The sequence below is a fragment of the Emys orbicularis genome, chromosome 1 (genome assembly GCF_028017835.1).
Source record: "Emys orbicularis isolate rEmyOrb1 chromosome 1, rEmyOrb1.hap1, whole genome shotgun sequence".
NCBI classification, from domain to species: Eukaryota; Metazoa; Chordata; order Testudines; family Emydidae; genus Emys; species Emys orbicularis.
The window spans coordinates 26,793,819-26,999,022 of NC_088683.1; the positions used below are offsets into that span (position 1 = coordinate 26,793,819).

A 205,204-nucleotide genomic window follows, 5' to 3' on the forward strand; every position below is an offset into this window, starting at 1 on the left:
TCTCGCTCCTCAGAAAACCACACCCACTTCTCTAACTACCAACTCATCTCCCTTCTCTAAAATAAGAGTGTGCGGCTCACAGCCATTTCCTGGAATTTCTCTCCTCCAACTCCGCCTCATTTGCTTCTGTCCTGTCCACTCCATGGAAAAAGCACTAACCCAATGGCCTTTTGGTGGCCAAACTTCAGGGCCCCTATTCCATCCACATCCTCCTTGACTTCTCAGCTGCTTTTGGCACTGTCAATCATATCCTACTAGTCAGCATGTTGTCCTTCTTTGAGTTCTGTAGCTGGTGTCTACAGATTCCCCTCTTACCTCTTTGATGGGCTCTTTAAGGGGGTCAGCCTCCTCCCTTCAAACTTTTCCATAGTGCCCAATCCTTGGCCTTCTATTTTCCTTCCGCTCCTTCTTGCTAGATGACTTCATCTGCTTCTGCTGCTTCAGTTACCATTTCTATGCGAATGGCTCACACATCTACCTCTCTGCTGCTGGCCTATCCCCTTCTATTCAATCCCACATTTCAGCTTGTCTCTCTGACATCTCATCCCATTTGACTCATCAACATAAATTCAACATGGCCAAATCTGCACTCCTGATCTCTTCACCCAATCTTTTGCCACATTTTCTGTCATTTTTTGACCAGAACACCATTTCCTTCGCACAGGCCCATAACCCAGAGGCCATCTTTGACTTCTCTCTCGCTCTAATCCCATATCTTTCAGTTTTTCCTCCTTAATGTCTTAATGTTTTCGTTGTCACCCCATCACACACTCCTCTCTTACCCAATGTTACCAGCCTCACATATCCATTTGTCTGCTTCTCCCGTAAGTGTCTTTCTTCCCCCTTACATATGCACTAATCTATAAAGATACTACGCATTCCGCCTTCAGAGCATCTTGCTCTTGTGATGCTTACCCAAAATTGCCAACTGAGGGTAGCTAGCTATTGGGGGCTTACTGACATTTATGTAAAAGTTTTTGAAATGATTTGGAGCCATGAAGTTGAGCATCTAGCTACTCTATGGAGCAGCATATTCTTATCACTGTTATCCTTCTCCGCCTTCCTTCCTATTGCTTGTTGCACTCATTGCATCCTGTCTTAAATTAGGTTGTAAACACCTGTGGTCAGGGACTCTGTCTTTGTGCTCGTACAGCACCCAGCACAATGGTGCTCGGATACTGAAAGAGGTCTTGCGGGGGGGCTACTGCTTTCCAAATAATAATATTCAACTACTAAGTAACAGCTCAACAGTGTGTGCTGCTCTTTAACACAGACTGGTATTTCAAGTATAAACTGAAGGACCTAAAATCAACAAAATAAGGCAAATGTATACGCATGCAAAACAAAATCTGGCTGCCACTTCTACACCTTGTTTGCTCACTTATCATATGATAGTTTTATGATCAAGTGTATAGTTTTGCATTTAGAGCAGTAGTGCAGGGAATCAGAGCTGATTGCCCTCAGAATCCTTGCTAACCGGCTGAATTTCCAGTTGGCTAACACCACTCTGTCTATCCCTTCTCAACCCTGCAGTGTCAATTGCAAAAACTATATCTTCTTCGGTCCTGTAAACTGCTATTCAGCATTGCTAGGTGCTATTAAGTGTGACTGTGTTCAGTGCTGCATGAAAAAATTCCTGTTAAAGCCCCTTTCATTCTGAAAGAACCCATATAAATGTAAAATATTGTTACAGGTAAAGTGACAAAAATAGAAAAATCAATAAAACCTCAGTGACTTTTAGCTTAATTTCTTTGTTACTTTGTTTTTGTTAAGACAGTTGAAATTTAAATATGTTTGAGACTGGATTTAAGGAAGGAATAGTGTTCCCACAAAGATCCAATGCCATCCCACCCTGCTCTGAGTATGTTCTGCATAACATACAAACATAAGAACAGCCATAGCATCCTGTCTTCTTACAGTGGCCAGTGCCAGGTGCCCCAAAGAGAATGAACAGAACAGGTAATCATCAAGTGATCCATCCCCTGTCACCCATTCCCAGCTTCTGGCAAAACAGCCATCAGCAATGTACTGCATAAACATCTCTTTCAATCTTACTCATACACACGCCCAAAGAATCTGGAAGTGATTGCTCAAGTAATAATAAAATCAGATAAGGAGTATATTAGGAGATTATCAGATTGACCTTCTTATTGATTTATGTTCTGCATATCTCCTGGTTTACTTTGTATTTCTGTTGCACTACAGGTCTTAAAAAACCCATAAAAATTGCCATTCAAAGTGATATGTTCTGTGTGTTACATTAAATTTTGGAGGGATACACTGAAAATGAAATTATAGGGCTTAGTTTTCAAAATTAGGAATGTTCAATTACAATTGCTTAAGGACATGAGATGTTGACATGACTGCACCCATAAACTGGGTAATTCCATGCATAATTAGTCACATGACTAACCACACTGCATGCAACTGCTTTGTATTGGAGAAAGCAGAATCTCTCTGTGCATCAGACTGAAACTCCAGGGGGTGAAATCCTGGACCCATTGAAACTAATGGAAGTTTTGTCACTGATATTGGTGAAGCCAGAATTTCACTCCATGTCTTTCTTCAAGGGATCTTAGTGGTACCAAAGTTTCTGCAAAGTAAATCACTATCCTTGATATCTTTTTTTTACCTAGTTCACTATGCTTTTCTTGTGACCTCATTTCAGTTATTTTTGCTACTTTTGCAGAGCTGAGTTTGATACCTTCAGTGAGTGAAAGTCACATCCAAAAAACTGTTAGGCTCAAGCAAGCAATATATTGGAGACTAACACCAAGTTGGTACACAGAAGAAAATGTTACCCTAGTAGAAGGTTCTCCATACACATGTAAAACAAATACTTCCACAGTGCATTATGACAATGAGAGAAAACATCTGCTGCTAGCATATTGAACATATGCACACAGTATTGAACCAGCATGTGGCTGACAACCAGAAGGCTAAGGGCAGGAAAATTGCCCTGATCGTCTTCTCCTTTGGAAAAGGAACCCAAGCCTATAAAGCATATGCAGGGTCTTGAAAGGTACAGGGCAAAGCATTAGGCTTTTCCATTCTGGAAATAAGGTGAAAAATTTTAACCGTGAGAGTAATTAACCATTGGAACAACTTACGAGAGGTTATAGTGGAGTCTCCATCCCTGACCATTTTAAAATCAAGATGGATGTTTTTCTAAAAGATCTGCTCAGGGTATTATTTTTGGGAAGTTCTGTGGCCTGTGTTATTCAAGAGTCAAATCAGAGGGTCACAATAGTCCCTTCTAGCCTTTGAAGCACCTGGCACCGGCCACTGTCAGAGACAGGATACTGGGCTAGATGGACCATTGGTCTGACCCAGTAGAGCAGTTCTTATGTTGGAACCTCTGAATCTTTTGTGTGTTGCTACATGGCAAACTGAACACAAGTTTTAACAATTACTTAGACAACTTTTAATATTCCATGTGGAAGTTCCAAGCACTCTGTTCACTGGTAGCCAGACACTCAGTGGCGTAGACAATCATTTAGCAGAGATTTCTGTGGTTTACTGTACATGGATGGGCAAGTCCGGTAGTAACTGAGAAAGACACACAATCCAGGCTTCTTTTGTGCTCCAAGTAGCATCTCTACCAAGTGATCCAAGAAGGAACCGTCTCTGAACTGCGCTACTGAGCCGCACTAAGCAGTATTATAGTGGTAATCACTTCTTGCAGTGTGTATTTTTAGAGTGTGCATGTGTGAGTAGTAAAGAGAAAGCAGTTTTCCTTATTTTATAGCCTCACCCTTGTCTCACCCCAAACAGAAGGCCTGAGTGTGCATGCTAAACCAGTGCATTGGCTTAAGTCTCCTATCTCTTCCAGGAGAGGCCACTAACACAAATCCAGGGGGGAAATTGTAAAGGGATTTAAAAAAAAATCTTAACCATTTTAAATTTGGGACTAAAGACAGTATGGGTTAGTGAATATTGTATTGCTTTTCCTGCTTTTTTGAAGTCTTAATGAACTAGCACGTTTGAAAGGTTAATGCTGTCCAGAGTAGATACAATCAATCAGTGAATCAGTTTGTCATAGCGTAAGAGGTCCAGTAACCAGTTGCTGCTATCTAGTCAGCGTCTCTAGTATCTTTCCTTGTATCTTTTATTAAAAGAATGCAGCATGGAGAACTTTCTTACAGCTATTGTTGAGCTTATGTTGATGGGTCACAGGCAGTGCTTGTTTCTCTGCTGAACCCGCACATGATACCTAACCCCTCCAAGCACACTAGATATGTAACATTGAACTGTTGGTCAGCACAGTGATCCAGTGTCTCAGCAGTCTGATGGCAGATTAGCTCAGGGGATTCTGGAAAAACATTTAAGTAACATCATAGGAAGGCAAAGTGCAACAATGTGCACCAGCACTGTTGGTTTACAAAATAAGTAAACGATTTGCCATCCGTTCACTGGTCTTAAGTACATTGAAAATGATAAAGACCATAAAACTATAGGAAACTGAAAAAAATTGTCATTTGCCTGCTGTCTTGAATGAAGTAATGACTGCTGAACAGAGTTTCACTACCTGACTTTGGTAGCAAACAGGGAAATGAATACCATTCCCAAGACTGTCCTAAAGTAGAGAGGTTGTGTTTTTTGGGGGGTTTTTTAATGCATAGAGCCAAGATTGTAAACAATGGTCTATAGAGAAAGTGAGAGTCACCCAATATTTTCATGTCCTTGAGATACTGTTCTCTAATTACTCCCGGTATATATTTGATTCCTCCTACAGCAAACCAATATCCTGGAAAAGACTGATGATGATACCCTATCCCAGAGACCAATAGCTGTCTCAAGGAAAAGGCCTATAAAGGCTTGAGTAGCCCTGGCAAATCTGAGATAGAAGAGAAAAATGAATAAAGATTCCATGTGGGGACTGAAGTCAACAGTTTGAGACATAGACATGTATCATGCAATGATAGAGACAATAGCATTATTTGTTCCCAGACCACAAGTGGAACCAATGATACATTCAAGCCCTATCTACCATCAGAGGTACATTATGTACAATGGGAATTTATTCCAGGTCCTCTCTCCCCAATATGAAGGCCTCTATTTATCCCAGAACTGGGTGGGTATTACAAGAAAAATAGCAAGATTTTGTAATCACTTGTGTCTTATCAATGGCACACAAGTAGCATAACTGCACTTTAATTCATCTTTTTGGTCCAATTCCCACAATTTATACAGTTAATTATGCACCCCCCCACAATCTGAATGAAATATTGGCACAGACCTTCCCTTCTCATGCTTGCCTGCACAGCACTAGCAACAACAGAAGACCGAGGCTTATAGACAGCTAGGAGAATGGGCAGTGTCTAGCCTCAACATACAGTTTGTCAATTTGGTATTCTTTCCATTCACAAATGCTGTTGCCCACACAGAATGCGGCAGTAACTCTAGGAATGTATTTGAGGTCTTTTGTATTTGTATTTTGCTTCAGTAAGTATCTCCATCCATTTCAGGCTTCAGATGACATTTAATTATTATTTGCAGCATTGTTGTAGCCATGTTGGTCCCAGACTATTAGAGACACAAGGTGAGTGAGGTAATAGTTTTTAATTGGACCAACTTCTGCTGGTGCAAGAGAAAAGCTTTCAAGCGACACAAAGCTCTGTGTAGTTCAAAAGCTTGTTTCTTTCACCATCCAATAAAATATATTACCTCACCTGCCTGGTCTATTTAGTCACAACTAAACTCGGTATGGGTATGGTTTCATCAGGCCAGAGCCCCAAGATTCATAACATAAACATAACCTCCTGGTGCATAGTTAGAATAGTATTTTCACCTGTCCCTTCCTAGACAATCTGGGATTATTTTTTTGTGTGTTCTTGCATAATGAACCTTGTCAGGCCAGTCAATGTTTACATCCATGAGTGGCTTCTGTGATCTACCACAGCTTACATCATCATAGGGAGTTTGACTTCTAGTTGTAGAACTGGGGCCGAGTTATACTGGAGGAAAGGTCCAACATGATTTGGGAAGCCTCTGTCTCATTCCTACTCCTCAATAATTATTAAAGAAACATTGGTACTCTCGATCACATGGGTCAGTAGGACTTGCTTTATTGCAATGCACCTTTCTACTACGTCTTCCACCGTTGTCTTCTCCATACCAAAGAGCTTTGCCAAGTAGTGGTAGGCTGGCTCCTTGAGCCTGCTCCGTGGTGCTCTAGCAGCTCCCTTGTCCACCATGACAGCAGCTCTTCTTGTTTAATGCTGAACACTAAGAATCAAAAGCAAGTTTGTTCAATCACAGGTGTTTCAATTGGTCACTGCTAGTCCAGACAGCTAAAATGTTGTCCCACCAATGAGCAGAGCTTGGCCTGGGCCATAGTCCGCTCTTCACACTGTTTAAATTCAGTAATACAGGCAAAATCTCTTTATTTGCCTCTGCCTGCTTTTCTGGGACTAGCTCCAAGTGCTCTGTGCTGTTACCATTTCTACCCAATTATGTGCCCAGGCTGTTAAGCAGCAAGTTACAGAAGTGGGCGGATGCAACAACTGTACTGATAAACAGGTTTCCACAACGGAAATTAGCCGCTGTAATCCCTGTTTCAGGATTATGGGATCTGCATTTAAAAAATCCTATAAACCTAGGTGGAAGGGAGTAATCCTAAAAAATTACTCAAGGAGCTACTGCAGGGGCACTTAGGGTTAGCTGCCCTGAATGCATTCATTAAAAAAAACAAAAAACCAAACAAAAACCAGGTAGAGTACAGTACAAGTTGTGGATGCAAAAACCTTCATGAAAAAAAAAAACCTACAAGAAAAAATATTTTGAGACCAGTTAAGATTACTGTGGTTCTAACTGGTTACAGAATCATGGTTGCGGCTATGTGCAAAGTGGCCCCAGGTGACTTATGGAGCAGAGATCGAAAGAGCCTGGAGCACTGGGCCTGGTGTAAGATTTGAGGCCTGAACCAGAGGCTATGAACCAGTCAGGCCATGTATTAAAACAGATGTTTACAAGTTCACTGTCCAGTACATGAACATGGCAAAGTTGTTGCTAGTGTACTAGGCACCAGATATCTATGTAAATATACTGAATCTAGTACAGATAGACCCCAATCTAGTACAAGATAAGATGGTTTGACAAAATAACGAATAGGGATGTTTTGTTCCAATTATCAGGAACAAGGGGAGCTAACAAGCAGATGTCATGAAATGTGTAAGTTGTGTATTTTAGTTGTCTGTTTTAGCCTATAAACGTCAGGGTACTTTGCCTTAATTGTTTGTTCGGTGAAGGGATAGCAGAAATTCCTGTTGCTGACTGAGCCATTCCTTGTCACAGGGCACTCGTGTGTTAGCGTACTGTAACCAAGGAGCCAGGGCACTGGGACTGTCTTTTGATGGCAATAAAACTGGCCAAGTGCCTTTGTCACTGAACTGTGCCTGTAGTCTTACTTTATGAGTAACATCGCAGTCTGCTGAACGAGTGGACTGCCTTATCTGCTCCAAGGACAGAAGCAGTGGGAACCTGAACAGCATTACTCAGGCAACGACACTCCAGCCTTCAGCATATAACACTGGGTAATACTATCAATGTCTGCTAAGCTAACTATCTGCACAGAGCTGGACAGCACACTGACAGGACACAAACGCAAGCCAGCTGACAACTCTTCACTCTAGTTCAGAGAGAGGGAGAGTTACTATCAGAGTTAGAATTCCAGAACTGAGCTCCCGCATAGTATACCTAACTTCTGCTATGACTAGCACTGTTGCAGAAGTCTTTCGACTTAATCAAAAATAAGCAAGTAAATGTAGACCCATGTCAAATTTTGTTGGCTATTTAACTTGAGATTTCTATTCTGTGTTTGAATGATGAGAAACCATTTAGGTCTAGTCAGATTAACTGCATTTGTCAAATAGTGAAGTGACTTGCGCCCCATTTAGTTGTGCTTATAGAATAAAGGGAAAGCAAAAGATTCATTTAATTTACTACTACACCTCCAGTGGCTTTGTTTTGGATTTTTATTTGGTTGGGAGACAGCTAATCCCTGATAAAATTAACTTTCATTACCTAAAGATTAAGCTCAATGCTTGTAAATAATTTCTAAAGACTGAACCAACAAAAAAAGGGGGGGGAGGGGGAGGGGAGTGTAGCAGAAGTAATTACAGTTATCCCTTCTAAATAAAAAAATAGGTCAAATGCAGTAGGTCAAATGAGCTTCACCAAGGGAAGAGTCCAGTCCTTGGTTGTTAGCAGATCTTGTAAGTAAACATGTATTTTATCTAGAAAATCCTTCCTGTAAGATAAAAGCTCTTTATATTAATCTCCTTTATGATGCTAACAAATTGATAATAATTTATAGTGGAAGAAAAGGGTGACCAAAATTTGACGGTATTTTTATTATTCAGTGAACTGAGGTGTCTGTTCTGAAGATTGTTCTGTAGCAGTTTCAACCTCACCCAAAGGTTGAAAAGGAAGAGAAAAATCCAGTTTGTGATTGCTCTCCCTGAAGGATCCCCAGTTATTGATAGCATTAGATATAGCATTGCTGACAGCACAGCTATAGCAGAGACCATGGGCTTTTCTACTATAAAACCCAATTTGCAGCAGTTTCAAACTGCATCGGGCTGAAACTTGAGAAATTGTCAGTTCAAATGCAAGAATGGTTTAAATCATTTAAGTCCTTTGCAGTTAAGGGAGGGCAAATCAAAATAACTGGACATTTCTAGTGTGGGGTTTTCTTGGGAAGCACTTTAAGGAATACATTTTTATGAAATAGGATCACATATTGATCTCACTTACAGCTACATTAAACCAGTGTAAATAAAGTTATATCTGTAAAATTGATTCAGATGAAAATTAGATTTTGATGTAAAAACTTGGGATGAGGTTTGAGAGTGACCTTATCATTATGAACTACTACATAAAGGGGGTCCTGACATCAGAGGCTGATCTCCCTTATACTTCAGGATGAAGTTATAGCTACCATGATGGAGGTCTTCAATAGGAGATATAGGAAACAAGTTGCTAGGCGTTCAAGAGGGGATCCCATTACACATGTTAACAATATACTGAGGTCCTGAGGAGGGGGCACGGAGATTGAGGAAAAATTAGGTGCCAGACCCTTAAGAAATGTTGCACATCCTGGATGAAGAAAAATGATACGGCCCTGATTCGGATGGTGGTGATTCAAGATTGCAGCTAAATGTACCCTCTGGGAGCTATTGGAGAGGCCTGATCATGTACTAGCCCTGAAACAGTCCAAAATAACAGAAATTGGGGCATCTATGGATAGCAGGTGATACTGAAAAAACCTCTTTCGTGTTACTTTATAATTCAGTCTAGTAAAGTTTTTTCTGCTACGAATCAGAATGTTTTGAACTTGAGCTGCACAGCTCCTGTCAGGAGCAATTATCCAGAAAACAACCAAACCGGCAGATGTAATGTTGTTGGATCCAGGTGCAGGATCTCACTGAAGTTTTGAGATTACGTTGGGTAGAGCTGATAGAGTGATTGCAGGTTTTGAATACAGAAGCAGAACAGAGTACAAAAATTGTCTGACCTACACTGGTGCTATTAAGATAATGACGTCTGCCTCCTGTCTGTTTTTCTCAGGACCTTCAGTGTTAATGGAATGGCCTATATTAGTCATGGAGTCCAATGAATGAGAAAAACAACTGACAGAGAGCCTGGACTCAAACCCTCTCTGGAACAAAATATTTAACATTTCTTGTTTTGATCAGTGGCATATATACTGATCCTGGGGAATCCCCATCAGCAGAAAATCTTATGCAAGATTGATCCTTGAGTGAACACATTTATGCTAGAATTCTATGCTGCACAGGGAAACATGAGTGTGAGAAGCTACTCCTATCTCCTTCTGTACAAACTACAATCTCAGCCTGTCTCTCTGATGACATCTTGTGAATGTCTACCCATGAATTCAAGCTCAACATGGTTAAAACGGAGCTCTTAACCTTCCTTCTCTCCAATTCTTCCCACTACCTGCTTTCTCAATCACAATGGACAACACCACCATTCTATCTATCCCTCAGGTCCAAGATGGGTGTCATCTTTGATACAGATCTCCTCTCTAAAGCCTCACACCTAGGCTATGTCTAAAGCCTTTCAGATTCTTTCTGCATAACATCTCTAAGATACAGCCTTTCTTATTCATTCGCACCGCTAAAACTCTCATCCAGGCTCTTATCTCATGTCTCAATTACTGCAACATCCTTTTCTCTGGCCTAAATAAATGCAATCTTGCCACACTCATATCCATGCAAAATGCTGCCGCAAAGATCATTTTCCTAGCTCTTCACTTTGAACATCACCCTTCTTTTTGCATCGCTTCACTGGCTCCCTCTTCTTTATTGTATCAACATAAGCTGCATATATTCACTTTCAAGGCCCTTCAAGACCTATTCTCAGCCTCCCTTATCTCTTATTCAGTAAGGAAAGGTTTACTTACGCCTCTAATCGGCCCATGATGTCAGCCTCCATCGCTCACTTGCAAAATTTTAAAATAAGCACCTTTGTGCTTTCTCCCACACTAGCCCTCATGCTTGGGAGAAGGCACCCCATAAACATCAACAAAAACTCATTATCCTTCAAAATCTCCTTTGCTGTGATGCCTATAAAAAACTTGACAACAATTAGGCTGCCGGTGTGCTGAGATCACTGCCTATATTATTCTGATCAATATTGTTTCATTCATTCCTTGTACTCTCCCATCAGTATGTCTGTATCCATCTGTTGTCTCTTGTCTCATAGTTAGATTCTAAGAGCTTTGTTTCAGGGACCAGCTTTTGTTCTGTGTTTGTATAGCACCTAGCACAACAGGGTTCTAGGTCTATCACTGGGGCTCCTTGGCACTATGATAATCCAAATAATAAATAATGAGAAATTTGTAAGTCAAGATGCCATGTGTGGTGCACAGTCAGTGCTGGGGCATCAGTGGAACCCAATTCTGGCTGGTGACTGGCCTTCAATTGTGGAGCATGATACAAGATGAAACTATGACGACTATGGAGGGAATGTGCTTAATCTCCTCTTTGGAGTGATGCTCCTGCTCCTACTCCTCTCAGACATAGGTGGAGTCTGGATCAAGGAGACCTTCTTTGCCCTTCAAGCCTCAGCTGCTGACAACTGGGGTTAGTTTAGTGGAGGAAGCAGTTCTAACACGTGGGGTAGAGTACATCTCACTGGGGCACTGCTGAAGTGTGGCAGGTTAGAGGAATAGTCCTTATGAAGCTCTCTAACAGTCATTTTAACTGTGCATCTCTCGCCTTCTGTGTTCACTTTAAAAAATGAGCAGCCAATAGAACAGCAGTCTGGAATCCACCCTTCTCCCTGATTAAAAGGCACTCAGAGTGCCTGTTAAAAAAAGGAAAAGATTTAAAGCCTAAGGATTTTGTTTTTGTAAACATCTCGGTGTTGATGTTAAAATTGTTTTTTTGTATAACTGGTTGGGAATTTTCCAACAGAACCATTTTCTCATCAGAAAAATGTTGATTAACCTGAAATATTTCCTGGGAACTTATTGATCTAATCAAATTTTTTTGATTAAAAATAACCCAAGTGCTTCATTTCAACAAGTTTGAACTGGTTGTTGACTACCATTTTGACTTTTACGTTACATAATATCTATTGCATTACGTTATATTGCAGTGTACTATAGAAGTCAAAATGACAAAGTCAAAATGTAGTGTTTCAATGAAACAAAATGTTTTGAAAAGGGCATTTCAATATTTCCAAAATGAAATTTTTGGGGATTTTTGCTTTATTGGAAATTTCAGCTTTTCATTCTGATTTGGGACAAAAGGCAATTTTGAAATGTCTGAACTTCCAGTGGAATGGAAATTCCAAATTTTGACCAAACTCTAGGGCAGTGGTCTCCAACCTTTTTACACACAAGATCATTTTTTGAATTTAAATGCAACTCAGAATCTACCCCGCCCCTTCCCCGAGGCCCCACCCACTCCATCCCCCCTCCTTTGCTCACTCTCCCCCACCCTCACTCACTTTCACTGGGCTGGGGCAGGGGTGCGGGCTCTGGGCTGGGGCCGAGCGGTTTGGAGTGTGGGAGGGGACTCCGGACTGAGCCTGGGGCAGGAGTGTAGGAGGGGGTGAGTGCAAGCTCTGGGAGGGAGTTTGGGTGCAGGAGGGGGTTCAGGGCTGGAGCAGTGTGTTGGTGTGCAGGAGGGGGCTCAGGGCTGAGGCAGAGGCTTGGGGTGCAGGAGGAGGTATGGGGTGCTGGCTCTGGGAGGGAGCTCAGGGCTGGGGTGCGGGCTCTCACCAGGCAGCACTTACCTCAGTTGGCTCCCGGTCAGTGGCACAGCGGGGCTAAGGCAGTCTCCCTGCCTGCCCTGGCCCCACACCGCTCCCAGAAGTGGACAACATGCCCCTGTGGCCCTGGGTTGGGGGGGAAGGGGCATGTGGCTCTGCGTGCTGCTCCTGCCTGAAAGCACCACCCCCGCTGCTCCCATTGGCTGCAGTTCTCCGTCGCCGGCCAATGGGAGCTGTGCTTGCAGGCAGGAGCAGCATGCAGAGTCCCTTGCCCCTCCCCCCTCAGGGGCAGCCGGGGCATGCTGGTCGCTGCTGGGAGTGGCATAGGGCTGGGGCAGGCAAGGAGCCTGCCTTAGCCCCAATGCACTGCCGGACTTTTAGTGGCCAGAGATTGCGATCAACTGGCAGAGGCTCCAGGATCAACCGGTCGATCACAATGGACAGGTTGGTGATCACTGCTCTAGGGTTTTTTGGATTTTGTTTTTAAGCCAGCAGAGATAAATAGTTAACTAGCTACCTAACTACTAAGTAAGCACAAAACCTCTAATTCTAGAAATAGGATTATAGGGAAGCAGACGCACACTGCCTGAATTCTGTCTCTCAGCCATGGGAGGTCAGAAGGAACTGCCTGCTCTGCGCTTTATGTCCTTGGGTAAGGGGCACAAGGATGTGCAGTGCATAGGTGCAGGCCCAATGGACACTGCTGACCTGAAGAATCAAATTTCACACACATGGGGTGCATGTGCACTAGAAATGGGATCCATGTGGACAAGTAATTCAAAGAAGAATTAAGGCTGTGGGTGCTCAATGCTGCCCTATGCTACCCGTTAGTGAAATGAATCAAATAAGAGGTAACCCTTATGTCTGGAATCTACATTTCCAATTGCAAAGCTCTTTGTTGGTAAAATAAGCCACTTTGCATGAACAAAAACTATCTTGAGTACATTTTTCTGTTCCTTTTCCATGGTTAAGAGGTGTATTATTGACAATTGCAGTTCACAAGCCACCTCAAATGTTTAACTTGAATTCTTGCTTTAGCTCCCTTTTCCTAAGGAGGACACTCCTAATTCCAATAGAAGAAGCGTTATCTGACCCTTTGCAGCATCACAAAACTGGATTTAGGTCAAAGGAAGCAAATAAATTCAACAGAAATATGGTGGAGTTACAAGAAACACAGATCACTGCACAGTTTTATACCATCGGCCACAGAATGCTTTATTCCAAGCCTCATCACACTTTCAGTTACAAAACATGTGGCAAAAAACAACAGTTAACACACAAGATCCGCCATATTTCTACTTACCTCTATTTTTGTACTGGCTTTTTCATATTAAGGGATGTAGAACATTTCTCTCATTTATTTTCTTGCATTATTGATATACCTGATGACAGCAATTTACATGTGTCTGCATTTACAGTGAAGTACCCTTCGCTTCTTTTTACAAACCCTCATTTTATTCTCCCCACGCTCCCACTGTTAGTGCAACAATCCAGCATATTGCCAGTTGCTGAGGTATATGTAGTTACAAACTAAATTTCCATCTTCAACCCAAACTGTTACTTTTTTTTTTTTTTTTTTTTTACTGAAAGCAGTATATTCAACACAAGTTTCTCAAAAATATTTCCATTCTGGAATAAATTAGTGACAGGCTGTGAAAACCAACAGTCTCATCTTTTACCCCTACACAATTCTTGCTGTACTCTCCCTCCCCCGCCCTCCCCCTTTAAAATATATTCTGTGCAAAATTAAGTTCTGTGTAGGTCTGTACCATATTTTGGGAAAAAAACTTTATAAAATATACTTAATTCCTAAAAACAATCCCAACATCAGATAACAGAGGAAGAAGAAACAGATCAGATGCAGCCAAATTTATCACATGAGAAACTAAGAATAACATGTTCTTAAAGCTCCAGTAATACATTCCTTCAAAAACCAGAATGCACTTTGGTCATTATTAAACATTAGTACATAAGCAAATAAAATACAAAATGCTTGTTTGTGTTGCTTTGTATATAAATATTTTTATACCACACAAGTTTAAGATACATTACCTCAACTATTTAATGATAGAGGATTAGTAATATGTCATGTATGATGGATTTTTTTAGTGTGTATATATGTATGTATCACATAGTAGAAAATGTAATAGGCTCTTTTCCAATCCGAAGCAGATGATTTTTCGAATTCTAATCATAAATATATTCCCCTAAAAGTAAAATGTTTAATGATACTCAAACATGATATTGGCCCTCCTAATACAGTTCTGTAAGTGGGATGTTGTTATATGTTTAAGCACAAACTAACTAATAACTCTGAAGGGATGAATTTCTAGTTTTTCCATATTCAAAAACTATCTGATACACTAAGGAAATAATGAGTCACAATTGAGCTAACCTAAAATGTAAATCCCAAAACAAATCTGCCTTCAAAATCATGCTCTTTAAGTAGCATCAGGGTTTAGAGTGGAGACTTGGCAACCTAAATAAAAACATTGAGGAGAAGCTAGGTGATGCTAACATTAGCAGCATTTAAAAAAAATTGCCTTAACTACAACAACACTGCATACTAGCTTTAGTTGATAGATTTTGCAAGCTACATTTTTATAATTGCAGGAGATGTGGGCATGGAAACAAATAAGACTTACATTATATAGAAACATTTCTTTTTTTCTTTTTTTAACAACTGTTCTTAAAGTTAAGTGTGGTATAAACAGCATATACTATCGTGTACTATGGGAGAGTATCTGTCCTATTCTTGAGCGTATATAATTTACCATCTTCCATTAACAACTTTTTCACTCATAAGTGAAGTCCAAATACTCAGATTGCAAAAATAATATATTGCTCCACAGTCCACCATAATATATTTACTATATATAAAGGTCCTAATTAAAAGTAACAATAAAAAGTGCACATACTGAGCATGCACAGTTGAATCTGTGCGAATAGCCCAGTGTTTCAAATAAATACAATAGTTAATTTTATCAAAATATCTTACAGCATGTTAACCATTTACAATTATTGCTCTAATAAAAGTGTTATTAAAGAGTACTTGTTGACCTGTTATGTAATACCTTATTAATATCCAAGGGTGATTAAACTGCAGCTTAATCAGTTTAGATCCTGGACTCACTCAAAAAAAGTAAGAAACCAGCTTGCTTCTAGCGTTAACATAAAACATTTCCACTATCTGTCATATTGTATTGTCAGTACTTTAAGTTATTTGTAAATATGTATCATTTCTACTGTAACAATCAATCTACAAATATTCTGTTTTTACCCATAAATTATGAAGTATAAAAGCTTAGCATTGGTATTTAGCTTTCACAAAAGATACAGTAATTTAGTGTGACCAATTACCAGGATCTCAAGTAACTGGATATCAGTTTTCTAACCCTTTCAATAACTAAGCATACCAATACTTGAAAATAAAATACAAAATGTCAGCTAAAACATAAAAAACAGTGAGATGATAAAATAAATATAAAGATTGCACAAGACAATCACATGTAAACACTTCAGTTTTCCAAACTACATCCTTGAAGAGGCCATAGCTTCCAAAGCACAGATTCAGTGACTGCTCTGAGGCAGTTTAGTCAATCAATGCATTTTGCCAGAATACTGTGCTACATCTTCTCTTTGTGTATTGTCATGATTTGATCTTCCAGAGCTGAAAAAGTGAAAGCAGCAATGAACATTTTAAGTTTTGCATGAATTTTCAGTTAAATATTAAAGTTACAGTACATCCCTGTGTTTACATTTTAAAACATACCGCTGTGTCTAAAGTGTACAGAATCACTGTTACATTCCTTTACTTGTGAAAGAACACAGATATTTTTGTAATCTATTTAGAAAAATGAATGGCTAAGCATCAGGACTAGAGGCCTGATACTACTGCAAGCTTTTGTAACTGATATTCCCCTATCTCCTGAGTCTGGAAATTATGACAGCTTATGCAGTTCAGATTTCAGTGTTAAATGATCAGTTCATTCTCTCATCATGGGGTGACATGATGCATAGTATGACAAGGTGATCCTACATCATGTTGTGACATCATGCATATTGTGGGGGAAGAGGTGATATGTGCATTTTCTGTAGCACTCCAAGAACTGCAAACAAGCTAGCAGTAAAAAATAATGGTCAAGAGGCAGAGATAATTTCCTAAATTAGATGTAGGTCTTGTAAGATTAGTTAAATAAATTAACTGAGCCTGTACAGAAGTGTATCTGCTAAATGAAGGCCCAAGGTTGGAAGAAATAAATGTGAAAAGCTTTCTGGTGGTTGATGTGTTCTAAGAATAGAATGAAGATCCTCTGTTTATATACATTAAATTTGATGAAATTATTTTCAAACAATATTCTTAACTTTACTATGTATTTTTACTGAGGTCACTATGCACATACAATTGTGACATTTTGTGCGTTCTGGATCAATACATGATACTGGAAGTGATCACCTTTAGATTAAATCCAAGCAAGTCACTGATAACACCAGAAACAGCAGACAGGATGACAACTTGGGTGATGTTATAAAGCAGTGGGTTCATTGTAAGCCCATATAACCTGAAGGGACTGTCCAATTCCTACCAATGGAAATATATTTACATAATTAAAACACACAAATTATACAAAAGCAATTTTAATGTCAGGAAATATGGAACTAATACTTCAATGATCACATTAAGCACATTAACAAGATTTGTGATATGTAACTTTGAATGCCTTTGAGGCTGTAAAGGGGTCACAGTATTGACAAACAAGACAAAATATTTTAAGGAAAAAAACTGCTTACAACTCCAATTACTGCACCAGGACAGCCAGGCAGCTGATTTAACTGCCCATTTTGTTGTTGGCACAGCGTATGTGCTTGAGAAGCATCTTGAAGTTCCAGCTCTGGATCCAACAAATACTGGGAAAACTAGACTTCCAAAAGAAAGGGGGTGCTGTGCAGTGAAAAGGGCAAGAATTTAAGGGCTGAGCAGAATAATAGGGAAAGTTAAAGAGCTCAGTCACTTCAGACTGGCTGCTGTACTGTAAAATAATGTCAAAGACGGTTTTAACAAAAACTCATGCTCTGATGCCTCCTCACTTCTGCTGCAAAAACAAAAAGAAACCTACAACTTTTCATGACAAGAGTTGAAATATACTGATGCTAAGCAATAATACATTACACATTAGCTCTTAGCAGAAGAGCTATCTATTGTGCCAAAGGGTTAATATGACAGTTCTCGTGGTGTGTTTTTTTTTTTTTTTTTTTTTTTTTTTGTAGTATAGGACAGAAATTAGTACTACAAAGACATTAATTCAGTTTGTTATCCAAAGGGCATGTCTCCAGGTGAAAACACTTATTTTCTTAGTATGAAAAGAAACCAAATTTAAGAAATCACTTAAAAAAAAAATCAAGAAAACACAAACAATTGCATGGCAAATATTCATAATGCTGCAGGGATTACCTTGTTCACTACTGAACAATGGTTTTATGTGAAATGGTGTTATCTGACACTTTGCATAGTGCCAAAGTTATTAAAATATTTTAAAACATTACTTTATTATTGTTTTATCTTTGACTCATAACTTTCTGTAACAAACAGTTGTTCACATATATCCAAAATACCCGTTGGTAATTATAAAATCAAGTTTTACAAATGGCATCCCATGTTAATAATTCTTATGGCTCATTTGTTATTTATTACTTGTATTACAGTAGTTCCTAGAGGCACAACTAAGACTGTGGCCCCATTCTAGTAGGTGCTAGACATACACATTGGAAGGGTGTAAAGAATAAGAGCCATGATGGGTTAAAATCTAAATAGAGAGGCAAAGGGTGGGAGAAAGGAAAAATTACTGTTCCCCACTATGCAATTCACACAAAGGCATAAGTAGCCAGAAATGTCATCAACTTTCATGGTGTGAGAGGTTCGGAAGCTCATAAAAAAAAAAGTTACTTGTCTCCTGCATGCTCATATTTGTTTCTGATCGCATTTTTTCCACAAACTTACTAAACTGCACAATTCAGTAATATGCAATAAGTACTAAAGTGAGTGCAGATTAAAGTTTCTAATATACTATTGTATGTGAGGGAAATATCTAAGAGATTAGACCACATGGTGTCTCACCTGTTAATTAATATTCTCTAAGTAGCCCTCTTCAGTTACTGTGGAAGATCTACCCACTTGCTTCTGGTGGCAGGAATATGCAAATTTATTTCTCCAGGTATCAGATCCTGGCCTTTCAGAGTCACTTTGGCACCCAAACACCTAGAGAATGCCTCCAATGCTAGAAAACATAGGCAAGGAACCTAGGAGAATCACAAAGAAGGCAGGATGTTCCACACTGGCAGAGGGTCACTCGGTAAGAAAACCAATTAACAGATGAGACTAAATTGGTCTGTTCTCTTAGAGTGGCCTTCCCACAAATCTGGGTACAACTACTGGGGAAATAGCAAACAGTAAAGTCAGGGAGAAGGAAGACGGGGAAAAAAATCTCAAAACAATAGGTAACTATTTAAAACCAATATTCTGTACTTTGTTAAATGGCAGAATCTAACAACGAAGTTCAACCAGAAATATTCTGCACCCAAAGAAGGTGCCTAAGGAGACTTCCACATCAGCTTTGTAATGCTTGGTAAATGAATGGAGGCAATTTCAGAAGGATGCTTTTTTTAAACTTAGTATTGCAGAACTCTTTGATAGCCATGTTGGCACATCTAAAGATTGTAGCTTTAGAGATTTTTGGCCCTTTATGTAGTAAGCATAGTTACCAGACTTTTGGAATAGGCTCTTTTGATTAAAGGAGAATTTGAGAGCTCTGACCATGTTAGAAGAACTATTTTGTTCAAGTGAAGTGGTTTATGATGAAAGGAAGAAAAAAAAATGAATAACTTGGTTTAAATGCAGTGAAGCTTTACCAAGTGGTTCATAGAAGACCTTCAACGAAAGCATAAAGTACCAAATTAAAATTTCATTTATCTTCTGGGTCTGAGATATTTGACTGCCTTGAGGAAATGTGAGACATAAGGATGAACTGCCAGTCAAATGCTAATGATGTACAGTCAAGTCAAATGATGACCCATAGTGAAGTTCCTTCTCCCTTTAGGAGAAACTCTAGCAAAAATCCAGTGGAGGCCTGATGAGGATGAAAGATGATTCCCAACTATGTTGGTAAGCCCAGGCCAGTTGAGGGCTTTCTAGAAGGAACGAGAATCTCTATTGCTGAAGGGGAAAAGACTGGAGTATCAACCAGACAACCTCAAAGCTGTTAAATGTATGACTCTGGTTCTGATGAAGCACTGATCCCTAACGCACAAGTACTTGAGAGAGGTGGGGAAGCCATAGCTCAGAGACTCATCTGAAAGAATGAGGAACAAGGGTTTCTGGGGGCCACAAGAGGACAATAAAATTATCTTCACTCTGGATTTTCCTGACTACTCAAGAGGAGGAGCAGGGGAGTTAATGCAAGGAAGGTGTCATTCAGAGATGTTGAATGAAAATATGTCCATTCTCCACACCTGGGGATCAATCTGGGTGGAATAACTGCTTGTTGATTAGGTAGGCAAGGAGGTTCACTCGATGGAGATTTTTAATGGAGAGGGTTATTAACCATTGGAACAAACTACCAAGGGAAGTGCTAGATTCCCCATCTCTTGTTTTCTTCAAATCAAGACTGGATGCCTTTTTGAAAGGTATGTTTTGGTTAAACACACATTATATACATACATACACATACATATATATACACAGATACATACAGAAGTAACTGGATGAAATGTAATGGCCTGGTATATACAGGCAATCAGACTAGAGGATCTAATTATCCCTTCTTGAATTTAAGAAAAACTGACAAAAGCGCAACACTCTTTAGGATCTGAAAGGACATTGAGCCCACATGAAAGTTCCATCCATCCAGGCTGGAATCTGCTGCAATTGAGGGGGTAGAGGATCTGACAGTTTTCTTGACATCTGTTTTTTCACAATAGTCGCAAGCCCAAAGATCTCTGGACTTTAGTGGGCAGTGTGGTCAGGGACTGTTTCTTGTGATCTCAAACTAATAAGAGGAAGACCCAAGCATTTATGGGTATGTCTACATAGAAACACTACCGCAGCACATCTGCAATGCTGAAGTGTAGACACTTACTACAGTGACGGAAAGGATTTGTCTGTCTCTGTAGTAAATCCACCTCTTCAAGAGGCAGTAGCTAGGTCTACTAAAGAGTTCTTCTTTCACCCTAGCGGTGTATACACAGCTCTGAGTGACGTAGTTAAGCCAACCTAACTTTGTAGTGTAGATCAGCCTCCAGTCTGTAGAGAACAGCTCACTGTCTATGTTTAGACCTGAAGAAGAGCTCTGTGTAAGCTCAAAAGAGTCTCTCTCTCACCAACAGAAGTTGGTCCAATGAAAGATATCACTTCACCCACCTTGTGTGCCTGTTTAGAACATTAGAAACAGTTGGTGAGCTGTGGACTTGAAATGTAGGCCTGGAGCATGTGTTGGATTTAAGAGACTTTGTTCGACTGCTGAGTCAAGAATCCTGTAGATGTATCAGATCCTGAACTAAGAAAAGAGAGCTTATCTTCCAGCTGATGATGGATCTGAGAGTTTGGAGAATGAAGACAATCCATGGAGGTAAATCTGGGCAGGTTAGAACAAAGAAGTTTTGGTCAGGAGATCACCCAAGAAATAAAAAAAATATGGATACTTCGCTGCTTGGGAGAGGGGGTGGAGGGGAGAGAAAGCAGGTTGGTGCACATTCGATTCTATCAAGGATGTCCTCCAAGAAAAAAAATCAACAAGGTAACATGCGCCAGCCTCTTCAACTCAACAACACTGCCAGCAATGCTGTATGGCAGCGAAACATGGGCGCTGATGAAGACAGAGGAGCAGCAACTGTCTGTCACGGAGAGGGCAATGGAAAGAAGAATTCTGGGAATTTCAATCTGCGACCGAGTTCCCAATGAAGCGATCAGACAGCAGAGTGGAGTGCAGGACGTCATTGTTGAGAGCAGGCATAGTAAAATGCGATCGGCCGGGCATATAGCGAGGCTTACCGACAATCGATGGACTGCAGCTGTCGCCGAGTGGTATCCACAGGAATTGAAACAACCACTCGGCTGAACTCCAAAGAGATGGAACGATTTTATCATGAAAAGACATGGCCGCACATGGAGGAGGAGGCCAGGATACGAGAAGAATGAAAGACGTGTTGTGATCGGCGCAATCTATATGAGGGCTGAAGGACCGATCGATCAAGGTGATCAAGGATACTTCCCTTCCTTAGGGCAGCAATCACAGTTACCAGCTGGAAAAACTCTCGGGGGCTAGTAATAAAATAAAAGGAATAGCCACATACTAGGAGTTCCTTTTCATAACAAAAGTATTCTAACCAGGAGTTAACCAGGTGAATGTGTACATACAGATATGCCTCTGAGGGCCACTGAACACCAAGTCCTGAGAGTTGTTCTTTTGGATGAGGAACACTAGGATTTCCATCCTGAATATGGATTTCTGGACAAGGAGATATGGGCAGATGAGATCCAAATTGTGACAAAAATCCCATCCTTCTCGGATAACAAGAAGTATGCTGTAAACACCTGTGTTCTAGTCTGCCATTAGGATATGAACAATTTCCCCAGTGCACAACAGGATGCAATCTGTGTCCTTGTTTTTGCCAGATGCACAGACCAAGTCAAAATTATATGGTAGGATGTGATGTTGATGAAAACCTGGCCTAATTATCTACAAGACTCATTTGTCATTGGTCAAACCCAGCTAAGATTCTAAAACACCTCTCTCTCTCTCTCTAGGCAGTCAAGGTTGGCCCAGTATCAAAGGGGTAGCCATGTTAGTCTGGATCTGTAAAAAGCGACAAAGAGTCCTGTGGCACCTTATAGACTAACAGACGTATTGGAGCATAAGCTTTCGTGGGTGAATACCCACTTTGTCAGACGCATGTGGTGGAAATTTCCAGAGGCAGGTAGGTTACCTGCACCTACCTGCCTCTGGAAATTTCCACCACATGCGTCTGACAAAGTGGGTATTCACCCACGAAAGCTTATGCTCCAATACGTCTGTTAGTCTATAAGGTGCCACAGGACTCTTTGTCGCTTTTTAAGGTTGGCCCAGGCTAGCATAGCCTTATTGTAACCTGATGGCATTCTTCTGGCTTTTTCACTGGAGATATTGAACTAGTCCTTAGCTCTAGTGGAGTGAAAGGCATATCTGTAACCTCTTTCCAAGCTATAGTTAGGAGAGTGAAAGCAAGAGGGTTTTGGTTTTTTTCCTTCTCCAGAGTGAGTAATCTTAAAAACTTTCTTCGGGCTTGAAAGATTTTATTGGTATGACAGAGATTACTTATCTTAAAATAGGAAATATAGGTAGAATCAGTTCTCTCTCTCTCAAACAGATAGAAACTTCTTAATCACACTCAATGTAGTATGTTTAGTTCAGTGGAGTTCTTCACTGTAGTGACCAATACCTCTCAAAACAGTTTCTTGACATTGAATAGTGTATGGATCTAGATTTGGTATCTGCCAGATCCAATACTGCCAGGCTGTGCTGTACAGTTACAGATGCAGAGGTTCAAATAATTGGTGAGTTGTCAAAACCAGTCTGATACACCAGCACTTCTAAGCTCTCATCAGAAAAGAAAAAAATTGCATAATCCTTCCTCCAGAAGCAAGTTGGAAGAGTTACTCCAGTAGCTGTCTCCATATTCGCAGAGAATAAGTCCATTAAAATAATGAGTAAGGTGCATTAGAATACAAGGGCTTCTATAGAAGGTTCTGGTGAATGACTTCCTAAGCCACAATCAATCTGACATGTGAACACTTCCATCCATTCAATCATAATCCGTTGATCAGTTGACAAAAGGAAGTATAATATTTTCAAAACACTCCCCATGATGATCTATTCTATACCTATACTATGAGTTCACCTGTAAAAATGTGAATAATTTTACGCACAGGCATAGTTTCATTTACTTAATTATCATTTACAACTAGATAATTTAAAATTTAGACTGGATGAAATACTCTGCAACCGGCATAGAAATGAACATGACTAGAAAACCCCCCTTTTTTTAAAAAAACAACAACCACCCACTTCTCTCACTTCTATGACAGGATTCTTAAATATGTATAAATAAGTTGATTTTAATTTTAAACAGTAAATAACCAACAACTGTTGCAGCATTTAGGAGGATTAGCTTTACAGAAGAGTATTAATGTTACAGTAATTGACTACTTAGCACCTTATATAGAGCAGAGATCAAAAACAAAGCAAGCTTATAGACTCCTCCTTCTTTGGTCCAGTGTATTGCCTATCCCAAAGGCTCCCCTCACTATACTCTCCATGTACTGTTGGTTACAAAGTGAAACTTAACAATGATTTTAATAAATTTCTATTTGCAATCCACAGTGATGACAGAACACAACAGACTGAAGCATATGAGAGAAAGTGTCCTGGTGACAACACAGACTATTAGGGAAAGTGGGTTTAAAGGGGAAGGGTATATAGTGCATACTACAGAAATGCTAGGAAGGTGACTTATTAAGCAAGATGTTCTCTTTCTTGATCATGTCTAATATTGTTGTACTCCATTTTCATTCTTACCTTCAGGAGTTTAGTAGCAAGTTTTAAAACATTGTTTACTAGTGTCAGTTCCTCCTTCTTATTAGGCTTCTTCTCCATTTTCAAATATAGATTTATCTATTCAAATAAAATATTGATTTAACACCTCAACTGAGTTAGCAAGAATCCATTCAAAAACAATTGTTAACGGGATAAGTGATTAGTCAGTAATAATATGATAAATACATAACTCTATTTTGGAAATCCAGAGGTGTGTGGGGGGTTTTTTTGTTTTTTTTTATAAGAACAAATGTTTGTATGATTAATACTATAATAAAAACACATTTTATGATGTACCAAAATAATTGTGACTGTCTCATTAAGACAATAATTGAATCTGTAATTTGACACATCCACAAATCTGATTGGAAAGAAAGAGCAATAAAAGTTGCTTAAAGGACACAAGATTCTCTGTTCTCTCTGAAGTCTTAATACTCTGACAAAATTCTCCAGGTGATTATCAAATATGCCAATGAATGAAACTCCTTATTGAAGCAGAAAAACAGAACACTGACAATTTCAATGATCTTGCAAGACATTTTTGATGACAACATTGCCCTGAAAGTGTAGCTAAAAATTATAATTTAACTCCCTGTTCCAGGCCTTCCAGAAACTTTGGAACATAAGCAGCTTCTGTTTGTCTTCAACACCCAAAATGTGGCAAAGATCACTTGATAATTAATAAAAACAAATGAAAATAATTTTTTTTAACTTGGTAACTTTTTATATTAAAAAAAATCAGTTTCAGTGTAGAATAAAATGAGCAATTTAAAGATAGACTCCAGACAGACAAACTCACAGATACCAAGTAGCAGAGGAAAAAATAAAGAAACAAAATAATCTAAACTGGCATTAACATAAGCTGAGGCTCAAACATGAGGAATGATCCAATAATGGCTACTAGCATCCATACAGGAAAAAAAGCATTCCTACTCAATGCTACTGATTTTACTTCTGAAAAGAAGGAATTACCATTTTCCCACAATATGAAAATAAAACAAAAAAAGAGGAGAGAACTTTTCAGGTACAATCGTGTTAAACTTCTAATGTACAGTCAGCCCACTTAAAATGTGCATTCTGGTTTTAGACTTAAGACTGATTAAGTATAGGGAATATCGCTTGAAAGTGGGAATACTGCGGAAACCAAAACCATCTCTAAAACAGGAATGAAGTGAGCTATCTGTATTTAGCATACTAAATCATATTGAGAAAGTAATAACTAAAGGACACTGTGGGGACAAAGATCCTTTGGCAATAACCAACCTCATGGCTAGTTTACAAAAAAAAAAAAAAGAAGGGTTGATTCCCAAGTTTTTCAATGATAGTCTGTGGAACTCTCAGGGACACAGAGTCACCGTATTTGCATAAGCATGTTAAAGTATGCCCTGAGCACAAAGAGGACTTTGATCAAAACATAGCACACATTTTATATATCAAGGAACTAGACAGAAGCACTTTACTTATAAAAGCAATTGAAGGTGGTTTCAGAAGGACTTGACAGGTTACAAGCTGATAACTAATTTCAAAGTGTCAGTGGAAATCTGACTTGATATAACTTAAAAAAAGAAGCTATGGAATCTCTCCTTTATTTCTCCAGCATGACTGATACCAAAAACAAAGTCCATTTGCTGAACCCAGAATAGGAGGAAACAGTGGAAAACTTAGTTTACGGAAGGCAAAGTTAAGCTCCATCTTATTCATGCAGCATTTAAAAATGAAGATCCAAATTTCTCCAAATGTGTGTTTGTGAAGGAGTCAGTATCACCGTTTGTTGTATCAATAGACAGAAAACTGGGGAACTCAAAACATGAAAGGTAAGATGGTTGAATCCAGAATTTTGTTAATTTTTGAAAGATGTGTACTCTGTCCAGTCAGTTCAGTATCAGCAAGTTTGTTTTCAGCACATATGAATTGGTTTAGTCAAAGCTACATAATACACAAAATGCTCATACGTTGGTTAATTGTGTAAGATGGTTACCTTACAGTAACTGGCGTTCTTTGAGATGTGCTCTCTAAATGTATTTTACTATTGGTGCACGTGAGCCCTCAGTAGTGAGATCAGAACATTTTGGCCAGCAGTGCCAGTTGGCCCAGGCCTGTGCCCTAGCTACCCTCACACCCCAGAAGGCATAAAAGGGCACAGCAGGGCCAATTGCATCTCAGTTCATTTGCTAACCAGAATCTACATGACTATAGAATCTCATAGTGAGGAAGGAGGGCATGGATTACAAGTAGGTAACACATATCAAAGAACATCAGTTACTGTAAAGTAAGTAGCAGCTTTTCTTCCAGTGATTGTTTATGTGTATTACACTCCTGATGATTCCCAAACAATGACCTCCTGTGGTGGGTCAACAGTCTTAACCAAATGGGGACTGAAAAACTGCCTTGCCAAAGCTAGCACCAGCTCAAGAATCCTCCCCAGTTTCATAGATTCTAGATTCATAGATTCTAGGACTGGAAGGGACCTCGAGAGGTCATCGAGTCCAGTCCCCTGCCCACATGGCAGGACCAAATACTGTCTAGACCATCCCTGATAGACATTTATCTAATCTACTCTTAAATATCTCCAGAGATGGAGATTCCACAACCTCCCTAGGCAATTTATTCCAGTGTTTAACCACCCTGACAGTTAGGAACTTTTTCCTAATGTCCAACCTAGACCTCCCTTGCTGCAGTTTAAGCCCATTGCTTCTTGTTCTATCCTTAGAGGCTAAGGTGAACAAGTTTTCTCCCTCCTCCTTATGACACCCTTTTAGATACCTGAAAACTGCTATCATGTCCCCTCTCAGTCTTCTCTTTTCCAAACTAAACAAACCCAATTCTTTCAGCCTTCCTTCATAGGTCATGTTCTCAAGACCTTTAATCATTCTTGTTGCTCTTCTCTGGACCCTCTCCAATTTCTCCACATCTTGCTTGAAATGCGGTGCCCAGAACTGGACACAATACTCCAGCTGAGGCCTAACCAGAGCAGAGTAGAGCGGAAGAATGACGTCTCGTGTCTTGCTCACAACACACCTGTTAGTACATCCCAGAATCACGTTTGCTTTTTTCGCAACAGCATCACACTGTTGACTCATATTTAGCTTGTGGTCCACTATAACCCCTAGATCCCTTTCTGCTGTACTCCTTCCTAAACAGTCTCTTCCCATTCTGTATGTGTGAAACTGATTTTTCCTTCCTAAGTGGAGCACTTTGCATTTGTCTTTGTTAAACTTCATCCTGTTTACCTCAGACCATTTCTCCAATTTGTCCAGATCATTTTGAATTATGACCCTGTCCTCCAAAGCAGTTGCAATCCCTCCCAGTTTGGTATCATCTGCAATCTTAATAAGCGTACTTTCTATGCCAATATCTAAGTCGTTAATGAAGATATTGAACAGAGCCGGTCCCAAAACAGACCCCTGCGGAACCCCACTTGTTATGCCTTTCCAGCAGGATTGGGAACCATTAATAACAACTCTCTGAGTACGGTTATCCAGCCAGTTATGCACCCACCTTATAGTAGCCCCATCTAAATTGTATTTGCCTAGTTTATCGGTAAGAATATCATGCGAGACCGTGTCAAATGAAATGCATAGCATTTCATTAGTGTACGAATTAAACTCCAGGAGGCAGCTTTACAAGTTTTGGAGATGGGGACATTTTTAAAGGAAGCCACAGATGCTACCTGAGTTCTAGCAGAGTGAGCTTTTATCTAAGCAAGGCGATCAAGCTTAGTTATTTAATAACATAGATTTCAGACTGTATTAGACTATCTGGAAGAAATTGCTTTCCCTTTTACTCTTTCAATATGGGCTATAAATAATATAGAAGAGACTCTAAATGGTTTGGTTATATGTTAATAAAAATACAATGTTCTCAAAATTACAAAAGTATGTAATTTTCCTTCAGAACTGCTAGCATCAGATTTGGGAAAGAAAACCAGTAAATGAATGGTCTGATTAATATGAAAGTCAGAAACCACTTTAAGAAGGAATCTCTGATTAGGCCTAAAAGAAACCTAATCTCTATGAAAAATAATGTATGATGACCAGGCCATTAAAACTTTAATTTTGCCAACCAGACAGACCAGACACAATGGCCACTAAAACCAATGTTTTCACTGAAAGATGATGTAATGAACTCAGCAGTCCTACTAATTCCACATTAAAGTCCCATGTTGGAGGGGGTTTCCCTAATCGGGTGAGAGGGAGGGTCGGACTAAATACACTAAGATCTTTAAAAATCTAAAAACCGTAAGGTATGAAAATATTTTTTTATTTTGAATTTGTGAATTAAGAAGATATAGCTGCTAGATTCTGTTAGTTCTATATAAGTGAAAGTCCAGATGATTTAGTGAAAGCAGACAGTCCAAAATGAATGGAAGGTCTGTTAGAAATGGTGAAACATTGTTGTGCCCAAACAGTGAATCTTTCCATTTTTGTCATTATAAGTAGATCTTTTAGGGTCCTGTGACACTGCACCCCATACTCTTCATAGTGATATTATGATATGATTATAGCATAATTATGATTTATTTTATGCAAGACGGGTCATATAAGGTGTCATTGGAAAAGTTATGATTTGCTGAATATGATTATCCTATTTGTATGCACGTATCATTTTTGTATCTGAAGTTATAAATATTGATTATGTATCTGTACTTCAAATGTAGTTACAACTGGGTAATGCCCATCAGACAAGGTGCTTTCAGTCTAGATAGTTGGTTGGGAAGGGCCTATTCAGGGTAATAGGCCATTAGGGAAAACAATAGGCCTTAGGAGATGCTTATCTCCCACCTGGTGAGCTTTCCTAAGAACACTCCAAACAGCCTGTAGTGGTAATAGCTGCTATGACTCTACAACGATATGTGACCAGGCCACATGATTCTGGACTCCATCTTGGGATGTCAGTATTTTTCCACAAACTTGTCTGGGAACCAAGTTTTGAAACACAGGGTTCCCGCCATATGCTAAAGCTATATAAGGCAGGGAGTGACATCATCTGTTGTTCTTCACTCCCCATACAAGAAGATTCCTGAAAGCACCTGAGGAAGAAAGACTGAACTGGGGGAAGTGCTGGACCCAGGCAAAAGGGATTTCTAGCCTGTGTATGAAAGACCTGGGGATTCCAAGCTGCAAAGCAAGTGTAATTTGTGCCGTAAGAATCTGCAGCCTGCTTGTATCAGGGTGAGGGATTCTTAATTCAAATCCTATCTTTCTAGCATATTAAGCTTAGATCACTTTTTTCTTTATGTACTAAGTCATCTGCTTTGATCTGTTTGCTATCACTTATAATCACTTAAAATATATCTTTTGTAGTTAATTTATTTTATGTTTTAATCTAAACCAGTGAGTTTGGAATGACGTGCTTGGGAATCGTAGCTCAGAGAGGCTGTTGCATATTCCTCTCCCCATTGAGGGGGGAGGCGAACTGGATAATAAACTCATACTGGTTGGGGTTTGGACCAGGGCAGGACAGTACTGTTCTGGGGTTCTAGGCTGGAAAGCTGGGGATTATTTTGGCTGTAGCCTCTCTACTGCTAGTTAACATGCAGTGGCTAGTCAGAGAGCCTGCATGTAACTGCAGCTGGCTGTGTCCCTACCTGTGTAAGGCCAGGAGCATGTCTGCAGCTTGTCACAGCAGCATAGGGTGAGAGGTAGCCCAGGGTGATGGGTCAGAGGACACAGCAGTACCCCAGTTCTAGGCAGCACCCCAGGAGGAACCCATCACAAGTCCTTTCTACTATTAAAATATTCGGTATATCCCTGGAGCAAGACTTCTTTACATCTGTTAAGCAATAAGCATCCAAGCTTTAAGGTGCAGTGTCTTCCTGTCATCTTGAAACATCTAATTTGACAGTAAAGGCAATGTTACTGGAATCCAAACTGACAGTGTCAGCAGGTCTGGGAACAAAAATTGCCTGGGCCAGGCTGGTGCAGTTAATATCATTGTTGCTGTGGGATCCTTGGGCCTTCTCAGAGTATGCAAAATTAAGGGGGATAGGTGGGTTGGTGGACATCAAGAATCAAGATCATGATATTAGGAAGGCACCTGATAGAGATCCAACTCTGACCCTATCTCAAGCAAAAGATGTTGCATTTTTGTTCACTTCTGTGGCTAACAAATCTATGATCTCTTGCATTCAGTTTTGGAAAATGTGCTGATTGAGTTCTTTATGGACCACTCCTGGTCGGATCAAAAATGCCTGTCCAGCTGAAACACATGGGTATTTATTAGTTTTGTTAGATGGATAGCAGTGACAGATACTAGATGGCTAGTGCATCACTCGCATAGCTGGGTTACTTCCTGACACAGAAGAGGCCCGTTCCTGCCTGTTTAAATAAAACATTTCAGCGCTGTTGTCTGTCATCGCTTGAATTGACTTGCCTTGGATTAGAGGCAAGAATGCTACATGTCAGACAAACTGCTCTGAGCTCCAAAATATTTATGTATCGAAGAGATTCAACTTTTGACCACAGACCTTGAGTCTGATGACTTAAATGTGCTTCCCAACCTAGACTGGAAGCATCCATCACCAGTGTTAACAAGGGGAGAAGAGGTGCAAGAGGGACACCCTTGCATACATCAATCAGATCTTTCCATCATGGAAGCGAAGAAAGTACAAACTGAGTACCCCTTCCAGTATATCTCTATGAAGTTGTATTGGAGCTAACCCCTTCCAGTATATCTCTTTGGAGTGTAAACTGATTTCAGTCAGTCCTGCATACAATGAAGGTTAAGTCTGGCATGAAGAGTGATGAATATGCATGATGCATTGTGACTCAGAACTCTTAGTCATGATCTTACTGTTGTGCAAGGGTTGCTCTGCAATTGGAAAATGATTCACATTGTGGCCTCAAATCTGGATTGATACCGAAGTGGAATCCAGAAGACCCCCTTGAATTTTATTTTGTTGTGATGGAGTCAGATTTTCCTTGTTTACTGCAAGCCCCAAACTTGCACACAGATGGAGAATGTACCGAATGTTAACTGAAACTTGCTGAGGAGAGGTATCTTGAAATCAGCCAATCATCAATGTAAGGATAAACTTGAAATGTTCTGCTTTCTGAGGGCTAGTCTACACTACACAGTTAGGTCAACATAAGGCAGCTTATATCGACTTAATTATGTCAAATATCAGAGGGGTAGCCGTGTTAGTCTGAATCTGTAAAAAGCAACAGAGGGTCCTGTGGCACCTTTAAGACTAACAGATGTATTGGAGCATAAGCTTTCGTGGGTGAATGCCCACTTCATCTTGCGTCTGATGAAGTGGGCATTCACCCACGAAAGCTTATGCTCCAATACTTCTGTTAGTCTTAAAGGTGCCACAGGACCCTCTGTTGCTTTTTAATTATGTCAGTGTCTACACTACAGTCTTCCTCCCACTGATGTAAGTGCCTTAATACACGGACATAAGTCCACCTCCATGAAAGGCATAAGGCTTACGTCGGTGTAGTTAGGGTGACGCAGTGTTTGTGTAGATACTGCATCCTTTACATCGGCTTTCTTGTCAATTTAATGGCAGGAGCCATGAAATTGACATGCAAGTCCCCACTACCTGGAGAGCTAGGCAGCTTTTGACCCTGCTCCCATCTGGAGCCCGCAGAGCTTAGGACCCCACTCCCTGCCGGGAGCCAGGCAGCCCTGTCAATTTCACAGCTGGGATTGTTTTTAGCTGAAGAGTGTATACGCCCAGTGATGGAAATGTTACTCAACCTGTGCAGTAACTGTAGTTCTTTGAGATGTGTCCCCCTATGGGTGCTCCACTTCAAGTGTGCATGCACCTCCCGAGCCCTCAATCGAAGATTTCTAGCTAGCAGCATCTGTTTGGCCCATACATGCACCCAATGCCTCCTTGTGGCAGACACCAAGGCTACATAGGAGTGCGTGGATGAATCTCCCTCAGTTCCTTCTCTACTCATTCATCCTCTAGGGAACAACTGAAGCAGAGGGGAAGGAGGGCGAGTAGTGGAGCATCCATAGGGGGACACATCTAGAAGAACCATAGTTACCATCAGAGGGTAACATTTCTTACTTTTCTAGTAGTGTCCTATAGATGCTCCACTTCAGGTGACTTCTGAGCAGTATCCCTAGAAGGAGGGGAGAGCTTCGGAACAGGATTCAGAACTGAAGATAGTACTGCAGAGCCAAGTGACATCAGATCTGACAGCATGAAGTAGGGCGTAATGCTTCAAAAAATGTACAAACTGAAGACCAGGTAGCAGCTCTATATATCTCAAATACTGGGATATTCTCCAAAAAAATGCAGCAGATGTCGCCTACCATTTGGTTGAATGCACTCTTGGCCCCAGGGGGTTGCTGACCACCTGCAGACTCATAACAGTAGCAATATAACCCAATATCCACTTTGAAAGTCTGAGCAGAAATGCAAGTCCCCTTAGACCTATTTGGGAAGGATATGAAGAGCCTAGGAGATCTCCTAAATTGCTTAGTCCTACCAGGTAAAAGGCTAAGGCCCTTCTAACGTCCAGGGTATGGAAATAGGATTCCTACTGAGAACTGTGAGGTTTTGGAAAAACACACTGATAGATGGATAGATTGCTTGAGATGGAAATCCAGTGTAACTTTGGGTAGGAACCTAGGATGTGGACATAAAAAGACTTTATCATGAAAGAACATGGTAAAAAGGGGGATCTGCCATCAAGGCGCCAATCTCCCTGGCCCTACAGTCTGACATGGCCCTACAGACTGCTTCACAGATACATGAAATAGGGAGCAGGTCACCATTGGTTCAAATGGAGTTCTCGGAAGCTGGTTGAGAATCAGGTTGATGTCTCAAGATGGGGCAGAGGGTCCAACACGGGGAAAGAGATTACCCAGACCAATGAATCTTGATACCAGGTGAGCAGAAATTGAGAATTCCTCAACTGGGGGAAAAAAGCGATGAGATGTACTTTGACTGAACTGATGGATAACCCGGAGAAGTTCAGATCCAGCAGATAATCTAGGATGAGGGAAAGGGGAACTGATTCCAGCCAGAGGTAGTGACAACCACACAAGTGGACAAATCTCTTCCATTTCTGCAGATAAGTAGCACGGATTGATGTTTTTCTACTATTTAATAACACCTACTGCACCTCCGTAAGGCAGGAAACCTCTATTCCGGAGAAACATCCGGGAGCCAGACTCTGAGCCATAGAACTGCCAGTTTGGGGTGAAGTGTGTGTCCCACATTCTAAGGCAGATGAGGAATGATCAGGAGCCTGATTGGCATTTCGATACAGAGCTGAAGTAGGTAAGAGTACCACGCTTCACTTGGCCAGGTAGGCACTATGAGGATAAACTCTAGTCTTGTACTGCCTGATCTTGTTAAAATTAAGGGTGTTGGAGGAAAGGCATAGAACAGGGTCCTTTTCCATGGTAGAAGGAAGGCGTCCCAAAGGGAGTGGTGACCTAGATCCCTCTTGGACAGAAGAGAGGACACTTCCTGTTATCAGAGGTGGCAAAAAGATCGATCTCTGGCTTTCACCATCTCTGGAAAATGCATGGGAGGACCTGAGTGTCCAGTCCCCATTTGTAGTCATGGGAGAAGTGTCTGCTGAGGGCATCAGCAGTGGTGTTCCAGATGCCTGGAAGGTGGACTGCTGAAATCTAGATATGGTTGGTTATGCACCAGTTCTAGAGCTTTATAACTTCAGTGCACAAGGAGGGGAATCTTGCGCCTTCCTGCTTGTTGATGTAAAACATACTGGACATGTCTGTCATGACCCTGATCATTTTGCCCTGATGAAGGGTAGGAAATGGAGGCAAGCATTCCTGATCACCCTGACTTCTAACAAGTTGGAGACTGATTTTGTGGGCTGTCCATTTGCCCTGAAACATGAGGGTGCTGAGTTGCGCTTTGGCTGTTAGAGTCACTGATAGGGCTGGGCAGCAGAAAGGGACGCTTGCACAGACATGAGGTTGCTCCTTCCACCAGTTTAGTGAGTTCTTTATTCACCCGCCCGTCCAGAGCAAGGTTACCTTCTCCAGTTGATTCTGCCAGATTTCACACAGAACAGCAGCCTCGTGTTTCTCCTTTGCAGCATCAACTCCACACTTGTGAAGAACAACTTCATCACACTGATCTTAGTCCTGCTTTGAGTGCAGGGGACTGGACTAGAAGACCTTTCGAGGTCCCTTCCAGTCCTACAACTCTATGATTCTATAAACATCTAGTTGGTCTAGAGATCCTCTGTAAGATGGGCCTTCCCTAAGAGATCCTTTGTAAGATGGGCCTTCCCTAAGAGAAGTTGCATGTAAGCTGTGTTTGTTTAGACACCTTATGTAAATATACCTCTTCCTGGGCCATCTTGAAGAAGAATTTCTGAACAAATGCCCCTGAGATGCATCAATATTTTCATCCTCTGGACAGATGACCTAAACTCCCTCATAGATGTCCTCTACAACTTCAACTCTCTCTAGAGAACACTACCACACTACCATCAACTTCCTGAATACCATGATCAGGGTTCAGGAGTAAGCAATGGACCCATACAGATAACTACATACAAGAAACCCACAGATCATCATCCCTACCTTCACCATCCCAAATATAGCAAGCCACCCCAAACACACCAAGAAATCTGTTATCTACCCCCTAGGCAGGCATTCACATACCACAGAATATACTCTGAGAAGAAAGTCCAGGATATACACTTTAACCCATATAAAACCACCTTCACCGAACAAGGACACTCCACCAGGTAAGTAGATTGCATCAGGGAACAGACCATCCAGATATCCTGAGATGACCTGCTTCAATACAGAAATAAAAACCCCTTCAACCACACACCTCTAGCTGTCACCTACCACATCACACTGGAACCCATACAGGGAATCACCAAACAATTACAACCCATACTTGATGGGGACCACATCCTGAAAGAAATCTTTCCTGAACTCTCTCTTCTGGCCTTCATACAATCCCCCAACCACTCCAAGCTCATCATCAGAAGCAAGCTCCCCAGAGATCAGGACAAACCAACTCAAAATAGCACCAGACCCTGCCAGAACAGATGTAAAACCTGTAGACATATCAACTGCTATGATGATCAACACCTCCCACAACACACCTTTCAAGATCCATTGGTCCTACACATGCCTATCACAATAATGTGGGGGACTTCATCCAGTGCACTAAATGCCCCAATAAAAACTGTGTGGGTGAAACCAGACAATCACTAAGCTCTCAAATGAACTCACAGAGAAAAATGATAGAAGACAAAAACATCCTGTGAACACTTTCCACAAAGCGATCACTCCATAGCTGCCCTCTCACTCATAAATCTGATCTATAGCCCACTTAAATCCTATCCCCAGCATTTTTTCCCTTTCCCGACCTATGACTTCACCTTGAATGGTCCCTTGAAATATGTGTTGACTACATATACTAAACAATCTGTTCCACCTTGTATTTAGCTATGACACGGAGTACATTTCCCAGACCTGAAGAGCAGAGTGTAAGATCACAAACTTCCTTCTCTCACCAACAGAAGTTGGTCTAATAAAAGATAGTACCTCACCCACCTTGTCTCTAATTAAAAAAAACCTTTTTCTTATAGGAAGCCCATAAAAGAAACATTCTACTAGGGCAACAGCAACTTTTATAGAAGCTTCTGCAGCTGACCTGCAAAAGACTACTGTAAGATTTGTGAAGTGGCTATGTGAACCTTAAAGCACTTTTTACTGAGCATTACTCTAGATTTGGCAGTAGGGAAAAATATGGGAACTGAGCAACATGTTGTATATGTCTTTAATATCATGATTTCACTGAATTTGGGGTTGTTTAAAGTCCATGGCCCATGGACTCCCAGACTGAAGACATGTGGAGAGAGAAATATGCAGGTCTATGTACATTCTCACCTGCTCAGTAAGTAATATTGAGGTATTGCTGTATTTTTTACTTGTTTCAGATCCAAGTGTAACAAATCTTAGGAGAAAGAGAGTTAATGAAATGCACCAAATCACTAGTTCCCAATTGTAGTGACAATCAAGGAAGATCTCATGCACATGAAGCAACTGAAAGTAAAGAGAAAAAGCAAAATTAAGAGTTATTGAACTTCAAAATAAAGGTTAATGCTACAGTAAGATAAAAGAACTTTAGTTCCGAATCTTTTTTTTTTCTTGTAAAAAGTATGGATCTGGTTTTTACTCTATAATAGACTTTTTAAATTAATTTATATTTCAAAACCAACATTCTATTAACAGAGATAGGTTTTCATGTAAGGACTGAGCAGTCCTAAGAGTAGTTTAGAAAGTTTTGGTCCCTTTAGCATGTAAGTAAAGCAAAAAAAATATTTTAATACAAAATGAAGAGGTTTGAACGCCTTAAGTTATCGCATTTGCTTGAAAACAGCAACATACTTATCACTTGGATTAAAAAGAAAACTGAATCCATATAAAGTTGCTAAACTTAAAATTATGTTCATATTAAAATATGTATGATTAACAGTACGATTTTGGTATGGAGGTCATGGTGTTCACAATAATAATGCATCTGAATAAAAACCGGGACGAGTCTGTCCCATAGGCTGAACCCAGCTCCACATGTGCCAGAGACAAGGAGGTTGGAGAGCCAATGAGCCACTCTCCTCTCCCCCACCTCCTTTTTAAAACTAGACTGCAAGGGAAAGTGCTGTGGCCTGATCCAGCTGTCCAGCAGCCAGGTCCCACTATATGTTGTTCCATGTGCTGGTAATTGGGCTCTCACCCGCCAGTTGCCGAAACCATGGCAGTACCCCTCTCTAGGTGCTGTAGACCATCTGAATCCAGGAAGAGGGACAGATGTGTCACCCAAGGGCCTCAGGCTCACCAGCAGGGAGAGTAAGGTAAGGAGTGGGCAAAGGGGAGCAGGGCCTCCAGGAGGGTCGGGCTAGTGGAGCGGGGCTCCCTTGAATGACCTTTCCGTCATTTATCTTTTTTTCTCCTGCACCTCTGCCATGAAATTTACTATAAGTTTCCATGCCAAAATCATAGCCTTATTTAGATTATATACCAGGAAAAGGCAGTGAAATTATTTTTGGCTAAAAAGGAATGGAAAAACGATGGCTAGTCGATTCAAATGACAGGGCTCCTGGTGGTTAGCTGTAGACATCCAAGCAAGTGTTTACAGTAAATATTAGGCTATATAAACATAGGTTTGCTTATTCCACTAGAGGGCAGGCTAATACTAGCACACTTAATGTAATCTTTCCTGAAGAGTTCTGTGTAAGCTCTCTCACCAACACAAACTGGACCAATAAAAGATATTACCACACATCTTGTCTCTCTAATATCCTGGGACCAATATGGCTACAATACTACTGCATTTCCTATTTCTCACAGAAATCAGGATGGCAATTTCTAGCAACAGAACGAAAGGAATAGGAGACAGTATACAAACACCCAGAATGCAAATAATTAAGACACTATTAAAATATCTCACTGAATAATATTATATTATACTTTTAAAATCCCCAATTAACCCCTCCAGATTAATTTAATTAAACAAAGTGCCTGCAAAAGCAGGTTTTTGATAGTGGATGAAAAAAATTATAACAGAGATATGAAAACAATGTCATAGTTTATTTACTTTTAATTTATACTCTTGGTAGAATACATTTAGCCATACACTGGTGGTTAAAAAGTTAAACTTCTAAAATGGATAAATTGAGTTATAGTAGAAATTAATCTTCTGAAAAGGCACTAACCATATGATAGTTATTTTCACTGTATATCTTCCAGCCTGGAAGGCTTGCTTATAAAGTCTAACATTTTTAAAGAAGCATTGTAAAGTCTTGGCTGCCTTTACATAAATGAGGTATCCTCACCTGAGCACAGCAGGTAAATACAACTGAAATAGTCAATAAGAAGGCAGATGAAACTATTACATCGACTGACCGCTGAGGACCTCGCCGCTGAAAATAAGGGAAACATATTGAGTGAAAGTCTCTGTAGTAATTGACCAAGAAACTTTGTAGATCTAGTCAGGTTCACACCCCCAGCATAGGCTGATTATGGCTCTCAGTGGCATAACCTAGAACTTTAAAAACAAAATGTATTTTAATTTTACAGTGTAGCTACACATTAATATTTCCTGAGACAACGCATCACCAATGAAGAAGAAAGGGGAAGTGGGTGGCTCAGAGAAACTATAATAGACTATGAAACACTGGTTTGCTCAGTTCCTCAGTGATCAAAAGTTGCTAGTTAATAGTTTTCCTTAACAGCCCTATGAATGGAAAAGATATTCTGCCTCAGGCCATAGCAAAGAACTAAACTTGGGTTGACAGCAGAGTTGGAATATAGACTACTGCTATCAAGATGCCATCTACATACATCAGTGCAACAATCTCTTTCAGTATAAGAATACTGCATTGGGATTCCAAAAGATTATCCCACATAGCCATACTATGCTTCTACATGCGAAAATTCTCATGAGGGAGGGATGGGAAAAAAGAAAGGTCTGGGACAGGCTAATATGACTGGAAAGGCATGTTTTTATTGTTTTCAATAATCTCACTCCCAGTTACATATACAGCAAGATGATCCTTGTAATACTGGGGGGGGGGTTTCCTTTAAGAATTGAGTGCCCTCTGCTGGATTGAAAAATGTGTACGTTATGAACATACATTCATTTTTACTTCCCATCTTTCTTTTCTCTCCTGAAAATTTTACTTCTCTGTTGCATGAATGAGAAATGTAGGAGTTTTTGATTGTGAGGTATCATATTTACTTATTTGGGACACACTTAGAACCTGAACAAACAAGACATATAATTTCTCCTGAATCCAGTGACTCCACGTTTTTCTGGATAATGATCAAAGTGAATATTGAGAACAGCTTGTCCTAGCACAAAGTATATTAGTGCATGCATGACAATTGTGGAAAAAAACAAAAAAGGGGAAACGAAAATGCCACATATGAATGTCATTCTAAAATCTCAATGTCTTGAATCACAACAGAACATACAAGCTGCGTCAAGGCAGTGTCTCTCTTTGCTTCATAGCTATGCACATTATATAACCCACAGTTTGCACAAGTTGGCACATTGGCTCAAAACAGGCTCTGGAATAGCAGAATTGTACAAATCAAAAATGAAGGGCTTTGGCAAAACTATCCAGGAAATCTTTACAATAGAATGTGTCTGCGTTCTGCATGTCTTTAGGCAATGTTTTCATAAAGCAATAAATTCATCCACAAAAATGCATGGGAGGATAATTGACAAATTGTTTTTGGACTACAATGTAGTCTACAGTTTATTAGTCGATTTAATATGGTGCAGGGGCCAAATGAACTGCATATACAGTAAACACAAAATTTTGGCTCTTGATAGGCTGAACACAGTTATATAAACAGTCTAAAGTTCTACTAAAAATAGTTCTGTGCTTTTTTCTTTGAAATAATTTCTTTGTATGACGTAATGCGCTCCGCTTAGGAAAGCACCTTGTGACCATTTGAAGCTACAGTTTGTCCAGAGTATCTGATAACATCTTGTCTAATAACACCAGTGGCTCTGGGCTTCCAGGTAGAATTCAAGGTTTTTATTTTGACCTTTAAAGCACTCCTATATGGTTTTGGTCTAATGTTATTTTAGAGATTGCTTCTTTCATTATTCCATACTATCACAGTTGTGATCAGTAGAGTTGCTCGAAATGGAGCTCCCTTGACAGAGATGAGAAGGAGCTGCCAGAAAGGCACTCTCTGTGAGGGTCACTTGACTATGGAATAATGCTTCCTTCTTTGGTCTTCTGGAATCCAAACTGGTTAACCTTCCAGATGTGTCGCAAGGCTCCCCTATTTTCAGGGGTATGTGGGGAGGGAACAGGATGAGGTGAGGAGAATTTGTGAATTATGCTATAATAGTTACATGGTGGGAACAAAGTATAATTGTATAAGATGGCAGTGAATTTACTAAACCACTGATTGTTACGTATAATGAAAGGAGAGCCTGAAGTAATGGACAGATGGTCCTAGTAGGTATGGCTTTCTTTTTTTAATTGCAGTGTTGAAACACAAATATTGCAGTACTAAGTAAGTGACTACATAAAGTGAAACTGATTTCCATTGTCGGAGAGGAGAGAAATAAAGAGCATAAGTACTAACAAGTGATCTGTATTTCAAAACGTTCATACAATATTAACTTAAATATTATTTTAATAATATTAGGAATATGGGTAAACAAACTTGTTTACAACATTTTTAAGTTGACAGTTCCCTTTAAGAAAGTGGTGTTGGAAGGGTTCAAAATGAAGTCATGCCCTGACCTTTCTCAAACAGAAGTGTGGTGGAAGCAAAGGGGAACAGACCATTTCAGGATCACAAAGGAAAAGTGGAAGACCTCCTGGCCTCCCAGAAAAAAAAAAAAAGCATTTTTAACAATGGTATACGCTGGATAAAGTTAGCATTCAAGGATATAACTAAGTTGAGAAGTCTAGGCAGTGTAGCTTTTTTATATTTAATCTTAGAAAAGGAAGCTTATTTCATTAAAAAGGCCAAGTAGTGTAGAAAATTTGTTACTTGACATTTTCTTTCTGGGACTAATCTCTTCCCCAGACATTCAGACTAAACCTCACTTCCTGCAAAGGCTGGAGGCAGTTTAGTCTTTTCCATGAGGCTATAGGGCTCAGCCAACCCCTGGAGAATCTCGGTGCTGGAAACTGAAGCTGCAGTTAAAGACGGATGGAAGACACCTGATTCCACGATATCCTGGAAATCACTATCTGCATCTTATCAAATCTTATAAATATGAAGGAGGCATCACTGCAATAAATTTTGCTACTCCTGATGTAGCCACCTGGTTCAATCAACTTCAGGTGAAATTGTAGGTTGCTGCTCTCCACCAGTCATACAAAAGAAGAAGATGCTCTCTGTTGTCTACAGAGGAAAGAAGTTCCAGTGATCAGGGCACTAGCCTGGGACTCTGAAGAACTGGGTTTGATTCTGTGCCACAGACTTCCTGTGTGTCTCTGGTCAAGTCACAGTCTCTGTGTCTCAGCTTCCCACCTATAAATGGGGATAATTGTACTTCCCTATCTGAGAAGTTTTCTAGGCACAAGTACATTAAAGATTGCAAAACACTCAGATGCAGTAGTAATGGATATCATATAAGTACCCACAGTAGATAAGATTAGATAGACTAGATAGGGAAACTAGTTCTCCTATGTTCACGTCAACTATTGGGTGGATTATTCTTGAAAGAGGATCAGGGAACGCTCTTTCAAGTTTATGATGAACCTGCGTACTTGGTGTATAGAAGGGGTCCTCTTGGGTCACTTCCTGCAAGATCCTCAAAAATAGTGTTCTGGTAAATATGTCATCTAAGAACAGGTTTAAATGAGCCTGTAGAATCCTTAGCTGAACTGTTAGCAGAACCAACATCTTTATAAACATGCTGTGAATAAGTTGTTAGAGAACACTCCTGAGTCCAGAACTTCCATTTGGAAAGAAAACTGAAAGGATTATTTGCCCAGCAGCTCAGTTACTTAATTTAAGAACCTGGGATGATACCTTGAGTTTTTCTTTTGGAGGTGGCCTGGACCTTGGACTCGGGGGGAGGGGACGGGGGGGGAGGGTTTGGGCTTTACCCTGAAGAATCGCTTATTAGGAAGGATGATTCACTTTGTGGAGTTTTAAGACGTGAAGAAGAGGATTGATCTTCCCTTATGGAGAGGTTTCTGGAAGAGCCTTTATTGATATGATGGGAAGCAGAAACCCTAACAAGCCATTCCTTGGAAGAAGAAGGGTTTGCAGATTGGGAGTAATCATGGCAGTGCTGTCTTTTTATTACGCTTGAGAGTCTCCTTGTAGATGGAGCTCCACTTTATCTTCTGATTGCTCCATCTGATTTTACTCCTGGGGGCATTCTGCACCAAAACATTAAAAATTCTGTGCTCAATATTTTAAAATTCTGCAAATTTTATTTGTCAAAATAACACTACATAATCATGCCAGTTTCAATTATTTTGGTAATTTATTTCAAAATACCTGTCAGCAAGTATGTCTGTAACAAAACAAACACACAAAAATTCTCCCAGGAGTAGAGTTAAAGAAACCCCTATGACAACCCAGTTCCTGTTTCTCTGCCCCTTCCCTCCCTTTCCCCAGAGTCCAGCAGGGGGCCTGACACCCACAACCCTCTCCTTCCCCCACAGCCCATCAGCAGGCCCCCACCCAGCCAATACACCCAAACCCTCTCTTCCCCAGAGCCCAACCACAGCTCCCCCCCCCCCAGCCCAGATTGCACCCGGTCCTCCCCCAGAGCCCAGCTGCAGAGCCCCCCCTTGCCCATGCAACCATCCCACTCCCCCCCAGAGCCCAGGGATCCACAGGGAGAAACAGCCTAATGCTTGGTCCCAGGCTTGCACGGAGTTTCCTGCGTGCCACCCTCTCCCTTCCATCAGGGCATGCTGGGAACTGCAGCTGCCAGGAACCCTCTAGTTCCCTCTCTCTATCCCCAGCAGTGTCTTCTATTTGCAAGCTGGGGCTCTGCTGAGTCCAGTGGCCCCTAGCAACACTGCAGCCCATTTCTATGGGGGAAAGGAAATTCTGCATGCACAACATTAATTTCTGCAAAATTCTGCGTTGCGCAGTGGTGCAGAATTCCCCCAAGAATATGATTTATTCTGTCATAAGGGAGTCTATGATAAGGCAGGAGGCTAAACCACCACCACTGGAGTCAAAGAAAGGCACAAAGGGCTTGGTCAGGACCAGGAGCTTGTTGGAAAAGCCTGAGCTAGCTTTGTTTATTGCAACAGGTGCAGCCAAAATGTCTTGGATTAGGAGAGAAGTGAGGATATTGAAAGGAAGTTAGCAATTCAGAGGAGGGCAGACCTCAATGCAACAATATCATCAGCTTTCCAACAATGGAACATGCATTTATATTAACAGTGTAAGAGTGATAGGAAAAAATATGGTCATTTTACCTTCAAATAGGACCGGAGAGAGAGCCACATTTTTATATTTTGCACTTTCTTCAGCCGGAAGTGAGGAATCTCTGATTTTCTTGCCCTTCTAGCAGATGTTAAATGACCAAAGAGTTTGGCAAAAAGAAGCCTCTACGAGAGACGAACAAAATTTTACAGTTAAGTTATTATAAATTCATTAAAAAATGCAGTGAAACAAAGCTGAGCTCAACACGGCTTATCAATTTAGTTTCATATATTAAATATGCTACTTTAAAGAGCAGAAATACAGGTAGTGCTATACTAAAAAGAATACATCAATAAATTGTATGAATCCATTAATACTACAGAATAGGAAAATTTAACTGTGCTTGCCTGAAAATTTGCATTTTACACAGATCCATTACCAAGAGAGCTGGGCAAAAGTTTATCGGCAGAAAAATGCAGTTTTGGGTAAACCAAAAGTATTCATGAATTCATGTCCAGTTTACTGAATAGTTTCGACCACACACACACACAAAACAAAACAAATAAAACCCAGGACACATGCTTAGTGAGATTCCAAAGAAGCAGGGGCTTCTTCCCTTGAGAGGACTACAGAGTACAATGCACCTCTCATTGACTGTTCCATCAGGAAGAATTTTAAACACAGCTCTCTGGCTTTCAGGATGCATTCTGAAAAAGACTTATAAAATCACATACTTTCTGGGCTTATGGCCTTTTCCCAGGGGGGAAAAAAAGGCACTTATTGTGTCCATCATTTATTGGAATGATGCACAACAGCCAGGTTTCAAAACCTGGAAATTCTAAGTCAGCCATAGGGCTGATAGACCTGGTACTGGGGCAGCTAAATAAAAACAACCTATGTGTGTGTGTGTGTGTATATATATATATATATATATATATATATATATACACACACACACACACATATATATATACACACACACACACACATATTCATTTTTATCAATGGGCTAACAACTATATATATATATATATATATATATATATATATATATATATATATTAAAATAAAGAAAAACTAAGTATTGTAATTACACTAGCTATATAGCCACACAGAGACTACAGTAGCTAAGATGACAATGAGGTTGGTCTGTCTCACTGTCACAAGCTATAAGAAAAAACTGAGTGGTGGTTCGGGGGCAACTCCACCCTTTATGCCACTGAGCATGTTTGGTGGGGGCGGCGGGCAGAACAGCATGCAGAGTCCATTTGCAGTTCTAATAGACACTGCTACTTAAAAGATTTCCATTCCTTTGTATAGGGCACATATGTACTGGGATCAACATGCACAGATACTCGAAGAAGAATCTGTACTTTTAAGCATGGCAACCCAGAGTGAAAACTGAGCAAAACAGCCTGGTAAGGAGCAGGTGGACCTATAGCTAGTTTCTTATGTGTGGTAGGAAATCTCCATTTCTCTATTTTAGTACAGTGGTTCTCAAACTTTTGTACTGGTGACCCCTTTCACATAGCAAGCTTCTGAGTGCGACCCCCCCATATAAATTAAAAACACATTTTTATATATTTAAACACCATTATACATGCTGGAGGTGAAGCGGGGTTTGGGGTGGAGGCTGACAGTTCGCGACCCCCCATGTAATAACCTCGTGACCCCCTGAGGGGTCCTGACCCCCAGTTTGAGAACCCCTGTTATAGTATCTTCCTAGGGAAGATTGGGAGGGATAAGTAGTCATAGCTTGTGTACAGCAGCCACAGACCTCCTAATTATAGTTTCATAGAACTCCGTATTCTGCCTGAAAGATTATCTGTCTTTTTAAAATATATAATTGTATTATTTAATCCCTTAACTCTGATATGGACAACAGGCCTTCCTTCCTTAAGGAAAAATATCCCCTCCCCAAGTCTTTGGTTTAGTCTTTTCCACCTTTATCTGCCAACCCATGCTCTATGAAGGTGAACAGGGGAACTTCAGAGAGAGGAACACAATTAAGCTAAGACACTCTTCCAAAAAGCTTTCCAAGTGGCTAGCAATCTCTCTGCCCTCAGCAGGCAGGGCTCATTGTCTTGTCTCCCCAGTACAGATCCCTTCTGGATCTCTCAGGTAAGGTGCTCAGGGATTCAAGAATGGACTCCCCAGAGGCTCTAATCCTATCTACTGTATGGAATCTATAAAAAACAGATGGTTCTACATTTCCCTGGATAGCCCCAGCCTGGGATATCAGTAGGGATCCCTTGGGAGGCCTGTTGTTGAGATGGCAGCAGGGAGAGGAAGCTGGGCCTGACTATCCAGTGTTGGCAGTGTCCATGCTATAGCCAATGCCCTCCATACACTGCCTGAGGAGAGGCAGAAGAGGAGAAGACATCTGAGCTCCTCAGTCAGGCGTGTGGCTGCTGACATGGGCTCTAACGATTTAGACACTATTTTCCATCTGCAGCACGGCCCATCTGGCATCACTCCTGTTGTGAAAACAAGGGAGGGGGAGCTGCTTGCCCCTGGAGATGGCTATTCCAATCCTGCCTGACTCCTTTCCTGTACGGCAGTGTTTCCCAAACTTGGGACGCCGCTTGTGTAGGGAAAGCCCCCGGCGGGCTGGGCCGGTTTGTTTACCTGCCCCGTCCGCAGGTTCCGCCGATCGCGGCACCCACTGGCCACGGTTCGCTGCTCCAGGTCAATGGGAGCTGCTGGAAGTGGCGTCTCAGCCCGCGCTGCTTCCAGCAGCCCCCATTGGCCTGGAGCAGCGAACCGCGGCCAGTGGGAGCCGCGATCGGCGGAACCTGCGGACGGGGCAGGTAAACAAACCGGCCCGGCCCGCCAGGAGCTTTCCCTACACAAACGGTGTCCCAAGTTTGGGAAACACTGCTGTATGGGGTACAGGGGGACTGAGGGAACTTCAGCTCTGGGACATGGCTGAGAATCAGTTGGACAATTATTGATCTAAAGTGTTAATCAGAAATTTGAAATAAAAGGTGAAAGTTTTCCTCAGAAAAAACTGTAGCAGGGATATCTTACTGAGTCACTGGTTGTAAAAGAGGCTGATAAAACTAGAGGGAACTTCAAAGGGCAAGGTGTTCCACATCTGCCAGTGACTGACAGGTCTGGTTCTGCCCCCCAAGACAATCAGTCTGAAGTGTCCACTGTAATGGATCTGTGGACCTTAGCACCAAGAAGAAACAGTTTAAATTATTTATGCCCAACAAAACTCATGAAGCATAATACTTCGTTTTCTTTTTCTTCCATAAAGGAAATGTAATAAAGAGAGGCTTGATAGAACACTTACCTGTTTGTATGTTCTCTCTGCTACACATAGCAGAAAAAAGAAAATCCATACAAGGGACACACGGACTACAAAACTTATTATAACCATAGAAAGAACAGGTATGTCTCCATTTGACCCAAATGCAATAATATAAAGTTCAGTAGCAGAATGTGTAGCTAGCTGTTCCAAATCCTTAGCTTGGGAAAGTCGAAATATAAATGGAGTTAAACCCAGGATTAAAGAGATTACGTTTCCAAAAATCTGGTATCCTATTCCTGGCATGTGGCTGTTCACCTAAAAATGGGAGAAATAAAGTTATCCATTTATTATCAGAATTAATCTCATGCCTGTTAGTGTCAACAACTTAGTTATTACTTCAGTTTAGCAATGGCAGTTCAAAAAAAAGCCATACAAGATGTAAAATATTTATTAAACACCTTCAAAATGTACTGTTATAGAAACAGTATACCTTGAATATACAAAATGACAATGAAACTGAGGTTGAGGATGGATAGGTAGCTCCAGAAACAGGTGAAAATAGTTAAATGCACACTGAAAATAAAATTAGTAAATACATTTAACCTATAAATTATTGTTTTTTATAAGGAACTAAAACAGATAGGCTGAGAGAAAGCAGAGTAATTTTATTAAAAATAAAGACAACAGTGAAATAACATATGTGCCAATCAACCTAATTTCTTTGCTTACATGTTGTATCTTGTTCACCTTCCCTGCATCTTTGTCTTTTTAGAATGTAAGTTCTTTGCAGGGACAATGTCTTCCTAAATGTTTGTATGGCACCTAGCACCATGAAACCCCAATCCTGCCTGGGTCTTTTGGTGTTATCACAATATAAATAAATAATAGAGGGCTATATTGTCTCTGTGGATAAGGCACATGTGGTTCACCTAAGCGTGTAACTGTGTTGCCTTCTAATCACTTGTTCACAGAGAATAATGCTCTCAATACTGCTAAAACAAATGACGGTTCTCTTTAGCTAAAGCTGTGTATGTCTGGATTTGGTATTGAAGTCTAGTCTATCTCTGCTGGTGTCCATATTGGTAGTATTGGTACAGCATATGCAGGGGTAGTCAACAGGCGGACTGCAGGCCAAATCCAGACCACCAGATGCTTTTGAATGGACCCCAAAATCTTTATTTACCGGTACTTATTATCATTATAGCTATTTAAAAAAAAAAAAAAAAAAAACACTTCTGGCGTCTGGACCTTGACAAAAAAAATAACTGACTACCCCTGACACATAGGGTCATATCGGGCTTCTCTTAAGAGGAGAATTTTATTTGGGAACATTTTGGTGCAATCAGACGTAGCATCCATTTTCTTAAAGATTTATTTCATAAAGTAAGCAATATTTTTTCCAACCTTAACTCTAGTTTTCAGCTATTTATATCTATAGCTGTATCGCTAACATATTTCTAATTTTTGATATTCACATAAAACCCAGAAGTGAAATTGGCTGTTCCTAAGAGTTGGGGGACCAACATTCACAGAATGTTCAAGTGCCTGGAAAAAAAACAAATAAAGACTAACAATTAAGCTCACTGTATGGATATATAGTAATTCGAATCTAAAATACATGGTTTTAAGATTGGAGATTCAATAGCTCTTGTAACCACTGATGGTGACAAAATAAAATCAGAATGAGATCTCATGGAGCAAGATTTCTAAAGATATTTGCTGGAGATTATCAAAGAGAAAATCTGCCCAAAACATGATAATTCTGAGTGCTACTTATAGTTTGCATGGAGTAAAAGGAAAAGAATACTCACTCTGTTCATTATCATGCCGCTGATTTCAAGCACTGACATATCAGCTTTCTTGCAATCATTACCCTCCCATACAATAGCGCTTACTTTTTCTAGTCCTGGATTGGAACTATGGAGCCAGGGCAAATGACTCTATAAAAAGCAAGGATATTCATTTGTATATAATAAGTATTGTATAGTTCACCAACAAAATTTACTGCTGACAAAAGAAATTACATCAGATTGTGTCTTGAATATTGTTGTAAAGAGCTTTCATGTGTACCAGATCATCACAGAATCAAAAATGCAAGATTGGAATGGACCTTGAGAAGTATCTAGTCCATCCCCCTGCGTTGAGGCAGGACTAAGTACACCTAGACTATCCCTGACAGGTGTTTGTCTAACCTGTTCTTAAAAACCTTCAATGACAGGAATTCTACAACTTCACTTGGAAGACTAGTCCAGTACTTCACTAATTCTCTCTTGCTGCAGATTAAGCCCATTATTTCTTGTTTTATCTTCAGTGGGCATGCAGAACAATTGTTCACAATCCTCTTTATAACAGTCCTTAACACATTAGAAGATTATCAGTACCCCCCTCCCATCAGTCTTCTTTTCAAGACTAAACATGCACAGGTTTGTTTGTTTTTTAACCTTTCCTCATAGGGCACCAGTCAGTTTTCAGAATTGACCTTCCTCAATCGCCTACGTCCAGGGCCGGCTTTATGACCCGTGGGGCCCGATTCCAATACCCGGCGGTAGTCCGGGGCTTCAGCGGCACTTTGCGGCGGGGGGGGGTCCGCTCCGGGTCTTCCGCGGCACCGAAGGACCCCCCCGCCGCCGAAATGCCACCGAAGACCCCCGGAGCGGGGCCCTCTTAGGCGCGGGCGCGGGGCCCGATTCCAAGGAATCGGCTTAAAGCCGGCCCTGCCTGCGTCCCTTCCGGTCGGCATGGTCACAAGTAACCTCAGACTGTTGGGTGTTCGGTATAATATATCTGGGCTACAACCTGCAATTCCTTGAGTGCATCCTCAAAAGGAGTGATTCTGCATCCCCTGGTGTTTCGCCAGGCAGGCTGAGCGGGCAAACGGGAGGTGGAGAGACAACAATGACTGAACCCTCTGTCTCCGTCTCCCTGGCAGGGTTTCTTTAGGAAGAGAGGCAGGGGTGGCTGGAACTGCTTTCTTCCCATTTGCGGCATACGCAGACCTAGCGAGCAGAGGGTGGCTCAAGAATTGTTGAGTCCATGCAGCCTCGCATCCGTCTGCTCTGAAAAGAGCCAGTTTCCTTCAACGGGAAGGTTATGGATGGAGGACTGGGTTTCCTGGGACAACTTGAGGACTGAAGCCAGGAACTGTGCCTCATCACTAAGTCCAAAGTAATGACCCTGGCTGTCGAATCAGCTGTGTCCCAGGCCCTCTGGAGAGAGCCCCTCACTACCGCAGTAACCTCCTCCAGGATGGTAGCAAATTCCTGAGGCAGGGAGTCTCTGAACTTCTTGACGGAGTCCCACAAGTTAAAACTGTATCTCCCCAACAAAGCTTGGTGGTTGAAGACTCTAAACTGAAGGCTGTCTGTTGAATAAGCTTTTCTTCCAAAAAGGTTCACCCTCCAGGCGTCTTTGTTTTGGGGGTTGGAACTCACTTGCCCTTGCCTGTCCTTTTCGTTGGCCGCAAATACAACAAGCAACCCTGGGGGTGGGTGGGTATACAAATACTTGAACCCTTGAGCGGGGATGAAATGTTTCTTTTCTACCCCCTTGGAGGTGGGTGGGATAGAAGACGGGATTAGCCACAGGGCCTTTGCGATCTTTAGAACCCCTTCATATACCAGCAGTGCAACCCATGATGGGGCTGCCACTGTTAGAACGTCAAAAAAGTTGTCTGATTGCTCCACCAGTTCCTCCACTTCTGAGCCCAAGTTCGAAGCCACCCTTCTAAGCAGGGCTTGGTGCTCTCTAAAGTCATTGGGCAAACTAGCATGTGAGGGTCCCACTACAGCCTCATCTGGTGACAAGGATGATGATTGCACCACTGTGGAAGGGCCTGGGGCACTGTCCCCCGTAGGGGAAGACTCTCTTGTTGTGCACACCTGCTCCTCTACCCCAGCATCAGAGTCCGGGCTGCGCACCGAACTTGGTACTATCGGTGGAGGGAGTTGCTTCTCCGAAGCCACAAGGGAGGACTGGTGTGAGAAAGGCATCAGCATCGCCGGCATGCCCCAGACGTTTCAATAAGGCCATTGGGCTGGCCACTGGCCCCTGCTGCCATGCTGGCACCATAGGAGCCGAGACGGTTTCTGGCACCCACAGGGGTCGCTGCTGCTGTGGCAAGAGGCTAAAGTCTCACTCCGACCCAGATGAGTCCCTTCCGGTGACCAAGGCAGGGCTGTAAATGCCTGGGTCTGGCAGCTGATACTAAGTGCAGCGGAGCAGTGCCTCGAATAAGGTGATTAGCGCCTCTCCAAGGACCGGTGCCGGGGACGTAGATATTGGTGCTGCGAAGGTGAGTGGTTGTGTACCAGTGGAGAACGATGCATGGATAGAGACCTAAGCTGGGGTGTCAGCTGGTGGGAGGATGATCTGTGCCTCACTGCAGGTGATCCACGCTGCGCTGGTGGAGACCAGGACCGCAGTGCCGGCAACCTGGACCATCTGACCGGAGACCTCAGTCATGGAGTTGGGGAGCGCTGCCTCTGCTATGGGGACCGACAGCATTTGGCTGCCCTCTGAGGTGGTCCCATGGCTTTTCTACACAGTGCAGGAAGGGCTCTCTGGTCCCTAGCCACCAGGAGGGCCTCAGACGTCAAAGGCACTACCAGGTACTTGGGTCCCCTAACGCTCTCAAGAGTCGGATCCCTGGAGGGAAGGGAGAGGGGGGCTGGGGGGTCCAGATGGAAAGGCACCCCCCTTGAGGCTCCGGAATGGGCAGGCAGCCTGCACTGGGTCCTTTGCCCAGTGCCCCTTGTCCTTTCTTGTTCAGTGCCAGGGAGCCTCTCTTTTTCAGCACCAGCAAAGAGGAGCGGTGCCGGGAGGAGCTCGGTGCCAGCAATGCGCTCCTCACCAACGCCAAGGTGCTAGGCGTGGAGTCAGAGGAGGAAGGCTCCAAGGCTGGACAAAACGTGGACTCCATGAGGAGGGCCCTCAGACAAATGTCCCACTCCTTTTGAGTTCCGGGACGAAAGTTTTTGCAAATTCAACACTTGTCCTTTATGTGCGACTCTCCCAAGCACTTTAGGAAGCTGCCATGGGGGTCGCTAACAGGCATAGGCCTATTGCAGTATGAACAGGGCTTGAAACCTGGAGACCGGGGCATGCCCCACCCCGGGGTAAAGTCCCTGCAAGGACTCTAACTTACTAACTCTTACAACTTAACACCTAATTACTAACTAACAGCTATATACAAAGAGAAGAGACAATAGGTACTAGAAAAACCACTATCCACTTGGGGGGGCAAGGGGAAGGAGCTCCGACCTATGTGGTAAGAAGGAACTGAGGGGGTGTAGTGCTGGCGGCGCCTCATATACCGGTGCATGAGCACAGCACTCCAGATGGCTCCACAGCTGGCCCAATGGATACTGCCAAGGCAAAAAATTCCGACAACTGTGCACGAGGTCGCGCACACATCTAGAATGGAATCGACACGAGCAAGCACTTGAAGAATCTGTTGAACTCTCTCCATTGTGCAAACTGACTGTTTCCTATCTTTCAAGCAGTTACTGATTCATGAGAGGACCTTCCCTCTTAGTCCATGTTTGCTTACGAGCTTTTGGTGAGGGACCTTGTCAAAGGCTTTCTGAAAATCCAAGTATACTGTATCTACTGGATCACTCCTATCCACATGCTTGTTGACTCCCTCAAAGAATTTTAATACAGTAAAAACTTTGTTACCAGGCATGTTGGGGGAAAATGGGGGGGTGCCGGTAAGTCAAAAATTGTGGTTAACTAAAAGGGAGGGAGTTTGGGTGTGGGAGGGGGCTCAGGGCTGGGGTGCGGGAGGAGGTGCGGGCTCTGGTAGGGAGTTTGGGTGTGGGAGGGGGCTCGGGGCAGAGGGTTGGGGCACAGAAGGGTTTTTGGGGTGCAGGATTCGGGTGGCATTCACCTTGCACGGCTCCTTGCAAGAGGTGACATGTCCCTGCTTCTCCTAGGTGGGCACTGGCTCCCACAGCTCCCATTGGTCACATTCCCCGGCCAGTGGGAGCTGCGGAGCCTGTGCTCAGGGAGGGGGCAGCGCACAGAACCCCCATGGCCATCCCTCTGCCTAGGAGCATTGACTGTGACCAGTGGGAGCTGCGGGGGTGGTGCCTGCAGGAAGAGGCAGCCTGGCCATGCCTCCACCTAGGAGCAGCAGGGGCATGTCGCTGTTTGCGGGGAGCTGCCCAGATCTGGCACCCCAAAAATCCCTCCTGCACCTCAACCCCCTGCCCCGAATTCCCTCCCGCACCCAAACGCCCTTCCAGAGCCCCCTCCCGAAATGCTTGTTTATAGAGCTTTCCAATTGGTAAAGTGCCAGATAACAGCTTTTACTGTATATTGGTGAGGCATGACTTCCCTTTACAAAAGCCGTGTTGACTCTTCCCCAACATATTGTGTTTATGTAGGTGTCTGATAATTCTATTCTGGTACTATAGTTTTTACCAAGTTTCCCAGTACTGAAGTTCAGCTCACCCAGGATCTCTGCTGGAGCCTTTTTTTTTTTTTTTTTTTTTTTTTTTTTTTAAATCAGCGTTACATTAGCTACTTTCCAGTCATCTGGTGCAGAAGCGGATTTCAGTGATAGGTTACATACTACAGTCAGTTCTGCAATTTCATATTTCAGTTCCTTCAGAACTATTGGGTGGATATCATCTGGTCCTTGTGACTTAATTTGTCAATTTATTTTAAAAAAAAAATCTTCAATTGATACATCAATTTGGGACAATACTTCAGATTTTTCACCCCAAAAGAATAGCTCCAGTGTGGATCCCACTTCCTCTGCAGTGAAGACCAATGCAAAGAATTTATTTAGCTACTCTGCAATGGCCTTGTCCTCCTTGAGGCTTCTTTAACACCTTTGCCATATAGAGGCCCCACTGCTTATGTAGCAGGCTTCTGATGTACTTAAAAAAATTAGTAGTAGTTTTTGCATCTTTAGCAAGTTGCTTCTCAAATTCTTTTTTGGTCTGCCTTACATTTTTACAAGTTACTTGCCAGAGTTTGTTCTCCTTCCTGTTTTCCTCATTAGGATTTGACTTACAAATTTTAAAGAATGTCATTTTGCCTCTAATGGTCCCCATTACTCTGCTATTAAACCATTGTGTGATTCTTTTCGTTCTACTACTCTTTTTTTATTTGGGATCTACATTTAATCTGAGCCTCTATTATGATGTCTTTAAATAGTCTCTGTGCTGCTTGCAGGCCTTTTACCCTTGTGACTACTCTTTTTAAATTTCCATAAGTGAAGTTAAATGTTACTGTAATGGGTTTGGTTTTTTTTTTAATATTTCCCCTTCCTACAAGCATGTTAAATTTAATTACATTATTGTTACTATTACTGAGCTGTTCAGCTATAGTTATTTCTTGGACTAGATCCTGTGCTTTACCTAGGACTAAATCAAGAATTGCCTCTGCCTTTGTGAGTTCCAGGACTCGCTTCTACAGGAAGCAGTCATTTACGGTGTCTAGAAATTTTTTCTCTGCATCATGCCCTAAGATGACATTTACCCAGGCAATATGAAGATAGTTGAAATCACCCATTATTATTTCATTTTTTGGTTTTGTAGGTTCAGATGTCATAATTAACATATTTATGCTATCTGGAGCTTTTTAGAAGTCTAGGGCTTCGTCTATGTTATATCTACACTTGGAGCACTTTACTGGTGTAGGAATACTGGAAAATGCTCCTATTGGGAACGCAGCTATACTTGCAAAACAGTCTATATTTGAGGCTTCTGCTGGCACAGCTATGCTTTGCCTCTGAAAATAACTTAACCCAAAATACAACTTGGGAAGGCTAAAGAGTAACAAAATGTCTGGATGTGCTGGTGATCTTGGGAGAACCTGGTTTCTCCCAACGTCTTCAAAGACACTGACATAGGTGTACTCTAAGGCCCTATCTGTACTTGCATTGGTATGTAGGGTGTGTGTAGCTACATGCTGTAGTAAAAAAGTAGGCTGTGTCCACACTGTGGCATGTAGCTACACACAGCAATGAAAAACTGTGGCAGGGAGGAGGCAGAGGAAAGTTGCCAGAAACTTTCCTTGCTGCTACCCACTGTGACAGGCTGCACAAAAAATTCCTGGTGGTGGCATGCGGCCACAGTGGTCGCATTTGAGAAACACTGGCCTATGCAAAAACTTGAACAGTGGCGTAATACTCCCTCTAATTGAAGAAATTTAAAAAGAATATTGAAAGGGTATAGCTTACTAGTTCACCTTGTAATAAAGTTGAGGTAATTTTTTTTAACTGTTTAAAGCTAGATCTTTTTCACAGAATGGCTTTCCTACTATTCATTTGGATTCTTCCTATTGTTAAATGCTACTCACTCACTGGTCAAATCTTCAGTGTTACTGAACAGAACGTGAACTACACATTACTAAAAGGATCTTTAATCTGGTTAGTTGCAGGGACAGAGTGGAGTGGAATTTAAAAATGATATCAAGGATTTTCCTTTCATGGAGTAAAAACACTGGGAGCATTATTTCTTTTTTTTAAATCCACAAATGAACATTTTCTGTGCAAAAACAAACAACTGCAGAAAAGTAAAGATAGCAGATCTGGTGTAATACCATTCTATTGCGAGTTCGCTTAAATTTCATATCAAGAATAAAATAAGTAAAGTGTAACTATACATAGAAGAAAAGATAGTAAATAATAAAATTAAAAGCTAAACTGCAATCTCCATTTTGATTAACAAATATGCAAATTAAAATATTCAATTTATATTGGAAAGTTATTTTTTCAGGGTTTTTTTTTAAAAACGTAACACAGCTGCTGAATTTGTTTAAAAATAACTATTTAGGAACTATATGCAAATCATATAGGAACCAAAACTACAATATTAATTACAAAACAGAATATATATTTTAGAGAAACCGATGAATTTTAAACACTTTTAATGCCCATATTTTCTAAATATGCATTTGAATGTATATAATTTTCATTTACAGCCCCATATGTAAACTAAGAATGTCTCTAAAAAGTCCTGTTTGATCTGTGTCTAATTCAAAGATTAATTTCCTAAATCTGCACTGCAGTAAGGAAGTATAATAGCTCTGATCATCATCATGTGATTCATGAACTCTATGATTGTCTTACACTTATCTATTAATAGATATTGCCCCTAAAAGAAACAATTAACCTAAAAATAAAATATGTTAAAGTTATGCTGAGTTAGAAGCAAGTTAAAAGTTGTGGTGCCTTATGAGAGTTGCAGTTTTGGTGCTTCATGACCCCCATATTCCCTCTATGGGCTAGGCTCCCTAGCTGGACTACATCTCCCATGATAAAATTTTCCTTGTTTTAAAGGATTTAAATCAGAACTTTGCAACTAATTCAGCATTTAATTTCTGTTATTTTCATTTAATGTAAATTTCTCTCCCCAGTTCTAACTCCTGAACACTTCATAAAGCTGTTAGAAGTGCAGGTAGCAAGTATTCCTTTAGATAATAAAAATAATTACAGGACACCAACCTGATGAAATGGGTCATCTCTATATTCTTTTTTCACACAAGGATTAACTTGAGGGTTTTCTACATCTGTCTCACTGGTACAGGAAGACCGGCACTCTGCACAGTGCAACAGATCTTCCCAGAGCACATCTTCTGTTTCCGATTCAGGTCTTGTGCTCTCAGAATCTTGTCTGGAACTTGAACATCGTGAACTGCAACTAGTACCTGATTTAGGGGTATCCTGCAATTAAGATATACACTGGCATTAATTCAGTTTACATATTCCACCCTGTTTATTTAAAATGCCAATTACTAAGTTCAACTATAATAAATCCACTCTTATTTTAATTTTCCAGTTTCACTGGAAATACAACCATAAACAGTACAAGTATTATTAAGAAGAACTAAAGTTAATCTGTTCAAATTTCACTGTTGCCTTTGTAGGCTACAAATAATTACACTGGTCTACAATTTTTGAGAAGTCATCTGCTTCAGAGATAAAATGTGCTATTTATTATGTATTTTGATGTGCTGAATTCAAATATGACAATTAAAACAACTAATTGGCTACTGTTTCTAAGATATTTAAGTTTTGACATTTTATGTCTATGTATATTGTGTAGATAGTAGAGTTTTAATCATAAATTGTAAACCTAGGTGTGTTCATGTGTTTATGGTTGCTCAACGATGTTGAGGGCTGCCATCACACCATCGATATTGTTGCAGGCTACAAGATCACCTTCCATGAAGAAGAATGGGACAAGATCCTTTTGACGGTCACGGAACATGGAAACCCTAACATCACCTGCCAGGAGATTCCACTGCTGTAGTCTGGAGCCCAACAGCTCTGCCTTACTCTTGGGTAGTTCCAAATCCCTGACAAGGTCATTCAGTTCACCTTGTGTTATGAGGTGTGGTTCAGAGGAGGAGGATGGGAGAAAATGTGGGTCCTGTGACATTGATGGTTCACACACAGAGTATACGTTTTAGACAAACAGTTTAATACTGTTCACAGCTATGATGATTGTGAAGCTTGGTTGAGGTGGTGAAGTTAGAGGGTGGAAGAGGGTAGGATATTTCCCAGGGAATGCCTTGCTGCTAAATCAGTGGTTCTCAAACTTTTGTACTGGTGACCCCTTTTTCACATAGCAAGCCTCTGAGTGCGACCCCCCATATAAATTTAAAATACTTTTTAATGTATTTAACACCATTATAAATGCTGGAGGCAAAGCCGGGTTTGGGGTGGAGGCTGACAGCTCGCGACCCCCCCATGTAATAACCTCGTGACCCCCCTGAGAGGTCCCAACCCCCAGTTTGAGAACCCTTGTGCTAAATGATGAACTAGCACTGGGCCCTCAAGGGTTAACACATTGTTGTTAATGTAGCCTCACACTCTACAAGGCAGCAGGAATGGAGGGGAGGGGAGATAGCAGAGCAGACAGAGACAGACACACACCTTGTGTGTGGGCGAGAGAGAGAAATGCACACTGCACCTTTAAGTAAGCTGACCCACTCTTAAGTGCATTGTCTTTTTAAGTGGATCAGGAAGTTGATACAGCAGCTGCTGCCCCAGGCTCTCTCTGTCCGTGTCCCCACCCTGCTCTATATGGAGAAGAAAGAGTAAGCAGGGTGTAGGAGCAGGGGGACACCCTGACATTAGCCCCCCCCTTCCCACCACAGCAAGCAGGAGGCTCGGGGAGCAGCTCCAAGGCAGAGGGCAGGAGCAGCACATGGCAGTGGGGAGAGGGATAGCTGCAACTGCTAGCCTGCTGGGCAGCTGTCGCACAGGGAATTTAGGGGAGCTGATAGGGGGGCTACCGGTCCACCCTGGTTCCAAGCCCCCACCAGCTAGCTGCAACAGGCTGCTCTTCCTGCAAGCAGTGGACAAAGCAGGCGGCTGCCAAACTACGTTAGAAGGGAGCATTGCACAACTTTAAAGGAGCATGTTCCCTAATTGATCAGCAACGTAACAACGAAACAACGTTAACCGGGACGACTTTAAATGAGGAGTTACTGTATAGCCATCCTGAAGTGCAGCACTCATTGCACAGCACTCCAGACAGGAAGGCTGAGTATGATAACAGGACATATGCAAATCTGTGATTGTACCGTTCCCCACCCCACCCCCTTGCCCTTTCTGTTTCCCAAGCAGTTGTGTTTCTTTTCAATAAATTAATTTTCTTTTCAATAAATTAATTTTCTTTTCAATAAATGGATTTTTTGGTTTTGAAAACATTCTTTATTATTGCATAAAGTAAAAGATACCTTAGCCCAGGAAAGCAACAGGCACTGCAAGTCAGTGTAGCAAACACAGATTCCTACTAACACTGGAACTACTGCACTTCACTCCCGTGCAGGGCATCAGACATTACTGGTGGCTTTCAGCCTCAAATTGCTCCCTCAAGGCATCCCTAATCCTTGCAGCCCCGCGCTGGGCCCCTCTAATAGCCGTGCTCTCTGGCTATTCAAATTCAGCCTCCAGGTGTTGAAACTCCAAGGTCCATGCCTGAGCGAAGCTTTCACCCTTCCCTTCAAAAATGTTATGGAGGGTACAGCACGCGGATATAACCGCGGGGATGCTGTGTTCGGCCAAGTTCAGCTTCCCATACTGAGATCGCCAGTAACCCTTTAAATGGCCAAAAGCACACTCCACAGTCATTCTGCACCAGCTCAGCCTGTTGTTGAACTGCTCCTTGCTGCTGTCAAGGCTCCCTGTGTAGGGTTTCATGAACCACAGCATTAAAGGGTAAGCAGGGTCTCCAAGGATCACAATGGGCATTTCAACTTCACCTACGGTGATCTTCTGGTCTGGGAAAAAAGTCCCGTGTTGAAGCTTCCTGAACTGGCCAGTGTTCCGAAAGATGCGTGCATCATGCACCTTTCCGGGCCAGCCTGCGTTAATGTCAATGAAACGCCCACAGTGACCCACAAGTGCCTGGAGAACCATAAAGAAACACCCCTTCCGATTAACATACTCCGAGGCTAGGTGGGCTGGTGTCAGAATTGGAATATGCGTCCCATCTATTGCCCCTCTGCAGTTAGGGAAACCCATTTGTGCAAAGCCAGCCACAATGTCATGCACGTTACCCAGAGTCACAGAGCTTCTGAGCAGGATGCGATTAACGGCTCTGCAAACTTGCATCAACACAATTCCAACGGTAGACTTTCCCCACTCCAAACTGGTTAGCGACCAAACGGTAGCTGTCTGCCAGCTTCCAGACTGCAATAGCCACCCACTTCTCCACCATCAGGGCAGCTCTAAATCTTGTGTCCTTGCGCTGCAGGGTGGGGGGCGAGCTCCTCACACAGTCCCATGAAAGTGGCTTTTCTCTCTGAAAGTTCTGCAGCCACTGCTTATTATCCCAGACTTGTATGACGATGTGATCCCACCACTCAGTGCTTGTTTCCCGAGCCCAAGAGCGGCGTTCCACAGCGGTGAGCATGTCCGTAAATGCCACATGCAATCTCGTGTCGTATGCGTTATTCGAATCGATATCATCGTCGGAGTCCTCACTGTCAGTTTGGATCTTGAGTAACTCGACTGCCAAACGTGTCGTGCTGGCGAGACTCGTCAGCATATTCCTCAGCAGTTCGGGCTCCATTCTCGCAGACCGAAAGGAAGACAGAGCGTGCAACACAAAAAACGTTGAAAGATGGCGCCAAATGTTGACGGAAGCAGAGGGATTGCTGGGATGCGAACCGATGCATCACAGGGTGTTGGGACAGGACCCAGAATGCCCTGCACCCCACACCCCCTTCCCACAAGCCACAGCACCAGAATGGGAAGAGGTGCTCTGTGGGATAGCTGCCCATAACGCACCTGCTCCCAATGCCGCTGCAAGTGCTGCAAATGTGGCCACGCCAGTGAGCTTGCAGCTGTCAGTGTGGACAGACTGCAGCGCTTTCCCTACTGCGCTCTCTGAAGGCTGGTTTAACTCAAAGCGCTCTACATCTGCAAGTGTAGCCATGCCCTAATTCTAATCTAACACTAGGACCAGGTTTACACTATAAACTTACATTGGTATAACTACGTTGCTCAGAGCTGTGAAAAATCCACATCCCTGAGCGATGCAGTTATATCAGCCTAACCTCCAGTGTAGACAGCACCGTCAACAGGAGGGCTTCTCCCACTGGCATAGCTACCACTCTTGCAGAGGTGGATTAACTACGCTGACAGGAAACGTTCTCCCAATGGCATAGTAGCATCTTCACTGAAGCAGTACAGCAGCACAGCTGCACCAGTGCAGTTGCGCCTCTGCAGCGTTTTAAGTGTAGACCTGTCCTCAGGGTACTACTAAGTATCAACAACAAGGGAAAAACTAAACTAGTTGTGAGGTTAAGACCACACTGAGCTCTGACTCTAGCCACAGGTGGTAAGAAGGAACTGAGAGGAACTGGTGCTGCCTCATGTAGCATGAGAAGGGACTATGGCCATGAGGCATGAGCATCACCCCTCTTCGGGTGCAGCTAGGCAAATTTCTCCAGATCCAGTGAGTGGAAAACATGGCTGCATCTACTTGAAGAAGAACCACTGCTCCTATAAATGTGAGGCAAGAATACAGCCTGTGGTGATAAAGGACATTTGAAAGAATCAGCTGGAATTACAGATGTCAATTAATCACTGTTAACTCAAGCGATTAACTCAAAACAAATTAACTTGATTAAAAAATTAATCTGGATTAATCACAGTTTGAATCCCACAGTTAAACACTAGAATACAAAGTGTACAGTGATCACTTTATCATTTTTACAGTGCAAATATTTGTAATAAAAATGATATAAAATAAATAGTATTTTTGTATTCACCTCATACAAGTACTGTAATGCAAGCTCTGTCGTGAAAGTGCAATTTACAAATGTAGATTTTTTTTTGTTACCTAACTGCACTCAAAAACAAAACAATGTAAAACTTTAGAGCCTATAAGTCCACTCAGTCCTACTTTTTGTAAAGTCAATCACAAAGACAAACAAGTTTGTTTAAATTTACAGGAGATACTGCTGCCTTCTTCTTATTTACAATGTCACCTGAAAGTGAAAACAGGAGTTCCCATGGCACTTTTGTAGCCAGTGTTGCAAGTTATTTACATGCCAGATATGCTAAACATTCGTATGCCCTTTCATGCTTCGGACATCATTCTAGAGGACATGCTTCCATGCAGATGGTGCTCGTAAAAAAAATGTGTTTATTAAAATTGTAACTGAATTTTTAAATCTTGCGATTAATCGCAATTAATTTATTTAACTGTTTGACAGCCCTAGCTGGAAAACTAAGTATTCACTGGTTTGCTTTAAAGCCTGCTTGCCTTCAGCAAAATTATACATGTTGTTATCCGAGAATTCTATTTCCATTTGGTTCCCTACATCTGAATTTCATTTCTATAAAGGACTCCACCAATAAGGGACTGCTGGGTTGCTGCTCTGCTCTTTGACTTCACTATGTAGCTCTTTAAATCAGAACACTGGAACTTCTTTTGCTGCCATGCAACAGCAACAATTGTGGCTTCAATAGCATACAGCATATTCTGAGTAATTGAAAAACTTTTTAAAGAATGTTACATACTCATATCTAGGAGAACATCCACATTGGTGGATCCTCTCACAATAGAACTTGGAGGTAGAATCAAATTCTCTTGTCTGCTCAGAGTTCCCCTCATATGGGCTAATGGACTTATTGGAGACAATGGTGAAAGAAGCGGAGGTGCAGTCGGAACTATGACATGGAGAAAGCACTAGCATCAACACAGTAATGACTAAAAGTGCAAACAGATTGCTGGAAAACAGTCTGCCAAATCTCTGGCAAGAAAGCTCTCTTTCTCACATAAGAGGAAACCACTAGTTTCCTAGATACATGTGCCTCCAAAGGAGGTGGTTGCTGCATAATGGGGCTGCTTCTAGAAGGCAAAATAGAAAGCAGCAAAGCTCTGATGGGACGTGGTGTAAGAGCATAGCAACAGACCAATTATCCATATTGTGGACCCACCCCCAAGAAGTGAAAAACATGCTAAATTCAAAGTGACTCTTGTGCAAACTGGACACCAAATCGCAATGATTCCCAAAGACAGTTACTTCACAGGAATATTTTTAACAAGCGTCATGAATTATTAATATTGACAAGATCACCACTAAATTCCAGTGATCCAGAATGCGTTCAGAAGAAAGAAATTCAATGGAGATGTTGGCAAACCAGTTACAAAAAGGACTTTTGGGAAAAGAACATACCTCCACAGGGTAGTGTTTCTTATAATGGTGGGATTTCCTGTTTCGAAGAGCACAGTCACTAGAAGCACGTTCTACATTACGGCGTAAGGGATATCCAGATTCAGGTCCCTCCTCACTTGAAACTTCATCAGATACATTTGTTACTGTCCTGTGTGTATCCTAGACCAATTAACAATTTACTATTAGTAAATCACACTATTTTTTCACAATGGTCTTTTAATTCATCTTAAATACTGCAATCAATTTTCTCATCAATTCTTTTAATTAAAAAATATTTAATAATCCCCTTTTGCTGAGTAGAGCATAGAAAACAGTTTCCCTCTTTTAGGTTATTGACTACATGGAAAGGTGGTACTAGAAGTGATATACAATAGAAGATTATAACATACTAAAGTAGGTGATTAATCATTGCACAGTAGTCGTGTGTCAGGCTAATTTATACTATACTGCAGAATGGATTCAAGATATTCATGTTCCAAGTGATGTTTTAGGTGAAATCACAGCAACCCCAAATGGTGTATGACTCAAAAGAAAAGAAAGCAACATTCTATTCTTGGTTTTGTCCTCTCAAACACAGTAATTTACATTGACAGCTTTTTCCAATCTTAAAATTTAATTTATTTCTACCACCTCTCCCGCCACACCTAAAGTGTAAGCCAGTAATCAACTATGAAATGCTTGGACTGTGAGCGTATATCATTCCCTGGTTTCACGCTAATGTAGATGCAGCCCCCACAAAAGGAGAATGGTAGGAGGGACCAAGAAACTTTCAGTTTTCATTCTAAAGGGTTTCTTTTTTAGAAAAATGTACTCGTTTCATTGTTGTTTTGTCATAAAGACCATTTGCCTACTCTCCTACAGATTAATGGCTGCATAAGTAATGTTAAGTACAACTGTTGCATTTGTTTGTATGGGGTTACATGTTGCTCACCGGGTAATTGCGATTTCTCTGGTTGTGCATGTACCTTTTGAACTTTGAAGCAGTGACATGGTAGCATTGCACAGGGTATGATTAATTGGGATGAGCATGGGTGGCATGCTAAACTTATTGTTTATTTTGTCCACTGGATTGCAACTTTGGGTGGGTGGTCCTGAAATCAGGGTTTAGAATAATGTTGTGGCAATGACTGGGTCTCACAAATCTGCAAAAATTAGGATTTGCAGTAATGCCTTTTTTCCCAGCAAATGAGGCATCAGGCCATTGTTTGTAGTGAAGGGGATTGGTTCAGGTGGTTTCCCCATCACCTGCAATGCACAGTCTTTGGCTAGGCCTGAGAATTAAACAGCTTTATTAAATGCACTGGGCTTATGGTCTGATTAGGTCTTCCATAGGCGCCGACTTCTGCTCCCACCGGTGAGTACTCGACCCCTCTCTACCCCCGGCCCCGCCCCGACTCCACCCCTGCCCCGTCCCCATTCCAACCCCTTCCCCAAATCCCTACCCCAGCCCCGCCTCTTCCCCTGAGCGCACCACGCTCCCGCTCCTCCCCCCACTCCTGGAGCTTGCTATGCCGCCAAAGGTGGGAAGCGCTGGGAGGTAGGCGGAGGAGTGGGGACGCAGCGCACTCAGGGGAGGAGGTGGACGATATTAAACAGATTAGATTAGATATTAAACAGATAGCCATTACTATAATTTTAATGAATGAGTTATTACCTGCTCTTAAAATTGTTTGTTCATAAACCGTTTTCTGAATTTTTTTCTTGTTAGCTGCAAGAGTTCTGCTTTGAAGCAAAACATCAAGACTCCTTAATCAACAAAAGCTTTTAAAATAGTCAGACTTCAAAATGCTGAATTAGCAAGATTTAGCGACAAATGTGTCAATAATATTTTCTGATTTCTTTCATAAATAAAGAAAAATACTTCTTTTTCTGACGTTAACAGGTATAATGGGAAATGCCACATAAGAAGTTTATATTTCCATAGAAATTAATTTACCTCAACAATCCTTTTTTCATAGTTTATTCTAAATTTTGAGAGGTCTTTGTTTTTCCAAATAAATAGATTATTTTCATATATAATTATCCAGAAAACTGTTTATGCATGTATAAAAAGTGTTATGAGAGCTTGGAACTTCAAAAACGTGCTCACCATTTGACTGAGGAAAAGCAATATAAAGCACATTGAGGAAACTGATTTTTTCTAGAAACGTTTTCACGAGTCTTAATTTGTCTTCAACATACTGTAAATGACGATGATGATGCCAGAGCAGATAGTGATAAACCAGTGAAAGCATCCTAAAATTTCTCAGTAATTACAAATTAAGTGTGCCAATCAGTAGAATGCACATCAAGGGACATGATCAAGGATAAGCATGAAACTCAAACTACCGTATACAAATATTCTAAATCTCACTTGCCCAAGTGTATCAAAACCTGAAGTAGGTGTACAGAAAGAGTGCATATGTTACACTTTCTATGGATCCTATCTATGGAAGATCCCAAAACGGGTCCCTCCTTTAAAAATGAATGAAGCCAGTGTCTCACTGAAACTTTCCTTAGGCAAAAATTCCTGTTTTACCACCATCACCACCTTCTAGGAGGTAGAATAATAGGCTGCTCCTCATTTGCTTCCCTTCGCTTTCCTTAAATGCTGCACTTCCAAATCTTCATGTACCAATAATGGTAGAGTTGTTTTGGAGGAGAATGAAGTAAGGTGAAATAGGAGAACTGAGAGCTATCAGACCTAACCAGCCAAGCTCCATGATGAGCAACACATCCTTCCTCCTCATTATGCTCTGCTTTCTGAAGACTCTCTTTCTTCTCTCCGTCCCCTCTGCGCTCTACATTTCAGAGTGCCTTTTCACTTCCATGGGGAAGGGAAGGAAAGAAAACACTCGCAGATTTCTGCACTTATCCACAAGAGAAGGGGAAGGAGAATCCATGAACACAGAGGATTGGCAGGGAAACCTTTGAAGGTGTGGGGGGTTGTTTGAATTTTGGAAGTCATCATTACTGTGAAATGTGTCCAACTGTAGCAGAGAAGCAGACCCATTCCAGAGGAAAAAATCTAACAGAGGCAGGTGAGGTAGAAGCAAAGCCTTCTCATGAAGGCTAAAACAAATAAGAAATACAAGGACACATGGTGAGTCAAATTAAAGAAAATCAGAGAACCTAAAAGTCAGTAAAATGAGGTTCCTGTGGTAGGAGTTGAGCCGTAGATATGCACTTGCCCAATCCTGGGTGACCAGTGCTACTGGGGTTCTCCCATTGTGTCTATGGCAAAATAGTTATGAAGTAGCACTCGCATAAATTACCACAATTTAGATATAATAAAATTTCTGAAAAGCAGTATTTTAGGTTGTTCAATATGGGTGTGTAATTTCCCAACACATTTTGCCAGGGAAGGACGACTACAGACATCACTACAAAAAGGTTTCAAGTCTTTTTTTGCAAAATTCAGTTGCTTGCAGTGCATTTTGTCTACCTGCAGATATTTTTCTTTTATTTCTTTTTATTAAAATATTGCCCTGAGATTTTGGTGGAGATTTCTTCTTGAAGGAAGAAAATATTGATGGGACAGTGAAGAGAAAATATAAGGAAAAATTTAAGAGCAAGAAACCCAGAACTAGATCTTGCACTTAGGCCCTTAGTATCCTAACACGAGCCCTATTAATTTTTTTTTAAGTTTAAAAAAAACACAGGGTCAAGATATAAATGGGAACCTATCCAAACTGCTGTGGCAATACGGTGTGCATATAATTGGACACACTACTGTTAGTTATGAAACAATGAACCATGCTTACTTTGTGAGGACTATGATTGTTGTATGTGTTTCTCACAGTTCCTGTGCTCCAACCTCCCTCTTCTGGCCTAATCACTTCACAGTGAGGTTCATGGGTCTGTACTCCATCTTCACTGCTTTTACCTGTCTTTTTCCCATCAAGGGAGACATAGCCATTATCAGTCTCTGTTGATTTATCTATTGAATTCTTTGCTTTCTTTGATCTAGATTTAAAACAAAACAAAAACAAACATGCACATTAAATTACTATACGACTTTTATTGTCTATGTCCTCTCTTACCCTTCTCCCCCAACTATTTTTGACTTCATTGTTGAGATGTATGAAAACTAGTAATCTAAATCTGATTCAGTAGTATCTGTGCTACTTTTCACCATTTAAAGCTTATCTGTTACAACCGTAGGAATATAGAATACCAAATGAAACATCCAGCACATGAAAGAATATTATATATTACAGTACTGAAAGAAGAGAGAAAGACCAAGAAAAGCTGTATTTTACCACATAAGGCTTTATAACAGCAACTTGACAAAGCCAACTGCAAGTTCTGAATGCAACACATTTCCCTGTTCACATTTTTGTATCAAACAGAAACGTAAAGGTATGCCCAAATAGCTGTTAATTCTCAGGAATTTTTAACTGGTACTTATTGAAACTAAAATTTTATATTCCTTGCACACCCTTGCATGAAGCACGAATTAATCATATATTGAATTAAAATGAAAACCGCTATCCAAAAGTTTAAACTTTTTGGCCTAACTTCACTTTGCTTCATCAGCAATCTAAAAGTTTATGCTAATTAGGAGATTTTCAAATGCATAATCCAGGTTGTTGCAGTCTCCCATACTACCTGGCAACAGTATGACTATTAGTGTTACAGTTCCTGGCTTAAGTCCTCCCCTTCCAAAGCACAAAAGAGTAGCACAAGTATATACAGCCTATTTCAAATGAGACACTAAGTGGAGGCAGGAAGGAGGCAGGACAGAAAAAGAGAGAAACTAGAATAATTCTAGTTCTACAACCCTTAGAATAATCTTCCCTGTCCTGTGCCCCTCTCTTCCCATCCTACACGCCAACATCTCTGAGAAAGCAGCAGACATAACAACAAGTGGAAACTCTAAAGAAAGGCTTACAACAGTGGAGTCTGGATGACTGCACTTCCAAATTACAACTTGGTATCTACGGTGGCTTCCAACTGATGGTGGTGGTGAATGTGTGAAGGAAAAAGAGCAGGTGGCTAATTTACCAACTGATGAGGCAGATAGCTCAGACCTGCAAGCCCTTGAGGTTGACACACTTTGGACAAGTCTTATAGGCACTGTTGGATCAAAATCTTTACCCAGTGAGCAATGGAGATCTTGTAACAGGACAAGGTGGCACACAGCTATATGAAGTAGGTAAACAGCTGCATTTTAGATTTCTGGATTACAAGTGTATGTCCAGACCATGAAGCTTTCTTGTGGGAGTAGAGGGCTCTGGACACAAGGTAGGTAAAACATTAAGTTATCTGAGTTCTTTCATCTGTATATCCCCCTTATTGAGAGAGAAACTGGTGGTGCAACTGGACCACCACTATATCTCCCAATATTTGGATCATACTATGGCTCCTCTCGAAGAACTCCCACTGTTGGCAAGAAACCTTCATCTGAACTTTAAAAGTATGAAATAAATTTGAGGGGCCACACTGGGGAGGCAGAACACCCCTGCCCAAAATAGGTACATTAAAATTTTGCTTTGGTGCAGTTCTACAGTGTTGAAATTATTTACTTAATAGATGAAGAGTAGGCTAGAGAGATGGAAAGGAGATGCCTATGAAACCTATCATTTATGTTTATGGAAAATGGATGATTAAGCATAGGAAAGAAAGCAAATAAATAATCAACCCTCTGGTGCTAGCTGGACTTGTTTGCAAGAGAATGCGCTTCAGGAAGTCCCAACAACCAACAATGAAGAGGCTAAATAAGCTAAAGGAACAATAGTGACAAAATAGTCGCAATGAGAGGGAGGCAGAAGCAGCTCATTTTAATGCACTAAAACAATATTTTTGGTATCTTTTCTTCTTCATAGCTACAGTGGTTGAAAAGAAATGCAAATCTCATGAGACACACAGTTAGTAGAAATTCAGTATAATACAAGACAATTAAGTGCTCAATTCTGATCAAGTCTACCACAAACAATTTGCTACAATTAAACATTAAATAATATTCAGGTAATTCAATTCCTTAGAGCCCTTTTCTGTGTACAGTATATTAATAAAGAAGCAAAGCTCATTAAATGTCTTCTGGCAGACAGAGCATCAAAAGTATTAAATGAAATAAGTAGTAATGAAATATGAAAATTCAAACCAGTTCTTTTGGACAGCGCACAGATTTAAAAAAATGCAAAAGCATAACCAGTGAGACTCTGCTATTCCATGACTTATTGAACTGATGCATGAGGTACAGTTGTGATAATTCTTCCAACTTTGATTTGAAATGCATTCATAGGCCTGTAAAGTTCAAAAAGGTTCGGGTTCAACTAAACCTGGTTTTCCCCATGATCAACTTTCACTGCAAAGATCAGGCTAGACAGGTTTGAACATCCTGTAAACGTTTACAGGAACTGGAATTGGGATTAATGGACACACTGGAAAATATTATGCACTTGCTTCATGTGACCTTTCCCAGAAAAACCAGTTTGAACTTGAAAAGTACTGGGAAAGAGCAACCCCAAAGTACGCCCCAAAAACCACATTATTTCATTTTTTTCCCCACTGCAATGTGCTTTAAAAATTTCACCTGAGGTGGGGAACATGTGTAACTCTCTATTAGAATGTTAATACATGTCTATTACAGATTACTATATGAAGTGTGAAAAATCTAAAGGAAATAAAGTGTATGTATAGGGGGATAACATGAACACTTGTAGGAACATGATGGTGTCTTGCGATTTACAGACATACCAAAAGACAGGACAGGCCAAGCAGTACTTAACATGGTCTTCTCTCTGGATTAGCTAGAGGAAAGTGTTAAGGAAGGTTTAAATAAGGTTTCTGGAAGATAGATTTTCATTATCATAAATTGGGGGAAGTAAGGAAGGAGAGACTAAAGAGCAAATCATCTTTCTGTAAATGGAGAAATAGTCTGCTCCCTTTACTTTCATCTGTGCTGATCTTAAAGATTCTCTCCTGACCCAATCCTAGAGTTATTCAAAATTGAGAACTGAGGTGTTACATTTTGTATGTTCTTTGAAACAGATACTGACTTATTTATTATGAATGTGTACAGAGCTTAGCTCAATGTGACCCCAACCTGGTTGAGATTTCTAGGTAATATCAAAATATAAATAATAAATTATACAATTTGTGCAAGGTTTCCCTCACCAAAATGATATTCAAGACGGGGTCAGAATTTCATAGATTCCTTCTTGTGCTGGATGAAAATCAAGTATTGAATGTTCTACAAGCTATTAATGACATTGGACTCTGCTATTCAGAAAGGATATGTTTCAAACACTTCCAAATTATCTAGGTCTGAATGTATGTATATATTTGATAAAAACTGTTTTCACTCTATCATGTATTTCAAATTTATGATATACTCCAAGAACAATACATCCACTTCTGTAAATACGATCCACTGCTTCAATCAGCCATTATAATAATATACAAGAACATAATGAACTAGTAATGTGGGAAGAGTGCTGGGTGGGGAGCCATGAATTCTGTTACTGTGTAAATTTCAGCCTTTCTTGGAAGAATCACTGGGGCTCACTTCCTCCACACTCATCTCTCAAAGATTCTGCATTGTGAACTTCCTGCCTGAAAATGCTGGACTTCTAGAGCCTTTAAATACTGACCTGCGTATTTGCCAGAGAAGAGAGACATTGCTAGAAATCAATAAGAGGCAATACATCCCTCCAAGAGGTGTGTATTCTGTCTCTTCAATGCTCTCAGCCCCGGTATAAATACACTGCACAACTACTAGATTGGTGGCCAGCCCCACTTCTTGACCAAACTGTATACATTTAATAGCGTTTCTGATACTTTGTTCTAAAAGTAGTATAGTTGTCATCTTTGGAAATTAAACTCTGATGCAAGACAAGACTGTTGGGCAACATATGTTAAACTGCTTAATTTTATTTCTTTCAAAATACTAACACAAAGAGATGAAGGTTTTAAAATGAAAAAAAGCATTGAAAAATCCCAGCTCCTAGGTGCCATTGTAATGCTGACAGACCCCGGTTGTCAGTGGGTGGGATCGAACCTGGGACCTCTGGAGCTTAGTGCATGAACCAAAAGCCTATGGCTGTTAACTAAGGCTGTAGAGCAGACTCATTAATCTCTCTCTCTAGGTGGTCTCAGTGCCACTAGATGGGACAGAACACTACACCCAGTAGGTGTGTGGGTTACACCATCATACACACATAACACTCATTATTATATACAATATTTTAGGTGTTCGGGGAAAAAAAACACATGCAAAATATTTCCTGTATAGAGGAAAAAATGCAAGGGATTGACTGAACAGCTTATACACAATGAATCATGCAGGCGAATATCTGGGCAACGATGTTAACAATTCCTTTGGTACAGAAAAAAAAGTCACAAATCAAATTCAGTTCAATTTGTTCCATACCAAAGGCTATGCTAGAAGCAGTATTTTCTGCACTGGTAGCTCCATAGCAGTAGTAAAGCAATAGCATAAAACTTCACCACAGCTAGCTTCCGTGATTCTCTGTGTTGACTGCAATTAGACCCTTCTGACTAAGGAAAATGGAAGTAATCATGTACAGCGAAACGTTGACTGTGCCTTCAACCACAGTACTAAGTGCTTGTCTACATGGGAACATCCAGGAAAGTGAATCCGAATTAACGAACGGTGTGAATTTGAAGTGGCTTTGTTAAGCTGCATTAAATCCCTGTGTGGATACTATTATTCAGAATTAAAGTAGCCTTAATATGGTTTAGTTTAGTTCTCTTAGTGAATTAAGCTAAACTGAGTAAAAACCCACCTGAAACCAGTGAGTATGCACTCAGCACAGCTCAGCCCTGCCTCCACTACTGCTACCCATACAACCGCAGCTACGCTGCTATTTACACTCATGCTAAGTTGATGAAAGCAAATGCTAATGTGTACACAAGCAAGGGAATCACAGAACCCAGCTCATAGTGTAGACTAAGGGCAGGTCTTCACTACAGGGGGGGGTCGATTTAAGATACGCAAATTCAGCTACGCGAATAGCGTAGCTGAATTCGACGTATCAGAGCCGACTTACCCCGCTGTGAGGACGGCGGCAAAATCGACCTCCACGGATCCCCGTCGACGGCGCTTACTCCCACCTCCGCTGGTGGAGTAAGAGCGTCGATTCGGGGATCAATTGTCACGTCCCGACGAGACGCGATAATTCGATCCCCGAGAGATCGATTTCTACCCGCCGATTCAGGCGGGTAGTGTAGACCTAGCCAAAGACAACTTGAGCCTTCCTAATGACCTAGTAATAGTGCTATGCAATGTGCCATATGAGATGTAGGTTAGATTTGAGTTTGCAGTTTCTTCAGATGGGCTGTCGAAGAAGCTCTAGCCTTTCAGGGTGGGGTGTAGCAAGTTCTTCTCATTGCTTATAACCCTGAGATTTGATTAAATGATGTAAATAAGCTCTACAGTGAGACAGACAACCCTGCTTAACTGTAAAGATTGTGTATGTGATGTTGACCCTTGAGAAAGTGAGGTAAAATTTTGGGGTGCCACAGCCTGATCCTGTGTGGTGCTAAGTGCAGTTGACTTCTATGAAAGCAGAAGATATTCAGCACTTTACACAATCAGCTCCAAATGCGCTGGAATAGACTGCATGAAGAACAATTCATTGAGATGTGAGCTTACTCAAAAAGATCACCCGTTTGATATTACTTGTACTTTTCAAAGCCAGTTTAGTTTACATAATGAAAAATGTAAATAAAATGTATATAAAATTAAAATGGGATAGAATTGCCAGTGCTTTAAAATATCTAAAAGCCTGCAGCTCAATATGATGCTCCTGGTCATTAACTTTAGAACACCGAATAAACTTTATCAGAGTTTAAGAGCACAATCACAAATATAAAAGATGTTAGTGTAGTAATATTAAGACGAGACTTCCACGATAAAACATACATGTAGGAAACTGCAGTATCCCTTTTCTCAATTTTAGACCACCTTAGATTACATACAATATTTTGAACGGTTTCTAAATGCCTCCCAATTTTTAATGAAGCTGTATAGTGCACTTGCATTTGGATTCTAGAGAGCTATTAAATGTTTTTACGTGTTTTCCCGAGGACCATTGTTTGGATAGATTCATTGTTCGCAAAAGAAATAGGCTACTGAAGGGCACAATAACTATACTTTCCCTCCAATCGTATAAAGGCTTAATTTAAAAAAAGAAGAAATATGCAAGTTGCAGCTCATTACCTTAAGTGTTCTATTGTCCTTGCTGAACAATAAAAGCGTATGGGTATTTGACACCTTGACACTTTTTTTTTTTTTTTTTTGGCGCACGCAGGCATAGAGTTAGAGCAAAGAAATATACACATTTGAATTTGTCATGCCATGGAATTCCATTGCCACCAGTAAGTTATTCTCTGACAGGATTTAAAAATACAGAAACTGAAGTGTCTTATCTTTGATAGTCCTTATATCAGAGGTGGGCAAACTTTTTGGCCTGAGGGCCACATTGACGTTGCAAAACTGTATGGAGGGCCGGGAAGCCTGTGCCTCCCCAAACAGCCTGGCCCCCACCCCCATCCGCCCCCTCCCACTTCCCGCCCCCGATTGCCCCTCTCAGAACCCCCAACCCAACCAACCCCCCCCGCTCCTTGTCCCCTAACCGCCCCCTCTCAGGACCCCCCTCCCCTAACCGCCCACTGGGACCTCACCCCCATCTAACCCCCCTGCTCCCAGTCCCCTGACTGCCCCAACCCTTATCCACACTCCCGCTCCCTGACAGGCCCCCCGGGACCCCACGCCTATTCAACGCCCCCGTTCCCCATCCCCTGACCCCATCCACACCCCTGCCCCCTGACAGGCCCCCCCGGGACCCCACACTTATCCAACCCCCCCCCTTCCCCATCCCCTGACCACCACCACCCCCCGAACCTCCACCCCATCCAACCACCCCTTGCTCCCAGACTGCCCCTTGGCCCCCCGCCCCTTATCCAACCCCCTGGCCCCTTTGCCATGCTGCTCAGAGCAGCATGTCTGGCAGCCATGCCGCCCGACCGGAGCTACACACACTGCCGCGCTGCCCTGCAGGAGCTCGCAGCCGCGCCGCCCAGAGCGCTGCCTGCGTGGCTGCGGGGGAGGGGGGACAGCAGGGGAGGGGCCGGGGGCTAGCGCGGGCCGGATGTGACCCGTGGGCTATAGTTTGCCCACCTCTGCCTTATATACTACTTCTCCCTCAAGCATCAAACACATTTGTAAAATTAAGCCATTAATTTTGTATGTCACATGGATTATTTCACTGGAATTTGCCAAAATAAAGACTAATGTCTACACAAGCTCAAATAATTCAGAGTATGTTAGAAAAATAGAAAAATATTCTGTTCGGTAGAAAAGAACATTTGATAGAAATATAGATCAAATATTACTTTTTCAGAAAAGGGATAGTGCATATCTACGACATACATAGTCTTAAATAAATACAAACCCTGATAAAAAGAAAGCAGCATGCCAGATATCTCTGAAGACGGCGCCAATACTGTAAGGGGTGCTTGTACCGTAGCTCTGCACTGTTCCCTCCTGTGTGTTATCTGTGGTACTAGAGCCATCTCCTTCCCTATGTACTTCCAAATGTGCTGCTTTCCTTAATTTCCTTCATCAGAAGAGATTAAAATTGGAAGGCATCTTTATAAATGTAATCCATTAGCTCTATAATATGTTCAGCAATTTTTGTAAGCATGCAAAATAAGAAACGTTTATTAAAACAAAATGGTAAATTACTAGATTAAAATGTTTTTAAATATTTTAAAACATTTAGCACATTAGAACTGTCCATTTTCATTATATAATTTCTTCTAGACAAAAATGTAAATTTACTAAACACTAAAGGCTCAAACCTGCAAAATGTACAGTTGTGAGTAGTCCCACCAATTTCAACAGGATTACTCATAGAGGTAAGCTCTATTCATTTAAGTGTTGGCAGGATGGGGCCCATGTTTGTGGTTGCACTGTTTTTCTTTTAATTTGGGCCTCCAACAGGAAGATTATTGATCAGTATTGAGTACTGAATAATATAAGTTTACATTCATAGTTACAGAACAGTCTCTACCAATATTTAGTGACACACAATTTGAAGCAAAAAGGTTCAATACATAGCCAAATAAAGGTGAAATCACAAGACTAAAGGTTTTTAATCACTTTTAAAGTTTAGTAAACATATACACAGTACTCAAATTTCTTACAAGACAATGCATATCATACTCTATTGTAGACAAAACCTTGCAAAATGGTTCAGAGATTGTATATTCCAAAATAATTTCATGTACTCATGATCCTAACTGATAGAAAACATTTTAGTATAGACTGTACCTTCTTCTTTTACCCCCTGTGCTAGGTGGTGGTTTAGGAGTTCGTGTTGAAACAATCTGACAATGCACAGTTCCAAGTAGCAACATTAGCCATATTGGCCCAATTACTTCAGTCAGAGGTATGTTATGTGGGCTTGCTGCTGTATAGAATAATACTATTGCGGCAACTGCAAAAAAGGAAAAAAAAATATTCAATTCAATGTCTGCATTGTCTTGAAATGCTCTATTGGTCAACTAACATGGATATTTCACAAAATTAAAACTATTCACATCTCTAGAGATCCTTTTCCACATCCTAACTGCTCTTCACCTGACTCACTCAAGCCAAATATATCTCTGATACAACTTGCATTGCTAAATGACAGGTTGCAGATTCTACTCTAATCTTAGAAGTAGAACCACACCCATTCTGATATCTTAATTATATGCTGCAAATATAGATGTCATTTCTGACCCAGACACATGGAAACAATTTCCAGGTCTGGTGATCTCAGAGGATAATTGGAAGAAATCTTTAAATAGGATTACTAGAAGATTAAAAAATTACTAACAACTATAGGACAGTATCACTTATTCATACTGTCATATCTATTATAAATTTATCTTCATCTGTATGTAGACCACAGCATGGCATGTTTACATATGTTTTGGAATTGTAATAAAATGGATCAATGTGTTTGTGAGATATAATAAAAAATGTCCCATAATATCAAACACCACGAGTCTTCTGAACTAGAATGTCAGCTTGTTTCATGGAAAGTGTCCTGGTGCAACTATTTCTTAGTTGGTCAGAAGAAACCTATATAAACTGAATATTCATGCATCAAGAAATGTGTCACCTGTGGAAACTTTTAAACTAGGAATTGTTCATGCTTCCAAGAAAATTCTTGAGGTGCATGAACTCATGGAATCCAACAGTCAGAACAAAGCTCATATATAATTTATTAAAACTGGCCTCTGTGCTGAAAGTTATGAACAAACTGATTTCTTTAGAAACAGCAAATATCGACTGAATAGGGGATGACACAGGATCAACCCTGATCATACAGCCACAGTGAACATTTTTTTTCATTTTAAATCACATTTCCTAGTTGCTTGTCTTCTAGAGTTAAGTAAAACATATTGTACATCTACAGAGAAAGATTTCTCTAATTCTGCCAGAGTCCTATCCCCCACATTGTCAGATGCAACGAAAGCAGATCTGGATAGTACACTTTCCCTTGCTGCTATGACACAAGTAAGTGTCTGTAATTCCCTTTGGAAAGAAGGCACAAGTCCATGTAACACTGCTATCTTGGCCGTGCTGGGGCAATAAGTATCATCCTGGCTGATCATCTTCACAATCTTCCACATTAGAAGGAATGGTGGGAAAGCATACATCAGATCTGTACCCCAATTTAGGAGGACTGTATCTGTTAGAGAGTGAGCATCTGGCTCCTGCTCTTGAACAAAAAGAAGGGCACTTAGTGTTAAATCTTCTGGTAATTAGATCTTTATCTGAAGCACCAAAGTACCCCAAAGTAGCTATGAAGCCACGAAGTACCATTTGTGCTTCTGGGAAAAGTCTCTGTGTAGCTGGTCCACTGACTCACTGAGAGACCCTGTCACATGCAGAGCTACTGTTCTATTGTCTGTGGCCACTTGAACCACTGATCTTTGCACTGGAGTACTGAATGATCTGACCAGAGAGAGGAATGATCTGAGTGCCAACAAACTGCTCTCAACTCCAGAACACTGATATGAAGGCAAGACTCCTGGTTATTCCAGAGACCTCTTGTTAAAAATCTCAAATTAGAGGCACGGGGCACAGATACACCTACAGTGGAGCACCCATAGAAGAACTTTTGGATGCATCTGTTCAGCCCTGGATCCAGGATGGGACGAAGACCTCCATCTTTCTTTGGAATTAGGAAATAGTGGGAGAAAGAACCCCAATTTTTGAGATTTTCCTGAACCTCCTCTATTGCTCCCTCCATTAATAAAGTGGAGATTTCTATTCTTAACACCAACTTGTGAGAGGGATCCATGAAGAGAGAGGGAAGGGAGGCTGATCTGGAGGGAAGATTTCAAACTGTCCTTTTATAATAATCAAAACCCATCTGTCTACAGAGTCTTTTGCCACTTGCTGTAAACATGACATAAAGAGTCTCCAATTGTTAGGGGAACTGAATTCAAGGTTGTTTTGTTGCTCTTGAACTTCAATGCCACACCTGCACTCTAACTGCAGGTACAGAGAGGACAAATTCCTTTGTCTCATCATGGATTTAAAGGGACGTCTTTTATATTGCTACCGAGAAGCAGTGATTGCCATTGTTGCCGCTGGTTGTGTTGTCTGCCTTTGTTGAAATATAAAGATGAAGAATAAGGTGGACAATGTTGCCTTTGCTATTTGAAGGCAGGTATAGGAATTTTCCTCTAAAAAGGTTGCAAGAAACCCTGATGTATAGCTGTTGATCTTGTCTCTCATTTTCTCTAAGACTTCATTTGTTTTAGAACTAAAAAGTCCATCCCCTTCAAGGGCAAGGTCTTCAATCTTTGACCTTGTTTCAAAGATTCATTTTAAAGTAACAAGCACGATACCGTAGTAAATTCTTCTAAATTAAATGTGTATATATATATATATATTCAATACTTTAAAAAAGGAAGGTCCGTTTGTGGATATTTGTTGGGACACATATTTGCATGTTTTTACAGTATGTTAACATACTTTTAATCTGATTTTAGGTTGGTGAACATATTACATGAAAAAATACACCCAACTATCCACAGACTGCATCTACCCAGAGTAAAATCTCCCCAGTGATTTAAAATATACCCAGAATGCACAGCTAATTATAGATCCTAAATGCAACATCAATTATGGATTTTAAATACACTTAGAAACAGGGTATATATAAAGACAAGCAAAAGGAAGTATTACTGGGAAGTGGAGCTAGAAGTTTGGGCAGCAGGGAAAAATGGTGGAGAAAATAGTTGATCAGAAGAGCTACTGGAAGGGTGCGGACGAGGTTATTTTCCTCAGGGCTCAGAGTTCTGGCATTCCCTGGATGTTCAGAAAACTCTTAATATTCATATTCATCATAGAGAGGATGGAAGCACAGCACAGATTTCACTGTTCAAGTGGAAGGGGTGCTAAAGTGGCTTTAAGCCACCATTATGCCCTCCCAATCCTGGGTTGTTCCATGCCCCCCTATGTAATTTAGAAAGCCCTGAAGCCTCTCCCCGATGCCTACTGGCCACAATGCTGTGTGCTGCCATCTATGTTCTCTTCCCCAGCTTTTGCCAGGACTTACGAGGGGGTCCTTGGAAAGTAGCCTTTATCTGAAGTAAGCTTTGTAAGTTAAAGGTGCATTATTAGGACCGCTCAGCATTTTGAAAATACTGGATCTTGTCAGTACTAAGTGAACTTGACAAGATACAGTATTTTCAAGATTGTTAAAAACAAATGTTTGCTTTTATATTATCTTATTATCCAATTATACCTTGTAGAAGGTAAAGAACAAGCAGCCAGAAAAAAATGACGGTTGATGTCACTTGTAACCACCACCTGTAGAAAAATGGAAAGAAAACTACTCGAACAATTCCTTTTCGGGTCAGAGAGGTCCAAGGACTTTCAGGTTTTGCTTTAGCAAAGGCAGATCCTAAAATTAAAGAAAACAAATGTTATTCTTAAAAACACTTATCTAATAAAGTTCTGGTTACCATTTTAGTACAATATAATCACAATGCTGTCTTGTGTATTAATGCATCCATATGGTACATACATATATACACATGCACCACCCAGGTGGTATAAAGGCAACCTGCTGCAGGATTCAAAAGTTCAAATCCACCTCCAGTACCTCATAGAATAAAGCAACCAACCATTAAGGATTTTTGTTGAAAAGTGAAAGTTTATTTTTAACTGCATGATTTTATTTTGCTATATTAGAATAAAGTTAGGTACTCTTTACTGTGTTATGCATAACTTTACTGTGTTATGCATAACTGTTATGCATAACCCTGAGTTACCTAAAACACATTACAAATAGTCAAATGACCAGCAATTTAAGATTTACATAGAGTTGGCTAAAGATACATTTTATGGATACAACTGTTAAATACACCAGCAACCAACGGGGTCCAGAAGACAAGTGGATGCTGCTCATTCTTAACTGGCAAACACACACATTTGGAGACTTCCGGTAGTAAATGTGCTAGACTACACAGGCAACATAGGAATGCAATCTTCTCACCTATGCCAAAACAGGTGCTCCCAGTTGGGCTAATTAAGGGGGCAGGGCTGCACCTGCAGTTACAAAGGTCAGACAGAGAGCCAATGAGGCATAAATGGCTGAGAGAGAGCTAGGAAGAGGAACTGGGAAGGGAAGAAGTGAGAGCCTAAAATGTAAACGGTCAGCTGCAGAACTGTTTGTGTAAGTTTAGATAATAAACCTGCCTAAGAGAGACTGTGGGTGTGGCAATGAGACCATAACAAGTTGGGGAGAAGCCCTCTGACATATGGAAGAGAAGGCTAGCACTGAGATCGGCCCCTGGTACAAGGGGAGAGTGAGGAGAATTACTGGTGCCAAGAAAAAAGGGAAAGCCCAAGCATTGACTGAGCCCACCTAGTTTGGCTGATTAAGGAAGATGGAGGAGATGATACATCTATTGGTTATAGCACAGCAACACCAGACAGCTGCATTACAGCAGCAACAGGAACAGCAAAGACACAGGCTATGCTCCTACAGTTGATGAACAGGCTAGAGAAGCAACAGAGGCACAACTTGCTGCTCAACAGCACTGGCTAGAGGCCCCCTCTTCCAGCAACAGGAATGGCTACAGAAGCAGTTAGGTCAAGAGACCCAGGGGAACCTGCTTGGTGATGGAGAGGGAAGCTCAGGTCAGCTAGTCCCTGGCCTGGTGAAGCTTGGGCCAGAGGATGACCCACAGGCCTTCCTTGGAGACAGTGGCAAGTGCAGCGGGCAGGAAGGAGTCAATTTACATAGCACTGTTCCTGATGGGCAAGGCAGAGGCAGCATACCAAGCAGTAAGTGATGAGCAGACAGGCTCCTATCCTGTGGTGAAGGCTGCCATCTTAGATAGACTAGGACGGACTTCAGAGGTGTATAGCACCGGTTTTGGGCTGAACTATTTCCATGGAGGCCATGACCACATGTAGCGGTCAAAGTTTACAGGACCTCATGGCTTGGTGGCTATGCCCAGAGACCAGTTCAACAGAGAAAATCATGGACCAAATCATCCTAGAACAATTTTTAAAAGGTCCTACTCAAGGGAGCTGAGCTAGGCAATGCCAGCCTAACTCAGTGTGGGAGGAAGTCAAATGGGCAGAAGCCTTCTCTGTGGCTGAAGGAAATGAGCAGCCTGAATGATATGGCAGAGTAAGAGTGACCCAACAGGGTCACAAAATAGTCTCAGGAAAGCTCTCATATAGCCCAAAACAGGGGGCTGCACTTTTTGGTTTGTGGGTGGAAGAAGTCTGGAAGGGGCCTCAAGTCAGAAAAAAAGCCTACCTGTGAAAGAGGCAGGGTTTTGGTTTTTGTTTGTTTTGTGTTTTTAAGAGACAGGTATGTCACAGGGTGGCTGGCCCCTGTAACTGAAGTAGGTCCCGCTTCCCTGTGCCAGAACATGTGCTCCCAGTTGAGCCAATTAAGGAGGTGGGGCTGGGGCTAAAAAGGCATTATGTGACCTGGGGCTATAAATGGTAAGAGAATGACCCAGTGAGGCAGAACTGACTGAGAGAAAGCTAGGAAGCTGCAGGACTGCCAGAGTTTGGGAGAAGAGACCGCAAGAGCCCAATATGTAAAGGGTGAGCTGAGGAACCTTTTTGTTTGTTTTAAGTTTGGACAATAAACCTGCCCAAAAGAACATAACAGTCTGTAACAAGCTGCAGAGAAGTCCTGCCTTGTTTCATAGGTCTACAGATGATAAAGCCTCCCAAGCATAACAGAGTAATACATTTTAGATGTTTCTAAAACTAGCCTATACTCCAACTTCTGAAGCAGTGGACATTTACAGATATTATGACTATAAATCCCATATCTTCTTATAGTTACAGTGCTTTTAAACCGATTTTTGTTCACAAAAAAATTATGTATAAACTGTTACTTTAACACTTATGCCCCCCAGTCACGGACCAAGACCCTATTATACTGGTTGCTGTATACACATGGAACGAAAAGGTGAAAATTTAACTGATTCCTGTTCTTAATTACACCTCTACCCCGATATAACACGAATTCGGATATAACGCGGTAAAGCAATGCTCCGGGGGGGCAGGGCTGCGCACTCCGGTGGATCAAAGCAAGTTCGATATAACGCGTTTTCACCTATAACGCGGTAAGATTTTTTTGGCTCCCGAGGACAGCATTATATCGAGGTAGAGGTGTATAATGAATTTAATGCAAACCTATTTATAAAGACATCTACTGAAAAGCATGAAGAGCTGTACAGTAAAACTAATCTAAAACGAAAATAAAAACACTGATCTCTAGACAGACAGACAGACAGACAGATCCAACCAAAGGATCTGGTACAGGGCAAAACCCACCACCATTCAGGCAAGTCACTAACAAATGAGAGATCAATTCCCAGTTAACACAACCCCTACGGATGAAAAGGAGGCAACAACATATAAGAGAACAGAAGAGAGGGATGATGGTTCTAAAAGTATAGGCCTGACAAAAATAAATGGGACCTGCACTGCATCAAAGACAGTCTAAGACTTGTTTCGAAGAGAGCTCCACAGCCTCTACTGAGACACTCCTGTCCCTGACCCAGTTGGAGAGTGAGCATGCCTTGCCTGATTTTAACTGTGGAGCAGAGGCATAAGGTCAGAGTACTGATTGCTTTAGTACTTAGGGACTAACCTATGAAGGGCTTTATACAATACTATGACCCTGAATAGTTTCCATTCTGCTCATAATCTATGGATATTTCCACAGTGCCTAACACAATGGGGTCCTGGTCCAAGACTAGTGCTCCTAGATGGAACAATAATACAAACAAAATAAATAAATAGCTCTGCAGTGCTAGCCACTCATATTCCTGGGAAGAACTACTCCTCTGTAGATTGCACTTTCAAATACTTAACAAAATACCAGTAGATCTGGTCCTTCAGCTTTATATTGCCAAATAAACATTGCATTTCATGTTTCACTTAAAATAACTGCAGGGTATTATAAGCTAACAATAATTCTTAGGTCTCTGAGTTTATTCACCCAAGGATATGGTTATTACTGAGTTAGCAGAAAATATTCATGCTATACTGAAATGGTCTCCACCTTCTCTCCCTTTCTTTGTTCTCAAAACCATTAGTCTTTTTTAAAACTGACTTGTGTTTATTTTTTGTTGCTCCTTTACTTTGTACTCCATTTTATCCTTTTAAAAAGTGAATGGGAGCAGCCCTCCATCAATTGAGCTAATCTGAAATGGGAACACAGGCACTTCTCAGGGTCACAGCTCAGTTTTCAAAACTCCTCAGAGCTCCTGTTGTGTCACGTAGGGATTGGCCTCATTTTGCTGCCAGCTCCTGATTTAAGAGGGAGTTGAAAGAGAGGAAGATGAAAAGAGGCATTGGTGTGAAAAGAGGGGAAAAGGGAAGCTAAAAATACAGTAAAAGTTACTTATTGGGGTGGAGTGTAAACCTTCCCAGGGTCAAGGAGCAACAGAGATTCTGAAAGCAGAATGAGGCTGGTAAGTGACAGGGTGATATGCACGTCTGTATATGCATTTAGATTAGGAGTTCCAAGGGCAGCAGCCAATCAGGACAAGGATTTGTACTCTGAGGCTAAGAGTTATTAGCCAATAAGTATGATCAGATACACCTGTTTTACAGGGAAGAAATAACTGTACAGCATCTACAAACCCCTTCTCAGACTATGCTCAAGCTTATTCCTTGAAGTGTCCTTATCAGGATTTCTTGAACTTTCCTCTGAAGTTTCTTAAAATGGACACTATCAGATACAAAACAATTAGCAATTGTTTCCTCTTTTCTTAAGACTCTGGCTATAATAAATCTACATGATCAACTACATAAGGTAACTAAACTGATTTAATTTTAATTTAGACATAAGTAGGAGACAACTGTTTCCTGGTGTTTCTTTAGCCGTAGAGTTTCTTCTCATTTTTATAGTTATACTCAACTCTTCTGCAAGGCTATCAGGATAAAGACAATTATTTTTATAACTGTCCCCATAAGGTCAAATTTCTGACAAATTCAGCATTTACTAGCTCAAGCCTTACCTCTTACAAGATCGACATCTATGAGGTCTGGCTTCACATGTCCAGTTTTCTTTGGCTTGTTCCTCAGACCCTGTAATATGCAAAAAATATTAGAATCTAAACACCACAACCGAAGATATACATTAGCTAAAAATAAGAATGGGGGTCAGTAATTGTCTTACACTTTTTTTGAAAACATTTAAGAAAATGCCAAATTCACAATTTGAAATCTAAAGTAACAAGTGTTCCAAAGAACAATGTACCTGGTATTACATACAAACAATGTGTTAAAGTAAAGCCAAGATGGGGTAAAAAAAAATTTCAACAAATAGGATAATGTAATGAAAACTAATCAATTACTGCCCCCTTAGGGCGAGATTTTCAGAAGTGCCTAAAAATTCTTATTGACTCTGATAATGCAACATACTATACACACATTTGCCAGAGTTAGTAATATACTTGGATTGTGGTTTACTGTCATTTTCCTTATTTAAAACACGACACCCTTTTTCTCTTTAATCGCAATCTATATACACTATGTAGCTTTTAGTTCTCAAAGGAGCACCAGCTAAAACAACTGATGGCAAACAACGTTGTGCTCTGCAATCTGCTGGTCAACTAAATCTGCTAAATCCCAGTGCCACAAAGGGGTAATAAGTTTTCCTGACAGGCAGCAAGGATCTGCCATAAAAAGGCAGAGCTAGGCAAAGGAAAGTGGTCTTTTTGCTCCACCACTGAAAAACACATACCCCTTGTTAACTGGCTGCCCCACAGGAGAGTGTTCAGTTCAACACTTGCTTTTTATGTTACTAGGTGTAGTTATGTTGTCACGCCTTAGAAAACTATGCATGTATTATGGTTAAGGCTCCGTGTTAGTAACGGAGGTCACGGAAATCACGGATTCCGTGACTTTCCACGACCTCCGTGATTTCTGCAGCAGGCAGGTGCAGCTGGACCGAGAGCCACCTGAGCAGCATGGGCAGCCCCTGGGCCAGCTGCACTGGCTGCTGCTTGGACAGTCTTGGGCCCGCCTGCCCGCCAGCAGCAAGAGTTTGGGTGGGGGAGGACCTCAGGGCTGGGGATTGGGGTGCGGGGTGGTGCTTACTGGGGGAGAATGCCCCAGAAGGGCAACAGGAAATACCCTTCCTCAGCTCCTAGCTCCACATGCTGCCTCTGCCCGCAGGCACTGCCCCCGCAGCTCCCATTGGCGCAGTTCCCAGCCAATGGGAGCTGCAAGACCGGAGCTTAGGGTGGATCAGAGGCAGCAGGTGGAGCTTGGAGCTGGGTAGGGAATCTGCCCCAGCCCCACCAACCACCCCCCCCAGCACCTCCCAGGCTGCAATTCCCTCCCCCACCCCCACCCCGAGCACCCATGGCATCCACCCCCTAGCACCCACTGCGCCCCCCCCCCTCCCCCCGAGCACCACCCCCAAGTTTTAGGCAGGAGTATATAGTAAAAGTCATGGACAGGTCACAGGCTGTGAATTTCTGTTTACTGTCCGTGACCTGTCTATGACTTTTACTAAAAATACCTGTGACTAAAACATAGCCTTAATTATGGTTCATTTGGTTTCTGAAATTTGACGTCAATTACATTGGCCACATTATGGGGATATGGACTCTATAGAGTACAGTTTTTAGAGATTGAAAGTTAATATGTTGTTCTCAAAAGATAGCTGGTTAGTGGTGTGGAATTACTATCAGGGATGGTTGAACCTTATCCTTCTGTAATACTTTTTAAACTGATGCATAAACTGCAGTTGCCTTTGTAAAACATTTAAGTATTTATTTTCAAGAATGTCAATTTCATTCATAAAATTAGGAACACAAACTTACTATTTTAAATATGAGTTAAAGGGTATATCTACACTGCAATAAAAAAATCCGCAGCACTCAGTTTCAGAGCCCAGGTCAATTGACTTAGGTTCACAGGACTTGGGCTGTGAGGCAAAAAATTGCAGCACAGACATCTGGGCTCAGGCTGGAGCCCAAGCTCTGAGACCCTCCTCCCTAATGGTGTCTCAGAGCTCAGGCTCCAACCAAAAGCTTATCATCTGCACTGCAATTTTTAGCCCTGTGAGCCTGAGTCAACTTGCTCAGGCCATAGAGCGGTGCCAAGAGTCTTTTGTTGCAGTGTAGACTTACCTAAAGTCACACTATACCTATGGCAGAAGCAAACAAATGTCAGTGATAATTAGTCATATTACTGTAATGCCAGAACTGGAAAATTCATCTTATGACAAGTAGATGCATGAATGCATGCAATTTTCTCCATTTAATTTAAATGAGTAATTTCAGTTTGGCATGCTCAAACAGGTATGATGCTGGTAATATTGAACAAGACAATGCTGTTGCTACAGATTTAGATCAGATAAGTCAGAGGTGTAGAATGCTGGAGAGACAAACAGAAGAAATTAATCAAAACAAAGCAACATACCACAGAGCACAACTAAACATGGTTATAGCAAGTTAAATATATTACAAGACAGCAAATATGGAAAAACTAGCTGCATGTAAAAATTAAAACACTATCAGATAAGTCTTTTACACATCATGTTCTTTACAAGTCTTCCTTCAGTCTGCACATCAGTCTGATTATTGAGATATGTTATGCTGAGCAAAAAAATAAGCCTCCATAATGAGAAATGGGAATCTTAATAGTTACAAAATTTGCTGTAGATCACTGTGAAATCTGAAGCAAGACAGCTCCAAATGTAAAAGGAAGTTCATCTATCACAAAAAAACCATTATTTTAAACACGTATAACTTATGGGAGTGGGGGAGAGTTTTGTTTTGTGGTGTGAATCCTTCCAAAACGGATATCTTACAAGGGCGTGGTATGTATCTCTATCAACAGGAAATCCTGTTTAAGTCTCATAGTAGTTTAATGAGCTTAAGGCAAGCCTTACTTCGGCCTTGCAAAAGAAATTAAAACTAATAGTAAAACGTTTTTTTACCAATATAAATAAAAAGAACTAGAAAAGAAGTAGGGCTGCTATGGGGCAGAGCAGTGGTTTTCAAACTTTTTCCATTTGTGAACCCCTAAAAGATTTCAAATGGAGTTGCAGACCCCTTTGGAAATCTTAGACAGTCTACAGACCACCAGGGGTCTGTGGACCACAAGTTGAAAACCAGTGGGGTAGAGATTAAACAATCTAGGTTTGGCTCACAAACTAAATGAATATGTTGTCCCAGTTTTCAATAAGAGTGATGATGCAGACCATGGGGGCAAAGGCAGGATGCTAATGGGAGCGAGTATAATGACAGAGGGATAGAAAGACCTGGATGTATTAGTCGATCACAGGATGACTAAGCCATCAAAATGATGCAGCTGTGAAAAAGGAAAGTGTTTGCCTAGCATGTATGAAGCAAGGTATTTCCAGTAAAGATAAGGAAGTATTAGTACCCTTGTACAAGGTACTGATAAGATCTCATTTGATATAGTGTATACCATTCTAGTCACCCATGTTCAAGAAAGAATTCATATTGGAACAAGTGCAGAGAAGGGCTACTAAAATGACCAAGGAAATGGAGACTTGGAGAGCCTATTTTACAAGAGGAAACTTAAAAGGCTTGGCTTGTTTAGTCTAGCAAAAAGAACACAGAGGGGATATGGTTGCTCTCTATAAATATGTCAGGGAGTAAACATCAGAGAGGGAGAAGAGCTATTTAAGCTTGAGGACAATGTTGGCCACATGAACAAATGTGTATAAACAGGCTATGAATAAAGTTAGGCTGCAATTTAGCAGGTTTCTGACTAGAAGAGTGAAGTTCTGGAACAGCCTTCAAGTAGGACTGGGGGGTGGGGTTGGGGGCACAGGGGAGAAACCTAACTACTTTTAAATTGGGGCTTGATATAGTCATTTACAGAATTATATAAGGGGGCTGTTTGCAATAACAGTGTACTGGACCTGGAAGGGATCTCCTGGGTTATATTCCTAGATTATTTTAAATTTATACTGTGAGGTCTCTTAAAATATAGCACCATCTTCATAATTAAACATTCTAATAGGCATGTTAGATACACTTTATAAAGAATAAGCTACATTATATTTTCATTTCTATGGCACAAAATCTGTAACTTTCAACTTAGGTGCTGAGACTGATGTGCTGTCCCCATGTTGGATTTAGTACCGTGTTCCAACTCCGGTGCTGGCGGTGCTGGGGGCGGTTAGTCCGAGGGAGCCAGGGACAACTGGTGGGAATATGGGACCGGCATAACGGGCATGCCCCAAAGGTTCCAGTATGACCATTAAGTGGGCCATTGTTCCTGCTACCATGCCATCGCTGCAGCTGCCACACCGGCTTCACGGGTCGGTGGTGAGGGGCTGAACACCCGGTCCGAGTCCAACCATTGACCTTCCAGCAACCGGGGCGGAGCTGTCAAGGCCTGAGTCTGCCGACTGATCCTGGTGATGATCGGTGCCTGCCGATGAGTGGTACCGGGGGGGTTGTAGACTGGTGCTGCAACAGAGGCGATCCCGCCCCAGTGGGGGACCCATGTCTGGGAGAGGGTGACCTGCGCTGTGGCAATCTTTGACAGGAAGCTCATCGGTACTGGTGGTACAGGGACTGGTGCCTTGACTCTGGTGTCCCATGTCTTGTAGGGGGAGGGCGCAGTGTCGGGGACCTGGGTCTTCTGACTGGAGACCAGGGATGCGGTGCTGGAGTTCTAGGCCCCAGAGATGAGGATCTACGCCTGCGGTCCAGGGACCTATGGGGAAGCCTCATGATCGGCTTGCCCTTGGGAGTTGGGGCCTGGCGCGGTGTCTGCGGTGCCTGTCGGCCAGCTTGCTCTTTAGCTGCTGGGGCTGCTTTGGACAACCAGGGCCCAAGGAGAAGCCAGGGTCCCCTGCCACTCCCGGGAGTTGGAGGCGGATCGCTGGCCGGGCTGAGGGGGTTCAACCTCAGTGGTACCCCCATGATACCTTGAGGCGGGCACATGGCCTGACATAGGGCCTTTGCCCAAGGCCCCTTTACCTTCCAGTGCCGGGGGGCTTTTCTTCTTTTGTCGCTTCTTCAGCACCGGCGAGGGGCACGGTGCCGGGCAGAGCCCGATGCCGGCGGTGCGTTACGCACCGATGTCGAGGTGCTCAGTGTGGGATCCGAGCAGGAGGGCTCCAACACAGGACGAAGCTCAGTCTCCATGAAGAGGGCTCTCAAGTAGCTATCCCACTCTGTGTGTGTTCTGGGGTGAAAGTTTTTACAGATTCGGCACTTGTCCTTTCTATGGGATTCCCCTAAGCACTTCAAACAACTGTTGTGGGGGTCACTAATAGGCATCGGCCTGTTGCATGACGAGTATGGTTTGAAGCCAGGAGATTGGGGCATGCTCTGCTCTGGGGTGAAATCCCAGCTGGTACTCTAACTACCAACTAACCTAACACTTAATGGTTAACTAGGAACCTACAAACTATATACAAAGGAGAAAGACAACGGGCTGTGAAGAACTGCTAATGCTCTTGCGATGCAAGACAAGGCGCTCCGACCAACTGCCACGGGTGGTAAGAAGGAACTGAGAGGGCATAGGGTTGGCAGCATCTAATATGCCAATGCGTGAGCGCAGCACTCAAGGGGGCGCTACAGCCGACCCTACAGATACCACTAAGGCAAAAAATCTCTGCTGACTGTCCACGTGGGTGCACACACACCTAGAATAGAATCGACATGAGCGAGCACTCGAAGAAATAGTTCCTAAGCTCTAAGAGACTGATGATCCAGACCCACAGGCTCATCCTTAGTCCTCTTTTCTTCTCCCTCTACATCTTATCTCCGGGTAATCTCATCTGCAAACAAATTCAACTGCTAACTCTATGCTCACAACTCACAGATATACCTCTCTACTCCAGACCGCTCTCCTCCTGTCCAAGCTAAAATCTCAGCCCATCTCTCGGACATCTCCATATGGATGTCTACCACCATTTAAGCTTGAGTTGATAGCTAAAACAGAACTCCTAATCTTGCCTCCCACACCATCCCTGCTACCTCCTTTTTTGATCACTAGACAACACCACCATTCTGCTGTACTTAGGCCTACAACCTGGGTACCACCATCAACTCTGACCCCTCTCTAAGTTCTCACATTCAGGCTTTATCTAAATCTTGCTGATATTTTTTCTGCATAACATCTCTAACACAAAGACTTTCCTATCCATCCACACAGCTAAAACCCTCATCCAGGTTCATCACCTCACAACTGGATTACTTCAACATCTTTTTCTCTGACCCTGACAAATGCAGTCTTGCTCCACTCACATCCATTCAGAATGCTGCTACAAAGATCATTTGCAGAGACTGTCACTTTGCCCATGCCACCCTTCTCTTTGAACCCCTCCACTGTCTCTTCATTTCTCTATCAAAAACAATGTGCATGTATTCACTTTCAAGGCCCTTCACAGTCAACCCTCACCCGACCTATCATCTTGTTAATTATCAAGCTGTCAATTCTCTCCTCCAACTGGCCAACAAAGCCACCCTCCACTGCGCATTTGTTAAATTTTCTAACAAATATCTTCATGCTTTCTCCCATCCTGTCCTGCACACTTGGAGGACACTCTCTGTAAATATACGTAAAGCTACCTCATTTATCCACCTTCAAATCCCTCTTCAATGGTTAGGCTGCTAGTGTGCTGAGACTACTAGCTATGACTGAACAAATATTGTCTCATTGTTTACTTGGCACTCTCCCATCTGTCCATCCATCTGTTGTCTCATCTTACTCAGATTATGGTCCCTGCCCTGGGATCTTATCTTTCTGTTCTATGTTCGTACGACACCTAGCACAATGAGGTCCCGGTCTGTGACTTGGGCTACAAAAGTTACTAATAATGAGGGAAGTGCCTTTCCCGAGCTGAAGAAAGCAAAGATCTTGACCTTTGCAATCTACCCAGAGAAGCTTCTCACTACTCCTATTCTTCTGACTCCAGAGCATTCTTTAGGCAGAGGCGATGCAGTGCTGGTAAGGGCGCCAGGCAATCTAGAAAGTCTATGCAGCACTGTGAGAGTTGAGGGTACTGAGGCCAGTATCGATGCCGGCATTGGGATGAGCACTGATGTCAGCACTAAAGGAAATCTTGAGAACGCAGGATGTTGCGGGAAGGAGGGGTTCCACACTGATAGGCAGAGCAGATTCCTAGCTGCCAAATAAGACTGTGTAATCCCATTAATGTTGCAAATACATTTTAATTAATATTTTTAATAGCACAGAGTTAGAACTTGTTATATTGAAAATTGCAAAATGCAACAGCTCAAATATGAGAGAAATAAAATACTTGGCAACATTCACGTGGAAACTAACATTAGTGAATGCCCAGCCATGACATTAGAGGACTGGGCCAAAAGAAATCTTATGAGGTTCAACAAGAACAAGTGCAGAGTCCTGCACTTAGGACAGAAGAATCCCATGCACTGCTACAGACTATGGACCGAATGGCTAGGCAGCAGTTCTGCAGAAAAGGACCTAGGGGTTACAGTGGACGAGAAGCTGGATATGAGTCAACAGTGTGCCCTTGTTGCCAAGAAGGTTAACTGCATTTTGGGCTGTATAAGTAGGGGCATTGCCAGCAGATCGAGGGACATGATCATTCCCCTCTATTCGACATTGGTGAGGCCTCATCTAGAGATTTGATAGATTCAACTACCTGAAAGGGGGTTCCAAAGAGGATGGATCTAGACTGTTCTCAGTGGTACCAGATGACAGAACAAGGAATAATGGTCTCAAGTTGCATGGGGGTGGTTTAGGTTGGCTATTAGGAAAAAAATTTTCACTAGGAGGGCGGTGAAGCACTGGAATGGGTTACCTAGGGAGGTGGTGGTCAGGATTGACAAAGCCCTGGCTGGGATGATTTAGTTGGGGATTGGTCCTGCTTTGAGCAGGGGGTTGGACTAGATGACCTCCTGAGGTCCCTTCCAACCCTGATATTCTATGACACCACATTTAGCCTGGCCAAGTTTCCAGAAAGTGACTAGGTCATTTTGGGTGCCTCAGTTTTGGGGGCTCAATATGAGACACATTAAAGGAGCCAGATTTTCTAAAGCTTGAGTGCTCATCACTTTCTGAAAATCAGGCCATTTTAGGGTGTTTCAGGTTGATCACACAAAAAACTGAGGCACATAAAATTACTAATCATTTTTTAAAATCTTGGTCCTTGTTCCTTTCAGAATCTATCTGCAAGCGGTTATAGTGTATGTTTACTCTTTAGAAACTTCAAAGCTGGTATGTTTTGTGTTATTTGTTCATTTAGAATATTATCTCTATTTCAGTCAAACTGTACAAAAATATGTACCGAGTAGGTAAAACACCCCAAAAGAATGCATGTATCAAGTTTATGCAGTATTTTAGCCCAATATATTAAAAATTGACTAGTGATAGTAGATGCCCAAACTGTAATGGAGCCAAATTTTCAAAAAGTGCTCGTGCTAGACCTCAGAAAATCAGGACCCTTTAAGAAGTCTCAAGTTGATACCCAAAAATCAAAGCATCCAAAACTACTAGTTATTTCGGAAAGCCTTGGCCTTAAATTTCTTTTCATAAGGTTTTATCTTTAGAAATAAAATGCAACAGAAAAGAAAAAAAAAAGAGTGTGAACAGAATTAAGCAAGAATGCAAATGCATACTATAAAGAACTTAGTTGCACATTTTTAGTTAACATTTACTGTAAACTAGAACTTATTTTTAACATGGAAACCTGAGAAATAATTGATCAATCATGAAAATTTTCAAGGTACATAAATTACGGAATTTGTATGTTTACGCAAGTTCTTTTATAACAGCAATACAACAGTGCAGTAGAGTAGGACTGACGTTGTGTAAAGCCCCAGCTGCCTATTGTAATAAAAGCACGTTACTTCCAAAACCGTGATTCACTACTTACTTGAAGTGCAACTATACTAAACTCTCACAATATAAATGTGATAGTGAACAGTATTATTTTAACCACTCATGTATAATTGTTTAATTATTGTAAAATAGGACTGCCCAACCAAGAGCTCTCTCTGATAGGCATGTAGCATGTTTTCAAAAGAACATAATGCATATGAAACAGATTATTTCAATTTCTTATGTATATGATTGTTATACTACTGCAGAGGTAATTATTGTTGATTTTCACTGAAATAACACTTCAATTAATAAGTACTGTGCCCAATGTCCGGATTTGAGATTATAGGTAGTTATTGTGTTGAATGCTTCTGAAGTCCCGCTACTCCACCAATCCTTACAATTTGAACACACATTAGTCTGTATTAGACAATGTCTGTATGAGACACAGGTCTTCTGATGAGCCAGAAGACTTAACACTCAGACATCCTCCCTACTTTAACCCAGGAGGACAAACTTGAAAGAAAACATTTGTATACAAGTTTTTATTATTTTATTACCTTTCTGAGGGCAACTAGTGATACCAACTGTAGAGCCCTGGTTGAAAGAGGGTTTTTAGAGCCATATATCTGTAACATATGGACACACTTCTATGTGTTGCCAAATCAAGAGAAGTCCCCATGTGAAAGGTGCTATAATATAATAATATAATATGGAGGTATACCTATCTCATAGAACTGGAAGGGACCCTGAAAGGTCATCGAGTCCAGCCCCCTGCCTTCACTAGCAGGACCAAGTACTGATTTTTGCCCCAGATCCCTAAGCGGCCCCCTCAAGGATTGAGCTCACAACCCTGGGTTTAGCAGGCCAATGCTCAAACCACTGAGCTATCCCTCCCCCCTATACTACTATAAAGCAGTGGTTCTAAACCAGGGGTACGTGTACTCCTGGGGGTACGCAGAGGTCTTCCATGGGGTACATCAACTCACCTAGATATTTGCCTAGTTTTACAACAGGCTATTTAAAAAGAACTAGTGAAGTCAGTACAAACTAAAATTTCATACAGCATGATTTGTTTATACTGCTCTATATACTATACCCTGAAATGTAAAGTACAATATTTATATTCCAATTGATTTATTTTATAATTATTTGGTAAAAATAAGTAAGCAAGCAATTTTTCAGTAATAGTGTGCTGTGACACTTTTGTATTTTTGTGTCTGATTTTGAAAGCAAGTAGTTTTTAAGTGAGGTGAAACTTGGGAGTACTCAAGACAGACTCCTGAATGGGGTACAGTAGTCTGGAAAGGTTGAGAGCCACTGCTATAAAGTATTACATACTTACTATCAATGGCTAAACCATTTAGTTCATAATTTAAAAACATATATATGATGCAACAATTTAACTGAAGCATTGCTATCTAATTAGTGTACAGTGATGTGACCTCTAAAATATATTTAAATTTTCAAGCATTCTTCTCATTTAACAGATATAAAGATAGGAACATTTCAGTAGAAAGCAATTATTTTGTAGAATGAAAAAAAAAAAAAAAAAAAAAAGTTCTCTAGTGAAGTCAGGGTCACATAATTACACAGTCCAGGTCAGTCTCGGATGTGTTAATGCAGCTGAATTTCCACTTAATAAAACATGCCCAAAGCGCATCAAAATCCCCTATTCATTTTACTATCCAATCACTAAAACGCAGTGAAATCTTAAGCAATTTATATATTATCAGAATTATTTCTGCTAAAATCAGCAACAGCTTTCAGCCCAGGAAATAGCAGCACATTTACCATATGCAGAACTTGAGGGGAAAAAAAGTTGGTATAATAAATTCATTTGTTAGGAAAACTACTTCATTTCTATAATTGTGTAATATAATTTATTATCCATGAATTCCAGAAAATCATAATCTATTACAACAAAAGACTCCTATCAATTGTTATTTTTGCATAACAAGTTGGCAGTATCAAATACTGATGACATTCTGTTAGTCACCCCAAAACGCAGAATCAAAGTTAAGCATAGCAGCTTATGCATAGTAACACAAAACCAGCATCCTGAAGTACTTACCAGTCCAATAAACTGTACAAAACAATGACAGCATCAAAAAGGAGGATATAAGGTGGTATAGAGTAACTAACTGAAAGTAAAAAACAGCTCAAACAACTGACATTAGAATTCATACAAAGAAAATTGAACTTCTTGCCATGAACTGCAGATTGCTAGCGTTTTTTCAGTAATTAGGAAATATATGATAAACAACATACAAACTACTTATTGTTATACACTGGAATTCAGAACATTACTTTTTCATTGTAATAAGGAGTTTTAGGAGTGTAAATCACCATACTTATGTAATTTGAAATTTAAGTTAGCCATAACCTACACTATGAACAGAAAAAATATTACCTTGATTTCTCTTTGTTCAACAGATTTTTCCCATATTTGTTGATCATATGCCCCAATCTAAAAAGAGAACAAAAATATCTAAATTAAATTACATTTAATGAAACATTATGCAACAAAAAGACAAATCAGTCTTCACAGAGGTAAGGTACAGCATGAACACAAACATAGTTTCCTTGGAGATACTTATTTACAGAGAAACCTACATTTTCCCTACTTCCTCCCATTTTTCATTTCCTATTATTATGATATTATAAAAATTGAGGGTATTATAAAGAATACACATGGCATCAACAGCTGAAATTTGAAGTTCTTAGCAAGGATTATGCAAGAAGCCAGTTTCATTTATTTTCCTAGTTTTATAATCCTCCTTTACCAAATTCCTTTTCTCTTTATCACACAGAGATTTTTTCTTTAGCAATACCCAATTGGGGTGAGGGACAGGTGCATGCATGCTCTGTTGCCTTATGCTGTTGCACAATCCCATAGAGGGCAGACCCGCCCCCACACCCTCCTACTTCCTTCTTGACAGACTCCAATATAAAAGGAAAGGAGAGTGGGTCATGCAATGGGAGTGTGCAACATCTCAAAGAATCACAGATACAGACCAGGTGAGAAACCATTTTTTCCTTCAAGAGATTGCACATGTCCATTCCACTTCAGGTGACTCACAAGCAATTCAAGCCAGAGCTGATTTTGGAGACTACCTGAACAATGAAGGAAGGATTACTCATCCAAATTCAGCATCATCTCTGGAATATTGAGATATAGCATAATGAGTTGTAAAAAGTTATGTACCAATGACCCAAGTTTATTCCCGGGGGAATTCTGCGCACAATATTTTAAAATTCTGCAAATTTTATTACTCAAAATAAAATTACATAATCACACCAGTTTCAATTATTTAGGTATTTAATTCAAAATACCTGTCAGCAAGTATGTCTAACTATACAGACACACAAAAATTCCCACATGAGTAGAGAGTTAAAGAAACCCCTATGACAACCCAGTTCCTATTTCTCTGCCCCCTTCCCTTCCCCCCCAGCCAGGGGGCCATACATCCACAACCCCTTCCCCCCCAGAGCCCAGCCACAGGGCTCCCTTTGCCCAGATACCTGCCCTCCTACCCCTCGGAGCCCAGGGATATCCAGGAGGGAGAAACAGCCTGATCCTGGGTCCCAGGTTTGCACAGAGTTTCCTGTGCGCTGCCCTCTCCTTCCTTCAGAGCGTGCAGGGAATGGCAGCTCCCTCCTCTCCCCAGCAGTGTCCTCTATGTGTGAGTTGGGTTTGGCAGGTCTGGTGGCCCCTAGTGATGGCCAGAAGAACTGCAGCCCATTTCTGGGGGAGAAAGGAAATTCTGCATGCACATTCATTTCTGTAAAATTCTGCATTGCGTAGTGGTGCAGAATTCTCCCAAGAGTACAAGTTGCAGCTTTACAAATGTCTGGTATAAATACCTGCGCCAAACAAAAGCTACAGAACAATATCTATGATTCTAAGGTTAAAGGACTAAACACCCAACTATCAACCCTGCATTGCATCAGAGAAAATGAAGACTTTCTGGATAGAAGTCAGTGTTTGGTACTGCAGATACTGTAGAATCAGAGAGGGCAGTGCTAAACGGGGAAGAAAATTGGCGGCATGTGACCTCCAGAAGAAGAAAGAGGAGAACCAATGTATCCTCAATGCAGATAGAGGTAAGAAACTGTTTTCAGGCTCTCGGCACAGGTACTACGGTGAAGAATGGTTTGGAAGAGTCATCTGAGGGAAGGGATCAGAAGGAGACCCCAATTGACCAGAGGGCATGCGATGCATTGTCCTAAGGATGGGGGTTCCACGACCAGCACTCCCGAGGGGAGGAGATGGGTGGTGGTGTTTGTTGGGGACTCCCTCCTAAGGGGTACGGAGTCATCAGAGAATATCAGGGTTGGAACAGACCTCAGGAGGTCATCTAGTCCAACCCCCTGCTCAAAGCAGGACCAATTCCCAACTAAATCATCCCAGCCAGGGCTTTGTCAAGCCTGACCTTAAAAACCTCTAAGGAAGGAGCTTCCACCACCTCCCTAGGTAACCCATTCCAGTGCTTCACCACCCTCCTAGTGAAAAAGTTTTTTCTAATATCTAACCTAAACCTCCCACACTGCAACTTGAGACCATTACTCCTTGTTCTGTCATCAGGTATCACTGAGAACAGTCTAGATCCATCCTCTTTGGAACTCCCTTTCAGGTAGTTGAAAGCAGCTATCAAATCCCCACTCATTCTTCTCTTCTGCAGACTAAATAATCCCAGTTCCCTCAGCCTCTCCTCCTAAGTCATGTGTTCCAGCCCCCTAATAATTTTTGTTGCCCTCCGCTGGACTCTTTCCAATTTTTCCACATCCTTCTTGTAGTGTGGGGCCCAAAACTGGACACAGTACTCCAGATGAGGCCTCACCAATGTCGAATAGAGGGGAATGATCACGTCCCTCGATCTGCTGGCAATACCCCTACTTATACAGCCCAATATGCCATTAGCCTTCTTGGCAACAAGGGCACACTGTTGACTCATATCCAGCTTCTCGTCCACTGTAACCCCTAGATCCTTTTCTAGGGAACTGCTTCCTAGCCATTCAGTCCCTAGTCTGTAACAGTGAATGGGATTCTTCCGTCCTAAGTGCAGGACTCTGCACTTGTCCTTGTTGAACCTCATCAGGTTTCTTTTGGCCCAATCCTCTAATTTGTCTAGGTCCCTCTGTATCTTATCCCTACCCTCCAGCGTATCTACCACGCCTCCCAGTTTAGTGTCATCTGCAAACTTGCTGAGAGTGCAGTCCACGCCATCCTCCAGATCATTAATAAAGATATTGAACAAAACCGGCCTCAGGACCGACCCTTGGGGTACTCCACTTGAAACCGGCTGCCAACTAGACATGGAGCCGTTGATCACTACCCGTTGAGCCCGACGATCTAGCCAGCTTTCTATCCACCTTATAGTCCATTTATCCAGCCCATACTTTAACTTGGTGGCAAGAATACTGTGGGAGACTGTATCAAAAGCTTTGCTAAAGTCAAGGAATAACACATCCACTGCTTTCCCCTCATCCACAGACCCAGTTATCTCCTCATAGAAGGCAATTAGGTTAGTCAGGCATGACTTGCCCTTGATGAATCCATGCTGACTGTTCCTGATCACTTTCCTCTCCTCTAAGTGCTTCAGAATTGATTCCTTGAGGACCTGCTCCATGATTTTTCCGGGGTCTGAGGTGAGGCTGACTGGCCTGTAGTTCCCCGGATCCTCCTCCTTCCCTTTTTTAAAGATGGGCACTATATTAGCCTTTTTCCAGTCATCCAGGACCTCCCCCGATCGCCATGAGTTTTCAAAGATAATGGCCAATGGCTCTGCAATCACATCCGCCAACTCCTTTAGCACCCTCGGATGCAGCGCATCCGGCCCCAGGGACTTGTGCTCGTCCAGTTTTTCTAAATGGTCCCGAACCACTTCTTTCTCCACAGAGGGCTGGTCACCTCTGCCCCATGTTGTGCTGCCCAGTCCAGCAGTCTGGGAGCTGACCTTGTTTGTGAAGACAGAGGGAAAAAAAGCATTGAGTACATTAGCTTTTTCCACATCCTCTGTCACTAGGTTGCCTCCCTCATTCAGTAAGGGGCCCACACTTTCCTTGACTTTCTTCTTGTTGCTAACATACCTGAAGAAACCCTTCTTGTTGCTCTTAACATCTCTTGCTAGCTGCAACTCTAAGGCCTGGTCTACACTACGAGTTTAGGTCGAATTTAGCAGCGTTAATTCGAATTAAGCCTGGACACGTTCACACGACGAAGCCCTTTTTTTCCAACTTAAAGGGCCCTTTAAACCAGTTTCTTTACTCCACCTCCGACAAGGGGATTAGCGCTAAAATCAGCCTTTGCGGGTCGGAATTGGGGTAGTGTGGATGGAATTAGACGTTATTGGCCTCCGGGAGCTATCCTACAGTACTTCATTGTGACCGCTCTGGACAACACTCTCAAATCAGACGCGCTGACCAGGTAGACAGGAAAAGCCCCGCAAACTTTTGAATTTCATTTCCTGTTTGCCCAGCGAGGAGAGCAGAGGTGACCACGCAGAGCTCATCAGCACAGGTAGCCAATATGGAGTCCCAGGATCGCAAAAGAGCTCCATCATGGACCGAACGGGAGATAAGGGATCTGCTCGCGATATAGGGAGATGAATCAGTGCTAGCTGAACTCCGTAGCAATAAACGAAATGGCAAAATATTAGAAAAGGTCTCAAAGGCTATGAAGGACAGAGGCCATAACAGGGACGCACAGCAGTGCCGCGTGAAAATTAAGGAGCTACGGCAAGCCTACCACAAAGCCAGAGAGGCAAACGGAAGGTCCGGGGCAGAGCCTCAAACATGCCGCTTCTACGCGGAGCTGCATGCGATCCTAGGGGGTGCAGCCACCACTACCCCAACAATGTACTATGACTCCATCAATGGAGAAACACGCAACAGGGAAGCGGGTTCGGGGTACGAGGAAGATGAGGATGAAGATAATGTAGATAGCTCACAGCAGCAAGGAAGCGGAGAAACCGGTTTTCCCAACAGCCAGGATATGTTTATCACCCTGGACCTGGAACCAGTAACCCCCGAACTCACCCAAGGCGTGCTCCCAGACCCTGAGGGCACACAGGGGACCTCTGGTGAGTGTACCTTTGTAAATATTACACATGGTTTAAAAGCAAGCGTGTTTAATGATTAATGATTAATTTGCCCTGGCAATTGCGGCCAGTACAGCTACTGGAAAAGTCTGTTAACATGTATGGGGATGGAGCGGAAATCCTCCAGGGACATCTCCAGAAAGCTCTCCTTCATGTACTCCCAAAGCCTTTGCAAAAGGTTTCTGGGGAGGCCTGCCTTATCCCGTCCGCCATGGTAGGACACTTTACCACGCCAGGCCAGTAGCACGTAGTCTGGAATCATTGCATAACAAAGCATGGCAGCGTATGGTCCCGATGTTTGCTGGCATGCAGACAACATCCATTCCTTATCTCTCTTTGTTATCCTCAGGAGAGTGATATCATTCACCGTCACCTGGTTGAAATGGGGTGATTTTATTAAGGGGACATTCGGAGGTGCCCGTTCCTGCTCGGCTGAACAGAAACGTTCCCAGCTGTTAGCCACGCGTAAGGGGGGAGGGGTGAAGTGATCACCCCAGAGAATCGGGTGTGGTGGGGGGGGGGTAGTTGGGTTTGTGCTGCATGTGAACCCGGAAACCTCAGCCCCTCCTTTTACATTGCAAACCCATTTTAAATGGCCAACCCACTGGGTGCTTGGTATGGGTAATGAGGGCGCTACTGTTTGAAACCATTCCCACATGTTAAGAAGGTTAAAAAACCCAAAAAAGACTGTGGCTTACCATGGCTGCCTGCAAGCCGAAATCTGTGGCCTGGCACTGCGTGAGTGATCTCTCACACCAAACCGGCAGGCCCTCAATATAAGAGGAAAAATGCGACCTTGTAACGAAAGCACATGTGCTGTGTGATGTGAACAGCAAAATTTAACGTGAAAGAATGTACCCACTGTTCTCTAAAATGTGTCTTTTTTAACCACCTCTCCCTTCTCCTCCACCAGCTGCAAATGTTTCTCCTTCACAGAGGCTAGCGAAGATTAGAAGGAGAAAACGGCGGACTCGGGATGATATGTTCTCGGAGCTCCAGATGTCCTCCCACGCTGACAGAGCACAGCAGAATGCGTGGAGGCAGTCAATGTCAGACTACAGAAAAGCACAATATGAACGAGAGGAGAGGTGGCGGGCTGAATTGCGGGATGAACAGAGCAAGTGGCGGGCTGAAGAGGATAGGTGGCGTCAGCTTGCAGACAGAAGGCAAGAGTCGATGCTCCGGCTGCTGGAGCATCAAACTCATATGCTCCAGCGTATGGTTGAGCTGCAGGAAAGGCAGCAGGAGCAGAGACCGCCGCTACAGCCCCTGTGTAACCAACAGCCCTCCTCCCCAAGTTCCATAGCCTCCTCACCCAGATGCCCAAGAACACGGTGGGGGGGCCTCCGGCCACCCAGTCACTCCACCCCAGATGATTGCCCGAGCATCAGAAGGCTGGCCTTCAATAAGTGTTAAAGTTTTAAACTGCAGTGTGTCCTTTTCCTTCCCTCCTCCCCCACCCATCCCGGGCTACCTTGGCAATTATCCCCCTAGTTGTGTGATGAATTAATAAAGAATGCATGAAAGTGAAGTAACAATGACTTTATTGCGTCTGAAAGCGGTGCTCGAAGGGGGGAGGGGAGGGTGGGGTGGTTGGTTTACAGGGAAGTAGAGTGAACCGGGTGGGGGGGGGAGGCAGAGGATTCATCAAGGAGAAACAAACAGAAGTTTCACACCGTAGCCTGGCCAGTCACAAAACTCGTTTTCAAAGCTTCTCTGATGCGCACCGCGCCCTGCTATGCTCTTCTAACCGCCCTGGTGTCCGGCTGCGCGTAATCAGCGGCCAGGCGATTTGCCTCAACCTCCCACCCCGCCATAAATGTCTCCCCCTTACTCTCACAGATATTGTGGAGCGCACAGCAAGCAGAATAACAATGGGGATATTCTTTTCGCTGAGGTCACAGCGAGTCAGTAAGCTGTGCCAGCGCGCTTTTAAACGCCCAAATGCACATTCCACCACCATTCGGCACTTGCTCAGCCTGTAGTTGAACAGGTCCTGACTACTGTCCAGGCTGCCTGTGTACGGCTTCATGAGCCATGGCATTAAGGGGTAGGCTGGGTCCCCAAGGATCACGACAGGCATTTCAACATCCCCAACGGTTATTTTCTGGTCCGGGAAGAAAGTCCCTTCCTCCAGCTTTCGAAACAGACCAGAGTGCCTGAAGACGCGAGCATCATGTACCTTTCCCGGCCATCCCACGTTGATGTTGGTGAAACGTCCCTTGTGATCCACCAGGGCTTGCAGCAGCATTGAAAAGTACCCCTTGCGGTTTATGTACTCGGTGGCTTGGTGCTCCGGTGACAAGATAGGGATAGGGGTTCCGTCTATCGCCCCACCACAGTTTGGGAATCCCATTGCAGCAAAGCCATCCACTATGGCCTGCACGTTTCCCAGAATCACTACCCTTGATATCACCAGGTCTTTGACTGCCCTGGCAACTTGGATCACAGCAGCCCCTACAGTAGATTTGCCCACTCCAAATTGATTCCCGACTGACCGGTAGCTGTCTGGCGTTGCAAGCTTCCACAGGGCTATCGCCACTCGCTTCTCAACTGTGAGGGCTGCTCTCATCCTGGTATTCTGGCGCTTCAGGGCAGGGGAAATCAAGTCACAAAGTTCCATGAAAGTGCCCTTACGCATGTGAAAGTTTCGCAGCCACTGGGAATCGTCCCAGACCTGCAACACGATGCGGTCCCACCAGTCTGTGCTTGTTTCCCGGGCCCAGAATCGGCATTCCACAGCATGAACCTGCCACAGTAACACCATGATTTGCACATTGCTGGGGCCTGTACCTTCTGTGAGGTCTATGTCCATGTCAATTTCCTCATCACTCTCGTCGCCACGCTGCAATCGCCTCATCGGCTGGCCCTGGTTTTGCTTTGGCATGTCCTGGCTCTGCATATACTCCAGGACAATGAGCGTGGTGTTCATAGTGCTCATAATTGCCGCGGTGATCTGAGCGGGCTCCATGATCCCAGTGGTATGGCATCTGGTCTGAAAAAAGGCGCGAAACTATTGTCTGAGGGAGGGAGGGGCGAGTGACGACATGGCGTACAGGTACAGGGAATTAAAATCAACAAAGGTGGCTGTGCATCAGGGAGAAACACAAACAACTGTCACACAGAATGGCCCCCCCAAAGATTGAACTCAAAAGCCTGGGTTTAGCAGGCCGTTGATTTGACGGAGGGAGGGGGAAGCAAATGAATACAGAACAAATCTATTTTTTACATCTTAAGCTGGCAGCCGACGGTGCAGCATGACTGATAGCCCTCGGCATCTTCTGGGTGCTTGGCAGAAAATACTGGGCGCTTGGCAGAAAATAGCGTACTACGACTGATAGCCGCCATCATCATTGGGAAGGCAGCAGAATATGACTGGGGGACATACGGAGTTTCAGCCATCATCTGATCGAACTGTCGTAATACACCATCTACTGCCAAAAGGCAAGGGGCTGCTGCTGTGTAGCAATGCAGCCCCACGTCTGCCAGCACCCAGATCGCCTATGAAGGCTACCAGTCCTACTGCACCGTCTACTGCCAAAAGGCAATTAGCTGCTGCTGTGTAGCAATGCAGTACCACGTCTGCCGGCACCCAGATGACATATGGTGACGATGAGCTGAGCTGAGCGGGCTCCATGCTTGGCGTGGTATGTTGTCTGCACAGGTAACCCAGGTAAAAAGGCGCGAATCGATTGTCTGCCGTTGCTCTGACGGAGGGGGAGGGGCCTGACGACATGTACCCAGAACCCCCCGCGACACTGTTTTGCATCATTCAGGCATTGGGATCTCAACCCAGAATTCCAATGGGCGGCGGAGACTGCGGGAACTGTGGGATAGCTACCCATAGTGCAACGCTCCGGAAGTCGACGCTAGCCTCGGTACTGTGGACGCGGTCCGCCGACTTAATGCACTTAGAGCATTTTATGTGGGGACACACACAATCGGCTGTATACAACCGATTTTTATAAAACCGGCTTCTATAAATTCGACCTAATTTCGTAGTGTAGACATACCCTAAGTGTGATTTGGCCTTCCCGATTTCACTCCTGCATGCCTGAGCAATATTTTTATACTCCTCCCTGGTCATTTGTCCAATCTTGCATTTCCTGTAAGCTTCTTTTTTGCGTTTAAGATAAGCAAGGATTTCACTGTTAAGCCAAGTTGGTCGCCTGCCATATTTACTATTCTTTCTACACATCGGGATGGTTTGTTCCTGCAATCTCAATAAGGATTCTTTAAAATATAGCCAGCTTTCCTGGACTCCTTTCCCCTTCATGTTATTCTCCCAGGGGATCCTGCCCATCAGTTCCCTGAGGGAGTCAAAGTCTGCTTTCTGAAGTCCAGGGTCCGTATTCTGCTGCTCTCCTTTCTTCCTTGTGTCAGGATCCTGAACTCGACCATCTCATGGTCACTGCCGCCCAGGTTCCCATCCACTTTTGCTTCCCCTACTAATTCTTCCCGGTTTGTGAGCAGCAGGTCTAGAAGAGCTCTGCCCCTAGTTGGTGCCTCCAGCACTTGCACCAGGAAATTGTCCCCTACACTTTCCAAAAACTTCCTGGATTGTCTGTGCACCGCTGTATTGCTCTCCCAGCAAATATCAGGGTGATTAAAGTCTCCTATGAGAATCAGGGCCTGTGATCTAGTAACTTCTGTTAGTTGCCTGAAGAAAGCCTCGTCCACCTCATCCCCCTGGTGAGGTGGTCTGGTGGTCTATAGCAGACTCCCACCATGACATCACCCTTGTTGCTCACACTTTTAAACTTAATCCAGAGACCCTGAGGTTTTTCTGCAGTTTCATACCGGAGCTCTGAGAAGTCATACTCCTCTCTTACATACAATGCAACTCCCCCACCTTTTCTGCCCTGCCTGTCCTTCCTGAACAGTTTATATCCATCCATGTCAGTACTCTAGTCATGTGAGTTATCCCACCAAGTCTCTGTTATTCCAATCACATCATAGTTCCTTGACTGTGCCAGGACTTCCAGTTCTCCCTGCTTGTTTCCCAGGCTTCTTGCATTTGTGTATAGGCACTTAAGATAACTCGCTGATTGTCCTGATTTCTCAGTATGAGACAGGAGTCCTCCCCTCTTGCCCTCTCCTGCTCGTGCTTCCTCCCGGTATCCCATTTCCCCACTTACCTCAGGTCTTTGGTCTCCTTCCCCCAGTGAACAGTCATCCATCTGCTGTCCAGACCGAGAGACTTGAGAAGCGTGCTGCTCGCCTGGAGCTAGAATTCAGGATGTGATGGAGCGTCTGCCGAGACTGATCATGTAAAGAAGTAGGAAGGGGTAGCGGTACAAGGACTTGGGCACCCATTATATTGCCAAGAATGACCTTGAGTGGGTCACTGCAGACTACGTGGCTCTGGGAAGAAGGATAAAGGAGTTTGAGGTGCAAGTCGTGTTCTTGTCCATCCTCCCTGTTGAAGGAAAAGGCCCAGGTAGGGACCATCGAATTGTGGAGGTAAATGGGTGGTTGCGTAGGTGATGTTGGAAAGAGGGTTTGGATTCTTCGACCATGGGATGTTGTTCCAGGAAGGAAGATTGCTAGGAAGGGATGGGATCCACCTAAGAGAGGGAAAAGCATCTTCGCAGGCTGGCTTGCTAACCTAGTGAGGAGGGCTTTAAACTAGGTTCGCCAGGGGATGGTGACCTAAGCCCAGAGGTAAGTGAGGAAGTGGGATACCAGGAGGAAACACAAGGAGGAGGGTGCAACAGGGGAAGCCTGCTGATCCATACTGAGAAAGTAAGGCAATCGGCTAGTTATCTTAGGTGCCTGTACACGAATGCAAGAAGCCTGGGAAACAAGCAGAAAGAATTGGAAGTCCTGGCACAGTCAAGGAACTATGATGTGATTGGAATAACAGAGACTTGGTGGGTTAACTCACATGACTGGGTATAAATTGTTCAGAAAGGACAGGCGAGGGAGAAAAGATGGAGGAGTTGCACTGTATGGAAGAGAGCAGTATGTTTGCTCAGAGTTCCAGTATGAAACTGGAGAAAAGCCTGTTGAGAGTCTTTGGTTTAAGTTTAGAGGTGAGAGCAACACGGGTGATGTCTTGGTGGGCATCTGCTACAGACCACCAGACCAGGAGAATGAGGTAGACAAGGCTTTCTTCAGACAACTAACAGAAGTTTCCAGATCACAGGCCCTGGTTCTCAAGGGGGACTTCAATCACCCTGACATCTCCTGGGAGAGCAATACAGCAGTGTACAGACAATCCAGGAAGTTTTTGGAGAGTGTTGGGGACAACTTCCTGGTGCACGTGCTGGAGGAACCAACAGGGAAGAATTGGTAGGGGAAGTAGAAGTGGGTGGCAACCTGGGCAGCAGTGACCATGAGATGGTCGAGTTCAGGATCCTGACAAAAGGAAGAAGAGAGCAGCAGAATACGGTGGATAGAAAGCTGGCTAGATCGTCTGGCTCATTGGGTAGTGATAAACAGCTCAATGTCTAGTTCAGGCCTGCACAACATGCGGCCCGCGGGGAATCACTGTGCGGCCCGCGGGGGCTCACTCTCAAGCCTGGGAGGGAGGAGGAGCAGCGGCGCGCGAATCAGCTGTTTCGTGCGCCGCGGCCGCTCGGGGTCTCCCCCTCCCTCCCAGGCTCTCAAACCTGGGAGGGAGGGAGAGATCCCGAGCGGCCGCGGCGCACGAAACCGCCCCCCCACCCCCACCCCAGGCGGGACACGGGGATGGAGCCCTCGCGCACCGCCGCGCCTCCACCCCCACCCCAAGCGGGACACGGGCAGGGAGCCCTCGCGCACTGCCGCGCCTCCACCTCCCGCCCCAAGTGGGACATGGAGCCCACGCGCGACGCCTCAAGCAGGACACTGAGCCCTCGCGCGCCGCTGCCACTGCCCGAAGCGGGACACGGGCACGGAGCCCTCGGCGCCCCCCCCCGCAGGACACGGGGCTCAGCCACTGCCCCCGTCCTGAGCACTTTTTGGCCCACCCCCCCGGGACTCCTGCCCCATCCAACCCCCCGCGTTCCTTGATGCCCACCCCCCCCGGGACTCCTGCCCCATCCACCCCCTTCCCTGTCCCCTGACTGCCCTCCGCCGCCCCATCCAACTCCTCTCCTGATTCCCTATCCAACCACCCCTTCTCCCTGTCCCCTGACCACCCTTGGAACCCCTGCCCCTGACTGCCTCCCACCGCCCCATCCAACCCCTGCTCCTTCCTGACTGCCCCCGGGACCCTTGCCCCCATTCAATCCCTCTGTTCCCTGCCATCTGACCACCCCGACCCCTATCCACCCCCCCACCACTCCTCTGAACTCCCCTGCCCTCTATCCAACACCCCCTCCCTGCTCCCTTACCGCGCTGCCTGGAGGTGGCTGGCGGCGCTACAGCCACGCCGCTCGGCTGGAGCCGGGCCACGCCGCCACCATGCAGTGCCTGGAGCACCGGGTCAAGCTGAGCTTGCAGCCCCCCCGCTTCCCGCGAATCAGCTGTTCGCGCAGGAAGCCTGGGAGGGCTGAGAAGCAAGCGGCGGCTTCGCGCTCAGGCCCAGGGAGGCGGAGCAGAGGTGAGCTGGGGCAGGGAGCGGTTCCCCTCCGCGCCCCTCCCCCCGGGTTACCTGCTGTGGCGCGGGCGGCTCCCCCCACCCCAGTTCACCTCCGCTCCGTCTCCGCCTCCCTGGGCTTGAGCGCGAAGCCACCGCTTGCTTCTCTGCCCTCCCAGGCTTCCCGCACGAACAGCTGATTCGCGGGAAGAGGGGGGGGAGGGGGAGAAGCGGCACAGAGTGTTCGGAGGCGGAGCGGAGGTGAGCTGGGGCCGGGGAGCGGGGCGGAGAGCTGGAGCACCCATGGGGTCAGCTCCTAAGGCGCCACTTTTGGATAATGTGCTCAGGGGGAGCAGCCGCTCCCTCTGCTCCCCCCCAGCTACGGTCCTGGTCACTTCAACTTACCGGTTGTTAAATTTAGAAGCCCTTTTAGAACCGGTTGTCCCGCACAGGACAACTGGTTCTAAAAGGGCTTCTAAATTTAACAACTGGTTCCCGCGAACCGATGCGAACAGGCTCCCGCTCACCACTGGAGACTCCCCTTGCCGCTCTCACCCTAGGAGCCAGAGACCTCCCAGCAGGGCTGGTGAGTGCGGCCAGGGAAGGGGGAAGGGTGTGGTGGAGTGAGTGTCTCGGAGATGTGCGGGGGGTGCTGGGTTGTGAGGGTGTGGAGGGCGCTGGACAGTGGGGGAGGTTTGTGTGTTTTGGGGTGCTAGGCAGTGGGGGCCTGTTGGGGGTGCTGGGCAGTGAGGGAGATCTGTGTGTGTCAGGGCACTGGGGGTCTGTGTGGGGCATTGTTTAGTTGTGGTGGTAGGGCTGTGGGGAAGGGCACTGGGAGGGAGGGAGGAAAAATCTGTGTGTATTGGGAAACTAGCGAGGGGGGGGGGTTCTATGTGGGGTGCTGATGTGTATTAAGAGTTACCAGCTGGATTGAGGACTGATAGATCTGGACAGAGTTTATATTGAATGGGCAAATGAAAAAGATCGCAGGGAAAAACAGTAAGGTTAGTTTAGCCATCTTTGACATTTCGACCAATAAGGAAATTAAAATGCATTTGTAATTACATATCTTATTCTTGGCTGATAATCATTTATTGATATTTTTTAGGAAAAATTTCAATTTAAAACACAAACTTTTGTTTTTCTTTTTTTACTTATGATGTCTATCTGAAAACCCATATAAATTGACACAAATTGCAAATTAAAACTTTTTAAATGTATAAGCATTTTACTCACTTGGGCGCATTTGCCTCATGGCACACAAATTTGAACTCTGCTTCAAAAATTTGCACAGAAGAAATTTTTCTTTTACCTTAATTATACTATCTTAGGAGCCCGCTATAACATAGTACCAAGGTTCAATACAAAGTCATATAAAAGTTATACAAAAATGCATAATGCAGAGATTTATCTACAACTGCATTGATTGACTGCTGTGTGCAGTAATATAGTGACCCCTGGACCTACAGGCTTCCACACACCGTCAGTGCCTTGCTAGTGTGCCATGCGCCGTGAGATCTCTTCTCTTTGTGTGTGACTGTGAGTGTTTCCCTTGTGTGTGAATTTATTCAACAAAATCTTGAGCTTCATAATGGATACCATGAGTGAAAAGAAAAAGAGAAAAATAGAATCAGAGCACAGAGTTTTCAACACTGAATGGACGAATAAATACTTATATACTATTTCCAAAGACAAAATACTGTGCCTCGTGTGTCGCGAAACGTTAGCCGTTCCGAAAGAATACAACCTTCGGTGGCACTTTGAAACTAAGCATCCCAATCTCGCCAAATTGAGCCCAAATGAAAAAATAATTAAAGCAGCCAGTTTAGCGAAAAACTTTAGTAGAGAACAGCAAATTTTCAAGAAAGTGAGCACTGAGAACGATACAGTTACTAAAGTAAGCTTTAAAATTTCTAAGGAAATTGCTGCTGCTGGGAAATGCTTGACAGAAGGCGAGTTATTAAAAAAGTGTATGTTGATTGCTGTATCTGAGTTATGTCCAGAAAAGAGGGGAATATTTGAGAATGTCAGTCTATCACGCATGACTGTACGGAGAAGAATAGCTGGCATTTCTACCAATTTAAGTGATCAGTTAAAGCAGAGAGTCAGTGAATTCTGCTTTTACTCCCTAGCTATGGATGAAAGCACCGATTTAAAAGACACCGCCCAACTTCTTATTTTTATTAGAGGTATTGATAAAAACTTTGAAATTACTGAAGAACTTGCTGGCATGTGCTCCATGACGGGTCGCACAACCGGAAAAGAAATCTCCAGTGAAGTGATAAAGTGCACGAATGATAAGTCGGGATTAGATTTCACAAACTTGGTGGCCATTTGTACTGATGGTGCTCCAGCTATGTGCCAAAAAAATGTTGGAGCAGTTACTCTTCTTGAAGAATTTATCGGGAGAGAAATAACCAAACATCACTGCATTATGCATCAGCAGGTTTTGTGTAGCAAAGTCTTAAAATTTGAGCATGTAATGTCAGTGGTAGTTTCCATTGTAAACTACATCCGTTCTAGAGGACTAAAACATAGGACATTTCAAGCCTTTCTTGAAGGGGTAGACACCGAGTGCAATGACTTAATCTACCATACAGAAGTGAGGTGGTTGAGTCGAGGAAGAGTGCTCCAGCGTTTTGTTGCTTTGAAAGAGGAGGTAGCAAAATTCCTAGAAAATGGGCCAATAAAATTCCCAGAGCTTGAAAATGAGTCCTGGAATCAAGATCTCTTTTTCTTTTGTGATATTACAGCACACCTGAATTATCTCAACATTCAACTTCAGGGAAAAAATCAACTTACATTTCAAATGTGTGCAGCAGTGAAAGCTTTCAAAATGAAATTGAAACTTTTCAGAAGTCAGCTGTCAAAAGGTGAAATGTGTCACTTTCCCACTTGTGCACAGCGTATCCCTCAGCACAAACACGCCGAGTTAGGAGAAAAATACGCAAAGCACATCATTCTTTTGATTGAAGAATTTGACAGAAGACTTACTTTGTCTAAAGAAGAAGACGTCCAGTTGAAGCTGATTGAAGATCCCTTTTCTGTGGATCCAGAGGAAGTGCCACTAGATTTGCAGTTGGAGGTTATTGAACTTCAGTGTTCAGCAGTTTACCGAAATAAGCACAGAGAAAGCAGCTTGCGGGACTTCTACAAAAGTCTGGACAATGAAGTTGCACTGAAAACGTTCAGCATTTTTGGACGCACTTACATATGTGAACAAACATTTTCCATCATGAACATGAATAAAAACAAGCAACTTTCTTCTCTGACTGACGACCATTTAGAAGACATTATGAAAATATCCACTTCAAATATGACCCCCAAATGCGACAAGCTTGTTGCCGAAAAGAGATGTAATATTTCTCATTAAATTTGCAAGGTAATTATGAAAAGTACAAATGTTTTCTTTCAACGGAACAGATGTTTTTAATTTTTCCATGATTAATTAAAAAAATTAAAATAATTTAAAAAATTGTTTGATTTAATTGAAAAATTCTTAATAAAGTATCACACACCCTCCCCCCCAAACCTTAGCTGTTTCGGCGGGGCGGTGCTGGGGAAGGCGGGTTTGTTTCCGCGGGGCTGGGCGGTGCTGGGGGGGGGAGGGGATGTTTCCGCGGGGCCGGGGGGTTTCGGCCCTCAGCTGTTTTCTTTGGAGTAATATGGCCCTCGCCGCTTTACGAGTTGTGCAGGCCTGGTCTAGTTGGCAGCCAGTATCAAGCAGAATGCCCCAGGAGTCAGTTTTGTTCAACATCTTCATTAATTATCTGGATGATGGGATGGATAGCACCCTCAGCAAGTTTGGGGATGACACTAAGCTGGGGGGAGAGGTAGATACGCTAGAGGGTAGGGATGGGGTCCAGAGTGACCTAGACAAATTGGAGGATTGGACCAAAAGAAATCTGATGAGGTTCAACAAGGACAAGTGCAGAGTCCTGCACTTAGGATGGAAGAATCCCATGCACTGCTACAGGCTGGGGACCAACTAGCTAAGCGGCAGTTCTGCAGAAAAGGACCTGGGAATTACAGTGGACGAGAAACTGGATACGAGTCAGTGTGCCCTTGTTGCCAAGAAGGCTAACAGCATATTGAGCTGCATTAGTAGGAGCATTGCCAGCAGATTGAGGGAACTGATTAGTCCCCTCTATTCGGCATTGGTGAGGCCACACCTGGAGGATTGCGTCCAGTTTTGGGTCCCCACTACAGAAAGGATGTGGACAAATTAGAGACAGTCCCGTGGTGGGCAACAAAAATGATTAGGGGGCTGGGGCACATGACTTATAAGGAGAGGCTGAGGGAACTGGGCTTTTTAGTCTGCAGAAGAATGGGGGGGGGGGGGATTTGATAGTAGCCTTCAACTACCTGAAAGGAGGTTCCAAAGAGGGTGGAGCTAGGCTGTTCTCAGTGGTGACAGATGACAAAACAAGAAGCAATGGTTTCAAGTTGCAGTGGAGGAGGTCTAGGGTGGATATTAGGAAACACTATTTCACTAGGAGGGTGGTGAAGCACTGGAATGGGTTACCTAGGGAGGCGGTGGAATCTCCATTCTTAGGGGGTTTTACGGCCTGACTTGACAAAGCCCTAGTTGGGATGATTTAGTTGGGGCTGGTCCTGCTTTGAGCAGGGGGTTGGACTAGATGATCTCCTGATGTCTCTTCCAGCCCTCATCTTCTATGATTTTATGATACTTTAGTCAGGAATTTTGGATGCAGACATATGTATACCTTTTCCTTATTAAAAAAACTGCATTAAGGAGAGTCAGCTACCAAAGCTTGTAATTCTGTCACTCTTCTCACGGAGGTAACAGCTACCAAAAATACTACTTTCATAGAGAGACGCAGTAAGGAGCAAGTAGCCCTTCGTTCAAAGGGTGAAACCATCACCTGAGTTAGATCCCATTCCTCCCTTGGACTCCATGGTGCTATGACATGGGGATTTAAACCGACCAGACCCTGTCCAGATCTGATTGACACAGGATTAGAAAATACCAAAACAGCCCACAGTTGCTTTCCCCCACAGGTGGAAAGCAGAAATAGCTGCCAGATGAACTCTGATGGACCTAATTGATAGGCCTTGTTGTTTTCGGTGGAACAAATAGTCCAAAACGTGGTATAGAGGCCAGGACTGGTGAAACATCCTTTTGCTTTGACCATAAGGATAATTATTTCCACTTCAACTGTTAAGCATGTTTAGTAGGTGACTTTCTGGTATTCATGAGGATGTTTTGCACATTCCCCGAACACTGCCTCCTGAGACATTAACCATGGAGCATTCAGGCCATCAGATGTAGCAGGCAGCCGTGGTCTTGGAAGTTCAGATTGGCTTCTGAAGGTAGTATCAAAGGAGCCTCAGCAAACAGGCTCACCAGACTGGTGAACCAATGCTGGTGAGACCACGCTGGTGCTATGGGGATCATGCGAGCATGATCCTGCTTGACCTTGAGCAACATCTGGGGAGGTACAGGAGTGGTAGGCAAACAGTGGTTTCTTTTTTCAAGACAGTAGGAAAGAGTCTGGTCAAAGATCCTTGACTAAAGACCTCCCTAGAACAAAAAGAAGCTGGCATATTCTGTTGAGACAAGTAGCCAATATGTCTAGGAGACACACCGACCCCCAGATTTGAAAAATGAATCACACTATATCCAGGCTCAGAGACCAGTCGTAATTCTCACTGAATGTTCTGCTCAGGAGATCCACACAGCTGTACTGAACACCAGGAAGGTGGGAGGCTTTGAAATGTATTGTTCTGGTGATAACAAAACTCACTTCTAAACAATGTATCACTTCTAAACAATGACTATCTGATCTGGCCACTCTCTGCATGTTCAAATATAAAATTGTTACAGTGTTGTCCATGAGGACTTGTGGGGCCTCTCCCTTGATATGAGGAGAAAAGCCAGATGAATAGCTCACAATCCACATATTTTTGTGGAGAGCCCAAATCTTGAGGAGACCATAGATGCTGAGTCCGTAGATTTCCTAGGTGAGCTCCCCAACCTAGAGAATCATAGGGTTACTAGGGACCACAAGGGCCATCCAGTCCAACCTTCCTCCAAGATGCAGGACCTGTTGTGTCCAAACCATCCAAGACAGATGGCTATCCAAACTCCTTTTGAAAACCTCCTCCAGTGAAAAAGCTTCTACAACCTCCTGAGGCAGTCTGTTCCATTGTCCTACTATTCTTACAGTTAGGACATTTTTCCTGAGATTTAATCTAAACCTGCTACACTGCAGTTTGAACCCATTGCCTCCTGTCCTACCCTCTGTGGCAAGAGAGAACTTTTCTCCATCTTTTTTGTGGCAGCCTTTCAAGTATCTGAAAACCGCTATCATATCCCGCCTTAATCCCCTCTTTTCCAAAGTAAACAAACCCAGTTCCTTCAGGCTTTGCTCATATGGCTTGTATTCCATCCCTCTGATCATCTTTATCATTCACCTCTGAATCCTTTCCAGGTTCTCTATATTCTTTCTACACATTGGTGACCAAAATTGGACACAGCACTCCAGCTGAGGCCTAACCAGCATCGAATAGAGTGGTACTATCACCACCCAGGACTTGCACGCTATTCCTCTGTTAATGCAATCTAAAATTACATTTGCTTTTTTTTGCAACCGCATCGTATTGTTGACTCATGTTGAGGCTGTGATCCACCACAAATCCCAGATCCTTCTCAGCAGTGCTGCTGCCAACCCAGTTTCCCCCCATTCTATATTTGCCCATTTGTTTTTTCTTCTCCAAGTATAGCACCTTATATTTGTCTTTGATAAATTGGAGAACTAGACACCAAAATGAAATTCATCAAGATCTCTCTGAATTTTAGTGCTATCCTCCAAAATATTGGCCATTCCATCCCCAGCTTTGTGTTATCATCTGCAAACTTGATCATTATGCTCTCTATTCCTACATCCAAGTAATTAATAAAGATGTTAAATGACACCAGACCCGGAACAGATCCCTGTGGAACCCCATTTGAGACCTCCTTCCAATCTGACATCATTCCATTAATAGTTACTCTTCATTTGCAGTTGTTTAACCAATTATTTATCCACTTAATGGCAGTTCTATCAAGCCTGCATTTCTCCAGCTTACTTATCAGAACGTTGTGTGGGACTGTGTCAAAAGCCTTGCTGAAGTCCAGGTACATTATGGCCACCACATTCCCCCTCTATCCACCAAATCAGTTACCCTGTCAAAGTAAAGCAAGCTGGTTTTGCATGATTTGTTCTTGGTAAATCCATGCTGGCTGCTAGGGATTACCCCCCTTCATCTTCCAGGTATTCACAAATTGAATGTTATATACATTGCTCTAGTAACTTTCCAACTATCGAAGTCAGGCTGACTAGTCTATAGCTTGCCAGGGCCTCCTTTCCCCCCTTTTTAAAGATGGGCAGTGCACTACGCCTTCTCCAGTCTTCTGGGACCTCTCCTGTCAACCATAAGTTTGTAAATATTATTGCCATATTATTTTGCCAAATATTGCCAAATATTATTGGCTCTGAGATATCTTCAACTAATTCCTTCAGTATCCTCAGGTGAATAGTATCCAGCCCCACTGGTATTAATTCATTCAAATTGAATGAAGTGTCCATAACCAGAGTCAGCGTGGGTAAGGAAGGGGCAAAGGAAACTCCCATACATACAATGCCCAGATCCATCCACCAGTCCAAGAAGGCTAGTTCTCTTGTGGGCACTCAACCCAGCATGTCTAATGGGTGACAAGCTAGGGAGTACACTGATTTTAACCAGCTCTGAAACTTTCTGAGATGAAATCTGGCATGCCGAATCAAATACATACACATACCCAGTAGTCAGGTAATTGCTCTGTTGAAAGCAGATGGGCTTTGAGCTCTATGGTAATTTTTAACATTGCCTGGAATCTGGCTTGATGTAGGAACACCCACGTTATTGTAGAATCCAAAACTTCCCCAATAAATTCTACTCTCTGAATCGGGGAGAATATTGTTTATCAACAGACCCTGAAGAGGGATCAGATCTTGGAGAGACTGACTTTTATTTGGAGCTCAGATCAACCTCATACCAGCCAGTCAGCCATCTAGGTAATAAAATTCTTGCCCCCCAGTTTTCCTTAGGTATGCAGCCGTTGCCACCATGCATTTTGTAAATACTCATGGGGCAGTGGACAGGCCAAAAGGAAAGACTAAACTGATAATGGGTGTTGGTGACCAGATACTTAAGGAATCTCCTGTGGCTTTGATGGATAGCCACTTGAAAACATGTATCTTTCAAGTTAAGAGCAGCATACCAGTCTCCAGGATCCAGAGTGGGGATGATGGAGGCCAAGGTCACTGTGCAAAGCTTTGTTTTCTTTATATATTTGGTCAGATTTTGCAGGTCAAATATGGGCCTGAGGCCTCCTTTTGCCTCTGGAATCAATAAGTAACGAGAACAGAAATTCTTCCCTTGGAGAATGGGGAGAACCCTCTTCGATAACCCCCAAATGGAGGAGAGACTGGACCTTCTGGAAGAGCACAGGCTCATAAGAGTGGTCCCTGAAGACGGATGGGAAGGGGGGTCGGAGGGAGGGATGGAAATAAACTGCAGGGTGTATCCCTGTTCCACAACACGTAGGACACAATTGGTCTGTGGTAAAATAGGACCACACAAATAGGAAGTGGGATAACCTGTTGGAAAGTAAATAAGGGAGGGAGGAACTCAAACAAAGTGATCTGGTATCCTGTCCTTGACAAGGCAGTCAAACAGACTGCTTGGGATTTCCAGACTAAGAACCCGCTGTGGAAGAAAACTGAGGAGGTTGAGGTCTGCTGTAGTTTCCTCCTGTTTCTGGAATGGCCAGGCTGCCAAGGTGGGAAGAGGGGGTATCTCCGCAGAGACGGAGGACAGAATTGCTTTTTTTTTTTTATTATTATTACCCTAAAAGAAAAGAGTATAAATTCCCAATGATTTAAGCATAGCCCTCAAACTCTTCAGAGTGTGGAGCTCCTCTTCCATCTTCTGTGAAAAGAAAGTAGGGCCTTCAAAAGGGGTGATCCTGGATAGTCTGCTGGACATCCTGTGTGAGACCAGATGGTTGAAGGCACAAACATCTGTGCATAGTTATTGCGGATGACATGGCTCTAGATGTCAAAACTGCCCCATCTACGGCAACTAGCAGTGAGATCCTAATCTCCAATTTCCCCCCTTCTATGGTGGCCTAAAAATCCCTGTCTGGCATCGTCTGGCAACTTGTCTGAGAACTTTAGTATATTGTCTCAGAGGGAGAAGTCATACCAAGCCAATAAAATTTGCTGGCTAGATATTAAATTGTTGGCCAGCTGTGAAATAAATCTTTCTACCAAAAAGGTAGAGTCCCTTGTCCTTTTGGGGTAGAAGACCATCTTTCATTTACTGCTGTGACTACAAAGGAACCTGACAAGGAATTGGCATAAAAACATTCATAGCGTTGAGAAGGGAAATGGTACCTTCTCTTGGTTATCTTAGCTGTTAGAGGCAGAGAGGATAGCATTGGCTGCAAGGATTTGTTAGGTTCCAATAGGGGGCTTCGTTGATAAGGAGAGCCACTCTCGAAGGCCCTGCTGAACCCAGAATGTCCACAAGACTATGGACCACCTCAACAGGTATTTCAAGAGAGGTAGCAACTCTCTTTAAAAGATCGTGGTAAGCCCTCTCGTCATCTTGGACCAGTGAGGTATCTTGAGGAGCTACAGTCTGAGCATGTTGTGAGGACAACAAATATAAAGGAGGCTGAGGCTGATCCTCTTGTGCTGTAGTGGGTGCAGGTGTCAAAGCTTGCAGGCCTTGAGGGTTTTGCTCGGTATCAACATTAGATCTCCTACCAGGCATCACTACCAAAAGACTGAGGAACCAAGTAGGATCTAGAAACTGGGGGCATGCCCCATGGGTTCCACATGGGCATGGGTATGGAATAGGACCCCAACCATCAGTGCTCCAAATTTCTCTCTCTCTGACTGCCTCTGGACATCTGGTGAGTATCAGTAACAAAATTCCCTTGATGAAGGAGAAAGGGAATGCCCTCATCTAGGTCAAGGGGAAGGGGCATAAGAACCTACCTCAGACTCCATCATGGAGGACCCTCAGCCCATCACGATGGTGCTGACATCCGGGTTGCAGCCCTGGGGATACTGGTACTAGGAATATCACGGTAGGTTGACCCCTAGACTAAATTAGTTGAGAAAATGCCGGATATTCCAATGCTTTATCCCCCACACTGGACTGACGGCTGATCAGAAGCCTAAGGTAAGTCCGTAGCAAGGGCCTGAGGATGCATCAGTACAGGGTGAGCTGTTTCCTTTACCATTAAGGATTCCGGCACCGAAAGGCAGAGTAGGTCTCATGCTGCTACATATGCCTCAGGCATTGTTGGTACTGAGAGATTTTCTTGTTGTTGATTTTGTTGCACAGGTGGTCAGTACTGTGGCAGGGGATGGTCTTGACAGCCCAGATATTAGTGACGGAGTCAACACCCCTTATGTGAAAGGGTTGGTACCAGCGAGTGTCTTTTGCAAGAGGACCCATTCCTCTATCCTCCTGAGTGCTTACTAGTGGATGGCACTGGGGACCTTGATGATCTAGCAGAACTAAGTCTTGACTAATTGGATGATTTCGACCTCTCGTTTCTTCCTCGGCACCAGGGAAGCAGATCAGTGCCAATGATTTGAGGCAACGTCCAGAGGACAATCTTCACCAATGACCAAGCATTCTGTGTTCTCCTTAAGTAGGAAGGCTCAGAAGGAGACTGCATGACAGCCTTCATAAGGATGTGGCACAGTCTTGCCTCTCAGTTTTTCTTCATTCAGCGCTTAAAGTCTTTACAAATTTGGCAACCTTATGTGACCCTTACCAAGGCACTTTAGGCAGGTGGAATGAGGATCACTTGCCAACATACATCTTTTGTAGCCAACACAATGCTGAAACCCCAGAGAACGAGGCATGCCCCAGTACCAGCTGTTATCACCTCAAAACCAGAGGGAACAGATGTTCCAAGAAAATAAAGAAAAAAACAAATAAAACCTATACTAATCTAAACAACTACTATCTAACCATACCGCCTATTTATAGAAATATAAGATAAATTCCGTGAGGGAAAAAACTTGCAAAAGCAAGCCAACACGTTCTGACTACCAATCATGGGCGGTAGGAAAGAATTCAGTGGGGTCTGGGGCGGCTCGTCCCTTTATGCCATCATACAGTAGCAAGAGGCAGCAGAAGGTGCATGTGTCCCCACTTCCCCCGACTATTACCACGAAGGAAAAAAAAAAAATCTCTGACTCTGATGCACTTAGCACACAAAACACCTGAAGTGCAACGGACATGTGCAGTCACTTGAAGAGTCAGATTTTATATTACTTCTACATATAGTAGTGTTCCTAGGTAATACTCAATGACGGCTTGTTTTCTGTCCAACAGGTTTTTTTATGGTTCTCAATTATGATCTACTGAAGCTTTGACCATGAACAATGAAGTTAAAGAGAAAAGGCATTCAGAATAACTTAATATTCTATAAATAACAAAATAATTTAGATTGTATTACTAAAGCAATCAAACCTGAATGGAGCTTTATTGAAACATTACATACAAGACAAAATCACTATTTCTGTAACTGAAAATAACCCCTCGATTGTGAAAGGGAAATTTACATTTTAACCATTAGCTCGTTTACTGTCTATTTGCTGGGACACTCAGAGGTCAGAAGAATACTCGAAGTATTTTTATATGGGTTCTGGAAGAACTAAGTGTGCATACCTGAACATGTATAAATAAACCTTATAAATTTAACCTTAAGATGTGGAAGACCAACACATCAAAGAAAGAAGAGAAGGCTTTTCCATTTTTTTCATTTTGCAAAAGATGCCACACTTACAAGTCTCAAAAAATGAACTCAATACAAAGGAAAGGTACAAATCAAAGCAGCATCAATTTTTGGTTTCAGATCCTTTAGGCCAAGTTTCAGTCAAGAGCTATTAATTTACAGCAATATTAATAATGAAGTACATCATTTCTGGCCAAAAAAGGGTATATAAGAAAGAGTACATAAGAAAATTCAAGCTGACACTAGTAGATTCAGATTTATAATTAAATAAAAAACTAATCAATATATACTCAGCCATTTAATTTAGGCACAAAAAGAATGTCTCAAATCATTACTGACAAGTGGGACGTTGCCTCAATTAGATGTTCATATAAATACAGAAGTAACAGAACTAGTGCATATCATTATAATAAAGCCTTTCTTAGGAGGAATTGTATAATTATGATTTGGACTCTGCACTGAAGAGGCAGGTACATTAAACTTTTTCCAGGCTTCTGCAATCATCACAGAATTAGAATTATAAACACAGTAACAAGCTAGCATAATTGATATGCTTGTTAATATTTCTCAGTACACAACCATATATAGTACTCACAACTAATGGTGGTGTAGTCAAATTGAAGTAGCTGAAAAGTATAGTTGCTTCTGTTTTGTTAAGTGTTGATTAACCAAAGAGAAAGAGATTAATCAAAAGAAAAGGAAACATTTGGCTACCTTTTAAATGCAAAACATTTTTCTGAGTTTATAAAACGCTATTACTCTATTTGCAGACTGGACTGGTTCAATTAGGTTCAGCCAAAGTCCTGAAATGAATATGCTTTGTTATACGGTGGAAGCAACCATCTCTACTCTCAGATCAGCTATTACCAGGGAAAATACAACACTATCTAATAAAGTACAAGGTGTTATTGTGGAACAAAATAAACCCAATACCAGAGAATAACCTATGGCTAGGCCCAGGGCCGGCTCCAGGGTTTTTGCCGCACCAAGCGGCGGGGGGGGAAAAAAAAAAAAAAAAGCCGCGATTGCGATCGGCAGCAGCTCCACCGCACCGCTTTCTTCTTCGGCGGCAGGTCCTTCCATCCGAGAGGGACAGGGACCCTCCGCCGAATTGCCACCGAAGAGCCAGACGTGCCGCCCCCTCCCCTTGGCTGCCCCAAGCACCTGCTTGCTCAGCTGGTGCCTGGAGCCGGCCCTGGCTAGGCCAAAGTAAATGATTAATTGTAGAAACAAATCCATTTTAAAAATGAACTGAAGATGTTATTGGTATTGTTTGAGGTGAGAATCTTCTCACAGGAAATGATCATGTATCAACTGTCACAGGTTATTTGGCTATCCTTCCATTAATTTACTCTGGCAATTAACAGCTTGGTGGATTCTGATTATCTCCATGTTTGGGGACATGCATATGATTGTCAGTTTCTATGTGATACCAAGCAGTATAAATATAGATTCTTCTGAGTTTAGATCAGTATTAGCCTCTGAGGTTCTAGAAATCCTCAAAGAGATTTAGGCTGCCACCTGACAGTTAAGTCCGTATTCTTCCTGGTTTGTAAAGTTTTGTGGGGAAGCATTGAGTTCATTACTGGAGAATCTCAACATTTCCTTTGGCAGAGTACCACTGCCTTCTTGAAGAGAAATTATTTACCCTTGCTTAAAAGAAATAATTTATTGAAAGTGAGGATTTTATCAGTATTCCAGACTTGGCTGTGTCTACACTACAAGCTAGGGATGTGATTCCCCTGCTTATGTACATGTATTCACGTTAGCTCTCACTGAGGTAACGCAAGTATAAACAGCTGCAGTAGCATGGTTTCCATCAGCAGAGGGACGGCTAAGCCACGCTGAGAACATTCTCACCGGTTTCAGGCAGGTTTGTACTTGGCATGGCTCAGCTGTGCTGCCGCTACCAGTGCTACTGTGGCTAAACTGCCCTTTATACTTGCGCTAGCTTGATGCCTTAAAAGACAGCCAAAACTATCTTTTCCCTACAAACCATCCCTGCTTTCCCCATTCTCTGACCACCACCCTTCTCCTCCATATTCAGGCCCATAATTTGGAGATCTTTTACTCCTCCCTCTTCTGTGCCTCACACTTCTGGACCATGTTCAAATCTTGCTATTTCTTCCTCCAACGTTTCTCACATCATCCCTTTCTTTTAGTCGCTACAGCTAAAATTCCTATTCATGTTCTATCTCCCATCTCGATTACTGTAATTTCATCCCTCTTTGGCCTCTCTGATAGCTACATCACTGTTTTCTCCTCAATACAAAATGCTGCCACTTCAACTTCCTTGCCCAGTATCTCTCTCTCACACACACACACACACACACCTACCTTTTAATCCTGCCACTTTAATAAAATACAAACTTCTTGTCCTTTCCCTTAAGGCCTGCAAAATTCTGCCTCTCCCTGCCTATCTACTCGTATCTCTTATCCACTGGTAACTCTTTGCAGTTTATTTTCGGGCCCAACAAAAATGCCAGCCTTAATGCACCATATGTGCTTTCTTCTATGGAATGCCCTTCCTGAACGGATATAAAACGCATTATCCCCTCCAACTTATTTTTAAAGTTAATTGCTTGCACAACTTTCAACCATTATTGACAATTGCCATCAGTGGTTTAAGTTGTCTGAGTCAACTAGTGATATATTTAAATTTGCTTGCCGCTAGTTAAGAGCATGAAACATTTCAGCAAGTTGTGAGGGAATATAATGGAGCCCTAATTACACCACAGACTTTGCTTTGGAATCCACCATTTACTTACTGCTGGTGCAGAAGTGTGCTCCAAAATTTAAGATTCCACTTTATGTTTTAATAACAAATGTTTCTAGCTCTAGTATTGCCAATCCCAAGCACTCAAAAAATCATGAGTCAGGCCCTCCCAAAAAAAATAAATAAATAAATTAAATGACATTTTTGAAAAGTAAATAACTTTTTAGGAGAGAGTTTATTTGCCTTTTAGTGTTGAAGCATATAGGGGTCAACATTTTCAAGTTCTTCTCCAGAACCATAAGGATTAAAACCATTTTTTTTTATTATAATTTTTAAATGAAAGTGGAGAGTCTCGAGTACACTGTTTCCAGCAGTTGGGGATTTGAAGAGGAAAAAAAAAAAAAAATCAGAAAACTCAAACTAAAAATCTTGATAATAGGCAACCACTATATCCCTCATGATTTGGAAGATACCCTTCTAGATAAATGACTGTAGATAGATGAAATATTGTCTTCCTGAGGCTGCAGGCAGCCTGAAACAATAGTCCTGCGAAGAATGAACTGCTCCACTCATCTCAACGGAATAGGAGCTCTGAAAACACAATGATAATATTTGTGTGTATAAGATCCAGAGGTCCAGAATCGGAGTGTGCATATGTCTCTGCAGACAGATCAGAGGGGAGGATTGTAGCCATCTGTGTCTTCTTAACATTATGCAGAAGCCAGTGCTCTCAACCACCAACAGGAAGTGGGGAACTAAGGCAAAATTGTTGTAGAGGATCTTTTACACCCTTAACTTCTAGAGTAGAGGCTCAGGTCATACATATGTCCCCAATTTTAATTACTAAACCAGAGCTCTATGGCTCTTGAGCAAAGGCAAATAACGCCACACAGTGGGGATCTGCAGAGAAAATTTTACTGAACGGATAGAAAGTATTTGGGAAAAAAAAGTGAAAAAACACTGAGTTTCATTCCAATCTCTCTCAATTGGCATTTCCATTTTTATGCCTTGTTAACTTAATTTTTTGGTGCTTTTTTAAAAAAATGTTAGCAGAGGTACTTCCTACAATGCCAAGCATGGATGTTAATCTTCGTCATTTAGATTTGACTCCCTCTCCCCTGCAAATCACTCTAAACCAGCAGTTCTCAAACTGTGGGTTGGGACCTCAAAGTAGGTTACGACCCCATTTTAATGGGGTCACCAGGGCTGGCTTAGATTTGCTGGGGCCTGGGGCTGAAGCCAGTAGCATGGCCCCTGCCCAGGGCCAAAGCCAAAGGGCTTCAGCCCTTGGCAGCGGGACTCATGTTACAAGCCCCCTTGCCTGGGGCTGAAGCCCTTGGGCTTCAGCTTTGCCAGTGCCCGGCACCCACAGCAGTGGGGCTCAGGCTTCCCCACCACCCAGGGCAGTGTGGCTTGGGCAAGCTCAGGCTTCGGTCCCCCCCGGTGTCGTGTAATAATTTTTGTGGTCAGAAAGGGGTCACAGTGCAATGAAGTTTGAGAACCCCTGCAGTATAAACAATACATGCTTCTCTTTCAAACCAAGTTTGTGGGAGAAGAATGCAGACAATTAGCCAGTACAAAGAATAATGAAGTAGTGGGGGGGGGGGGGGGGAAAGCAGTGGAGTGGGGGGGGTGTGGTCGGGGCAGGACAGGTGGGGTGGGGGTTTGGGGGAAAGGGTGGAGTGGGGGCAGGGCCTGAGGCAGTGCAGGGGTTGAGCACTCCCCGGGAACTGAGGAAGTCAGCGCCTATGCTCACACTCCTACCTATTCCAGCCTCAGCCCCTATAACACACCTAAATCCCCACTATCCCTGCTCTACCCCCATTTCCCTTCCACACTCCAATCCCAGCTTCTCTAACACTATGGGTCCTTCAAATAATCCCCATCCAGGACAGTGACACATGGTAAACAGAATAAGCCCTTTATGTTTAGAAGAGAGACTATTACATATATGTACATAGATGAACAGGTAATACTTTAAACTAATCATACAAATGAAGGGCTGAAAGGGACCTTAAGAAATCATCTAGTTTCCCCACCACCACCACTTCCCACAGTGAGGTAGATATTTAGACCATCCCTGACAGGTGTTTGTCAAATCTGTTCTTAAAAACCTCCAATGACGGGGATTCCACAACCTCCCTGGGTAACCTGTTCCAGTGTTTAACTACTCTTATTGTTAGAAGACTTTCTTGATATCCAACCTAAATTTCCCTTGCTGTAAACTAAGCAACTTATTGTTCCATCCTTCTTGTCCCTACCAAATTCACAGCCCATTTTCGTCAATTTCACGGTCATAGAATTTTAAAAATCATAAATCTCACTGTTTCAAATATTTAAATCTGAAATTTCACGTAATTGTAAACATGGGGGTCCCGACCAAAAAGAAGGTCATGGGGGGGAAGGGTCACAAGGCTATTGTAGGAGGGTCGTGGTATTGCCACCGTTACTTTTGTGCTGCTGCCTTCAGAGCTAGGCAGCTAGAGGGCAGCGGCTGGCCAAGCACCCAGTTCTGAAGGCAGCACTGCATCCAGCAGCAGCACATAAGTCAGGATGGCAATGCCATCCATGCCACCATCACTTCTGTGCTGCTGATGGCAGCAGCGCTGTCTTCCGAGATGGACTCCCAAGACAGCAGCCATGGAGCTTCCTGCAGCCGGGGGAGGTTCCCAGAGATGGGTCTGACCCAGCCTGAGAGCAGCCCCGTGCAGAGGGAGACACAGTCCTATCCCTCCCCAGCCAGTCCAGGATTAGCAGCTGGAGCCTGGCGCACCATAGGATCCCTGGCTCCAGGGCCACCATTTGAGAGTTAACAAGGGGCCTTGGGCTGGCTGTGTGGGAGGGTGGCTGTGTGGGAGGGTGGATAGGGGGTGACCATGTTTTTGTTCAGTGATGTGTGGTTGCTGGTGAGTATTTGCTTTAGGTTGGGGGGGTTGATCCCTCACTCTCACAGATCTTGGGAGACAGACCTGTCCTCGCTTACAGACAACCCCCCAACCTAAAGCAAATACTCACCAGCAACCGCACATCACTGAACAAAAACACTGACTCAGGAACCTATCCTTGTAACAAAGTCCGATGCCAACTCTCTCCACATATCTATTCAAGTGACATCATCATAGGACCTAATCACATCAGCCATACCATCAGGGGCTCGTTCACCTGCACATCTACCAATGTGATATATGCCATCATGTGCCAGCAATGCCCCTCTGCCATGTACATTGGCCAAACCGGACAGTCTCTACGCAAAAGAATTAATGGACACAAATCTGACATCAGGAATCATAATACTCAAAAACCAGTGGGAGAACACTTTAACCTGTCTGGCCATTCAATGACAGACCTGCGGGTGGCTATCTTACAACAGAAAAACTTCAAAAACAGACTCCAAGGAGAGACTGCTGAGCTGGAATTGATATGCAAACTAGATACGATCAATTTAGGATTGAATAAGGACTGGGAACGGCTGAGCCATTACAAACATTGAATCTATCTCCCCTTGTAAGTATTCTCACACTTCTTATCAAACTGTCTGTACTGGGCTATCTTGATTATCATTTCAAAAGTTTTTTTTCTCTTACTTAATTGGCCTCTCAGAGTTGGTAAGACAACTCCCACCTGTTCATGCTCTCTGTATGTGTGTATATATATCTCCTCAATATATGTTCCACTCTATATGCATCCGAAGAAGTGGGCTGTAGCCTACGAAAGCTTATGCTCTAATAAATTTGTTAGTCTCTAAGGTGCCACAAGTACTCCTGTTCTTTTTGAAGACTATCATAGTCTTACACAAAAAGGGGCAGAGTCAAAGCTGAACAGGCAATCTTAACCTTGTCATTTCTCAACTTCTTAGTGCTTCAATTTTCAAATGCAACATTTTTAGACTTTTTGTAGCAAATTCCCTATGGTTTGGGTAAAAAAATTCCATCATATTTCAACTGTTTGCTGAGTACTTCAGGGTCTCTAGATACCACAGTTATAGGGACCATATAATTACAAAGAATATGATACTCTGTACTGCACAATACGTGCAACTAATCAGGCAGGAATTCTTGACTCATTCCATGATATAGAGAAAGGCTGGACTCCAGAGGTATGCTTCTGTTCCTGTGCACCTTCATTAGATATACAAAGACGCAGTACTCCCTATGAACTTTCCTAAGTTGCCTATGCATTATTATTATTATTTGTATTGCAGTACCAGCCAAAGACCCCAATCAAAGTTACGGCCACATTGAGCAAACACACACAGAAATCATGGTCCCTGGCCCAAAGATCTTACAAACTAACATGCTGTAACCACAGCACTTCCAGCCCTGACTGTTTGGGGAGTTACGAATGAATCAACCTAGCCAACTGCTTCTTCACTATGACTCTTAACGTTCCACATTGTGCCTCCCTGTCAGCATCCCTCAGAGTTCTTTCTTGTGTCCCCTCTTATTGACTCCTAAGCTTGGGGCCTAGGTGACTTCAACTGTTACCAAAGTTTCAGCTATCACTTTTATGTTAATGATTTTTAATCCCCTCACTTCCCTCAACTTCTCTCTGGTCACATTAGGTGCTAGAATTAGGGGTGCTGCTGCACCCACTGGCTTGAAGTGGTTTCCATTATATACAGGGTTTACAGTTTGGTTCAATGGCTCTCAGCACCCCCACTACACAAATTGTTCAAACCCCCCTGTCTCGTCAATCTTTCATCCATGTCTGTCTCATTATTCACCTTGGATTTTTGAATGCCATCTCAAATTCACACAAAAACTTAATTTTTCCTCCAAAGCTTTTTCCTCAACTTTCCCTCACCATCACATTTAGTCCTGTCAGAGAGGCTCAATCTTCATTTTTGTCTCCTATCATTCACTTCACATACATTCAGACTTTTGTCAAAACCAGATAGTATACTTCTAAAAAAAATAAAGTTTGTTTGAATGAGGACACAGTGGACCAAAACTTAAAGTTAAGAGTTGCACTAGTTTAAATTAGCAGAATATGACTTAGTAGATTTTTAACAAAATTAAAGTTACAAACAAAAGCTATCAGTTAACTGACAGTAAATATATTGATACTCTAAAAATATATATATATATTTTTTGCTAGTTTATGCACTCAGTGCCTTACAACTGATTTACAAAAAATGTACTTTACTAAGCAATGAGTATGATTTACCCGGGGACACTAAAAAACTGCCAAGCTACTGAAGGGTAAAGAATAAAACCACCACATTTCTTGGCTACTATTCAAAATTTCTAACCACAAATCCACTTGAGCAACTGGTTAGCTACATTTTTCTTCAAGAATATAAACTTCAAAATATGTCTAAGCTCACTCAGCCTAGGAGCTGCAGAGACACGCGGAGCCAGGTAGGGACCCCCTGCCAGCCCCCCAGCCCTCCCCCCCCCCAACACCAGCGGGGGTCCCGGGCCACCTCCCCCAGTACCCACGGTGCCCTCAGAGCACCTCCGCCTCCCCCCACCCAAGTTTTAATTAGGGGTACATAGAAAAAGTCATGGACAGGTCATGGGCCGTGAATTTTTGTTTACTGCCCCGTGACCTGTCCATGACTTTTACTAAAAATACCCATGACTAAAACATAGCCTTAACTGTACGTGATTTTGTTCATAACTTCCCAGACAAAATCAGAGAATATATTTTACATAGCTTTACTCAATTTTAATTGATATATGGATGGTGCCTCTAATACAGCTCAAAGAATGCTACTATTTGATTTTTTTTAAAAAATCTAATTTTTATAGCAATTGATACATTGATCAAAGAATTTATTTTGTATCAATTTAGTTCATTCAAAGACAGCTAATCTGTGATTCAAGTAATGCCTCGTGCTAACTATGTTTGCATTGTAAATTATTTCTTCCCAACATCTTATAGGTAAATAGACAGAATTAATAAGCCATATGTGCACCAAGACTGAATTTGAGCTTTGTGAAGGACACAGATATTCACTTTAAGCTAACATAGTGATGGTATCAACATGTAGTCCAATACTCACAACACCTTGTTATTCTAACGGAATCAATTAATATTTCAGGAATCATTTATAATTTATGACCAGGGTAGACTACCATTCTCCAAGATTATATTCCTGAGAATACATACTTGCTCTTTCATTATATATAATGTTTTAAAGGCTTAGCACACAAAAAAAGTTAATCCATATTAAAAAAAAAAAAAAAAAAAAAAAAACATACTAAATTTTTCTGCTTAGAAATTCTGAATAAAAATGATGCAACATCATATTTAGTACCAGAATTCCAAAAGATGATAAATACAATCCCAAGCGCAAATTCAAGGTTTCTATGGACCTTCTGTTCCAGAAATAAAGAATAAAATCGAATGTTTTATTACGAGTGCCTAGTATAACTGCATTTACTAACATCCTTCAGAAGTTATTTTATTCTTTCCTTAGTGATCTACAGGGCAGGAGTAGTAGCAAGCCAGTAATACAGCAGTACCACAGACTTTGCTGTAGTTTCCTTCTGTTCACTATGGATAAGTTTCTGTTTGGAGATGGGCAGAGCTTGTTCCTAGGTATGGACGGTGCGAAAGGAGACAAGAGAGTGGAGGTAGGGAAATATAGCACATGTGCAGGAAAAAGAAGTGGTCATAATGAGGATGGGAAGAATGCTCCAGTGGTTAGGATGCTAGCCTAAGAATTGAGAAACCTGGGTTCAATTCCCTGCTTTGCCACAAAACTTTGTGTAACCTTGGCAAGTCACTTAGCCTCTGTGTCTCAGCTCCCCATCTGTAAAACAGGTACTGTGCAATACTTTATCCTCACAGTATCCCTGTGAGGTAGGGAAATACATTACAGATTGTGAAGCACTGAGATCTACTGATTAAAAATACTTTATAAAAAAGGTAACAACACTACATTAGTTGATACTGGGAAGTGCAGTAGTGACTTTAATTTTTCACTATTCAAGTGGGATGGAGAGACGGAAGTAGACCGTACAAGTTGCCCATCACATTGTCCAGGACTTCTAACCTTTCAGCTTCCTGATGTGAGTCCTGACTCCCTGTACCCTAACAGTTTAACCCTCTCTTAGTCATTGGTGGTTTTCCCCTTATGTAGTAACTGAGGTTCTTTGAGATGTGTGTGCATGTGGGTGCTCCACTTTAGGTGTTCATGCGCCGCCTGCTCGTAATTGGAGATTTGTGATAACTGCCCGGTTGGGTTATACATGCATGGTCCCCATTTTGCGCCACGTCAGGTGGTTATCTGGTGCTGTGTGACCATTCCCCCCCTCTTTCCTTCTCTACTGCAGAGCACTTAGTGTGAAAGTACGAAGTAGAGGGAACTGAGGATGGGTAGTGGAGCACCCACGGGGGGGGGGGGGGAAGGAGGAGAGAGAAGAGGGGATCTCAAAAAACCTCAGTTACTGCACAAGGCGAGTAACCCTCTCTTCTTCTTCGAGTGATGTCCCTGTGGGTGCTCCACTTTAGGTGACTTCAAAGCAATGCCCTTCAGTGGAGGGAAGGGGCTTTGGTGTTGAAGTCGTGACAGATAATATGGTGAGTCCGAATAGCGCATCGGATGTTGAATGCTGCTCTAGTGCATAGTGTTGTATAAATGTGTGGGCTGATGCCCAAATTGCTGCTCTACAAATGTCCATAATGGGAACGTTGTTGAGAAATGCTATGGAGGCTGATAAGACACTAGTGGCATGAGTATGAATGTCTGTAGGGGGTTGTAGGTCATATTGGTTATAACACAGTTTGATGCAATCTGAAATCCATTTGAAAAGCCTCTGTTTAGATATGGTGTCCCCTTTGGATCGTTCAGTTATTGAGACGAATAATTTCAGAGACTTGCAGAATGACTTCGTTCTGTCTATGTAAATTGCTGATGCCCTGCATACATCCAGGGTATGGAATGTTAACTCCTGTCTATCCCTGTGGGGTTTCGGATAAAATGTCAGTAGATGGATGGGTTGGTTGAGGTGGAATGATGAGGCAACCTTAGGCAAAAACTTGGGATGCAGCCTCAGGGAAAAACTTTCTCTTTGAAAAAGATTATGTATGGTGGGTCTGCAATGAGAGCTCCCAGCTCTCCGACCTATCTGGATGTAATAGCTACAAGAAGCGCTACCTTCATCAAAAGGTGAAGGAGAGAGCATGCTACCATCGGCTCAAATGGGGGGGGGGCGGTGAGGACTCGAAGGACTAAGTTGAGATCCCAAGCTGGGGTAGGATTTTGCACTTCAGGGTAAATGTTGTTGAGGCCTTTGAAGAACTGCTTGGTGAGTGGGAAGGTGAAAAATCAATAAATAGTCTACTTTGTGGTGGAACGCTATGATAGCTCAGAGATGGGCCTATCCATGAGCTCAATCAAGGTACGATTTTTTTAAGTTCTAATATTAGAGGTAAGGAGGCTGAGATTGATACAATCTTTCTGCTGGCACCAGGTATCGAACCGCTTCCATTTGTGTAGGTATGTGTGGCGGGTGGATGTTCTGCGGCTATTTAATAAAATGTTTTGTACTTCCTTCACGCACGTAATTTTGGATCCTTAGAGCTTTGAGATTGAGTATTTCCAGGTCCAGGGGAAGGATTTGATGTGCATCCTGGGACAGGAGAAGAGGCAGAGGTGGAAATGTGCGTGGTGGACACACCACCATCTTGAGAAGGTAAGGGAACCAGGTTAGCCCCCACATGGCCTCGGCAATATCAGGATTACTTTGGACTTTTCCAGCCTGATCTTGTAAAGAACCCACGCTAGGAGGGGGGTGAAAGGAAAGGCGTATAAGAGGGGAGCGTCCCATTTGATAAGAAAGGCATCGCCTAAGGAGTGAAGACTCAGCCCTAGCATTTGGCGTTTTGTGCAGTTGCAAACCTCCAATGCCTGAATACATTGTGGAGCACACGTGTGTTCAACTCCTTCTCATGGCCCTGAGAGAAGTTCCTGCTTAAGGTATCTGCTGTGGTGTTTTGGCATCCAGATAAGTATGATGCTGTGATGTCAATACTGTGCATGATGCATCAGTGCCAGAACCGCATGGTCTCTATGCATAGGGAGTGTGAGCGTGCTCCCCCTTGTTTATATAAAACATGCATGCCACCTTGTCTGTGAGGACTTGTATGGTCTTGTCTTTTTTGATGGGTAAGAAGTGGGAGAAAGCATTGTGAATGGCTCATCGTTCTAAAATATTTATGTGCAGAAGGGATTCTGCTGGGAACCAACTGCCCTGGATAGAATATGACTTCAGATGTGCTCCCCAACCCAAAAGTGATGTGTGTCTCGTGATGGTCATCATTGGGGGATTCTGTACAAAAGACCATCCCCATGCAGATGTTGTCTGGCTGTGTCCACCAGAATATGGAGGTTTTTTTATATTGTTTGGCATTGTGAGGCATTTGTTTATATTGTGCGTGTGCGGGACATCTCACGTGTAGTCTCGCATGCTTGACAACGAAAGTCGTGGCAGCCATGGGGTCCAATAGTTGCAAGCAAATCCTGGCGGTTACTTGCGGACTGTTTCATGCCATGGTAATCAGATTGGTTAAGATTAAAAATCACTGCCATGGTAGAGAGGCCATCATCTCAAGAGAACTGAGGGAGGCTCTGATGAATTCTAGTTCTTGCACTGATGTTAGTATTGATTTTTATGCATTTATTTGGAGGTCTAGTCTTGTAAAGAGAGCTACTGTCTGTTCGGTGGCCTCTAACGCTGCTTGTCGTCTTGACACTTTCAGTAAGCAGTCGTCCAAGTACAGGAATATCAGGATTCTTTTTTTGCAGAGGTAAGCAGCCAAAATTGTAAGGACCTTCAAGAATACTCAAGGGGCAGTGGATAGGCCGAAAGTCAGGACATTGTACTGGAAGTGATCCAGTCCAATAGCAGATCGGAGAAACCTTTGATGGAACAGGTGAATTGTTATAGGAAAGTACGCATCCTGGAGGTCAAGGGCTGAGAAATAGCCCCCCCTTTCTAGCGCTGGAATTATGGTCACTAATGTGACCATCCTGAAGCATTGGGTCTTCACGAACTTGTTGAGTTGTCTTACATTATGAATGGGTCTCTCCACCCTCCTGTTTTTTTTCCTGTGTGAAGAAATGTAAGCAAAAGCCCTTCCCTCGGTGTTTTGTTGGTATGGGTTATACTGCTCCTATGGGCTACCTCCTGATGCAGCAGATGTTCGTGAGAGGGATCCCTGAAGAGGGATGGGGAAGGAGGGTGGGTATGGGGGTTGGAGATAAAAGGGATAGAATACCCAGTCTCAATAATTTCTAGAACCCGTCTGTCTGTTACAATAGTTTGCCAGATTGGGTAACTCCAAATGGTTGGGAGATGGTTCCAGCGCTAAAGATGTGGGGGGTCTCAGACCCTCGAGCAGGGCTCAAATTTGCTGCCTGATGATTGAGACAGAGTAGTCGGAGGACTAGGTTGTCACCTCCTCGAGGGTCTCAGTTTCCACCCATGATGCTTGTATTGTCTGTGCTGTTGTGTATGGGGTGTGGGCTGGAACCTCTATGGGGTATAATAATTTCTTCATCTTTTCTTGGTCCTAGGTGTATAAACGCCCAGGGACCTCAATGTCACCCTCAAGTCCTTGAGCGTATGGAGGGACTTGTCTGTTTTGGCTGCGGAGAATTTGGGACCTTCAAACAGCAAATCTTTGACCGTCAACAGCACCTCTTTGGGGAATCCAGAGAGATGGAGTCAAGACACCTTTCTCCATCACCACTGTGGTGGCTACAGACCTCGCTGCTGTGTCCACCAAGTCCAGAGCAGCCTGTAGTGCTGTCCTGGTTATAAGTTGTCCCTCTGATATCTGAGGCAGGTATTGAAAGTCTGCAGGTGAGGCAGTGATTAAAACGCAGGAAGCCGGGCATGCCCCTCAGGGGAACGTTTCCCTCCCCCCAAGGAGAGAACTAATACTCTACTCCAATGCTTCAACAGAAGCCCAAACTCCTAGTGAGGGAATTTTTTTTAAGGGAAAGAAAATAACAGGGATAAAAACAAAAACAAAAAAAACCAAGACTAACTATATCTACTAAACCTAGAACTAGTGAGAAAACTATGCTATTAAGACTAAGCACAGAGGCACTGCTAGATGCTCCAACTCGAGCTAAAGGTGGTAGAGAAGAAACTCGGGGGGGGGGAGGGGTGTCGCACAGTGCCAGATAACTGCCTGAAGCACCTTGAGACGGGGACCACGCATGTGCGACCAACTGGCACTGCTATCACAAATCTCCAATTACGAGAGCAGGGGTGCACAAACACCTAAAGTGGAGCACCCACAGGGACATCACTCGAAGTAGTAGTGCTGGGATCCCCCCACTCCCCTGTCCCCCACATAGGGGAACCAAACAAAGCAATTTAAAACAACTTTTATGCACACATGCGTTCCCTCGTTTGGATTCCACGTAGAGACCATCGCTCAAAGAACAACTTTGCCTTAAACAAACATTTTTAAAACTTTTTAATGGTGGTGCTCAAGTTACTAACTAGTGAATTGTTTGTTTTTTGGTGAGAACACTAATAGTGTTAAATTTTTTGAGGGATTTCACAGAACTAGAATTTCACTGAGGTTTACATCCCTATAACATCTCTGAAGTAGACAATTACCATGATGAAAATAATGAAATATTTAAAATGATCAATAGTGGAGAAGTGCCTTCAAAGTGCAATAATTCATGTTACTGAAGTGTTTACAATAAATGTATTCACACGTATCTATGATCCAAGCATTGTCAGAGGAAAAATATGAATCAGTCAACCTTATTCATTACACTCCTTGATGTTTACTCTTTTCTAGTGTCAGAGAGGCAAGGGGGTTAGGTAATATCTTTTATTGGACCAGCTTCTGATGGTGAAACACACAAACTTTCAAGCTACACAGAGCTATTCTTCAGGTCTTTCCTAGCATGTTTACTATACAAATCATGAAACTTACCTTTTAGGTCTGATTTATTAAGTACAAAGGAAAGTTATACCTGTAAGAATAGGCAGCAACAGCTTCCAGTCCTCTCTTTCTTGACCAGTGAGTTAGCATCGGTATGAATGCATCCAGTTGGCCTCACTAGCACTATTTCCCTTTCTAATGACACACAGTATTTCAGCTGCCCACATTTCTCAGGCCTATTTTGGCAGTGTCAGAAGACTACAAGAAAGCCACAGTTTGAGAGATACTCTATCTATTCTTTGCTCTGCCATTAAACTATAGCACTACCCTTCTTTTGAACATATTTAGAGATTTTATCTTGATCTTTAACTCGACCTTAAATTATACGTTAAATGTTCCAAGATATCAAAACTAATGTCCCCATAACACTCTCTTTCTCTTTGCCTTATGTCTGAGGGTAACACAGCAGCCCCAAAGTCAGAGATGCTTCATAGATTATGCCAGAAAAAGTGCTGCAGCAGTATTCCTTAAAGCTGATTCAGATACTCTCCTGGTGCTAAAATTTTAATCAACTTGTTCCAACAGAACAAAGCTATCTGTTACTGAAAGAGCAGCTGGTACCAGTTTAATATCCAATCTCGTCAGTACACAGGAAACTCCCAGATCCAACAAGTTCTTTAGAATGCAAAAATCAGTCTTGGCACTGATGACGTTTGGCACCAGAAGGACTGCTTCTTTGAGCTGATGTAATTTTAGTACTCATTGAAGTCTTTATACAGTGTAGTCACAAACCCAATCCATCTGGCACAGACTTCTTTGGTGCCAGGGCCACCCATGACTTGGCTGATTGATGCCAAAGATGGAGTGGAGAGGCTTTGTATACAATTCCCTTAAGCATAACAAAATTCTGCTATTTGCTTTCCTTTTATTTTCCCAAGTTCTGGACAAATTTGGCACTGATGCACAATATACTACAAATTTAAAATAAAATAAAAAATTAAAAATGCATGTAAATATAATCCTAATTCCACCATAATCTATGCAAACCTTACCTTTTGCTAAATAAATCTACTACACCTCTACCTCGATGTAACGCTGTCCTCGGGAGCCCAAAAATCTTACCGTGTTATAGGTGAAACCGCGCTCTATTGAACTTGCTTTGATCCACCGGAGTGTGCAGCCCCGCCCCCCAGGATCGCTGCTTTACCGCGTTATATCTGAATTCGTGTTATATCGGGTTGCGTTATATCGAGGTAGAGGTGTATTAAAAACTTGAAAGAGCATTGTGACATAGCTAGGGCCCAAAATGTGTTCCCATCCTTCTCCTAAACGTCATTCAACACCCTGTGTTTCAAGTGTACATTCTTGAAATTTCTAGACATTTGATACTCTTCATAACACATTTACTTAAAAAAAAAAAAACCAGCAAAAAGGGGAGATTTAAAACGAATGAAGTTTTAAAAGAGTTTTCCTGATCCTCAAAAGATACATCAATCAGTCAATATCAAGAGCTGGATTCTTCCAGTTTCAGAATGGAGCAGAAGGGGTCACTGGCATGAAAGGATTATGATGACACTATTTAGAAAGGAGATACTTATATTTAAAAAATCCCACTAATACAAAGTTATGGTCAAGCACTCAGACACTATGAAACTGAAAAAAATTAAAGTTTGCCCTCACAATACTTCCAATGTTGTCAACTCTAACCATTTTATCAGGAGTCCAATTATACTGAGTGTTTTTCATGACTGAATACTGATCTTGCAATCTTAACACTACATTAAGGTTACATTCTTGCATTTAAATTCCCCAGGCATTTAAGAACAAAGAAAATCTAGAGATAAGCTGCTGAGCATCTTGTAAATTCCTTGCACAGCGCCAATTCAACTTGCTCGCCTAAAAGATCACCATCAACTTGAAAATTATGCCTGTCTAAAATTTTTGTATCTATTAGTTAACAAAAATAAGTGAAAAACTGTCAAAGTTTGTGTATTTCACAACAAAATTAGCAATAGGTCAAATGCGGTTTTCTCTTTGAAGACCATTAATTTCCTCCTTGCTAAAAAAGACATTAAAAAGAATGGAACAGATTTTTTTTTTATTTTTTTTTGGTAAGTAATGGAGAACAAAACCAAGAAAAACTGAAAAAGGTGCTCAGGTGGACATGGGAATTGTTTAAAACAGGTGGATTTGATTTAAATCACTAGTCAGGAAGACTCGATTTAATCATGGATTTCTACATAAAAGCGCATTCTTGCTGGTTGTTATAAACTTAATACACATTCTTCATACCTCAGAGATAGATGTAGGTTTCATTTTTAGAAGGTACACACTATACATGCCTGCCCTGTCCCCGGCCCCAAGCCGCTCCCACAAGCGCTGCAGCCCCTGGGGGAGGAGAGGCAGAGGGCTCTGCGTGCACTGCCCTTGCCACGCCTCCAGGTACCTCCCCCAAAGCTCCCATTGGCTGCAGTTCCCTGTTCCTGACCAATGGGATCTGCGGGGGGCGGTGCCTGGAGGCAAGGGCAACACACGGAGCCCTGTGTCCTCCTGCCTGGGGGCCGCAGGTACGTGGTGCCGGTGGCGCCGTGGGCCGGATCCAAAGCCCTGAGGGGCCAGATCCGGCCCGCGGGACGTAGTTTGCCCACCCCTGTTCTAGACTGAGCACTGAGTCCCATAGGGTAGATAGAAAGATTAACCTAAATAATCTATACAGAAGCTCCTGGAACCCCATAAGATTGGGTCCCTAAACCATGAACTATTGGAACTAATTTACAAAAAACTTTTCTTAAGCATTACATGAATATATTGTCTCATACTATAGAATTAGAATTTATAATCCCTATTCCATGACGAGATATCTTTGAGCTATAATGTAGCTATCTTTAGATTGGTTTTTTTTCCCCCCTCAAAAAGCATTTTATCAAAAAAAATCTGATTCAAATAAAAAAAAAATCCAATTTTTTTTTATTTTTATTTTTTTTAAATATTGATTTTTAATCCACCCTGGTTTAAAATAAGTTGACAGTGTTTCTCAAGTTTCTCAGACTTTTCAAGAGGAAATGTTTCTCTGCAAGTACTCATCTATTCAAGTTTTGGTATGTGAATTCAGTGTATTAGTATACACATGTAGACCTAAGGACATGTTCTGACAAGCTACATATGCAATTTTGAAAGGGTTCTCTTAAGTAAAACCAATTGTTTCCTCTCCTCCTCAAAGCAAAAGCATTTGTTTTCAAAGTTGCATCAATGTCAACTCTCCTGTTCAAACTTCCGGCATTTTTACTTTAACTTCCATCTTAAAAAAAGAAAAATACTGATTAAGTCTCCTCATGCATATACCTTTTTCAAAGTTCAAAATCAGCTGAACTAATTTTGCAGAAACTTTCTGGGAAAGTCACTTTTGAGCAGAAACAAAGCAATAAAATCACTATTTAAAGATAAATATTTCAGAAAGAGGAACATATGAAAAACATATCAATTAAATTTAAGCGTGAATTGTAAGCTCCCACTCTATTTTATAAACCTCAAGTAGTGTGGGTCAGACTTAAAATTCTTATGAGTAAGGAAATTCTGACTTAGTCACCATAACAGATCATGTAAAAAGCGACAAACAGTCCTGTGGCACCTTATAGACTAACAGACGTATTGGAGCATAAGCTTTCGTGGGTGAATACCCACTTCGTCAAATGCATGTCATGTTAACAGATCATGTTATGATCCTTTTCCAGATCACTACTACAGACAAGAGCTCACATGCATTCTCCCAAGACACAGAGTACATTTATTGTAACAATATAGAGGGTATGAATTTTAACACACTTAAGCACATAAATAACTTTAATCATCTGAGCAGCTCAATTTCAGCCAATGGGACTGATCATATGAGTAAAGTTACTCATAAGTGTGTGCAGGGCTCATAGGTAATATAGACAGTTGATAGTGACCCTGTAACAGGGTAATTTACTCCTTTAAGGGCCAGGGGCCTGGAGTCAGCAACCCTGTTCAATTATCAGACCCACTTGGGAAGGAGTCGGTGATGCCTATAAAGGGCTGAAAGAGCTAAGCTGGAGGGAGAGCTGCAGAAAGGAGATTGACTCCTGTGACTGGTAGTGGAGCAGAGAGAGATATCCAGTGACAGGCCTCTGGGCCCCTGCAGTCTACACTAGGCATGTGAATAGTTTTGTATTACTTTGAAAGCTTTTTGGTTTAAATTAATAAACCATACCATTCATATTTAGCAAAAAGAACAGGAGTACTTGTGGCACCTTAGAGACTAACAAATTTATTTGAGCATAAGCTTTCGTGGGCTACAGCCCACTTCATCGGATGCATAGACTGGAACATACAGCAAGAAGATATTTATACATACAGAGAACATGAAAAGGTGGTAGTAGCCATACCAACTGTAAGGTTGCCTAATTCTTTCCATTAAAAAAAGGTCACAAAATATTTCATTTTTGCAAAGCTCTAAACACCTCTGTTCTCTACAGAAGGCCTTTGAAATTCAGCTGGGAGAAGAATCCTGGGGGGGGGGGGGGGGGTCAAAAAAGGGCCTTGTCTTCATCCATGAAATTCCATTCAAGTATAGTTAAGTTTTAAACTGTTAAAATTGCCACTTCCCTTCTATCTCTTATGACATTAGCAAAATTTTGGCAGCATGCCACAACTGAACACAAACATGGTCCCATGCCATTACCAAAGTAACAGCAGCACAACACACGCTACACTGGGAACGCCAAGAACAAACTGTGTTTCCAGGAGTAGGAAAGAAAGAGCTGGTTCATGCTTCCCCCAACAACTCTTCTCCCCACCCAAATCCAAAAGCCCATCTCTCCAGTGGCTTAATTTGTAATGAAAGAGGTGCCGGGGCTCAAGCAATTTTTGTACTTTCATAACCGACGTGGCAAGTGGTGCCGGGGCTATGAAATGCCAAACCTAACGGTGCCAGGGCTCAGCCTTGGCACAAATTAAGCCCTGCACCTCTCCTTCTGGGACCACCATATGAGGAAGACGCTTACCCCTGCCTCTCAGTATAGAGGAAAAAGGAAGGTAAGCAAGGTGCCCCTAAACAAGGCCCATGACATGGCCTTACTGATCCCTCTCCTCTCTGGGGTACCACATGGAGCAGGAGTTCTCCCCTCATCCCCCAATCTTTTGGGGAAGAAGAAAAACAGGCAGGCAAACTCCCTGACACCACTCCCAGAACAAGCAAAGCTCACAGCCCCAGCAGCCCATTCCCGCCACCCCGGGATAACAGCTTTCTGCAGAAGATCCTGTATTTCAATTGGCAGAATTCCATGCTGAAGGAAGCCTCAGGGTTTAAAGCTTGAAGATGATGCAATGGGGGGTGGGGGTGGGGGATGTTATAGTTGCACTGAATATAATTTTTTCCTTTTTTAAGTAGAGGCTAGGAAATAAACCACATTAAAGATTGTTATTTAAATATATTTTATGTTGCCAAGTCAAGCACTTGAAAATCTTCAACATAGGGAATGAGGCATCTATGCAATGGCTGTTTTTATCTTCATCATTCAGTGTGTGACCCCTGCTTTATTTAATGAAAGTTATCCAGATTTTGGACTGAATACAGAATTATTTCCTTGTTGTCTTTTCTAGGGCATTCACATATTAATGAATTTATCTCCCCAGTGAGATAACAGTATTATTCTCCCCATTTTACAGATAGCCTCAGGCAAACCTCTAAATTTGGCCATCTCAGGGCCTCCTTCTGATTCCCAACCCTGTTCTCATTTGTTCAGCTACACCTCTACCCCGATATAACGCGACCCAATATAACACGGGTTCGCATACAAGGCGGTAAAGCTCTGACACACTACTCTGAGCAGCGTGTTAAGGGTGCCGGGCCAGGCCGGGGCCGAGGGGTTGAATAAGGGGCAGAGGATCTCAGGGGCGGTCAGGGGCTCCGCCCCCCCCCCCAAGGCCTGGGAGGCAGGAGCTGTGGGGGGGGGGCACTTTTGGGGGCCTCGCAGTCCCAGAGTGGCCCTGGGGATTAGCAGGGGGCTGGGAGAAGCCCGCTCCGCTTCCCTCGCCCCGGCCCCAGCCATGTCGCTCGGGGGAGGGGGCTTGGGGGAAGGGATCTCCCCTGCACTCATCGGCAGCAGCGGAAGCAGAGCAGCCTGGCCCCAGCCCACTCCACTCTGCCAGCTCCCAACCGCGGCGCTCCGCTTCCCGCGGCAGGTGAGTGCGGGGGGGCGTCTTTTCACCAACCTCCCCACACTCACCGGCGGCGGGAAGCGGAGCAGCCCGGCCTCAGCCAGCTCCACTCTGCCAGCTCCCAGCCACGGCGCTCCGCTTCCTGCCGCAGGTGAGTGCGGGACCTTTCCCCAACTTCCCCCCAGCGACATGGCTGGGGCCGGGGCAAGGAAAGTGGAGCAGGCTGGGACCGCGTCACTCCGCCTCCCGCCGATGAGTGCGGGGGGCATCCTTTCCCCAACCTCCCCCCACTCACCGATGGCAGGAAGCAGAGCGCCGTGGCAGGGAGGTGGCGGAGTGGAGCAGGCTGGGGCTGGGCTACACTGCTTCCTGCCGCTGCCGGTGAGTGCCTGTCAGAGGGTGAGGGGTGTGGCTAGGGGACAGGGAGCAGGGGGGTTGGGGGTCTCTGAAGGGGGTGGTCAGGGAACAAGGAACAGGGAGGGCCAAAGCAAGTTCGATATAACACGGTCTCACCTATAACACGGTGAGATTTTTTTGTCTCCCGAGGACCACGTTATATTGGGGTAGAGGTGCATTTTACTGCCAGAGGAGCTGAGCGTGCACAGCTTCCACTGACTTTAGTTGCAGTTGCGAGGACTCATCACTTCCTCACAGCAGGCCCAGGAACACAATATTAAACATGAAAATAAAGTATTACTGTGTGCCATTCACCTGTCTTAACCAGACCATCCTCTCTTTCAACAGTTCCTTACCTCATTCCTTATATATCTTCCAACTTCTAGAGCAAATGAGGCAGAGATCCTACCAATAGCCTAATTTCACAACACAATTCTAAATCATTCCCTGAACACCATCCGTCCTGATCTCTGAATGGCCAGGGTGCAGTGGGGAAAAAAATAGTCTTTAATTCCATGATGACCCCCTATCATAAAGCATACCATAAGATGACTGAATTAATGTTACATGGGAAACAAATAAAAATATTATCTAAACCGGGGTAGGCAACCTATGGCACGCGTGCCGAAGGCGGCACGTGAGCTGATTTTCAGTGGCACTCACACTGCCCGGGTCCTGGCCACCGGTCCGGGGGGGCTCTGCATTTTAATTTAAATTTTAAATGAAGCTTCTTAAACATTTTAAAAACCTTGTTTACTTTACATACAACAATAGTTTAGTTATATATTATAGACTTCTAGAACGAGACCTTCTAAAAACGTTAACATGTATTACTGGCATGCAAAACCTTAAATTAGAGTGAATAAATGAAGACTTGGCACACCACTTCTGAAAGGTTGCTGACCCCTGATCTAAACTTTCAAGTCCATGACTTTACAACCTAAATGATATTTTAATAGGTGGGTGTTTGGTATGTAATTTTCATCTTAGAGTGTTCAGACTCGAAGGTTTACAGACTTGTAAAGAGAGACTGCAACTAGTACCAGAGGGGGGAAAAACAACCCTAAAGCTTCAATCTATTTGTCAGTAATTCTTCCATTAGTTTTCCCTACAACAAAAGGTTCCTGCACTTTTAAATTTAAATGTTTTATTTTATTTCTTCTAGCAAAGACCTAAATAATGGGGGACAGGGATAACTAAAGATCACTGAAGTAGTCTTCATTCATTAGTGTGCTTTGAAAACATTTTACAATGAAATGTGTTTTAATATAATCAAAACTACATTATAAATAGCACCTAATTTAGTTATCAAGGTTTTAGATTTGCCTTTTCAATGTCATGTTATCCACAATTGTAAAGGTTCAACACAATACTGCAATGAAAACATTAACTATTCCATATCTTGTATGTAGGATAGTGAACCACGCTACTAAAACTGTAAACTGCTGTCACCCTGCTCATAAAAATGAGATGTGCATTCTCATTAGGCTATCCCAAGTAAACAAAAAATATTAAGAGTTGCTGATTTACAAACAAACGAGGATTTTTTTTAAATCCATAACCCAAAAAAAAAAAAAGTACTTTTCATTACAGCCTAATTATAGTACATATATAACGCATGTTACTTTAAAAAAAGATTCCTGCTTTAAATCCTAGCATCAGAGCACTGAAATCATGAATTCTAGCCCTGTGCCACTTTATAACTGAAAAGCAGTTCAACTTATAAAGTATATTAAAAAATTGTGGGAGACTAAGTCATGAATGATACAGTTTGAAATTGCTGAGATTTTAAAACCAAAATACGGAGCAACATTTAGCAGTTTTCATGTACATTAATGGAACAGGTTAACAAATCCTAGAAACACAATTGTGGATATATAATGGATAATTAAAAAAAAAAATCTGGTCAACTTTTATCAGTACAAATAAAAGAAATTTTAACATTTGAATATTCTGGAAAGCATAGCCATTAACCGATGAGTGAAAAGATAAATGAAATCTTTACTTTCAGTCTTGCAGTTTGCTTTTCCGTCAAATAGTGTTATTTCAATACTTTTAAAAGTATGAGAAAGTGACTTAAGTACTACATAAACTGAACATTCTCCTATACACCAATGCTTTAGTCTACAACCAATAAATGAAAACTTTCCTTCAAAACTACATTTTTCCCTTTAAGGAAAAAAAAAAAAAAAAAGAAGCAGCCCAAAAGGAATCAAAACACACTTTTAATATATGTTTAATCAATCATTTTTGGGGAAATAGTTTGAGCTACTCATTTCCAGACACTACACAAATCAACACTTCAAGAGAAAAAAAAATGTAAGAAAGACAAAACAAAAACCCAATCACCACCAAAATCCCCCTTCCTTTCTTTTACCACTACCACCAACACATATTTTAACTGAAAAGCTTACCTTCTTCTGATACCAGACTATAGCATCTGTTACTTTTGACGCCATTTATTCTACTGCATTCGCACGGTAGTCATTTTAGGCTGTTGAAAGAAAGACAAATTTTACTTCCACCTTCCAAGAAAAGACTGATCAACAGGCATGTAAATTACTCTAGTTACCTGCAGAGTAAAATGGTCTACAGGTATACTTACATTACATCTTGCCTCGTTATTTTAGTGATAAGTTTTCCCCAACTAAACAAAAATCTGCTGCCAGACTAAGGAGACAGAAGTTTCTATTATAACAGCTTTCTCCACCCTGTAAAGTAATGCATACCTGGCAAACAAAGTAAGCTTTACTGCCCAGCTAAGTCTCATAGGATATATCTACACAACAAACAAACAAACAAACAAACAAACAAACAAACAAACAACCAAACAACCAAACAACCAAACAACCAAACAACCAAACAACCAAACAACCAAACAACCAAACAACCAAACAACCAAACTCACTCTCATGGGGAGACTGGTTCAAGTTCATAGGGCTTGGGCTGCAGGGCTAAAATTTGCAACAGACATTTAGGTTCAGGCTGGAGTTCAGGCTCTGAGACCCACCCCAGACATGGGGTTTCAGATCCTGGACTCCAGCCTGAGCCTGAATATCTACACTGCAATGTTTAGCCCTGCAGTCTGAGACCTGCAAGCCAAAGTCAGTTGACCTGGGCCAGCCGCAGCCATGCCATAGGTCTTTTATTGCAGTGTAGAAGCACAGACCTTTAAGGCCAGAAGGGACAATCATTATCATCTAGTCTGACCTGCACATTGCAGGCCACAGAAACTCATCTACCCACTCCTGAAATAGGCCCATAGCCTGTGGCTGAGTTACTAAAGTCTTCAAATCTTGATTTAAAGACTCCAAGTTAGAGAATCCACTATTTACTCTAGTTCAAACTAGCAAGTGATCCATGCCCCACGCTGTAGACTAAGGCAAAAAGCCCTCGGGGTCTCTGCCAACCTGACCGGGGGGGGGGGGGGGCGGGGGGGGGGGGAATTCCTTCCCAATCCCAAATATGGCAATTGGTTAAATGCAGGTCAATGAGGCCCACTGCCAGACATCTGGGAAAGAATTCTCTGTAGTAACTTGGAACCCTCCCCATCTAGCATCCCGTGTCCTGCCACTGGAGATATTTGCTAATAGCTGTCAACAATGGGCCTCATGCCATTGTATGCAACTTCATTAGGGTTACCATTCATCCGGATTCCCCCGGACATGTCCGGCTTTTTGAGCTAAAAATAGCGTCCGGGGGGAATTTGTAAATGTCCGGACTTCCCCCCCCAACCCCCCCATGCAGAGCGCGCGTGGCTAACAGGGCAGCCGGCCGGATGGTGCCACTTACATGGGGCTCCCACAGCCAGAGAGAGCCCCTCCTCCTCTCCCCTGCAGCTGAGATCACTCCCTCCCTCCCTCCCTGCATTCGCAGATCGCCTCGGGCAGTCTGGAGCTCCTCCCCCGCTCCTCCTCCACTGCTGCCCAGCGTGCCGGGACGAACGGCTCAGGTCGTTCCTGAGCAAGTTCACAGAGACATTAGGCGAAGGCCAACAACAAGGGGGCCAGGGGGTTGGAGAAGGGGCAGTGAGGTTTTGGAAGGGGCAGTCAAGAGACGGGGGGGGGGGTCGGGAGTTCGGGGGGGCTTTCTGGGGGGGTGTGGATAAGGTTTTGGGCAGACAGGGTACAGGTATGGGGGGCAGTTAGGGGGGGGTGTGTCTTAGGAGGGGGCAGTTAGGGGACAAGGAACAGGGAGGCTTAGGTAGGGGGCGGGGTTCTGGGGGGGAGTTAGGAGCTGGGGTCCCAGGAGGGGGCAGTCAGGGGACAAGGAACAGGGGGGGTGTTGGGAGTTCTGGGGGCGGGGCTGTCAGGGGGCAGGAGTGGGGAGAGGGATTGGAGCAGTCAGGGGACAGGGAGCAGAGGGGTTTAGATGGGTCGGGAGTTCTGGGGGGGGCTGTCAGGGGGTGGGGAGTGGTTGGATGGGGTGTGGGAGTCCCAGGGGTCTGTCTGGGGGTGGGGGGGTGGATAAGGGTTGGGGCAGTCAGGGTACAGGTAGGGGTAGTGCCCTAGGGGGCCAGTTAGGATGGGGGGAGGGTCTCAGGAGGGGGCAGTCAGGGGACAAGAGGCAGGGAGGCTTAGGTAGGGGGTGGAGTCCTGGGGGGCAGTTAGGGGCAGGGGTCCCAGGAGGGGGCAGTCAGGGGACAAGGAGCGGGGGGAGAGTTGGGGGTTCTGAGGGGGGTGGGAAGTGGGAAGGACAGGGGCGGGGCTAGGGCAGGACAGGGGCGGGGCTCCTCCCATCCTCTTTTTTGCTTGCTGAAATATGGTAACCCTAAACTTCATCATACAATCCCCTTCATAAACTTATCAAGCTCAGTCTTGAAACCAGTCTGTTTTTTTGCCCTCTCTTCTCCCCTTGGGAGGCTGTTCCTGAAGTTCATTCCTCTGATGATCAGAAACCTTGAACTAATTTCAACCCTATACTGGTTAATGGTCAGTTTATATCCATTTGTTCTTGGGCCAATGTTGGCCCTGAACTTAAATAATTCCTCTCCCTCCCTGGGTGTTTATCCCTCTGATGTATTTACAGAAAGCAATCATATCTCCCCTCAGCATCTGTTAGACTCAGCAAGCCAAGTTCTGTAAGCCTCCTCTCATAAGGTAGATTCTCCATTCCTCTGATTATCTTAGTAGCCATTCTCTGCACCAGTTTCTTAAACATGGGAGACCAAAATTGCACATAATATTCCAGATGAGGTCTCACCAGTGCTTTGTACAATGGTAATAACCTTCCCTTTCCCTACTGGAATACCTCGCCTGGTGCATCCTAGGATTGCACTAGCCTTTTTCACAGCCTCACCGTCACCCTGTCATCCACTAATACACCCAGATCTTTCTCCTACTCCGTTGCTTCCAACTGACAAATCCCCAGCTTAAAGCAAAAATTCTTGTTGTTAGTCCCTTGCACTATTAAATTTCATCCCGTCTCTTTCTCCAGTGTTCAAGGTCATGCAAATCTTCTTGTAGAATATGCAGTCCTCCTCCCATATTAACAATACCTATCAATTGTGTGTCATCCGCAAATTTTATTAGCGCACACTTACTTTTTCTGCCAAGGTCATGGATGAAAATGTTAAATAAGATTGATCCCAAGACCAGTCCTTAAGGAACTCCACTAATAATCTCTCTCCAGACTGGCAGTTCACCTTTCAGCATGACCTGTTATAGTTAAGGCTAAAATTTTGTCATGTTTATTTTTAGTAAAAGTCATGGACAGGTCACGGGCAATAAACAAAAATTCACAGAAGCTGTGACCTGTCTGTGACTTTTGCTACTGCGGCTCCATGATTTCCCCCACCATCATGGTGGCTGGGAGCTGTGGGGTTCCCCCCTCCACCCACGGCAGCTGGGAGTTGCAGGGTGACCATATTTTCCAAAGAGAAAACGGGACACCCCAGTCACTTGCCCGAGGCGTCCCCCTCTGCCCTGGGTAAGCTGTCACCTGTAACTGGAACCCTGAGGAGGGGCCCCCTCAGGAGTCTATCACCTGTGCTGGAACTTTGCAGGAGGCCCCGTCACTTGAACCCTCCCAGGGCTACATTGGCTGTCAGCTCCAGAGTCCTGAGAACGTCTATGAGCTCCGTAACACAAATATAGACTTACTTATAGTCTCCCCTTTAACTAGTTTCTTACTCACCTTTCAGTTCTAATATTAATCCCCATCTTCTCCAATTTAACTAAATTTCCCACATGGAACTGTATCAAATGCTTTACTGAAATCCATAGATTAGGGTCTACTGCATTTCCTATATCTAGAAAAATCAGTTTTCTTCTCAAAGAAAATACTAAGAAATGCTGTGATTTAAGTTCCTGAGATTCACATTGCACGCAAAATCTTTTATATTTTTTTTAACAATGGGAAGTCGTACCTATTGCTTTATACTATTGCCTTGTTAGAATTTGTCAACAAGTACTTTTCTATGGAAATAGTGGGATTTAGTGAAGTCAACAGTGTATTCAAGAAAGTGAACCATAACATTATAAATGCAAAGGAGGACCATTTCAGACTTGCAGCCAGATATAACAAAATTACTGTTGGGATCACCCTAATTATGATTTTAAAGTTTTACAATTTTCTTACTGAAAGGGTAAACTAAAACTGTATTAAAGGGGATAAGCAAAGACATGTTTTTTAACTGTCAAATGGTAGTATTTACTACATCCATTGAATTTTTTAAAAAATTCGGCATTATCTTTACATAAGAACGGCCATACTGGGTCAGACCAAAGGTCCATCTAGCTCAGTATCCTGTCTTCCAACAGTGGCCAATGTCAGGTGCCCCAGAGGGAATGAACTGAACAGGTAATCATCAAGTGATCCATTCCCTGTCGCTCATTCCCAACTTCTGGCAAACAGAGGTTAGGGACACCATCCCTGTCCATCCTGGCTAATAGCCATTGATGGACCTATCCTTCATGAATTTATCTAGTTCTTTTTTGAACCCTGTTATAGTCTTGGCCTTCACATCCTCTGGCAAATTATTCCATAGGTTGAATGTGCATTGTGGGAAGAAATACTTCTTTTTGTTTGTTTTAAACCTGCTGCCTATTAATTTCATTTGGTGACCCCTAGTACATGTGTTATGAGGAGTAAATAACATTTCCTTATTTACTTTCTCCACACCAGTCATGATTTTATAGACCTCTATCAGATCCCCCTTTAGGCGACTCTTTTCCAAGCTGAAAAGTCCCAGTCTTATTAAACTCTCCTCATACGGAAGCCATTCCATATCCCTAATCATTTTTGTTGCCCTTTTCTGAACCTTTTCCAATTCCATTATTATTTTTTCTCTTTTTTGGAGGAGATGGGGCGACCACATATGCACGCAGTATTCAAGATGTGGGCATACCATGGATTTATATAGAAGCAATATGATATTTCTGTCTTATCTATCCCTTTCTTAATGATGCCCAACATTCTGTTCACTTTTTTGACTGCCATTGCACACTGAGTGGATGTTTTCAGAGAACTATCCACAATGACCCCAAGATCTCTTTCTTGAGTGGTAACAGCTAATTTAGACCCCATTATTTTAGATGTATAATTGGGATTATGTTTTCCAATGTGCATTACTTTGCATTTATCAGCACTGAATTTCATCTGCCATTTTGTTGCCCAGAAATCCAGTTTTGAGAAATCCAGTCTGCCTGGAACTTAACTATCTTGAGTAGTTTTGTATCATCTGCAAATTTTGCCACCTCACTGTTCACCCCTTTTCCCGATCATTTATGAATATGTTGAATAGAAGTGGCTGCAGTACAGACCCCTGGGGGACACCATTATTTACCTCTCTCCATTCTGAAATGGAATATTTATTCCTACCCTTTGTTTCCTATCTTTTAACAAATTACCAATCCATGAGAGGACCTTCCCTCTTATCCCATGACAGCTTACTATGCTTAAGAGCCTGTGGTGAGGGAGCTTGTCAAAGGCTTTCTGAAAGTCCAAGTACACTATATCCACTGGATCCCCCTTGTCCACAAGCTTGTTGACCACCTCAAAGAATTCTAGTTGATTGGTGAGGCATGATTTCCCTTTACAAAAACCATGTTGACTATTCCCCAACAAATTATGTTCATCTATGTGTCTGATAATTCTATTCTTTACTATAGTTTCAACCAGTTTGCCCGGTACTGAAGTCAGGCTAATGGGCCTGTAATTGCTGGGATCACCTCTGGAGCCGTTTTTAAAAACTGGCATCACGTTAGCTATCCTCCAGTCATTTGGTACAGAAGCTGATTTAAATGATAGGTTACAGACTACAGTTAGTATTTCTGCAATTTCACATTTGAGTTCCTTCAGAACTCTTAGGTGAATACCATCTGGCCTTGGTGACTTATTACTGTTTAGTTTATCAATTTGTTCCAAAACCTCCTCTAATGACACCTCAATCTGGGACAGTTCCTCAGATTTGTCACCTAAAAAGAATGGCTCGGGTTTGGGAATCTCCCTCACATCCTGAGCTGTGAAGACCAATGAAAAGAATTCATTTAGTTTCTCTGCAATGGCCTAATCATCCTTGAGTGCTCCTATAGCATCTTGATCGTCCAGTGGCCCCATTGGTTTTTTAGCAGGCTTCCGGTTTCTGATGTACTTAAAAAAAAAAATATTACTTTTTGAGTCTCTGGCTAGCTGTTCTTCAAATTATTTTTGGCCTTCCTAATTATATTTTTACACTTCATTTGCCAGTTTATGCTCCTTTCTATTTTCCTTACTAGGATTTAACTTCCATTTTTTAAAGGATGCCCTTTTGCGAATGTTTAGCTAATTTTAACATTAAAACTGAAATTTATTAAATATTAAATTTTGATCTCAGGAATTCGAGTGCTTAAGAGGTTTCCCCTGAAAAACAAGCTAAAATAGTTCTTTGCTCCACTTAATTAATTAATTACATTGTAAATCTAATTTAAAAAATGAAAATTCAACATAAAGAAGATTTTACTGAAATAAAGAACCTTATTTTTAGAAGACAGTTTTTTTTTTCTATTATATTGTATAGAGAGTCCCAAAAGTCCAAGCACTGCCTCAAGAGTCATTCAAAGGTTGGTGGAATTTGCATAAGTTATGTAATGCATCTATAGTCCTACAAAAACAGTGTCATCTGGATTTTTGTATATATAATTGAAAGAACAATATAATTACATGTCCTTTTACCTATTCAGTGTCCATAAAATACAGTGTAACAAAGGACAGGACAGATGAACTGAGAATTAAGGGATCCTGTTTTTACAAAGTGTTTTGAGATAATATCCAAGTTATTTAATTAACTATGCAAATCAAAGGAATGATTAAGACAAATTGTTACAAGGGCACTTCATAAATGTTAAATAGTAAAGGTTTAGAAATCAAGACATTTGGGATAGCTGCATTCTTAAAATGAAGCACTGAACTATTTCAATGTAGTTATTTTTAGCTGTTTGAGACTCTTCCAGACAAGCTTGCAATATTTGTAAGACATCTATTTCCTCTGTCTAGGGCCTCTAGGCTTTTATGGCAGACAGAGAAGCCACACTTTGGGGCCTCCGCACAGGCCCAGGTAGGCTGATGTTTAGCTGGCCACTGGAGTCTGGCCACTTAAGATAATTGGAACTGTACTTAGATGAATCTAGTGGGCAGGTACCCCATACACTAGGTACAAAAAAGTTGCAAAGTGTTGGAATAGCAGTTGCTTTGGTGCTACACTGTAACCCCACAATCTGCTCCCAGGTTTAAAGATGAATTCCATCATCCACAAACATGTTATTCTAGCCTTTTGTGGGGAGAGGTGATTTTTTTTTCAACCTATGTAAACAGTTTTATACGGATATGTGACAAGCCAAGCTTAGAAAAGACAGTGGGGTCACATGGAAGGTCAAGAGTCAATCTTTTGACCCCTCCTGAGGCACTAAACAAGCAGATTTGCCATTCTTTCTACAGATATGTGCATTTCCCCCCTATAATAGCTACACCCTTAACAGCTACAGGATACAAGGTGGCTGAAAATGTTCAAACCCCTCTCTAGCACTTGGTACAATTGATCAGTTGTTTTATCCACAAGGCAAGATACAAAAATTGAGGCTAGGTTGAGATACAAAGGCTGAGCTGGTTTGAAATATCTTCAGGTACTGCCAGAAGAGCTTTAAGTAATTTGTTCAAGTTCACCTGCACAGTATACACTTCCAGATCTCAAGCCTATGACAAATGGCTCAATACTTCCTACAATTTATTAATAATGTAGAAGACATTGTGACAGAAAGCAACTAAGGGACCATAATCCAGAGGCATACATTTTCCCCCTCAAGATCTGCCCTGACAAACTGCCCCCTAAGTAGAGAGACTTTAAGGAGGAAAAAGGTGGAGATAGGCCAGACCACGTCAAAGAGATTGATACTGTCTTTCTAGGTCATTATTTTGGCAAGGAAAAATGAGGTGCAAGCTTCTCTAGGGATTTCTTAAACTGTCCTAGAGCATTAGGGATATGGCAGCTGCAGCCCATAAATAGCCACACAAATCATGAAGCACGCTGTTCACAGGAGTAAACAGCCAGCACCTATTAACCCTAGAGGAGTAAACAGCCAGCACCTATTAACCCTAGGACACTGTAGAAGTGCAAGGGGAAAGCTCTGAAACACCTCAGAATGAAGTGAACTCATTTCCTTCTAAACGGATATTGAAAACATCTTCCAAATCTAGGAACCCTCCAGGATAAGACTTAACTCATGCTAACATATCCAAAACAGATTCTGAACCAAAGACAACTCTCTCACATGAAGAAGCAGAAGTGTGCTACAAACAAGGAAAGCCACAAGTTATTGCTAACAGAATGCAGTACAGGAGCATGTACCAGTCATATAACCATCAGCATCTGCTTAGTCCAGACTTCTAACTTCAGAAGAAGCCCAATCTGAGGAAATCTCAGAAGAGAGGCTCTAACCTGTGGAGGACCCTGAATTGTAAAAAACAAAAAACACACCATTAGATTTTTTAATGCTTTCAGATCAATAAAGGAAAGCTTGTTTAATTCCAAAAGATACACTTGCATCACTCTTCTTTTACAATGGCCTCAACTCAATAAAACTTGTCCATATAGAGTACATTTTCAGGGAGCATTATTCCCCAAGACAACTTCAACACTACTCATTCTGGTAATCTTAGCACTACAAAGCATAGCTCTTAAATGAGCTGATGGTCCTATGGTCACCTCTATTTTCTCTTAGGATCAGTCATGTCTACGCATCAAGTCTAACCAGCAGGCTCCTATATGAAAAAAGAACTAAATTGCCCACCAAATGCCAACATGGAACTTCCAGAACCAGAAGAACTGATCTGGGTGGATCCAAGAAAAAGTTGATGCCAGTACCTACAGGAATTCACTAAGCAAGAACATAGGGACTCTAGAACAGACCATACACAAAGCCAACAAAAGCAAGCAGATGGCCCAGTGATCTTGCTACAGCACAGAACCAAATGCCCAGCAGAGCTGGATAATCTTCAGTGGTATAAAATTGGCTAAATCCAACAAACTTTTAAAAAAGAGCTAGTTTATTGCTCAACACAACACACTAACAGTGTAAAAAAGTTAACCTATCCGGAGGAAACAAGAAATGAGCGCACATTTAATTCTTCCCTTATAGGCTTCAGAAACTAAAAGGATAGACCTGTTAGCAACACCTCTTTCGAAACCTGTCCCAAACATTTAGAGCATGTGGGAAAGTACACATGATTTGAAAGAACATAGGTTTCTAGGTAATTCTGAGCTTACAGAAGCAAAGGAGCACAACACACTTCAAAAGTAGACGCCTGCAAGGACAACTCTCTACGAAACAGTGGAAAAATTACATTCCATCAAGGCTACATACTAGAGCCACATCTTGAAACCATGCTATAAATGTATTTGTACTGTAGAGAGCAAAACCTTGTCATGTAATGTACATAATCTAAAGTGTTTAAATTTAATTTCAAACAAAATAAATATCAACTAAGCCTTGGGGGGGGGGGGGGGAAGGAGGGAGCAATGAGCCAGCCTTGTAAGGGGAATATAGGAAGTTTCCCCACTTTGCTCTATTTTAAATGGCTGACCCCAGTTCATCTTCCTAGAAGTTAGTCCATGCCACAGGTTAGTGCCATTTTGTGACCTGAGGAAAACCATTCTTACACATCATCCCCAAACATGTACATAAAACTTTACAGCTGTGACCCATCATGGAAAGTTTGATCACGGTGATTTTATGTTACCACTGAAACCTATTTTCAGAGTTTCAAAAGTGACACCACAATAGACTTAATTGCAAAATGCATAAAAACTACTACATTGCACAGAGCATTTCTCCCACCAATAAGTGAAATTCGTAAGTTTTCAACTGCTCTGCTATTAAGCTGATATTTCTGGATGAAACTAAACCTATGAAATGCAAAAAAGAGTGAGCCAAAAATGGAAGCATACAAGAACACAAAGAAGTTTACTCACCTGTAACAAGCGTTCATGATCAATGCATATTTACGCTCCTGAGATATGCCAACAATGAAACTTGGCCCAATGGAACCTGAAAGCTGTGCACATTGGAGCGATCTTGCACCCCCATACCTTCCCTCACTGTTCTGAAAGTTCAGAGGGAGGGACTATAAAAAGGGGGACATGACATGCCAATTGCCTCAGTTCCTTCCAACCACCTCTTCCAGTACAAGATTGAAATTAGAAAGTGGGAAAGGTGAGTGGGGAACATGAGGTTCTCTCAAAGAATTCCAGTTTACAGATGAGTAACCTTCATTTCTTTGAATGGTCTCTGTACACTCCTGGTAGTTTGGCAAGGAGTACTTCTCCCTCTGGATGTGGGATGAGGAAATCTAATTAAATAGAGATTTTAAAACTGCTTTACCCAATTGTGCATCTGATTTAGTTGCCAGATATAAAGAATGGTTTGTGAAAATATGAACTGAACTCCAGATTGGTCCAGTAAAAGATATTACCTCATCCACCTTGTCTCTGAGTTCCAAGTGGCAGCTCTACAGATTTCTAATATGGAAACATGTTTAAGGCAGGTCATGGAAGCAGACTTTGCTCTAGTTGAGTGCTCTCTAAGCCCTTAAGGAAGAGCTAGAGAAATGTGCTTATAAAAACTCTTCAATGCAGAGACTAACCTGCCTTGAAAGGTACTGGGATGAGACTGGCTGACCTTTATTCTTTTCTCCAAAAAGAGAGTCTGGGTGATGTCCTTAGAACTATTCAAATAGAAGGCTAATGCTCTCTTAGCATCCTAGACTTAGTTTCCCCCAAGTAACAATGAGGCCTAAATACTGACAAAATTATGGATTGGTTAAGATTGAATTTTACTACCACTTTTGAGAGAAATTTCAGGTGTGGATGAAGGTCCACTTTACAGATTCATGGAGTTTAAGGCCAGAATGGACCATGAGATCTTGTAGTCTGACCGCCTGTATATCACTAGCTTTTTCATAGTTACCACTGCATTGAGCCCAATCAAGTGTGTTTGTTTAAGGCATATACTCCAGAAAGGTATCCAAAATTTATATGAAGACATCAAAAGGAGAATCCACCACTTGCCTTGGTAGTTTGTTTCAATGATTAATCCTCACTGTTAAAATTTTTAGCCTCAACTTCCAATTTGAATTTGTTTGGCTTCAGCTTCCAGCCATTGGTTCTTGTTACGCCTTTAAAGAGCCCTTAGGAGCTGGTATTTTCTCCCAATGAACAAATTTATAAATTAATCAAGTCACCTCTCAGTCTTCTTTTTGTTAAGATAAACAGATTTGGCTATAAGCCTCTCACTATAAGGAATCTTATCTTTGTGAAAAACTGTGAAGAGGGGTAGACAGGAAAGAGAGCCTCTGTAGCTTGCTCACTCTTCCAGCACAGTGGTTCTCAACCAGGGGATACACTTACCCCTAGGGGTACACAGAGGTCTTGCAGGGGGTACATCAACTTATCTAGACATTTGCCTAGTTTTACAACAGGCTACATAAAAAGCACTAGCAAAGTCAGCACAAACTAAAATTTCATACGGACAATGACTTGTTTATACTGCTCTATATAATATATACTGAAATGCAAGTACAATATTTATATTCCAATCAATTTATTTTATAATTATATGGTAAAAAAGAGAAAGTAAGCAAATTTTCAGTAATAGTGTCATGTGACACTTTTGTATTATTATGTCTGATTTTGTAAGTTGAGGTGAAACTTGGGGGAACGCAAGACAAATCAGACTCCTGAAAGGGATACAGTTGTCTGGAAAGGTTGAGAGCCACTGTTCTAGCAGATGCAATAGCTACAATAAAGGCTATCTTAATAAAAAGATCAAACAGGAAACTTTTTTTATGGGTTCAAACGGAAGATTTCATAAGCTAAGTACTAGAGTAAGGCCCTACATAATTGTGGGCTCTCCAGCCAGGGAGTATATGTCCATTAACTCTTAAGAGTCTTTTCATTATATACTTGCTAAATACAATCTTTGATTAAACTATGATGAGCTGAGATATATACTTTCACTAACGATACAGAGAGTTCCAAGGATTTCAAATGAAGTACTCTCCTGTGGACTGAATAGGAGTGGGGTTATTTTTGATTGCTCACAAAGAGAACCTTTTCTACTTATGCTCATAACAGCTGAGTTGACTGCTTCCTGGAATTTAACAGAATCTCCTGTACCTATTTCAAATAAGTCAGAGTCCTCTGGGTGAGGATTGGCAAATCTGACCTCTCTGGATCAATAGGCCTGGAATTGTGGGACAGTCAAACCCGTTGTGATAGTTACTGTAAGGAAAGTAGCTGTTCTCTCTCAGATCTATTGCAACTGTGGTTCATTGAGATGTGTTGTCCACATAGATTCCACCACGGGTACTTATGGACCCCCTGTGATGGGGTTTACCAGGCCTTCTCCACCCCTGCTGGGGAAATCAGCACCGTGACACTCCGCCGGCTCAAGGAAACCCACTGAAACTGGGCTACCACCAAGACTCAGTCCTCCATGGGCCTAGAAGGGCCAAGAGGAGACATGGACCAAATAGGAGCCAGACAGACAGTTAAGGCTTGCCTGCTTCCTCTCAGAGGGAGTGCTAGATGAGGCTGGGATAGGAAAGGAGCTCCTCAGCCCTAACCCAGAACTCCAAGCCCATGTCAGGGCCTTTGTTTAAAATGCTGCAACCAAACAGTTACCTTTTATGTTTGTTTGCTAGTTTAAAGATGCAGACAGGCAAATTGAGCTTTACTGTTTAACCATTTAAAGACAGATGGTGAACTCACAGCATGGACCGTTCTGCTCCATGTGGGCTGCCCCAACCCCATGTGTTTAATATCAGATTATTTGAGCTAGTAGGCTCCATTGGAGCTACACCTGTGCCCTAGATGTCCTTGCAACTCACCCACCCAAGGACAAAGGGTGAAGTGGGCTAGTACAGAATCTCAGCATAGGACTCTTACATGGACAATCTCTCACAGAACCACAGTTAATGTAAGATAGGAAATTAGTTCTCTCTTCAAATGACTTGTCTACAGAGATTCCTCTCTTGGTGACTAACAAGCAGTTACCTGTTTGGAGGTGGATAGGAGTCATTGTACTTAAACAATGACTGCAAGACATCCCTACCAAAGCAGTCATCCAATATGGAAGCATCTACCAGAGCACAGGGTCTTGTTAAGGTGTGGACTGAGTGGCACATTATTGCCCTACAGGTTTCAAAAAGATGTGAGATGACAGCCTGGATGAGAGTTTTAGCTGTGTGGATGGACAGGAAGGGCTGCATCTTAGAGATGTTACACAGAAAGAATCTGTAAGACTTAGACATGGACGTCTCTAGTTCTTCACATCCAGTCAGTCAAAGATGACACCCAGGTTACGGGCCTGAGTGACAAACAGAATGGTGGTGTTGTTCACAATGATCAAGAAAGGAGGTAACGGAGAGGGTTGGGGGTAAGATTAAGAGCTCTGTTTTAGCCATGTTGAGCTCGAGCTGATGGCAAGACATCCATGCGGGGATGTCAGACACAGACCGAGATTGTAATTTGGACAGAAGTAGACAGATATGGAGTAAAGGTAGATCTGTGAATCATCCACATATAGATGGTGGTTGAATTTGTGTTTGCGGGTGAGATTACCCAGAGATCGGGGTAGAGGGAGAAGAGAAGGACCAGGAACAGAGCCCTGGGAAACCCCCACAGAAAACTGAAGGGGCGGGGGAGAAGAGGATGAGGAGGATCCTCTAAAGGGCAACTGAAAGAGCAATTAGAAAAACAGGAAGAGAACCAGGAAAGGACAGTCACAGAATCTAAGGGAGGCCACGAGTTTAAGAAGGAAAATATGGTTGACTTGTGTCAAAGGCAGCTGACAGTTATAGGAGGATGAGAGCTGGCTAAAAAGAGGTCATTATAGAGACTTCGGCAAGAGGTCACAAAAACATTCTCTCTGGGTTGAGATTAAATAGGAATATTAACGTAAATGAATGACTTTCTTTAAAAGGTTAAGAGTGAAGACAGAGAGGTTTAATGAAAGGTTGTATGTAACTTTAACCACAAATTTTTATACCTTCAAAGCCATCACTATACATTATAAATGACTTAAAATGTATTAGGAAATTTAGCTAATCCAATCAACTAAATCACTGAACATTCCAAAATATTTTATAATATGGCGGTATTGCATGCATTGCCCCAGTGAAAACACCATGCAAATAAACTGCATTATTACGCTCCTAATTTAGGGTAGCAGTTTGTCATCTTCTCAGTCAATTCTGCACTTCAAAGTTGAGAGTTTTCTACATCTCTATAGAGTCTTTATGTCTTTGACATACTACAACATATATTATTTAGCCGCATGCTCTTAAGGGGTGATCTCACTCCTATTACAAACAATGGCAATATTCCCACTGAACTCAGTGGCACAAGATCAATTTCTTAAAGCAAAGATTTACAGACTTGTTTTATATTTCCATTTAACTGTGCTTTTTACTCTTTGTATTAAATCATTCCTGTTAGTCCAACTATACTGGTTTCCATTGCTAGGTAGTCTACAATAAATCAAGCCATCATTAATATCATATTCCATTTTAAACATACACCACATATGGCTGATCTCCAATTCTGCCTTCTCACCAAAGTTTAGCCCTCTATGTTTGCTACTGATACTCTAATACTCCAGAATAGAAAGTTAGCTCAGATAAAAACTATGAAAAAAATAAGTCTACACTTATTATTTTCCCAAAATACATTCTATCAGTGTGATTTTTTTTAAAAAATCCCTAAAATATTAAGTACACATCTACTGCAGGGCAACTACATTAACATACTTTTAATATATGCCTTTCCAGATGTAATAGTTGAGTATTTCCCCACAACTGATAAAATGATCAAAACTGTGCATACAAGTCAGGTAGCTGTATGCCTAATAAATGGTCAAAAACAAAAGCCAGAAACAGTGGTTGTCTTGAAGTATGCTGTATTGTTCCCCTTTCCCCAACCCAGAGTGATGATCTTCTTGGCCACCTGTCTACAGAGTCATAATACCACGAATTTTTAAGTGTGGATCTGTAGCAAGAAATTGGTATGACAAAGCTGTGGTATGTTAATGAGTGCATACAGGAAGTAGAAAACCACTCCCAGATTAAAGTTTTCAACACATTCTATAAACTGCAATCAACTGAGCTTGTGAAGGAACTTAGGTATGAAGTGATTGAGCTGCTAACAAAAACATGCAATCTCTAAATACTGTGCCTATATTTTAAAAAAGTTCTTGGGGTTATCTGAGGAATTACAGAGCAGCAAGCCTTACATCTGTATTGGACAACTGGTTTAAATGATAGTTAAAAAACAGAACAGTAAAATATCTAAAAGATCAGTATATGATAGGATCGAACCAGCAGTTTCTCCACAGGAAACCTGTATCTCACTAATCTATTAGTATTCTTTGAACACTTCAGTGAAGTAATTGATAGAGTAATGGCTGATAAAACTTATTTACACTTTCAAAAGGTTTTGGATTAGGTTCCTCTCAAGAGACTACTATAGAAAATAAGTTGGTATGAGTGAGAGGCAGAGTATTGCCATGGGTCAGAAACGAAAAACAAGAGGCAGGATTATATATGATTGATATTCATCATGACGAAAGGTTAACAGCAGGGTGCCTCAAGATTCTGTACTAGATCCAGTGTTGTTTACTATATTTATTAATGATCTGGAAAAGGGAGCAAGTAGCAAAACATATAGATGACAAAGTTATGTATAGTATCAGAGGGGTAGCCGTGTTAGTCTGGATCTGTAAAAAGCAACAGAGAGTCCTGTGGCACCCTTAAGACTAACGGATGTATTGGAGAATAAGCTTTCGTGGGTGAATGCCCACTTCGTCGGATGCATGTGCATGTTATGTATGTTAATTAGTCAAGACTAGAAAGGATTGGGGATCAACTTCAGAGAACTAACCAAACTAAATGAATGGCCAATATGAAGGCCAATAGAGTTCAATGCTGATAAATACAAAGTAATGCATGTGAGAGGGAAAAACTACACATACACCTTACAAGGTTCTTAGTTAATTGCCATCAACCTAGGAAAGGATCTCTGGCTTCTTCATACACAACTCAGTGAAGACTTCCGCTCAATGTGCAGATGTGGTCAAAAAAGCAAAACAAGACATCTGGATGTATAAGGAATGGGACAGAGAATAACTCGTAAAAATATTATAATGCCATTATATTAATCAATGATGCATCCTGTTCTTGAATACTGTGTGCATTACTGGTCACATCACCTCAAAAAGGATATTGCAGAATTAACAGGCATTCAGAGAAGGTCTCGGAGGATGATATAGGGCGTGGGAAACTCTTCATGAGACTGAAAAAAATGGGACTGTTTACCTTAGAAAGACAACAAAACAAAGGATCATAATAAAAGTATATAAAATATTGAATGGCATAGAGAAAAACCAGAATGAGTGGTCAGTGAGTGAAATTCAAACTCTAGCAAATTCAAAACTGATTAAAAGGAAATCCTTTCACACAATGGGTAATTAGACCGTGGAACACACAAAATGGGAAATAACTGGCTAGGCAGTAGGACTGCTGAAAAAAGCTTGGGGCAGTGTTAGAAAAACCTGACCTGTGAGGAAAGGTTAAAAAAACTGGGCATGTTTAGTCTTGAGAAATAGACTGAGGAGGAATCTGATAAGTCTTCAAATTTGATAAGGGCTGCTATGAGAGAGAACAACAATCAATTGTTCTCAATGTCCATGGAGGGTTGAACAAGAAGTAATCAGCTTAGTTTACAGGAAGGGAGATTTAGGCTAGATAGTAAGAAAACATTTTAATTCAAAGATATATACTGTCAAAGTCATCTCTGTTCTCTACCCATATGCTTTACTCTGGACCACGGGTGAAAGTAACTTAAAGGACTTACCGGTACGCCGGAGTCCTGAGCGGAGGGCGGGGCCTCAACCAGAAGAGGCTGGGCCTTTAAATCAAGATTTAAAGGGCCCAGGGATACGGCAGTGGTAGCAGCGGCTGGGAGCCCCAAGGCCCTTTAAATCATCCCAGGAGCTACCAGCTGCAGAGGTGGCTGGGAGCCCCTGGGCTAAGGGGCGATTTAAAGGGCCCGGGGCTCCAGCTGCTGCTACCGCAGGGGAGCCATGGGCCCTTTAAATCACTGCCCAAGCTCCGCTGCCGGAGCCCCTGGGGTAGCGGCGGCAGCCGGGGGCTCTGGCGGTGATTTAAAAGGGCCCTTTAAATCACTGCCTGAGCCGCCTCCACCACCCTGGGGCTCTGACAGTAGGGCTCTGGTGTCAATTTAAAGGGCCTGGGGCTCCCGCCGCTGCTGGGAGCCCCAGGCCCTTTAAATCGCCGGCCTGGGGAAGCCGGTCCCGTCTAGCATACCTTACTGGCAAGAGCCAGTACGGTGTGCCAGACCGGACCGGCTTACTTTCACCTCTGTTCTGGACCATTACAGACTAGAAGAACACTGGAGCACCACAGTGTACCTATGAGAGAAAACACCCTGTGTTAAACTTAAACAATCTCCTCTTAATGCTTCCTTTGAAGTTATGTTCAGCTGCCCTCTGTGGGGCAGATGTTCACAATAAGATGAGGTCTTGGTGAATGATAAAAGAATCTCAAAGGACTGTTTTCTTTTAACTAATGGCTGCAAGGCTAAAATGAAATTATCAGCTATGTTATCAATCTCAGGAGTGAATCTGTACACCATACACATGTGCACTGAGCTTCCCCATAGAAATTCAAGTACTTGTGCTCATCTCTGGTGTTCTCATGTGAGTGAGAATACTGAAATTCACAAGAATCCATGTCCTTGTAAATTTCAGAAGCTTACAGAAGAATAGAGGATGGTGCTAAAAACATGCTGGTGCTTAAAACTAGGTTTGGCACAATGATTTTTATTTTCTATTTTTTAAAGTTTTACAATTGCAGGAAATTATGAAGAGATCCGACAACTGTTTAATGACACTAGACATTGAGATTAAAAACATTAAAGCTTTATAGAACGATTATTCACCTGCAATAGTGTAGTTCGAGATGTGCTGTGCACAGATAAACACCTAAAGTAGAGCGTGTGCACCCACGGCACTCAAGTAGGAGACTCTTGCCAGCCATACCACTAGGCAGGGCACGCACCTCATCTCTCTCTGTGCGCCCAGCCTAGGGCATGGGGGGGGGGGGAGGGGAGAGAATATATCTGTCGCCTCCCTCTGTTCCATCTTGCCACTTCTGAAACATTGTCTGAAATAGTGTGGAAGGTGGGAGGGTTGTGGAATGTATATGTGCATAGCATATCTCAAAGAACAGTTACCGCAAGAGAGGAATTCTCTCTCAGTGATTGTGAATCTTACATTCCACTTTAGATGATTCTGTAGCAGTTCCCAAACAGATGGTGGAACTTCAGATCATCTGAAGCACTGATTTGCTGAAACTGGCATCATCTCAAGAGGTCTGAGTGATAGCAAAACATCTTGAAAACATATGCACAGAAGACCACATTGCTGCTTTACAAATGTCCATAGAAGGATGGTTACTCAAAGGTTGAAGAAGCAGACTGAGCCCTGGTAGAATGAGCCATTATTCTCGGTGGAGGAGAGAGAACAAGTTACTGGACGAGAAACTGGATGATAGAGACTAAGTCTTTCAGAAAACTGGACAGATGGTGAGAAAAAACAAAAACCCTCTAACAGTGGGACAGCCACAGATATGGACCCTAGATGAACCCTGAGAGCTAATCGAAAGGCCAAATGACTCCAAATGCAATAAGTAATCTAGTATATGACTAATGTCCATGCAGTAGCACATTAGTCTTATATTAGACTAGATGAGATGGCTCCCAAAGAGAAAAATCTTTTCCACTTTGCAGCATAGGTGGCCTTAGTGGAATCTTTCCTGAACATCTGTATAGCACAGTTTCTCATGATCATTGAGCCAAAGATCATCCATGCAGTAAGAACCTGAAGGAAGGACTGAAGGTTTGGGTGCAGTGACTGACTCTGGTTCTGAAATAGGAGATCCTTGATGAGAGGTAACATTACTGGAGGGCTGATGGAGACTCGATGCAGCATTGTCTTGGCCAAGATGAAGCTATTAAAATCAATGTTGCTTTATCTTGTCTTAGCTTCCTGATTACCCTGGGGTTGAGAGGAAGTGGAGAGAATGTATATAAGTAGCTGACCAGACCATGGGAGAAAATGGGGACTGTGACTGAACCAGCCTGTGGACTCGCCCATGAGCAGAACTTCCTGAATTTGTTGTTGAGATCTGTCATGATCAATCTATTAACGGGGTTCCCCACTGCTGAAAGATCAGAAGGAGACTGTCCTTTTCCGATGGACCACTCATGATGGTCCACATGACTCCCTCAGCAGGTTTTACCAATGGTGTTTTTCTCTCCCCGAAGATGGGAAATACACAATTCCTGATGCCTGGAGCGAGGAGGAACATCTTACATCCATTCCAAAGGCCATGTATCCACAGCATCAACTGCTGCCTGGAGTAAAATCCTTGCCGCAAGGTGTCCTTCAGAGACTAAAGCCATAAATTGCTCTCTATAGTCTTCCGGCGGTTTGTCCACAAACTTAGCAATTACAGAGAAATTAAAATTATACTTGGGCAAGAGAGCTTGATAATTTGCCACCCTCATTTGATGTGGAATAAGCCTTTCTGCCACAGAGGCGGAGTCTGTTATGCTCCTTGTCTTTAGGAATGAATTTAGGGTGTGACTGGCACAAGTGTTCATTTGCTGCTGTGATCACCAATGAACTGGGAATGGGATGAGTAAAGAAGTAATCTAAGTCCTTCTGGGGAACTTGATAATATCTATTCATTCTCTTGGCAGAGGATGGTATGGTCTGCCAGAGTTCGATAGCTCCACAAAAGCCTCATTAATTGGAAGGGCACCCCTTCTCGGAGCTGGGATCTGTAAAATGTCAAGGATGGTTTGCTGATTCTCTAATGAGTTCTACTTGAATTCCCAGAGAATTGGCCACATGTCTCATCAAATCCTGAAACACCTTATAATTTTCTGGGAGAGGAGACACACTCAGGCATGAACGTATCAGCCACAGACAATGACAAGGTATGTAGTAACATCTGTGTGTTCCTCCATTATTTCTCCTTTCTCAAGGAAGGTCCAACCTGGATAGGGGAAGGACTGGTTAAGGAACTGGTTCAGGGGCTTCTCAAGGTTGAGAAGGAACTCTCTTTTCAGCATGAGACACTGACAAGCATCCAAATTCTCTTTGAACAGCCATGACCAGTAAGACCTAGGTCACCCATGGAGAAGGACACCATATAGTAGATTCCTTATAAGACCACCATTCCCTAGGTACCAAGTCCCTGTCATGATGCCAGTATGCTGATGTAGTTGTGTGTGATGGTGACACTTGGCCCATTGAGGTTGAAGGAGGTATCAGTAAAGGAGACCCCCTATAATCAATAGATGGTACAGGATAAGGTGGTCAAAATGCCGAGGATACAATCAGTGCCAACTGTACCAAGGAAGCTGCTGGTGCCAACAGAATCAGCCTAAGAGAATGGAGCGACAGCATCAAAGGTTCCAAAGGTGCCGGCTATGTTAGCACAGTAGACTGCATCAGCAGCAGTAGCCTCACTGCTAGTGCTGATTGCGCAGACCATGTTGATAATACGGAAATTTTCGGTGGTTGGGCCACGCACGCGCAGTAGCGGTCTCATGGCACTGTTGGAGTCTCATTCAGCGCACGCACAGCCAGACCCCCTCAGTTCCTTCTCTACTGTAGAGTCCTAGAAGAGAACACCAAAGTAGAGGGGAGGAGGCTGGGTAGTGGAGCACCCACAGGGACACACACATCTCGAAGAACCTCAGCCACTGCACAAGGTAAGTAGCCCTCTCTTCTTCTTCGAGTGCTGTCCCTATGGGTGCTCCACTACAGGTGAATGTAGAGCAGTACTCCTTACGGTTGGGGGAGACGACTTTGGAGTTATGTGCATAGTAGAAGTGGAAAGGACCATAAGGCCTAGTATGGCATCCACTCTGGAGTCCTGTGTAATGGCATAGTGATTGACAAAAGTATGTTCTTATGCTCATGTGGCGGCTCTACAAATTTCCAAAATGGGTACATTGTGCAGAAATGCCACAGATGTTGCCATAGCCCAAGTAGAATGGGATCTGATCCCCGTTGGGGCTTCTATCTTATGCGTGTGGTAGCATAAGAGAATGCAGTTCGATATCCACTTAGAAAGCCGCTGTTTGGATATTGCGGCACCTTTGGATCGTTCAGTCGTTGAGACAAACAGCCTTGTGGATTTAAGGAAAGGTTTCATTCTGTCTAGATAGAAGGCTATAGTGTTTGGTGGGTTTGTATATTGAACTCAGCCAGCCCTGGAGACATCACATGTGTAACCTGGCATGTTTTACCACAAATGTGGTGGTGGCCATGTGTCCCAGTAGTTGTAGACAAGTCCTTGCCTCAGTTCGTGGGCAGATGGAGACAGTGTCTGAGAGGTTTGATGGCCAGGAATTTGGCATGAGGTAGACACACTCTGGCTTGAACTGAGTCTAGGTTGGCTCCAATGAAGTCTAGTTGTTGTGTGGGTACCAATGTCGACTTCTGGATATTCAGTTGCAACCCCCGTTTTTGAAGGAGGTTGATGGTCAGTCGTGTGATTGTTTCTGTCAGTGACCTTTGAGAAGGCAATTGTCTAGGTATGGGAAAAGTATGATCCCTTGTTTGCACAGGTGAGCTGCGACTACTGCAAAGGTTTTGGAGAACACGCTTGGTGCAGTAGATAGTCCAAATGGGAGCACTCTGTATTGGAAATGGTCGTGTCCCACTGTGAATTGGAGGAATAGTCTGTGAGATGGATGTACTATAATGTGGAAATATGCATCTTATAGCTCAGTGGTTTGAGCATTGGCCTGCTAAACCCAGGGTTGAGAGTTCAATCCATGAGGGGGCCATTTAGGGAACGTGGGTAAAAAACTGTCTGGGGATTGGTCCTGCTTTGAGCAGGGGGTTGGACTAGATGACCTCCTGAGGTCCCTTCCAACCCTGATATTCTATTATTCCATCTTGTAGGTCGAGGGCCGAAAACTAGTCCCCCTGTTCCAGCGCTGGGATTATTGTGCCTAAGGTGACCATCTTGAATTTTTGGGAGCGTATGAATTTGTTGAGTTTTTGTAGGTCTAGTATCAGGCGCCATCCACCACTTTTCTTCTGGGTCAAGAAATAGTATGAATAAAAACCCTTCCCTCTGTATTGTGTTGATACTGCTTCCACAGCATCTAGCTGTCTACTTCCAGTCTTAAGAGGTGCTTGTGAGAAGGGTCCCTGAAGAGGGATGGGGAGGAGGGTAAGTTGGGGGCAAGTAAAAGGGATGGAATAGCCCAACTATATTATTTCTAAGACCCAACGGTCTTGGGTAATGCGCTCCCACGCCTGGCGGTGACCAAATGGGCAGGTAAGGGCTGGTGTCAAGAGAAGGTCATTCAGACCCTTGACCAGACTTTCAAAACTATGGTTTGCTCCCTGAAGGCTGAGACACCGCTGGTTGTGGTTGTGTCTGCCAGCATCAAGGTGGCCTATTTTTGTGTCTGCCCACCTCGTATAGTCTGGATTGAAGGCAGGTATACTGAGTATCCTTGGTTCATTGGTAGAGTTGGTACCGCTTCCTTTCAGGGGGCAGTGTATAGATACTGAGCATATGAAGAGTCACGCAAGAGTCCTTCATGGTGTGAAGAACTTCATTGATTTTGGCTGAAAAAAGTTTATCCTTGTCGAAAGGTAGGTCCTTTACCTTTACTTGTAGCTCTTTCACTATGCCGGATGACAATAGCCAGGAGGCTCTGCGCATCACTATAGCTGTGGCCATGGTACGGGCCACATTATCAGCGACATCCAGGGAGGCCTCTAGGGCCATCCTTTGATCAGTTGTCCCTCAATAAGCACAGATTTGAATTGTGCTCTCCAGTCTTCAGGGATCTTAGTGGTAAACTCGAAGAGTTTTCCATAATTGTCTAAATCATACTTAGCCACGAGGGCACTGTAGTTGGCAATCCAGAATTACAATGTTGAGGTGGTGTAGACCTTGCGGCCCAAAAGGTCCAGTTGCTTATGGTCTTTGCCCTGTGGTGTAGATCAGTGTTGAGTTTGTTTGGTCCTGTGGTTAGCAGCTTAAACCACTAAAGAATTTGGTTGTGGATGCGCAAACAGGAAGTCCATTTCTTTAGCTGGCACATAATATTTTCGGTCCGCTTTTTTTCATTGGGGGGGGGGGAGAAACAGTGGCTGGGGTCTGCCACACTATTTCTGCCGGGTCTAGAATAGCATCATTTATGGTAGGGCTATTTTCGAGGAAGAAGATGGTTGCAAGATTTTTAACAGTTTATGTTGATTTTCTTGGACTTCAAGTGGGATGTCCTGGCTAATCGCTATGCATTTGAATAACTCCTGGAATTGTTTAAAGTCATCAGACAGGGTGGGTGGAGGCGCCTGACGGCTTCATCAGGAGAAGAAGAAGAATTATGTTCAGGATATACTTCCTCAGAAGCGGGTTCTTCCTCGGGTTCCTCGGCTATCTCCTCCATGGTTGGTTCAGACCTAATTGTAGAGCACTTAGGAGAAGGTTTCGGAGTGTCCTTCTCTGATTCAGGTTGAAGCGATTTTTCCATTAGGATCATTTTTTGAGGTGGAGATCCCGGTCGCTCTCACCTTCAAGTTGCTACAGTGGACACACTTGGATGGTACATGCGTCTCTCTGAGGCATCTCACACAGAGAGTGTGCCCATCGGAGCACAGCATAGCTTCTTTGCAAGAGACGCATTTTCTTTAAACCAGGGGAGCCTGGCATGATCAAAGTAAAATCCCAGGTGGACCGAGAACTTTTTGAGGTTCGTGCTCCACAGGAAGCAGGGAACCGGGGAACACAGAAAAAACTAAGTAAAATTTTTTTATATAACACTAACTACTTATCTAAGGAAAGTTAAACTGAAGCTAACAATTAACTATTTTGCTATCTCTAGGGGTAGACGCTGACGCACTACCCCGAGCTCCGTCTTCAGTTGAGGACGGTTGAGAAAGAATTAAGGGGATCGGGCCGTGCGCTGAACGAGACTCCAACAGCGCCGCAAGACAGCTATTGCACACGCATGGCCCGACCACGCACTGCTACCAAAAATATCCAATTAACAGCGCCAAGACGCAATATCAGCTGAAGTGGAGCACCCACAGGGCCACACATCTTGAAGAACCTCAGTTACAGCACAAGGTAAGTAACCCTCTCTTGGCACTGACGGTGCAGACCATGTTGATGTTGCTGTTGTCACAGCAGTGCTGAGCAACATGACTGCACCGAAGGTGCTCTAAGTGTTCCGATTGCATAGAATAAACAGTAATGCTGTTTGGATGTACAGACAGAGCCAACAGTCCTGAAGAAGCTGAAGACTAAAGAGTCTTGTAGAGGGAGATATAGCTTGGTATATCGGTAATGCCAAAATAGGGCCTTTTTCATCACTCCAGAGTGGGACAGGTAAAAACACCGGACTTCATGGTCCCAGAGTCAACAGCACTGCCTCAGACAGAGCCAACGTGCTCTTGTGCTTTTGATGTGCTGAACCAATTCCAGAAGACTTACTGTACAATTTCTTTGGTGATGATGTAGATTTTTGAATGCTTCTCAGGATGAGAACACTTAGAGCACTTAGATGAGACAGCGGAAGAAGATGAAGATCAATGTTTCTCATCCAACTTGTGCTTAAAGTCTTGTGCTAGAGGAGGGACACTCCTGATACAGAATCTGTCGGTTCAAAGTTAGGGTCCAGTTCTGATACTGGTCCATTAGACGGAGCTTGGAACAATATTCTGTCTGCTTTTTCATTGTAGTGGGCAAGGATGTACAAATTGGGCATTTGTCCCTCACATGCCCTTCCCCTAAGCAGAATAAATATCTTTCTTGTCTATTTGGGACAGGGAACACAGCCCTGCATATAGCACATGGTTTGAAACCCAGTGATTTCTTCGTAATTAACCCCTGGGATTTACTTTAAAGCTAAACTAGCTAACCTAACACTAATTAAACTAACCCTAGTATAAACAACTATTTACAAAAAGATTTTTAGGAAGCTGGCTGAACTGCAAAACTATGGGGAGCTCAGACTCTTGCCACCAGCAATGAGAAGGAAATGAGAGGATGGTGGTGGACACGCCCACTTTGCAGCCTTGGCTGGGCTCACGCACCATCTAGACATACTGCTGGCAAGAAACTCCCACTTCAGTGCACTAGACTCACACAGCCCTAAAGTGGAATCTAGTGCACAAATACTTGAAGGAGAACCATTATAACACAAATTGTCAACATCACATGTCAAAACATACAAAGTAAATATCCTTAAATCAAACTCTAATAAGTTCTCAAGTAGCATTTTTCTTACTTTGCCTACCTGCAAATGTTGATTATTATAGATGGATATGTTTTTAGCTGGTTTGTGTGTGATGTGAAATCATAGTTTACCAACATTTACTGATAAAAATCTAATTCTTCTAAACCTATTTAGGATACATTCCACTCTCAGGAATGAGGAAAGAAGGAATGGCCGTTGCTTTCCAGTGACCCCTGCCATCCAGTACAGGAATAGCATTGTTTGGCTCCAAGAGCTGCTCCACCCTGCTGGCTGTGTAGGAATAAGCTCTCTTGCTCCATTCAAATGAAAGAGGTATCTTAATTCAACTACACTATATATCCATGCCCAATATCATTAGTATTTCCTTGTTTTCCCATGCATTTGTGAACTTATTGAAACACTTCAACTATTCTAGCACTGGGCCTTTTTCTAAAGTAGAAATAGCTTATAATGTTACATTACTGGAATAACTTTTTTAAAAGTTATGTACGGTATAATTCATTTTTCCTACAAACCCACATTGAGTAAATCTTTCATGAATGCAAAGCTGTCGCTCAGATGACTCAAACTCACATTTTATTAATAGTAACGTTTATATTTAGAGTAATAAATACGTTGGTACCAACAACACACTGCAACAGAAACCCTAATTACATGGAAATTCCATTTCAAATATGAATCAGGATCTTAAAATGTATCATTTCCAAACAGTATCCTTTGTTTTCCCTTTTAGCACTGAAAATAGTTTGCAAAGACTGTATAGGAGCTATAAAAATAAACCAAAACTTAAAACTAAAATAAATGTTTTATATCTTACACACATCGGTTCCCGGAACACTTTACAGAAACAAAAATAAAGTGTTGAGAAAAGGATAATCCTTTCCAGGGAGCTACAAATTAAGCAGCAAAACAAGGCAGATCACTAGAGCCCACCAAAGCTGCAGAAAAAGTCAAATGCATACAGCTCCTCACAAAGAGAGACATACATATACTGGAAACCAAAAACAGCAAATAAAGAGCATTAATGAATTGTAATTCATAATGAGAATATGACCTGCCATTTAGTAATTGCACTAAATGTAGCTAAAAATGGTGGCCTTTCACATACTGGGATTAACAGATTGTATCAGTAGGAGATACCCTAGTTGAAACAAAAGATGCAGCCATCTGGTTTCTTGAATCAACATAAAGTAGTAAATTGGGGAGATTACTGAGGACACATTCCAAACCATGTAGTTGTATCACTCTTAGGAGAGTGGAGACCCAAAAAAGCTATGCCATGTCAAAATAATAACACTAATACTTAACATTAGCTTCAACCAGTTTTTACTCAAAAGGACCTCAGAACACTTTACAAACATTAATTAAACCTCACAATGCCCTTCGGAGGTAAATCATATTACAGATGGGTATCTAACGATCAGAGAGATTAAGCGATTTACTCAAGGTCACATAGCAAGATGCTGGCAGAGCTTGGAATAAAAACCAGAATTCTCAACTCCCCATTATATTTCAAGCACCCAAAAGTATACTAGGCACCTGATAAAACAAGTGAAAAGAGAGTCTTTAGTCTAAAGAGCAGACTAAAATGTACAAAATGTAGTCAGTGAGAGTCATAGACAAAGGGGGACAACAAAAGTAAGGCAGATACACAACTTGACAGTTTTATTATTTTGCTCGTTTTAGCTGTTAGCTATTTCCCCTCACAGAAGACAGGTCAGAAGGCGTTTTAGAGAGAACTTCTAATTTGGGAAGGAGATGGCCTGGCAAACAAACAATTTCTGAGAGGAAGATCCAAGCATAAGGGCAGCTTGGAATAGAGGGGCTGTCAGTGTTGGGGTGAGGAAGATGCAGAAGTGGGGATGCAAAAAAAAAAACACAGGCAAATGAGTGGAAGGGATGCAATGTATGAAGGAGAGAATACGAAAGGAGACGAGGTCAGAGATGAAAGCAGAGATTGCATGATACAGGGCCTTGAAGGCAAGAAAAAGAGAATGTGATTCCCATCATCTGCTCCACCTACTGAACCAAATTCATCCTCTCCCAAGAAAATGAGGGTTATTCACAGCACCCCCAAAATTAGGCTTTTCACATAGCACCCATGAATAATAAGGAACCATTAGTTCAGGGCTTGAAAAATGTAAGAGTATGTCCCTTAGCCTATAGACTAAACCAACTATAGCCCAATAAAAAGGACCAGTGAGGTCCAATGACAACAGCTCCAGCCCCTCAGTCCCCCTCCCTCCCCGCGGGCCGCCAGCCCCTGTTCCCCTCCCTCCCCCCGGCTCCCAGCCCCTCAGTCCCGCTCCCTCGCTCCCTCCCCCCGGCTACCAGCCCCTCAGTCCCGCTCCCTCGCTCCCTCCCCCCGGCTGCCAGCCCCTCAGTCCCCCCTTTCCTCACCCACTCCTTCCTCGTGTGTGGAAGCTGCTCTACACCCGCGGCTCCTCCTCTTCCCTTCCCCTTCCCCATAGAGCCTAAGCCCCCCTCCCCACACACTATCACCTTATCCCTTCCCCAGTATGCGGAGGAGCCAGAGCCAGCCTGGCTCCCCCCACCCACGCGGGGTGCGTAGGCTCCTCTGCCCCCTCTCCTCCCGTGTGTAAGGAGATTTTTCCTCTGCTCCCGACCCCGGTAACCGTTGGGGTTCGAACCTTACCGGTTACCCGGCGCCGCGATGAGGCGGCAGCGGGGAGAGCGCGCGCCGCAGACAACAGCAGCTGTGCGGAGGTAACGAAAGGCAACAGCTGTGGGGAAGCGCGAGCTCGAGAATGAGGCAGAGCCGCGGCGGCAGCAACAGCGCGCGGCCGGGATAGAGAGGAGGGAACAATGCGCGGCCAGGATAGAAGGGAGGGAAAAGGGGCCGTGCTTCAAACGACGCTCCGCCCTAGCCCGAGAAAAGACATACGGAGCTTCGTCATCACATCAGTTACCATCTTCCGTAAGATTTAAGGGGGCTGCCGCCCACTAGACTACATGAAGAGGGGCGGGCGCTACATTTGATGGATGGGTACTTTATCCAATGGGAAAGGAGGTGAGGCGGGATTACGTTAGATGGGCAAGTCTCTACCACAATAGGAGTCGCTGACTTGATGCTGTCCTGTTTGATTGACGTCCCTGTCCCTGAATTGGAAGAAGGGAAAACGTGGGCGGGCCGAGTGTGAATTGAGCTTCTCTTATACCCATATGGCTATGGTGCGAAGGCAGGGCTCAGTTTGATGGGCATCTGGCCTACCTAATAGTTGTGGTACATAGACGGCATCAACTTGATCGGCTCCTCTGCTGCCCAATGGGCGTGTGGCAGAGTCTGTTTATCGCGTGATGGGCTAGCCAATGGGCGCGCTGTAGAGATGGTCTAAGCGTCTCTCGTGCTCTGTCTTTTCCCTAATGAGGGGGCCCCTCCGCTCCACCTGAGACCCGCTTGCTGGCTGGGCCCCTCGCAACGCGTGTGGGGGCCGGGGGCTGTAACGGGATGAGCCGAGACCCTGCGAAGGGAGAGGGAAGGCTCTGGCCTCGGTCGCGGGGTGAGGCGGCAACGGCGGGTCCACCCAGCGGCTGCTGCGCAGGGCGGCCCGGGCCTGCCTGGTAGGTACAGGGAGAGGCGGGGCCTCTCGTCTCCTGGGGCCGGGGACGGGTTCCCAACCGGGGGGGACGGGGCTAGCTGCTGTTGCGGGGGCTGAACCCATTGTCCGTGCCGAGTGCGGGCCCATCACAGGCCGAACGGGCCGCAGAGGGGGCGGGCTGGACTCAGCCCTGCGGACGCGGGAGGGAGGGAGGGCGGGAGCTGGTGCACGGAGAGGACCCCGCCCCCGAGCCTTTCGGAGCTGCCGGTTGGCTGAGGCGTCCGCTGCGCCAGGAACCAGAGCAGCGGGGCGAGTGAGGCGCAGAGGGCCGCGCAGCTGGCAGGCAGCGCGAAGCCTCCCCTTCGACCCAGGGGAGCTGCGAGTCCGGCCAGGGCGGAGATGAACGGCCAGGGCAGGGGCGCCATTTCGGGGGTGGGCAACTTTTACCATGTTTCCTGGGGCTACTTAGGCACTTGAAAAAACTCGTTTTTTTGTCAGGAGCCCTGTCTCTAATTCCTTTATAAAAGAAATTTAAATAAATATTAGGCCCACTCCGCTCTAATAACATGTTCTGACATCTTGTGGCAAGTCACTTAGGGGACACTGGTTAGGTTTGAAATTTTAATGTATATTCTTACTTTATTACTAACTCTGTGGAGAGAGAGACCCTGTCAGGCCCCCTCACCTCTGGGAGGAGAGCGGGGAACAGATACATCTGGGTTCTATATAAGAACATCAGTGGCTATACTGGGTCAGACCAATGGTCCACCTAGCCCAGTATCCTGTCTTCCAACAGTGGCCAATGCCAGGTGCCACAGGGGAAATGAACAGAACAGGCACCAAGCAATCATCAAGTTACCCTGTTACCCACTCCCAGCTTCTGGCAAACAGCAAGGAACATGCAGAACATGGTGTTGGATCCCCGCCCATCCTGGCTAATAGCCATTGCTGGACCTATCCTCCATGAACTTAACTAGTTCTTATTGGAACCTTTGTAGTTTTGGCCTTCACAACATCCCCTAGCAAAGAGTTCCACGTGTTGACTGTGAAGAAATACTTTTGTTTGTTTTAAATCTGCTGCCTACTAATTTCATTTGTTGACTCCTAGTTTTTGTGTTATGAGGAGTAAATAACAATTCCTTATTATTCTGTTAGCTTTTTTTAATTGTCATTGTACACTGAGCAGGTGTTTTCAGAGAACTAGCCACAATGACTCCAAGATTTCTTTATGGACAGGTTCAGCTAATTTAGATCCCATCATTTTATATGTATAGTTGGGATTGTATTTTGCCAAGTGCATTACTTTGCATTTATCAACATTGAATTTCTTCTGGCATTGTGTTGCCCAGTCACCCAGTTTTGAGAGATCCCTTTGTAACTCTTCGCAGTCTGCTTTGGACTTAACTATCTTGAGTAATTACACATTTTACCACCTCACTGCTTACCCCTTTTCCCAGATCATTTATGAATATGTTGAATAGGACTGGTCCCAGTACAGACCCCTGAGGGACACCATTATTTACCTCTCTCCATTCTCACCTTTTAGTCCTACCCTTTTGTTTCCTATCTTTTAACTGAAGTGCCTGGCAGTGCTTTTAGGATCATCTAACGATCCTTAATTTACTTCAATGATAAGCCTTTTGTTATCTTAATCACCCTGCCTCTGTTTATAAACAAACTCCCTGCCCCAAAGGCTATGCTGCTTCCAGCTTCAGAACTTACACATATCACACTCAAGCTGTTGCAGTTAGGAGCTGTCTGGGGCTACAGTGAGTAGACCTTCCCTAGGAAACTCAGGGGCGGAGGGGCTAGAGCTCTCCCCTCCCCCCCCCCCCCTCCCAATGGCACCCCTGGGCCAGGGGTGGAGACTCACGCACTTCAGGAAACATCAGTGACTCACAAGCACCTTCTGCCACGGCGGAACCCTGCTGACACAGAGGACAGGAATACAGCTGCTGCCTGCTCCAAGTAATTGCTCTGGGTGGGGAACAGACCATGGCAGTGCAGGGAGCGCCCTGAGGCGTTCATGATATCAGAAGTCAGCTATGAATTCCAGAACCCTGCTCCTCCTAATTGGCCGGGTCTAACCGCAGGAAATGCTCCTCTAGACTCAGGCTTGGTTGGCCTACACGTGATAGTTCTAGCGGCATAACTGTGTCACAGGGGTGTGGGGGAAAAAAACACTGACATAACCCTCACTCTTGATGTATCCATCAGCAGAAGTATTTTGTCCATCAAAGTAGCCAACATCATTCAGGGAGTGCTGTTCCTACCTTGACAGAAGAAAACACTCCTATCAGTGTAGGCCAGTGGTTTTCAAACTATTTTTCTGGTGACCCAGTTGATGAAAATTGTTGATGTCCATGACCCAATGGAGCTGGGGATGAGGGGTTTGGGGTATGGGAGGGGCTCAGGGCTGGGGCAGAGGGTTGGAGTGTGGGGGTGAGGGATGTGGGGTGGGGCTGGGAATGAGGGATTCAGGGTGCGGGAGGGGGCTCTGGGGTGGGGCAGGGATGGAGGGGGTCAGGGCTGGGGGTGCAGGCTCTGGGGTGAGGCCAGGGATGAGGGGTGCAGGAGGAGGCTCTGGGTTGGGGGGGGTCAGGACTGTGGCAAGGGATTGGGGTGCGGGAGGGGCTTTGGGCTGGGGGTGCAGGCTCTGGGGTGGGGCTGGGGATGAGGAGTTTGGGGTACAGGAGGGGGCTCAGGGCTGTGGCAGGGGATTGCGGTGTGGGAGGGGGTCTGGGCTGGGGGATGGAGATGAGGGGGCTGGGTGCAGGAAGCGGCTCCAGGTTTGCGGGGGCTCAGGGCTGGGGCATGGGCTTACCTCTGGCAGCTCCTGGTCAGCAGCACAGCCAGGGTGCAGAGGCAGGCTTCCCGCCTGTCCTGGTACTGCGGACTGCACCTCACCCCGGAAGCGGCCAGCAGCAGGTCTGGCTCCTAGGCAGAGGTGTGTAAGCGGCTCTGCATGGCTTTTGCCCGTAGGCACACACACACACAGCTCCCATTGGCCGGTCCTGCTGCTGGCCGCTTCTGGGGCATAGCGCGGTGTCGGAACAGGTAGGGACTAGCCTGCCTTAGCCGGGCAGCACCGCCGATGGGACTTTTAACGGCCTGGTCAACGGTGCTGACCGGAGCCACCGCGACCCAGTCCCTTCCGTTCCGTGACCCAATTCTGGGTTACGACCCATGGTTTGAAAACCACTAGTGTAGGCTATGTCTACACTCCAGTCTCCAGCGTATAGCCATAGAGTAAGAGTTTATTGACTTAGGGAGTTATTCTGGATTAAACGAATTTGGAATATGCCATTTATGAGGGAGTAAGAGCATCCACTAAAACAGTTAATCTACTTTAAATTAACACCCTATTTTATTCCAGATCAGTTTTCAGGGACAGACAAGCCCTAATATCCCAAAATAAAAGGGATGTCCATGATTCTTGCTGTTGGTGCCTTCAAGCCAGCAAAAGGAGGCTGTGAATATGAAATGTCAGTTGCCTCGTTATTTGGGACAATAACTTGTTCCCCAAGAGCAGAGGATAACAACTGTACACTATATGCCAAAAACACAACAGAAGATGGCATTTCTTTCCATCTGGATAATTAGTTGGAGCTAGTGAATGTCAGTAGTTTTCTTTCCCTAAAAAATGTAAATGTTCATTTTTAACTCAAGAGAAATAAAATGCTTTAGCCTAGTAAGATAGATTTGTGGCTAAAGCCATTCAATAAGGTAAAATGCCCATGGATTAGTTGAAGAAAATTGGTCAGGACAATCATTCTTAACATTCAGTGCTACATGAATTAGGTTGTTCCTTGAACTGGAACATTGTTTTAGGATATCCTTATCCTTTTAAAGGTGAGTATAACAGTTTTTAAAAAAACTGTTTAAAAGTCCAAATCATTAATATACTATTACCAAAACATTAACCTTTTCTTACCTGCCGAGCTCTACGTTCAGGTTCTCCCCTTGTTCCGTGCATCAATATTTCCACTAAAATAAATGTGAGTTGTGCGCACACACATCCTCCAAGAGCAAAATTTTGACTTCAAGAAACCTAAAAGAGCAGACAAGATTTCTGCATTCCTTGGACTATATCATGCTCCCTACATCCCTATGTGGAGAGGAGCCTCCATGCTTAGTTTTCAACTCCTCATTCAGAGTGTGTTGCCTTTTTCTGTGGCGCATTCTCTGCAAGAGGATATTTCCTCATAGCACAGTTCCATTGGAGCCATCCTGCCTGAGTGCTGGGGGCCAGTGGTGGTGCAGGGATAGAGGCTTCTACAAGATCTCCTGGAATCTGACAAATTTGTCTCACTTAGGTAAAGGATCGACCCCAAACTCCCCTTTACAGGATACAGTGAGGAAACCTATAAGGAATTCTAGTAGAGATTTCCATACAAAAGCCCCTCTTCCATAGTTTAACATGTTTTGGAGGAGGGGGAAAGGAGGAAAGATGGATGATCTAATCCCTTGTTATTAGGTCACTATTTTTATGGAAGGAAGCTGTCCGTTTGGTATATGTAAGTGTTTTGGCTATACATCTCTTGTTAAGTATTCCTTCTTTGAAGAACATATTTAAACTGCTGGTTTTTATTCACTTTTTTACATCTAATTTTTCTTTCCAATACGTTTCTCTCATAATTTTTCTCAACTGGGGGAAATTTAGCCCCTTTGAAGCACCAAATATATAAATTATTAGTTGGGACTGTCATTGTCTATATTGAATATAATCAGGTCAAGATCATTGGTCAATGGGCAACTTCCAGTCCAGTGATTAACTCATCTTTATCCATCATAATGTGGTCCAAAACAGTTCTTGTGTTGGGTGCAGTATCTGTTTGTGTTAGAAAATAGTCCTTTATAAGTTTATAAACTCCAATGTTTTACTACCAGCTTCACAAAACCTCCATTTCATGCCTCTCAAATTGAAGTCCTCCATAACAACCATTTTTTCCCCCATACATTAAACAGGTACAAAAGGAGTAACTTAGAGGACAGTTTAAGAACAGCCTATTTCGATTTGGTGGTCTATAACAGATCTCCCCAGTAATTAGCACAGTGATCTATAAGCAGTCAAGATCCTATAGTTTTGCATTAATCATAACCCTAAAACAAGTAATGGTGTCACTATCCTTCCTAAACAGGTTATAACTAATGATATTTGACATTCCAGACCTGTGACTTGTCCCACCTGTTTCATTAAGGTCAATATCAATTTTCTATTCATTGAGAATTTTCAGTTCCTCTTGATTGTTACCCATACTTCTAGCATTGTTAAACAATTTCTTCTCTTCGCATACTTTCCCACATCTGTTCAATGTGTTTGGAACATGTTGAATTTGAGACATGTTGAATTTGAGTTCTTACCACATTTGCCTCCTCCACTCTCACCTTTCTTTGTTAGGTTAATGCTTTCCAGGCTGCTTCTGCTAGTCTCCAGCTGAGAAATTTAGCCCCCGTTTCCCCCAGCCTGTGAGGTGCAGGCCATCTCGTTCGTAGTGCTCCCTCTCCCACTGGAATGTGGCCTACTGTTCCACAAAACATCCACTAGTAGTGCAGCCAGCAATTCATCTCCTTCAACTTTCTATTCATGGGACCAGAAGGATCTATGAGAATATCACTTGGTCTTTTATCTTCTTCAGCTCCTTTTCAAAATCTAAGTCTCTTGTAATCTGTATAGTTCCACGTGATGCCAAGTCATTGGTTCTAATGTTTCATCAGCAGTGGAGATTTGCCAAATTACTTCGTAATCCTGTCCAATCATGCAATTACATGTCAAATATTTGCTCCAGGGAGACAACACACCATCCTGTTATCCTTCTGTCCCTTGTTGAGTTCTCTCTCCACTCTTCTTAATATGGAATATCTAATGACAATTGTTTGCATTTTCAGGATGATTGAATAACCTGTCACAAGGCAAACAGCTACCAAACTGCAAGGATGCCCATCAGCTATGTCCCCTATAGCTTTCTGTTCCATTCCTCCAGAAAGAGAGTTCCTCGATAGTTGACTTACTGGTTATCTGATAACTATTTGATCATTCTAGCCAGGCTGAATGCCTCCTAGCTCTGTGTCATAAGTGGTCAGTTTGTTTCTTGGGTTTCTACTCTTTCTAGTTCCCTTATTTCCAATCCTTCCCCTTGTGGTGTCTGTGGCAACAATTGCTGAATCTGGTTATCCAAGAAGTAGTCGCCTTTTTGGATGATGTGTGTTTATGAAACTATCATTTCCAGACCACATCTCCTTGATAGTACCCCCACCAGCCAGGCAGCATTCTTGTTTTATCCCTTGACAGCAGCTTGTGTTGTTTATCCCTTTCTATGAGAATTCGGAATCAGACCATGTGGGAGAAGTACATTCAGAAAACAATGGGTCTCTGCACTTGAGTAGATGGGAATAGCTTTTTCTGTCTCCTGGGCAAAGCTCCTTGCCTCTGAAAGATTAAATCAGAAGAAAGTTGTACCAATCTGAATATGTGCTATTAGGCAGCTGAGGTCCTCTTTGGAAAAATGTCTGTTTGACTTTCTGAAATCACCACCTGATAGAGAGTGGGAGAGAAATAGTGGAAGCAGAAAAATCTGTGTAACCATGGATCTAAAATACATTTCTGAGGATGTGGGTAGGAGGGGTTTGGTATTCGTGAAATCACTTGTCTGTCTTTTCTGCTTTGAAATTTGCTCTCTAATATTGTAGAAGCAGGTCATATATAGGGCTGTATGCAGGAGCCCTCAGAACTCCAGCTCTTGTGACACCAAGCTAAAATCATGAGCAACTGGAGCTGTGAATAGGGAACAAAATAAACTTAGATTGTAATTGGAGTCTGTGCATACACACCATATCCAGTTCAGTGGGGCATTGATCCCTGACTGCCCTCTAAGCACAACTGTAATACAACTGATGTCAGAGCCAACACTAACTGTGCAAAGGGCTGGGTGCCTATTGGCTAAGTTATCACAAAAATTGTCCTTAACCTTTATTAAGTTTCCCTTAGATCATTCCATATGAGCAGCAGTTTGCAGGACATTTCAATGAGTGTCTGCTATCTACAAGAGCAGCGTCCATTTTAGAGAAATTTGCACACTATTTGTGCTTTGGCAGCAACTAAGTAACATAACACCTCTGTGTATGTCATAGTACTGGAAAAAGTGTTGATAATGTGTTCAGCCTTGTACAAACCAACAAATAGTGTTTCTGCTTTGGAGACCACAATCTAGAGAGATTCACAAAGATGACAGGCTGCACAGAGAAGTCCAAAGTTAAGGATAATTTAGGATTAAGGCTTCTATAGTTTAACTGTAAATTGCTGTATTTGCTCTGCAGAATATGTTTTGTTAGGGACATGAGAGGTTGGGGGCTTGGCTAATTGGCTTACAAAAGCATTCAGGTTTATGAGTGGCGAATTCATTTGGGAAGAGGACCAGAATTAAAATGCTCAGTGTTAAGACTTGTATCATTGGAAGAACAGAGTCAAAAGGGAAATGAGAAATATGGTCTACTATCTAGGTAAGGTGGGATTGTGGTGGGTTCTGAAAGCAAGAACAAAAAGTGAAACTTTTGCATGTGAAACTTCAAGATATATTCCATATGTTCTTGATGTGCCATTTGACTGTTGTTGGTTTTTTTTCCCCCTTGTCTTAGGTTGTTGCTGACAGTTGGGGGAAAAGACTCCCTATCAAAGCTGTTTAAATGAGAATGTCCCTGGCGCAGAGAGTGCTGCTCACATGGCTTTTCACATTACTCTTCCTGATCATGTTGGTGTTAAAATTGGATGAGAAAGCGCCATGGAACTGGTTTCTTATCTTTATTCCAGTTTGGATATTTGATACTATCCTACTCGTTATGCTAATTGTAAAAATGGCTGGGCGATGTAAGTCTGGCTATGACCCTCGCAATGGTTCTCAAAATGTAAAGAAAAAGGCCTGGTACCTCATCGCAATGCTGCTTAAATTAGCTTTCTGCCTTGCCCTCTGCGCTAAACTGCAACAATTTACTGAAATGAAACTAGTGTATGTCTTTATCCCCTTATGGGCCTTACTCCTGGGGGGAATGATTGAGCTTGGATATAACATCTTCTACGTACGAAGAGACTAAGTTGTAACAAAACTTTTTCAAGTTGACCAGTATCAAATTACTGGATCATCCTATCTTGGTACAAGCTTAAACTTCACACAGCAACTACAAATGTCAATCTGAAAATTTTATTTAAGACAGGCTGGTATTAAAGTGGATTTGTTCAGTTCTTATTTTAGAACTGTCACAAATATCGTCATGTAAATAAAGTATGTTTGACTTCAGCTGTGTTTCTAAACATGACTTAATTTGTTAAAACAGAATTCATGTATTTTTGTGACACACAGCTTCACCGCCTCATAAAGCTACTAGGCCTTCCATTCTAAAGAGTGCATCCTGTTTAAATTCTGGGAGGAGGATTTAGTTTTCCACTACATATTGTACTATAAGTTCCAGGGAGCTACTTACAATAGTTCTAATACAATTTTCTATAATGTACTAAGTTTCCTTTTGAGCATTGATAACAGCTGAAAGTAATTAAAATGGGGCTAATAGCCCTGCCTATTACAATTGCCTGACACTTCACATAAGATGCTGTTTTTCTGTAATTTACAACTATGCCAGACTAACAGTTCAGGCTGAAATTTTCCAGGGGGTTTCTGCCTCAGAATGATTTTTTTAGTTAATTATTTTTGGCTAATATGGTTCAGCCATTTCTGAGACAGGTTCTCTTTCAAAAACTCTAGCACTCCTGGATTTTGGAGCAAGGAATTTGAAATGGGGGAGGGAGTCACTTTGTGTCAGGGATGTGCCTTTTTCATTCTTCGTGACCATCTGCACAAATTTGGACAAGTTATAAGCCTTTGGGCAAAAAATGTTTGCACATGTTTAGTAGAGGCTTGAGCTAAAAATCTCAGAAGATTCAGTTCCCACTCAGACTTCTCACAGCTCCTAGTGCTGACCAGAGTGTTCATGTAGCATCTCCACAAAGCCCAGGGCAACAAGGGTGAAGTCAAATTCCAAGTAATAGGTGCTCTGGGGCTAACGACTGAAAATAATACCTGGGAGCTTATCTCTCCTGTGCTGACAGTGACCTCCCTGCTGACACCAAAGCAGCCTAGCGGAAGCTATGTGATGCAAATGGAGAAAGGACAAGACCCAGACCTAGGAAATTGTGGAGTAGATTAGTAGAAAGAGCCTGGGGGTGGGAACTGGGCCTGTCCAGCTAAGGAGACTAGGTCTGTAACCTAGCAGGCACCTAGGGGGCCTGGGGGAAGGAGAGACATCAGGCAAGCTAGGGGAGATGAGGATGCTGAAATTAGATGAGACACCCAGGGAGGGAGACTGACTGACTGGGACCCAGTGGGGATGGGAACGAGTGTGTAGCTGGAGGCTATGAGAAGGAAGAAAGATCAGGGAGTGGGAGAGAGAACTGGGAATGTGCAAGGAGATGGATAAGAATCCTGAAGAGTGGAGAAGAAGACTGACTAGGTTAGAAAACTGGGACAAAAGGCCAGTGGTGTGGTAGACACCGGACAAGTTAGGGGAGAGAGGCAAAAAAAAAAAATCAAGCTTAGGGGGAAATGGGTAGTATATTTTATGCCTAGTAGACACACTGCTCCAGTACCTGGAATGGAACCTAAGATCCAAATCTCACCATTCTTTGTCAGCAAACATTTGAGACCACCACTGGTAAAATGTCCATCCTCTTCTAGATGTGATCTACTTATAGAATGATTTCCTACTACTGCTATCAGTTACTTAGCTCTAGTAGCAGAGGTTTGTATGGTGGATGTAAAGATCTCAGTCCCTGATGCTGAGCCCTGTAGTTTTCACTATTATGCCTCAAGGGGATTTGTTTTCTCAGTTTACTTTAACTATTTAGAAAATTACATGCAAAGGTACAAAGTCAAGCAGTCAAAAATTAGGAAGGGCTGGAATTAAGATTGCCTGTGAAACCTTAGTTCAGCCCCTTTTTGCATGAGTGTCAGGTCCAGTTGAGAAGATAAAGCCACTAGGTTCCATGTGTTTTAAGCCTCTGGTATCTGAACCAGTGACTTTAAGCACAGCCGTGTCTTAGGACCACGCAACACACTCACGTTTCTGATCTATCCGAAGAGCTGCAACCACACGGCCTGCTGCACCCTCCCAGGAAACAGGTCTAAGGCCCCAAACTCCCCTTGACAGAACTCTACCTGAAAGTGTGAGCTTTTTCATTTACCTCTTCAAAGGGCAGATGACAGCTGTAGCATATAAGAGCATTTCTATACTACAAACTTTGGTTAAGGCAAGTTACATTGGCATATAGCCAGTGAAATTTATATCATTTGGGCATATTTGGTTGCTTGTAGCAGCATTGTGCTTACCAGGAGCACTTGTGTTGATGTAAAGGGTAGTGCACCATGGGTAGGTATTCTAGTGTGCCATGTATCACTGTCCAGTAAATGCCTTTTGAGTTATATTTGCAATGTTTATGGGATAGTAATGACTCACCCAGGTATCTCCAGGAGCTAGCATTCAGCTTCCCAGCATGCAACTGTCTCCATCCCATAATGTCATTCCTATCCCATAATATTTTCAGCTTATTTTTAAAAAAATCACACAAACGCATGCAGAACTTTTCAGTTTCTGCCACTCTGAAAGAAGTATGGAGCACCCACAGCTTTGCACTATTCTCATGAATGTTGCAAATACATGCCATGATTCTCCTGTATCTGCAGACTCTAGGAAGTACCACAACAACCAGGGACGTGACAATTTCTTTGAGGGCAATTTGCTGAGGGATATAACAGAAAACATTTCAAGGTTGTTTGGTGGCATTCATGGAGAAACTGCAGACAGTGGAGTGCTGTGTCTGGGCCTGGAAACAAGCACTCTTTAAAGTGACTAGTTCAGGCACAAGAACATCTTTGGAATCTCACATATCATCTTTGGCAGTTCCAGAGGGTAAATCTTACCAAGTTTTTCCTCTGTATGGGTACTTTAGGATTTTGAACCTAGATCTGACAGGTTCTGTGTCTTCAACTCTCTCTCTTAATAGATGTACATGGCTCCAGAATTCAGGTATTTCTATAAAATATCAAGTCAATAGATGAACTTACAAAGGTAGGTGATCTTTAGTTTTAAAACTGATGAGCTCTTGGAGAAACTAAAGGCCACCAGATCTCCAGTTGAGTCAATCAGTTCCTCACAAAATTCTCTTTCAGAAGTCAGCAGGTGTGATTTCAGTAGAAATCTTCGTATCTGTCTATGTACAGAGACCCAGACAGTCTAGGGGGAAAAAATTGCCATATCAAAAAAGGTAAAGTTTGTTCTTCCCTCACCTCTGCTCCCTCAGCAGCAGATGTTGCAACATCCAGCATTCTCAGACTTGCTGCCTAGAGGATCCCAAACCAATTGTAAGATTTAAATCCTCACTTTCTTTTCCTTCTCCTTTTTGGAGACAATTTGTCCCCAATTGTTTCAGGTATGACAAGCTATTTAGTCAAACTGCTCTGTACTAGAAATCAAACAGAACAGACACTTCAAGATCATACCAAAATCCAGTCCTTCCTCTCCCCCAGGGGTCTTTTCATGAAAAACTGATGCAAAAAGTGGTCTTGACCCTACTGAAAATTGAAATCTGGAGACAGAAGTAGTACAAGAGCCTTGGAGGGGAGAAAGAATGATTTTATTCCTAGCAATGTCTTATTTCTAATAGAAACTGTCTTACACATTCTACTGCATCTCTGCAAATTGAAAAAATGCCTATGCAAAAATTCTGCTCATTGGAGAAACCATACACAATATCTCCTTTCAGCTTTTAGGACTGGTTTGCCCCAAATTCTTGAGAGGGCTACTTCCATAGTGTTGTAAGGACAAGACAAAGTTCCTCCAGTTCATAGTAGACAAACACCCTTGCAAACCTCATAATATTCATTAAGTGCTCAAATGTTCTCTGACTCATCTGCATCACCCGAATCTGCAGGTGTAGCCAGATCTGGATGAATGGCTCACAACAGATTCCCACCATGGAGAGGTTTTATCCACCTGGTGCCAAGGTGGATAAGACTGGTCAGGAGAAAAATCTTACATGAAGTCTGATGGATTCCAACAGGTTGTAGTTAGAGTTCATATTCCTGGGGGGATTCTGCGCCACTGCGCAATCCAGAACTTTGCAGAAAGTAATGCTGTGCACGCAGAATTTCCTTTCCTCCACAAAAATTGGCTGCAATGCTGCTGGGGGCTGCTGGACCCAGCAGAGCCCAGCTCGCACATAGAAGACACTGTCAGGGGGGAGTGAGAGGGACCTAGAGGGTTCCTGGCAGCTGCAGTTCCCTGCATGCCCTGAGGGAAGGAGACAGCAGTGTGCAGGAAACTCCACACAAGTCTGGAACCCAGCATCAGGCTGTTTCTTCCTCTGGATCCTTGGGCTCTGAGGGGTAGGGGGTGTCTGGGTTGGGGGGGCACAGCTGGGCTCTGGGGGAGAGGTGTGGGTATCTGGGCAAGGAGGTGCGTGGCTGCGCTCTGCAGGGTGTAGGTGTGGGTATCTGGCCAGGGGGCCTCCACGGCTAGGCTCTGTGGGGAGGGGTTGTGGTTATTTGGGCTGGGGGGCCCTGCAGCTAGGCTCCAGGAGGGGGAGTGTGCAGGTGTCTGGGCTTGCAGGGGCCCTGCAGCTGGGCTCAGGAGTGGGAGGGGACAGAGAAACAGGAACTGGGTTGTCATAGGGGTTTCTTTAACTCTCTGCTCCCAGGGAAATTATTTGTGTGTGTCTGCATTATCACAGACATACTTGTGACAGGTATTTTGAAATAAACTACCAAAATAATTGAAACTGGTGTGATTATGTAGTGTTGTTATGATAAATAATATTTGCAGAATTTTAAAATATTGTGCACAGAATTTTTAATTTTGTGGTGCAGAATTCCCCCAGGATTAAGTTCTGCACAACAGATGACCGTTCTTTGTCCTCCAATGTCTCTTCCACCAGAGCCTTTGAAGGCTCCTGGTGCTTTGGGCAAGATGGACTATGTGGGCACCTCACTGCAGATAACCAATGTAACCATCCCAGATCTGAGGAAGCTCTTTCTGGGATCCTAGGAAACTAGGTACATTTGGTGAGACACTTGTCAGAGGTCTATTACCATGCAGTTTCTTGGAACCACTAGCACTTAAGAGGTACTTTCCTTGTTTTCATCTGCAAAACTTTAGAGTCCTGGTCCTTGTGCTTCCTAAGGGGACATTTTAACAAGAGGATGACCCCTTTCAGCCTGGTATTTCGTATCAGGCTTAAGCACTGAGGGAGCCTTAGCAGTCATGCTACTTGTGCTTGGAGACACCTTTCCAGATCTCCCATTCTCATGTGCTACTTGATCCTCTTAAGCAGAGGGTGCTATTGTCCTTTTGGGACCCTTTTTGTGAAGGCCTCACGGGAATTGATGTTACAAGGATACCATTCCCCAAGACAGAGACATGAAAAGTGGTTTTTATTTGAAACACAGAACATTGCAGGGAACGGGAAATACCTCAAACCATTTTTAGATGAATCCATCATCTTGAGAGATTTGAAACTACCACATATTCAATTAAAGTAAAAAACTAAAATAAAACCAAGACCTTTCAGCCTAAACTCTAAATTCCAACTCTTCTTTCTTCTCCTCTATGCTGCTGTCATCTACTGTCTGCCCAACTCCTCCCTGTCAGCTTTTCTCTCTGATTTTGACTCCTGACTTCTTCTGTTCCTCTCCTCACTGTGACATTCTATACCTTGGGGGAATACCCTGTAACCCCCATACTCCTCATTTATATACAGTTGTGATCTTGCATATAAAGCATGCCATGTAAGGTATCGGAAAAGTTTATGGTCTGGTGAAAGTAACAGTTCTATCTAAATATGTATATCATTAACGCATATGAAGTTATGAGACTGTGCTGTATGGTTGTCACTAAAATATGCTGTGGGTTTGGGAACCGTCCAGATAGTAGCTCTCCAGAGACAATGACAAGGGAGGTAATCAGTGCCTGGGTGGGTGCTGAACAGCAGACTTCACCAGTCATTGTCCAGCAGAGGAGTTACAATTCAGTGACTCACCTGCATAAGACCACACCAGGGTCCCCACCAACCTTGGCTGGGGACTCAGCAATGCCTCGGCCCACGCCGCTTCCCGCAGCCCCCATTGGCCTGGAACAGTGGGAGCTGTGATCGGTCAAACCTGTGGACACTGCAGGTAAACAAACCGTCCCAGCCTGCCAGCGGATTTCCCTGACGGGCCACAGGTTGCCAATCCCTGCTCTAGAACCTCACATCCAAACTTTGTCTGGAGTTTTGCAGATTATTTCTGTGTAACATCTCTAAGATGTGACCTTTTCTGTCCACCCACACAGCTAAAACTCTCATCCAAGCTCTCATCTCACTTTGATTAGTTTTCTCTCTGGCCTTGCCCATATCCATTCAGATTGCAGAGATCATTTTCCTAGCTCATCACTTTGACTATGTCACCCTCCTCTCTTTGAATCCCTTCACTGACTTCCCGTTCTCTATCTGATCAAGCATAAGCTGCTTTCATTTTCAAGGTTCTGCACAGTCAGTCCCTACCCCACCTATCATCTTATTCTCTATCAAGACCTTGGTGCTTGCCTCTGATCAGCCTTCCCTGCCCACTTACTAAATTTTCAAACACCTTCATGCTTTCTCCCATGCTGCCCCACATGCTTTGGAGGTGCTCCCCATAAACATCCATAAAGCTATCTCCTCCACTTTCAGATCCCTCCTCAAAACTCTCCTCTGCCATGCCTACATAAAACTTCACAGTGGTTAGGCTGCTGGTGTGCAGAGACCACTGCCTACACCATGCTTACCAATATTATCTGATTACTTGCATTCCCCCATTTGCCTGTATCCATCATTTGCCTCTTGTTTTACTTAGATTTTTTGTTCTTTGTCTGTACCATACCTAGCACAACGAGGTACCCCATGGCTAGGGCTCCAAGGCACCATGGTAATACAAATAATAATAATAAGCTAACAATGTAAACCACTTTTACAATTATTTACAAGTATATTTGATTATCACAGAAGAGGAGAGGTTAGTTCCATGACTGCTCAAACTGGTGGAAAGAGAGAGAGGGGAGAACAGAAGTCAGTCTGTAGAAGGTAGTGTTTAAGGGAATTGTATGCACTGCCTTACTCCCAACTAAGGCTCAACAAGATTATGTGGCTTAAACTTTCATCTACAGAATTGTTTTCTAAATGTAACTCTGAACCTGTTTGGAAAATGGAAAGAAATTAGCCCCAGAATTTTCAAATGGAGGAGTTGTTGTTTTTTAAAGTGTATGGAATAAACATCTTAATTTTTAGTGCAACTTTTTTTACACTCATCTCTCAAGTGGTCATACATATTTTTCTCAACATTTCCAAAAATTATCATTTTTGGGTTCAAAACATGAGAAACTTCAGTTCAAAGTTAGAATGAGCATATGAAAGTAAGGATTTATGATTATATTCCCATAAATTTAACTGCAACCCTTTTAATAATCACTGCACTCGAGTCCAAGGAAAAGCAATAATTTTCCAGTTAGAAAAGAGTCAGTTTTAGAGTTGCTGAAAATAAGCTAATAGTTACATTATGAAAACATTTTACCTTCTGAGATAATCTCAGACTGGAGCCCCCTCATTCCCAAGTACCATCATAATAGACTGGAGGAAATCAAATCATCCAAATGGCTGCTGCACATCTTGTCACATCATGGCCATCAGCTTGGTTGTCTTGAGACTTGGGGTATGTCTACACCCAGCCGCTAGTTCGGCGGCTGGCAATCGAAGTTCTGGGTTCGACTTATCGCGTCTTGTCTGGACGCGATAAGTCGAACCAGGAAGTGCTCGCCGTCGACTGCGGTACTCCAGCTAGACGAGAGGAGTACCGCGGAGTCGACGGGGGAGCCTGCCTGCCGCGTGTGGACCGAGGTAAGTTCGAAATAGGGTACTTCGAACTTCAGCTACGTTATTCACGTAGCTGAAGTTGTGTACCTTAGTTCGATTTGGGGGTTTAGTGTAGACCAAGCCTAAGGGTACATCTATGCAGAAAAGAAACCAAAAAAAACCCCAAACACTGCAACAAGGCTCAGAGCCCAGGTCAACTGACTTGAGATCATGGGGCTTGTGCTACAGGGCTAAAAATAGCAGTGTATATGCTTGGGCTGGAGCCTGGACTCTGAGACCCTTCCTCCTTGCCAGGATTCAGAGCCTAGGTTCCAGCCTGAGCCCAAACGCCTACACTACTAGTTTTAGCCCCATAGCGCAAACCCGAGTCAGCTGGCCCAGGTTCTAAGATTCGCTATCAGGGGAGCTTTTTTGCTGTGTAGATGTACCCAGAGGTGGAAATCACGCAGCTAAGTTTTACAGTTGAACTACACACAAAATGTGTGTTCTCTTCATGGCATCTTGGTGATGTAGGACTTTTTTAAAAACTGAGCCCATCTTACGTTTGACCACTTTAGGGTTATCCAGGCCTGAACTTCCAATTTTGCTGAAGAAGAACAGTGACAATATCAGAAACCTGAGCTACATCTTTCCAAGTCTCAGGCAGTCTAAGCAGGTACCACTATGTGACCATTAGAATAATCACAACACAAATGATCTAAGTCAACACCCCGCTTAGTTCATGGCTGAGAAAGCTGCAGCTCAGTGTTCAGACTATTGTGAAGTCACTGTCCTCCTCCAGCAAAAACAGAAGTCAAGTGCAGATCATCTTACATTTAAAGAATTATGTTGTGTAGGGTGGGGCAATGGAGACAGTGTCATAAAAGAGCAAGAAACACATTTTTAAAAGCAGGAAGGAAATGAGTGCTACAGCATAACTAAATATAAAAATGAACAATGCATTTTATAAAGAAACTGTTACTACAGGATGTATATCCTATCTCCTAGAACTGGAAGGGACCTTGAAAGGTTATCGAGTCCAGCCCCCTGCCTTCACTAGCAGGACTAGTACTGATTTTTGCCCCAGATTCCTAAGTGGCCCTCTCAAAGATTGAACTCAGAACCCTGGGTTTAGCAGGCCAATGCTCAAACCACTGAGCTATCCCTGCCCCCCAGTCTAACATAACATTTCTTAGGTGATGGAAGCACTCGACTGCATTTTATTACAACACAGGCACATATTTTATAAGCATTATTGCTTAAGGACATGACTTTAGGAAGCTTGACCCAAATTTTCTTGTCAGTGTCTAATGCCCAAGTCTAAAACTAATCTATATATTTTGTTTCTTAGGATTCACCACATAATTTCAGGGCAGCTTCCTCAGCTAGTAAAAGTCACTCCACATTGTCATAATGCTACCTGAGAAAAGCAATACTTTCCTTAAAATGCATGGCCTTTAGAACACAGACAGACCTGCCTCTCCCCCCCCCCCCCCCCCACACACACACAACTCCAGACACTGGCATTTTCATCCACATGGATTGTAATCCATCAAACAATTAAGTACTTAAATCACTTCCTTCAAAATCCCTAAAAAGTGTTAGAACAAATACATTAGGATACTTGCATTTAAAATGAGAGGTGATATTATCCGATTGATTAAAACCTAATGCTGACCTGGGCAACACAGTATGGGAGGAGGTGAGCAGCCCTCAGTGGTGAAAGAACAGATTAAGGACTATTTAGAAAAGCTGGACATGCACAAGTCCATGGGTCCAGATCTAATGCATCCAAGGGTACTGAGGGAATTCGCTGGTGTGATTGCAGAGCCATTGGACATTATCTTTGAAAACTTGTGGCAATTGGGGGAGGTCCCAAACAATTGGAAAAAGACAAATATAGTGCAGGTCTTCAAGGAAACCATTTTGAAGCACTTGGAGAGGAAGGTGACCAGGAACAGTCAACACGGATTCACCAAGGGCAAGTCATGCCTGACCAACCTGATTGCCTTCTATCATGAGATAACTGGCTCTGTGGATATGGGGAAAGCAGTAGACATGATATATCTTGATTTTAGCAAAGCTTTTGATACCATCTCCCACAGTATTCTTGCCAGCAAGTTTAAAAAGTATGGATTGGATGAATGGACTGTAAGGTGGATAGAAAGCTGGCTAGATTGTAGGGCTCAACGGGTAGCAATCAACGGCTTGATATCTAGTTGGCACCCGGGATCAAGCAGAGTGCCCCAGGGGTCAGTCCTGGGGCCGGTTTTGTTCAACATCTTCGTTAATGATCTGGATGATGGGAAGAATTGCACCCTCAGCAAGTTCGCAGATGACACTAAACTTGGGGGAGAGGTAGATATGCTGGAGGGTAGGGATAGGGTCCAGAGTGACTTAGACAAATTGGAGGATTGGCCCAAAGGAAATCTGATGAGGTTCAACAAGGACAAGTGCAGAGTCCTGCACTTAGGACAGAAGAATCCCATGCACCACTACAGGCTGGGGACCGACTGGCTAAGCAGCAGTTCTGCAGAAAAGGACCTGGGGATTACAGTGGACAAGAAGCTGGATATGAGTCAGCAGTGTGCCCTTGTTGCCAAGAAGGCTAACGGCATATTGGGCTGCATTAGTAGGAGCATTGCCAGCAGATTGATGGAAGTGATTATTCCCCTCTATTCGGCACTGGTGAGGTCACATCTGGAGTATTGCGTCCAGTTTTGGGCCCCCCACTACAGAAAGGATGTGGACAAATTGGAGAGAGTCCAGTGGAGGGCAACGAAAATCATCAGGGCACTGGGGCACATGACTTATGAGGAGAGGCTGAGGGAACTGGGCTTGTTTAGTCTGCAGAAGAGAAGAGTGAGGGGGAATTTGATAGCAGCCTTCAACTACCTGAAGGGGGGTTCCAATGAGGATGGAGCTTAGCTGTTCCTAGTGGTGGCAGATGACAGAAAAAGGAGCAATGGTCTCAAGTTGCAGTGTGGGAGGTCTAGGATGGATATTAGGAAACACTATTTCACTAGGAGGGTGGTGAAACACTGGAATGGGTTATCTAGGGAGGTGGTGGAATCTCCATCCTTAGAGGTTCTTAAGGATCAGCTTGACAAAACCCTGGCGGGGATGATTTAGTTGGTGTTGGTCCTGCTTTGAGCAGAGGATTGGATTAGATGACCTCCTGTGGTCTCTTCCAACCCTAATCTTCTATGATGCTATGACAGAATTAGGCTGATTAATTAATCGGCTAATTTTAATGACAATAAAATAACTAGCAAGGGTCTTACACCACCATCAAGAGAGTTCAGAATATTAAAACTGAACTCTTCCCATGTTCAGGAAGTAGTACACACTACTCAATTTAGATATTTAAAGCTAATTAAATTATATATTTTTGTTTTCCAATCTCAAATATTTTGTGGAACATGCATGTACAGTCCTTTGTTTTCATAAATGCTTGTCTTTTTAGGCTAGATGTGCATACCTAGCAAATACTTAAATTAATCTGTTTGGACTAATGAGCTCATCAGTGGATTCCTGTAATTTTGTGACCAGAATGTGAGAACATCATTGTTTAACTGACATTCAAGTACAATACACTCCAAAGCAAAGCTAGTAGCAGGGCAGAACAAAGAGGAGTAGAGCAAAAGCTAGATTACAAGTTTTTGAAATCCAGATCCCAGATATATCTCGAGCATGTTAAACAGAAGCTACAACAACTGAGACATTTTAAAATCAGCAGATCCAGATAACTTGCATACAAGAGTTTTAAAACAGTTGGCTGAGGTGCTCGGTGTTCTATTAATGTTGATTTTCAATAGGTCTTGGAGCACTGGGGAAGTTTCATAAAACTGAAAGAAAGCTAATGTGCCAAATTTTAAAAAAGGTAAATGGAATGACCTGAGTAATTATAGGCCTGTCAAACTGACATCGATCCTGGGCAAGATAATGGAGCGGCTGATATAGGACTTGATTAATAACAAACTAAAAGAAGATAATGTAATTAATGCAAATCAACAGGTGTTTATGGAAAATAGATCCTGTCAATCTAACTTGACTTTTTTTTAAACGAGCTTACAAGTTTGGTCAATAAAGGTAATAGTGTTGATGTAATATATTTAGACTTCTGCAAGTGTTTGACTTGGTACTGCATGGCATTTTGATTAAAAAACTAGAATATTAAATTAACCTGGCACACATTAAATAAAAACTGGCTAACTGATAGGTCTCACAGTGTATTTGCAAATGGTGAATTGTCATTGAGTGGGTCTGTTTCCAGTGGGATCCTGCAGGGATTGGTTCTTGGCCCTACCATATTTAACATTTTTATCCATGGCCTGGAAGAGGATAGGTCACTGATTCAGAGCAATTTAGATTGGTTGGTAAATTGGACACATGTTTTAATATGGCAAACTGTAAATGTATACATCTGGGAACAAAGAATGTAGGCCATAGAATCATAGAACTATAAGGTTAGAAGGGACTGGAAGGGTCATCTAGTCTAACCCCCTGCCAAGATGCAGGATTTGTTGCATCTACTCTAAATCAGTGGCGGACCGGCTTTGAGAACCACTGCTCTAAACCATCCAAGACAGGTGGCTATCCAGCCTCTTTTTGGAAACCTCCAGCAAAGGAGATTCCATGACTTTCCTAGGCAGTTTGTTCCATTGTCCTAGTGTTCTTACAGGAAGTTGTTTTTTTTTTTAGGAAGTTTTTCTTGATATTTAATCTAAATCTGCTATAGATCTATAAATCTAAACATACTGTAATTTGAACCCACTACCTCTTGTGCTATTCTCTGTGGCAAGAAAGACCATTTCCCCCCATCTTTCTGATGGAAGCATTTAAAGTATCCAAAGACCACTATTGTGTCCCCCCTTAATCTCCTCTTTTCCAAACTAAACATAACCAGTTCCTTCAGCCTTTGCTCATATGGCTTGCATTCTACCCCTTTGATCATTTTTGTCACTCACCTCTGGATCTTTTCCAGTTTATCTACATCCTTTCTATACAGTTGTGACCAAAACTGGACACAGTACTCCAGCTGAGGCCTAACCAGTGCTGAGTAGAGTGCTACTACTGCTTCCTGTGACTTACATGCTATACCTCTGTTAATGGCATTTGCTCTTTGGGGGGGGGGGCAGTATTGTATTGTTGACTCATGTTGAGGTTGTGATCTGCCACAACTCCCAGATCCTGCTCAGAAATGCTGATGTCAAGCCCGTTATCCCCCATTCTCTATTTGTGCATTTGGTTTTTCTTTCCCAAGTGTAGCACCTTACATTTGTTTTGTTGTTATTTTTGTATAGCCCAATTCTCCAATTTATCAAGATCCCTTTGAATTTTAGTTCTATTTTCCAAAGTGTGCAATCCCTCCTCTCCTCCTGTGTGTGTCATATACAAATTTGAGCAATATGCTCTCTATTCCTACATCCAGGTAATTAATAAAAATGTTAAATAACATTGGACCCAGAACAGATCCCTGTGGAATCCCACTTGAGACCTCCCTCTAATCTGACATTCCATTAATAGTTACCCTTTGTTTGTGGTTGTTTAACCAAATATGTATCCACTTAATGGTAGTTCTGTCAAGCCCACATCTCTCCAGTTTACTTATGAGAATGTCATGTGGGACTGTCAAAAACCTTGCTAAAGTCCAAGTATCTTATGGCCACCGCATTCCCATATCCACCAAACCAGTTACCTTGGTTTAGCATGATTTGTTCTTGGTAAATCCATCCTGGCTGCTAGTGATCATCCCTTCCCCTTGTCTTCATTACTTAAGCCTAGATGCGCAGTGTCCGGATTTTTGTCACCATCTGCCCCATAAGACTAGTTTCAAGCTCTCCTTATCAGGTTAGCCAGACAATGACCAAACATGCTTTTCCCAATATTTGATTGATGGAGCCAATCCCAACACAGTAATCTTCCTTCCTGGAACATCATCTCATTGTCAAAGAAGCCAAAGCCTTCTACTCGACACCAACTGCATAGTCAGGCATTTACTGCCATGATTCAATGGGCCTTGCCTAAGCCTTTTCCTTCAACAGGGAGGATGGACGAGACCACCACTTACGCCCCAAACTCTCTTATCCTTCTTCCCAGAATCACATAGTCTGCACTGGTCATTCTTGGCACTATCATTGGTGCCCACATAGAAAAGTATTAAGGCTTGATGAGTCTCAGTAGATTCTATGTCACATCCTGAATTTGGGCTCCAGGCAAGCAGCACATTTCTCCGGATTCACGGTTCAGATGGCAGATGAAGGTCTTCCTTCCCCTTAGGAAGGAGTCCCCGACCACATTTCTCCTCCTGGGAGTGGTGTTCGTGGAACCCCCATCCCTAGGACAATGCATTCCATGCTTTCCAGTCAACAGGGTTTCCTTCTGATCCCTTCCCTCAGATGACTCCTCCAAGGCATTCTCAGAAGTAGTATCTGTGCTGAGAACCTGAAAGCTGTTGCTTACCTCTATCTGTGTTGGGGAATACCGTTTCTCCTTCTCCTCTTGGAGATCACACACTGCCAATTTTCTTCCCTGTTCTTTAGTGCCCCCTGCACCACCCTCTCAGATTCTTCAGCATGCTGTGCCTGCAGTACCAAATTCTGACTTCTCTCCAGAAAGTCTTCATTTTCTCTGATACAATGATACTTTGGGCTCCACTCCTTTAATCTTTTCTTCCAGTATGGAGACCAGCTTGCTCTTCATTCAGACGAAGTAACTTCTATCCTCTGGGAGAAAGACAAACATGGCACCTCCTGTGCAGGTCACAACAGGTGATCCCTCACAATCCATATTTTCTTCCATTCTTACAGGATGGGGGACTCTCTCCCCGGAAGCAGTGACTTTGAAAAAGATTTAGGGGTGGTGGTGTATATTCAGCTGAACTTGAGCTCCCAGTATGACCGTGGTCAAAAGAGCGAATGCAATCCTGGGATGCATAAACATGGGAGTCTCAAGTAGAAGTAGAGGTTATTTTACCTCTGTATTTGACAGGGGTGTGTCCATTGCTGGAATAGTGTGCAGTTCTGGGGTGCCCACAAGTCAAGAAGGATGTTGATCAACTGGAGAGGGTTCAGAGAAGAGTCATAAGACTGATTAAAGGATTAGAAAACATGTCTTACAGTGATAGCCTCAAGGAGTGGAATTTATGTAACTTAAAGAGAAGGTTAAGGGGTGACTTGGTAAAGTCTCCAAGTACCTACATTGGTAACAAATATTGAACAATGGGCTTTTCAATGTAGCAGAGAAAGGTATAACACAATCCAATGGCTGGATGCTGAAGCTAGACAAATTCAGATTGGAAATAAGATGAACATTTGTAATGGTGAGAGTAATTAACCATTGGAACAATTTACCAAGGGTCATGAATGGATTCTCCATTATTGACAATTTTTAAATCAATACTGGATGTTTTTTCTAAAAGATATTTTCTAGGAATTATTTTTGGGGAAGTTCTGTGGCTTGTGCTATATAGAAGATAAAACTGGATGATCACAATTGTCCCTTCTGGGCTCAGAATCAATGAATAACTTGGTGATAGGCACAATATAAATACCTAAACAGTTGTAGTTTACTGCTAGCTAGAATGAAAGTCAACCCTCACTTCTGGATTGGCATATAGTGAGTGCACAGAATAAATTAATTCGATAATTCCTGAAGAAAAGAAAATGTGTGGCCAGCAGGAATCAGCATAATGAAGGATTTTACTAAATTTTCCTTCCTTTCCTGTAAAGCCTATTGTATACCCAGTGGAATCTGCACAAAGTGCCAACTGCACCGGTTGTGGCTCTCAAGATGCATTTCCTCCAATTTTTTTGAAAAGAAATATAAACCTACGAAATACCTGCATTAACCTACAGTAATCTGCACTGGCAATGGAGACTCATTTCCAAGAAAAAAAAAATAACATTCTACAATGGGGTCCATAGCAGAATCTAGATAGATAATCCAAGTTTGCCCTTTCAATTGCCAACTTGTTTTTCCAACAAAAATTCATAGAACTTGAAGTCTGAATACATGCATACTCTCACCCAGGGCAAGGGCACAGATCTGCCTCTATACAAGTCTTCTGTAAGTAGTATGACTACTTGCAAATTAGTAAAAGTGTGGAAATTTAGAAGCCTGCGAAGTTTGTAGATGCTCTCCCACCATGTAATTGGAGCGAATAAGTACAGCTCTCTTCCTAAGTCACAGTATATGTTAAATTTATTTACAAGACTAATTATAGGCCCATTTTTTCAATTGCTCATTCCAGTTTCAGACAGATTCAACATCCTCATTTGCATGAGTACTAGGAAATAGAGGGACGAGGTGGGCAAGGTAATATCATTTACTGGACCAACTTCTGTAGGTGAGAGAGACACACTTACGAGCTTACACACTGCTTTTCTTCATGTCTGGGAAATGTACTCACGGTCACAGCTAAATACAAGGTGGAACAGATGGTTTAGCATAATCAGTTAACACATTTCAAGGGACCCTTCAAGCTGAACTGGCCTGTTAACACCCCTCCAGTCACGGGGGGGTGAGGGGGAGAGAAGAGGGAGGCAGCTGGAGGGGTTGTTAGTGGGTTATAGATTGTTGTAATAAGCTATAAATCCACTGTCTAGTCAGTCCATGATTTTTAGGCTATGTCTACACTACAGACTTTACAGCAGCATAGCTGTACCGCTGCAGCTGGGCCACTGTAAGGTCTCCCGTGTAGCCGCTCTATGCTGGCAGGAGAGAGCTCTCCCGCTGGCATAATTAAACCACCCTAATGAGCAGCGGTAGCTATGTTGTCAGGAGAGCGTCTCCCGCCGACATAGTGCTGTCCAGACCGGCGCTTTTGTCGGTTAGGGGGTGTTTTTTTCACACCCCGACCGACAAAAGCTTTGCCAACAAAAGTGCTAGTGCAGACATAGCCTTAGTGTCTCGCAAAATAATACGAGATTACCTTGCCCACCTTCTCGACACAGCTACAACACGGCATGCTAGAAAACAGTCACTTTCCATTTTTGAAATACTTGTCTTACATTTCTTGTAAGATTCAAGCATTTTGAAATTGTAATGGACTGCTGACCCTTGTCCAGTGGTAAATTCTGTGCATTTATTGTCTCTCTGTGTGTGTGTGTGTGTATATCAGTTTCCTATTTTTGGAACGTCAACTATCTGTATAGAAGTTTACTCGTGTGTGTAGAAATATATGAAACGTAGATCAATTTGATTGTGTCCTACTCAGCTGAATAATCAATACTTTTTGAAATTACACTTTACTTTTAGTACTAGATGAAACTAGTATCTTCCAGGGAAAACTTATTCAAAAATTAAAATAATGTGAACTATGGAAAAGGGAAACTAAGTCAGAAGATAAATGTAATGGGAATACTTCAGGAATCGACTTGCAGCAAGCATGATAACTCATGAAGCCACTGCCTGAAGCGTTATTAGAAGAGATGTTTCAATTGCATTTAATTGAGAATGCCAAAGAAGAGGAAGGTACTACTGAAATAAGGAAGTTATAGACCTTAGTCTGAAAATGAAAAGTTTTTGGCAGTGACAGTAACAATAGCAATGCAATTTTTTGCTAGCCAGAAACATGATGTGAGAGCCTGGGAAAGCAAATTTCTAATACTTTGCATGCCAAGCAATTGACATTTAACAGGTTTACATATGCATCAAAAATAAATTTATCCCAGCTTTCAAGAGGGCACATGGGACCAAAAGAGAAAACAAAGGCAATACTCAGTTTCCAACAAGAACTAAAGTTAACAGGAAAGTAGCTTTATACAAAATTGAAGAGCTAAGGAGCGGCACCGGGGAAGAAAAAGCAAGAAAGCAAAGACTAGTTTCAGTAAATTGGAAGGCATGAAAAGATTTATTAAATTCTAAATATGAAACAGAGTGGCAGGAATAAAAGGTTACTAGTGTGGGATTACTGAAAACCAAAGTCAGCAGATGCTTGTCAGAGGACAAGCAAATGGCTGGAGAGCTAAATAAAATTCTCAGAAAAGGTACTCTTAAGGAACCACCATCATGTCCCAATAAATACACCATAGGCAGGGGACAAACTATAGTTTTGCAAACAAACTGATAAAGTGTATATATTAGTAAATCACTCAAGTCAGATTGTTTACGCTTCAGAATATGAAGGAAGCTCTGATAGAGGTTGGTAATCTCACTATCATTCATATTCAATCTGTGAGGGATTGTGTCAGCTGTTTGGAGGGTGGCTGGCTACAATAATCTTTAAAACAAAGGATATATTAAAAAGCAGGAACCAGAAGACTTCTAACTTTAAAAAAAGTCAAAATGCTAAAATGGAAAGATTGGGTTGAAGATTCAGGAGTTTAAATGAGAACCCCAAAATTATTTAACAAAAATATACCAACAGACTGAAGTCTTATGAGTAAATTGTGACCAGTGAACGTTTTTAATGGTGTTAAACTGTCTACACTAGTTGCAAAGTCATGGTTTAGCAAATAAGATTTTAAACATTTTCAAAGAGGACCTATTCTTCTAGTCTAGACAGGCCTAAAATCAGGCAGGTTATTTATTGTCAAGGGGAATGTGTTTAATTTTAGTAAAACTTTTGACAACAAACCAAAAACACCTAACTAATCCACATATGGATCATAGGCATAGAAAGGAGCTAGAAATATGGTTAAATAGCATCAACAAAAAGGGCAGAGGAAGTCAAGTCAGGTTTAAGTAAACCTAGAGCCTCCTGCTAAGCCATTTGGAAAGTCTTATTCGTTGCTTGGCCTAAAATACTATTTGTAACTTTCTTCATCCTGCCCCAAATTCATATTCCCTTCCAGCAGGTGTATAGTAGGGGACTATAATGGGACATGTTGATGAAGTTAAAAGTATTGTGTGTGGAGGTTTCCTGGTAAATGCAAAAAACAGGGAGGTAAGTTTGGATTGTATTTCAGTCAAGAATTCCTAGGTCTTCAATTATCACATGAGGCAGATGATAGTCCAGCACAATGAGTTTGAAGTATGAGTTGTTAGTATCACACCGCTGCTTGAATCTCTCTTCTGGTAGGGTAGATCCCCTGAGGCTACATGTTTGGCAGCACCATCTGAACCAGCTTTAATGGAAATAGCAATAGGTCCTACAGAAATCACAAGTGACTCCACATGAGAGATTCATATGGTGGCTGTTGCCTTTTTTTTTTTTTTAAAGGTCATGTTTAATGACCTAATACAGAATTATGACTATCTAAGGGTAAAGTTTATGATGACACCAGCATTTGAATTATTAATACTTTGACAGAACTATTTCAGAAAGATTTAAACCACTTAGCACACTGGTCTATGAAATGGTTAATGGATTTCAGTGTATGCAAGTGTCAAGTAATATATTTTGGATAAGTAATAAAAGCAAACTAAGTTTGAGTAAACAAATGGAAATTTAATGACAATAAAAGGGCCTTAAGTAGGATTAGCAACATCGGGGGGGTGGGAAGGAACACATTGTTCTATTGCAGGGGTTCTCAAACTGGGGGTCAGGACCCCTCACGAGGTTATTACATGGGGGGGGTCGCGAGCTGTCAGCCTCCACCCCAAACCCCACTTTGCCTCCAGCATTTATAAATTGTATTAATATACAAAAAAGTGTTTTTAATTTATAAGGGGGGGGGGTCGCACTCAGAGGCTTGCTATGTGAAAGGGGTCACCAGTACAAAAGTTTGAGAACCACTGTTCTATTGCAACAAATGTGGCCAATGTGCTCCTAAGATATTTCAAAGAAGCCTGTAAGTCAGACATGAACAACAGTCCAAGGCCTTGGTGAGGCTACCTGGTGTATTACATCCAGTTTCGGGTATCTGTAGGGATGTACAAATTTTGTAAAGTCCAGGGGAAAAGACACTTAAAATTGATCAAAAGGTATGGAGGAGGCTTAGAAATCATGACAGGCTTGGGATCTTAAGTTTTACGCATTTGATAGAATGGGAAGCTGAGAAATTTATTGCTTTATATAAGTAGCTGAAAGGGGAGTGCGGAGTTTGGATCTGTTGGGACTAAACAGCAACACATGCCCACACAATTAAAAAAAAAAATTAGTTTAAAGGACAGAGTTTACCGTTACCCCATCAGATAAAAAGCAACAGAGGGTCCTGTGGCACCTTTAAGACTAACAGAAGTATTGGGAGCATAAGCTTTCGTGGGTAAGAACCTCACTTCTTCAGATGCAAGAGATAGTAATTAGCGTTTGGAATTCTCTTCTCTCAAAGGTATTGACACAATACACCTCACAACTATTCAACAACTCGGTACTGGAAGGAGAAAGAAGTGGACAGTTAACCTGGACCGATATTACCTGGTAAACAATGATTCTTGTTCATTTACAAATTGGGGTTGGTAAGGAATTCTCTCCAGGACAGATTGGCAGGTACCTTTTTCCTACTTCACCCTAGAGCATGGAGTATCTGTTTCTATCAATTTATAGAACAATTCAAGTCCAAATTTGTGCATCAATGAATTATTTTGTATCAGTGCCAAAGATTCCCAGGTCTTAATACCCCAATTAGTAAGGGCTTGTCTACACTACAAAATTAGGTCGGATTTATAGAAGCCGGTTTTATAGAAACCGGTTTTATGCAGCCGACTGTGTGTGTCCCCACATAAAATGCTCTAAGTGCATGAAGTCGGCGGACCGCGTCCACAGTACCGAGGCTAGCGTCGACTTCCGGCGCATTGCACTATGGGTGCCTATGGGTACCTATCCCACAGTTCCCGGAGTCTCCGGCGCCCATTGGAATTATGGGTTGAGATCGCAATGCCCGAATGATGCAAAGCAGTGCCGCGGGGGGTTCTGGGTACATTGCGTCACGCCCCTCCCCCGCCGTCACAGCAACGGCAGACAATAGATTCGCGCCTTTTTACCTGGGTTACCTGTGCAGACAACATACCACGCCAAGCATGGAGCCCGCTCAGCTCAGCTCACCGTCACCATATGTCTTCCGGGTGCCGGCAAACGTGGGACTGCATTGCTAAACAGCAGCAGCAGCTTACTGCCTTTTGGCGGTAGACGGTGCAGCATGAGTAATAGCCTTCATCGGCGCTCGGGATGCTGGTAGCTGTGGGGCTGGCAGCCGTAGGGCTGCATTGCACCAGCCCCTTGCCTTTTGGCAGTAGATGGTTTATTACGACTGGTAACCGTCCTGTCAGTATTGTCTGCTGAGCATCCAGAAGAGGCCAAGGGCGATCTGGGTGCTCAGCAGATCTGCAAGAAGAGCTTTCCTCAGGTCTGAAAGCAAGTAAATTTACAGGTTGCCTGAAATGCTCATAGATGTCCTCGTTGGACAATGATGGTTACCAGTCGTAGTATACTATTTGCTGCCAAGTATTTGCTGCCAAGCACCCAGAAAATGCCGAGGGCTATCAGTCATGCTGCACTGTCGTCTTAAGATGTAAAAAATAGATTTGTTCTGTATTCATTTCCTTCCCCCTTCCCTCCGTCAAATCAACGGCCCGCTAAACCCAGGCTTAGGAGTTCAATCTCTGAGGGGGGGGGGCATTCTGTGTGACAGTTGTTTGTATTTCTCCCTGATGCACAGCCACCTTTCTTGATTTTAATTCCCTGTACCTGTACGCCATGTCGTCAGTCGCCCGCCCCTCCCTCCCTCCCTCCCTTCTTCCCCTGGTCTTTAGATACTAGTTTCGCGCCTTTTTTCAGACCAGACGCCATAGCTAGCACTGGGATCATGGAGCCCGCTCAGATCACCGCGGCAATTATGAGCACTATGAACACCACGCGCATTGTCCTGGAGTATATGCAGAGCCTGGACATGCCAAAGCAAAACCAGGAGGACCAGCTGAGGAGGAGGAGGCGATTGCAGCGCGGCGACGATAGTGATGAGGAAATTGACATGGACCTCTCACAAGGCACAGGCCCCAGCAATGTGGAAATCATGGTGTTACTGGGGCAGGTTCATGCCATGGAACGCCGATTCTGGGCCCGGGAAACAAGCACAGACTGGTGGGACCGCATCGTGTTGCAGGTCTGGGACGATTCCCAGTGGCTGCGAAACTTTCGCATGCGAAAGGGCACTTTCATGGAACTTTGTGACTTGCTTTCCCCTGCCCTGAAGCGCCAGAATACCAGGATGAGAGCAGCCCTCACAGTTGAGAAGCGAGTGGCGATAGCCCTGTGGAAGCTTGCAACGCCAGACAGCTACCGGTCAGTCGGGAATCAATTTGGAGTGGGCAAATCTACTGTGGGGGCTGCTGTGATCCAAGTTGCCAGGGCAATGAGAGACCTGGTGATATCAAGGGTAGTGACTCTGGGAAATGTGCAGGACATAGTGGATGGCTTTGCTGCAATAAGATTCCCAAACTGTGGTGGGGCGATAGACGGAACCCATATCCCTATCTTGGCACCGGCGCACCAAGCCACCGAGTACATAAACCGCAAGGGGTACTTTTCAATGCTGCTGCAAGCCCTGGTGGATCACAAGGGATGTTTCACCGACATCAACGTGGGCTGGCCGGGAAGGGTACATGATGCTCGCGTCTTCAGGCACTCTGGTCTGTTTCGAAAGCTGGAGGAAGGGACTTTCTTCCCGGACCAGAAAATAACCATTGGGGATGTTGAAATGCCTATCGTGATCCTTGGGGACCCAGCCTACCCCTTAATGCCATGGCTCATGAAGCCATACACAGGCAGCCTGGACAGGAGTCAGGACCTGTTCAACTACAGGCTGAGCAAGTGCCGAATGGTGGTGGAATGTGCATTTGGGCGTTTAAAAGCGCGCTGGCGCAGCTTACTGACTCGCTGTGACCTCAGCGAAAAGAATATCCCCATTGTTATTGCTACTTGCTGTGCGCTCCACAATATCTGTGAGAGTAAGGGGGAGACATTTATGGCGGGGTGGGAGGTAGAGGCAAATCGCCTGGCCGCTGATTATGCGCAGCCAGACACCAGGTCGGTTAGAGCAGCACAGCAGGGCGCGGTGCGCATCAGAGAGGCTTTGAAAACTAGTTTTGTGACTGGGCAGGATATGGTGTGAAACTTCTGTTTGTTTCTCCTTGATGAAATCGCAGCCCCCCCCCACACACCCGGTTAACTCTACTACCCTGTAAACCAAGCACCCCAACCTCCCCTACCCTCCCCTCTTCAAGCACCACTTGCAGAGGCAATAAAGTCATTGTTACTTCACATTCATGCATTCTTTATTAATTGAGCACACAACTAGGGGGATAATTGCAAAGGTAGCCCGGGATGGGTGGGGGAGGAGGGAAGCAGCACACAACTAGGGGGATAATTGCAAAGGTAGCCCGGGATGGGTGGGGGAGGAGGGAAGGAAAAGGACACACTGCACTTTAAAACTTTAAAACTTATTGCTGTGGAAATCATCTAGGGTGGAGTGATTGGGTGGCCGGAGGCCCCCCCACCATGTTCTTGGGCGTCTGGGTGAGGAGGCAATGGGACTTGGGGAGGAGGGCTGGTGGTTACAGAGGGGCTGTAGCGGCGGTCTCTGCTCCTGCTGTTGGTTACAGAGGGGCTGTAGCGGTGGTCTCTGCTCCTGCTGTTGGTTACAGAGAGGCTGTAGCGGCGGTCTCTGCTCCTGCTGTTGGTTACAGAGGGGCTGTAGCGGCGGTCTCTGCTCCTGCTGTTGGTTACAGAGGGGCTGTAGCGGCGGTCTCTGCTCCTGCTGCCTTTCCTGCAGCTCAACCATACGCAGGAGCATATCACTTTGATGCTCCAGCAGCCGGAGCATCGACTCTTGCTTTCTGAGTACAAGCTCACGCCACTTCTCCTCTTCAGCCCGCGTTTCAGCCCGCCACCTCTCCTCTCGCTCATATTGGGCTTTTTTAAAATCAGTCATTGACTGCCTCCACGCATTCTGCTGTGCTCTGTCAGCGTGGGAGGCAGTCTGTAGTTCAGTGAACATTTCGTCACGCGTCCTTCGCTTCCTTCTTCGAATATTCACTAGCCTCTGTGAAGGTGAAACATTTGCAGCTGGTGGAGGAGAAGGGAGAGTTGTTTAAAAAAGATACATTTTTGAGAACAATGGGTACACTCTTTCACTTTAGATTTTGCCGTGCATCACACAGCACATGTGCTTTCATTACAAGGTCGCATTTTTCCTCTTATATTGAGGGCCTGCCTGTTTGGTGTGAGAGATCACTCACGCAGTTGCAGGCAGCCATGGTAAGACACAGTCTTTTGGCTTTTTTAACCTTGTTAACAAGTGGGGATGGTTTAAAACAGTACTGCTCTCATTACCCATACCAAGCACCCGCTGGGTTGGCCATTTAAAATGGGTTTGCAATGTAAAAGGAGGGGCTGCGGTTTCAGGTTTAACATGCAGCACAAACCCAACTAACTCCCCTCCCCCACACACCCAATTCTCTGGGATGGTCACTTCACCCCTCCCCCCCACCGCGTGGTTAACAGCAGGGAATATTTCTGTTCAGCAGAGCAGGAAGGGGCACCTCTGAATGTCCCCTTAATAAAATCACCCCATTTCAACCAGGTGACCGTGAATGATATCACTCTCCTGAGGATAACAAAGAGAGATAAGGAATGGATGTTGTCTGCATGCCAGCAAACACCGGGACCATACGCTGCCATGCTTTGTTATGCAATGATTCCAGACTACGTGCTACTGGCCTGGCGTGGTAAAGTGTCCTACCATGGCGGACGGGATAAGGCAGCCCTCCCCAGAAACCTTTTGCAAAGGCTTTGGGAGTACATGAAGGAGAGCTTTCTGGAGATGTCCCTGGAGGATTTCCGCTCCATCCCCATACACGTTAACAGACTTTTCCAGTAGCTGTACTGGCCGCGATTGCCAGGGCAAATTAATCATTAATCATTAAACACGCTTGTTTTTAAACCATGTGTAATATTTACAAAGGTACACTCACCAGAGGTCCCCTGTGTGCCCACAGGGTCTTGGGTGAGTTCGGGGGTTACTGGTTCCAGGTCCAGGGTGACAAACATATCCTGGCTGTTGGGGAAACTGGTTTCTCCGCTTCCTTGCTGCTGTGAGTTATCTATGATGTTCTCTCCATCCTCATCTTCCTCGTCCGCCGAACCCGCTTCCCTGTCTCCAGAGAGGGACTGATAGCACACGCTTGGGCTACTGGTGGCTGCACCCCCTAGAATGGCATGCAGCTCCTCGTAGTAGCGGCATGTTTGCGGCTCAGCCCCGGACCTTCCGTTTGCGTCTCTGGCTTTGTGGTAGGCTTGCCTTAGCTCCTTAATTTTCACGCGGCACTGCTGTGCGTCCCTGTTATGGCCTCTGTCCTTCATGGCCTTGGAGATCTTTTCTAATGTTTTGCCATTTCTTTTACTGTTTCGGAGTTCGGCCAGCACTGCTTCATCTCCCCAGATGGCGATCAGATCCCGTACCTCCCGTTCGGTCCAGGCTGGAGCTCTTTTGCGATCCTGGGACTGGGACTCCATCACGGTTACCTGTGCTGATGAGCTCTGCGTGGTCACCTGTGCTCTCCACGCTGAGCAAACAGGAAATGAAATTCAAACGTTCGCGGGGCTTTTCCTGTCTACCTGGCCAGTGCATCTGAGATGAGAGTGCTGTCCAGAGCGGTCACAATGAAGCACTGTGGGATAGCTCCCGGAGGCCACTAATGTCGAATTCCGTCCTCACTACCCAATTCCGACCCCCATAAGGCCGATTTTATCGCTAATCCCCTCGTCGAGGTGGTGTAAAGAAACCGGTTTAAAGGGCCCTTTAAGTCGAAAGAAAGGGCTTCGTCGTGTAAACGTGTCCAGGTTTAAGTCGACTTAACGCAGCTAAAGTCGACCTAAACTCGTAGTGTAGACCAGGCCTAATTGTCTTAAATCAGCAGTTCTCAAACTGTGGGTCAGGATCCCAAAGTGGGCTCACTTAGACTTGCTGGGGTTTGGGGCTGAAGCCTGAGCCCCACCGCCCAGGGCCGAAACTGAAGCTTGAGGGCTTCAGCCCTGGGCGGTGGGGCTCAGGTTACAGGCCCCCTGCCTAGGGCTGAAGCCCTTGGGTTTCAGCTTTGGCCCCTCTACCTGGAGTGGTACGGCTTGGGCTTAGGCCCCCCCACCTAAGTTCCCTGTAAACTGTGCGGCCGTGCAGCAACCTATTTAGCGTCACGCAGGTGCTCAGGGAACCCGCCTGGGCATTTGCTGTGGTTGGGGGAAGGGCGCTCTTCCCCGAGCCCCAACCTAGCCCGGCCCCCAACCTGACACAGCAGAGGACCCCCGGCCCCACCTATGCTATGGCCCGGATCTGCTGGTGTGGCGTGGTGCTTTGCGGCCCGGCCCCAGCCCCGGACCTGTCACGGTCGGGGTGCCCCTCCCTGAACCCAGCCCCAGCTGGACCTGCAGGGGCTGGGAGAGGGGTTCCTATCCTGTGGCCCCAGCGCTGCCACGGTGGGGAGAGGCGCCCTATGGCCCCAGCCCAGGTGCTGCTGTGGGGGGAGTTCTCTCCCCACTGTAGTCCTGGAGCACCCTCCTGCACCCCAAATCCCTCATCCCCAGCCCCACCCCAGAGCCCGCACCCCCTGCACACAGCCCTCTGACCCAGCCCTGAGCCCCTTATCCCCGGCCTCACCCCACAGTCTGCACCCCCAGTCACAGTCCTCACCCCCTGCACCCAACCCTCTGCCTCAGCCCATCCCCACCCCAGAGCCCATACCCTCAGCCGGAGCCCTCACACCCCTGCACCCTAACCCTCTGCCCCAGCCCTGAGCCCCTCATCCCCAGCCCACCCCAGAGCCTGCACTTCCAGCCGGAGTCCTCACACACCAACCCTCTGCCTCAGCCCTTAGCCCATCCCCACCCCAGAGCCTGCACCCCCAGCCCTGAGCCCCCTCCCACATTCCAAACCTCTCGGCCCCACCCCCACCACATGAATTTTGTTATGTGAACCGATATGAAGGTGACGTGTCACACATCACCTCCATATTGGTGCACATAAAATTCATTCTGTACATGAGTGAGAAAAATTAGAGGGAACACTGCCCCCCGCCCAGGGCAGTGGCCCCCCCTCCTGGGGTCGTGTAGTACTTTTTGTTGTCAGAAGGGGGTCACGATACAATGAAGTTTGAGAAAGCCTGTCTTAAATGATGTAAAAATAAAAAACCTGTGTAAAATATTTCTGCTCTGATTTTGTCAGAAACTAGATTTAGGAAAAGTTCCAGTCTACATGTTAAGATAAAGGGCTAAATTCTGGCTAATCATGTGAGGTGCATGGGGAGAGAAAATGAATGCAGAAGGAAGCCTTAAAACTCCCTATTCCCAGCACACCTGCAGAGATATACAATGTTGCAGACAGTACTCCTGGAGCACACAGGAACCTAGTTGCATTCCAGACACTAAAGGACAGTGTATAACAGGGGTAGGCAACCTATGGCACGTGTGCCGAAGGCGGCACACGAGCTGATTTTAAGTGG

At 43.2% G+C, this 205,204-nt stretch overlaps 2 protein-coding genes across 2 annotated transcripts; one reads left to right on the forward strand and one right to left on the reverse strand.

Moving 5' to 3' along the window:
- Positions 1–15,775: 15,775 nt before the first annotated feature.
- Positions 15,776–169,101, reverse strand: PHTF2 (putative homeodomain transcription factor 2). Its single transcript, XM_065403358.1, has 19 exons — positions 169,020–169,101; positions 140,925–141,004; positions 93,351–93,407; positions 93,012–93,023; positions 82,141–82,210; positions 77,379–77,537; positions 73,898–74,063; positions 73,017–73,181; positions 65,358–65,559; positions 61,615–61,773; positions 55,418–55,636; positions 47,772–47,900; positions 46,003–46,275; positions 42,758–42,889; positions 37,664–37,750; positions 35,718–35,873; positions 23,850–23,945; positions 16,700–16,825; positions 15,776–15,913 (listed from the first exon to the last, which is right to left on the reverse strand). The coding sequence occupies exons 2-19, from the start codon at positions 140,967–140,969 to the stop codon at positions 15,893–15,895; spliced, it is 2,274 nt and encodes a 757-aa protein (XP_065259430.1). The 5' UTR covers positions 140,970–141,004; positions 169,020–169,101; the 3' UTR covers positions 15,776–15,892.
- Positions 169,102–169,853: 752 nt separating this feature from the next.
- TMEM60 (transmembrane protein 60) lies at positions 169,854–178,214 on the forward strand. Its single transcript, XM_065414038.1, has 2 exons — positions 169,854–169,945; positions 177,559–178,214. The coding sequence occupies exon 2, from the start codon at positions 177,607–177,609 to the stop codon at positions 178,009–178,011; it is 405 nt and encodes a 134-aa protein (XP_065270110.1). The 5' UTR covers positions 169,854–169,945; positions 177,559–177,606; the 3' UTR covers positions 178,012–178,214.
- The last annotated feature ends 26,990 nt before the right edge of the window (positions 178,215–205,204 follow it).

Bases quoted from the DNA above. Each gene is read 5' to 3' on its own strand.
- PHTF2 (XM_065403358.1), bottom strand. From the start codon at position 140,969: ATGGCGTCAAAAGTAACAGATGCTATAGTCTGGTATCAGAAGAAG. The intron at 73,182-73,897 runs GTACAGTCTATA...CTTCTGATGAAG, and splicing joins ACAGGGGGTAAAAGAAGAAG to GAAATTAAGGAAAGCAGCAC. The intron at 47,901-55,417 runs GTTGGTGTCCTG...TGCTTTTTATAG, and splicing joins GAGATGACCCATTTCATCAG to AGTCATTTGCCCTGGCTCCA.
- TMEM60 (XM_065414038.1), top strand. From the start codon at position 177,607: ATGAGAATGTCCCTGGCGCAGAGAGTGCTGCTCACATGGCTTTTCACA.